This window comes from Lissotriton helveticus, chromosome 11, assembly GCF_964261635.1.
Source record: "Lissotriton helveticus chromosome 11, aLisHel1.1, whole genome shotgun sequence".
Classification (NCBI taxonomy): Eukaryota; Metazoa; Chordata; class Amphibia; order Caudata; family Salamandridae; genus Lissotriton; species Lissotriton helveticus.
Genome location: NC_136072.1, coordinates 114,468,029 through 114,756,386, shown reverse-complemented (window position 1 = coordinate 114,756,386; position 288,358 = coordinate 114,468,029). Strand labels below are relative to the sequence as shown.

Here is a 288,358-nt window from a genome sequence, read left to right as displayed (position 1 = left end):
ATGTGTAAGGTGTCGGTGTGGGGGTGTGGGGTGTTTAGGTGTGGGTGGAGGTGTGCGTGTGTGAGGTGTCTGTGGGGAGTGTGTGGGTGTGGGGGTGTGGGGTTGTGTGCGTGTGGGTGTGTGTGGGACGTACTTGTAGGTACCTAAAACAGCCACAGAACTCAAAAGCTCTTTTGAACCCAAAAGCTCTTTTCAGAGCTACCCTACCTGTAATCACTCAAAATGATTATTTTACACTATTATTTTAACTATTTTTCACCAAAATACGCTCCCCGGTACGCTCCCCGGTGCGCGTACCGGGCGCTCCCCCCGCGAAAACCGAAAAAAAATTAAAAATGTTTTTTTACCCGAGGGACCCTTTTATGGCCCCCACATCAAACCTAGGGGGTCTGGGGGGGTCCACCCTGCCCCCTTTTGGTTATTTCCCCCTTTGTTTTTTGCCACCTCTTGTGTCTCGATCCTACCGAGACACAAAATGGTGGCCGCTGCGGACTGTTTCGAATGTTTACAGACACCCGAGAGCCAATCAGCTTTCCGTGCGCAAGTCGCGTGGCGCGCCCGGAGCGCTCCCCGGTGCGCGTACCGGGGCGCGGCTATAGATATATAAATTTTTTTGAACCTAAATTACTCAAAATCCTCTGGAACACATATCTTGAGACATAGCAAAGGCACATCGGGCTACCAGTCCCTACAATTTTACCAAGTTTGGTGAAAATCCATTCAGCCCTTTGAGCTAAAAGTGCGACCGACCGCCCTATGAAAATTAACATGGGGAAAACACGTTTTGGGACCCCCCTTTTATCTCGGCCCCCGCTTGACGAATCCCCCCCTTTCAGGGAAGGAGCGGAGAGCCGCGAGGCAAAGTTTCTGAAAAATTCAGGCAGCTTCCTCAACCGGCGCCAAAGTTATTCCCAATAGAATGTTGCGATTTCCCTATGGAAATCAATCCTAACTATAACTACCTACTGGCGACCGCCAGTAGGTAATATATATATATATATATATATATATATATATATATATATATATATACATATATATACATAGCTAGTGCCGGCTTTGTCTAAAAGTATCCACTTTCACTCCGGACAGACGAACGCGGACCTAAGGTTCTCTGTGCAGTCAAATTTTATTCATTGCCCAGCATCTCCGCCATTACGTGTTTCAGCCCCACCTGGGCCTTGATCACATGACATATATATAGATAGATAGTTAGATATTTAGATATGTATTTATTTATATTCATTTTAACCATAGCAGATATATCCTACCATGCTTTCCAATTTTCATGTTCAAAGCATTATTTATAATTGTTTACCATATAGATTTCAATTTTTTACTTCTCAAAGACACATTAATACAAAAAGGAAAAATCATTTCACATACATTGCACAAAAATGCACTTTACAGTGCACGTATCGATTCTGTTCACAAAGATAACTTTTTTCACCCCATATCACAATCCACTCTCTCATTCATCCCCAAAACAAACACAGCCTCTTATGTACACCACTCATTCCAATCCCAGCCACATATAACAGACACTACAGATTACAACGGGGAAAGATCTCCAATTCTGCAGTTGTGGACTTGGATCTCTCACAAGAACAGTCAACATATATTTCAGTGTAAATTCATAACCTGCTCCACTCCTTACTGCGTCTACTGCCTCACATGCCCGTGCGGGCTGTGGTATATCGGCAGCACAGTTAATCCACTGAAGATGAGAGTCTTAGAGCACATGCGTGCGATTGCCAACTTCGATGAGGCGTACCCTGTGGCGCGCCACTTCGATCTAGCTCATAAACGCAATAGGGACCAGTTAAGCTTTTTTGGCCTGGATCATGTACCTTTGAGCCCGAGAGGAGGTGACAGGCTTGTTCGTCTCCGTAGACTCGAGTCCAGGTACATAATCGATTTACAAACCAAAATGCCACTGGGCATGAATGTACACGAAGAACTGTCATCTCATTTGGGGGAGTGGAGTCCATCGGTGCATCTGCAGATGTGTATTTTATGGTACCATTTGTCGATCATAAATCTGAATTTGATACTGTATGTTTGTTCGACTGGGTATCTCTGCAGGCAACCCCCGATGTAGATTGACAGAATGGGATTGATGATAGAGTTTGGTGATCTGTCTCTGTTCTGCATCCACTCTTATTCTGTTCCTGTCATGTTTTATCTATGACAACTCTGTTTCTGTCACGTTTTATCTATGACAACCTTGGTTTCCTTCTACATGTATTATGGATTTATCTAGATATATGAATTTGGCTGCATTACTTAATTTTAGGTTTTGGAGGATTCCTAGGATAGACTTTCATTTTATTGCATTTATTTTGATCTCCTCTTATTTTTCATTTTTCATTTTCTTTTTCTTGTTCTTTTCTTTTTTGTTGCATATAATACTGATATTGATATTGTTCATGATTCTGATGATATGTGTGAGGGTGTTTTGCTCTTGATTTGGTTATTGGTTTTGGTTTTGGTTTTTTGTGATTATGTATAGAGTGTGGGTCCTCTATGGTTCAAGGGTTGAACTACTTTTTGAGTAGCCCATCCAGGGCTTGATTGCATCCTTAAGGATTTATACACCAACGAATTTTGTGGGGATTGGAAAATGGATGTTGATTTCCTTTGTTTACCATATGTTTGTGTTTTAATGCATTAACAGTGGAGAAGGGGAGCCTGATATCAGTGTTTATTTATGAATTAATCATGCACATGTACCGCCCATCGAGGGAGCTATGGTGATGTGCCAGTAAAACTATTATTCATTGGCATTTAAATACTCCAACATGGCGCTCACGCTCCTTTTTCCTCCCTTTCCCTTTTTCCCCTCCTCGAAGGTATGTCCTACGTTGATTTTTGTGACCCGGATGTATAAAAAGTAAACGCCTCTGCCGGTTCGGTATACTTAGACAAAGGTTCCGACCGAAACGCGTCAGTTTGCTGTGTTGAAATAAACGAGATAAGTGTACCTCCGTGAGTGCTTTCCTTCTTTCCTACGGGAGTTCACGCTTTGGGAGGTGGAGCAGTACTGGATTTGCGAGTGCACCCTCGCAACGGAAGCACCCGCCTGGGAGTGCGGCGCTTTGGTGTTGAGAGAGCACAAGTTTGAAAAATGTATAAGTGCACCATATTTACAAGCACGTAGTTAGTTAACATGTACTTTGCACCAGAGTGTTTATATTTAGAAGTGAAATACACAGAGTGTCTTATATTCAGTGGTGAAATGCATAGAATGTTTAAGTAGAGTAACAATAATCATAACTGTGTGAGATTAATGTAGAAATGTTGGAATGAATATGAAAACCTCATGTTCTCATGTTAAAGGAATCATGTTAGAGTTGAATAGAACTCTAAAAATCCAGTATATTGTGTAGGCCTTAGGGCAATTCACAGCAAATCTAAACGTGCTGCTAAAATAATGTGAGATGGGGTTAACCTGGTTCTTCCACAAATGTATTATCGAATTAAGTTTGAAATATATGTTTTATAGATGTGTTGTTTTAGAAACGTATGCTAGTTAAGAATGTTGCTGCTTAAATCAAATTAATGTTTTAAGAGTGCAGGGACCTGCTTCATGTAAATCAAGTAGGCCTGAACTGATAATGTCATATCGTTTGAACTGCCATGTGCTCGTTAGGGAAGAAGTCGAGAGGTGTCCAGCACCGAGCTTTGAGTGTGTTTTACGACCTAAAGATATGGTGGAGTCTGGAATTTGAGGCCCACTGCAGGACGAACTGTATGCAGGTGCGAGGGTCTTAATCAGCTCGAATGAAAGGGACTTTGTTCAGTGGCGCCTGGCGCAGGCCTGTAGGAGTTTCCAGGAATTTCAGGGGGTATCAGCGCACTGGAGAAGAAGCCTGGGAACCAAGGTCAACTATAACGAGGGTCTTGAAGAGTACCATCATGGAGTTTACCGCGCAAAGATGTACCACGTGAGGGGCGTCCCAAGGGGCGTTCCTATCGAAAATGTGATTTGATATCAGGGAAAGAGACCCGGGAGGAGAGCAGAGCAGATGATTTTGGGAGCCTAAGGAAGCGGATGGGTAGGCAGATAGGCTGATCAGGAGAGACCCATTAACAGAGAAGAGACAAAGAGAAGTGCGTGATCTTCTTAGGAAGTCACCACGGCTGACACCTAGAGGGGTAAAGATCTTGTTAAGTAGGGATGTCACTTAGTGTAGTGTAGGGATAGACTAACCTTAATTTTTTCTTTTCTGTAATGACTTTGAGGTTGCAACTTGTATCCATTTTGGCAACGCTTATGCTTTTTGAAATTGTACTCATTATTCTGTTTTTCAGACTCAGACTATTGAAAAAGTTCATGTTCATAGTGATACCAATTTATCTTCTGAATCTCATTTTGAGAAGTTTGTACCTTCAGTTATCTTTGACTTTATATTAAATCTTTGAAACTTAAATTTGGTCAGTGGTCATTTAGAGTGGTGTAAGTTCTTACATTGATTGACTTATTGTTAGATTACCTTTTACTCAACGACAGGTACCAACGATTCAGTCGACTTGGTTTGGGATCTGGTAAGGTAACTAGTAACCAGAAATCCCGCGTTAACAGTTGGTAGCAGAGTGAGGATGGTTATCTTCTTGAGGAAGGTAATCTAGAGAGGTTAGTTTACCCCAAGGCCCTTAGACGTCGAGAGACGAGCAGCGGAAGAATCGTGTGCCGAAAGGTGCAGACGGTGCGAGAAAAGCAGCAGTATCGGGAGAGTGAGTATAAAAAGGGTCATGCGTGAACAGATTGCGGTGTTTTGTGTTGTATTTGTATTGTAATGTCTTGCGGAGTTGAATGCCTGTAGTGTGAATGAGAGAAGGTTGTGAGCGCGCGCAACCTGGTAAGCTGGTTACCTGGTAAACGGGTGAACTGGTGAAATCTTAAGTTCAGGCCAGAGCTTAAGTGGTTTTGGGTGTATCGAACATCCAGGGTAGTTGTCGACCATAGTACGGAGGTCACGAGGTACCATTGACCGCCGTGGATCCAAGATAGGGGGAGTGTAAGAGTGAGTGTATGAGTAACGGACGCTGGTCGAAAGTTACTGCGTGTGAGTAACCTATCAGAGAAGGCGATTGTACATTTCGCCAAGAAGGTGACAACTACAGGGAAAGACTGTGGGCGTACAGTCAAGAAAGGTGATCGCTTGGACGGAAGTAATCATTTTTCAGAGTATGAATGGGACGCGTGCATGACCGAGGAGACGAGCTGAGAAAGGAGGGGAACTGCTGCGAAGGGGGACGGGTGACGTCGGATAGAGCCGCGCTGTGATTGAGCAGTTGGTGTGACGTTAGCTAGAGCCGCGCTCTGGTTGGGCGGCTAGAGTGACGTCGGAGGAAAGTCGCGTACGGATAGGCCAGTTAGTGTGAACGGGGCTGAGATTGGTGGAATATCATCAGGAAGTAAACAAACGCAGAGAAAGAGCGAAATCATGAAGTGTTTTAAGTGTTTGAAAGGGATTTTTAAACGTAAACGAAGTGAACATTATTACGGGGAAGAGGCTCCGCCGGAGGGTACACCAGCTCATTATATGGCAACGAATGTTGGGCTGCATACGATATTATGGATTGGGGCTTGGAATAAGCTTACGGAAGGGAATGAGGAAATGCAGTTCCCGAGGTACAGGACGTTTAAGTTAGAGGTGTTACATCGGCTAAAAGCAACCATGTCCTCATTGAAACCCTCGCCCAGACCAACACAGTTTGAGGCCCTTAATGCATGGATTAGGGCTGCACACGACAGAAATTTGAACAGGCGTCAACAAAGACTGACGCGATCGGTAAGAGCAGTGCGAGATTCTAAATGGGATGAGGAAGCAAAGCGGTGGAGGGTACAGGTTATTGAGGTGGAAAAAATGTATCCGATGAGGGAGGTGGCAGGAGGAGGAGGAAACCTCATGGAAGAAGACGAGGAAAGCGAGTCGGAGGACAATCTGATAAACAGATTGTTAATGGATAGACCACCTCCGAGAGTGGGGATGATAGAAGATAGAGGGCTCGCAAGGGAAGATGGGAATGCCATTGAGGGGTATACACCACTCCCTATATCGGAATGGACACCTATCAAAGGTGGGGAGACACCTCAACCCAGCACAGTACAGAGTGTAGTGGGAAGGTTTGTGGTGCAGAAAACGCCAGCCACCGAAAGGGTTGAGTCCTTTGGATTGCCAGACGCTCTTCAAGTGCCTGTTACCATAGGACCTATGTTATCGATCTATAACCCAGAGAGAGATAGAGAGGAAGAACAGAGGCAGTTGGATAGAGAAAGGATCGAGATGGAAAGGAGGAATAACGTGACAAATGCATGGAAGCAATTGCCAGGTTCGGTAACGTGGAACACCCCATTAGATACCTCTGTAGGTCCCAACACAGGACCGGGAGGTCAGAGAGGACTGATGGACCTAAGGGGACCGCGGCCAAAGTCCTATACAGAATTAAGAGCTGATTTGAGGGAATGGGATGGGTCCGCAGTAACCCCGAGTAACAGGTCAAGAACAGAACCAGAATGGGAAAGCAGAGGTAACGGGACTGTATCTCATTGTGGGGCCAGCGAAAGTAGTCAGGGGCGGGAAGGCCAAAGTCAGGAGAATAGAGGAGTTACACGTCCTACGGAGGAGAGGGAACAGCAGGAGCAAAATAGTAGGAGTGTAGAGTGTGAGGAGATGTCCCGTCTCTGGGAGAAAGGAGGAGATGAAATGGTACGAGCTTTTCAGAATAGATTTAGGTGCCTTCATCATGTACTCGGAGAAGATGTTCAACATTGGAGAAAGGAGAACAGCGATAGGTCCCGCCACGCCTCGAATAATCAGGAATCACAGGGAAGTAGGGAAGAAAGAGGGAGTAATGGAACATCTTACCCTGCATCCCGTGAAACTAGTCAGGATGGGGAGAGAGAGGCTAGGAGGCATGAAGGAGTGTTTCACCACCCACCCCGAGAAGATGGAAAGGCATGGGACCTAGAGAGATGGGAACAGGGGAGGACTCCCTATAACTCACCAATACCTAAACGTAGATCTCGGAGCTGGGATGGGAGAGATGCGGATGGAGGAGCTAAATTGAGTGTCTTGAAAGCTGAAATTAAGGCAAAAAGGCTCGATGTTACTAGTTTAAAATCAGATGTTGATGAGATAATAGATGGAACATTGCCTTTGGAAAGGATAGAATTGTGTGAACAGGATGAGTTATTGTTCATGGCAAAGGATATTACTAGGAAAGCTAGAGCGTTTCATGAGAAACTGACTGATTTGGCAGACAGGTATGCCGTGGATTTATCTAGGACAAGGGCATTGCAGAGTAACCACAGATTACAGTACGCAGACCAGGATCTAGATGAGAAGAGAACTACTGGATTAAAAACACACATAAGAGAGCTGGTATCAGGGATAAGAGTGTGGAGAGAATTGGACAAATGGGAAGAAAGGTGGTCGAAAAAGGGCACAGTTAGACGAAGTGCAAATGTGATGACCCCCGAGGGAAGGGTAATGCATATGGAGGCATTCCCTTTGCGAGAAATATCAAACGGAAATTATGTACATGTACCCTGGAGTAGAGGAGATTTAGCTGCATTTACCAACTCATTTCCGAAGTTAAGGGACAATCCAGTAGAGTGGTATAAGCAGGTAGAAAGGTTTGTCAAGATCTCGAAAGTATTGTGGATCGATTTGAACACGTTGTTTGACATCGTGGTCCCATCTGATTTGTGGACCCCGTGCAAGACTAGTGTTGAATGGCCAAATACTGAACCAGTGAGGGATGTTCGGACTAATGGACCGTCCGAGATTGTCATGCGAAAGTATGAAAGGGTAATAGCTTGGTTGAAAGATAAGGTACCACCGCAGGATATAGATTGGGTGAAAATAGACCGAACGAGGCAGGAACCCAAGGAGACAGTTCATGAGTTTTATGAAAGATTATTGAAAACATTCAAGCAATACAGTGGACTAGATGTAATGGATCCCAAAGACATAGGGCAGTTTGTGTCAAAGTTTGTCTTGGGGTTGAGACCTGATATTTGTTTGATGATACAGCAACATTTAATCTGTTGGCAGAACAAACCACTAGATGAGATTTTACGTTATGCGAGGTACTGTAGTGACGAGCTAGATTCTAAAGCCAAGAATCTAAAGGAGAAATTGATGGTGGTGCAAATGCAGTCCGCTGGGAAGGGTGGCCAGCAGAAGCAGGGGATGGGACGAAAACCAAACGGTCAGAACAAAGATAATGAAGAAGGGCAGAGACCTAGGATAGACTTTGCCACTTTAAAGAAAACGACAAAGTGCCATCAGTGTCACCAGGTGGGGCATTGGCGACGCGAGTGTCCCTTTAACCCTGAAAATGGAGAGCTAGAAGTAGAAGAGCAGGTTCAAGAAGTCCCAACTCCAAAGGTGACAGTTCCAGGAGGCAAGGTGACCAAAGGGGGGACTTCGGCCCCACGGGCCCAGTTCCCACAGCCACCGAAGGTAGTGACAGGGGGTAAGGTCTTTAAGCAGATGCCTCTCTTCATCGAGGAAGAAAAGTGTTATTACATTGATCCATTGACAGGACAACGTGTGAGCAGTGAAGAGGACTGTACCCTCGGGGCAGTCCTAAAAGTGGATCAAAGAGGGCCATTTGTTGAGGCAGAGGTGGCAGGGTGTCCCACTACGTTCTTGGTGGATACTGGGGCTACTCGATCAACACTGAGATCGGCGGTGGTTCCAGACTTGCCGATGTCAGGGGAAACAATTCAAGTGGTAGGAGTCGCGAACAAAAGGCTGACTAGTCCCTTGACAGAACCAGTGTCTGTGAAAATAGGAAATCATATGAACGAACATCAGTTTGTGGTTTGTGACTCCAGTCCGGTATGTCTGTTAGGAAGGGATTTGTTGTGCAAATTGAACTGCACCATATACTGCACCCCGCAAGGAGTGGAGGTACAGACTACCGACGATGATGCTACCTTTAAGGTGGCCAATTCAAAATCCTGTGTAGAACTATATCCTACTCTGACTGTAGAAGATCTTCCCCAAGATTTAAGAGATGCAGTGGCGTCAGAGGTATGGGATTTCACAGGAGAAGATATAGGATTGATTAAAGGGGTAGAACCGGTAAAAATTCTGGTAAAACCAAATGTTGAGTTTCCAAGAACGCCTCAATACAAATTGTCCCAGGAAACGATTGCGGGGATAAAACCTGTGATCGAGTCAATGATACAACAGGGAATACTGAAAGAAATCGTGGGTAGTCCTTGTAACTCCCCGATTATGGGTTTGCAGAAACCTAGTGGGAAATTCAGGATAGTGCAGGATTTACGAAAAATTAACAACATAGTCGTTTCATGTTGTCCCGTGGTACCGAATCCTTCAGTGATACTATTTCAAATACCATGTCAAGCAGAATGGTTCACAGTGATAGATCTTTGCCAGGCTTTCTTTTCAATCCCATTGGATGAAGAGAGCAGGTATCTTTTTGCTTTTAAAATGGAAGATCGCGTTTTAACATGGTGTCGAATCCCACAAGGATTCACAGACAGCCCATCCATCTTCAACCAGTTGTTGAAAAAGAATCTCGAAAATCTAGTACTACCCCAGAACTCGGTTCTGGTCCAGTACATAGATGACCTACTTGTTGCGTCAGAGACAGAGGAAGCCTGTAAAGCAGATTCAATTGCCTTACTGAACCATTTAGCTGAAAATGGACATAAGGTATCTCCGAGCAAGTTGCAGTATTGTCTGACAGAAGTACAGTATTTAGGGCACCGGTTAGAAAAAGGGAAACGCAAGGTGTCCCCAGAGAGGATTGAGGCGATAATGAAGATGAATGCGCCTACAACACAGAGAGAAGTTAGAATGTTCCTAGGAATGGTGGGTTACTGCCGACAGTGGATAGTTAACTTTTCACTGAAAGCAAAGCCCTTACAGAAACTGACGCACAAGGAGGTGAGTGATCCGGTACCATGGGATGAAGAATGCTTGGTGGCGTTTTTACACCTGAGAGACGATTTATGTCGTGCTCCGGCTCTGGGAATGCCCGATTATGAGAAATCCTTTTCACTCTATTGCTGTGAGAGAGAGGGATGTGCTTTGTCAGTCTTGGCACAGACCTACGGAAATGCCCGTAGACCAGTTGCATATTTTTCGGCTACATTAGATCCAGTAGCCGCAGCGTTGCCCGGATGTCTCAAATCCGTTGCTGCAACGGGTGTCAGCATTGAAAGGAGCGAGAGTATTGTGATGGGACATCCAGTAGTGGTGTATGTACCACATTCAGTTGAATTGCTAATGACCAGGACGAAGACGCAGCATCTGACCAATAGTAGGCTCACGCGCTACGAGCAAGTTATTCTTGCCGCGGAGAACGTGACCCTCAGGAGATGCTCTGTCTTGAATCCTGCTACTTTAATGCCATTACCTACTGTAATAGAAGGCGAAGGATGTGAAGACCACGATTGCCTTGATGTGACTGAACTATGCACGAAACCCAGACCAGATATTGTGGATGAGCCGTTGTCTGACCCCGATGAAATTTATTTTGTTGATGGCTCATGTTTAAGAGACGATACTGGTCGATTGAGAGCAGCTTATGCTGTTTGTACCATTACTGGAGTTGTGGAAGCCACTTGCCTGGAAGGAGTACATTCCGCACAGGTAGCAGAAATCATTGCCCTAACTCGTGCCTGCATAGCAGGAAATGGAAAGAGAGTCACCATATACACTGACAGCCAATATGGTTTCGGTGTGGTTCATGATTTCGGGCAGTTGTGGTCTCAGAGAGGTTACATGACCTCCTCTGGTTCGCCCATTCGAAATGGAGAATTTGTGCGATTATTGTTAGAAGCATTACAAGGTCCAGTTGACATTGCAATCGTAAAGTGTGTAGCTCATACTAAGAATACAGATTTTGTGTCACAAGGCAATAGATACGCTGATGAAGTCGCACGCTATTGTGCGGAACAAAATTATTCTTTCTCAAAGGTGGAAATAGAAGGTGCAGAAGAAAAGACTGAATTAAGTATGATGTTAGAAACTGTAGACACTTGGGAGGATTTAAGAATAATGCAGGAGAACGCACCTGAAACAGAGAAAAAGGCATGGTAAATAGCAGGTTGTGTGCGAAGCGAAATGGATTTTTGGGTTTCAGCAGATGGGAGGGCTGTGTTACCTGAAGAATTAGCTAATCCCATGGCGAGAGAAATACATGGTCCAGTACATCTAGGAAGGGATGCTATGATGAGAGTGTTTAGGCAAACTTGGTATTGCCCTAAATTTAGAATAGCAGCAGAATCAGTATGTAAGCGATGTGTTACCTGCCAACAACTGAACGTAGGCAAGCGAACACCAGTCACACTGAGTCACATTGGGAGGTCGGGGGGGCCTTTCAATAGAATGCAACTAGACTTTATTGAAATGCCAAGAGTCAATCGTCTTAGGTATGTGTTGGTGATTGTATGCGTATTTTCCAGATGGGTTGAAGCGTACCCTACACGTAGGTGCGATACACTCACAGTGGCTAAATTGTTGCTCAGGGAGTTGATACCGCGCTTCGGGGTGCCTGCCTCTTTGGAATCGGACAGAGGAAAACATTTTAACAGCGAAATAGTGAAGATGTTGTGCTCCACACTGAATATCGATCAAAAGCTGCATTGTAGTTATCGACCAGAAGCTTCAGGAATTGTGGAACAAGTGAACGGCACTTTGAAGAATAGATTGGCTAAAGTAGTGGCATCCACATCTTTGAGTTGGCCAGATGCTCTTCCTTTAGTGCTCATGAGCATGCGCAGCACCCCTGACAGGAGGACAGGTCTCTCTCCACACGAGATTCTGATGGGGAGGGCCATGAGACTTCCCACAGTTCCAACTACTGCCTTATTGAATATTACAGATGATCTGATCTTGGATTATTGTAAAGGACTGTCTGACGCCATCCATTCTGTGTCCCTTCAGGTGCATGCGGCTGAAGTTCCGGCATCGAGGAACCTGTGTCATGACCTGAACCCAGGGGACTGGGTGTTGGTTAAAAAACACGTCCGGAAGAACTGCCTAGATGTTCGCTGGCGTGGGCCCTTTCAGGTAATCCTGATAACGAACACCGCGGTGAAGTGCGGGGGGCTGCCAAATTGGATCCATGCATCCCATACTCGAAGAGTTCCAGCACCTCTAGAAGAAACAGCTCCTATCCCAGACGAAAGCCCAGAAGTGGAAGAAGGGTCGCAAGAAGGGATTGCAGCAGCTGAGGGGGTGTCGGAAGAAGTTGGGAACGCATCGGATTCAGAAGAAGAGCGAAGGCAGGACGGCAGTGAGACTGAGGACGCAACCGAAGGAGAGAACAGCAGCGCATACGAGTCCGACACAGATCAGTACCAGAGTGATCAAGAACCGAGTGTGAGAACGAGATATAGGAGATCAAGGTGTGAGGCTGCCACTTGGCCGGGAAGGGACAGGAGGCTAAGTTTGAGGTCGGCTCAGGAAGAAACGCTTGCTCCTATATCCGAAGACTCGGATCAAGAAGAAGATACTCAGGATCAAGCTGAGGAAGGTCTTAGAAGGTCAAGGAGGGTACGAGTGCCTAGCAGAAGATACTCTACTCCTGATTGGACCTACCTCGTTGCAGATGTCGGCGGGACACAGGACCGGGAGGATCAGGGAAGTGAACCTGATCAGAACTGATCCGATAATCACAGTACAAATACTGTTCCTGCTACCGGGGGCGGAGGCCGAAAGACTGCTGACACTCAACATCGTCTATCCTCCTCTCCTAAGCGGAATAAGAAAATTGATTTTAGAGACTGTTGAATTTCCGGTTTGCTGTTCACGATATCCAGTGTTGGAGGGAACTCTTCTTCGACTAGAAATGATTGAGCGAATAGTGGAAGTTCTTGGACCACTTGTTGTCGTCGATTAATACCTTGTTGTAAATGTCTTCAAAGGGGCGTAGAACTGGGAAAGTGAAGAAGGTGATCCTGGTCAGAATGGACCCCTTTGTAACTGTGGATGTAGAATTGATAGTACCAGGAGTGGAGATTGAAAAGACATTTATGAAGACGTAGTGTCACTCCTTGAACCATACATAACTTTAGACGGATATAAGACTCTTGAAAAGACTTTGTAAAAATTACTGCAAGATAACCTAGCGCCGAGTGGAAGAAGAAAAGTGGTAGGGGTTTCCTTTTAGAGGACGGAGAAGGGCTAGGGTTGTCTGTTTCTACCGAACTTTGAACTGTTTTGCGGAAATAAATTGTCAAGCTTCCAAGTGTTCAAAAGAGAGACATTGCGAGAAAGAAAGACTTTTGGCTCAGAAAGGAGAAGAAGTGAATGCTGGAAGAAAGTCAAGAACTACACTGTTTGAGAACATGGAGGCTGGCAACCCGAACCGCAGGGCAAAATGTATAGTTGGCACACTGTTGGGAGTGGTGATTTCCCTGATAGTTTTAGTGGTTACTGTCTCATACATAGTGGGACACGAGAGAGATGCAACTGCAGTGAAGGAGGACAAGGGAGTGTCAACACCGAGAACTCCTATTGTTAATGATAAGGGAAACATCAATGATAAAGACAAAGCGTTGTTAGATGCAGAAATAAAAAGGTTACACACCGATGAGTCACAGGGAAATTACAAGTCAAATGCTTATGCTAAATTGCTTTATGAATACGTTGATGCCATGGAGGTGAAGAATTGCTACATTTGTATGCAATTACCAGCTTCGGTAGAAGAGGGTATCAGATACCATCATCTTCCATTGACATATGGAATTACATGTAGTTTGTTGTTGAGCATATTTTATGGACGAGATGGATTTGAGTATTATTTCTCGATTTCGACTCGACATTGCCAGAGGTCCCGAATTTCAAGCATTTGAACAAGTGGGACTATTACAAAAGCGAAGACAGATTACACAAATGGTTTATTCCATGGAAAACGTTAGATACTTCACATGCCCGAAGAAATAATCTGACTTGTCAAGTGTCAGAAATTGAGAAAAAGTTTATAGGGCAGGTAGATACTAGATACAGGAGGCAGAAGATTCTGAAGGCCTCAGGACAATGGGAAACAGATTGGACCAAGGAGGAAAGGGCACACCAAAGAAAGGGTAGTGTTGGTCCAATTGCTTTAGATAAGGAGAAACGGGGGAAACTGTGCATCCACAGGAGTTACTCCTATTATGAGAATTTTTATGTAGGTCAAGTCAATTGTGAACATGCCTTTCAACTGGAGTATTACTCTAAGGATTTTTTGAAGGGGATGCAAGCAATTCCAAATGTATATTTTGTATGTGGAAGAAATGCCTATGTGAAGCTACCAGATAATTGGTACGGATCATGCTATTTGGCTGTTGTCTTCCCTAAAATATATCATGTTGAGAATTTAGAAACGACAAAGAAAGAAATACCAACTAGGTGGAAGAGAGGGCTGGGTGCAGCAGAAGTAGTTGGAGATGTACTCGGTGCTGCATTCCCTTTCTTAGGACTGATATTGAATGACATTAAGATCAGGAGGTTAGCTACAGTCGTAGATAGGCTATCTGCCAGTACTGCTAGATCATTGATGCTGATAGAAGGTGAGATGCAATCGATTAGGGCAATGGTTCTTCAGAACCGACTTGCTTTAGACGTTCTGTTAGCTAAAGAGGGAGGAGTCTGTAAGGCTTTGAAGGTCCAGGAGTGCTGCACTTACATTCCAGACAATTCAAAACCTCTAGAGAAGTATATACGAAACATCACTGCCATACACTACGAAATTGAGGATCTGACAAAGATAAATGTGTGGGAAAAAGTAGGTCATGGAATGGGTAAAGTTGGAGGTTGGTTTGCCAACTTAGGAAAAGGTATCGTTTGGTACATATTGAAACCCATCATCATAATTGTGATTTGTGTAATCACTTTGTGGGGATTGGTGCGTTTGTATCAGTGGTATAGAGCAAATAGGTTACAGAGAACTATGAGAAAACAGGAGGAAAAGTTGACAGCGATGCAGGACACACAATACAGGAGTCTAAAGGCATTAGAGACAATGAAAAGAGGTGGCACTGCCACGACTTCACTTTGAAAGATTCTACATTTTGTGATGGTGTCCTGATGGTGATGACCCCTGAAGGTCATCAAAGGGGGGATTGAGAGAGCACAAGTTTGAAAAATGTATAAGTGCACCATATTTACAAGCACGTAGTTAGTTAACATGTACTTTGCACCAGAGTGTTTATATTTAGAAGTGAAATACACAGAGTGTCTTATATTCAGTGGTGAAATGCATAGAATGTTTAAGTAGAGTAACAATAATCATAACTGTGTGAGATTAATGTAGAAATGTTGGAATGAATATGAAAACCTCATGTTCTCATGTTAAAGGAATCATGTTAGAGTTGAATAGAACTCTAAAAATCCAGTATATTGTGTAGGCCTTAGGGCAATTCACAGCAAATCTAAACGTGCTGCTAAAATAATGTGAGATGGGGTTAACCTGGTTCTTCCACAAATGTATTATCGAATTAAGTTTGAAATATATGTTTTATAGATGTGTTGTTTTAGAAACGTATGCTAGTTAAGAATGTTGCTGCTTAAATCAAATTAATGTTTTAAGAGTGCAGGGACCTGCTTCATGTAAATCAAGTAGGCCTGAACTGATAATGTCATATCGTTTGAACTGCCATGTGCTCGTTAGGGAAGAAGTCGAGAGGTGTCCAGCACCGAGCTTTGAGTGTGTTTTACGACCTAAAGATATGGTGGAGTCTGGAATTTGAGGCCCACTGCAGGACGAACTGTATGCAGGTGCGAGGGTCTTAATCAGCTCGAATGAAAGGGACTTTGTTCAGTGGCGCCTGGCGCAGGCCTGTAGGAGTTTCCAGGAATTTCAGGGGGTATCAGCGCACTGGAGAAGAAGCCTGGGAACCAAGGTCAACTATAACGAGGGTCTTGAAGAGTACCATCATGGAGTTTACCGCGCAAAGATGTACCACGTGAGGGGCGTCCCAAGGGGCGTTCCTATCGAAAATGTGATTTGATATCAGGGAAAGAGACCCGGGAGGAGAGCAGAGCAGATGATTTTGGGAGCCTAAGGAAGCGGATGGGTAGGCAGATAGGCTGATCAGGAGAGACCCATTAACAGAGAAGAGACAAAGAGAAGTGCGTGATCTTCTTAGGAAGTCACCACGGCTGACACCTAGAGGGGTAAAGATCTTGTTAAGTAGGGATGTCACTTAGTGTAGTGTAGGGATAAAATTAACCTTAATTTTTTCTTTTCTGTAATGACTTTGAGGTTGCAACTTGTATCCATTTTGGCAACGCTTATGCTTTTTGAAATTGTACTCATTATTCTGTTTTTCAGACTCAGACTATTGAAAAAGTTCATGTTCATAGTGATACCAATTTATCTTCTGAATCTCATTTTGAGAAGTTTGTACCTTCAGTTATCTTTGACTTTATATTAAATCTTTGAAACTTAAATTTGGTCAGTGGTCATTTAGAGTGGTGTAAGTTCTTACATTGATTGACTTATTGTTAGATTACCTTTTACTCAACGACAGGTACCAACGATTCAGTCGACTTGGTTTGGGATCTGGTAAGGTAACTAGTAACCAGAAATCCCGCGTTAACAGTTGGTAGCAGAGTGAGGATGGTTATCTTCTTGAGGAAGGTAATCTAGAGAGGTTAGTTTACCCCAAGGCCCTTAGACGTCGAGAGACGAGCAGCGGAAGAATCGTGTGCCGAAAGGTGCAGACGGTGCGAGAAAAGCAGCAGTATCGGGAGAGTGAGTATAAAAAGGGTCATGCGTGAACAGATTGCGGTGTTTTGTGTTGTATTTGTATTGTAATGTCTTGCGGAGTTGAATGCCTGTAGTGTGAATGAGAGAAGGTTGTGAGCGCGCGCAACCTGGTAAGCTGGTTACCTGGTAAACGGGTGAACTGGTGAAATCTTAAGTTCAGGCCAGAGCTTAAGTGGTTTTGGGTGTATCGAACATCCAGGGTAGTTGTCGACCATAGTACGGAGGTCACGAGGTACCATTGACCGCCGTGGATCCAAGATAGGGGGAGTGTAAGAGTGAGTGTATGAGTAACGGACGCTGGTCGAAAGTTACTGCGTGTGAGTAACCTATCAGAGAAGGCGATTGTACATTTCGCCAAGAAGGTGACAACTACAGGGAAAGACTGTGGGCGTACAGTCAAGAAAGGTGATCGCTTGGACGGAAGTAATCATTTTTCAGAGTATGAATGGGACGCGTGCATGACCGAGGAGACGAGCTGAGAAAGGAGGGGAACTGCTGCGAAGGGGGACGGGTGACGTCGGATAGAGCCGCGCTGTGATTGAGCAGTTGGTGTGACGTTAGCTAGAGCCGCGCTCTGGTTGGGCGGCTAGAGTGACGTCGGAGGAAAGTCGCGTACGGATAGGCCAGTTAGTGTGAACGGGGCTGAGATTGGTGGAATATCATCAGGAAGTAAACAAACGCAGAGAAAGAGCGAAATCATGAAGTGTTTTAAGTGTTTGAAAGGGATTTTTAAACGTAAACGAAGTGAACATTATTACGGGGAAGAGGCTCCGCCGGAGGGTACACCAGCTCATTATATGGCAACGAATGTTGGGCTGCATACGATATTATGGATTGGGGCTTGGAATAAGCTTACGGAAGGGAATGAGGAAATGCAGTTCCCGAGGTACGGGACGTTTAAGTTAGAGGTGTTACATCGGCTAAAAGCAACCATGTCCTCATTGAAACCCTCGCCCAGACCAACACAGTTTGAGGCCCTTAATGCATGGATTAGGGCTGCACACGACAGAAATTTGAACAGGCGTCAACAAAGACTGACGCGATCGGTAAGAGCAGTGCGAGATTCTAAATGGGATGAGGAAGCAAAGCGGTGGAGGGTACAGGTTATTGAGGTGGAAAAAATTTATCCGATGAGGGAGGTGGCAGGAGGAGGAGGAAACCTCATGGAAGAAGACGAGGAAAGCGAGTCGGAGGACAATCTGATAAACAGATTGTTAATGGATAGACCACCTCCGAGAGTGGGGGTGATAGAAGATAGAGGGCTCGCAAGGGAAGATGGGAATGCCATTGAGGGGTATACACCACTCCCTATATCGGAATGGACACCTATCAAAGGTGGGGAGACACCTCAACCCAGCACAGTACAGAGTGTAGTGGGAAGGTTTGTGGTGCAGAAAACGCCAGCCACCGAAAGGGTTGAGTCCTTTGGATTGCCAGACGCTCTTCAAGTGCCTGTTACCATAGGACCTATAGTATCGATCTATAACCCAGAGAGAGATAGAGAGGAAGAACAGAGGCAGTTGGATAGAGAAAGGATCGAGATGGAAAGGAGGAATAACGTGACAAATGCATGGAAGCAATTGCCAGGTTCGGTAACGTGGAACACCCCATTAGATACCTCTGTAGGTCCCAACACAGGACCGGGAGGTCAGAGAGGACTGATGGACCTAAGGGGACCGCGGCCAAAGTCCTATACAGAATTAAGAGCTGATTTGAGGGAATGGGATGGGTCCGCAGTAACCCCGAGTAACAGGTCAAGAACAGAACCAGAATGGGAAAGCAGAGGTAACGGGACTGTATCTCATTGTGGGGCCAGCGAAAGTAGTCAGGGGCGGGAAGGCCAAAGTCAGGAGAATAGAGGAGTTACACGTCCTACGGAGGAGAGGGAACAGCAGGAGCAAAATAGTAGGAGTGTAGAGTGTGAGGAGATGTCCCGTCTCTGGGAGAAAGGAGGAGATGAAATGGTACGAGCTTTTCAGAATAGATTTAGGTGCCTTCATCATGTACTCGGAGAAGATGTTCAACATTGGAGAAAGGAGAACAGCGATAGGTCCCGCCACGCCTCGAATAATCAGGAATCACAGGGAAGTAGGGAAGAAAGAGGGAGTAATGGAACATCTTACCCTGCATCCCGTGAAACTAGTCAGGATGGGGAGAGAGAGGCTAGGAGGCATGAAGGAGTGTTTCACCACCCACCCGAGAAGATGGAAAGGCATGGGACCTAGAGAGATGGGAACAGGGGAGGACTCCCTATAACTCACCAATACCTAAACGTAGATCTCGGAGCTGGGATGGGAGAGATGCGGATGGAGGAGCTAAATTGAGTGTCTTGAAAGCTGAAATTAAGGCAAAAAGGCTCGATGTTACTAGTTTAAAATCAGATGTTGATGAGATAATAGATGGAACATTGCCTTTGGAAAGGATAGAATTGTGTGAACAGGATGAGTTATTGTTCATGGCAAAGGATATTACTAGGAAAGCTAGAGCGTTTCATGAGAAACTGACTGATTTGGCAGACAGGTATGCCGTGGATTTATCTAGGACAAGGGCATTGCAGAGTAACCACAGATTACAGTACGCAGACCAGGATCTAGATGAGAAGAGAACTACTGGATTAAAAACACACATAAGAGAGCTGGTATCAGGGATAAGAGTGTGGAGAGAATTGGACAAATGGGAAGAAAGGTGGTCGAAAAAGGGCACAGTTAGACGAAGTGCAAATGTGATGACCCCCGAGGGAAGGGTAATGCATATGGAGGCATTCCCTTTGCGAGAAATATCAAACGGAAATTATGTACATGTACCCTGGAGTAGAGGAGATTTAGCTGCATTTACCAACTCATTTCCGAAGTTAAGGGACAATCCAGTAGAGTGGTATAAGCAGGTAGAAAGGTTTGTCAAGATCTCGAAAGTATTGTGGATCGATTTGAACACGTTGTTTGACATCGTGGTCCCATCTGATTTGTGGACCCCGTGCAAGACTAGTGTTGAATGGCCAAATACTGAACCAGTGAGGGATGTTCGGACTAATGGACCGTCCGAGATTGTCATGCGAAAGTATGAAAGGGTAATAGCTTGGTTGAAAGATAAGGTACCACCGCAGGATATAGATTGGGTGAAAATAGACCGAACGAGGCAGGAACCCAAGGAGACAGTTCATGAGTTTTATGAAAGATTATTGAAAACATTCAAGCAATACAGTGGACTAGATGTAATGGATCCCAAAGACATAGGGCAGTTTGTGTCAAAGTTTGTCTTGGGGTTGAGACCTGATATTTGTTTGATGATACAGCAACATTTAATCTGTTGGCAGAACAAACCACTAGATGAGATTTTACGTTATGCGAGGTACTGTAGTGACGAGATAGATTCTAAAGCCAAGAATCTAAAGGAGAAATTGATGGTGGTGCAAATGCAGTCCGCTGGGAAGGGTGGCCAGCAGAAGCAGGGGATGGGACGAAAACCAAACGGTCAGAACAAAGATAATGAAGAAGGGCAGAGACCTAGGATAGACTTTGCCACTTTAAAGAAAACGACAAAGTGCCATCAGTGTCACCAGGTGGGGCATTGGCGACGCGAGTGTCCCTTTAACCCTGAAAATGGAGAGCTAGAAGTAGAAGAGCAGGTTCAAGAAGTCCCAACTCCAAAGGTGACAGTTCCAGGAGGCAAGGTGACCAAAGGGGGGACTTCGGCCCCACGGGCCCAGTTCCCACAGCCACCGAAGGTAGTGACAGGGGGTAAGGTCTTTAAGCAGATGCCTCTCTTCATCGAGGAAGAAAAGTGTTATTACATTGATCCATTGACAGGACAACGTGTGAGCAGTGAAGAGGACTGTACCCTCGGAGCAGTCCTAAAAGTGGATCAAAGAGGGCCATTTGTTGAGGCAGAGGTGGCAGGGTGTCCCACTACGTTCTTGGTGGATACTGGGGCTACTCGATCAACACTGAGATCGGCGGTGGTTCCAGACTTGCCGATGTCAGGGGAAACAATTCAAGTGGTAGGAGTCGCGAACAAAAGGCTGACTAGTCCCTTGACAGAACCAGTGTCTGTGAAAATAGGAAATCATATGAACGAACATCAGTTTGTGGTTTGTGACTCCAGTCCGGTATGTCTGTTAGGAAGGGATTTGTTGTGCAAATTGAACTGCACCATATACTGCACCCCGCAAGGAGTGGAGGTACAGACTACCGACGATGATGCTACCTTTAAGGTGGCCAATTCAAAATCCTGTGTAGAACTATATCCTACTCTGACTGTAGAAGATCTTCCCCAAGATTTAAGAGATGCAGTGGCGTCAGAGGTATGGGATTTCACAGGAGAAGATATAGGATTGATTAAAGGGGTAGAACCGGTAAAAATTCTGGTAAAACCAAATGTTGAGTTTCCAAGAACGCCTCAATACAAATTGTCCCAGGAAACGATTGCGGGGATAAAACCTGTGATCGAGTCAATGATACAACAGGGAATACTGAAAGAAATCGTGGGTAGTCCTTGTAACTCCCCGATTATGGGTTTGCAGAAACCTAGTGGGAAATTCAGTATAGTGCAGGATTTACGAAAAATTAACAACATAGTCGTTTCATGTTGTCCCGTGGTACCGAATCCTTCAGTGATACTGTTTCAAATACCATGTCAAGCAGAATGGTTCACAGTGATAGATCTTTGCCAGGCTTTCTTTTCAATCCCATTGGATGAAGAGAGCAGGTATCTTTTTGCTTTTAAAATGGAAGATCGCGTTTTAACATGGTGTCGAATCCCACAAGGATTCACAGACAGCCCATCCATCTTCAACCAGTTGTTGAAAAAGAATCTCGAAAATCTAGTACTACCCCAGAACTCGGTTCTGGTCCAGTACATAGATGACCTACTTGTTGCGTCAGAGACAGAGGAAGCCTGTAAAGCAGATTCAATTGCCTTACTGAACCATTTAGCTGAAAATGGACATAAGGTATCTCCGAGCAAGTTGCAGTATTGTCTGACAGAAGTACAGTATTTAGGGCACCGGTTAGAAAAAGGGAAACGCAAGGTGTCCCCAGAGAGGATTGAGGCGATAATGAAGATGAATGCGCCTACAACACAGAGAGAAGTTAGAATGTTCCTAGGAATGGTGGGTTACTGCCGACAGTGGATAGTTAACTTTTCACTGAAAGCAGAGCCCTTACAGAAACTGACGCACAAGGAGGTGAGTGATCCGGTACCATGGGATGAAGAATGCTTGGTGGCGTTTTTACACCTGAGAGACGATTTATGTCGTGCTCCGGCTCTGGGAATGCCCGATTATGAGAAATCCTTTTCACTCTATTGCTGTGAGAGAGAGGGATGTGCTTTGTCAGTCTTGGCACAGACCTACGGAAATGCCCGTAGACCAGTTGCATATTTTTCGGCTACATTAGATCCAGTAGCCGCAGCGTTGCCCGGATGTCTCAAATCCGTTGCTGCAACGGGTGTCAGCATTGAAAGGAGCGAGAGTATTGTGATGGGACATCCAGTAGTGGTGTATGTACCACATTCAGTTGAATTGCTAATGACCAGGACGAAGACGCAGCATCTGACCAATAGTAGGCTCACGCGCTACGAGCAAGTTATTCTTGCCGCGGAGAACGTGACCCTCAGGAGATGCTCTGTCTTGAATCCTGCTACTTTAATGCCATTACCTACTGTAATAGAAGGCGAAGGATGTGAAGACCATGATTGCCTTGATGTGACTGAACTATGCACGAAACCCAGACCAGATATTGTGGATGAGCCGTTGTCTGACCCCGATGAAATTTATTTTGTTGATGGCTCATGTTTAAGAGACGATACTGGTCGATTGAGAGCAGCTTATGCTGTTTGTACCATTACTGGAGTTGTGGAAGCCGCTTGCCTGGAAGGAGTACATTCCGCACAGGTAGCAGAAATCATTGCCCTAACTCGTGCCTGCATAGCAGGAAATGGAAAGAGAGTCACCATATACACTGACAGCCAATATGGTTTCGGTGTGGTTCATGATTTCGGGCAGTTGTGGTCTCAGAGAGGTTACATGACCTCCTCTGGTTCGCCCATTCGAAATGGAGAATTTGTGCGATTATTGTTAGAAGCATTACAAGGTCCAGTTGACATTGCAATCGTAAAGTGTGTAGCTCATACTAAGAATACAGATTTTGTGTCACAAGGCAATAGATACGCTGATGAAGTCGCACGCTATTGTGCGGAACAAAATTATTCTTTCTCAAAGGTGGAAATAGAAGGTGCAGAAGAAAAGACTGAATTAAGTATGATGTTAGAAACTGTAGACACTTGGGAGGATTTAAGAATAATGCAGGAGAACGCACCTGAAACAGAGAAAAAGGCATGGGAAATAGCAGGTTGTGTGCGAAGCGAAATGGATTTTTGGGTTTCAGCAGATGGGAGGGCTGTGTTACCTGAAGAATTAGCTAATCCCATGGCGAGAGAAATACATGGTCCAGTACATCTAGGAAGGGATGCTATGATGAGAGTGTTTAGGCAAACTTGGTATTGCCCTAAATTTAGAATAGCAGCAGAATCAGTATGTAAGCGATGTGTTACCTGCCAACAACTGAACGTAGGCAAGCGAACACCAGTCACACTGAGTCACATTGGGAGGTCGGGGGGGCCTTTCAATAGAATGCAACTAGACTTTATTGAAATGCCAAGAGTCAATCGTCTTAGGTATGTGTTGGTGATTGTATGCGTATTTTCCAGATGGGTTGAAGCGTACCCTACACGTAGGTGCGATACACTCACAGTGGCTAAATTGTTGCTCAGGGAGTTGATACCGCGCTTCGGGGTGCCTGCCTCTTTGGAATCGGACAGAGGAAAACATTTTAACAGCGAAATAGTGAAGATGTTGTGCTCCACACTGAATATCGATCAAAAGCTGCATTGTAGTTATCGACCAGAAGCTTCAGGAATTGTGGAACAAGTGAACGGCACTTTGAAGAATAGATTGGCTAAAGTAGTGGCATCCACATCTTTGAGTTGGCCAGATGCTCTTCCTTTAGTGCTCATGAGCATGCGCAGCACCCCTGACAGGAGGACAGGTCTCTCTCCACACGAGATTCTGATGGGGAGGGCCATGAGACTTCCCACAGTTCCAACTACTGCCTTATTGAATATTACAGATGATCTGATCTTGGATTATTGTAAAGGACTGTCTGACGCCATCCATTCTGTGTCCCTTCAGGTGCATGCGGCTGAAGTTCCGGCATCGAGGAACCTGTGTCATGACCTGAACCCAGGGGACTGGGTGTTGGTTAAAAAACACGTCCGGAAGAACTGCCTAGATGTTCGCTGGCGTGGGCCCTTTCAGGTAATCCTGATAACGAACACCGCGGTGAAGTGCGGGGGGCTGCCAAATTGGATCCATGCATCCCATACTCGAAGAGTTCCAGCACCTCTAGAAGAAACAGCTCCTATCCCAGACGAAAGCCCAGAAGTGGAAGAAGGGTCGCAAGAAGGGATTGCAGCAGCTGAGGGGGTGTCGGAAGAAGTTGGGAACGCATCGGATTCAGAAGAAGAGCGAAGGCAGGACGGCAGTGAGACTGAGGACGCAACCGAAGGAGAGAACAGCAGCGCATACGAGTCCGACACAGATCAGTACCAGAGTGATCAAGAACCGAGTGTGAGAACGAGATATAGGAGATCAAGGTGTGAGGCTGCCACTTGGCCGGGAAGGGACAGGAGGCTAAGTTTGAGGTCGGCTCAGGAAGAAACGCTTGCTCCTATATCCGAAGACTCGGATCAAGAAGAAGATACTCAGGATCAAGCTGAGGAAGGTCTTAGAAGGTCAAGGAGGGTACGAGTGCCTAGCAGAAGATACTCTACTCCTGATTGGACCTACCTCGTTGCAGATGTCGGCGGGACACAGGACCGGGAGGATCAGGGAAGTGAACCTGATCAGAACTGATCCGATAATCACAGTACAAATACTGTTCCTGCTACCGGGGGCGGAGGCCGAAAGACTGCTGACACTCAACATCGTCTATCCTCCTCTCCTAAGCGGAATAAGAAAATTGATTTTAGAGACTGTTGAATTTCCGGTTTGCTGTTCACGATATCCAGTGTTGGAGGGAACTCTTCTTCGACTAGAAATGATTGAGCGAATAGTGGAAGTTCTTGGACCACTTGTTGTCGTCGATTAATACCTTGTTGTAAATGTCTTCAAAGGGGCGTAGAACTGGGAAAGTGAAGAAGGTGATCCTGGTCAGAACGGACCCCTTTGTAACTGTGGATGTAGAATTGATAGTACCAGGAGTGGAGATTGAAAAGACATTTATGAAGACGTAGTGTCACTCCTTGAACCATACATAACTTTAGACGGATATAAGACTCTTGAAAAGACTTTGTAAAAATTACTGCAAGATAACCTAGCGCCGAGTGGAAGAAGAAAAGTGGTAGGGGTTTCCTTTTAGAGGACGGAGAAGGGCTAGGGTTGTCTGTTTCTACCGAACTTTGAACTGTTTTGCGGAAATAAATTGTCAAGCTTCCAAGTGTTCAAAAGAGAGACATTGCGAGAAAGAAAGACTTTTGGCTCAGAAAGGAGAAGAAGTGAATGCTGGAAGAAAGTCAAGAACTACACTGTTTGAGAACATGGAGGCTGGCAACCCGAACCGCAGGGCAAAATGTATAGTTGGCACACTGTTGGGAGTGGTGATTTCCCTGATAGTTTTAGTGGTTACTGTCTCATACATAGTGGGACACGAGAGAGATGCAACTGCAGTGAAGGAGGACAAGGGAGTGTCAACACCGAGAACTCCTATTGTTAATGATAAGGGAAACATCAATGATAAAGACAAAGCGTTGTTAGATGCAGAAATAAAAAGGTTACACACCGATGAGTCACAGGGAAATTACAAGTCAAATGCTTATGCTAAATTGCTTTATGAATACGTTGATGCCATGGAGGTGAAGAATTGCTACATTTGTATGCAATTACCAGCTTCGGTAGAAGAGGGTATCAGATACCATCATCTTCCATTGACATATGGAATTACATGTAGTTTGTTGTTGAGCATATTTTATGGACGAGATGGATTTGAGTATTATTTCTCGATTTCGACTCGACATTGCCAGAGGTCCCGAATTTCAAGCATTTGAACAAGTGGGACTATTACAAAAGCGAAGACAGATTACACAAATGGTTTATTCCATGGAAAACGTTAGATACTTCACATGCCCGAAGAAATAATCTGACTTGTCAAGTGTCAGAAATTGAGAAAAAGTTTATAGGGCAGGTAGATACTAGATACAGGAGGCAGAAGATTCTGAAGGCCTCAGGACAATGGGAAACAGATTGGACCAAGGAGGAAAGGGCACACCAAAGAAAGGGTAGTGTTGGTCCAATTGCTTTAGATAAGGAGAAACGGGGGAAACTGTGCATCCACAGGAGTTACTCCTATTATGAGAATTTTTATGTAGGTCAAGTCAATTGTGAACATGCCTTTCAACTGGAGTATTACTCTAAGGATTTTTTGAAGGGGATGCAAGCAATTCCAAATGTATATTTTGTATGTGGAAGAAATGCCTATGTGAAGCTACCAGATAATTGGTACGGATCATGCTATTTGGCTGTTGTCTTCCCTAAAATATATCATGTTGAGAATTTAGAAACGACAAAGAAAGAAATACCAACTAGGTGGAAGAGAGGGCTGGGTGCAGCAGAAGTAGTTGGAGATGTACTCGGTGCTGCATTCCCTTTCTTAGGACTGATATTGAATGACATTAAGATCAGGAGGTTAGCTACAGTCGTAGATAGGCTATCTGCCAGTACTGCTAGATCATTGATGCTGATAGAAGGTGAGATGCAATCGATTAGGGCAATGGTTCTTCAGAACCGACTTGCTTTAGACGTTCTGTTAGCTAAAGAGGGAGGAGTCTGTAAGGCTTTGAAGGTCCAGGAGTGCTGCACTTACATTCCAGACAATTCAAAACCTCTAGAGAAGTATATACGAAACATCACTGCCATACACTACGAAATTGAGGATCTGACAAAGATAAATGTGTGGGAAAAAGTAGGTCATGGAATGGGTAAAGTTGGAGGTTGGTTTGCCAACTTAGGAAAAGGTATCGTTTGGTACATATTGAAACCCATCATCATAATTGTGATTTGTGTAATCACTTTGTGGGGATTGGTGCGTTTGTATCAGTGGTATAGAGCAAATAGGTTACAGAGAACTATGAGAAAACAGGAGGAAAAGTTGACAGCGATGCAGGACACACAATACAGGAGTCTAAAGGCATTAGAGACAATGAAAAGAGGTGGCACTGCCACGACTTCACTTTGAAAGATTCTACATTTTGTGATGGTGTCCTGATGGTGATGACCCCTGAAGGTCATCAAAGGGGGGATTGAGAGAGCACAAGTTTGAAAAATGTATAAGTGCACCATATTTACAAGCACGTAGTTAGTTAACATGTACTTTGCACCAGAGTGTTTATATTTAGAAGTGAAATACACAGAGTGTCTTATATTCAGTGGTGAAATGCATAGAATGTTTAAGTAGAGTAACAATAATCATAACTGTGTGAGATTAATGTAGAAATGTTGGAATGAATATGAAAACCTCATGTTCTCATGTTAAAGGAATCATGTTAGAGTTGAATAGAACTCTAAAAATCCAGTATATTGTGTAGGCCTTAGGGCAATTCACAGCAAATCTAAACGTGCTGCTAAAATAATGTGAGATGGGGTTAACCTGGTTCTTCCACAAATGTATTATCGAATTAAGTTTGAAATATATGTTTTATAGATGTGTTGTTTTAGAAACGTATGCTAGTTAAGAATGTTGCTGCTTAAATCAAATTAATGTTTTAAGAGTGCAGGGACCTGCTTCATGTAAATCAAGTAGGCCTGAACTGATAATGTCATATCGTTTGAACTGCCATGTGCTCGTTAGGGAAGAAGTCGAGAGGTGTCCAGCACCGAGCTTTGAGTGTGTTTTACGACCTAAAGATATGGTGGAGTCTGGAATTTGAGGCCCACTGCAGGACGAACTGTATGCAGGTGCGAGGGTCTTAATCAGCTCGAATGAAAGGGACTTTGTTCAGTGGCGCCTGGCGCAGGCCTGTAGGAGTTTCCAGGAATTTCAGGGGGTATCAGCGCACTGGAGAAGAAGCCTGGGAACCAAGGTCAACTATAACGAGGGTCTTGAAGAGTACCATCATGGAGTTTACCGCGCAAAGATGTACCACGTGAGGGGCGTCCCAAGGGGCGTTCCTATCGAAAATGTGATTTGATATCAGGGAAAGAGACCCGGGAGGAGAGCAGAGCAGATGATTTTGGGAGCCTAAGGAAGCGGATGGGTAGGCAGATAGGCTGATCAGGAGAGACCCATTAACAGAGAAGAGACAAAGAGAAGTGCGTGATCTTCTTAGGAAGTCACCACGGCTGACACCTAGAGGGGTAAAGATCTTGTTAAGTAGGGATGTCACTTAGTGTAGTGTAGGGATAAAATTAACCTTAATTTTTTCTTTTCTGTAATGACTTTGAGGTTGCAACTTGTATCCATTTTGGCAACGCTTATGCTTTTTGAAATTGTACTCATTATTCTGTTTTTCAGACTCAGACTATTGAAAAAGTTCATGTTCATAGTGATACCAATTTATCTTCTGAATCTCATTTTGAGAAGTTTGTACCTTCAGTTATCTTTGACTTTATATTAAATCTTTGAAACTTAAATTTGGTCAGTGGTCATTTAGAGTGGTGTAAGTTCTTACATTGATTGACTTATTGTTAGATTACCTTTTACTCAACGACAGGTACCAACGATTCAGTCGACTTGGTTTGGGATCTGGTAAGGTAACTAGTAACCAGAAATCCCGCGTTAACAGTGTTTTGGAGCTGCAATATATATATATATATATATATATTTACATATATATATATATATACATAGCTAGTGCCGGCTTTGTCTAAAAGTATCCACTTTCACTCCGGACAGACGAACGCGGACCTAAGGTTCTCTGTGCAGTCAAATTTTATTCATTGCCCAGCATCTCCGCCATTACGTGTTTCAGCCCCACCTGGGCCTTGATCACATGACATATATATAGATAGATAGTTAGATATTTAGATATGTATTTATTTATATTCATTTTAACCATAGCAGATATATCCTACCATGCTTTCCAATTTTCATGTTCAAAGCATTATTTATAATTGTTTACCATATAGATTTCAATTTTTTACTTCTCAAAGACACATTAATACAAAAAGGAAAAATCATTTCACATACATTGCACAAAAATGCACTTTACAGTGCACGTATCGATTCTGTTCACAAAGATAACTTTTTTCACCCCATATCACAATCCACTCTCTCATTCATCCCCAAAACAAACACAGCCTCTTATGTACACCACTCATTCCAATCCCAGCCACATATAACAGACACTACAGATTACAACGGGGAAAGATCTCCAATTCTGCAGTTGTGGACTTGGATCTCTCACAAGAACAGTCAACATATATTTCAGTGGGTAAAGGGTAGTAACAATCCACATTCTTCAGGACCACACAATAAAACCATCTAGTGGCAACAATAGGGTGTGATCTGTAAAAGCAGTACATAGAGACAAAACCGGTCAGGCCAATGAATTTATTATTTGCAAACTTCTTTTAAGTTTTAAAGTTACTGAGCTTGTAACATATTAACAGTTTTCCTTTGTTTGAACCTATATCATGATTTCTCGACCAAGGACCACCATGTCCTGGGGTTATAGTGCATGCTCTATCATTATTAGAGGTGTGTGTACATAGATAAATACCTTATATCCCATCTCTTTTCAAGAGTGAATAAGAAAGATCACACATAGGCAGTGTATAGGTATAAAAACAGGCCACATAGAAGGATATTACGTAAAGAGAGTTGGATGCAGAGAACTTTTAGATGCAGAAACAATAGAAAAAAGACAGTACCCCTACTACATGCAGGCATTCACCCAAGAGTGTTCACCACCTACACCATCCTATCTCAGGGTGTCAAACCTGTCTCTTGCATTTTGGCCACATCTCACTCTTAATAATGTGTAACAAAACTTACAAAAGATGTTTTTATAAAGTTTCAGACCTTCCGGATGGGGTATATCAGACACTAAGGGGTCCATTATGATTGCGGGCTGTTCATCTCAGCGGAGTCGCTGTTCATGATGAAACCGGTTTTCTCCGGGACCCACTCCGAACTCCGGTCACATTTTTACTCGAATCCTGCTTTCTTCCGCCACCAGCAGTACCACTCCCGGTTGTATTCGCGGATACCGCTGAGATGAACAGCCCGTGACATGAGATGCGGAGATAAAGATAAAGAAATTAAGTGAGAGCACGCGAGATATAACCTGCCTTGATCACTTCGTGACACTCTCCTTTAATACAAGGAACATTTGATACAATCAAGAAGCCAGTGGACAGATTCCAATTGTAAAGATTATCAACTATCCTGAATCACGCAGATAAGTGACAGAGCCCTGATGAGAATCCAAGAAGTTGTTCACTTGGAATCGAAACGCGTCGGCAAAATCTAAGGAGCTAAACATTTTCATTGATTGAGTAAACCAGCGTCGTTTGATATAAATATTTGGTCACCTCTTGGTGAAACAGTCTCCTTCTTTTGACTTTGTCTGAAGGCTATTCCTTCGAATATTGATTGTCATTTATGACTTTTTTCTTAATTACAAACACATTGAGATGTAGTATTTGTTGTGTATGTAGGATGTTTATGTCATATTTTCTCTCCCACTAAGAGTTATGTATTGTATTATGTATATGTGTTGTAAATAGGATTGAGTGTCTTTTCCATTCATAAAATTTGAGAAAAAGAGTTCATAAAAAGAATTAAAAATGGTAAGGGTATAAATAAAGGTACCCAGACAAACTAAAATTATTCTTTTGGTTTTGTCTTGGAAACAAACATTAATAAAAAGTGGGAGGTGGGAAGTTTGCGTATTTTTGCTGTTTAAAAAGTGTCCAGCCCACTCCCTGTAGAACCTAACTCCTTAGTCGCATAGAGTGTTGCTGCTATTTAGCACCTCCACTTACAGCCAAATCTCTTAGCTGTCAGCTTGCCTCAGTCTTGGGCATGGTTCAGCTCACGACTGGCTACAATACTTCACCTTACAACTTAGCAATCGTTGACATCAGGTCTCACAAGGCTTCAGTCCCATGATTTAATTGGCCAATTACAATAGGCGAGCCAGCGCAAGCAGGCTGTCACAGCATTGTTTAAAGTTGTTTGGCAGCTTGTACTGCAGCCCCGTGCAGCCAATGCTGCATGAGTCTGGAGTGTCCGATCTGGGCGGTGCAGTGGGGCGTCGTTGCGGCTGGTCCATACTGGCAATGGTACTCGCGGCTGACAGAGTAAGTCAAGCTCACTCTGTACCAGTCTTCTTCTCCTTGGCTTCCTACACCCCTAGCCACTTGTCCCAGCCTTTCGCACAGGAAGCCTTGAAGAGGCTCAGGTTTACACCTGTGTCTCTGCCAATCCCCCGTTAGAAATGGGATTTCTGGTTGGCTAGGGCAGCGCCTACGCCAGGCAGAAACCACCACTCTAGTATATGCAAGGGAGTTACACACCGAAGATAAGCCCTGCTAACCCCCTGGGTAGCTTGGCAGAGCAGTCAGGCTTATCCCAGAGGCAATGTGTAAAGCATTTGCCCAACACATTCACACAGCAGCGACACACTAGGCACACCACAAAAGATACTCCACACAAGGTTAAATAAAATAAATTGCATTTGGATTACTCATAACACACATTAGAGCATAATCACATATGTACACTGTGCCACCTGGCACTAGGTATTACTTTACAGGCGATTACATACATTACAGGGCCAATCGGCCACTGCCATCACCATTAGAACTTACAAGTAGCGAAAATCACAACCAGTAACTACTGGTAACATTGCCGGTAGCATAAACACATTATGCATCCCATCTTAGACATACCTCCTAAATTATCAGTGCACCACAGTAACCCTCATGAGGTGCACACATCAACTTAGGGCCTTACGCCCCACCAGAACACAAGGTGCCCTCCAGGCCAATTGGCCTTACTCAGGGGCCCGTCTTGGGCTGTCCCGTAATACCGCCTGTCCCCAAAGTCAGGGCTCTATGAGCACGTGGCTTTTTCTGGGCCACCAGGCTGCCGATGCAGCAGAGTACGGGACCCGATGGTCTGGTACCAGAATGGGGGCAAGGGTGCAACTTACCCATGTCTTCTCCTCTGACACAAAAATGCCCCCCACGTTGCAGCTGCCCGCGATTTAGCGGTACGGCTGTATGAATCACTACAGGCACCAACTGTGTGCCCTCCCAGCCTGACTCATCGGGGCTTCTACTTGTGCTGCGAGGAAAAGGAACCTGTAGGCACCTACAGTGCACTTTGGAAGCCCCACTCACCAGGGCTTATCTTTGGGGAAATTGAGGACTCCAACAGGGAGCCTGCGAGGCCCTGCTTCCTCCTTGGCAATGCAGAGGTTGTCCCAGCATGGAGCAAAGTCTCCGCTGACCCCATCTCCCTCTGTGCACAACACCCGGGGCTATCACTGGCAGACAGAAGCCCCGTCCTCCTCCAGGCCCAAGCGTGCCTGACTTCCGATGGTCTTGTCCGCGATTGGTTTCTCCTCTGGTCGGCCCTGCCCGCAACCAGGTTCACAGTAGCGGCTCCTGGAGGGAGTGCCGCGTGGCGGTGGGCGGGGAGGGGCAGGATGGGGGGGTAGTAAACTCTGGCTCACGGCCGACTGGAGTAATGTAAATAAATAAATAAAACAAATGTAATTGCGCGCGCTGAAACGCATTTGGCATTTCAGTGTGCGCAATGAAATTTTTTATTTTATTTATTTGATTACATTGCTCCGGTCGACCGTGAGCAGGAGTTTACTACCCCCCACCGTTTCCTCCTGGCAGTCCGACAGCCTGCCAGCCCCAAGTAAGCACCAAGTAGCACCCCTTCCTGGGGTCCCAGCCCCAATACTTATACCCAGGCCAGTTCCAGGAGGCACTTAGGAACATCCTTTCAGAGCACAAAACACCCTAATTGTTAGTGTAGGCTCTGGCCCCAGACACACCACAGGGGGGCGGAGACAGCATTTTACATGGCAGGCACAGACCTATTCAGGGTCAGGGTCTATTCCTCCCACTAATCCAAATGAAGAACAAGCCTATTCAGCCTAGAGCTGACTCACCCAGCCCCTCTGGAGCCACTGCACCTCCCCAGTCTCTGTCACTCCAGAGCCAGACATGCAATACACAACAGGCAGGCACAAAGACACATTGCACACAGAAATGCCAACTTCTAAATGTGGCATTTCTAAAATAGTTATAATAAGTTTGCGCACACCACCACGCAGCATTTATCACCACTGTCCCAAACATACCAAACTTGATCACGCTGCTTCTCTCATATCAGGAAATACCACTGAAACACATATCAGAGAACCCCCAATGCATTCCTATTAGAGGGCAGCCTCACAGAAGTGAGAAACCAAAATGGCTGTTTGTCATTACTAGGACATGCCACACAGTTAAGGCACATGTCCTACCTTTTACCTATAGCGCACCCTGCCCATAGGGCTAGCTGGGGCCTACTTTAGGGGTGACTGATATGTAGAAAAAGGGGAGTCACAGACGTGGCAACCACTTTATGTGCGACATCACAGCTGCAGTAAATTGTGTGCACGGGCCCTGCAATGGCAGATGCCTGACATAGGTTTGAAAGGCTACTTTGGTGGGTGACGCAATCAGCGCTACAAGCCCACCAGTAGCATTTAATTTACTGGCCCCAGGTACATGAGATACCACACTATTAAGAACTGATAGATAAATTAAATTAGCCAAACAGGTGTAGACCAATCTTACCATGTTTACCATAGAGAGCACATGCACTTTACACTGGACAGAAGTGATAAAGTGACCAGAGTCCTAAAACCACCAACACCAGGTCATAAAAAATACCAGGAGGAAGGCAAAAAGTTCAGAGATGACCCTGCAAATAAGGCCAAGTCCAACAGCCCCCCTTCCCCCTCCCCTCTCCCTTTTGTTAGAAATGGGGTTCTCTAGTAGGCAATGGTTTGCACCTTTGCCCAAGTAGGGACACTTGCTTCTATTCAGGGTAAGGGAGTTACGCCCTTAGACACCCCTGCTCACCCCCTTGGTAGCTTGGCACGAGCAGACAGGCTTATCTCAGAGGCAGTTTGTAAAGCATTTGTGCACACATGCAGTAACACAATGAAAACACTACAAATGGACATCACACCAGTTTAGGTAAATAAGTAAACTTTATCTAAACAAAACGCCAAAATCCACCACACATATCAATATATCATAAAAAATAAAGCTTGTAGCAACAAATAGCTCCACGTGGGGCTATTACAACATCGTAACTGGTGAAAATCCAAACGCACAGCACCAACTGCGAGGGCCTGAAGTCACACCACACCAAAAAACAGCACCTTGGCAAACAGTAAAAACAAAGACGGTGCATGGTGTCAGGGAGGCGATGCTTACGACCACAGGTGAGTTGAGGCATCAGTTCCTTAGTGCGATGCAGGCGAAGTGAGGCGTCTGTTCCTTATTGTTGCTAGGGAGGCGACGCCGTGGTGGTGTCGAGGCGTCGATTCCTTATGATGATGCGGGGTCACTGTATTCGGGAGGTCACCCATGTCAGGTATCGGCTCCACGATGATGAAGCTCCAGCGTTGGTGAGGTAGGGGCTGCAGTGCAAGTCAGGGCAGTGCATTGTGAGCGTCATGAGCTGTGCCCTCGGCTCCGGTACAGGCAGCGGCCTCTCTGATGGCGTCAGAGTCGGTACGGTGCGGCATCGGCTGGCATCGGAGCTGCGGTGCATGTCGGGGAGGGGCCTTGTTCACTTCTCGAGCGGGGACCACGGCTTTGTTGCAGATATCAGCCTCGCTCACCGGCGTCTGTGTTGCAGTCTCCCTCTATAGAAGGTACAACAGCAGTTCCAGGTGCAGGAGAACAGAGGAAATTAAGTCTTTGTGTCCCTGAGACTTCAGAACCAGAGGCAAGCTGTACACCAAGCCCTTGGAGATCTTCAAGGAGGATAGACAACACAAAGCAAAGTCTTGGTCCTCTCCTTGGCAGTAGCAGCCACTGCAGGCCAACCCCACACAGCACACAGCTTCTCCTGGCAGAGGCTCCTCTTGAGTCCAGAAATAATCTAATGTCCTAGGGTTGGGCCCCAATATTTATACCGCATTTTCCTTTGTTCTCTTGTGGCAGAGAGTCTCTTAGCTCAGTCTAAACCAGTTCTGTCCCCTCTGGTCCAGCTACCCGGCAGGAGGTGGAGACAGCATTGTGCACCGGAGATAGGGCTTATTGAGGTGCAAGGAAAACTCCTTCCACTACTCTAAATGCAGCCCAGGTCTATTCAGCTCAGCCCGAGTCATCCAGAAAAGGCAGGACACACCTCAAACACCCCCCAGTGGCTGTCTACAGTGAATGCACATCCTCAGCCCCTGTCACTGAAAAACCAGACAGTCAATACACAACTCAGCAGAGGCACATAGGACAGCTAAGCAAGAAAATGCTAGCTTTCTAAAAGTGGCATTTTTAAACACACAATTAATTTACAAAACATCTTTACTAAGAGTTGTGTTATTAAATTCTGAGTTCAGAGAGCCTAAACTCCATTTCTCTATCTTGTCCCAATGGAACGTTATACTTGTAAGATGTTATAAATAGCCTCCCATGTTACCCTAAGGGACAGATAGCCTCTCAATAGTGAAAAACGAAATACACTGTATTTCACTATCAGTGTATGTCACACACCAGCACATGTCCTACCTTTCACATACACTGCACCCTGTCCATTGGGGTACCAATGGCCTACCTTAGGGGTGTCTTACATGTAAGAAAAGGGAAGGTTAGGGGCTGGCAAGTGGGTGCACTTGTTAGGTCGACATGGTAGTATAAAACAGCGCACAGACACTGCAGTGGCAGGCAGGAGACACCTTTCAAAGGCTACTTGTGTGGGTGGCACAATCAGTGCTGCCGGCCCACTAGCAGCATTTGATTTACAGGCCCTAGGCACACACAGCACCATTTACCTGTGACTTACTAGTAAATCAAATAAAACAATCATGGAAACACCAATCGATAGACCCAATTTACATGGGGCGCACTTGCACTTTGGCACTGATCAGCAGTGGCAAAGTGTCCAAAGCATCTAGACCAGCAAAAACAAAGTCCAGCACACAGCAAAAAAAAAGGAGATAGAGGCAAAAAAGGCAGAAGAAACCATGCCAAGGATGCCAGGTCTAACACATGTACCCTCTGGCTGAAAGGTGGGGAGAACTACCCACCCTCCTGGGAGTTCTCATCACTAAGGAGAAAGAATCTGGACAGCCCATCAGCATAGGCGTGTTCTGTACCAGGGTGGTGCTGCGCCAAAAAGTTCATCCCCTGCAGGGTAATGGACAACCTCAATAGTGAGAGAGCGCCATATTATTTTTGAAATTCGTAGGGGTGCATTATAATCACTCGTAGTCAGCACCCACATATTTAGAGGGCCTTTCATTGATGTAGTTTAGAATTGTAACGTTTGGGCCGGGGATCAGTGCAATATGTAATGGAGTGTTTATTAATCACAGAAAATAATGCCTTAGCAATAATAGAAGTTTGCATAACATAGGGAATGTAGTCACAAGTGAAATGTTGCCTTAATTGTAATCTGCCTTAGTAGGAAATACATTTGCTTATTAATGAGTGAATTAACCTAGGGTTTAAATATGGAAGATGTATTGCTGCATTGAAAATAGAATTAACGTTTAGAATGCTGAAATGTAATGTTATGCTGTGTTTGAAATGCATTCAATGTATAAGGGCCTAAGATGTGCTGAAGCCAGTAGAGGCCTAATCGTATTTTTCCTTGGTTAGCTAGTCGAAGAAAATGTTTTCTCATTCTTGGGAAAAGCTGTCCTCAGCAATGTTGAATTGTAACTTCGAATGTTGCAAGGTTTCTTCTCACGTACATCGGTCTGTAGGTGCAAGGCCACGGGCCTTGTTAGGTAGAAGGAACCATTGTTTAGGAGTTAGGTTGGTAGGCACGAGTGCAGAAAGGATGCCAAAGAATTTGGGAGTGCAACATTTAGCGGAGAAGGTGCCTGGGACCCAAGGACACTCCAACGGACGCTTGATGGAGAGGAACCATACTGGAAAAATCCGAAGACTCACGCCTGCCAGAGGGGCGTGCCTGAAGGCGTGTCGACTGTTTTGGGGTTTTGTATTAGGGACAGCACCCGAGGGTAGAGGGCAGATTCGAGTGGGTTCTAGTGAAGAGCAGTCTAGAGACAGAGTATGGGCTTTGGGGAAGGCAGGATGTAGGTAGATTGTGGACTTAAGGCAGAGTAGGGTGTATTAAGGAGCATCTTAGAACGAGCTCGGTAGTTAGGGACTACTTATGGAAAAGTGAATGTACTTCTTAGGAAGTCTTCACTGCTGACACCTTTATTCTTGCCTGGCTACAATGCTAAGTAGGGATGTCACCTTAGAGTCAGTGTAGGGACAGCCTAACCAACATTTATTTTCCCTTTTGTAAATGCAGTCTCGTACACAAGTTGGGATTGTAATTCTTTGCCTAATGATCCTTGAATTGATTTTGCTTTTCATCTTGAGTCGTCTGAGACTCCTGCGTAGGATTATGTATGTATTGGTTCCGGTTTATTTCCTGAATCTTTTGCTGAGATGTTTGTACATCCAGTTATTTTTGGCTATATAATAAATTCTTAAAATTTCTTTTCGTAGTCAGTGGTCCTTTGAGTTCATGTTAAATTTGGGTGGCAATGTTGGTTAATGATATGTTAACAAAGATCTTCCCTCCACGCTTTAAGACAGGGAAAAAGGTTCAGTGGACCTGACCTGGGATTCTAGAAAATTCTAGGAAATGAGGAGTTGACTTTTCCCAGATATGGAACTTTCAGATTGGAGTTGTTGTATCAGTTGAAATCAATCATGGGTTCCTTGCGACCCCTATCCCGACCGACATAGTTTGAAGCCTTGAATGCGTAGATCAGGGCTGTGCATGAGAGGAACCAAGACAGGCGACAGGAAAGAGTGAAAAGGTCAGTTAGGGCAGTCCAAGATGCAAGGTGGGATGCATTGGAAAAGAGTTGGAGAGTACAGGCGATTGATGGAGCTAAATTGTACCCGTTGTTGGTCAAGGCAGGAGAGGCACAGAAAAACAATAATGAGGATGATGAGAGTGATACGGATGATGGCTTGATAGAAAGGCTGTTGTCTGAGAGACCACCTCCATACAACCCAGAGTCAGGAGAGGAGAGATAGAATGTAGAGTGTGTCAATTCTCAGAGGTTGCCGGATGCTATTACGGTACCGGTTACCATTGGCCCCATAGTGTCAGTATACAATCCAGAGCAGGTGCGAAGTGGAAGTCCACCACAGACAGGAAGGAGTGTTAGTTATGGAAGGAACAGTGTGGTGGATGGACTGAGTCAAATGTCAAGACCAGTAGAATCAAGTACACCGTTACCAGCGACGGCAGATTCGTTGAGAGGACCGATGGATCTGAGGGGGCCAAGGCCAAAATCTTTCTGGGAATTGAGGCCAGATTTGAGATCGTGGGAGGCAGTTGAAGGGTCTCAGAGCGACAGGTCAAGAGAGAATTGGGATCATGGGAGAATCGAGAACAGGAGGGTTCCCCATAACACCCCTGAAGTGAGTAGGCGCAGGGGTCAGGACAACGAGTGCAGGGAGTCAAGTGATGCATCTAGTCGAGGTACTCTGAGTGCAACAATAAGGGCAAAGAGAATTGATGTGATGCGTCTAAAAGCAGAAGTGGATGAGATAGTGGAAGGAAATTTGCCTATAGAGAGAGTTGAACTCTATGAACCCGATGAATTGCTGTTTGTAGCGAAGGATGTGACTCGAAAAGCTAGGTCGGCTCATGAGAAACTGACTGAATTGGCAAACAAATATGATGTGGACTTGTCAAGGACGAAAATGTTGCAGAGTAATCACAGATTGCAATACACTGATCAGGACATGGAGGAGAAAAGGGTGATCAGATTAAAGACTCACATTAGGGGGTTGATTATAGGGATACGGGCTTGGAGCCGACTTGACAAATGGGAAGAAAGGTGGTCAAAGAAAAAGAGCGTTAGAAGAAGTGTGACAGAGACCCCTCCTCCAGGAGGAGGAATGGCCGGAGTTGGAGTATACCCCTTACGGGAGGTAGCCAATGGGGGTTATGTGCATGTGCCCTGGAGTCGGGGAGATTTGGCTGCCTTCACGAATGATTTTCCCAAGCTGAGAGAAAGCCCAGTTGAATGGTACAAGCAGGTAGAGAGGTTTGTCAAGATCTCCAAAGTACTGTGGATTGATTTGAACACCCTGTTTGACATTGTGGTTCCGGGAGACTTGTGGGTAGCATGCAAGGTTGCTATTGAATGGCCCGCTGCGGAGCCAGATAGAGATGCGGTCACAAATGGACCGTCGCCTCTAGTGATGAAAAAGTACGAACAGGTGATTACGTGGTTAAAATCCAAAATATCACCGCAGGACATTGATTGGGTGAAAATAGATTGTACGGTCCAGGAATCGAAAGAGACAGTGCATGAGTACTACGAGAGACTGCTGCAAGTCTTTAAGCAGTACAGTGGGTTGGATGTGATGGATCCTAAGGACATAGGACAGTTTGTTTCAAAGTTTGTTCTAGGATTGAGACCTGATATTTGTCTTATGATCCAGCAGCCTTTGATTTGTTGGCAGAACAAGTCGCTGGACGAGATATTGAGGTATGCTAGGTACTGTTGTGATGAAATAGATTTGAGGACTAAGAAGCTTAAAGATAAGCTAATGCTAGTTCAGATGCAGACTGCTGACAAGGGAGGACAGGTACAGACAGGTGGAGGTACCTTAGGGAGAAAACAGAATGGTCCGAAAAAGGGACAGGGGGATGACTCCAAGCCAAGGGTAGATCTAGCAACTCTGAAGAACGCCACTGAGGGCCACCAGTGTCATCAGATCGGACACTGGAGACGCGAGTGTCCCTTTAATCTGGAAAATCAGGTGCAGTTGGAAGAGCAGGTGGTTCAGGCGCAGGTACCTCAGGTGACAACGCCGGCGGTTGCAAAGACGAAGGTGATAAAAGGGGGGACTCCGGCTCCTCGAGTCCAGGTTCCCCAGCCACCGAGGATTTTGCCAAGTACTCAGACTTACCAGCAGATGCCTCTCTTTGATGAGAGCAATGATTGTCATTTAGATCCGTTGGCATGATGGTGCCTGAGGCGGGAGGAAGACTGCACTCTTGGGGCAGTCTTGGAGGTAGATCAGAGGGGATCATTTGTAGAGGCTGATGTTGATGGTCACCCTACCACCTTTTTGGTTGATACTGGTGCTACCCGTTCTACTGTGAGATCTGCGCTAGTTCCCAATCTACCCCTCTCGGGACAGACCATCCAAGTTGTAGTCGAGGCAAATAGGAAAATGACGAGCCCCTTGACAGAACCGATTCATGTGAAAATAGGAACGTTTAGAGATAAACATCAATTTGTGGTGTGTGATTCGAGTCCGGTGTGTTTGCTAGGAGGAGACCTCCTGTGCAAGCTTAATTGTACCATCTATTGCACCGCCAAAGGAGTGGAATTGCAGACTAGTGATGATGATGCTACCTTTAAGGTCGCCAATCAGCATATGTGCATAGAAGTGTACCCTCCCTTGACAGTTGAGGAACTTCCTTATGATCTGCGAGACTCAGTTTCCCAGGTGATGTGGGATTTTACTGGAGAAGATATTGGGTTGATTAAGGGTGTTGAGCCAGTCAAGATTCAGGTCAAGGAGAATGTTGATTTTCCCCGAACACCCCAGTATAATCTGACCCTAGAAACAATTGTGGGGATAAAGCCTGTGATCGAGTCCATGATTAAACAGGGAATACTAAAGGAGATATTGGGGAGTCCATGTAACTCACCAATAATGGGATTGCAGAAACCAAGTGGGAAGTTCAGGATTGTACAGGATCTTCGCCGGGTGAACAACATAGGTGTTCCCTGTTGTCCAGTCGTACCGAATCCAGCTGTAATCCTATTCCAGATCCCGTGCCAAGCTGAGTGGTACACTGTCATTGACCTTTGTCAGGCGTTCTTTTCAATTCCTCTGCATGAAGAGAGCCAGTTTCTTTTTGCTTTTAAGCTGAAAAATTGTGTTTTAACGTGGTGTCGTGTCCCTCAGGGGTACACCGAGAGTCCATCGATCTTCAATCAGATCCTGAAAAAGAACCTTGAGTGTCTAGTGTTGACGCAGAACTCTGTTCGTGTCCAGTACATAGATGACCTCCTTGTTGCGTCAGAGACAGAAGATGCATGTAGAATTGACACCATTGCCTTACTGAACCATTTGGCTGAGAATGGACACAAGGTGTCGCCAAGTAAGTTGCAGTATTGTCTGAATGAGGTGCAGTATCTCGGTCACCGAATTGAGAAGGGTAGAAGGATGGTGTCACCTGACAGGATAGAGGCAATCATGAACATGATGGTGCCTTCAACCCAGAGAGAGGTCAGGATGTTCCCAGGGATGGTCGGCTACTGTCGCCAGTGGATTGCTAACTTCTCACTGAAAGCGAAGCCTTTGCAGAAACTGACGCACAAGGACATGACTGATCTGGTACCATGGAACGACGACTGTATGAAGGCGTTCCTTGAGTTGCGAGTGGACCTTTGTCGTGCCGCGGCGCTGGGAATGCCTGACTACAATAAGCCTTTTTCGCTGATCTGCTGCGAACGAGAGGGTTGTGCATTAGCAGTCCTAGTTCAGGATCATGGAGGTGTCCGTAGACCAGTTGCCTATTTCTCAGCTACTTTAGATCCAGTAGCTTCAGCGTTGCCCGAATGTCTCAAATCCGTTGCTGCAACGGGTGTCAGCATTGAAAGATGAGAGAGCATTGTGATGGGGCATTCATTGACTGTTTATGTACCACACTCAGTTGAATTGTTAATGACCAGGACCAAGACACAGCACTTAACGAATAATGGGCTCACACACTACGAGCAGGTCACACTTGCTGCGGAGAATGTGACCCTTAAGAGGTGCTCTGTTTTGAATCCTGCTACCTTGATGCCGTTGCCTAACACATTTGATGAAGATTGTGAGGATCACGACTGTCTCGATGTGACTGACCTTTGCACCAAACCGAGACCTGACATTGTTGATGAGCCATTGACTGACCCCGATGAAATTTTCTTTGTCAATGGTTCTTGCATAAGAGACAGTGTTGGTCAGTTGAGAGCAGCATTTGCGGTATGCACTATTAGTGGAGTGGTTGAAGCTGCATGCCTGGAAGGAGTACACTCCGCTCAGGTGGCTGAAATCATTGCTTTGACTCGTGCCTGCTTGGCAGCAGACAAAATTCGGATCACCATCTATACTGACAGCCAATATGGATTTGGTGTGGTTCATGATTTCGGACAGTTATGGTCTCAGAGAGGGTATATGACATCTTCTGGATCCCCTATCAGGACGGGGAATTTGTCAGACTGCTTTTGGAAGCGTTGCAATGTCCTAGTGAAATTGCAGTCGTGAAGTGTACCGCTCATGGAAATGGGACAGATTTCGTGTCACTTGGAAACCGCTATGCGGATGAAGTTGCACGATTCTGTGCTGAGCAAGGTTACAACTTTACTGACCAGGAAATAGGTGGGCTACAGGAAAGAACAGAGTTGAACATGATGCTTGAATTGGCCGATACTTGGGATGATCTCAAGAATGTGCAGGAACAGGTGTCGGACCATGAGAAGAATGTGTGGATCAATTCAGGCTGTGTGAAAGGAGATGTGGATATTTGGGTCTCGATTGATGGGAGAGTGGTTTTGCCGGATGAGCTGTTGAACCCGATGGCAAGACAGATTCATGGTGCAGTTCATTTGGGAAGAGATGCAACGATGCGAGTGTTTAGACAGACGTGGTACAATCCAAAGTTCTGTGCAGTGGTGGAGGCTGTATGTTGAAGATGTGTCACGTGCCAGCAGATAAATGTTGGGAAAAGGACTGCAGTCACCATGAGTCATGTTGGGAGGTCTGGAGGGCCTTTCAACCGAATGCAATTGGATTTTATCGAGTTGCCCAGATGCAATCACTTGAGATACATCTTGGTGGTGGTGTGTGTGTTTTCAAGGTGGGTGGAGGCATACCCGACACGCAGGTGCGACACACTTACAATAGCTAAGATATTGTTGAGGGAACTAGTGCCTAGGTTTGGGGTTCCTACCTCCTTGGAATCGGACAGAGGGACTCACTTCCATAGTGAGATCATGAGGATGCTTTGCACGGCACTGAACATTGATCAAAGACTCCATTGTAATTATCGTCCAGAGGCTTCTGGGATAGTGGAGCAGATCAACGGAACTTTGAAAGCTCGAATGGCAAAGGTGTGTTCGTCCACATCCTTAAAATGACCTGACGCTTTGCCTTTAGTACTGATGAGTATGCGCAGTTCCCCAGACAGGAGAACAGGTCTCTCGCCTCATGAAGTGTTGATGGGGAGGGCAATGAGGTTCCCTTCCGTTCCGTCGACAGCCTTGCTGAGTATCACAGATGATCTGATCCTTGATTATTGCAAAGGACTTGCTGATGTCATCCGTTCTGTGTCTCATCAGGTGCAGGCTGCTGTGGTTCCGGCTTCCAGTGATCTCTGCCATGACCTGAGTCCGGGGGACTGGGTGTTGGTTCGGAAGCACGTGAGGAAGAGCTGTCTGGATGTTCGTTGGAAGGGACCATACCAGATCAATCTTGTCACGAATACTGCCGTGAAGTGTGGAGGGCTGCCGAATTGGGTGCATGCTTCACACACTCAACGAGTTCCAGCACCCTTGGAAGACACAGCTCCTCTCCCAAATGAACATCCAGCTGAGGTGGCAGGCCCACAGGAGAGGACAAGCCAAGCTGTGAGGGTGTCTGACGAAGTTGGTTGCTCACCAGATCAGGCTGAGGAGGATCATGACATTAGCGACACTGAAACTGCCTCAGAAAAAGGAAGTGACAGTGATGGTGACCCAGAGCCAAACCCAGCTGAGAAGAGTTGCGAGCAGAGAAAGCAAGAGAAGAGTAGAGGAGCCAGAGGAGCAGAGGAACAGTGGCCGGAGAGACAGAGGCGATTGAATCTGAGGTTGGTTCCCGAAAGGGACCTTGCTCCTGTGTCTGAGGAGTCGGAGTCAGACGAAGGAGAAGCAGAGCTAGTTCGAGAAGGTCCGAGGAGATCGAGGCGAACGAGGGTGCCTTGCCAGAGGTACCCGACTCCTGATTGGACCTATCTTGTGACTGATGCCAGGCGTACTGAGATCGGGGAGAGTGAGGGCAGTAACGGTGATCAGTAACAGTCCTAACATCAAGTTGGATGTGTTGTTGTTGGTACTGATAGAGCGCGCGAGGCCACCCGACCAATAGTTTTCGCCGTTTCCGGCTTCAGGGCCCATATACTTTTCAAATCACCATATACATCGATCAGGTGACTTCACGAGCTCTACCAAGTTGGTGTGTGTGTGTTCCCTGCTACCAATTTTCGGTGCACCCGACTTACCATCCACCGATGCGGGTGCCTAATGACCACAATGAATCAGGGAGCTAGCTGTAAAGGAAAGGCAGCAAAATACAAATCCAACCAATAACATTCAAATACTGTTTAAATGACCACGGACAACTGGAAGTTTTAAAATGTTTATCTAAAGTTCATTATTTTCTTGCATGAGGTACAATAAAACAAGGCAATCAATAACCAAGATAACGTAAATTATATATGCATAAAGAAATAATGACAGAGTAATCATCAAAGTACTAATAAAATGTAACGAGAAAAGATACTATGCAAAGTCAGTATTATCTAAACAGGGATAGCCTAAGTGTGAGTGACTATAGGAGAGCTTATAATGAATAACACGCTTCACTTAAGGTGAAGGGGCCTTTGAACAATCTAGGCAACGAAGTTCTAGACCATATTAGGAAATGACACACTGCTATGCAAAATATAATTTCTAACCAATGAGAAGACATAGGAATAAACTTATGGAAAATATAAATGACTTTCAATAGTTGCAGAAAGGCATGGAAAATATCACATATGCAATGTTGAACTTTATTAAAGCAAAAGTTAGAAATTCAGAAGGTGCAAGATTTTAAGAGGTTCTTCAGAGCAATATTTACCTAGAAAGGTGTGGAAACCAAACCCTGGCCACGGGTCAGTTAAGGACAGGAAACCCTCAAGGAAGGATACCCCTCAAAAGACAGCAGGTGCAGAATGGACACCCAGGATAGGACAGGATACCCTCGGAATAGGAATCAGGACAGGACCCTCAGGACAGGACAGCAAACCCTCAGGACAGGACCCTCTTCAGGACAGGACCGGAACCCACAGTTCGGAAGCAACGCCTGCGCTCCACCCGCTCTGCAGCTATCGATCAAGACCCCGATTGGGTCAGCGAACTCCCAGCAAAGTGCTTCGCCAGCACTTTAAGGTTCAGTAGAACCTCAGTCTATGGTCAAATTCGGACAGAGTGCTCCGCAGCGCTCTGTATCTTCAGTCACCTATTGAGTGCGTTGGGTCAGTGACAGGTCAGCTAAACCAGACAAGTCGGACGGTTCACTAGGTGAACCCAGGGTAGTTATACAGTTTGGGGACAGTGTACCACCCCCCAATGTTGCAAAGTGTCAGAATCCCTCAATTTCGATTGGTCCTAAGGTAGGATTTGGGTAACACACCAATCACAATACACGATTTGAAGCCTTCATTAACATATTTGGGTACCGCCTAGCAGGTTTGGGGTTCTCATGAGAACTGTGCAGGAAATTAACATTGTAACACATGAGGAGCAACATTCGCCGTTCTCGTAGCGCAGAGGTGGCTTTCCCAGGCGCATCTTGACTGTGGCTGCCAGCTGGCTGAGTTCCACTGTCCAAAGTGGCCACTTTTCAATGCTCCCTGGTCATGCGCAGAAGAGACCGTCAATATGGCTCCCAATCAGTTTGGACCCCCATTCCCCGCGGTACATGAAAAGTAAGCGAAAACAAATTAATACATAATAATGTCATTATGAAAACACATCACAGGGTTTGTACTTTTAACTCATCATCAAGAAATAAACCTATTGCATCTAAATGTTAGCTACATTGATACGGGCACAAGAGCAGTGGCACGAGCAGTACCACATGATAAGCACAGCTATGAATTACGCATGCGCATAACTTTCCCTCCACTTCTGCAGACGCGTCAGGACACGTGAGTGTGGCTGACGCATGCGCAGTAACTAAAATACAAGCGGCGGCCATATTAGAGGACACGGATTAAATTCATTAGAAATACACATAGGCAAGCTTCGGGAACTTTGCCTAAACAGAATAAATGTTAGTAAAACATACATTTTGTTATCTTATTACACATAAACGAGGTTCTTGACTTCGGCAAGCCGCAAAATATGCGAAGCTTTGCTTCATCAATCCCCTCTTTGATGATATTTACTATCATCACAAATTATAATGGAACCAGATGCCAACTTTCTTTCATACTTTATAAAGTTCTATTTCTTCTAGCAGCCGTTCTAACTTTTCTCTCTCAGTTTTAGCAGGGTGAGAAGTCTTCACCTTTTTGTATATCTGATCATTCACTTCCTCTAATTCAATCTCATCCACACTTCGTTTCACTCCTCTTGCATTTACCTCGTGCTTTTTGGTGCGCTTGCGGTATTTACAGCATAAGAAAATGGAAAGTATAATAAGACCTATAATACCAATTGGCATCAGAATTTTGAATAATAAGCTTTTACCTATGCTAGCAAGCCAATGACCTACATTTGAGAGACCATCTACCAGTCTCTTCCAGGCACTATCAACCTCGAGTGGTTTGAGTTCCTTTGCCAAATTAGTAATGTTTTTCACATATCTTTTGATCTGTACACTTTTATCCGGAATATAAGTGCAACAATGTTGCGCCTTCAACATCCGGCAGACTCCGCCCTCTTTCGCTAATAAGGTGTCAAGAGCAAGTCGATTCTGCAAAACCATTGATCTGATCGCAACCATTTCGGTATTGACCAGCAGAAATCCATGAGCTGTTTCAGTAGACAGCACATCTACTATAGTAGACAATTTGCAAATTCTGTGAGTGTTCAGAACCACTCCCACTCCAGGTATCAGTGCACTGAAAATACTACCCATAATTTCACCTATACTTTCTCTTTTTCTACGCACTAAGCCATTAGTATCTTCATTGCTTCCAGCTTTTCCATTCACATGGTATATTTTCGGGAAGACAATGCCAAAGTAGCAGCTTCCATACCAGTGATCCGGCAATTTGAAATAAGCCTTGTCCCCACAAATATAATAAATTCCAGGAAACACAGGCTCTGACCCATTTTTGAAACCCCAACCTCCAATTACCTTGTAATTATGTTCGCATTCACTGGAACCAATGAAAACATTATTATAATAGCTAGTCTTCTCGCGGTGAAGACATAGCTTGGCTTTCTTTTCAAAATCCAGCAACAGAGCAGGACCCGCTCCACCAGATGAGGTGCCTTCCATGTTCTCTGCCCACTTTGGCTTTTTCTGACTTTCGTCATTAGCCTTCTTTTGAATTTTAATTCTCCTTTTCTCTGCCATGTTCAGGAACATCTTTTCCTGCTCACGCAAAGAACAAGTCAAGTTATCTCTGTGTGCGTCTGCTATGTCAATGTTACCTATAGTCAGAAAGTAGTCTCCCATATATCTTATGGTGTCAGTTTTGGTATGTACAGGATTCAAGTTCCCACGTATAGGAAGTTCAGAAAAGATCACGTCATTGTTAGAGTAATAGTACTGTAACGGTCCTCTTTTATAGAATAAACTAGCTAAAATGCTACAGGAGATTCCATATGTCAATGGCAGATGATGGTATGTCACGCCTTCAGCCACAGAAGTAGGTAGCTTCATGCAGACATAGCAATCTTCAATTTCCATAGTCTCTACATAGTGTATTAACAAGTTTGCGAAAACATTTAAGTGTGTCCTGTTCTTCATTCCATGATAATGTAGTCCTCCCTCATCTGATGCTTCTAAGTTCTGTTTTGTTTGTCTCAAAGCTCTCTCATGTCGTGCTACACTCTGTGTTGTTAGCTCCTCATTGTCAGTATTTACAACTTCAGTAGGGACAATGTTAGTATCTTTACTTACAGCAAAGGGAATGAAAATTGTTAATCCTATCCAGATAACTATCAGTACTACTACACTACATATACACACCTTGCAACACGTCTTAAAACGGCTGCAACTAGGTCTACCATTCACCGTTGAATCAGACATTTTGGCTCAGAAGGAGTGTTCTCACCCCTCTTTTTTGGCTTTTTACACAACTAGCTTACTTTGTGCAAATTCACGGTGGTTCGTCTTCCTCTTCAGCTGAGTACTCTGGGACGGGTTCTCCGTCGCTCACGTCCGTTATATCAAGATCTTCAAGCTCCTCCAAAACCAGTGTCCATTCAGGAGACTTGTACTTTTTGTTTTGTCTTTTTATTCGCTCACTCCTTCTTTTGGAAGAGTCTTCTTCTTGCTCTGCTATTCGAGCACTTCTTCTTGCTTCTGCACGTTTTTCTTCCACTGTCTTTATCCTAAGTCTCAATCTTTTTACAAACCTAGGCTCAAGGTTGTTTCTTTTCTTTAGTCTCTTAGTTGGTACTTGGACTTCACTTTCTTTTCTTATTCTCTTGTTCTCTTTATCTTGTGGTAATTCTTCTCCACTTTCTTCTCCTACTTCCCTTATCTGGCTAGTTCCAGGGCTAGCATCAAATTCTTCTGCCTGGTTGCTAATCTGGCCTTGTTCAGGAATATTTTGTTTTTGGCTTTCGATTGTCTCTGTTTCTGTTTCTGTTTCCTGAACCCGTTCTTTTAACCCTCTCTGATCCTGTTCAAGCACTTCGATCTCTTGATTTTCTTCTGCTTGAACTATCACTCTATTTCTAGTCTCTCCCTTATCTGCATCAGGTGTTAGCGGTGGTGTATCGAATACCTGCTCTGTCCCTGTCTGACCTTCTCCTTCCTCAGTTTTGATGTGAATCTCAAGCGGCTGAGGTTCTTCGCCTGTGCCTTGCTTTTCCTGACTAGTCCACTCTCTACCTTCACTAAGTCGTTCTCTTGTTCTGATAGGATCTTCGGTCAGATCAATCATCGGTATCCATTCTTCTGGCCATATGCTTGGCAGCTCGTCTTCAGCTACTTCTGGCTCAGTTTCCTGGACCTCTTCAGCAGGCTGGATTCTTGGCAGTTCGTAGTCAACTACTCCTGGGCCAACGTCTGCTGTACCTGCAACCTGACTGGTGCTGGGCTGCTCGTTGTCAGTTGCTTCTGGTCTGGCTCCTTCAGGGTCCTCTGCTGGTTGCCCTTCTTCTTCAAATCCTTTGTCTGGCAATACCTTCTGGGTGTGTCCAGCGTGGATCCACTGGGGAACACCTGCGACCTTCACTGCAGTGGTTGTTACCAGGATTACTTGGCGTTTCTTTCCCCACCTTGGTGCCAGACAGCTTGAGCGAGTGTGCTTCTTTATTTTGACCCAGTCTCCTGGAACCAAGCTGTGGAGAGGAGTCGTTGGATTGAGGATGCCGTCGTCTCCAATCTGGCGAGAGATAGAACGCACTTGGTCACCCAATCTTCTGCAGTATTCAAGCACCAAATCATCAGTAATACTCAACAGTTTGCTTCCTGGCACCCATGCTTGTCTCATCACTCTTCCCATAATGATTTCATGGGGACTTAGGCCTGTCTTGCGGTCTGGAACACTTCTCAGTCCCATCAGGACCAGGGGCAGGGCCTTCACCCAGGTCATGCCAGTAGCATCTGTCAGCTTTGCTAGTCTGTTTTTGATAGTTCCATTTACTTGTTCCACTATTCCAGAAGCCTCTGGGTGGTATGCACAATGGAGTTTCTGCCTTATTCCAAAGGCCTTACACAGTTCAGCCAGTATTTCATTCTGGAAATGTCCACCCTTATCTGATTCAATAATGCATGGTATTCCAAATCTAGGTATCAGTTCTTTTAGTAAACACTTCGCTACTGTCAGTGCGTCACTTTGAGGAGTAGGGTAAGCTTCTACCCATTTTGAAAATACGCAAACAATGACAAGGACATATCGTTTCCCTTCACAACGGGGCATGGTGATGAAATCAGTCTGTATCCTTATAAAGGGACCCCCTGATCTCCCAATCCTGCTCAGTTCAACCATTGTCCTCTTGCCTGGGTTCATCTGTTGACATGACAGGCACCTCTGGCAGAGGGACTCTGCTACCTTCCTGAACTTTTTACTGTACCAAGTCTGTTGAAATACCAGAATCATGGCATCCCTACCAATGTGTGATCCTTCATGTATTAATCTTGCCATTGTGCCAAGCAAGTGTCGGGGTAACACAGGCATACCAGTTGGGCCCAAAATCACACCATCCACACGTCTCGGTCTACACCCATCCTCCTTCCATTTCTCTCTTTCTTGCCAAGGAGCCGATTCCTGCCACTCTCTCACTTCATCCCACGTAGGCACTTCTTCAAACACCTGAAGCTGGCAGCTGGTTCCTGGCCCCCCTCGTTTTGGATTTACAATATACCGATCTTTGGCACACCATTGGGCCACTCGGTCAGCATAATCGTTTCCCAGTGATACTCTGTCCATGCTCCTTTGATGAGCAGCACATTTCACCACTGCCAGTTCTTTGGGCAACTGGATGGCCTCTAAAAGGTCATGAACAACCTTTGCATTCCGAATGGGAGTACCTGAGGAAGTCATGAATTCCCTCTGTAGCCATAATTGGCCAAAGTCATGCACAACTCCATAACAGTACTGACTGTCAGTATACACTGTTATGCGTAAGTCCTTCCCAATTTTGCAAGCCTTTATCATGGCTATCAATTCGGCTACTTGTGCAGACTTGATGTTATATAGATAACCTGCTTCTTCAATTTTTGTGAAAGACACTACTGCATAAGCAGCACTCAAGCCTCCTAGTTCATGTCTTAGACAGGAACCATCCACAAATAGTTCTTTATCATGCTCAGGCAATGGTACTTCTTTTATGTCTGGGCGTGGCTTAGTACTGAACTCTGTCAGGTCAATACAATCATGTTCATCATCATCCCCACCTTCTATTTCCAAGGGGTCGGGGAGTAAGGTGGCAGGGTTCAGAATACCGCACCTAACAATGCTTACATTTGCTGCACCCACAAGAATCCTCTCGTATTTAGTCAGCCGACTAGGGGTGAGATACTGTGTTTTAGTTCTGGTCAATAGAATTACCACTCCATGTGAAACATACACGGTCACAGGATGTCCCATGACAATGGACTCACTCTGTTCCAAACTTGCACAGGTAGCAGCTACTGCTTTCAGACAGCCTGGTAACCCAGCAGCTACTGGGTCCAATGTGGCAGAGAAATAAGCCACAGGCCTTCTGGTCGTGCCATGTTCTTGAGTCAGGACTGACAATGCGCAATTATCGCGAGTGTCACAGAAAAGGGCAAACTCTTTGGAATAATCTGGCATTCCCAACGCAGGGGCCGTACACAGACAGTTTTTCAGTCTTGTGAAAGCCATTAGACTTTCATCGTCCCACTCTACAACATCTGGCATTCCTCTCGTGGTCATTTTTATCAAGGGCCTGGCTAAGGCTGCAAATCCCAGAATCCACTGTCTGCAGTATCCCAATACCCCCAGGAACATTCTGACATCTTTTTGAGTACGGGGCAACTGCATCTTTTGAATTATTCTCACTCTTTCTGATGTGACTTTTCTGACACCCTTTTCTATCTGGTGTCCTAGATATTTTACTGATTTCGCACAGAACTGTAGTTTGTCAGGGGCCACTTTATGCCCTTTCTCACACAGATGATTTAGGAGGGCAATGGTGTCAACTACACAGTCCCTGTGACTTTTAGACGCCAGTAGAAGGTCGTCTATGTACTGTACTAACACAGAGTTCCCAGGTAAGATCAAAGTCTCTAGACATTTTTTCAAGATCTGATTAAAGATAGAGGGGCTCTCTGTATACCCTTGAGGGACCCGGTTTCAACAATACACGTGACCCTCGAAGGCAAATGAGAAAAGAAATTTGCTGTCGGGGTGCAGGGGTATCGAAAAGAATGCATGACATAAATCAATCACAGTGAACCATTCAGCATCCCAAGGAATCTGGTACAATATCACTGCAGGGTTCGGGACAATAGGGCAGCAAGGAACTACAATTTTGTTAACCTTTCTCAGGTCCTGCACTACCCTGTACTTGCCACTAGGCTTTTTGATGCCCATAATCGGTGAGTTGCATGGGCTGCTCATCACTTCCTGTATGATGTCTCCTTCTAATAATTTTTGTATTTCCAGAGTGACACCTGCTTTCACTTCAGCATTCATTCGGTAGGGCCTAGTGTTAGGATATACTGCATTGTCCTTGATGGCTATCTGTATGGGGTCCACATCTTTCATCAACCCCACATCCTTTCCAGTGAAATCCCACACCTCTGGCTTTACGGCTTCCTGTAGTTCTTGGGGCAAGTCCTGCAGGGTCAATCTTTTAATTTCTGAGTCAGGTCTAAGTAACAATAATTTATAAATGCCGTCTTCATCTGGGGTCTGTATTTCAACACCCTTTGGTGTGCAAAAGATGGTACAGTTCATTTTGCACAGCAAATCACGACCCAGTAGATTCACTGGACTGGTGTCACAGACGACAAATCTATGCATCTGTTTAAAATTTCCAATTGAAATCTCCATTGGTTCGGTAACAGGAGTACTAATCAATTGATTAGATACACCCACTACTTGGATATTTTCTCCCGAGAGGGGTAGGTTTGGAACGTCCACTGTTCTTACAGTAGAACGGGTAGCGCCAGGGTCCAACAGAAAGGTGACATCATTTCCGTCAACCTTTCCTTCAATATATGGTCCAGACTGGTCTACCGGCAAGGAAGCGCCAAGTACGCACTCCTCGTCCTCCCCTCTCAGGCCCCGTCAGTCCTGATCATTACAAAGGAAGGTATCATTCAGCAGATACTGCGAAGTTGCTGTATTTCTGTTCTCCCCGCTTTCCCAAACCTCTATCTCTTCATCTTCTGCCTGTCTTCCCCTGTATACCTGCTTGGGTGCTCGAGGCACCTGAACTGTTTTTACCTGGGGTTGAGTCTTTCTTGGTCTTTCTTTCTGCGTCTGTGGAATTAAATCAGGAGTTTTTTCATTAACATCGACTAATTGAGGACACTCGTTTCGCCAGTGTCCAATTTCGCCGCACTGATGGCAGGGAAATTTCTTCATAGCCTCTTCCCTGCTAAATTTGGGCCGGGGCTTTCCTCCACCCCCTCCCCCAGGACCTTTGTTCTCAGCATTTTTAACCATGTTACTCAATTGTTTTTCCTGCTGTTCTGCGAGCTTCACCTGAGCCCACATCACCTTTTCCTTGAGGGCCTTTTTCTTTTCTGCCATCTCATCCTCGCAGTACTTAGCGTACCGCAGGACCTCATCCATTTTCTTAGTATGCCAACAGATTTTATTATCTTTTATCCACTGACAAATTTCAGGTCTTAAACCATTTACAAACCTGTAAATAAAGTGCGTCATATCCTTTAGGTCGATGTTATCAATACCACTGTATGTTTTAAATACCTGCAATAACCTCTCATAGAAGGAGTGCACTGTCTCGTCCCTTTCCTGTGTTGTTCTATCTATTTTTGTCCAATCAGTTTCCTTTGCGGGCACCTTTTCTTTCAAGTGCTGAATTACCTGCTCATATTTTCGCATGACATCCTTTGATGGCTCCCCTGTTTCTTTATTTCTTGGGTACTCCTCACTCGGCCAGTCTATGTTTATTTTACACTGGGTCCATAAATCTACTGGAACCACAATGTCGAAAAACCCATCCAGGTCTTTCCACAGACATTTCTGTACCTTCACGAACCTTTCCACCTGCCTGTACCAGTCAACTGGTTTCTCTCGTAATTTTGGAAAATCATTCGTGAAGGACACAATATCCTGCCTAGACCAGGGGACATGCACATATTTCCCTCCTGGAACTTCGCGCATGGGGCATAACTGCTCAGGTTTTTCTACCTCTCTTAAAGCAAACTCGGGAGTCACTTGTCGGGAGCGAACCTCTTCCCTCTTTTTCGCCCACCTGCTTCTCCATCTTTCCACATCTCCCCATTTCTGCAGTATCCCCATTAATTCTTTAATCTGCAACTTCTTCCCTGCCACATTCAGGTGTTCTGTATCTTTGTCTGAGAAGTCTGCTCTGTACGGTTTCTGTAAGGGCTTGGATTTTGAGATATCTACCCCCATACTAACTGCTGTTTCGGTCAGTTTTTCGTGGAGCACTCTGGTGTTCCTTGTAAAGCTTTTACATATGAACGACAATTCTTCTTCAGAGTAGGTATTCAATCGATCCAACCCCACATTTCCTGCCATTAATTCTTCTATTTCAACCCTCAGCTTGTAGAGGTCTAAAGGTTTTGTTTGCGGAGTCTGCTTCTCTAATTCACGACTCCAACTCTCAATTTCATCCGGAGTTACCAGAGAGACATTCCTAGTACCTGTTGCTGTCTCTAATTTAATTTCTTTTGTATTAAAAGGGTTATGCCTCTGCTGTATTCCCTTTCCAGTCTGTTTGTTTGGCAATTCCAAGAACGCAACTTCAGACTCGCACTCACTGGACTGATCATCTATGATGATCGGTTCCTGTCTCGGGGTTGCCATGACTGGGGTCATAACTGGAGTAATCGGATTTCCCTGACCATTTCCGTATAACGGGACCACCGGTCCAATAGTTACTGGAATAGTCAATGCCTCAGGACTGGTATTTAACTGGGAAATTTTCTGAATTATTTCTGTCCTTTGTCTAGCTAGAGCCTCTTGCTCCTTTTCCACTAGTACCCTTCTTAAAGTTGTGTCATGTAATATCTGTGGGGTCAACGGAGGAGTAAAACTCGGGGCAGTAGGATGCGTTTCACTTGGTCCTCCCCCATAATTAGGTTTCGGGAATAAAGTTCCAGTATTAAAGGACCTGCGCTCTTCCCCATATGGAGGTTGAACAAAAGGCAGTCCTGAATTCGATGGTTTCTCTTCGCTTTCATACAAGGGTCTGGGAAAAAAGATTTTCGTACGTGAATATTTTTCTTCCTGGCTTGCGGGCACTTTGGGATATATATCCCTTGTTTCCGTCGGTTCGGGTTTTTCAGGATAGGGCAATACTTGACCACCCCCTCCCAGTCCCAGGGACCTGTCTTCTTCCTTTAGGAAGTGGCGTCGGGGAACATCTCCTACACTGGAAGGTCGGGTTCCCTCATTGTAAGGTGGCGGACTTCTGGTACAGATGTCATCTATTAATTCATCATCTGAATCCCCCAGGGCCCCCCAATGCTTACATTTTTCAGTACTTTTCTCACCCGCTCCAATGTTATGACATGCCGGCATCATGGGAAACAGACCCTCAACAATCATGCTCTGCCTCCACTGTTTCATCCTTTTATCCCTGGATTCCTGTTTCTGCCTGGGGTACCACTTGGTCAAACCCTTATCCATTCGGGGTCTTTCTCTTTCAAAAGCCTCAATCTCCCATTCCTCTAATGCCTCATACTGCGTTAGTCTCGGTCTGGGATGCAGTTCATTCATTCGGGTTCTTAAATTAAATAAGATCCTACCATTGAAAGTACCATCTAACGGAAAAGCCAATACTCCGTCATCTTTTGTGTACTTCACCCAATTCTCCAGCCACACACAGGTATTGTACCCTCGGTCAAACATCATGAATGAGGCAGGAGTATTGGGTGCTGGGACAAGAACACCTTCTCTAGATTTTATCGGTTTGTCCGTTTTGAAATAATTTTTCACCTTACTTACAAGGGACATTTTTCTCTTGGTTCCGTACATAATATCGTATCTATTAGTCTTCCACTGATCCCTTTCAAACCCTAGGTGCCTTGGATCAGGTCGAGTTCCTGTAGTCTGCGAGTGCCACATACGACTTCTGCGCTAAACTTTGTTTACAAACTACCTCCAATCAGAACGCGCTTCAGAAATTCGTGCAACCAATGGGTGCGCGACACTAAATAAGCTCCGCCAATGGGTGCGCGGCCCCTTCGTGAGACAGTTCCCACGCTCCGGCGCTCACCCCTCCTTTACAATTCCAGCTCCGCTACCCGCCCGCTGCTTCTACCAATCCCAGCGCGGCACAGAGTGACGTCAGAGGCGCTTCGCGACTGACTCCCTCCCTTCACAAGGTAACGGAAACTTTCTTTCTTTTAAAGTGCTCAGTGCTTGGTTATTTTACAACAAATACACATTCGCCACAGTGCTCAAGTGTCTAGACAGAGAAAGAATTGTTTTACTGCAAGTAAACTACTTCCATTTACTTTTCACGCGCTGCGGGCAGATCTCTTCCGCCTACCCTTCACTCTAGCACCGGTGAACCTGTTATTCCCCTAAACTCATCCACTTCTTTCCGGGATATATTCCGAGTTTAAGGTTTCTCAGCGGACCCCTCTGCTTTCACGCTAGCTCCGAGGAACCTGCTACTCTTCCGATGTGACCCTTACTAGGTTACGCCACTATGGGAATTTTGCCAATGAACCCCGTTACTGTCATTTATTCACACATGTATTCAGAAGACCCTAGTTAGTGCTTCCCGGTTATCCTAACCTGCACCTAACTTTCCTCGAACCTGTGACCTCAGGACAATGGATTCTATTCACCACTTGCCCTTTCAATTCCCCGGGGAGTTCGGACAACAAGAAACAATACGGTTTACAAATGCATGGATTAGTACATATAACAATATAAGAACAAGAATAATGGCAATACAGTAATTCATGAATTATTTTTACAAGATATTATTCGTGCGTATTCACAAGAGATTGATCAGGTCTCTTAGAACAGCCGCTCTTATAGCAGCATTTAATATAATAGCAGCTTCCGACTTAACTAGTCCAACTAATCCCTGCCTTACTCTCAACTAGTCCCTAACCATCCTCTAGCTACCAGAAAACTGATAGAGCGCGCGAGGCCACCCGACCAATAGTTTTCGCCGTTTCCGGCTTCAGGGCCCATATACTTTTCAAATCACCATATACATCGATCAGGTGACTTCACGAGCTCTACCAAGTTGGTGTGTGTGTGTTCCCTGCTACCAATTTTCGGTGCACCCGACTTACCATCCACCGATGCGGGTGCCTAATGACCACAATGAATCAGGGAGCTAGCTGTAAAGGAAAGGCAGCAAAATACAAATCCAACCAATAACATTCAAATACTGTTTAAATGACCACGGACAACTGGAAGTTTTAAAATGTTTATCTAAAGTTCATTATTTTCTTGCATGAGGTACAATAAAACAAGGCAATCAATAACCAAGATAACGTAAATTATATATGCATAAAGAAATAATGACAGAGTAATCATCAAAGTACTAATAAAATGTAACGAGAAAAGATACTATGCAAAGTCAGTATTATCTAAACAGGGATAGCCTAAGTGTGAGTGACTATAGGAGAGCTTATAATGAATAACACGCTTCACTTAAGGTGAAGGGGCCTTTGAACAATCTAGGCAACGAAGTTCTAGACCATATCAGGAAATGACACACTGCTATGCAAAATATAATTTCTAACCAATGAGAAGACATAGGAATAAACTTATGGAAAATATAAATGACTTTCAATAGTTGCAGAAAGGCATGGAAAATATCACATATGCAATGTTGAACTTTATTAAAGCAAAAGTTAGAAATTCAGAAGGTGCAAGATTTTAAGAGGTTCTTCAGAGCAATATTTACCTAGAAAGGTGTGGAAACCAAACCCTGGCCACGGGTCAGTTAAGGACAGGAAACCCTCAAGGAAGGATACCCCTCAAAAGACAGCAGGTGCAGAATGGACACCCAGGATAGGACAGGATACCCTCGGAATAGGAATCAGGACAGGACCCTCAGGACAGGACAGCAAACCCTCAGGACAGGACCCTCTTCAGGACAGGACCGGAACCCACAGTTCGGAAGCAACGCCTGCGCTCCACCCGCTCTGCAGCTATCGATCAAGACCCCGATTGGGTCAGCGAACTCCCAGCAAAGTGCTTCGCCAGCACTTTAAGGTTCAGTAGAACCTCAGTCTATGGTCAAATTCGGACAGAGTGCTCCGCAGCGCTCTGTATCTTCAGTCACCTATTGAGTGCGTTGGGTCAGTGACAGGTCAGCTAAACCAGACAAGTCGGACGGTTCACTAGGTGAACCCAGGGTAGTTATACAGTTTGGGGACAGTGTACCACCCCCCAATGTTGCAAAGTGTCAGAATCCCTCAATTTCGATTGGTCCTAAGGTAGGATTTGGGTAACACACCAATCACAATACACGATTTGAAGCCTTCATTAACATATTTGGGTACCGCCTAGCAGGTTTGGGGTTCTCATGAGAACTGTGCAGGAAATTAACATTGTAACACATGAGGAGCAACATTCGCCGTTCTCGTAGCGCAGAGGTGGCTTTCCCAGGCGCATCTTGACTGTGGCTGCCAGCTGGCTGAGTTCCACTGTCCAAAGTGGCCACTTTTCAATGCTCCCTGGTCATGCGCAGAAGAGACCGTCAATATGGCTCCCAATCAGTTTGGACCCCCATTCCCCGCGGTACATGAAAAGTAAGCGAAAACAAATTAATACATAATAATGTCATTATGAAAACACATCACAGGGTTTGTACTTTTAACTCATCATCAAGAAATAAACCTATTGCATCTAAATGTTAGCTACATTGATACGGGCACAAGAGCAGTGGCACGAGCAGTACCACATGATAAGCACAGCTATGAATTACGCATGCGCATAACTTTCCCTCCACTTCTGCAGACGCGTCAGGACACGTGAGTGTGGCTGACGCATGCGCAGTAACTAAAATACAAGCGGCGGCCATATTAGAGGACACGGATTAAATTCATTAGAAATACACATAGGCAAGCTTCGGGAACTTTGCCTAAACAGAATAAATGTTAGTAAAACATACATTTTGTTATCTTATTACACATAAACGAGGTTCTTGACTTCGGCAAGCCGCAAAATATGCGAAGCTTTGCTTCATCAGTACCAGGACTTGAGATCGAAGGGGTACTAACCATCACTGTTCCAGATCCTCCGATTTTAAGCCGAATCCGTCATTTGATTTTGAGTAGGTTGCTTTTTCCCACGTTTGGCCCTGAAATCTCAGCTCAAGAATCCATCGTTATTCGACTTGAACTTTTGGAATATGTGCTAGAAGTGGTTGGAACAAGCCTTATCATTGATGAATGAGACTGTTGTAAATATTTGCTGTAAATAACTTAAGTCCGAGTGGAAGAAGAAGAAATTTAAGGAGTTCCCATAGAGGACGAAGAAGGGTAAGGTTGTTTGATGTTGCTGTAAATAAGGAAATGAAACCAATAGGGGACTTCCAGCTTCTGAGGTGAGATTCGAGTGCTTTGAGCAGCTGAAGAGGAAAGGAGACTCTTGTGTGCTGTTGCTGAACGACAAACTGAAAAGAGTCTTGAGCCCATGGAGGCTGGAAGCCCGAATCGTAGAGCTAGGTGCATGGTAGGCACACTTGTAGGAGGAGTAATACTCTTCATTGTTTTAGTAGTTGTAGTTTCTTATTTGGCACCACATGAGCAGGTAGTGGAGGTTGAGGGTACACCTACACCTACTACTCCTAGCAAAGAAGAGGTAAAGATAGGACGGGACAGAGCTTTGCTGCTAGAAGAAAGTCGTAGATTATATGTAGATCTGTGAAAAGGTAATTTCAAGCTTAATGCGTATGCAAAATTGTTGTATGAGTACATTGATGCGATGAGTAAACAAATGCCTGTTGCACAACTCCAAGGAAAAGGTACAGTGGTTTTGTGTCTCAGTGGACACTTCAAAGTTCAGGTCGTCGCTGTCAGAGAAAACACCAATGTTTGTACAGTTCAGTTCTTCTTTTATTGTATCTTGTTAGCCAGCCGACAAGTGTTTTGTCGCATGGGAATATAGTAATTCCGCGACTCCTCAGGGCTGAAAGTTAAAGGTGGTGGACCGCAGGTCGCTTGGCCGGTGATAATTCCAACCCGGCCCCGCTCAAGACCAGGTGAAAAGACGTGGGTCCAAATCGCCGTCAGTGCGATTCTTGAAATAAATATTGCCGGTTGAACTAACGTGTTGTGCTTAGAGTCCTGACCATATGTGCGACGTGTGTTTTCTCCCAAAATATAGAGATTTCTCGTAACGGTGTGAGTCATTGGCTTCCACTTGAGAAATGAGGGGAGTCTGTAGGCTCCCGGTAATTCAGATGCCCCGGTGCGGGGAGAAACCTGTAAGTACATGTGGCGCACAGACATGCCCTATTTTTAAAAAAAATGCATTTTTAAAGGAAATTGCAAAATAACATCTAATTGGAGCAGGTGGTATTTTGCGATTCCTTAAGCCTGAATCGCATTTTTTAATTGACTCCTACATAGCATTTAAGGAATCGCAAAATTGCGATTCCTTAAATGCTTGAGCAAAATAAGGAATCGCAATTTTTGTGATTCCTTATTTTGCTAATATGCACCTACATAGCAAAATGCCGTTTGCGATTCGCAAACGCCGAAATTCGCCGAATTACGGCGTTTACGAATCGCAAACAGCTACCTACATATGCCCCTAAGTGTCACTAGTACCTTCTCCAATCCTTATTTAATTTACTTTTAGTGCATCATAATCATGAGGCTAACTAAATTTAGCACTAGATTAGTGGCCTTCCATTTCTGGTGCTTTGCATTAGTTTTAAGATATTCTTAGGGCTTCTTATTGCTCAAATGGGTGTCATTTTTAGGTTTTGCCTGGCGAAAAGATGCGCTCTGCGCATCTTTTTCGCGCAGGCGAAAACCTGATGAGAACTGTAGTGTGGCTTTGGGTCGGCCCTCGTCATTCATTGGCTGGCTCCATAAATGGAGCCTAGCCATTGGACGAGGGGCCTGTCCGTCAATGCCGGACCAGATTCGGGGGCGTTCCCGAGATTCTTTGGCTTTTGCCGACGTCACGCGACGTCAGCCGAAAGCCGGGAACGCCCCCGAATCTGGTCCGACATGGACGAGTCACCGAAAAGGCTTCTGTTTTGGTGAGTGCTTTGTTTGCTGGGGCTAGGGGAGGCTCCCTCCCGCTACCCGTGTGTCCGTTCCCGCCTCCACCCCTCCCCCCTCCTCTCCGTGTGTCCGTTCGGAAGCCGTCGTTGAGAGTGTCTGCTGGTTTCAGAAAGTATGCCCCTGCCATTCGTAATGCAAAGCATGCAATTAAAACAATGACTCTGAGGAATTAGATGCCCATGCAAAGATAATTAATCTCACTAGTTGGGACCAAACAGGGAAAAAAGTACACAACTCCTTACCTAAGAGAACATTTGAAAATAGTGTGCTGCGTTTATCTAAAACGGGGCACTTTGCACTGTATTTTGACTCCGCCTTCCTGCCGAAGGGAAGCAGCCGTCCTTCATACAGCCAGGGCCGCGCTGGGATTGGCCCAGCCGGCCGAGCCTCCGCCGTGTCATCAGGAGGAGGAGGAGTGGAGAGCAGCAAGCAGCCAGCGTCGTCTGTCCCGAGGCAAGGAGGAGCCCCGGGGAAAGAGCAAGTCCCGCCTCGGCCCCGGAACGAAGTCCAGGTGAGTGCTTTGTTTGCTGGGGCTAGGGGAGGCTCCCTCCCGCTACCCGTGTGTCCGTTCGGAAGCCGTATTGTAAAAAGGGGGACGCCATTCAGCTGTCCGCGATGCACATAAACAGAAGGTAGGACTTCAGATGTTACCCAAGCGAATTATTGCTTTTTAAACGCACAGTTTTTATTCCCGCAGTGCTGTAGCAAAGTAAGTCGCACGTCATGGGGAGTTTAAAAACATAAATGCAGCGAGAATCGGCTCCCCTCGGAGCGGAGCTCACTCTGCCTGTACTGTGGGTCGGACCCGTGCGTGCAGGAGGCTCGGGAGTACAGGAGCCCCGGGGATCTCAGCCGCCGGCAGCGATGTGGTTCTGTCCTGGGGGCAGCTTTGGAGGCGGTCGGAGAGTTCTCCCCTTAGGACCTCTCGGAGGGGCAGCGAGGGTCGGCTCCCCTCGGAGCGGAGCTCACTCTGCCGTGTACTGTGGGTCGAACCCGTGCGTGCAGGAGGCTCGGGAGTACAGGAGCCCCGGGGATCTCAGCCGCCGGCAGCGATGTGGTTCTGTCCTGGGGGCAGCTTTGGAGGCGGTCGGAGAGTTCTCCCCTTAGGACCTCTCGGAGGGGCAGCGAGGGTCGGCTCCCCTCGGAGCGGAGCTCACTCTGCCGTGTACTGTGGGTCGGACCCGTGCGTGCAGGAGGCTCGGGAGTACAGGAGCCCCGGGGATCTCAGCCGCCGGCAGCGATGTGGTTCTGTCCTGGGGGCAGCGGCGGCTGTTGGCAATCCCGTGGCCCGGCCTGCATCTCTGGGTGTTGGCGGTGCTGCTCTGCAGCCTCTCCCGGTGCCCGTTCCCGCCTCCGCCCCCCCCCTCCTCCCCCCCCCGCTCTTCATAAGCCTTCATCGTGGGTGTTGTGCGACCTCTCCTTGCTATTGCCACGCTGTTTGCACTGCAGTCTTGCTCGAGAGCGACGAGGACAGATCACGATGACAAAGGCAATGCAACAACCTCATAATTATAGGGGCACTGACAGTTTTAGTGTTTTTGTCACTGCTGCGATTATTACTGGGGCCCGGGGTGACTTTGATTCCGTCCCGTTGCCGAAGTTGGGGGAGGGAGGGTGGCTTAGGGGCCTTGCCTGATAGCGTTTGTTGTTGTAGGTTTCGTTTGTTGGGCAGCAGACAGTTTGAGGCTCTGCCGGGTGCGGCTTAGTTACTGGAAGTTGCAAAAAAATGCTTTGGGAGATCGGATCAGGAAATGGCGCCCTGGCCTGTTTAGTTTATTAAAGAAGACCCCTTGAGTGTTAAACGCCCATTGGTGGCTGCTTTAGAGTCACTGACTGTAGGCTATGCCAGAGGAGGCCCTGCCTCTCCCTTTGGTACATCTGTGCTGCCGTGACTCCTGAGACAGAGTCAGATTGTCCGGCATTTTCTTTCCCTCCTCTGTACTTTTATCTCATTCTCTCCCACTTACACCCTCTCACTTTCACACTCCTTACATCGCTCTCTCTTCACCCCTTCCTCTCCTCCTACCACTTCACCACCTCTCCCTTCCTATTCTGCTTTCGAGGAATGGCCGCATTACCCATCAGACCACGACAGTTCCAGGCACTGGCACTTATGTGCTAATGACAGGCTGTTTCCAGAATCCGGGCGTCTGCTTTCATACCTGTCGAGCACACCGCTGGAGGTGATTGTGAAAGCTCGTGCATCCGAGGGCAGTGACGTGACAGGCTGTATCCGGAAGCAGGGGGCTGCTTTACATTTCATATTTGCTGAGAACACCTCTGGGGTTGATTGTGAAAACTTGTGCATTCGAGGGCCAGCGACAGGCTGCATCCCGAGGCGGGGAGTCTGGCAGAGTTCCTGCCAATCCCCACAGGACAAACCAGAAAGGCAGTAAGGCACTTGAAAGAACTGCAAGCATGTACAAGCAGCACCACACAAGGTGCTTGCCTTTATCACAAAAATCTCGATAACCCCTCACCCCCTTAAAAAAAAAAGGCACATTAGAGGGTTTGCCGTTGTCCTTATTCATCTGTTGGTTAGAGAACCTGTGACTAGACAGGGCGTAGGGACGGTGCTAGTTCACTGGCTGCACCCAGGCTTGTGGCTGAACAGGCTCAGTGGCGGTCACCAGCAGAAGGAAGAATCTCTAGTAGACCAACACAGGGTAATCTTTTGATCCCACACAGCTTATAGGGCAAGAATGGCTCAGCAAGCTGGAAAAGCTGACCTTCAATCTGTACAGTATGTGTTTCCAGTAATAAGGATCCTGCGCAATCACCCATCTACTTTCAGTGCATTTTCTCTCTCAAGGGATCAACTTATGTTTCTGTGAAAGTGTTAATTTGTGGTGAAATAGATTGCACATTTCGAGCAACATCCATGGTAAGCCACTCTGCATCAACCTTTGGTATCAGGGCGCTATTAGTGACTGTTCTCCCTCAGTGACCACTTCCTGCAGGGTGTGAGTTATCGTAGTGACTGGACTACTGCAGCCACCAATTCCTGCATGGACAATGCGCTGCAGTGACCACAGAGTGACTAGCTCAGTGTCTACCTATCATCAGTAACTAGGCTGCTGCATTGTACCCACAATGACTCTTGTGTACACAACATAAACGCCCTACTAAAGGGACGCCATACATATCTCTTCTCAGCAGTCTCTCAAAAGGGGCCTCAGGGGGAAGAAACACAACTTTTTAGAAGGGAGGTACAGAATAGAGCTCACAACAAACTGATGTGATTGGGTTTCTGTGTAGTGTCGATTGCCTCAGTTAGGCATCTTCAAAGCACTATGAAATTATAGGCACCAAATAAAACAGTAGTGATATTAGCTATGTGAGAAGGCTGAAAGGGTTGGGTCACTTCTGCAGGATGGCTGGCAGTGGTACACTATTCTCTGCGGCGCTTGCACAACCCGTTCAACTATCTGTTGGGCTTTGGCAGGCGGTCGTGACATCGCAGGCGAAATCCAAATGATTACAATATGGGATATAGGAACGTCCCCCGGCTCCCATTGGCTAGCGCCATAAATGGAGGCTAGCCATTGGAAGCCGGATCTGTCCGTCAAGGCCGGACCAGATTCGGGGGAGTTACCTTTTCTTCCCTGGGTCCTACTATTGTAAATGACAATGCCATTTATTTATGTAAAAAAAAAAATAAATACAAATAATGTCAAGAGCAATGCCAATAGCTCTAACTTTAACAAAGGCAAAACCATTGCATTGTAAATGCTTGTTTATAGTTATGCGTTTTCCTTGTCTTCATTGCTTGATTTTGCTCGAAAGAAATTGTCACTCATAGTCCTTGAATGTGACTCATAATTACACTGAAATTGTGAAAATTTCACACATAGCAATCTGAAACTTGGCTGCTAAGTAAAAATACTTTTATAATATATATTGTATGCATAAAGTCGCGCCTCACTATGATTTCCATAAAGGAGAAAATACTCTTTCAAGATGGCCGCTATGATTCGGCCAGTTTCGCTGTCTTGTACACTGCCTGTCCTTCCCAGAAGCTTCAGACATAACGGAAGTCTTGCTCCTCTTACACTTCCGGTTTTCTCTGGTAACCAAGAGCGGTTGCTATGGCCGCCCTGGCACCAACAATTGATCGAATCGAATCCTTGAGCTCGCAGCGTCGGTGTTGTAGAGAGCGTTGTGTACAGAGCTCCCTACTAAAGTCACCCACTGGGCGCCCACCGCCACCATGAGCCGCGCCGTGCTTGCAGAGATTGCCTGGGATGACTGCTTCGCCATCCCTGTGGCCAACGCAGAAAATAAAGCACTGGAGGATGAAGTGAGTGACAGCAACTGAGCGCCGGGTTGCTAAGAGATGCATATCAATACAGTGAGAATATAAAAACCTACTCGTAAATATGGTATCACAAGAAGAAGAGGATATACGTTTATTAAAATGCACTAACTATAGATGCATTTTGTTTAATGTGAAAATAGGGTTCTTTCGGTAATCCTGTGAAAACATTCACTAATTACAGCTTTCTGTTTATATTTGTATTAGCTTAAATAACCAAACCTGTGCTGTTTTCGAACAATTTCAGGTTAGTCCAGTAAAGTATATAAAAAACGTGTAGTTCTTGAATGTACAGTGGTAACTTATTCTCAAAGAACGGGTTGTTTCATTAAGTTAATAAATACTTTGAAATGTCATTTTACAATGAGCCTACGTGTATTGGATATAAAAAGTGAACACTAAACCAAATAGCCAACGCAAACAATGAAAATCCTGTTCCAATATACAGTTTTACGTCTGAGAAGCATTAGGCTGATACTAAATTGGAGATTGGCAATTTTTGGGACCCTGTTGTCTCATTAGCATATAATGAATTTACCATTGTTCCATTTGTATTTGGGCTAATAGCTCAATGTGACATACCATAATGAACTTCATAAGGCTATTGGAGTTTAAAATAGTGTGCATGTGTATGTTGTTAGCTGCCTAGTGCATTGTTTGAAGCCGAACTGGTGCAAGGAATTTACCAACCAGGGTTGAAGATATATATTGCTGCCTTCTCCCAAGCTTGGTTACATGATCTTGGACCCAATGACATCTGAGGAAACATACATTTTTTCAACTTTTATTTATCATTTGTTGCTAAGAAATAAAGATACATTATTAACTCAGTAGATCATATTTAAAACATTAAATTAAAATCGCAAAACAAGAAAGTGGATCAAAAGCTATAAAATATTCCCGGGAGGAACATTACTAACACATGGGTATTTAATCATCTCACACTGAACGTAGTATTTTGATCCTGCTCTTCCCGGGTTAACTACAAGCCCTACAATTCAACTGGTGTGTGGCAGAAGTCTAATATTTCCATAATGTGCCAGGACTTTATAAAGTAAGGGATAGTGGTCAATATAAGGAATCATTCTCTCCACCATTGTAAGACTTCATTGGGCAAGGGCCAAAGAATGCGCTAATTGACCTCTGCTGTGGGAACTGAGGCCGTATGTCTCTGAAATGTGGGAGCTGGGGCCTTATGCCCCTGAGGTCTAAAGATTCGTCCTTCTATAGCTCTGCAAACTGGGCCAAGTGCAAACCCTTTAGCACTTCACTCTGAGTGTTCGCTATAGTGAGCATAGTGAGCAGTCACATGCTTCTCAGGGATGTAGTGTGGGGAAGCTCAAAGCTCAACAACCACACAGCAATGCAGGAAATGAATGTCTAACACAGTCGTTGACTTTCAAAAAAGAAAAGTGCTTGAATGCACACTAGAATGTATACCACACGAATGTAGTCTGAACACAAGTTAGTGTCCTTGACACTGCTGGACAAGGTAGCTCCTGTATTCACTACTTCCCCAACGCCGTACTCCTTTATCTGATCTGGTGGTTCATCCCCCCCTTCAGGATAGTATATTAGCGTGCCCATGGTTCAGGTGCGAATCTTTCCTCAAATGTGTTTGCATTCAGTCTCTTACAGCTCAGGTTTTAACATTTCTTACTACCTGTGGTCCTTCAGACAGCCCCCCACTATCTTCTCAGCTTGCTTGCCCATTTCCCTGTTTCTGGGAGGTGGTGTGCTGTTGACAACTCCGTAGGGATCCCCGCATTGGCCGATGGAGTGCACATTTGGCGGCCCAGCTTCAGCATGGAATACCGTGAGCTTCTGCACTTGTTGAGCATATGGGAGCGACGGTCCTAAGCGAGGCGTGATCACAATGCAGACAGTTGAGGCCCACACGTGCTGATTCTTCAGGTTTGGTGCTGCCATGCCTGAAATGATTCTCTGGGCTTGGTGTGGGCAGCCACACACCAATCTTATGCTTGTGTTGTCATTCATGCCCAGGCTGATCTTCTGTTAGCCAAACAGCCATCTACATGTTAACCATGTCCAGACTGGGAACACAAAGCAGCCCTGGCAATTTTGTCGGACCAGCCCCCCATGAGGTGTGCAAGTGTCCAACACTGCTGCTTTTGTTACTGGGCGCCGATAATGTAGCACCGGGGCAAAACCGGCCTCCAGTAACAAAACTGTCCCTCACTGCTGCAAAACCAGCCCATACCCTTCTAGCCACCCGGGGAAATGCCTGATGTCGGCTACGACCAATCTGGCCCTGATGTTGACGCCAAGACCACAACAGGCAGGCCAGATTTTGACTCAAGACCAGCCCTGACTGGGCCTCGGGGATCACAGTCTAAGTCTTCACGGTTCCTGCACATATTTGCCATGGACAGGCCGCTGACCCACAGACAACAAGGATCACACAACCAATAGGAAACCACAAAGTCTCCTGAGTATTGAATGAATAGAAGGAAAAGTCACTTACTAGGGACAATGGGCGCCTGTGGAGTAAGATGGCGATGCAGTAAAAGAGGGAGGAGCTCCGAAAAAGGAGGGGAAGGGAAACAAATCAGTTGAGTGGAAGAAGTGGGTTATGGGAGTAAGGAATCGGTAAAAGGCAGATAAATCAGTCAGCAATATAGGATGAGGCAAAGGTTCTGCATAGTAAGTACACTGAGAAGAGGGGTTCATAGAGACAAAGTGCGGATAAAGAAAGCCATTGCTCAAGAGGCATCACTATTAGACAAATAGCGTAATGTATCTGTATGGGTATATGAAAGAGTGTTTGGTAATTCACCTGGCAGCCAGTTATTTAAGATGGCACCAAGGTCATACCTTCCAGTTGTAGGTACTGTAGAGTATAGGTACTAATCTAGTGCTGATAAAGATCATACTGGCAAAAAAACATTTTTGCAAGGTCAGACAGCCGTGTGTGAGAGTCTCCTGCAATGGTCTAAGACCAACAAGTGGTGCCTGGTGAAGAAAGCTCTCCTCCAAGAGTTCAAAGTCTTGATAGGCAGTAAATTAATCCAATGACCAAAATCAAGAGTTATTCACCAGCTTCTGTGAATTGGATTAACGTTGAAGTGCTGAGAGTGGCCAAAATGGCAGAGTGAGTGGGCTTGGACAGGGAGGAAAATGAAGCGATCGAGTAATGATGCATAGAAAGTATCAGTACATGACAACTGGTGTCACCTCTTTGTGGGTCACAGTCAGTGCGCCTTGTGACAGTGTCTTTGTTCCTGCGGCTGCATCCATAATACGGCTCGGAGGCAAGGTGTTTGTCACATGTGCATGGGGCAATCCTCTTTTGCAATGAGGGAATGCCAACTTATGATAGCACCGACATTGTGTTACAGAAGGGGGTACACAAGTGTCTATGTTATAAAAATGGGTGATCACATCCGTTGCATCGCTGGGGCACTGTATGTAATACAGCCCCAGATTCTTGGGCTATTTAAAGTAAGTTTGGGCGGTGAACTTCACTCCGCTCGTAGAGTTTTCCGCACTTCGCGTTATGCAGAGCTCGCTGAGACTTTTTCCTCGCTCGTGTTTGTCAATGTCAAGTTGGCGAGCGAGGAAATTCCACCTTTCGGCGAGATTTTTCCTCATTCGCAATCGTCAACATCAAGTTGGCGAACGCAAGCGTGGAAAATCAACCTCCTGGCGAGATTTCTCAACGCTGGCGGTCAGATTTCTCATTGTAAGTGGTCGCGTATGCTTGCGACCGCTTGCGTTGAGAAACTGTCCATTCGCGTTTAGAAAGCTGCCGCTTGAGTAAAAATCTACTCAAGCAGCTGAAAGGAAGCAGTGCCCACCTGCGATGTGCATGGTGCCTTTCGCAATGATTTCATAGTGCGGACCAGCACCTGGCACTGAAAATCACAGTAAACAGCATTTATCCAATGCACTCTGCCACTTGCGGAGCTCCACGTAGCGCAGCAGAGTTTTTTACACTTTGTGGAGTTCTGCGTGGCGGAACATCGTGAATTCCGCCCAGGCTTAATTTATAGTCTCAGTATTTTCCCGAATATAGATGTCATCTGGCACGTCATATCTGACTGTTTTATCCATCTATTATGCTGGGATTTTCAAAATTGTACCGTATTGTACTTCTTAATGAAATCTACCAGCACCAGACTATACATTGCTGTCCTATTACTATTCTGCACAGTCATTTTTTTTAAACCCTTTATTTTTCGTTTTTTGCAAAACAGTAAAAATGTCATATCAATAGCATAGTTAGCGTGTTCCCCATCCAGCTTTGCTGTGCCCTACAAGCAGAACATAAGAAACATCCTTGTGTACACCAAGTCTAAAAGCCAGACTAACTTATGCATTCAATACATCCACAGTAGATGACCCCATCCGATGATATCAGTGTACTCAATTTATGTATTAACCAACCTATTCACCCTGGTCAGAGTCCAAGGGCCCACATGTATTAAACTCATCCAGCAGCTGCCTCCAAGCCGCTACTGCTTCGGGAGCCCTTTCATTCGTGTGGGAGATATGTATATGGTGCTCTTCCGCAGTTCCCCACTCCAACACATCTCAAATGCAAAGGTCTATGCTCGGCACGTCGGGACACCATCAAGCATATGGCTACTCTGCGCTTAGCCAGGAGCGATGTAAGTTGCAGAAATTTGTAGGGCATTTTGCACTTTTGGGGTCTCTTTGCCATCTCCAGCAAGTATGCCTCTGGCGTGCAAGGAATCTCCATGCTCGTGACTTCCCCCACTCTAGGGACCACCTACATCCAGAAGTTTAAAACTTCTGTACATCACCATGCTGAATGCAAAATGGTGGCTCCTTCCTTCCTGCAGCGAACACATTTTGCTGCCCTCGTAGAGTCTCTTCTGTGGAGCACAGCAGGAGTTATATAGGAATTCCACATCCCTGAGTTATATATGTACGATGTAGACAACTGAAGTGCAACAGTTTGACTCTATTATTACATGCCACCCTCTGCACCAGACCACATGAAAGATCCCAATCTGAGTCCTCGATTGGGTTGCCCAGGTCTGCTTCCCATGCTGCCCTCCCCCGATAGAGGATTTTAGAGGCATTCTCCCATAGAGCTTTATAGAAAAGTACAAGATGTCTTCCCCTCGCCCCACCGAATCAGACCTCTCAGCGTATCAGAAGGCAGTGGAGTAACCAAGTGGGTGCGCCAGATCTACCTAGCTGTGTTCTCCAGCTTGGCGTAGTAGAGGAAGTGACCCTGCTCTATTTGGAAGGTGTCTTGTGCATCATGGATCTTGAGGAAAAGCTCCCCCGGGTAAAGGTCCCCTGCTAAAAGGCAACCTCCTTCTCTCCATCTTTCCATAGACGTATCTTGATCTATGGACCAAAAGGGTTCAAGGTCCCAGTTCTGCAACTCCCTGCCAAAGGGGGCCCTGCGTAAAACACCTTTTTCACCGCCAGTACTCACACCAGATCCACGTGCTGTACTAGGTAGGGGATCAGGTCACCAGTGCGGCCACCACTCATCAACAGGCGCAGAAAGGTGTCCTCACCAATCATACCCTGCAACAGTAGTTTCTCCCAATTATCTGTGTCTATTAACCAACAAGCCACATGCTGGAGGTGTGCTGTAAAATAGTAGAGTTGCATATCCGGCTTCGCTAGCCCCTCCTCCTCCATGTCCCTCTTCAGTACCGGAAGGGGGACTCTGCGCTTCTCAACCCACCTCTGAGAAATTAACAAGCTATTGAGACAATGACAGAAGTCCATCCCAAGAGGGAACAAAGAGTTCTGATTAAGGTATAATTTTGTATTAAGTGGGGATGTTATCTCAAACTTTTATAAGCGCAACACCAAGCTGGGGTTATGGCTACTAAACGTAATGTAGTGGGCCAAAAGGCAGGGGGAGGAGTGGTAGGCACATTGGATGCCTTTCTGATTAGGGCCGAATCCGTGCTTCAGCACGAGATACAGCTCACAGATAAAAGGTTCTCGCTAGGAGTTTATGCAGAACAAAAAAAAAGATAATCGATGGGGAACATCCGTCTGGCCAAGTCACCTGTGGTAGCGGCACAATCTGCAAGTCTCTCAAACATAGACCCTTTAGAACACTCACAGGGGGACATGGTGGGTATGACACAGAGCCCGGCTCCGGATTTGAGAAAGGGGCTTAATCCTCGGCGGGGGGAGGGTAGCTCCTCTCCAGATGTGCTCACGCACGATGCTACACACGGTCCTACTGTGGTCCCCACTAATTTGCACAATTTAGTCTGCCCTCTGTTCCAAACATCATCTAACGCTAAATCCCACTCCCCCACTGACAAAGGGGGAGTTTGTGACAATCGATCAACCAGGCCAAAGAGACCAACAAGGGATAGTATGGGTGCAGCAGGAGGTTTGGGGGAACCGTTGGCAAAGCGAACAAGGGGTGGTCTAGCTAAGGGGGTTCAAAATAAGGACAAAGGGAAAAGTAAGCATCAGAAAGGAAAATCGCCCGAATATCTTATCCTGGGGTGGTTCAACCTGTAAATTCTGATGTGACTGAGCGATGCGATATAGGGGGTAGCCAGGCTTTTTGGGAGCGTAAGGAAACTTTAATATTAACCACCCTTGCCCCATTTTGGACCAAGCTAGGGGCTATTGAAGATAAAGTTGCCCGTTTGGCAAAAGCCTTTGAATCAAAGGATAATACAAATTTATCGAAAGCCCCAGGGGAAGGCAGTGTCCCTATCACTCATTTGGGGAGCAAAGGAGCAGGGGGGATTTTGGCCAAGCAAATGACTCATATGGATGCTGACAATCTGAATGGAACAAAACGTATCCCAAATCTATCAACCCAGGTTGGGAGTTTGCATTTAAGCGGGCAGACACCATTATCTGTTAATATTTAGCAAGGGCTGGTTCAGCGAACTTTGCGGCCCTTTATAGGTGTTCCAAATTCGCAAAGCCTATGTGATCCGCTTGTTTCTTTGAATGTTCCCCCAACCGGCCAAGACAGTGACCATAGCACAATAACAAATACTACAAACAATATATTGTTGAAACCCGTCCAAGATATTATTGATCTACCACCAGCAGCCAGCCCCCTTGTCCGGAATCCTGGACTCAGCTAAATAACAAAACTGTGGACTGGTTGGCTAGACATAAAGGCTTTAGGCCTTCATTAGCGAATAACATTTTGATGGTCCGTAAAGTGGTATGGCTCGGTAAATCACAAAAAAAGATAGGGGGGGATTGTGTTATTGTTAACTTTCGAAGACCCGTAGTCGCACGAATGATCCTTGAAGTCCAACATCACTTTTTCCCCGCCACCTCTATTGTGGCTCTCCCGCTGGGCTATTTTTCTAGGCCTCCTGTGAGGTCACAAGAGGAGTTCACCACGTTTATTGCGGTCTCAAATAGATTTGAGGCCTTGTCCAACTTAGATGACCAGGGTTGACTCCAGGCAATGGATGTACTTATAGAGAAGCCCCACCAATAAAGAGGACCCTGGTAGAAGAGGAACCTTTAATCATAATGCCTGACCCCGGAGCGGTGGACTTACCCCAGATCGTGTTTCCCAATTCCCAGTTGACTTGGAAGAAAATCAAATGGGGCAGACTGTAACCGGGTCTAAAGTAAAGATTCTTTCATGGAATATAGCCGGTTTGCGGTCGAAAAGGGGGGACACGAATTGGGAGGCTTTTCTGTCAGTGCATCATATTATCGCCCTGCAGGAAACCTGGGACGTAAATGATTCCTACTATTTGGACGGGTATTGTTCTTTTAGAAAAAATGCAGAACCATCAACAATGGGGAGACCTAGGGGGGGACTTTTGTTAATCAGTCTTAAACTATTGTATACGACTAAGCTGATAGTGACAAGCTCCCCAAATATTTTAGCCGTTAAAATTCTTTTTCAAGAGCAGATGACCTGGAGCACTTAAGATCTTTGACTACCTTCTTGGATAATTATGAGTCCAACGATGACACGCCCTATCATCTTTTAATCCTTGGTGATTTTAATATTCATGTTTGTCAATTGAATTGTATGCAAGGTATTGAAGATGAGTACGGCCTGCAGGGGGTAACCCACTTCGAGCACACGAAGTATGGGACTTATCTAGAGAGTCTTTTATCTGTTCACAATTTATTCTGCCCTGCACAATCAGAAATTTTGTCCCCGGTTCCAACCTATATTGGGCAAGGATATTGAAGTACTATTGACTATATTCTAGTCTCATGTCCTTTGATGGACCTAATAGGTACATTTTGCGTAACGCAGTGTAGTGTAGTTCCTATTATCCCAATAGGCTCTGCGCATTGGAATAATACCTTCAATAGTAAAGGCCTAGACCAGACGTTAACTAGGTCTACTACTGTCGATATTAGACTTAAAGTTTTGGGTTTGCCAGCTAGCTCAGAGTTCACTAGAAACTTTCTCGAATGTTCAGGAAGGAATTAACTTCCCTGATTAGACAAGAAGGGATTTAGTTTCTGACAACCATAGAACATGACAACTTTGCTCTCCCCTAATCAAGAGTGTATCTCGAGAGTCGTGTGAACAAAAGGCAATTTATTTTACTCAGTCAGTACGTGCATTCTTAGTCTCATCAGAATGTAGAGAAAAGGAAGAGACGGGCGTGTTCAATAAAAGGTGTTATTTATTGATCAGTCTCTTTTCTCGTACAAGAGAAATGGATCGATATTATTGCAATACTTATCGTTAAGTAAAGTGCATACATTAGAAGCAGAAGTATAAAATAATACTGTAAAAACATTGATATGGTTTCTAAGCCATATGAAGGTTTAAAATGAATAAAATATATTACATACACATATACATTTGACTAAACGTACTCAACTGGTGTTTCTAAATACGCCTACCCCGTGTACCTGACCTAAGCCTAATACGTGGGCGGGAATAGAAAGTTACAGTTTAAGTTAAGTTTGTTTTTGCCAAGTGACTGACTAAAGAATTCTCTGTGAGGGGTTGTTCAGTTCTGTACCTGGAAGTTAGGATGAATGAGGGATGGTATCTCTCTCTCTGTTCTCGATATTCCTACCCGGAAGCGCCGGTGCTGGATTTCTCGGCAGGAGAAATAGGCAGCTGCTCGATTTCAGCGCGTCAGGAAGGCGGGGCTGCGCCAGCGGGGTCTGCTCTGCTCTTCGCTTCGGCAAGTATGGCTGCTCCGTCTCGTCACCACCGCGTGTGTTTGCATAGGGCAATATCGGTAATATTTATACCTTTAAGGTGCCGAGATTGACGTAAGGATGGACATAGATACGTCAATAAGGATGTCATACGACTTGCTCGTTAGCACATTCTTTTGCTGAAGTTCTCGGTGAAATCAAAACAATGGCCGCAGGGTTTTGCCCAGGTTGTCATAGGTTTGATTTGTTATGAGAACTCCGTATGCCTTATCAGGGGCTGGAGAAATATCGCTTGTCTAATTAGATCGCTAGCGTTATGACCTAATCAGATAACACGTTCCTGTGCCGTAGTGTGACTGCGTCAGATAACGGTATCTGCATCATGGGGGTTTTCTGCCTCATGGGCTGACTGCTAGTTAACTTGTTGGTTTGTTTAACCAGAATAGGGTCAGGAATAGGGGGATCGATTCAGAACCTATAGGAATACATCACACCCACTCCACGCTAACTATGGACATATTTACTAATCTATGCAGAGTAAAACATACTATAGAGTATAGTGTATACCTTACCACCCCAAAATACATAAATGCATTTTGAAATCTTTCAAATATACGGAAGAATTGCAATCATATGTATTGTATGCACTCAAGCTGTAGAATAATGCCAAAGTAATCACGCATTTGTATACATTATTGCTATTTGGTATATGAGAATTTACACATGAAATGGCTCTTAATACAGAAAAAAAGTTCGAGACCATTCCATCACAGAATAAAATATTTATGAACATACCAGCGGGCAGCTAATGTCTATAAGCTATCTAAAATTTAGAAACCTTAGTTCTCTAAGAATAGTTCTTACTTTAAGCAGAAGATAGTGTCCCGAAAAATATGCAAAAATATTTTGGGGCTGCTGAAAAATTGCTGTCCGTGAACTGGAGGTAAAAATTGTTCATGTGACTTTATTTTTAAAGTTGAAGGCCGAATTCAGGGAACGCCGTGTGCGAGATTGCTCAAAAGTCTCTATTTCTGCTCTGGTGAGAACATCATATCATTTAGGCTTTCGAAAAAGCTGTCAACAGCTTCCTGGGAAAGTTCCACTAACTCGGAAAAAGGTGTAACCATGCATTCGTGCGCATGATTGTCTCCATTGACATTCTGATTTGCATTGCTGACAGAAGGTCGTACCTGTTCGATGCTGCTTTCATCTTGAACTTCACTACCCCTCAATCGTAGTGGTGAAGCTTCCACGAATGCCGTCATCAGGATTGGTAGCCTTTGAGGGCAGCACAAAGCGTGAACCTTGATCGGGCTCAACAATGTTTCTGCATCCATTGGCGCATCCGATTGTAGCGTCAGACAGGTGTCTAACACGCATTCTTCTCCGCATAGCAGTCACCTTAATACAGGTAAAACACATCTTTGCCACATTGGTCGAAATGATAGAAACCAAGTCATGTTCAGGTCTCTAAGCCGGGAGAGTCCCAGGATTTTTGATATCCGGTCCCGGTATCCAATGGCTAGGATTGTTTCTTCCCTTGTCGCAAGAGTTTTGTCTGTGACATGGGTTGCCATAACGAAAAATAAGGACTAAGAATAGGATTCCTGCAATTAGTCCCAAGATCAGGGGAAGTCCGCCAAAAATCTAATGGACGAAATCTGGAAAAATACCCAGTATGGCTTTGAATGGTGTTAATGCCATCGAAAATACTGTCTTAAATACCTTTGAGACCCCATTGGTATCAGAAATATTTAAGATTTCATTCAGGATTTCTGCGAAATGTATGGGGGAATTAGTTGATAACAATGAATGTATCTCTGCAGTCGTCCTTGCGACTTGTAGATCATACGTTTCTTTTGATGACGTGAGCCTTGTAGGCGTCTGAAGAAGCACTGTTTTCATTCTGCTTAAAGTATCTATTCGAATAGAAGTAATTTTCAAATTGGGCCATGCCCTTGCCTCCCTGTCTGGAAAGGAGCTGGGGAACAATGAGCGTCCACAGCACTTGACCTTCGCAGTCGTAGTTACGAGATAAGGAGTCCCGGGCATAAGACTACAACATCTGCGATCTACAATTAGAATGTAACTTCCATTATAGAGTCTTTGAAAGAATGGTTCTATCTCTGTTGCAGGTGCGCCTTGCTGGTGACATGAAAGGTTGTATGAATTCCCTTCACAGGCTCCATGCAAACTAATTCCGTTACACAGAAGCGTGCCGCTTAGTGACATCGCACAATTATTGCCACTAAGAAACACTTTATGTCCTTTATTACTGACACATGCATGTGAATAGGGCAGGTTCCATGTTGTTTTAATGTACCCCTTTCCCAATTTCTCGTACATGCCAGCCTGTATATATTTTTGGCAGTATTGAAACCTAAAGGTTGAGATTGGAATATTTATTATCCCATGTATTATCCATTCACTGACAGGTCGTTCTGACATTGTCACTGGTAATCTTTCGAGTTTTTCAATGCTCAAGATTGTATAATCAGCACCCTTTTGTGCCATACTGACTTGTCTATCAGTAAGGTTAAAGATTTGGAATAGTGACGTTGTTTTGATTAAACGCCAAGGCACATAGCCTGAACGCAGATTTTGTAACGTCCAGCCAAGCTGTACAATAGAACGCAATTGAGACTGACCGTGTTGTAATAACAGTAAGTCTTGCGATAATATGTCGATTGCTGAAGACACAATGCTGTCCAAAGAAAAAATTCTGGAGGACAGAGTCATTAACCCATTGTCCACTACAGAAAGTGATTTTTCCAAATGAATACGGTCAATTTCCCGTATTCTCTCTGCTGTTTCAATTTGAGTAACCTTCCAGGCCTCATTGTATGCTGCATATACAGAGGCTGCTATGAAACGCTTTTGACGCTGTTTGCGTGGTCCCATAGTGAAATCACGCAAGTCAGCACCATCAGTAAGTAAAGTTAGGTGTTGCTTAATTTCTGTCAGTGTGGAAGTTTGTAGCCATTGAAGGCATAATTTGCCCACACTGTAGGTGGTTATTATCCCTGGGTGATGTCTTTGAGGATATCTAGGGTCTGGCCTGGTCATTTTGAACCCCTGTGTTTTGTTCAGGAATCTGTCTTGACAGTTATTAGTATCTGTGGGCCAGATCAACTACTGTTTCCAACCAGGATGTGTTCTGTTTTGGTTTAATACATAATTTACGTCTATCTCCTCATCTGTAGAGGTATTGCTGTACATTGTTGGCTTTGGAATAGACGGTTTATTTAAGTCTTTAATTTTGGCTAGGCCAAGACAGGTAGTTTGTTGAACAGTGTCATTTAAAAATATAATTTGTTCTGGGATCATGCAGGCTCTGAACAAAGATTCTATACCCTGTACTTGCCATTCTTTTGTACCCCAAACACTTTTCAATTCAACATTTTTGTCCCAATAATCAAAACCAAAAGTATTCATTTTTTCAAAGAATGAGTCTGAATATATCAATTTTGTGTTTGTTATCATGGTCTTCGTCCCTGTCTTATTCGACAATTTGAAATAAAATGTTTCAGCATTACTTGTGTTAAAACCTGAAAAGTATGAATATTTGTCATAGAAGGTTCTTGAGCTTCCTTTTGGAGGGGTTGCACAATGTTCCCATTGATTATAATTTAAAACATTTCTAGGTTGTGCAGATCTATGTAAAAAATGGTTACCATAGTGGTTATAACAGTACATACTATCATAATTTGTAGAACCCTGCAAATAATCATGTTTGGTAAATTTAGCAGACATTACTAAGTCAGACATCATATTATTAATGCTTTCGAAGTCCCAATCATCAGCAAATGAGCTTGGTTTTGCAAAGTCACTCAATGAGATCTTAATTTGGTGTGGATATTTCAGGATTTCGACCGGACCATAAATTTCGTAGTCTGTGTTGTCCCATGCTACCCCACCAGGTATCGGATTGGCTGTGAAGTTGACTGAAGAAAGTTCTCTTTTCTCGACGTGTGAAGATGTGTGTGGTTTGAGGATCAAGTTGATTTTCTGACTTGCTGTGTCCATTTTAGCATATTTTCCCTCAATGAAGCGTCCCAAAGTAAGTACCATGATGAGCCAAAGTATGAGGATAAATGCACCAAAACCCATCCAAAATTCGATCCATGGAGAAATCAGATATGTTTCTTTTAGTTGTTTCAAAAGTTCTTTTGCTTTATCTTTAAAGGTTTTTGATGATGGCTGTGTCTTTGATTCACTGAAGCCTTCAGAGGAATCATCGAAGTTTATGAAGTAGCCGGATGCAGTTCTGTCAATTGTTCCAATTGCTTCAGGATTACTGTTTCTTGCATTTTCGCTTGGTACTTCATTATAGATTGGTGTGTCTCTGCTAAATGTTTTTATTTGGGTTTTCAGAGGTCTGAGTTCTATTGCATTGTTGCATAGTCCTTGTTGTTCTTCTGTAGGCGTTTCGAATGTGATCAGCCTCTTCGTTAGGACCTCTCTACTGGTAGCAAACCTTGGTGTTCTGCTACTTATTGGGAGTCCACTTGGCCTACTGTTTGTTATCGGCCACATGATTGTGGTTTTACCAGGTCGATGGATACAACTCGGTTCTCCTTTTTACCAGCAAGTGGCGGTAGTATGACTGATCTTGTCCCGTTGACAGACAAGACAGGAACTGCTTTTCTGTAAGAAGGCCCAAATTCCTTCTTTACCGCGATCTTTTCCCTGACTAGATCCCCAACTTTTGGAATCCAGACAGGTCTTGCTGGGACAGGTGGTGGTTCTTCAGTGGTTGTTGGCTGTTGTTTCAACTTTATGTTGCTCAGGTCTTTTCTTGTTTTGTTTAAGTCCTGCAAAATAGCCAAACGGTCTTTGATATCAAAGCTTTTTTCTTTCACCACTGAAGTCTGACTATCAATGTCAGAGATCAACATCCTAGTTCCAAATAATAATTCGTACGCACTGAATCCCTTCAGAGAATTTCTTGGCAAGTTATTTAGACTACGTTGGACACTTATTAGATGTTTGACCCACCCAGAATTCGAACCTAATATCCTTTCCGTTATAGATTGCTTTATGCCTTGGTTTTTTCTTTACACCATCCCGTATCCCTCAGGAAGGAAGTGAGAAGATTCCCGCTGTGCTATGCTCATTTGGCCATGTTTCCCATCAGGCTGGAGGGCTAGAGTGAAAACAATGGTCAAACGTAGCATGCTCTTAGCGTATATGCCATTTAGACTCGCGAATCTTTGTATAACAGTCCAGACGTCAGCCGAGTGCTGGTGATCTACATTATAAGTGGAAACTAGCCTGTATATGTTAATCGCAAGCCTTCCTTTTTACTCTTGATTTTTTCTGGAGTAAAACGACGAGGTATTAAACTGTTTCTCTCCCCACTGCGATCTCTGTTGCAGTTTGGGCAGTTTTTTACAAACATGGTGTGATGCAGGCTCATGCCTGGCCACCAGTACCGTGATTGTAATTCTTCCAGAGAATCTTTTAGTTTGAGGTGTCTGAGACCCTCGCCCATATGTGCGTCTGCGATTAACAAGTTTCTCCTGTCCATGTTTGGAATCACTCTATCCCCCACTCCAGGGATTCGAGCAAAAGGGACGGAGTTTGCATCGATTTTGTATGTTTAATTGAGTGGATAGTTGATCGGTAGCGCTGAGCAGTCGCCTTTTGATGACGTTTTCACCGCCAGCACTGTTTCACCGTCAATGTATTTTAATGTACGCTTTTTTCGAACTACGGGAGCCGATTTAGTGGCTGCCGCTGTGGCTGTCTCAGCCAATGAATTCCCTGCAACGTGAACGCCATCACGCTGATGACTCAGTGAGTGTGTCACGTGAGTCTTTGGTAGCTCTTTTTGTAAAAGAGCTATTTGTTCCCAGAGCAGTTTCTGCTTTATTGGTGCATCTGTGTCATCTTTGTAACCGTTTTGAATCCATGTCTGCAAATCCTTGTTATATGATTTGACGCAGTAATATGAATCTGACACTATAAGTGTCGGGAATTCGCGATCCGCATTATCTAGCGCCATTTTCAATGCTAGTATTTCAGTTTGTCGTTCTGAATTAGTTTCTACTGAGTGTGTTTTTGTTAATAGAGGTTTTAGTTTACCTCCGCGCCACACTTCTTTTGTAATCCCACATGTGGGGTTGTATGCCTGTTCTCCCCAAACGGGGGGTTGAGCATGTCCGTCTGTATAAATTACACAGGCGTAATGTCGTAAAGGCAGAATGTCGATTGGCAGAGGGTATGTTTTTTCATATTCTAGATTTTTTAATTCTTCTAGTTGCTTGGAGTACGGCACATTTTTCTAGAAAATTGTCAGCCAGGCTATACTTGATAATTCATATCCTAAAAACAGGACTGTCAGATGGGCAATTCTGGATTTTTTAAAGTTGAATTTGTAACCCTCTGCTGCGAACCCAAGTATTATGGTGTTCACTCTCTTCAAGTGAGTCTCCAAGTCATCATCTGTTAAGTAAATGTCGTCGACATAAGATAATGCTTCATCATCATATATTTGTAGTAATTCTGTTACTCTCGCTGAGAATACTCCCGGGCTATTCTTGTACCCCTGGGCTAACCGACAGAATTGTTTTTGAGTGCCATTTATTGAGAACGCAGACAAATATCTGCTCTCTGGTGCTATGTTTTGACAAAAGAATCCATTAGAGATGTCTAAGGTTGTTTTGTATTTTTGTGCGCACTATGCTATTCATTAGTGCAGCACTATGCGAATTTTGCACTGCAAAAGTTTTGCAACATGTGTTAAGGTGTCGGTAATCCAAAACTAGACGATATGAATTGTCTGGTTTGGAGACCGGAAACAAAGGGTTGTTCATTTGTGAGGTGCAAGTTTCAATCACCCCCTGGTATTCTAGCTGATCTAGTATTTCTTTTACCTGTTTTTTAGCTTCTTGCTTAATTGGGTACTGCCTTTGTGCAGTAGGTTGTGATTTTAACTGGATTTTGTGAGGAGGAGAATCCTCATCCCATCCCACGTGATTTTTATATAAAGCAGGAGCTAGAGCCACTGCCCACTTTCTAGCAAGTGTGTATTTTTTATGAATTGGGATATGATTTGAGAAGGCAGGCATAATTACTTCTTCGCCATGAGGGCAATCCCTGACAAACTCTGGTGGCCAGTCTTTTTCAGCTAGAAGGATATCATAGCCCTTGGAGAGATTATCCCAAAATAGTCCCCTTATTTTTCTAGTCTTATCTCCCTCTATACGTAATGTTATTTCGTATATTTTGTGAGGTTTGCGAACTCTGGTGTCTGCAGTTTCCACTTGAAGATATTCATTCGTGTCCACTGTCTCCAGATGATTCATAAGGACTTTGCGAGCTATGCTCACTTCTGCTGCGCTGTCTAGCATTGTCTGAGCCCATTCTCCGTTTTTCAGTTGTGTCCTCAGTATTCTCGGCATTGTTAACTACCTTGATACTGGCTACCTTCTTTTTTGGAAATTGTAATTTCTTTTTTAGCTGAGCAGGTTCCTTGTCTTTGGACTTGGCGTGCTCTTCTCTTTGTTCTGATCGTCCTCTTCTTTCCGATTTCTGCGAGGAAGTCTAAAAAGAATGAGAGGGACGTGTATCAATGTCTTGATATCTATCAGGCTTTTTTATATTATCCCTATTTCTAAGGTTATATCTTTTCCCAGAGGGGTCACTCTGGGGTGACCTGTGTCTTTGGTTCGGAGATTTTTCTCTTCGCCTTGGAGACCTGCCTCTGGACTGGAATTTCTTTTCTTTAGTATTGGATTGTTTGTTTCCATCCCAGCTCTTTTTCTGTGATGTTGAATTATTATTAAAAAATATTTTTTCAGGACTTTCAATCAGTTGTGGTTTTACTGGTATTCCACCTAAACTATCTCTACCTAGTTCCTCATAGGATTTTTCTATGATTCTGGCAATTTCAGCTGGTTGGTCTGCTATATCTGTTTCCTTTAACCTCTGGCGGATCGCCACGTTTGCTGCTTCACCCTTTATGTTGGCTAATAATATAGCCGAGACCTGCTTGAAGTCTTTTAGTAATTTCATACCAAGAGTTAAAGCGGGTTCTGGACCGTATTCATCTTGAATTTGTTTTAGCACATCTGGTATAACCAAAATGGATGGAACACCGTGCGTTTTTGTGTAAATGGAAGCAAAGACTGTACCCCAAGTGTCACAGTCCTCAATGTGTGGTGCGATTCCCATTGGAAGACAGATAGTCAGAATCCTGTGCTTTTCTAGCGGGGTGGTGTCTGGAAACACCGCCTCTATTTGGGTGATTTTCTGCGCTAGCCAGAATGGTATTTGTTCCCGTTTAGCCGGTACTTTACCTAGGCAGGACTGGATGTTCTGTGGTGTCATTTTATTTGTGTTCCCCTGGTGAGGGGTCAGCTGTGGAATTTTAATTGCTGGCTGAATTGTTGAAGTCCGCATCACATACTGGACTAATTGTCTATGTATTTTTATTAATTGTTTTAGCTGTGTTAACAGGTTAGCTGCAGACATCTCGTCGATGTCTGGATGTGGTGTGTATCCGGCTAGGACCGGCCACGTTGCTCCTGGTCTACCTAAAGGACCGAGCCTGGTGATGTGATTATTATGTTTTAGGGCGCCATCAAATAAGAGCAAATGCTCTTGAAATTTGAGTGGTACTTCCACCCCCTCGAAAGGAGTGTACGTTTCAGGAGGTTCCTCTATTTTGTAATAGTGGAAGTACTTTGTTACAGGATTTGCTGCTGGAAAATTTATCCATGAATAGTATACCTCTGTCTGCCGATATTCGTGTGCCTCAATTACGAATATGACTGTACCACCTCTAGGTGTCAGTCCATTTTCTATAAGTTTTAACGTTATAGATTTCCTTTTAATGACCGGGATGAGTATTATATCCGGGTCTGCGTCTTGCATGGTAGCATCAGCTGCTGCGAGTTCAGTTGCTAATCTAACTGCCTCTCTTTCCTCATCACTGTCTACCATTTTACCGACAGGATGGTTATTTCTTTTGTTTGCAGATCAGGTTTCTTATGGAAACAAAGATTAGATGCACAATATTTTGGAACAGTGTATCCTTCAACGTTGACTATACCAAGAACCATACACAGGAGTTCCCTCCTGCGAGGTCTGGCGGATATAACCTTTTACCCACTCCAGACGTCTTTGGAGTATTATGGGAGAAAGGGGTCTGAGTGAGAAAGCACGACTGAGTTACTTTAAATGTCTTACGTTAGTTTTATCGCCCTTTCCAAACGCGTTGGGCGCCATGTAGTGTAGTTCCTATTATCCCAATAGGCTCTGCGCATTGGAATAATACCTTCAATAGTAAAGGCCTAGACCAGACGTTAACTAGGTCTACTACTGTCGATATTAGACTTAAAGTTTTGGGTTTGCCAGCTAGCTCAGAGTTCACTAGAAACTTTCTCGAATGTTCAGGAAGGAATTAACTTCCCTGATTAGACAAGAAGGGATTTAGTTTCTGACAACCATAGAACATGACAACTTTGCTCTCCCCTAATCAAGAGTGTATCTCGAGAGTCGTGTGAACAAAAGGCAATTTATTTTACTCAGTCAGTACGTGCATTCTTAGTCTCATCAGAATGTAGAGAAAAGGAAGAGACGGGCGTGTTCAATAAAAGGTGTTATTTATTGATCAGTCTCGTTTCTCGTACAAGAGAAATGGATCGATATTATTGCAATACTTATCGTTAAGTAAAGTGCATACATTAGAAGCAGAAGTATAAAATAATACTATAAAAACATTGATATGGTTTCTAAGCCATATGAAGGTTTAAAATGAATAAAATATATTACATACACATATACATTTGACTAAACGTACTCAACTGGTGTTTCTAAATACGCCTACCCGGTGTACCTGACCTAAGCCTAATACGTGGGCGGGAATAGAAAGTTACAGTTTAAGTTAAGTTTGTTTTTGCCAAGTGACTGACTAAAGAATTCTCTGTGAGGGGTTGTTCAGTTCTGTACCTGGAAGTTAAGATGAATGAGGGATGGTATCTCTCTCTCTGTTCTCGATATTCCAGGCTGCCTGCGAGGGCTACCCGGAAGCGCCGGTGCTGGATTTCTCGGCAGGAGAAATAGGCAGCTGCTCGATTTCAGCGCGTCAGGAAGGCGGGGCTGCGCCAGCGGGGCTGCTCTGCTCTTCGCTTCGGCAAGTATGGCTGCTCCGTCTCGTCACCACCGCGTGTGTTTGCATAGGGCAATATCGGTAATATTTATACCTTTAAGGTGCCGAGATTGACGTAAGGATGGACATAGATACGTCAATAAGGATGTCATACGACTTGCTCGTTAGCACATTCTTTTGCTGAAGTTCTCGGTGAAATCAAAACAATGGCCGCAGGGTTTTGCCCAGGTTGTCATAGGTTTGATTTGTTATGAGAACTCCGTATGCCTTATCAGGGGCTGGAGGAATATCGCTTGTCTAATTAGATCGCAAGCGTTATGACCTAATCAGATAACACGTTCCTGTGCCGTAGTGTGACTGCGTAAGATAACGGTATCTGCATCATGGGGGTTTTCTGCCTCATGGGCTGACTGCTAGTTAACTTGTTGGTTTGTTTAACCAGAATAGGGTCAGGAATAGGGGGATCGATTCAGAACCTATAGGAATACATCACAGCAGCATGGCCTGAGTGACCATAACCCCCTTATTTTGGCTATTAATATTCAGGCCCTCGCAAATACGAAACCTTTGGCACTAACACTAACTTAGCTACCAAAGACCAGGGTCGAAGGCTAAGGTGGGAGTCAATCTCCCTGGTCAACTTCCTTGATAACTTATATAGAAGTAATCCGAGGACTTTAGTCTATGCTCAAACTTGGATTCCGACCCAATGACAAATGTAGGTGCCTTTGATCGCATAACAAAACAGGTAGCGGCCAATTTGACCTTTCGTTGTAAACCAAGGCCCAAGAAACATAAAAACTGGTTTGACCAAGTATGTATTAGTGCACATACTGCACTCCTGGGGGCATTGATAGAGCCCACAAGGGATGTCAATATGGTCACACAGGCTAGAAGGGCTTATAAAATTGCAACTAAAACAAGAAAGATTCAGTTAAAAGAAATGGCTTGGGATGAGCTTAGCCAAGCGAGTGTCCTGTCTAATAGCACCCGATTCTGGGGAGTGGTCAATAGCCCATTGTTTAGTGAGACAGCCAATTCTAATAAAGACTGTCTTGTCCCTCCCGAAAGATGGGTCGAACACTTTAGTGGCCTATACACTGATGTTAGCCAGCCGTTGCTTACTTCTCGAGGGGAAACTACCCATGCCCCAAATGTTTTATTTACAGAGGAGGAAGTGACTGATGCGATTATGTCTGCATCAGAGGGAAAAGCACCAGGCCCAGACGGGGTACCGGCTGATCTCTATGGGGCAGATCCCATTGTATGGGCCAGGACTCTAACTCTGGTTTTTAATGCAGCGTCCAAGGTCGGCTTTCCCATGTCTTGGGCTAAAGCAGTAATAATTCCAATATTTAAAAAGGGCTCAAGAGAGGACCCGGCCCGTTATAGGCCAATCTCACTCTTGGACTCTGCAGCCCGCTGTGCTTGCCCGCTTAACAGACTGGTTTGATAAAAATTGCATTGTCTCGGATTTTAAGTATGGGTTTAGGCAGGGAAAGGGCACGACGGACCAATGTCTTAATTTACATTTAGTCATAGGGAAGTACACGGTCGCTAAGCAGGGGGACATCCATTTAGCTTTTATGGATTTGTCCACTGCTTTCGACCTTGTAAATAGGCAAAAACTTTGGGCTTCCCTTCATAGTATTGGATTGGAACCTGCTTTGATATCCTTTCTGGCACCCATCCATGAAAATACTGTGGCTGCGGTTCGTTATAATGAGAACGGCAGCCTAACAGAAGCATGGCCAGTTAAGCAAGGGGTGCGACAGGGGTGCATTCTTGCTCCCCTGTTGTTTACGCTTTACATTAACAAACTGGGAGACGCTTTGATCTCCTCCTGTAAGGATGTCCCGAGAGTTGGGCAAAAAATGATCCCTGCATTATTGTACGCAGATGATGCGGTTTTGGTGGCAAGGACGTCACCAGGGTTACAATCTCTTTTAGATTGTTTTATTGATTTTATGGACTCTCTAGATTTAATAACAAATCTTAAAAAGTCCCATTCCATGTCAATTGGTAAAGGAAGGGTCAAAAAGGCTAAATTTTACTTCAAGGGCCTAGAACTTACAAAAGTCCCGGCCTTCCCATACCTAGGTGTCCTTTTTGATGAAAGAAGATCATGGGTCGGTGGCGCTAGGTGGCGCACTAGTGTATGGACGCCTTTCTGTGAGGCTCCCACATCCTGGCGAACATTATCCTTCATATCTCCTAATTTTTGGTAACCTACCGGGCTGAAACAAGTCTCATCTGTGCAGAGGACCCCCAGGTAGCTCCGGTTCGTTTTGTGATCTGAAGGCTGGCGGATTGCAGCTGGGAGAGGCAATCTCATTTCCACCGATCCTCACTGGCGGAGGTGACTGCGCGGCCGAGCGGCTGGACTGACGGCGCGAGCCGGGGGACGCAGTGGTGTAGGCTGGGCCCCCTTTGGCGCGAAATCGCTGGCTGCTGAAGCGGCGGCGGCGGAGCGGGACGGACATTGACCCCCTGGCTGGGCGCTGGCATCGGCACCGTGAGTAATTTGCTGACCGGCTCTGCAGAGCCTTACTTCACTAGCGCTTTGCCGTCCTACAACCCCTGAGGCCCCTGATGCAGCGTACTACTTGTGGAACGTTTCCGATGCCCTGCCGTCACACGGACAACATGGCGGCCTCTCCCTGCGCGAAGATAGCGCTGCGGCCGTAGTGACTCTGGATTTGCCTACCAGTGTCGCCTTTGAGGTACTGAGAGCGGTGGAGAATTGCTGGAACTGACATATGGTGGGGGCTGGTGTTAGCTGGAGGGATCGGCCCGCAAATCACATGCCGCAAGGCACTCTAGTCCCTACCAAGTGACCATCTCACCTGCAAGACGGCGCCCCCCCCCCTATCCATTGCTGTGAACACTGATCACCGCTCCCTGGAGCAAGGACATCCTATGGTGTGGAAGAACGATATCCTGTATTGGGCAAGTGTGCGCTGGAATTGACTCCTCACCGCCAAATTTGCGTTTGGGTAAATATCTGGACACTGGCCTGGAGGGGTGCACTGCAACTGCGATCTCCTTGACCAGGGTGCTGTACTGGCGCCTGAGTGCAATTCGACCACTGGAATACGTGTGTGCACCCCTTTATGGCCTGCTTGATTGCGTTATCCTCACCTCCCAGAGTAGGAACGCTTCTGACCAATCCGCTCGACCTTGGGAGCTTTAGACGACTACTGAAGAGTGCATGGTGAGTCCGCTAGGTCAAACGACCTCTGTGGCGCTGTTGGGCTTAGACTGCTGGCTGTACGCGCCCAAGGGTTCCCCCCCCAGACCGGCGTGTGTTTTCACAGAATACGGTGATTGAGCCTGCTCCTGCCTCCTGCAGGTGCGGGAAGAATCAAACGCCTCAGCCCGTTGCTTATAGGGGTACACCATTCTGACTAGTGGCGAAGATGGGGAGACCGGACGCACGCCAACCGAAACTCACCTTCGACGCTACAAAAAAAGCTACTCGCACCAGCCCCGAACAACAGCAACAGACAGCGGCCAGTGGCTCGAGTGATGGCCAGCCAACCACGTCTACAGATGTCCAGGAAATCCTCCGGGAAATGCGCCAAGGATTTGCGACCATAGCGGATAAGGTAGACAGGATGTCTTCGCGTATGGATGCTGTTGTCCATAAATTGGATGTCCATGAGGGGAGGCTAAAGGAGGCGGAACAGCGGATATCGGACGTCGAAGACACTTCCACCCAACACACAACGCGGCTTACTCGGATGGATGATATCCTGCGCACTATAGCAGCCAAGAACGAGGATTTAGAAGCGAGAAGTCGGCGCAATAACATACGCTTGGTGGGTATACCGGAATCCACCAATGTGGGGAAAATGGAGGTCTATGTGGAAAAGCTCCTGCTAGCGGCGGTCGGTCCGGAGGCATTCTCACCCCATTTCATAGTGGAACGAGCGCATAGATCCCTTGGTCCTGTACCCAAGCCGGGCATGAAACCGAGACCTATCATCGCCCAGATGCTGAATTATAGGGATAGGGACGCTGCCTTGCGGGCAGCTCGTACCTCCAAAACGCTCTCCTTTGAAGGCAATACTTTCACGATATACCCGGACTTCACGCCTATGGTTCAGGAGGAACGCCGTAAATTCTTGGAAGTCAAGGCGAAGCTTCGCAATCTCCAGGTGGATTATGCTCTACTCTATCCGGCTCGACTACGAATCACTTTTCAAGGGCGCCAGAAGTTCTTCACGAAACCACAACAAGTGGAAGACTTCATCAAACACTACAGACGTACAGCGCATCAACATGGAGACGGAGAGGATGAGCCTGACCGGAGACAGGACCAAGTCGAGGAGGATGAACATTGACTCCGCGCCCTCCTCCTTTGAAACTGACTTGTATTGAACGGACTCCTGTGCGTGAGTACTGGCCAAAGGGTAACATATAGCAATGCCATTGCCTGCTGCGTTCTTTTGTTTTTTTTCCACCTTCAGATGTGATGGGACTGGCAATTGGTCCGGGGGAAGCTGAATGGATATCTCGCTCGCCGGGTACCCCCTCCTCTCTTCCACTGACTGGTTAGATCCGGTCTGTGAGAGCTAGTGGAGCAATGGGGGAAATGTGTTGCCACCTGGAATGCTACCTAGAGGGTATGACCCACTCAGTTCTTGTTGGTATGGGGTATGTTCTCCCCCGTTTCTGTTGAGAGGGGAGGGGTGGGATGGGAGGGGAGATGAATCTGGCATGTTGGGGTTGCTTCAGTGGGAGGCTGGGAGGGCGAAGGGGAATGTTAGGGGGGCGTGTGTGTTGAATGGGTGCTGGTTACACAAATTCACAGCTGACATGGTCTGCAGATTGACCGATGCAGGCAGAAGCGTTTACACTTTATGGTTAATTGATCTTTTGCAGGGTACCTTCGTAAAACTGTACACAGCATACGTACATGGCGCCAGGAGTAGTTAACAAATGTACTTTTTTGTCATGGAATGTACGGGGGCTTAAGGACACACGTAAATGCAGACAATTGGTGGCATATTGGGATAGACATGATGTACAGGTAGTTATGCTACAGGAAACTCACAACCCTCCCTCTGTTGAGTCCGCTTTCGGTAGGAGATGGGCGGGCGTAAGGATCTTCTCGAACTACTCCTCGTATGCTAGAGGTACTGCTATCCTTATTCATCGCGCCCTTCCGTTCACGCTTCTGGGTCAATATATTGATAAGGAAGGGAGGTATGTGGTTTTATGGGGGAGATTGGGGGGGAGACAATCACTATCGCCAACTGTTATGCTCCTAATGTTGATGACCCTCATTTTTTCACTGCACTCTGGGGGATAGTGATAGATGTGGGTTCCACTCATTTAATATGGGGTGGTGACTTTAATGTGGCTCTACTCCCGAGGCTGTACAGGGCAGATGGATGTTCGTCGTATCACCCTGGAGCGAGGGGGGTCCTTCGTGGGATCATAGATGAGGAGGGATTGGTTGATGCATGGAGACACTTACATCCGGACACACTTGATGGCACACACTTCACCTCATACACTGGCACTTGGGCTAGAATAGATTATATTCTTGTGTCAAGGGGTTTAGCTCCGCATATCCTGAATGTGCAACATCTACCTAGGACACACTCAGACCACTGCCCAATCCTACTGACTATTGATATCCCTGGATTTAATAAACCACGCCCGCCATGGCGACTGTATCCTAATATCCTAGTAGACACGGTGTTCCGGGAGGAGCTCAGGGAGGATATAACATAATTCTTTCCTCGTAATAAGGATACTGTGGATAGTGTGGAAACGGTCTGGGAGGCCTTCAAAGTTACGGTTAGGGGGTGGTGCATCGCCAAAAGCTCTGGGGTACTGAGAGACATACAGCGTACACTCCAGAGGTTGGAGGACAGCCTGCGGACACTGGAGAGAGACATGGTGAGAGGGGGTTCAGGAGCGGCGCAGACAGAATTTAGGGCCACATTATCTGATTACGAAGCGGAGGCGCACAGAGAGGTGCAGTTTAAAGGTAAATACTGGAAAGCCCGCGCCTACAATGAGGGAGGTAGACCAGGTAGAGCACTAGCCGCGGCAATTCGCGTGGCGCGTGGCTCAAACACCATCTTGGAATTGCACACTACTGACGGTGGGGTATGTAAAGACTCAGCTGGCATATTGAACACACTCCAAGCACACTATGCACAACTTTATACGTCTCGGACGTCTGGGGCCTCAGGCCTGGATGATTTTTTGGGGGATGTTGCACTCTGTTGGTTAAGTGATACCCATCGGCAATTTCTGGGAGCCCCAATTGAGATAGACGAAGTGAGGGACGCCATAATGTCTTTGGGCAATGGGAAGGCACCTGGGCACGATGGGCTACCCGCGGAGTTTTACAAATGTTATGTTGACATCATGGCGCCTGTCTTGCGTGAGGTGTTCATAGACGCCCTGGAAGTGGGCGTTCTGCCGAGATCCATGCGAGAGGTTGTAATCACATCATTACTTAAACCGGGTAAAGACGCCACACAGTGTGACTCGTATCGCCCTCTATCACTGTTAAATTGTGATGCCAAAATTTTGGCCAAAGTGCTTGCTACGAGGCTCTCGCTACTCATGACCACGCTCATATTGCCTGATCAATCAGGATTTGTCCCTACGAGATCTACATCACACAACCTCCGCACTGTCTTCTCCCTGATCCAAACGGTTAGCCCTGAGATACCGCTCGCTGCTGTCTTTTTAGACGCATCGAAAGCCTTCGACTCCGTAGAATGGGGGTTCCTATTTACGGTATTGCAGAAGATGGGCTTTCCTCCGATATTTGTGAATTGGGTGCGCCTTCTATACACGGCTCCGAAGGCAAAAGTCCTGGCGAATGGACTCCTAACTGACACTTTTGCTATAACGAGGGGTACCCGACAGGGATGCCCCCTCTCCCCTCTGCTCTTCGCTATTGCGATTGAGCCACTGGCATGTCGCATCCGACAACTGCATAAAGCCAGCGCCTTTAACTGCTTTCAACGACAACTCTCTATTTCGTTATATGCTGACGATGTCACGTTATACGTCAAAGAGCCCCAAGTTACCTTGAATACTTTGCTGCGGGAGTTTGTTGCCTTCGGAGGCCTGTCTGGCGTATCTATAAACTGGAGTAAGTCCCAATTTTTTCCTCTGACGCCCGCGGTGTCGGAATTCCAACTCGATTATCCTCTTGAATGGTGCTCCTCGGAGCTGCGCTACTTAGGGATACAACTTTCGAGAGACAAGGGAGACACATTGCGGATGAACTATGGCGTGGCTATAACTAAACTGGCTGACTCGGTGACCCGGTGGATCAAACTACCTTTGTCCTTGGCGTCTCGAGTCTCCCTCATAAAGATGGTGGTTCTGCCGCGTTTTTTATATATGTTCCTCAATATACCATACCACCCTGGTGCCTTTTTCTTCAAAACACTGCGCTCCGAACTTATCAGACTGGTATGGGGGGTCAAGCAAGCGCGTATTCGGTGGGCTGTTATGACACAACCTTATCATATGGGAGGGTTCGATATCCCCGATTTTGAACTTTATTACCTGAGTGCGCAGGCACACTACCTGTACTATTGGGTGAAACCAGCAGCCTTTATGCCACAGATTGCGGCAGAGGACTGGATTGCCCACCCACTGCCACTCTCTGGGGTGATTCATGCCCCCAGCTCAGTGCTGGAAATGCAGGCAAATACGGTCACTTGTACAATGGACGCATGGCATAGGATTGGGAAACGTTTACAGGCCCCGTTGCTTTATACAGCACGCTTGCCGTTGACGTATCACCCACATCTGGCGCTTTATCAGGAACTGGGTTTTCGGAACATGTGTCGTCGGTTGAGAATCCAGACATGGGGCGATCTATTCCAGGATGGGGTCTTTCGCTCTCGGGAACACTTCTTCGGTGACACAGTGCCTTCACCCCTGGAGGTGTTTTATTTCCTAAGGTTGCGAGAGGGCCTGAAGACCATCCTACCGGAATACCCTCAGGAGCCCCCCAGTGTAGCTCCGCTTACAGTTGTGCTGAGTGGTACGGATGGTGCACATCTAGTCTCCACTATATACATAACCCTTCAGACGGAACTATCGGCCGTAGAGAGTACGGCTAGAATGCACTGGTCCCATGACCTCGGCAGAGACGTCACGGATGACCAATGGGAATACTGCTGTAACTTGACTGGGGAGGTGATGTCTAGCTGTCGCTTTAAAATTATACACTACAAGTTCCTCCATCGGCTGTATTACACGCCCGCAAAGAAAGTCAGATTCGGCTTGGCTGACACAGATAAGTGTGAGAGATGTGGACAAGAAGGGGCGGACTTCCTCCATTTGGCATGGACTTGCATGCAGGTGCAGGAATATTGGTCGCAAGTTTGCGAGAATCTCTCCCTTATGCTAGACACTACACTGGAATTGGATCCACTACTGTTCCTACTGGGCTACACAGCGCACATAGCGAGGAATGTCAGAAAATACACTAATGTTGCACTGTTACTGGCGAGACGACATCTGGCTTGCAGATGGGGGCGGGGGCGAGCCCCTAAATTCAAAGACTGGTTGCGAGATATGTTATATTGCCAGGAACGGTGTGGCATTTTCTCTGAGTTGCTGCCTCTGATGTCTAGGCCGGCTGACATTTGGGGTCCTCTGCAGACATATCTTCTCCTAACTGCTTCACAGGAGGCAGAGGGGACTGAAGTGATTGATGAGATCCCGCCAACAGATTCGGAATAGATAATGGGGTTGTAAGAAGGACGGGAGCAGGGAATGGTGAGGAGCCTATTAACCCTACTACTGTTATCCCTTCGGACGTATGAGTATCCACTTGATCATTATTGCAGTGTGTTTGGTGGGTTCTGTGGGGTTGACAATTCTGCGTCATTGTGATTGCCTGCAGTTGTGCGATTAGATCACTGATTTACACTGACTCTTGCCTAAGCTGCCATAGAACTGATCTATGTTGCATCTCCTCTTAGAAGGAATGGCTTTGTATTGTGGCAGTCCTGTGCTATGCATTTATAATAACTGGTATAACGACTCTATTTGCACATCCACCCCCTCAGATGTTGTGTCCCTGCATGTTGTTGTCTGACTATTCACGAACTTGCTTTGACCCTGTCGCAAGCTGACACCTGCACTACTACTGTATTGCTGACCGAGACCATAAAGTTCCCTATGTATTCACAATTACCACAGATACCACCTTCGAAATGCATGTGTATCGCTGCCGGCCTGACATGGTTGTAGGCACACTGCTGTGTATGTAACCACACTGAACAATAAAAGTTTATACCCCAAAAAAAAAAAAAAGAAAAAAAGAATATGGGTCACGCAGCATGCTCACAAAAAGAACACCCTAGCTCGGGCGACCGGGGCATTACTAGGGTTCGCAAGACGGTTAGCTTCTAATCCACTCCCGGCCCTCATGAAGATTTATAACGCTAAGTGTATCCCAATGGTGACATATGGGAGTGATGTATGGGGTTATATAGAGACCAACGACATTCATCCAGCCTCTACCCCAACCTTTAATCTTCACGAGGACCTAGGTGCTGGTTTTATTTCAGATCAGATTGCGGTTGCCCCACTACTATGTTGGTTAAGAATCTGGGCACAGCCGTCTCTTAATCTGAATCAATTGATTATTCAGGATTGTGTGTCTTTAGACAAAGCCTTGACATCCTGTGGATCCGTTACATTAAGACACAAATGGACTCACTGGGTTGTTCTGACTTATTTCTGAATCCTAGAGCTCTTGGCAAGATGGCCATTAGAGCGGTGAAGTTCCAGTTCCTGAATAGATCGATGTCAATAAGGGAGGAAGGGGAACTGGTAAAACCCTCAGTTAGGAGTTTTGTTCTGTTGAGTTCAGGCAGAGAGATACAGCCTTACCTGACTTGCATAAACAAACCCTATCACCTGTTTGTGTTAATAAGGTTTAAGCATAATATGCTTCCATGGCTATTGTCGTTTCCAAAAGGCTTCTCCAAGGAGGGGACTTTGGGCACCCTTCATATTGTATTTTTCTGTGATCTTTATGTATCATTACGCAGGAAATTTATTTTACCATTGTTAAGGGGGTGTAACTTTGAGCAAGTCAGGCCAGCATTAGCCTATTTGCAAATGCTTGGTTCCACGGTTGTGTGTTTTGGGGTAGCCAGTTATATTTCAGGGGCCATTAGGCTAAGGAACAAACTTTATTTTTAGCGCCGTCTCTCTTCTCCTTTTTAAGCACTTTATGTAATATTGAATTTTTAATGAAGGATCTTGCTGTGTGGCAAACTTTTTTAGCATATTTATTTGAACTCCAGGGGCTTTTTCCGATGGTAGGACGTTGAAGTAATTGGCTTATGAATTGTATCCAATGTTTGTTTTATCTACAATGTGTTACAGGTAGTATGTAACTTAATTTGTGCTTTGATGGTTTTAAATTGTAACCGAATAAAGTAAACTTTGACTTTGACTTTGATTAAGGTATATACCAACCAAGAAGAAAGACCATCTTGGCAATGGCTGCCTGTCCAATCACTGACAGGGGCAGCGTCCCTTCCAAAAGTCTATTGACCCAGTCAGGCCCCCCAACATCCTGTCCACATTGAGGCACCTGTAGGTGTCCTCTGATTGTGCAACCATCAGCCCCAAGTAGCGAAAACACATCCAGTCCCAGCAAATACAGAGCTCGGGCAGATGTTCAGGCGTAATCATAGCGAGCCTCCTCAATGGAAACATTAACGTTTTTGTGATATTTGCTCTCAGGCCGGAGACATGAACAAAAGTCGCCATGTGTTTCATCAAGTGTGCGACCCGGGTGAGTGGAGATAGATCAATGCATCATCTGCATTTAAGGAGGCAATGTGATTCTGCTCACTCACACGTAGACCCCAAGGCCCCAATTCCCAGTGCAGTAATATTGCCATCGGCTCCACAGCCGGCGAACGGGAGCAGCAAAAGGGGACAACTTTGTAGAGTGCCCTCTCAACAGGCCATGCCTCTGATACCTCGCCGCCCACCCGAATCCGTACTATGGGGTCCTTGTACTACAGTTGAATCCAGCCCAGAAATGCCAGGCCAAATCCCATCCTCAGGAGAGCTGCCATGAGATAGCTCCAGTTGACAGTATCAAAAACCTTCTCTATGTTGATTGATACTAGTGCCATATCTTGGTATCTACCAGTGGTCTCGTGTAGTACATGTGTTAACCGCCGGAGATTATGCGGCATGCTACAAGCTAGCATGAACCCACACTGGTCCTCATGGACCAACCCACGAACCACCCCCTACAAGCGTCTTGCGAATAATTTACAGATAACCTTTAAGACAGAATTTATCATAGTCGGAGGGCGGTACGAGGAGGCTTCAGTGTGAGGCAAATGGTGCCCTTGCGCATAGTAGAAGTCAGAGTCCCAGCCCTCTGACCCTCCAAGAACACCACCAGTAGTTTCTCCATCAGTTTTGCGTAGTAGGCCTGTAAGATCTCTGCTGGGAAGACATCACCCCCAGGGGCCTTTGGTGCATTCAACACCCGCAAGGTAAGCCTAAGCTCTTAAAGTATAATAGCCTCCTCTAAGTCGTTCACCTCATCCCGTGAGAGACGAGGTAGATCCAGTCCTGTAAGGAATGACTCTGCCAGCCCTGGCTGATCATCAATCCCGGATCAATAAAGACCCTGAAAGGGGTCCACTAAGATCTCAAGAATATTACAATGTTTCATCACCCATCGCCCATCCGGCGCATGTAAGTGATCTCACATTCGTGCTTCAATATCCAGGCCTGTAACCGACTGGACTTGTCACCCTCCCTGTGCAGGTGCCGGCAGTAGGCAGTAAGTGTGTGGTGGTCTAATGTTTCCCATTTTTTACTTAAGGAGCCTTGAACATGTAGAATTTGCCATTGCACCTCTGCTGAGTCCGCCTCCTCCCCGAAGTTCAGGCAATCATTGCTCACAGGCGCCAGTGTCTGCCACCAATTGCCGACGACCATCACATGTGGTACCTATACAAGCCCCAGATAACCAACTTAAGGGGTACCCATTCATTGGCCCTAGAGGTAGTCTTGCGTTCCAGATACTCCTGAATGGCAGTTGTCAATATCTCCCGACTAGCTGAGTCTGTCAGGAGTTCAGAGGACATGCGCCATCTTCTGACTGCCCGTGACCTACCCCCAATGTAGATGTAACAGCACTGGCACATGGTCCGAGAGGAATCTCCCCAAGTGACCCATTGCCTAAATATTCTCTGGATCTGCCCTCCCACCAGCAGTCGATCTAAGCAGCTGTATGTGCTGTTTGTCAGTGAATGGCATGTGAATTCTGCCGATCGTGGGTGGAGTGTGCTCCAACTATCCACTAGACCCAAGTTATCCATAACCAGGGAGATGGAGTCAGTCATCCAAGACTTCATACCCGGTCGGGTGGGTGCCTGTCCCTGTTTCCATCTATTATGTAATTAAAATCTCCCACCCAGATGAGGGCCCCTACGCTGCCCTCTAGCAATGCCTCCATGGCCCCATAAAACTACCCATCATCAATATTTGGGCCGGTGCTGTTCAGAATGACAATGTCCTCACCATCAAGCATACCCTGAAGGAGCAGATAGCATCTCTCCACATCCGCATTTCTGTACACATGACGAAAAGAAGCTGGAGTAACGGTCCGATACTTGCTAGATATTCGATATGCCGGCTTCTTGGGTACTGGTCCTGGTGCTCTTCTGGGGTGGACTGTCCCCACATTTTTCTCAATTTGGTAGGTTTTGCAATAGGCCTCTGACAGATATATTGGTAATACTAACTGTAGAACTTGTTTTACTGTGTGAGCAAATTATTATTAGGACACATTTGATGTGATGTTTCAGATCTGCAATCTGCTTAGACCTAGGGACGGATATATATATATCTATTTCACAAGTTATGATACTATCTATTTTGTATCTTGTCCAGAAGAATTCCAGTGTGTTGGATGAAACGTGTTGACTGTCTGATTGTCACATATATCCAAGAGTTTTGAAACAATTACAGAATAAAAAGAAGATTTGTACATACATTGGAAACCCCATCCTTTTGGACTGCTTATTTATTTACAGATATCATTTTGTGCACCTTACTGTGTGTTACATTTGTGTGGCCCTTTCTTTTGAACCACACCTTGACAGCAGGTGTTGATACTGGGCGCACATTTCAGTGATATTTCATGTTTGAGTATTTGGGGATATACAGGTTAAGTAAGAACTGTGCTAGGGTTTCCGCGGTCATGTTTATGTTTTAAGTATTTAATTCCAGTGGCTACCATTTACAATAAGGCTGCTGCGACACCAAGAGTAAATGCACTTGGCTGGTTACACTTAAACACGTTTGCACAAGTGTGTGGGCTGCAGGTGTAAGACTACTGTGGTGCGCAGCCCGGTAATTGCGTACAGGTAGCTGGCACAAAGGTGACTCTGCAGATTAGATATTGACCTGGAGTAGGCCTTATGTTAGTTAACACTAATAGGGAAAGTCAGTGTGATTTACTGTTTTGTCTGTAGTGACACTTTATTATAGGGGGAAACTGCCTAATAGTGCAGTTTCACTTCCCGTTGGCCTGCAAAGTCCAGCAACATATTCAAATGGGGTGTAACCTGTGCGAGAAAATCAAATCTACGAGTTCCAAGACAATATCTGTAGAAATTATGGGTCATCGTGAATTGTCATATGAAGTAATCAAAGGATGCTGGAACTGTAGGTTCTTTATGTTACTTTATTAAGATATTAAGTTATGATGATAACCCCATCAGGAGCAGCTGTCCTGCTGCTCAGCCCTCACTCAACTGACATTCATAGCACACCAACATTCTAATCATCCAACATTCCACTCATCATGCATACAAGCTGAGCAGCAGGGAAACACAAGTTACAACATATCTCCCTTCGTTATGGGTTCAATTGCACAAAGCAATAAACAAATACAACATTGACAATAAGTCAAGTACTGTTGGTCAATAAATTCAAGAAATTTTAGATAACACATATAAGATAAAACGAGCAATTTTTCAATAAACGATAGGTACTCACATACCTCATTGCACAACTAATGACACAATAAACAAACTGACTCAAGAAGACACATCCTATCTCCTTCCATACAAACCCACGCATACCACAGTTTGAATAAATATCTTATGTAACACATTATTTCCTGAAATAAGCAACAAAACCACATCCAACAACCATACGTTACAAACTATACCAGTTGGCCAGACCAGTACAATAAGCAACGTAACCCTATAATCCAAATATAACAGGAAATCACATGTACATCACATGTAAACAACAACAATGACGTGTGAGATACAAATTTCCCCATCGCAACCTTAACGTGCGAGGTAACATACAACCTAATCGCAACCTTAACGTGCGAGACAACAACATCCCCATCGCAACTCTAACGTGCGAGGTATCATAAAACCCAATCGCAACCCTGACGTGCGAGACAACAACATCCCTATCGCAACCTTAACGTGCGAGACATCAATATCCTCATCACAACCTTAACGTGCGATATATCATAAGACCCAATCGCAACCCTGACGTGTGAGACAACAACGCCCCCATCGCAACCTTAACGTGCGAGGTAACATACAACCCAATCGCAACTCTGACGTGCGAGGCAACAACATCCCCATCGCAACCTTAGCGTGCGAGGTAACATACAACTCAATCGCAACCCTGACGTGCGAGACAACAATATCCTCATCGCAACCTTAATGTGCGAGATATCATAAGACTCAATCGCAACCCTGACGTGTGTGACAACAACGTCCCCATCGCAACCTTAACGTGCGAGGTAACATACAACCCAATCGCAACTCTGACGTGCGAGACAACAATATCCTCATCGCAACCTTAACGTGCGAGATATTATAAAACCCAATCGCAACCTGACGTGCGAGACAACAACATCCTAATACTATACTAATTACCAAACTACATTAGAAGCGAGATACTAAACAGTAGTCATCTCATACGCAACACATACATATATAAGGTTCACCATTTATACATAAGTCTTAAGACCTTTGACATAAGCTTGTACTTCTGATAATCTTCTTATGTTTTCTATTGCTTTTCCAGTTCTGGGACACTTTCCTTTTTTTTTTTTAAGTCACTTCTGGGCTCGCGTGCCCACTACTGTACAGTTTCTTCTTTGTGCAGTTCCTGTGACTTGAGCCCATTTAACACTTCCAAATCGGTTCTTATCTGTTGATCAGGTCGTTTAAACATCGATTTCCATGAACACTGTCGCATTACTACGCTGTTGGTTTCCATTTCCCTCTTATCTTTTTCTTTTTTTATACTATAAATATCCTGGGTGCTAACATATTCATCAATCCGAAGAACTGCGAAGACTCAAGAAACGATGTAGGCTCTCTGCGCGCTTCTAATGAAGGTTAAAGTCAAGCATTACCTTCAAGTCTGCTGTAGATGTACAAAGGCCTTGTGAACTACTTCTCCTTCCGACGACTGCTTCGGTATTTCTTGACGCTTTTACTTGCGTTACTTAGCAACCATCATTGTTGCTTTAAATGACAAATGGCTGCCATCGCGTAGTGAAAACAACGTCAACACGTCAGCACGTGAGTCACCAGGAGCTCCGTCATCTAAACTACGCAGGATGACAATGGCAGCATTCCTTCAGGAAACAGAGTCTCGCGGTAAGCGTTAATGCTCATATTCAAATAACGCACTAAAGCTGATAATTGTATGTTGCGACTGTAGAACTTACACTCCAACTTTCTGCACAAAATTAAATAGCAACTAGAAAACGCCAAAGAGACGTTTCCTCACACTACGATGTCGGGTTTTTCTCTGCAGTACTTTGTCACATGAGGTTGAAAGGCATTCACTCTCAGTCTGAAGTCGCTACTCATTTTTTTTTTATTAAAATGAGACAACTGTAGCTCGATTTCAAATATAAGTACTTCCTAGGCATTTTCTCTGCAGTACTTTGTCACATGAGGTTGAAAGGCATTCACTCTCAGTCTGAAGTCGCTACTCATTTTTTTTCATTAAAATGAAACAACTGTAGCTCGATTTCAATTATAAATACTTCTTAGGCAGTTTACATTTCCAAATTTTCCATCAGCTGACAAACGTTCATCACATTACACTGAGGCTCGATTTATGCCCCCGTACAACCCATCAGTTTCAAAATTACTGAAGACCACAGATGATTTTATGCTCTTGAATTACATTTGTCTGGCACACCTGCGTATCAGGGCGACCGATGGTAAGGTCACTGATGGGGTTCTTCCTTTTTGTGCCAGACAACGCTTAAAACATGCATACATCATCAGATAAAAGTCATTTACCTTGAAATTGGTCTATTTCCACGATGTTCTTTTACGGTCCAGTTACACTTTCTTCAACTTTTTATTTCTCTTCACCGCTTCGCTCTTTTGTTTGTTCTAGTCCAACAGTCCTTTCCCTTTTTGATACTTTTTCTTTTTAATTTGCACGCGTAGATTCTTCTTCAGATTGATCACCAAATGTCGCCAAATGAAGTAATCAAAGGATGCTGGAACTGTAGGTTCTTTATGTTACTTTATTAAGATATTAAGTTATGATGATAACCCCATCAGGAGCAGCTGTCCTGCTGCTCAGCCCTCACTCAACTGACATTCATAGCACACCAACATTCTAATCATCCAACATTCCACTCATCATGCATACAAGCTGAGCAGCAGGGAAACACAAGTTACAACATCATACTTATCTGGCTCAGCTCAGGATCAGAGCCCAGGCTTTTTGTCACCTTGTTGTGCCCATATTTTACATTTCTCTCTAGCAGCAGAAACAAAGAGATCAATTAACAGTACTTCACTCAGCCCCTGATGAGTAGAGGGGTGGGGATGAAGGATCTGAATCAATCAATCAGCTGCCACACCTAACCAGGGAAGGGCCTGATCCTGTATGTTACGGAATGCATTAATTTGTTCAATATCCATGGCTCCATCGATCCGACGGGGATCTTCGGCATTTCTCAATTTTTGGATGCCGATTCGGAGTTTGACATGTCTCTGATTTGTGTCTTTGTCTTATACATATTTTATTTGACTGAGTGAGATGGATAAAGGTGTGACAATGATCAAGGTAAGTATTAGGTATTCTTCTGCAGTTGACTGTTCAGACAGGGCACGTTTCAGGGAATTTGGGATGTAGTATGCTGGATTCTGGTCCTTTCCTGGTTTGTGGACAATGGTGTAATGGTATGCATGTTGAATACCCCAACAATCAGTTCATTTTCGCTATGGAATTTCCAAAGATAGTGTGAAGTGGCTGTGAGCTGTGACAACTCTGAAGTGGTTCCTGTATAAAAGATGGGAGTGCTCACATGCCCACAAGGCTACCAAGCAGGCTCTGAATAACTATGTTCAACATTACACAGGTCTAGATGGTGTATGAGATGAAATGCATGGGTGTCTCTGTGCCTTTCTTGTGTTGCACCAATATTGCACCCAGGCCTGCTGGACTGGCATCTTCTGTAAGTTCAGTATCCCACAATGGGTGAAGGAGGACCAGTTGTTCCACATTGAAAACTTTACTCTTGATGATGATTAATGCAACAATATGCATTCATGTCCTTATTTTGTCAGCTCCTGTAGAGAGGTGCTCACTATGCTGTAGTTTTTATGTATCTAGCTCAGTAACTTGTCACCCTGGGAAGGAGTGGAGCGTGCTGACATTTGTTGGTTGCAGTGGTTGGATAAAAAGTAGCTACTTTTGCGCATTCTGGTTGCATGTGTTTCTTAGAGAAATTGTGTCCATAGATAATATATTTTTGTTTTTGAAACTCACACTTTCCTGCTTTGTATTATGTTTGCTTTTTGGAGCACAATGCAGACTTTGTGCAATGCTTCATTGTGTTCTTTTTTAGTGGCTCCCAACACTAAGATATTGTCAGCAGCAGCAGCTCCTCTGCTAAGGCAGAGGAGCGTCACCCCCCACACCTGCCTCAAAACTTCAAAAATAAAAGCATAATAAAACGGTATATTACCGTTTTATTTTTCTTTAAATAGCCGAGTCTTGGGGCAGGGCCTAATTGGGGGCCTTTTATCGAGGGGGAGTGGTATGCAGGGCACTGTTGCCAGTGCACATGTGGGTTTGACCGACATGCACACTGAAGCTGTCGCCAACTCGACCTGCGTTGCCGGGTTAGAGACAGCAAGTACAGGCTCGCAGTCTCATTGGGAGCGCACATCTTGAGTGCTCAGGCCAATCCTGACGCTGCTTTCATGCTGCCAACAGCCAGCCAGTAGCATGAGAGCAGTGTCGTGGTTGGCCGCAGAGCATTCTGGAAAACTGTGCTGGTGAGGACGTAGCAGAAGAATGGCGATGCGGCAGGTAAGTTGTTTGTTCATTTTTGTATGTCTCTTTTGTTGTTTTTCATCCGTCACCCACCCTCTGTCCCGCCACTCTGCTGGCACAAGAGCCGCTACTGATTGTCGCTATAGTTGAACGCATTAACAATCTGCCATATTTCCAACTTGATTTGGATATATGGGTCGGGCGCCTCGTTGTCCACGCCGTACCAACGAAAATGGCACCTTTTTACACTTTATATGGGGTTCTCCAATAATTGCAGACTGTTGGCGACAGATCCAAAGAGAGATGTGACTTTGGTGATTCATCAAGTAGTACTAAATACAAAAGTTGTATTCCTAAGGGTGATGAACGACTGGGATGGCACAACTAGCTCCGAGATCTTGGCAGGAATTGGTTTGATGTTGGCTAAGCGTGAAATCGCTAGATATTGGAGGAGCAGTACCTCCACACTGGCAGACTGGCTGTGCACCAGTGGGGAAAACGGTTTACAAGTTCAGTGGGTGTCTACAAAATTATCAAAGATGTTGGGGGCTATGGATCAGTATGCAAGACTTTATTAGATAACACTGACGAATACACACCATTGCTTAAGTGTGCAATGACCAGTGGGTGTGAGATATTTTGCATAATTTGTTATTTTGTCCTGTATGTAGTGAAAATGTAAAGTTCCATCTTGCCTGTGCTGTTTTTTAGGAAAATGCAATGACATTAAGTTATTTAGAAAAAACAATCTGCGGTATTACTCAGAATCACCTTATGGAAAATCTCCTCTGCTGACGAAATGCCAAAGCTGAGCCTTTTGCAACTAAATCATTTTTTGTGTTGCGAATACTGTTATGTATTTGGAGCTTTATTCTAGCTTCAATTGGTGATATCCTTTGTGGAGGTCACATTTGGAGAGTATCCTCATCCCTTTGAGGTGTTTATTCTTGTCATTGATATCAAGCTGTGGGTCCCTTTCTTATTCAATTACCTTTGTGGCTCATGCCTAGGAGGATTTAAACTTTTCCATTTTCCATTGTATTTCTTTGGGACTATCGCTATTAGTTACTCCCTTTGGTTTGGGCTGTTCATTTCCTCAATCACATCAGGCCTAATAGTGATTGCTGCCCTTCTTCCTCAGTGCTTTGAGGGTGAATACCAGTTCTCCAATGTGGCTGAGTAACTGGAGGTCTGACTTGTTTATTTGTAGTTGCATCTCTTTGAGCTATCCTTGTCCTCCGAACTAAGTGACAGTCCTCTATGGGACATTGAATGTGCCTCTGTTGTGGTGTTCCTCGTTTTTTAGGTTGAGCTAGAATACGCATGCTTGCATGCGTCTAGCTCGACAACTATTGTCGCCCGTCTCCTGGGAATCTGAGACAGGGGCCGGGCACGAGCGTCGACTTAACCTCGTGGGCGCGCACGCCCAGCCCCTGCCTCAGATTCACAGCAAGACAGGCTCTCGCCGCGCGCACACACAGCCACACTCACGCATGCACACACACATACACCCACGCAGGCACACAGACCCACATATACACACGCAGCCACACTCACGCATGCGCAAACACATTCCCACGCGCACACACTCCCCCCCCCCCCCTCCCCCCCCGAACACGCACGGCTTATTCTCTTGAGCCGCGCCCTCAAGGCATTAGTTCACATCATCTCACTTTGAGCAAAGCCCTCTCCCAAATTGTGATGACAATAGCCCTTTCCACTGGCAGGTTGAATGAAACCCTTCCAGGGGCACGCAAGGATGTCACGTTAAATAGCATGCTACTTTAGCACATTGACTGACTGCTTCCTTAGGATGCTGAATGATAGTGTGCTATATTGTACAAAAGTGATTTCGTGAGGCACCAACAACTGCCACCCCCTCCCCAATGGCTTATTGAATAGCAGCCATTCTGTGTCCTCTTCATCCCTCCATAGCGTTTTAAATGACCACCTTCCCCGACACTTTGCTACCTTTTGGCTAGGTTTGTGCTACAGAAATACCGGTGCACAGACATAATATCGACTCCAAAATATCGTTTGGACAGAATATCGAGTTTTAAATATCGTTTGGAGAAAATATCGACAGGACAGAATATCGACAGCCAAAATATCGTTTTTAAGGTAAGTGAAGTAATATCGACTGTAAATAATATAGAAAGTGAAAATATCCAAGTATATAATCTAGATAGTAAAAAATATCGTTTTTTAAATAATATTTAATTATTTATAGTGTTTTTTATGTTATAATATGTGTGAAAAGTGTCATTTTATGTTATAATTATTTTTAATTAATGATTTTTTTAAAATTATTGTGTAATTTTATTCTGTAGCGGGTTGTGGGTTTATAGGGGAATAGGGTGGGAAGTAATTTAATTATAATTAATTAAATATGTAAATTTATTAATTGGTAGTAATAATTAATTAATTGGTAATTAAATAATATTTGTTAATTATTTAAAATTTAATTGGTAATTAATTTAATTTATTTGATTAATTGCTAATTATGTAAATTAAAATAATTTATTTCCTGTAGCGGGTTGTGGGTTTATAGGGGAATAGGGTGGGAAGTAATTTAATTATAATTAATTAAATATGTAAATGTATTAATTGGTAGTAATATTTAATTAATTGGTAATTAAATAATATTTGTTAATTATTTAAAATTTAATTGGTAATTAATTTAATTTAATTGATCAATTGCTAATTGTGTAAATTTAAATAATGTATTTACTGTAGCGGGTTGTGGGTTTATAGGGGAATAGGGTGGGAAGTAATTTAATTATAATTAATTAAATATGTAAATTTAATAATTGGTAGTAATATTTTATTAATTGTTAATTAAAAAATATTTGTTAATTAATTAAAATGTAATTGGTAATTAATTTAATTTAATTGATTAATTGCTAATTATGTTAAATTAAAGGGGTTTTTTTAGGGTTCAGGGTCAGTTTTTGTTTTTTGGGTAAAGGGGTATTTTTAGGGTTCAGGGTCAGTTTTTAGTTTTTGGGTAAAGGGGTATTTTTAGGGTTCAGGGTCAGTTTTTAGTTTTTGGGTAAGGGGTATTTTTAGGGTTCAGGGTCAGTTTTTAGTTTTTGGGTAAAGGGGTATTTTTAGGGTTCAGGGTCAGTTTTGGGTTTTTGGGTAAAGGGTTTTTTTTAGGGTTCAGGGTCAGTTTTGGGTTTTTGGGGTACAGGGGTACAGTGTAAAAATAAAGTTAAATTAAATTTACATTAAATTAATTAAATTAAATTAAATTATATTAAATTAATGTTAAATAATTTAAATTAAAAAAATTATTATATACTTACCAATACTTACGTTGTAATGGTAGTGCGTTGTAAAAGTTGCGTTGTAACGTCATATATCCACTGTTGCACTCTTTGGAGTGGGAATAGTAATTTTAATCCCTACGCTATCCAACGCTTTCCCTTCTGTTGCACCCACTGGAGTGGGAATAGTAATTTTTAATCTTTTGTAATTGTACGTTAATAATATTGGCTATTATTTAATTAAATTTTGTTACTATATATATATATGTTTTAAGAAATATGATTAAAAAAATATTATTTTTTTACTTTCATTAATTATTTAATTATTAAAAGTTCTTTTAAGTATTGTTAAGTATATTATAGTAATTAATTTTTTATATTAATATAATTAAACATTGTTTTTATTAAAGTCGATATTTTTGTAAACGATATTTTTGTAAACGATATTTTTAACTCGATATTTTTGTACTTACCTGTTAGTAGATAGAAACTCGATATTTTGTCTCTCGATATTTTGTCAACGATATTTTTGTTGGTCGATATTCTGTCCCTCGATATTATTTCAGTGATCCAGAAATACCATATACTTACATACATAGTGCATTGAATAGCCACCTTTCAACACATATGCAATGACAGACTGCGCCCCCATAGAACTCGAACAAATAGCCTAGCCTCTATAATGTGTTTAAACATGGCATCCATCGGCACATTAATGATGGCTGTCTACCACTATGTAAATTGATTGATACCACCACACTCCATTATAGACTGATTGAAAGGTTCCCCTTAGTCCTCTGTACACATGGATGATAGCCAAACGTGAAAAGTTGATTGATAGTTGGTGATACATTAAGGCCACTATAGACATCTACCTTATAGCACCACCACAATTGGACACAGAAGAGTAAATGCAACAACTGGCCTCAAAATTGGACTTGTTGTAAGGGGAATGTGAGTACCCAAACAACAATAATTAGTTTTGCTAAAGCCTCAGAAACTCCTTGCTTCAGATCTGTTAACATCCTCCTTTTTGTCCTCTGGACACTCGAATGCTTTGAAATATAGAGAGCTCTATCATAATCATGTATCAAGTCATCAAAATGTGTTGAACAATGAACAATGTCCTTTTGAGCGCAAGAAGTTTGGGGATAAAGGTGTCTTGAATGTGTGACTGAGGCCAAGGAGAATACGGAACCAACATACAATCTGTACATAATATATGTTATAAACACTACTGGCACTCTATTTATTAAAGGGCAGACTGACAACGGTTTGGGTTGTGGACCTGGAAGGAATGGTGCTAGTGTCTCCACGCAGAGTGCTGCTCTGAATGGAGCAAGCAGGACATCTGAGCACACGTATCAATTAGAGCCTTACCCATACAGAATAGGAAGTGGTGACTTCACATTTCATGATGGTATTGAAGATGACGCCAGGGTTTCTGTGGAAAAATGCATTATGTAAGTGTGTCATCGGGGATGTGATTGGGACCTGGAAGGGAGTTTGCTGAAGTGAAGGCATGGAAGTTCAGGACTTTAGTCTAAGAGAAGATCGGTATGAGGGACTGAAGGGCAACCAGTGACGGGCATCTGAGATAAAGGCCTGAAGACCAGAGGACTGGACAGAAGAAAGGGAAATACATTTGAGCTTGATCTGCAAAGAGGTGGTAGTATGGGTATTGCAAGGAAAAAAAACGAGGGGACGGTGGGCTGAATATTGGGCAACGTGCTGTTAAGGCCAGTGGTTGCCTATCTTAATAGTAGATTGGGGATGTCAAATGCTGCTGAGATGTTGAAGAGGTTGGAATATAGTTTGTTTTGGTGGGCCGAGATGACCGCATTTTATATATGAGTGATGGCAGTTTGTAAGCAGTAAAGCTTCCAGAACCCAAGGTGCGGGTTGTGATTGTAAAGACAGATTAGGGAATGTCTCTACACGAGATCATCTAAAGGTTTAAAAAGAAAGTTAGTTGCAAGTTGGGGCGGTAGATTCAGGGGGATGGCATGTCAGTACTTCCCTTTGCATTAGAATGATGTACCCAACACAAATAGACATTCTCAATCCTATGATTCCAAAAACTTTGAGGCTTCAAAAACAGAGATTTATCCTCTTCAAATTATCAATTGTAAATGGTGATACATAGTGTTCTATTTTGGGGGAGGCCAGCAGTGTTTTCACAGTTTTCAACAATGTAATAGTTACCTTGTGAAAATGTCTACTTACAGCTTCAGAGGAGGCAGAATGAAAAATCCAGTATGGAAAATCAGTTGAAAGACTTTGAAGAAAGAATTAACGCTATGTCTGCACACCTGAAAAATGTCCGCCAGGAGCTTACATACACCCAGGTAATAATCCATTCTCAAATGTGAGAACTGCTACCCAATGTTTTCTGCATTGTCTTAATTTTTTTCAAGAGCAGTCGAAGGACCAAAGTCGAAAATTACATTTTTTGTATTTAAAAAACGCCTGTTTGTTGGTGACCCATTGTTTTACTTTACAAAAATATCTGATATTTCAGTCAGAAGATTGTCCATGCATCGGGTTTACCTGTTAAATTTTTCCACCAAATGATTTTTGCCTTTAGTGTATCACGTTTAGTGTACACTCCTCTCTCGAAATGTTTGCTAGTGTACCATATTTAGGTCTGGCTGGAGACCTGTTTAGTTGTTTGCCAGAGCTATTGTCATTATGGTTCTATAAAGAGAGGGGGCTTTAGATGAGTATTGGTCTCAAAACGCAGCATTCGGCTGGTACTTTTACTATTTCATTTCCCAGTGAATGATTTCATTACAATGTAAGAGTTGCATTGTTTTCAGCATATGGCAGGGACCACTTGGTGAATTCAGAAGACAATTATAAATGAAAGCGTTTTGCATTAAAAGCAACACCATGGGTATACTAATCAAATGTATGAACTTGATCAGTATGTAAACCCACCATAATGGCTGACATTATTTGTCTGGCACCTCTCTGTTACCACTACATGGTTCCTCATTTTTTGATGCAGAGGCCTGCTAACCCTACTGTAATCATCATGGCAAGCCTGAGTGTTGTGATTGACATGCATTTGTGATGTATTTGTGGTGCACATTTTGCCTCTCTTCTTGCTGGCTAGGTGTTGCTATGTATTTGATAGTTACTATTTACATTTGCTAGCCATTGCATTTTTTTGTCGTGCTCACATGTTAGTTTTCAGTTTAAGTGTATGCATCTGCTTGACAAAATGTGTTAGTTTATGGCAGATTTAATCTAAACCATTTCCTTTATATTGCATATTCGTTGTTTTACATCTCGCCATGTAATTTGCTTTCTGATAGAGAATATTTGCACACCACTGAAGAGCGTGTTCATATCTACCAGGTGGGGCCAATTTACCTCTACTGTTGAATGGCCATGTTTGGCAGTTTCAAGTTGTCACAAATGTGGACTTTGCTGTCCATGCTGCATTAGGTGTCGCCAATAGAAGGAATGCCCAGGGAGTTTGATCTTGAGATTTTTCATTGACGTCTGCTGTTAAGAGCTCCTTTAGCCCTTTTCCATCTGCCTTTTAAAGGTGAAAAGGTATTCTTCATTGCTTCTGGGCTTTCTGCTTGACATGTTTGTTGATGTGCAGCTGTACTCTAAAGTCTTTCATTTTTCCAAATCCTGTGAATAGCTTTGGGTGTCTGCATATTGTGGGTGGAATGTTTTCTCCCTTGCAGATGATGGCAATCCATTTAAACTGTTTAGCTGTGAGCAAACCGAGGAGGTACTCAGCTGGACTTGGACCATCCATTAAATGTATTCAGTTTCTACCGAGTGCCTTTTGCATGTAGTAAATAAAGAAAGGCAACAGGTGATAGGGCGCACAGCTAGTAATTTAGGCTATTTTCAATTGACGTGTAACTCCTCTTGCTACTAGGCAGAATAGGGAGGTTACCTATCTCCCTTACTAATACACTGATCCCAGGTATTTAAATAATTCAAAAGGTTTTCTGCCGAGCAAAAATTATATTAAATAGCAACACTCTCAAAGTTCTTAGTCACAATATTCTTATATTGTCCATTGAATACATTAACTAGTTAGACACCAGAATCCAGTGTAGATTAGTCCATATTTATTTTTCACTTCTTATTTCACTTCTCTTGATTCAATTCATCAATTTCAATATCAATTTCAATATTTTCTGTAGTCAGATCAGCCTTATAAGCAGGTCAGGCCTTTTGCATGTAAGCATTGCTGTGAACTTGCCATAACATGTGCTGTCATCATGGACATCCATAAACAGGTACCTGTCACTTTCTTGGGAGTAGGGCGAGGTTGAGCTGGTGTTCGGGATTTTGGTTGGAATTGGTTGTTTTGTGTGTGGTTGTACTGGTTGTGAATTAGCTGCTAATCTTGTCCTGCACTGCTCTTGCTTGATGTATTTCTCTGTTCCACTTGTTGGTACTTTCTTACTCGTGTTCTGGTATCTGCATGCTGTGCTCTTCTTTACTTTTGCCTGACTCCAAAAAGACAGGTTTCATGCAAGTCAATGGGGCGCCCGGTCTCAAAACAGGCTGCCTGATGTTGCAATGGCTCCTCTAGCGATGTGCAGTGGGAGTACCTGGCCTAAATATGGTGGTTTATCTCTCTCTCTATCACTCTCTCACTGGGAATAACACACATTGCTATCGTCGATGAGCTCTGGTAGTTGTCAGAGTGTTTCCTTCACTGTGTGGCCTGAATGTATCTGCAGAAAGGGAGTGACTCTCTGACTATACACAAGTCTCGATGTGTACATGGGCATCCGCAGAAATGTTTCTAGGGGGGGCAAAATGTTAACTTCATCACCATCCTCCGACATGATTGAGCACAAGTATTAAATACATTTAATAAAAATCTAATAAGACAAAGAGCTTAAATAAACAAAGAAACCCATAGGGGGAACTGAAAAATCTGGTGAGGAACCACAGCAGATGACGTGGCAACTACCATAACACAGAGGGAAAAACTAAAAATGGCCAGAAAAAACAAAACATTCTATATCCGGTTGATGTGGTTCTAGAGCATGGGTACTCACAAACTTTCTCTCAGGGGGGGGGGGGCAAATTTACAGTGTGGTTTGTGGCCGAGGGCTGCACCGGTGGGGGCGGGGTCAGTGGGGGAGGGGGTTGGGGCTAGAGCAACAAAAAAACTATGACCATGAGGTTGAACACATACCCCTGCAGCGGACGCCTTCATCTACTGAGCCACCAGACCAAGCATACACACATCTCTCTCTATCTCTCTCTCTCTCTCTCCTACCTCTCTCTCTTCTACCTCTCCCTATCTCTCTCTCTCCCTCTCTCCCTCTCTGTCTCCCTCCCTCTATCTATCTCTCTTCTCTCCCTCTATCTATCTGTCTCCCTCGCTCTATTCATCTCTCTTCTCTCCCTCTCTCCGTCTCCCTCCCCCTCTCTCTCTCTGTCTCCCTCCCTCTATCTATCTCTCTTCTCTCCCTCTCTCTGTCTCCCTCCCCCTCTCTCCCTGTCTCCCTCCCTCTCTCTCCCTGTCTCCCTCCCTCTCTCTGTCTCCCTCCCTTTCTCTCTGTCTCCCTCTTTGTCTGTCTCCCTCTCTCTGTCTCTCTCTCTCTGTCTCCCTCTCTCTCTGTCTCCCTCCCTCTCTCTCTCTGTCTCTCTCTGTCTCTCTCTCTCTCTCTGTCTGCCTCCCTCTGTCTCCCTCCCTCTCCCTCCCTCTATCACCCTCTGTCTCCCTCCCTCTCTAATTATCCCTCAGTCTCCGTCTCCCTCTCTGTCTGTCTTAGTCCCTGCCGCTGTCTGTCCCTGTCCCTGTCTCTGTCTGTCCCTGTCTGTCCCTGTTTTCCTCCCTCTGTCTCCCTCTCAGTTTGTCTCTGCCTGTCTGCCCCTGTCTCTGCCTCCATCTCTCTCTGTCATTCTCTATCTCTATCTGTCTCCCTCCCTCCCTCCCTCTCGCTCTCCCTCTCACTCACTCTGTCTGTCTCCCTCTCTCTCTCTCCCTCCCTCTCTCTCCCTCTGTCTGTCTGTCTCCCTCCCTCTGCCTCCCTCCCTCTGTCTCTCTCCCTCTGTCTCCCTCCCTGTCTCCCTCTCTCTCCGTCTCCCTCTCTTTCCCTCTCTCTCTGTCTCCCTCCCACTATCTGTCTCTCTCCCTCTGTTTCCCTCTATCTGTCTCCGTCTGTCTCCCTCCCTTCGTCGCCCCCCTCCCTCTGTCGCCCTCTGTCAGAAGCCATTTATTTATTTCAGGATCTATTCATAAAATATCATCCTAGTACATTAATAAATCACTGGATGCATTTTTCATAATCCTTCACCTATCAAAGTGTTTTCTGTTAAAGAAGAGGAGATCTGATCAACGAATTGGTCTTTTTAATTAGAGAAAACGGCCCGAAAGAACAAAAGGAAGGTGACTTGGAAGGCTCTGGCCTGCTTCTGTGTAAGGATGCTGTGCGGTCCGTGCATTGCCCACACATCTGAACCCATGTGGATGCTGCCATTGCAGTGATTCAGAAAAAGGGGTGGTGATGAACAGAGTGTCTGAATTAAGCAGACCACTCTTACCCAGTCCAAAGATCAGGGCTTGATCCATCACCGTTATTTAGCTCACTGCCCCATCCCAGCTCAGAACCTGGCTATATGCAAATTAGTCTGTCCCTGGCCCAGTGCATCATGGGAACAGGGCAGACCAAACTACCAAGCCATATCTTCACCAGAAAGGAGACAAGCTTCCGGGGACCGGTTTCTGCCATTTCAGGCGTCGTCGGCCCGGCTTGCTTGAATCCTGATGGAGCAGTGAGCAAGGGACTCATGTCTGAGCATACCCTTCCACGCTTATGGTGGACAAAATGATTCAGGAAAGGGGGTGGTGATGAACAAAGTGTCTGAATTAAGCAGACCACTCTTACCCAGTCCAAAGATCAGGGCTTGATCCATCACCGTTATTTAGCTCACTGCCCCATCCCAGCTCAGAGCCTGGCTATATGCAAATTAGTCTGTCCCTGGCCCAGTGCATCATGGGAACAGGGCAGACCAAACTACCAAGCCAATTCTTCACCAGAAAGGAGAAAAGCTTCCGGGGACCGGTTTCTGCCATTTCAGGCGTCGTCGGCCCGGCTTGCTTGAATCCTGATGGAGCAGTGAGCAAGGGACTCATGTCTGAGCATACCCTTCCACGCTTATGGTGGACAAAATGATTCAGAAAAAGGGGGTGGTGATGAACAGAGTGTCTGAATTAAGCAGACCACTCTTACCCAGTCCAAAGATCAGGGCTTGATCCATCACCGTTATTTAGCTCACTGCCCCATCCCAGCTCAGAACCTGGCTATATGCAAATTAGTCTGTCCCTGGCCCAGTGCATCATGGGAACAGGGCAGACCAAACTACCAAGCCAATTCTTCACCAGAAAGGAGACAAGCTTCCGGGGACCGGTTTCTGCCATTTCAGGCGTCGTCGGCCCGGCTTGCTTGAATCCTGATGGAGCAGTGAGCAAGGGACTCATGTCTGAGCATACCCTTCCACGCTTATGGTGGACAAAATGATTCAGAAAAGGGGGGGGATCAAGCCCTGATCTTTTGACTGGGTAGGAGTGTTCTGCTTAATTCAGATACTCTGTCTATCACCACTCCCTTTATGAATCGTTTTGGCCACCATAAGTGTGGAAGGGTATGCTCAGATGTGAGTCCCTTGCTCACTGCACCATCAGGATTCAAGCAAGCCGGGCCGAAGACGGCTGTAATGCCAGAAACCGGTCCCCGGAAGCTTGTTTCCTTTCCAGTAAAGAATTGGCTTGGTAGTTTGCTCTGCCCTGTTCCCATGATGCACTGGGCCAGGGTCAGACTAATTTGCATGTAGCCAGGTTCTGAGCTGGGATGGTGCAGTGAGCTAAAAAACGGTGATGGATCAAGCCCTGATCTTTTGACTGGGTAGGAGTGTTCTGCTTAATTCAGATACTCTGTCTATCACCACTCCCTTTATGAATCGTTTTGGCCACCATAAGTGTGGAAGGGTATGCTCAGATGTGAGTCCCTTGCTCACTGCACCATCAGGATTCAAGCAAGCCGGGCCGAAGACGGCTGTAATGCCAGAAACCGGTCCCCGGAAGCTTGTTTCCTTTCCAGTAAAGAATTGGCTTGGTAGTTTGGTCTGCCCTGTTCCCATGATGCACTGGGCCAGGGTCAGACTAATTTGCATGTAGCCAGGTTCTGAGCTGGGATGGTGCAGTGAGCTAAAAAACGGTGATGGATCAAGTCCTGATCTTTTGACTGGGTAGGAGTGTTCTGCTTAATTCAGATACTCTGTCTATCACCACTCCCTTTATGAATCGTTTTGGCCACCATAAGTGTGGAAGGGTATGCTCAGATGTGAGTCCCTTGCTCACTGCACCATCAGGATTCAAGCAAGCCGGGCCGAAGACGGCTGTAATGCCAGAAACCGGTCCCCGGAAGCTTGTTTCCTTTCCAGTAAAGAATTGGCTTGGTAGTTTGGTCTGCCCTGTTCCCATGATGCACTGGGCCAGGGTCAGACTAATTTGCATGTAGCCAGGTTCTGAGCTGGGATGGTGCAGTGAGCTAAAAAACGGTGATGGATCAAGCCCTGATCTTTTGACTGGGCAGGAGTGTTCTGCTTAATTCAGATACTCTGTCTATCACCACTCCCTTTATGAATCGTTTTGGCCACCATAAGTATGGAAGGGTATGCTCAGATGTGAGTCCCTTGCTCACTGCACCATCAGGATTCAAGCAAGCCGGGCCGAAGACGGCTGTAATGCCAGAAACCGGTCCCCGGAAGCTTGTTTCCTTTCCAGTAAAGAATTGGCTTGGTAGTTTGGTCTGCCCTGTTCCCATGATGCACTGGGCCAGGGTCAGACTAATTTGCATGTAGCCAGGTTCTGAGCTGGGATGGTGCAGTGAGCTAAAAAACGGTGATGGATCAAGCCCTGATCTTTTGACTGGGTAGGAGTGTTCTGCTTAATTCAGATACTCTGTCTATCACCACTCCCTTTATGAATCGCCATTGCAGTGAAGCATGCCAGTGAATCCCCCTCACCCCACCGCTTGCTGCAGGCACGTAACATGGCCACTTCAAGACTCGTCTGCAGCATTCTCTTGTTCCATCAGGTCTGCGTTTCTGCACACTGCATCCTGCCACAGCACCATGGACGTCATATTGGGGTCACCAGGGGCCGCGGCTGTGACCCCTGGCTCGTGCCTTTCAACCCATAACACTGCCTTTGTGACACCTGGCCCGACAGATCACAAAGAGTGAGGGAGGGAGTCTTTAAAAGACCATTTACTTGTTAATGGGCTAAGTTGTGAATCGCAGCACTGCTGCATTGGTGTCAGCTGACACTATTTAATTAAAAAAAAAACACAGGTAGGATGTCTGCACTGCAAGGCACCTAAAAGGCAGAGGCCCCATTGTCATTCTTTATGTGATGATCAGGAGCTGACAGAATGACAATGGGCCACGCCACAGTCTGCATGAGATTCGGAAGGGGCTGCTTCAGCCTTTAGAGTTCGGAGAGAAGTGCGAGAGGCCCCAAGTGAGAGAACGTTTCAACTCCTGGGGCTTCTCGCACAAGAACAGCACAGCCTGCTGTAATTACCACATTGTCACTGGGCCAGCACAGCACAGGACAGACCAGCGATCCAGGGGGGGGGCAAGCGACCCCCCTTGCCCCCCCTGCAGACGCCCATGGATGTGTACTCACGTTGCAGATCTCTTGATTGTCCTTTCTTTGTTGTCCTCACCACTGTTTGTAATATCGGGAGCTGGCCAACTCATGGAATACGTGGAGAACACATCTTCTGAACTATTCCCAATCCGGATTCCACATGATCCACTACACCAAAACTGCCCTGGTCGCTGCCATAGACAACATCAGAACCTCACTAGACCGTTGAGAAACGGCCACCCTGATTCTCCTCGACTTCTCAGCAGCATTCAACGCTGTGTCCCACCACACCCTGATCAAGAGTCTTCATCCAGTTGGAGTCCAAGAAGACGTCCTCAAGTAGATCACATCCTTCCTCACCGGAAGAACTCAGCGAATCCGCCTACCACCATTCACCTCGGAACCCAAGGACATCATCTGCGGCTTCCCTCAAGGTTTGTCCTTCAGCCCTACACTGTGCAACGTCTTCATGAACCCCCTGCCCAACATCGTCAGAACCTATGGACTGAATTTTATATCCTACGGAGGCGACACCCAGCTCATTCTCTCTTTATCTGAAGACCCATCCACCACGAGGGCCAACTTTTACCTGTGCGTGACCAGCGTCGCCGACTGGATGCAAAACATCTACCTCAAACTCAACACAGAGAAAACAAAGTACTGATCTTTGGGAACAACAAATCCTCGTGGAATGACTCCTGGTGGTCTGCTGAAGTAGGAGCCTCATCCACTCCTACAGACTACACGCAGAACCTGCACATGATCCTGGACAGCAAACACCATAAAAAACGGCAGACCAATTCAATATTCTCCTCCTGCTTCCTCACTCTCTGCATGCTCCGAAAGGTCTTCAAATCGCTACCAGACATACCGTCTTTCAAGCCTTCGTCACTAGCTGCTTGGACTACGGCAACGCACTCTGCATAGGAATTACCACTCACCTCCTGAAGAGTCTGCAGATCATGCAGAACTCAGCAGCCAGACTCATCATCGACCTCCCCAAATGGACCCACATTACCCCATACTCCAGGAACTCCACTGGCTCCCCATCCACAAGAAATGCCATTTCAAAATGCTGACCCACACCTACAAAGCCCATCCCAATCAAGGATCAGCATACATCAGCCACCGCCTGAGCTTCCACCAACCTTCCAGACACCTGCACAGTGCCTCCCTCTCACTAGCACACATCTCAGTGGAGGATGCTATTTCTCCTACCCTGCCCCAAAGTCCTGAAACTCCTCCCCCTCCACCTCCGGACCTCCCCCTCTCTTCAGGAATTCAGAAAGGTACTCAAGACACGGCTGTTCAACTGATTCCACCCTTAGCAGCAAGGCTCTCAGCGCCTGAATACCCTCGCAGATGATTAACAGGGCTCTATAAATCCTGTTTGATTGATTGATGGTTGCTGGTGTAAAGATACTCTGGAGGCCCAGGGAAATTTACAATAATTATTTCCCTAACTATGCACACATTTGGGCCAACTGGTAAGGGAGCTGTTCTCCCACATATGTTTGCTGTCTTCCATTCCCCTCCACTCTGCCTTACAGTCACCTCCCACTTCCTGGTCGCCAGGTCTCGCTTCCTGAGAATGCCAGTGACTGTCTAGAGCGCTAACCTTGCTGTTGACATGATGTCAACTTATCAGTGACATGTCAATTCCTTCCAATTACAGGCATGTGTTCATGTCCTAGTGTATGTACAGGTTACGCAAAATATCTCTCCATTTAAATACTAAAGCATAAACTTCTTTTAAATCCAATTAGCAGCCATATGAGAACAGCAAGTTGATATTTTTGGTGCATGCTACTTTTGTGTTTGACTAACTCTATAGAGAAATCTGTGTTCAAATTGTTGGCAATAGGTTTAAAACTTGGCAGGCTGAGAGAGACTGTAATCTGTCTGACACGCTTCTGACATTGATAAGAGTATCTTTTACTCTATTGCACTTCTCTGACCTGGTTTCCACGAATGTGTGTTGGTGTATCATTCTTAGGATCACACAGGCCGTGGCCTTAATGTTGCATTTTGGAGTATTGTGCATGGATTTCATTGTGTTGAAACACAACTGTCTAACATTGTGTGTTGTTGATGCTGTGTTCAATGCACTCTGGTGGGGTGTTTGTAATTGGAGTGTGATAAGCTATGCTGTCTGTGTTGAACAACACAAAGGTTTCAGTCTGACTTTTAGGCTGTCTGTTGCTGAACAGTGGTTTCTTGTAGGGACTAGGGTGATAGTTTGTATTAGAGATAGGGAAGAGAGACTTTTTGCTCACTCATATTTTCTTTGATGTTTTGTTAGTCATCAAGTGGTATGGTGGCCGCATGCTTATTGGAATATGGTGTAGTAAATCTATTCAGGGGTAGTGTTTTCCATTTGTACAGTCTTTGCCTCGTGCAGTTAGCGAGAGAATGAAAAATAGAGTTGTGTGTCAATTGTTACAATGGTGTTTGGCACTGTGTAGGCAAGGTCATCATGGGTGTCTGTGTGCACCTAGTGTGATATCTCTTTAATGGTGCTGTGAGGCGGTAAAGTACCTTGTTTTGGCCTTTAGTACTTTATTTGTTCCAACCAAATTGATGAAGGCTCCGATTTGTTTGTGTAGCCTTACCTGCCAACATGGGTGGTTGTACGTTTGTGGGTGGGTTGTATTTATGCCACTGGAGAAAATGGGTTGCGTTTAGTCATTGGTGTGAGTCGTAGCTGCGATGCCTATGTTGTATGTGTCGTTTGCATGTGTATTTCTATAAAATGGCCGCTCAGAGGTCAGGTCTGTTTGGTGTTGTTGTGCTTGGCTCTAGTAGAAGGGCACGTGTTGGATATTTTGCTCAAATCTGCATTTTGAACAAATCTCGAATTAAATGAAGTAATGGTGAACTATTTATTTTATAGTCTCTCTGCAGAGCTAGAGAAAAAGAAACGGAAACCGAAGAACACTTCAAAATATTGGCCGATAGGGAAGTTGGCCGTCTTCAGCAGGAGATACAGAGGCTGGAAAACGAGCTAGTAGCTTTGAGAGAGAAGAAAAACTCACAAGAAGTAAGCCTTTAGTATTTTATTACCTGCCAAGCAATTATAGACGCCAATTATAAGTACGTTTGTTTAGGCATGCTTGTTGTTACCCTCTTAGACACAGAATATGTTTTTTGCACATAGTTAAACATTGTACTCATGTGTGGCACAAACGCCGAGAAAAACGTAAGTATGTTTGGCTTTATTCTCTTGATTTGCAAAACAAGTTCAGAAAAGCAGGGTTCATGAAACCCAACCAAATCTGCATATAACGATTTAAAAAAACAAGTATGTACAAAATAAGTTCTCATATTCAGTAGGTATCTGGAAGTATGTTCAAGGATGTAATTATTGTCTTCAAGAGCTATAAAACATACGAACAAAAATCTTTCAATGTCTAATGGGTATCAATTTACATCAGTTAATCACTCGCCGCCTAACCGTAAAAATGATTATTTGTATTTCAATAATGTCTTAAGTAGAGACAGTAAATGTTTCTCCCCAACAGAAATTGGCTGGTATTGCTCTAAATCTTTCCACGTCGCCCCTTCTGTTAGGATGGACCAGATCAATGAAGACCACTGAAGCCCACCATACACCAAACTCAGGCAAATTGTAGTCTTCCATTGTGGCTTAATCATGTCTTGGAACCACTGTATTGAAATAGTTTCATAATTTTAAGAAGGGATGAGCGCATTCCACATCTACAGATGTCAGTTAGATGTTCCTTCTTCTCCCTGTAGCCTTGTCAGTTAAGACAAACAGCTACCATGTGGCTGAAAGCAGATTTTTCAAGAAAGGAACATCAAAACTGCTGTTCAAATCCTTGTACTCTTTCCTCCGGATGGTGATAATGCCTTATTCTATGGCCTCCCAGAACCCGCACTGGAACACATTTAGAGCATCTAGACCCTGAAGAAATAGGATCACATCACCCCTGTCCTGATGGAACTTCATTGGCTCCACATGCCAGCCTGCACCATCTTTAAAACTAGCTGCATCATTTACAAAGCCATAACAATCAGCACCCTCACTTATCTTGCTGACAAGCTCACCATCTCTGGTGGTTGTCGGCATACCCACATTCAAGACACCATACTGCAAACTAAGAAGTTTGAAAAGAAAAAAAACAAGACAACAGACCTTTTCATCTATGCACACAGTATCTGAAACAACCTCTCTGTATCCATGAAAGCTGCCCCAGTACTGCTGTGGCCATCAGAGCCAAGACACCATTCGAGTACCTATTCTCCAATTTGCTAGGCACCAGAGGGGCAGTAGATTTTATAAGTGCATTGCATTCCACCAAAAGTGCAACATAACAGGGAATGGGAATGCCTTCTGGAACACAGATCACAAATAAATAGTGGGAGAGGCTAAGCAGAGACATACACTCTGTCTCCGAGATACATTAAAAGATATGGTACAGATGGCACCACAACCCAACAGACTACACCAGATGTATCACAACCCTTTCCCAATATGCTGGATAGGATGTGGAGAACTGGCTTTAGCACTGTACATATGGGGGGGCCTTGCCTGGTGGTCCATCCTTTTTGGGAGGAATTCTCCAAACTACTACACAACGTCTTAGGCTACCCGATTTCCTCTGCACCAGAAGTAATGCTCCTAGATCTTAATCCTGCAGACTTGGGGGCCCTGACGAACCACGTTTGGCATATGATTTTACAATGCCTAGGGGCAGCAAAACTGCCTATAGCACACAACTGGAAAATGGCGGAATGTCGAACACTCACTCAGTGGTATCATAGTCTATTAAGCAAACTTGCTATGGAACGTTTGATAAGCAATATCAATGGCACTCGTCTATTGTACGACAGCAAATAGAGGCCACTACATGTTGAGCGGTGGCCCACAGAAATCGTTGGAGGGGCCTAGGCCTCTTTCCCTGAAGTGGCTGGACAAGCCCCACTTTTCTTCATCCTCGCGTGTCGAGATGTGGACCAAGACACCAACAACGGCTCTTATTATGTCCACTAGGTTTGACCTTTTGGGTGGATACATGTGGTGAGGCATTTTCTCACTTCTGCACTTGGGGCTGGCAGAAGACAGAGGAATAAGTACATACATAGTGCCTCAGTCTATTTGTGGTCTGACTGGTTCTTTTTTTTTTCTTACATCGCTTAGACAATGAGATAACTGTAGTTACCACTTGCATGCTACCTATTTTGTATTGTCCTCTTATACAGCCGCCGTGGCCTGTCGTGTGTTCGCTCTTCACCTGAAAACTCAAAAAAAGATATATGCTGTGCACAGCAGGGGGTACGATTTACGTATGGTAATCAAATATTACTTTATGTTAAAAAAATCCTAGAACTTCACTGGAAAAAACAGAGGTTAAAGTAACCTTATTGTTAGGTGAATTTGTCAGTGACAATATTCATGTTTTGAACTAAAAAAAAGCCACAGAAATTCACAAGTTATAGTTAGCAGAGCTATGCACTGCTTATGGCCTCACATATGTAATTACTTATGACATGTTCTATGACATCATTTAGGACATCACTCATGAAATCTTAAAATTTCATCATTGATGGCATCACTGATGACATCATCCAATGTTCTTTTTTTATACATTGCTCTTTAAATGGGACTACCGTTAGAACTATGGAAGTAAGTGCATAATAGCTTAGAATAATATGAAGCCTCCTTACTGCTATCATACATACAGCCCCCATAAGTAAAGCAATGTTCTGTTATTTGCAACATTGACCCCATACCATACACTTCAAGGGCAGCTGAGTTCATGTTGACTATGAACCACAGATGAATGGGTAACCTATACTGCATATGGTGTTCAATCTGTATACAGCTGTTCAGGGAAAACCAAGTTCCCCGAGATACTCAAACCCTTTGCATAACTAATGCCTTACATCAGACACTCTTTACCTTATTTAAACCCCTGACAGTCACGGAACCTACATTGAGAAATTAAGTTGGTACTTTTAACAGTGTTTACTCTATGGAGAGTGTTTACTCTGTACCACACTTTTTGCAGACAGTGAAACTTTCATGAAAAATAAACCACAGAGTAGTCAAAAGTATCTACTAAACACAGTGTACGCTCTATGCAAAATGTGTTCAAAGAGCGACTATTCACTTAAAATAAGCAAGGGTCTTTAGATGCTAAATATCATACTACCTGCAGCCTTCATACTGTGGTGAAAACTTTACAGATAGCCCAATTTCTGAAGCAAAACAAGCACATGTACATAGGTTAGGACCTGCTACACATAGTCTTGTATGTTAGGTAGAAATTGTCATGCACAGGACACCAAAATCAGTTACAGAGCAGCATTAAAATAAATAGCATGGACTCTGTAAATCTGCTTCAACAACTTTCTATTCAAATAAAATTCTAAGTGCTGAAAACTGTTCCAAAAACCTTTTTAAGGTGATTAAGGAATTATCTGACCCCTGTAATCTGCTTTCTCTCTCCTTCGCTTTCTCAAATTCAGTGTGAGGAGCTTGCTCTGTTCTTCACTCAAAAAGTGGAAAATATCTACACCCAGTTGACTAGTGACTGCACACAGGGTGTACAGTTGAATGACATTGCTCTAAATACCGATACTCAGAGCCTCTCTCTGGTAACCTGTCAAAGCTGCCAGACTACTGCTGGCCGGTGATCAAAACTTACTCCATGGTCCCCTTTGGACATTACGGCTTTCAGAACTATTCTTCAGTCTATCAAGTCAGGCTCCCCGCTGGATCCCTTACCACCCCACATGCTTAGTTAATTAGATTCTAGCCTTCTACTTGTGATTATGGATCTTCTTATTCGCCCTAAGTTGGCAGGGTATGCCCAGGCGTGGGTCCCTTGCTCACTTTGCCACTGGATACAAGCTAGCCTGGCTGATGAAGGGTGTTACCCAGAAAGCGGTCCCAGGATGCTTGTTTCCGGTTCAGGGAAAACCTGGCTTGGCAGTTCAGGCTGGACTGTTCCTATGAGGCACAGGGTCAAGACTGATTTGCATATAGCTGGGTCTGAACTGATGTGGCTAAGAGAGGTAAAGAATGACGATGGATTCAACCCAGATCTGAGACTTGGGGTTAGTCTCTGCAATGTTTCAGCGCTCCGTCCATCATCTCCTTGTGTTTTCTTCTTAATGCCTCACTTTGGGAGGGGTTTGTCCCCCAGAAGCGGAAACATAGCTATGGTTCTTCCACTCCTGTAAAAAGATAGTTTGGACCTGGACAATTTGTCAAATTTCTGCCACTTCTCCCTGTCACCCATTTTCTCCAAGATCCTGGAGAAACATGTCAAGGGCCAGCTGACCTCATTCGTGGAAGCTCAGAACTTTCTCCACCCATCTCAGGCTGTCTTCAGAGCTGTACACTGTTCTGAATCCACCATTTTGGGTGTAACTGAGCCTGTGATGCAGCTCCTGGATGAAGGAGGAACAGCTGCGCTTATTTTATTAGACCTTAGCACAGCTTTTGATACCGTGCCCCACTCCATCTTGGTGGAAAGATTAATGGCACTTGGCCTTGCTGGCCTTGCTCTGGACTGGCTCTTCTTAAGGATCTGTCTTTGCAGTTTTTTTCTTCCACTCCCAGGTCCAAAACATATGCCCTTTCCTCTGGAGTCAAGCAGGGTTCTGTGCTGTTCCTGATGTTGTTTAGCATCTATATCCGCCCTTTGGCAGATGAAGTAGAGAATAGTGGCTTGTCCTTTTTTAGGTCTCGCCTACGCAGCGCGCATGCGCTGCTGCGTAGGCAAAAAAACCTTTAGCAAACGCTTCGGCTCTTCAGCCAAAAACGTGCACGCGTTCCTTTGCCTTCAATGGCAAAGCATGCTCGTTTGGCGATTCACTTGTGGGAGCGCGCTGCGCCATATGGTAGCAATTATCGCTCCTAGCGCTGCTCGCTCTTGCAAGTGAAACGCTTTCACTATTGCCGACTCTTTTTTGAAAAAAAAAATTTATCCAGCACTTCCCTTACTGGCATAGTCTGCCACACAGTGAGTGCATTGTTTTAATATGAATATTTGTAAATTCGCTCACCATGCGAGTAACAGATGGCAGTGTTTAGTGCCGCCTGACTTGTGCTGCTGACATCTGTTCTGCTTGGAAATCGTATTTTTCCACCAACCGTCTCCGAAGATGTATGATCTAGGACACGGAATACTTGATGACGAGCTTGAAAGCAACTTCGGTTTTACAGTTGAAGTATTTTAGATTAGATTAAAATGGAAGTAAATTAAGAGTGAAAAACACATGTTCTGTTTAGACACATCCCATGAACTGTGTTAAGTAAGAGTGGGAAACCAGTTAAAAGCATTACTTTGCCCTCTGCCCCAACAACATTATCATTTTAAATCCGCAGTCCGCAGACATGGAAAACAAACCCACTTTAGCTCATTAAAAGCCCAGTGCAAAGAAGCGAACTGAATGACATGTTCGATTGTGGAAAACTCAAGTGGATCAAGTGGAGTCTACCTTGGACAATGTAACTGTTCAGTTCCAGCCTTGTGAGTTCACCTGCAGGACTGTCGATAGCAAACGGGGGCCGGTAGCTGTCCAGAACACCCTTGGATATGGTTACACGCTTCCCTTTTTTTCGCTGTTGCAACATGTGCACCAGTTGTGTAATTGGAATATGTGCTGAATACACACCCCATTCTCCTGGCGTAGACCTAATGCTGGAGAAGTAATTACTGTTGTAGCAGCGCAGTTATTCATAATTGAATTACATATTTCATGGCACGTCCGTTAAAATGCATCAAAGTGCATACATTTTAAAACGAGCGTGGAAGTGGTCTACACATGTGCTTGTTGTCCTGGTATGTTTGTATATAGGATCTGTATACCGCTAAACTAGCCTAAAGGCATCAGAGCACTGTACAGGGTCAAAATCACAGAAGCAGTCGATACGTGATTGGAGGGAACCTGAGTTCTGAGACTGAAGATAGACTGTTACTTTACTGTGATGTAGTGTTCTTTGAGGAGGAGTGACTTCAGCTTTTTATAAAATGTTAGATGTGTTTGGGCCGTCCAGATCAGTAGAGATGTCATTCCAGATGCTGGGTGCATAAACGGAGAATAGTTGTTGCCTTTTTTTTTTTGTGCGTTTCTTTGTCTCTGGTCTGAGCTATTTAATGAAGCAAACATTTTTTTTTTAAATGCAGCCATTTTGTTCTTAAAATGGGACTGGTGAAAGAGTAACATGTAAAACAAGTATTGGCATAGCCAATAGGTCTCGCCTTTAGGACCTTATAAGTATTTAGTTATGCAGCACAATATCCTTGGTGCAACAACATCAACTGTTGCATGGCTAAACACTTATAAGGTCCCAAAGGCGAGACCTATTGGCTATGCCAATGCTTGTTCCTCATACTGAAGCCACCCAGACCATCTTTACTGTATCCTCTGCTTATAATCATGGACCTTCTGATCCCAGTTTTGGCTTGAGTCTTATCTCCCTATGGATGAATAACAACTCACTCAAGCTCAATGGGGACAAAACTGAGGTTATGATTTTAGGCAAGAACCCTGCTCTCTGGGACCCACAAAATTGGTTCTACTTTATAGGTGCCCTGCCTACTCCATCTTCAAAGGTCAAGAACCTGGGCTTCCTTCTGGATGACACGTTACCTATGAAGCCGCAAATGGCTAGGGTGACTGGCACTTGTTTTGCAGTGCTCAAGTGGCTAAAAAAAATCCCTTGGTTGATCCGCGCTTCTGCGCAAATTACTGTGATTCAGGCCCTAATCCTCTCTAGATTAGATTATGGCAATATGCTGTATTTGGGAGCTGACAAAGCTACTATCCGTCGGCTGCAGCTAGTGCAGAACGCTGGTGCTAGGCTTCTTTACTGGCTTCCCAAATCTACTTCAGTTTTGAATCTTTTCCATGAGCTGCATTGGCTCACAATCTTCAATCGTATCAAATTCAAAGCGCTATGTTACATATTTAAGGCGAAGGCCAGACTTGGTCATCACTATATTCAGGATTTAGTAATTTTGTATCATCCGTCTCATTCCTTGAGATTCTCACTTCTGGCCTTGTTCTCAGTGGCAAGGTTCTGTTTGTCTAACATAAAAGGGCGTGCTTTTGCTTATATAGGCCTGAAATTATGGAATTCTGCCTGATAATTCAAGACAGCTTACAATACTTAGTATGTAGTACGTAGAATCATAATGAACACAAGCCAACTATCACCTGCACACCGAGTTATCGTCAAAACAAAGATTTATAGCGTGTTCAGTACCTCCACACACCCATGTTTTTTAAACGATTATACCGATTAGCTGGACAAAGGCTGTGCAAAATTGGGTAGAAATGTAATATGGTAGTCACTTAAACTATAAAACAAGCTAGCACACTCCTTGGATTATGTCAATAATAATGTCATCAATAATGTCATTTAAGATGGCATGAGTGATGTCACAGAACATGCCATGAGTGATGTCATATGTGGGGGTCATAAGCAGTGCATGGCGGAGGTCCCAAGTTAAAGTTAACTCTGTTTTTTTTTTTGGTTCACAGCGTTAATGTTGTTACTGAAAACTTCACCTAACTATAATGTTACTTTAACCTTTGTTTTTTTCAGTGAATATGTGTGTGTACACACACATATATATATATATATATATATATATATATATATATATATATATATATATATATATATATATATAAATATATATATATAAATATAGGTGTGTGTGTATATATATATATATATATATATATATATATATATATATATATATATATATATATATATATATATATATATATATATATATATATATATATAAAACTAAGGTTAAGGTGAAGTTATCAGTGATGTCATCAATGCTGTCATTTAACATGTTATGACCGATATAATATGTATGGTCGTAAGCAGTGCATGGCACAATTCATAGTTAGCACAATAAACTATGACTGGTAAATTTCAGTGGTTGTTTTTGATTTGTAACAGTTCATTTTTTATCTGATTTCAACTCCTATCTATAACTTTACTGTAACCTTTTGTTTTTTTGTAGTGAATATTTATCAATCTGTATTTCTATCTTTATATCTATCTGTTTATTGTAGTATTGGATTTACGTGTGATGCTCTGTTTTCTAATTGCCTTAAGGTGAGAATCTTCAAGTATGAATTGAACAGTTGTACACACAAGTAATTCTGTGTTTCATTAGTAATCTAGAAAGCCAGCCTGCATAGTCTCAAATCAATGACAGACAAAAAGAAACACCCCTATTAAGCTTCAAGGTCCTCTGGTCATGTTATGGATTATGAAAGTACTGTTTTTCATTACTTAATATGGTATGTTTAGTCTTTAGCTAAGATACACAAATTGAGTATGTTGAAATTCTGTGTTTGGCTTACTTTCCCCAAAGGATTGTGTCTTTTGATATGTTTATTTATTTCATTACTTTACTTTACAAAAGAGCTTTGCACCTGCAAGAATAACATTTCAGTGACCTGCCCCTCCCAATCCAAGATAAAAAAAAATCATGAATTGCTGTTGTGTGCATAGGATAGGTGAAGGTGACTTGAGAGATTGTTTGACAACATCGAAGATGCTTTATGGTATATTTGCACTTGATAAAATAATCTCAGACCTCCTCCTTTTTGAAATTCACCCCCTTTCAATTAGCTGCAGTGTGGAGAAGTGTCCTTTATTTTGTATTTTGAAAACCTGGCTGTGCTCACAACAATAGTTCTGATTTTGTGTGTTAGTGCTTGAAAGCATTAGCGTAAAAAAGCACTATATAGACATGTATACTTCTAAGCTTTACAAGAAGTCATATTTTACTTATTGTAATTATTCCAGAATAAGATTTTCAAAGCTACTCAAAAACTGGAGGAATTAAAATGCAAGCTTAACTGGGATCAACAAGCCTTGGAAGCTTGGTTGGAGGAATCTGCACGTAAAGATGAAGACTCTGCTGTTATCCAGAAGTATGCTCTGAAAGATGATGGAAAAATCAAGGTTGGTAATAATCTTGAAAACAGCATAAAAGTTGCAAATAGTATTTATGAGGAATATTTATAAATTGTGCAGATGATATTTTTTGCCATTGATGACTGAAGAAAAAGAACAAGCTTGACTTATATTTTCAAAACATAATGTGTGCATGGAGAATACACATTGCTCTGCCTGTACTTCAAATTACATCTCCATAAATATTGTTTTACTATGTATATATTTAAAGAAAATGGTACTACCCAAAGTAGAAAAAAAAGAGTTGGCTATCTATTTAGTATGTTGGAATGGCACTGCTGAAAATCTACTAAAGTAATTTCTCACTAGATCAAGATCTTTTTGTGTCTTTATTAAAATATTTTGCATGTTTCACTTCACACTGTGCTATCAAGTGTTCTGAAATAAATGTTGTCACAAACCTTTAAGAAATGAACCAACCGAAAGCGGAACTTGGAGATGCCCAAGATGGCCGCTCCCTGTTAGTGCATCTCAAGGGCTTAGAGATGTCACTGTTGGCCTAGGGAATTGTGTTGCACATCCCACTTCCCTGAAGAAAAGATTTGGGCACTAGCAACAGCCCTGTGACCGCTGCACTGGATTGTGGCCTCTGTGCTGACTTGGCCATGACTGCACCCTCGTCTGGGCTGTGATCCGGCTGCTGAATGGCTGTGCGCCTCACTACACATGTGGTGACTGCACAGAGCCAGTTAGGGAACTGCTACAGAGTGAGCGGGCAGAAGGCATAGCTGGGTGGCCTAGGAGGTGGAGGTGCCTACCAGCTCTTCAGATACCAGCAATACCTGCGGGGAGCGTGAGTGATTCTTTCGGCTCCTGTGCCCTGTGGCCCCTGCAGAGAACATGTGTACAATACACCACTGGTGGGAGCAGGCACCCGCCGTTGGGGACTTCGCGTCTTCCCACCTCCATTGACTGGACTCTCCGCTGACGGTGCTTCCCTGATTGCGGGGAGGAGGGGGGGGGGGGAAGACTCGCACATTGATGCAACTCTCTCTCGTAATATGCCCACACTCGAGTTTTGGATAGCCAGCGGGTAAAACAGTGGTGCCTACTGGCGTCTGAGTCAGTTGAAGAGTACTCCTCTCCCTGCTGGGCCCTGGTGGTGGTGCAGTGTGAATATTCCTGGCTGCAGCTGCTCTCTCTTCTGGCAGTAAAGCGTGGTGCCCATTGACTGGATGTGACTCTTATCAAGGGCCCCCTGGTGCTCACAGTGTTGATCCTTGTGCCTTACTAGTCTTGTCCCCCTTGGGGGGGCATGCCAGCTTAACCGACCATACTACTACCTACTATTCTGACCCCGAAACTCTGGGGATACCTGGGTTATAGATGCATCGACCAGCAGACGCAGCAGCTATGCATGTCATACTGAGAGCAGCCGTATTCCTTTTATTTGAGGCTGTGCGATGTTCGCAACTACTCACACAACCCACCTCCATGACCCACTCTGGCAACCACATGGAAGCTCTCCTCAAAGAAATCTCCGCCACTGGCGCAACACTCTCTACAATGGATGTGAAGATGACGGACCTCATGTCGGAGGTGAAATCCATGCGGCAAGAGATGTCTTCCATACATTTGGCTTGGACAGGATGGATCAAAGATTGGACGAGTTGGACTCCCAATACACCCTACTACTGAACTGGGGATGGGACATCAAATTCCTGCGCCATAAAGTGGTAGACTTTTTAAGACAAGGCGGGGTGAAACAACTTTGAGATTTAGGAGGTTCTAGAGGGGGTAGAACAGACTGACATGCTGGGCTATCTCACTAACATGATACCGGAGCTCCTCCGTCTCTACTTGCGGAAACCTCTAGAATATCAGGTGGTCCATGTGTCTGGTCCCACCTAGTCTTACAGTCCAGCATCCCGGGACCTATATAGCCTGTGTGTATCATCCCCAACTCACTAGGGTAATCTTCATGGCTGCCAGGAAGATGCCTGAACCTTTACATATCAATGGAAGCCGGGTATCCTTCACGGCAGACTGTTCTGCAATCACCAATGGCAGCCTCAAGAGGTTCCTGACTCTAAGCAATCACCTGAAACTCAAATGGACATCAAATATGACCAATTAGAACCTGCACGGATGGTGGTGACCTTGGATCAGAAAACACACAGCTCACTGACCCAGGGGACCATGAATTGTTCCTGGACTCCCTCGGGGACTACACAGTGGATGCGGCCACCAGCAACGCGCCCGTGGCTTTGCATCAAGAGTACTCCCTCCTCTCCAGAAGCACTCTAGATATCAACCCAGGCACCAGTTCATGGTGGGAATGCTGAGGAGGAAATGAAATCAGGCAGGTCTGCATCAGGTGGTGGAGGTGCTCCACAAGGTTAGAGACCTGTACAAATCATGGTCCCCCTTCAAGCTGGCAGTGAGTGATTTCGACAATGGCTGAAGAACTTGCCTATATCCTTTACCTTGTACTTTCCTGTCATTCATTATTTATTGTGACATGACCGTTGTCTTTTGCATGTTGTTCTTACTTTATTGCATCCCTTGTAAATGCCAAATTGTACTCCTGTTTTATGCTCTATTGGTGGAGTCAGGAGGACGGGGGGCATGACATACGTTGGGCTGGGCCCTTTTCCGTGCCCTTTCTGGGACGCCGGTGTCTGGCGGCTGTCTCAGCTTTCCTCAAGCTACATGACTAGCGGGTGGGCGTTGGACTTGTTACATGTCTGCTGTGTGAGCCTGCCTTTGGGATCTGCTTGATTCGAGGCTCCTTTTCGGCACCCTAGCAGGGCCAAATAGGGTTACCACATGCTTAATGGTGGGGGAAGCTATAGCCTCTGCTCTAGGCCTATGACTCCTGTTCCCCATGCTCTCCTGGTTAGACGAGGGTGCCATCCCAGCATCAGCACCACAGGATCAAGCTCCAAGCCCAAAGTTAGTGGTACCAATCCGTTGAGGGCTACGCCCACCCCCTCCTCCTTTTTCAGTACCCCCTCCTCTTTCTTATCAGACGGTTCTCAGGCTCCTCTTGATTGTCTCATCCCTGATCCCCTCCCGGGCCCATTACAAACTTCCATACGTCACATGTCTCACATCCCACTGCCCATGATCTTTATGAATGTCAGTGGCATGACACACTACATAAAGCGCAAGAAGATCCTGCACTATCTTAGCTCAAAATATGCTGATGTAGCCCTGCTCTAGGAGACGCTCTTATGTGAGGTTGAATCCTCCAAGCTCATACATGAATGGGTGGGCTCCGTCATCATCAGCAGCATGTCCGCCAATGATCAGGGCGAGGTCTCGTCCTCAGGTCCGTGCTGAAAAAACGCAGAGTGGCCATCCTTGTAGAGAAAAGCCTCCTGTGTAAAATTATTTGAACCTGGTTGAATGAGGAGGGTCATTGGGTACTGGCCACACTGAGGATTCGGGACAAGACATTCATTGTGTGCCCAGTCTATGTGATCACCACCGACAAAACGTATTTCCTAGCGCAGCTCTCTAGGCTCAGCAATGTGCCTGTTCTGTTGGGTGTAGACTGGAACCCGGCGCTGGACTCAATTCTGGATAGGAAGTGGTGTGGGGATAAGCACACCCTAAATGGCAGAGCTCCAATAGGTGACCTCATGGGGATCACCTGCTGGTGGACGTATGACGCCTGGTGCATCTGAGCTCCAGGAAATGTTCTTTCTTTTCTGCTGTCCCAATGGGACACAGACCCACATTGTCTATTATGTACTTCATGAGCAACTGCTTCCGCATGTTAATCACTACAAGATCCAGGAGGCAGGGCACACGGACCATGGCCCGATCCTACTGGACCTCAAGATAGGTTGCACTGTGCTGCCTCCGAGCCATGTCACGTGCAGGTGTTTGCCTACAGGTCACCAGAGACTAAAGTTCAGTTGAGATTACACATACATTCCTAGCTCCTCTCACTTGAGCAGAGTGGTCGCTCCCAGTGTCCCCTGCAGGCATCTGGTATCGTTGGGCTGCTTAGCGACTTGCATTTCCTTAGCTTGAATTAGTTCTGCCAATTTCATATTGCCTGCGTTTAGCCTGCTGCTCGCCGCTTTAGCTGCATTTGCACATTTGTCATTGAAAGTGTACTTTGTACTCGGTTTGCGCGTCTGTGCTCCCCCCTCCGCCTCCATTTTGTTTGTTTGTTGTTATCGTCTTCGTGGACCCGCCCCGCCTCCCAGCTGAGACGCCCTCCCACTGAATACAACAGCGCTCTCCTACCTAAAGGCGCCGTGACTCGCTCCTCTCACTCGAGCAGAGTGGTCGCTCCCAGTGTCCCCTGCAGGCATCTGGTATCGTTGGGCTGCTTAGCGACTTGCATTTCCTTTGCTTGAATTAGTTCTGCCAATTTCATATTGCCTGCGTTTAGCCTGCTGCTCGCCGCTTTAGCTGCATTTGCACATTTGTCATTGAAAGTGTACTTTGTACTCGGTTTGCGCGTCTGTGCTCCCCCCTCCGCCTCCATTTTGTTTGTTTGTTGTTATCGTCCTCGTGGACCCGCCCCGCCTCCCAGCTGAGACGCCCTCCCACTGAATACAACAGCGCTCTCCTACCTAAAGGCGCCGTGACTCGCTCCTCTCACTCGAGCAGAGTGGTCGCTCCCAGTGTCCCCTGCAGGCATCTGGTATCGTTGGGCTGCTTAGCGACTTGCATTTCCTTTGCTTGAATTAGTTCTGCCAATTTCATATTGCCTGCGTTTAGCCTGCTGCTCGCCGCTTTAGCTGCATTTGCACATTTGTCATTGAAAGTGTACTTTGTACTCGGTTTGCGCGTCTGTGCTCCCCCCTCCGCCTCCATTTTGTTTGTTTGTTGTTATCGTCCTCGTGGACCCGCCCCGCCTCCCAGCTGAGACGCCCTCGCCCCTCCCCCTCCACCATCCATATATGCCCACTGCATCAACGCGCAGCGTTTACGCGCAGCGACCGCGCCCAAACCGCGCCGAAGGTGCGCCAAAGGTAAGCCCGTCTACGCCCGTCCGCGCCTGGACCGCGCCCAGCGCCAGACCCCCTGCCCCTCGCGCTGCCCAGCCCCCCCGCATTACCTACGATGCCACCACCCTCCTAGCCCTCAACCCCGGTCGCGCCCCCAACTGCGTCCAAGCCGCTCCTGGACACACCCATGGACCTTTCTCTTGCTACTCCTGCAAATTCATCGGCACCAACAACATCCCCGCTACGACCACACCACAGACTCCCGACCCCAATCACCTACAATGCATCCTTCTCAACACCCGATCGGTCCACAGACACGCCGTTGACCTATGGAATCTACTGGACACCATCTCTCCTGACGTCGCCTTCCTAACAGAAACATGGATGAACGCTTCCTCCGCCCCAGACATCACCATTGCCATCCCTGAAGATTATAAGATCACACGCAAGGACCGTACCGGACACACAGGAGGTGGAATCGCTATCGTCCATAAAAAATCAATCCACATCTCAACCAGCTCTGACGTCAACCTCGCCAACTCTGAACAACTTCACTTCCAGATCCACATCGACCCCAAGACCACACTCAGAGGCACACTCCTCTACAGACCACCAGGACCCCGCGCAAAATTCAGTGAAGATGTCACGGACTTCATCACCCCACACGCGCTCCCCTCCAAAGATTACATCCTTCTGGGAGACCTCAACTTTCACCTTGAAAAAAACAACGACCGCAACACCACCACCCTCTTGGACAACCTCGCCAACCTCGGACTTAAACAACTGGTCACTTCCCCCACCCACATCGCAGGTCACACTCTCGACCCTATCTTCACCTCTAGCAATCATATCTCCTTCAGCCATACTACGGATCTCCTCTGGACTGACCACAGCTGCGTTCACTTCACCTACAACAAGCCGAGACCCATCACCAACCCCCAACCAACCCTGCAAAGAAACTGGAACAAAATCACCATCGACCAGATCTCCTCATCGCTCCTTCTAAACACCCCAGCCCACTCTTCTAACCCAGACCAAGCCGCCGCCAACCTCACCCTTTGGTTATCCAACACCGCCGACACCTTAGCACCACTGAAAAAACGTCAACGCAAACCTGGCAGCAAGAAGGCCTCCTGGTTCAACGATGATCTTAAGAAGTCCAAGAAACTCTGCCGCTCCCTTGAAAAGGCCTGGAAAAAAGACCCAACCACTAGCACCAAGGACGCCTTCAAAAACGCAACCCGCTCACACCACCAACTAATCCGAAAGGCCAAGAAAACAGCATTCAAGGATCGACTAGACAACAATGTCCACAACAGCAAGGAACTCTTCAACATCGTCAAGGAATTTACTAATCCCTCAGCCAACTCCAACGACATCACCCCCTCTCAAGCCCTCTGCGACTCCCTAGCCTCATTTTTCCACAACAAAATTGCAAACATCCACAACAGCTTCGACAACCAACCCGGAGACCAACCCACCCAACCATATGTTGAACATTCTCCCCCCTTGAACACCCTTAACGACTGGAACCCAATCTCCACTGAGGACACCATCCGCCTGATGAACTCCATCCATTCTGGATCCCCCACTGACCCATGTCCTCACCACATCTTCAACAAAGCAGACTCCGTCATAGCACCGCACCTCCGAGACGTCATCAACTGCTCCTTCAACTCCGCCACCTTCCCGGAAAGCTGGAAACACGCTGAACTCACCGCCCTTCTGAAAAAACCCACAGCGGACCCCACCGAACTCAAAAATTACCGCCCCATCTCGCTCCTTCCTTTCCCGGCCAAAGTCATCGAGAAAGCTGTCAACAATCAGCTCGCCGCTTTCCTCGAAGCCAACAAATCCCTCGACTCCTCACAATCTGGCTTCTGAGCAAAACACAGCACTGAAACCGCCCTCATCGCAGCAACAGACGACATTCGAACTCTACTGGACAATGGAGACACAGTCGCCCTCATCCTCCTCGACCTCTCCGCAGCTTTCGACACAGTCTGCCACAGCACCCTTTTACAACGCCTCAGAAACATCGGGATACAAGGAAAAGCACTTGAATGGATCACCTCGTTCCTCACCGGAAGAACCCAGAAAGTCCGCCTTCCACCATTCAAGTCCGAAGCCACTGAAGTCATCTGTGGCGTACCACAAGGATCCTCACTCAGTCCCACCCTCTTCAACGTATACATGAGCCCCCTTGCGGCCATCGCTCGCCAACACAACCTCAACATCATCTCCTACGCGGATGACACCCAACTGATCCTTTCTCTCACCAACGACCCCAGCACCGCCAAAACTAACCTACACGAAGGAATGAAAGAAGTTGCCGAATGGATGAAACACAGCCGTCTGAAACTCAACTCAGATAAAACAGAAGTCCTCATTTTAGGTACATCCCCCTCTGCATGGGACGACTCTTGGTGGCCGGAAGCCCTTGGAAAAGCACCCATCCCGACAGACCACGCACGGAACCTAGGCGTTATCCTGGATTCTTCACTCTCAATGAACAGACAAGTCAGCGCCGTATCCTTATCCTGCTTCAACATTCTTCGCATGCTCAAAAAAACATTTCGCTGGATCCCCACCGAAACCAGAAAAACAGTCACCCATGCTCTGGTCACGAGCCGACTGGACTACGGAAACACCCTCTACGCAGGTACCACCGCTAAACTCCAGAAGAAACTCCAACGAATCCAAAACGCCTCAGCCAGGATCATATTAGACATCCCGCGTAACGAACACATCTCCGGTCACCTGAAAGACCTCCACTGGCTACCCGTCAATAAGAGGATCACTTTCCGACTGCTAACCCACGCACACAAATCACTCTACGACATCGGACCAGAATGCCTCAACTCACGACTGTCCTTCTACACCCCCCCCCCGCCAACTACGTTCTTCCAACCAAGCCCTCGCCACTGTACCTCGCATCAACAAGACCACCATGGGAGGCAGATCCTTCTCATACCTGGCAGCTAAAACATGGAACTCACTCCCCACTCACCTTCGCCTTACCCAGAACCACCTAGCATTCAGAAAGCAACTTAAAACATGGATATTTGACAAGTAATCCTTCTCCCCTCCCTAAGCGCCTTGAGACCCTATGGGTATGTAGTGCGCTATATAAATTCTTTTGACTTGACTTGACTTGACTAGCTCTCTGGCCCTGAGGGCTCGGTGGTCTCGCGCCGGGTGCTATGGGTGGCCAGTAAAGCCACTGTTCGTGGATAGATAATGGCTGAATCTACAAGGGCAAACACAAATATCACCTTGATCGCCATCTTTTGAAAAGCAGTGTGCATACCCTCACGGTACAATACAATGGCAAACACGTAATGTTTCTCACAATACGCCTGAACTCACACTTTTTAAAAGCATCCGAGAAGGCCCTCGTTAAGTTGAAATGGCGATGGTACGACCATGGGGTAGAGGTGAGTCGCCTTCTTGTCGCAAAGCTGAATCAGAGGAACCATTCTTGTTCATCTCAGCTATTTGTGATTTGACTGGAAACCTGTTAGCACATCCCAACGATATTGTGAATCTATTATCTTCCTTCTGTACCTTCCTCTACACTGCAGACCCAGGAGCCATGCCCCCACAGGTGAGTGCGTATCTGGCCTCTTGCACCTCTCATTGTTGCTGGACGAGGGGTGAGCCTTCCTATCTGGCATTTTTACAGAGGAGGAAGTAGCTGAAGCCATCTTGGCCCTCCCAACATGCAAATCCTCAGATGAGGATGGGTTCCCGGGGGAAGACAATAAAATAAGGAAAGATAGCCTAGTGCCCCATCTGACCCAGGTGTTTCAGGAATCGGAGGCCCAGGGCTCTTTGGGAGCAATATCTAACCAGTCCACTATTGCCCTCCTCTCTAAAGCCAACAAGGACCACAAGCTAACGGCTGATATCTCTCCTCAACGTGGACTTGATGATCTTGCCTAAAGTACTATCCATGCTTCTATATAAGGTTATCCCACAACTTATCCACAAGTCTCAGGTCACCTACGTGCCAAGAAGCAGTTCCCGCAATCATCTGCAATCGAAGGATGATCCATCCAAGCTCCTGGTGCTCTCACTAGATGCTCAAAAGATGTTTGATTGGCTGTACTGGTGCGATCTCTTTCAGGTCATGCCTCAAATGAGACTAGGGGAGGAATTTCATATGGAAAGGTCTCCACCTATACGACCAGCCTATGGGCCAAATCTCCTGTGGGGCCTTCATGTCAGACCCTATCCCAATCTGACTTGGCAGGGCTGCCCTTTGTACTGCCTCTTCTTGCTGCTGCCCCTGAAACCCCTGCTTCAGGTGCACCACTAGTCGCACAATGTGGGTGAAATCCTCACTTCCGCATGAGAGGTTAAGGTCCTTCTTTACACGGACGATATATTTCTCCTCCTGTCCCATCCTTGCGAATCCATGCTGCAGCAAGATCAATCATTTCTGATTTCTTGCGGTTGTCACACTACAAAACCAACTGCTCAAAGTACAAGGCACTTCCTCTTTCCCAATCTACCTGGATGCAGCCACAGCCATGATGAGAGGTGGGTCCCTACGGGTTTCCACTACCTGGGTGTCAGAATAAATGCAGATCTGTCTTGCATGGTAGAGCATCAGGACCCTAGCAAACCACTGGCAAGAATAAATGCAGACATCAGATCCTATATTTGGACCACACGTAAACCGAGACTTCTGAGTGTCCCTCCTCTGAGCTGACCTGACTGCTGAGGGATTGCAATGACCCCATATGAGATCATACAGTTTGACCTTTCGCTTATGTGTTCTGTTTGCTTTGTGACGTATCTAAAACCAAATAAATAAATGTTGGCAAAAAAAATAAAAAATGAAAGAAGTGAACCGAGCAATGTTAGATTATTTGATGGCTTTTGAGGCATCTTATTAACCACTCTAATGCTGGTATTTATTTCCTTGCCCAATCCTCATATTTAAAAGAAGAGTATGTAAACACACCTGTGTGGATTGAGCATTCTTAAGAAATGCACTTTAGGCTGCTCTCCACGTTCACCTTACCTTAATATAACCAAAGGGTTTTGTGAGGTAATTTTCATTAGAAATAAAACACTGTTTTAAAACAGGATTTTTCACCCTAAAAATACAAATTTTAATGAATTTCAAATAATGACCCTGCTCTGGTTCACAATCAACCAAACCCACCAAAAAGTATGAGATGCTGCTAATGGTGGTACCGGCAAATTCACAATCAAAGCTACTTTTCCCAGTGTAAGTTGTGCTGCCAATATCCGTGATACCTGAATAGGCTCTTTCAGATGTTCATATGTTCTTACTTCCTTTCATTGTCCCTCTTTCAAGACCCTAGTCTTCAATGGTATTATTACTGTGAAGGGGGACCCCCTCTAAAGGAGAATAAGGTCAGGGAGAAGAGGGGAAAACGACAAAAGAATAAGTATTCAATATTCTATTTCTTTTACTACGTAGACAAAATCTATTATGGGCTAAACATTTATATAAACAGTGTCTCAGCAATTCAAGACAGTATATTTTAGTTTTCATGGTTTTTTTATTCAAAGCAATTGTATCAAAATACATTTCTTTTTTTCTTTTTTTATAAAACAGAATATATATTCTTTTTATTTGTATTCATTTGAACTCTTTATACATAATTATACACAAGCGGCACGTGACAGGCTAATGCAACACACAACTCTGGGCCCCTGAATAAATAAGTGATACAAATCAATTATCGAATCTCAGACTCACTCAATCACACCTCACACATTCATACATCACCGAAAAGCATCATACATAGCTGGGTCATGGGGAGACTTAGGACTAATTAATCTCCACAACCATGTTGGATGGACTGGTTCAACAGGGTCTGACAGTAAGGTCGACGCGCGTTTTGGTGGGAGTAAAACAGATGGTGAACCACCTTCTTCAGGACCTTGCCAAATAGAATGGTTTATCACAACCAACCAAGGGATACCTAGAGAATACAAACAATACATTTTATTTATATTAGCCCATACGCTATGGATTGTATACAGATATTGATTGGACTAAAGTGGCAAAACCAAATTAATTGGATTGGATTGTGTTTGTCAAGAAACAACTGCCAAAAGATGCTCCTCCACGAGGAAACCCTGTGCATGAAGTACCTGAGGCTTCCCTTACTCAATGAAACGTTAGGTGGAAATAAGAAAAGTGCTCAAAAAGATTTTGAAGCAAGTCTGTGACATCACCCTAGTAAAGTTACCAATAGTAAAGAGTTAGGATGTGCAAGAAAAGAACGATTCTCATGCTATAAGACTATAGTGTGCTGATTGTATACACAGTGTCATACTGTAATCAGAACAAGATGGTCTCCTTATGTGCCATCCCCAAATGTATATGATACATGCTAGTGGTACGGGTACTCACAGACGAGACAAATGTGCACCTAATATCCAATAGATATACTGAAAAGGGCGACACTGACTGGATCAGTCACTGAGCTGTGGCACTTCAACAAACTAAAATGATAACAGAAACAGACAAATGGGAAGATAATATGATAATTTAAAGGCTTTAGGATATGGGAAGGTCAGGAATATGGTGACAAAGCCATGGACCTTACCTAATATGTTCTTGTTTATATTGGTTCTATGTAGCCATAGTGAATGCTCCAAACACATGAATTTAATTGTCACAAAGGAGTTCCTATAATCAGATTAATATATGTTAGTGCCTACAGATCTTAGGCCAAATTTGAGTCCCAGTCCCAATATATACCTAACCACTCATGTGGAGAAACATACACACCTAAATGAGGCATGTGATGTCGGCTCGATTGGTATATTCCGATGCAATTAACGAGTCTCATGTATATTCAGATGTCCTGTGGTTTGAATAGTTCCTAACTCCGTAAATCACAGCGGGGATATCCCTGTAGTAATGAGGTTTAGATGTTAAGAAATATTTTTACAAAGGAGTGCCCCCATAGCAGAACAGGATGTATACTTAGCTCTCTAGTTTCAAAAAGTAGAGCTGTGTGCAGAAAAAAACACACCACCATTTGACTCGCAAACGTGGTAATGGTTATAAATTGTAACCTAGTTATATTCGTGCGGGTATCAATCTGTAAATATGCCCACAGTATATATAGAAAAAACGTGTTTGGCTCCATAAGGTTACAAAGACTGCGACATGTAACCACGTTATATATAACCGGTTGCCGACCCGTAAGGAACCCTAAGCTGTGGGACTGCCCTCCCGGTCCACAGACTCATATAACATGGTCTAGGACGACGGGCGTACCAGAAACAATTCACTCACCATTTCGAAGTTTGTCAGTGCTCCGTGGCTCTCACTTGACCGTCAGGGCACAATGTCGAAACTGCCCGCCGGACGCTATTATGTAGTTCAAATAACATAACGGCGTAAACCGACGCGATCAACATAGTGTCACGTGTAAGGTTATCATGTGAGGAGTTGGTTAAGATGGTATTAAGAAGGACAACGTTGAGCACCATGTTGGATTGGGTAGATGTCTCTGGGGATTGTCCCGAATTCAGCTTCAGCAGATGGTATCTCATACAGGAACTAGCCTCCTCTATGTAGCCATTACAAAGCAAATATCTAGCCCAGGGGTCAACAAGTTAATTATGTTCCACATCAGGTTGTATTCATGACTGCATGATGCAGGCGACAGTCAACAGAATAATGCAGACAGCAAACAGAAGAATTAAGCCACTTTCAGGATTCAGAACACTAACCCAGTACACTTCAAGCGCTTCAGATCCCAGATCATACTTGGGCATTGTTATCCGCATCAAATATATAGCCTGTCTCTTTTTTGTGGATGTCTGAGTGTATCCATTTTCTCCAACAATCTCCCAAAGACTTCAGCAATAACCAACCACGCGATGGACTGCTACTAACTGGCTAGTTGTGTTGGGGAGCACTGCCTGTCTATGGGGACATGTCGTACAACTTCCTTTATGCTCAAGGACTAAAGCTGCTTACTTTCCAGTGAAGTCCTGAAATTCCAGTGTGCCAGTCACTAATCTTTGCATTGTACATTTTATGCTGGTAACCATGTTGACATATTGCTACCTCAAATCTTTGGAAACTGTCAGTGTGACAAGCAGAATCAGAGTGTCAACAAATTGCAGCCCTCTCATAATCGTTTTCAGTGCGTTAATAAGCCCAAAACATATGATTCCAAAACATATGATTCCCCTTCCCCAGGTCCCCGCCTCCACCCCAGGTTGAAGCACATCTGGTCTGCCGTTTAGGGCAGGCATATTATCTGTCTGCAGACTCAGACGCCAAATCATATTGAACAGGCCTGCACCATCAGTTTGATACATGGCGAATCATATATACTACAAATTCCATTGGGCAGGAGGTGGTCACGACATTAGTAATTGAATTGCATCATTTTGAATTGTGCATTGTGTGAGGACCTGCCAGGGTAGCCGAAACTGTTCCTCATTATTCATCCATGATGTTCTTTCCTCTAGTTCTTTGGCCACCTAACATAGTGGATATCTAGATTGGGGACAGTCATCATCAACTATGGCCAATATAGAAGAGTTATTGCCATTCCTGCACCTCCAGTGTGAAGCTGAGTCTGCGCTGCACTATGTATGTCAGTCTCCAGTACCTCATTGCTCCATCTGTCAGGGTGACTGGTTGCACCTGTCACCGAGCATCGACAAGGAACTGACTGAATGATGGCAATGCCAAAGTTCTGCCTGGTCTTGTTGTAGGACTGTAGTATACCTGAGCTGCCTATGCCATGTACATGCGTGGCACTTCCACACATCCATCTGCTAATGCTAGAACCAAATGTGTTAGTATAAAGTGAGGCAATTATCACATGAATGTAGGCTAAGGTCTGTTTATAGGACATCTTCTAGCAATAGTGAGCCACAGTTGCCAATCTAGAGGGTTGGGGGTAGAGGGGGGTGGCTGACTCAGCCACAGTCTCAAAGCAGTACAGACAACGGTGTTGCAAACATGACCCTGATCACCAGCAGATCCTACTCGGTTAACATGTCATCATACTGCAAATTGGAGCTGCGGAGTCAAAGTCAAAGTCAGAAAATATATATAGCGCACTACATACCCAGAGGGTCTCAAGGCGCTTGAGGAAGGGTGGGGAGTTACTTGTCGAATATCCAAGTTTTAAGTTGCTTTCTGAATGATAGGTGGTTCTGAGTGAGGCGAAGGTGAATGGGGAGTGAGTTCCAGGTTTTAGCTGCCAGGTAGGAGAAGGATCTACCTCCCATGGTGGTTTTGTTGATGCGGGGTACGGCAGCAAGGGCTTGGTTGGAGGAGCGTAGCTGGCGGGTGGGGGTGTAGAAGGAGAGTCGTGTGTTGAGGCATTCGGGTCCGAGTTCGTAAAGTGCTTTGTGTGCGTGGGTTAAGAGGCGGAATGTTATTCTTTTATTGACGGGGAGCCAGTGGAGGTTTTTCAGGTGGCTAGAAATGTGGTCTTTACGCGGGATGTCTAGTAAGAGTCTGGCTGAAGCGTTCTGGATGCGTTGGAGTTTTTTCTGAAGTATTGCGGTGGTTCCGGCGTATAGGGTGTTACCGTAGTCCAGGCGGCTCGTGACCAGAGCGTGGGTGACCGTTTTTCTAGTTTCGGTGGGGATCCAGCAAAATGTTTTTTTGAGCATGCGAAGAATGTTGAAGCACGATGATGAGACAGCGTTGACTTGTCTGTTCATCGAGAGTGAGGAATCCAGGATGACGCCTAGGTTTCGTGCGTGGTCTGTCGGGATGGGTGCTTTTCCAAGGGCCACTGGCCACCAAGAGTCATCCCAGGCGGAAGGGGAGGTGCCTAAGATAAGGACTTCTGTTTTGTCTGAGTTCAGTTTCAGACGGCTGTGTCTCATCCACTCGGCTACTTCTTTCATTCCTTCATGTAGGTTGGTTTTGGCGGTGTTCGGGTCGTTGGTGAGTGAGAGGATCAGTTGAGTGTCATCAGCGTAGGAGATGATGTTGAGGTTGTGTTGGCGTGCGATGGTCGCGAGGGGGCTCATGTATACGTTGAAGAGAGTGGGGCTGAGTGAAGATCCTTGTGGCACGCCGCACATGACTTCAGTGGCTTCTGACTTGAATGGTGGAAGGCGGACTCTCTGAGTTCTTCCGGTAAGGAACGAGCTGAGCCAATCCAATGCTTTTCCTTGGATTCCAATGTTTTTGAGGCGTTGTAGGAGGGTGTTATGACAGACTGTGTCGAAGGCTGCGGAGAGGTCAAGGAGGATAAGGGCGACTGTGTCTCCATTGTCCAGTAGGGTTCGAATGTCGTCTGTTGCTGCGATGAGTGCGGTCTCAGTGCTGTGTTTTGCTCGGAAGCCGGACTGTGAGGAATCGAGGGATTTGTTGGTTTCGAGGAAGGCGGTGAGCTGGCTGTTGACGGCTTTCTCGATGACTTTGGCCGGGAATGAAGTTATACACCTCTATCTCCGGCACACCCAACCCTCCCTCATCAAGGAGTAAATTAAGTTTGTCAAGGGCAACTCTCCTGTTGCAATTCCAGAACAGGGCAGGGAGAAAGAGTCCATATCCTGAGGGGACTGAGGATAACAACCACATCATGAAAGTAGCAGAGGATGCAAGCTATGGTCACCAGCTTGGTGATAAAACGCTTTGCCAGGCCTAGACAAGGGGACCTTCTTCTCGAATTGAATGAAATTTCATATAGCCTCCATGCCATAGTAGCATTATCATAAACAAGTGGTTCATCAGTGTGGTATTTACATTCCTTGAGTTATTTGAAATATGATGGGGCTCAGATCAAACAAGGACTAGCTCGATCTTGCAGTGGGGAATAGGATGGTTTCACCAAATCGATGCGTATACTAGAGAGCAGTTGAAGTCCTCCAAATTTTCTCTTATCAGCAGACACTCCACCACAAGATTCCTGAAATAGAACCTTACCCAGCACAGGCGAATGGCAGAGGCAGTAATGGGCAACCCTGTCTAATGCTCATTTCAATTTGCTATTGGTCCAAAATTACATTCCTGATGATCGCTTCCTAGTCTTGCTTTGTCAGGTATAAATTCTATAACCAAGTACTAGGTGTGTACGTTTTTATATGACATGGGGTAGCCATGCATGTGCCTAGCAACTACAACCTACCTTTCCCCTCTGCGTGAATGATTGGATTTTGGAAGTGGAGCACATGCCCAATGCCCAATCCAGATCAGCAACGCGCTGGCATAGGAGGAACAGAAAGTTAAAAACAATTGGCCTTCCCACCTCTTCCTGAAGAGAGGCAAAGTGAAAGTCACAGCGCTTAAGATACACCAGAACCCTGTGATACCTTGTGTGTCAACTCCACCATATCCCTTACATTTTTCATTAGGATGATGAAGCCTTTACAGGGCATTGTAAAGCCATATGATCCTCCTATTGGACATTCCCACTGTAATTTTTATTGTGTATCATGACATCTGTTTTGGCCTAGTTTACCTCTTTGTTTTTTTTAGAGACCGTTGTTAATCTGTTGCTCTCCCCTTTCCACTGTTCCATTCAAAAGGTGACCCAGGGAGCGCCCCAAGGATACTCCATTTCTACTTCACTGTTTTGCATTTGTCCGTATGTAATACTCACTACATCCTGTGGATGTTCACGCATCTCCCATGCCAACAACCCACAGCTGATCAGAAGCCCATAGGCCAGGGAAAAATCTTCTGTTGTGTCTATCAGCAGTTGTTCATTGCTGGATGTTTTTTCAGTTTTCTCTAACTAATCATTAGTAAGAAAGAGATCTTGTTAGTAGGGAAAGCACACTGCCAGGTTTCAGTATTCCATCTGTCCTAGTTCGTTAGACTCCACCCTCTCACCCTCTTCTAGGGTGAAATCTGCGGGGGTCTAACTTGAAGTCCACCTGTCCATGGAACATCAATTTAAGTAAATTTTTTCGTCCTGATTTTTTTCAGCTCAAAGTATTAATGACAACTCTGACATTTGTAACAAAACAGTTTCACATGCAGGTGGTTTCAGCATGTATATTTTTGTTAGGATGGATTATTGCAACATATAGTAAGAAATGTCTGAGGCTTCTTAGCAAAACTTGCTCAGAATTCATAACTTTGCAGTCAGAGTAGTAAGTGGAGTGAGGAAAACTGATTGTGTGTCTTAACCACGAATCATGTTACATTGGCTTAAGGTAAAGCAAAACACTGTTTCATCTATAGGATCTTGTATGGCACTGTGAAATCTCCATTTGCTCAGGGTTTTATCACTATTATCTGGTTAGAAGCCTTTCTTCTCATTGGCATTTACCATTTACTGTGCCACTCGTAAAGAAGACCAGAGTTGAGGATTGCAATCTATCCTTTTTAGGACACCAACTTTGGAATAATCTTCCTTTTATTATTAAAGCAGTCAGTTTCTATATGTCTCTAAGGAAGGCCTTGAATTTATTTTTGTTCTGCTAAACATTGGGCAAGTACTGGGATCTATGACCTCTGGGGTATCGTGATTGTGACCTGATACAGTGGGAAGAAAACAAGTTTCTCAGGCGGCTTCTGGATATTCCACCAGGTACCTCCACATTTACGGTCCATGAAGAACTTAGTATTTGTTATATCTCAGACCTTCTCAAACTTTAGCCTTTATTAAGTTGGATTTCTATCTGGTATAAGAGGGAACGCTTATTGAATAGAATGAACATCCGGCATTTTCTTTCCTTAGACAACCATAAGGCTATCCCATGGTTAAATTATTTAATGTCTGCATTCTTAACCTTGGGTCGTCCCAACCTTTTTACGCACCCACAAGAGATCACTAACGATGACTCCCAGTGGGTTAAGCAAAATGTTCTAATGCGGTTATCGGCTAACGGTTAAGATATATAGTTTCGAAAACCATTGGTTCGGGCTTCTTGCCTGATCCAGACAGTTAGATCTCGGGAGCTCTGCCTAACTTGGGTGAACAACATTTATCATCACCATCTTTTATCCAGCTTTAGGATGAATGTGTTTCTCCCACTAGTTGGTTTGCTAAAGTATGGGTGTCAAGTGGCCGTTTAGGCCCCTGTGAGTGTGATGGTTCCTCAGGGTAGTCGATGCTGCATGTCGTTATGTTTTGCAGTTTTAAGACTGTGCCAAGGAAAAAGTATTTGAGTCCAATTATGAAGGAGAGTACATTTAAACAAGTGAGACCGGCCATGCTCTTCCTTTCCATGTTTTGAATGTTCGCATATGTGTATTTATGGGACACTTTTTGAGCAGTGTGGTAAAAATTCGAGGTGCCTGGCCATTAGCTTCTGATGTTCCTAACATTTATTTTTATTGGAACCGGTACACATTGGATAATCTGCTTTTTATAGATTTTGTATTAGGAGTCTTTTTTTCATTTTTGTATTGGTTTTAATGTGTTTTTAGCATGTTTTATATCTTTTATGGTTATTTATTTAACTGAATAAAGAAAACTTTCTTCTTTCTGCTGCAATCTGTAATTTACCAAAATAGTCGATTTTTTTGTTGTTTTCATAGCACCAAGATGTCTTTCGGGGTGAATGCAGTTCTTCATATATTTATTCCCATTCTGTTCCACTAAGGTTATTTCCATGCAGGAGCCAAATCCCAATCATATACACAGCTTTATAATCTTAACAAGTTTCTTTTGTGGAGTGGAGTGGAGTGGAGTGGAGTGGAGTGGAGTGGTGTGGCTCACTGGTTAGAGGCGGCAGACCCGGGAGCAGAAGTCTGCCCGGGACCAGGGTTCAATTCCCGACGCGGCAGGGTCGTGGATCAGGGTCAGCGAACTCAACAATTCTCACCTCGGTGCCTACTCTAACCTGGGGTCCCACTCGGCAACTCTGGGCATTAGCTTGCCTAATCTCCACAACGGCCCCATCAACGCCGGGGATGCCTGGCTCCACCTTGGGGATTCCCAGTAGGGACCATCCCACAGGGAAAGCCAGGATGGGTTCCCCAGCGGTATACAGCACCGGGACGCCCCTTTGCTGGGGCAGCTGTGCGCTTTACAAGTATACAACATTTAACATTTAACATTTTGCAGGTGTACACACCTGCCTATGATTTTCAATATAGTCACCAAGGAATTACATGTCAATACCATTATATTGCTTCCGTGCAATTTGGAAAGCATGTTCCCTTTGCCACTCGAATCCCCAAACAGCAATTATTGGTATGTTTTGTAAATTTCATTGAGAAAAAATTGAATAGATACTAAAGCAAGAAGGATTCCTGTTCACCAATTTATCTTCTATATTTTATTTTTTTAAATGAAATAGATGTATATTCAATTTGAAATCTCAAATCATGTGTCAAAACCAAATGTAGTTGGTTTGACAGTCATGTGACTTTGAAGCTAAGCTCTTGAATACAACAGTTTGTCTCCTTTTGAAATAACAATGCCTTGCAACATTTTTTATAACTGATAAAAAAATAATGCACTTCATATGTATGTTAATAATTTTTAGGTTTGGCTTGCTGGGGCAGCTGGATGAGGACATATGTTTTTGGACCAGTGCTGTAACACATACAAAGAGTGGGCATTGGCTCCTCTCAGAGGAGTAGATGTCTCTGACCTCATTCTAATGGGTGTTTGGTGTATCAATCCACCTTCTAGGGAGTGCTTCCATTAAAATGAATAAGGGACTATTTTAAATTTGGAATTTGCAGGCAAAAGTTCTCTGTTTGTCACATTATTTACCATCAAGAAAAAACACAATTCTTTTTTGCTACTTTTTTTTCTCAGTATTAGCCTGGCTTTAATGGGCCAACAGACGCATGCCTTTTTAAATATGGTTTAGCATTTGAACGCCAGACCTAAGTGCTTTGTCAATACTTGTTAAGGTGATTGAGTGAGTATAGAACCTTTAAAACATTTATGTATTGTGGCTCATTTCACCGCCTTTAAATGCTCTTTCATGTATGGCCACTTAATTAAGCATAAAAGCACTTATTTAGTAGTAAAATGCATATCAAATAGAGAATGTCTCTTTTTTTTAAAGAATTTGTTTACTTTCAATAATTTATAAATTAACATTTTCCCAGACACTATCCCTACAAATAGAAAAGATGACGACAGAAGCTAATCACAAACGAAAACTACTGGACAACGAACTCACTGAAACCATCTCAGCCCAAGTGAGTACACAGACATGGAGTTCTCTGTAAAGCATTACCTTTAACCAGGTATAGAAGGATAACGTGGTGTGTTGTCCTCTGCAGGTGGAACTGGATATAGCAGCTGAGACGTTTCGCCGGGCCCACCTTGAGCGACAACAACTGATCCGGCAGTGGGAAGGCACAATCCAGCAGATGCAGAAGCGGGACCAGGAGATTGATAACCATGCCTTGGTTAGCAGTTTGTCCTTTTTTGGAACTGGTAGAGACTACTCGTAGACCTCTCTTGTCAGACCAAGTTAGACTGTGCTTGGGAGAGTGGGCAGTGTTGGGTTTTACTGTAGTCTGATGTAAACATATACAGTTTTAGAAGGCCTTTTCAAATGGAGTTACAAATGTCAAATTACTTGTGATCCAAAAACTGTTGTCGGAAGCAACAAGGCTGAACACAGATAGTATTTTCATGTATTTCACAAAAGTAAGAGGGAATAAAAAACAAACTGGCCTTTACTCTTGATACTTCCGTGAAATAGGGACATCAATTATGGTTTATCATATTTTGAATTTAAATATATTTCTTTAGCTGCGTCCTACCCTTTCTAAATGTTTAAAAGTAAGCTGAAGTCTCCACGTGAAACCTGCATGTGAAGAATGCTTTGAAAGTAGAAAGTAGAAATAAAATTATGTATTCATAGAATTACTTAATTTAAAATATAAGTATTACAAATAAATACATCACATATTTCAATAAAATGACCGGTAACAATAAAACACACAAAATTCCCATATGGAAGGCCTTTCCTTCTTCTCTCATATAGTTAATCGCTATTTAAGCTGGCAGAATTGCGAAGTTCAGTGTATAAAAACCTCTGTCTGCAACGCTATCTATCATGTGATCCAGCTCTGGATGTGGACATTAGAAGCAGATCTGTCCATTAAGTTACTTATGATTTCTTGCCTTGTACCTCAGTGTACAAAGCAGTGTTTCCAATATATGTGTATGTTTGTATGTGTAGATATTTATACAGTGTGAGCTTAGCTGGGAAGCACGTGAACGTTTTACATAATGGGGGATGTTGGGAGACGATCAAAGTACATTTATATTATTTGATATTTTACTTCTTTTGAAACACAGCTTGAGACCCATTAACTTTATTAGTTTGAAGAGTTGAAGTTTTCCACCCCTTGACATTGTGAACTCACACCCTCCTCTTCCTAGCTTTATCAATGTGCAGGGGGTATACTGCATAAAACATAAAACAAGCATTTACAATGCAATGGTTTTGCCTTTGTTAAAGTTAGAGCTATTGGCATTGCTCTTGACATTATTTTCTGCATTCTGCACTCTGCATTCTGCACTCTGCACTCTGAATCTGCACTCTGAATCTGCACTCTGAATCTGCACTCTGAATCTGCACTCTGAATCTGCACTCTGAATCTGCACTCTGAATCTGCACTCTGAATCTGCACTCTGAATCTGCACTCTGCACTCTGCACTCTGCACTCTGCACTCTGAATCTGCACTCTGAATATGTAATACAATATGTAAATACATTCCATAGACACATATTGTACGTATAGTTGTTTTACATGGCTATCCTGAACTGATAATACTTTATAAGTGTAAATGATCGCTCACGGAGAGCGTGAGGGGGGGTGCGGGGGCGGGAACGGACACACGGAGAGGGGGGGGTGCGGGGGCGGGAACGGACACACGGGTACGGAGCAAAGAAGCTCTTTATGGTTTTCCTAAAAGGGTTACAATATATTGCTTTGCTTCTAGGCGCTATCTGATTAGAAACATGTGTCTATCAAAACGGCAGGGAATGTCACACATGTCAAGAGAAAAACCCCTTTCAGGCACGTGCCAACGTGCTCGATATACGTGCATTGAATAAAACAGTGAACCAATAGGCATTTTACTTTCAAGAAAACATTTGTAGAGTTCATCTGATTTTGCCTTTAGCACGTAAACACAAAACCACTGGTCGCTAATTTCTGCAAGTATGCTCCTTAAAATGGTCCTGCCAATATAACTATGCATAAGTGATGCTTAAATACTGTACTTGGCACTGAGTACATAGGGGGCAGTCCTATACATAAGTGATGCTTAAATAGCACACCAGAATGCACACGATTCAAATATAAGTGATGCTGTCTGGACATTGCGTCATCAACTCTAAAAGTGCACATTTCGATGGTGGCATGCAGGTCTGTGTGCACGAGCACCAGTCACAGTGCCCGTGTATAAAGGACCAGAGCACAATCAGCTTTGGTTGTCCCTGTCCCGGGTAGTACTTGCAGATAATCAGTTGCCAATCCACTGGCATCCGTGCACGCACACTTCGGCCCCAGTGTCAGTGCATAATGACCGACCGCGTGCAGTTACGGCGCTTGCACACTCAGCCTCCACCGCCATGCAGCAAAATGACATTATTCTGTGCAATGCTGGACTAGCCTGTAGTAAATGAGATGCGCGTGTGCCATGTTCAGCAATTAGCGCTCCGAAGTACCATGGGCAACCCGCAGCGCCTTACAAAACTCTTCACAAATAAATACAGCGCCAGAAATTCATCCATGTGATCACGTCGATCCAGCGTCCCGCAGGCCCATAAATGTATCTGCGCATACGTGCAACTGTATATTCTGCCTGTGCACCATCGTTCCGCTCTCAGTAGGCAACCACACAAGAAACCACTACTTTTCACTCAGTGCACCGAGCTGTCCTTTCACCAGGAAGTGTCAGCGCACAATCAGATGTCCCGTGCCATCATTCAGGTGTAAGTGAAAAAGTGCAGGCACGCTAGTGGTAGATCACTACATACGAGCGCAGGCTGAGCTCACAATACATACTACGAGAAAGTGTCAGAGTTTTCCCAGTAACCACGTACCATGATATTGCACGAGGATCAGTACACAGTCAGACGTCGACATTTTTAAATTGCTCACAACATGAACAAAACACCCTATTTAGTGACGTAACGTCTCTCCTGCCTCCTCGCGCTCACCCTGCCGCTTCCCAAACGGCAGAGCAGCCAGTTGCCAGTTAACATTCTCAGGAGGGGGGGGGGGATCCATCGGCTGCAGACCCGGACCAGATTCGGGGGCGTTCCCGGCTTTCGGCTGACGTCGCGTGACGTCGGCAAAAGCCAAAGAATCGCGGGAACGCCCCCGAATCTGGTCCGGCATTGACGGACAGGCCCCTTGTCCAATGGCTAGGCTCCATTTATGGAGCCAGCCAATAAATGACGAGGGCCGACCCAAACCCCACTACAGTTCTCATCAGGTTTTCGCCTGCGCGAAAAAGATGCGCAGAGCGCATCTTTTCGCCAGGCAAAACCTAAAAAGGAAGGGCACTACAAGGAGGCAGGCCGTGGGAGCCAAACATAGCTTCTTTTCTGGTTTGCAGCACACACCAAATTACACTAAGCCTGCTTTATCACTTTCTCTGGGTAGCAGAATACCAGGTAAGCATGGCCTAAAAAAGGAGAATGCACACTATATAACAAAGGTGATTTTCATATAAACAAATTACAGTTAGATGAGGTGTCACCACGGGGATGTCACTGGTGTGTTTACGTGCATTAGTAAACTAACTGCGAGCTACAAGTACATTCATGAAATCCAGTCAGCTATTTTCTATTAACTAAGAAATTATTTAAAGTGGGTATTTATTTGAATAGATAGCCTAGCAGGAAGTGGAATTTTGTAAACATTCAGAGGTACAATATCATAATGAAAGAGTAATATAAGAATAACTTAATTCTATGAACCTACCAGTGATGCAAATAAAACTGAGTTGAAGAAGATTTAGAAATTATGGAAAATGGAAGAAATTTTCAAGGTTGAGAACTCCAGACCCCCTTATAATTAAGTGTATAGAAAAGTTCAATGCCATCCATCTCTTCTTGGTTTAAAAAACACAGAAGATCTGAGAGCACATCAGCAACTAAAAGCTTCCTTCCTTTCTTACATCCCTCCTGTCCCTAGGAATCCCACAATGGGTCAGCTTTCAAATCCCTGTCTTTCTCAGATCTTGCTGACATACTCGACTGCCTCCAAGCAACACCTTATGAAGATGATGTCTTACCCTATTCCTTCATCAAAGCTCTCTGGGGACAATTTATCACCGCCATCCACCATTGTCAATACATTTCCTCCTTCGGGGCATCTTCCCAGAACCTGTCAAGACAGGCAATATCTTTGCACTACTAAAGAAACTTACACTATACCTTGATGGCCTCACCAACTGCTGGTCTGACACACACCTACCATTTATTGGCAAGATCATTGAAAAACGTAGTCTTATGTTCATAAACAAGATCAAATCAATTCTAACCATCTCCTGTACAACTACTAGTCTGGTTCCACATCACGCTGCTGCAGGGAGATGACTGTATTACACATAGTGTATAATGCCCTCTTGACCACATTTAAAGATGACTCCTGCCTTCTGATATTACTTGTCCCCTCAACTATCTGTGACAAGGTCTGTGGTAAATAAATAAATTACCGGTACTATTTTTCTATGCATTAAATGAAAGGGATAGCTCAATAAATGAGAGGCAGAGTCCGTGGTATCTGAGTCATACGGGCTTTAATTAAGTGGCTCGAGCCAATGGACATCGTGTTCCATCACCTACTCAGGTTCAGGAAGGGACATTCAACATTTCATTAACATCATACAATATATATAGTAAAACCGTACAGTTGTATTGAATACAGTAGGCGTAACAAGTGACAAACGAAAGATAAGAACATATGGGCGTGAAAGAAGGCGTGCACAGGGCGTACACGGAGGCATGTGATGTAGACGTCACAGAAGTGTCATAAGTAGGTGGACACATGGAGGGGGCTTCATGGGCAGCCGGAACCTTTAACCTACTGGTGCGCGCAAAACGAGTCATGACGTGTAACTGGGGAGAGCTGGGGGGCGCTGACTTCTAGCACTAGTGGAGGAGACTAAAGTCTGGGATGTCAGAACGACCTGTACCTATAGCGTATCTGATATCTTGTGTTTAGAGAACATGTTGCTTGATTCTAAAAGTCATCAGGGCAAAAGCTACTTGTCACTAAAGGCTAGTGTATGCATATATTTCTTTATGTATTGCGTGGGCTATGGATCTTCTATGGATACTAATTCAGTTATTTTACTTGTATGAAGACAGAAAGACTAGACTGTAGATGGATATGTTTATGCTGTTCGTTAGCTAGGAATGTGAATCCGGGGAGCTGAACAGATAACTGTAGGCATAACATATTCTTGGCAGGCAGGCCAGGCCGAGCCGGGCACCGCGTTGCTTGGCAAGAAGTAAGGGAAGGGTCAGGGATGCGGGCGGGGCTGCATCTCTAGGAGCGTTACAGGAGACTTGAGGCCTGGGTCTGGTGTCCGGGCCCTGTGGGGCCTTAGAACGGGTGCATCTCGATGATTTAACGTGCACCATGTAAAGACGTTGGCAACATAGGCCTGGAAGCCTAATTCACGTTGCTTTCATGGAGGACTGGATAACTGACATACTAACGTTGGACGCAACTGTAAATGCGTCTTTATTATCGGCCATGGAGGGGAAATGCATAGAAATCATGCATATATATTACATGTTGGGGAACACGTAGGGAGACATAGCAGGGCAAAATTCAATTTTCCTCATTCCCTCCTTGTTCCCTACGTTCCCTTCAGGAAACATCAATATTCATGAGACCATCTATCTGTTCATACAGCATCATTTGCTCGTCTTTTTTCATTCGAGAATGGGATTGTGAATGTGGAATACAAGATGTAGCGCACAAGCCGCAAATCGCTGGGCCACATTGTAAACAGAGACAACAACTGAATATGATCATTACTATCCCTCCCAGGAATGACAGTACTTTCCATCCCCATGCGGATATTATACTCCAGAGCCAGCCGGACCAAGTCCAGGTGCCTGGATTCTGGTGTAGCTGATGAGCTATCTTATGAAGTCTAGTTATTGCTGAATACACAGACGGTGCGTTATTAGGAATGAAAACGCAACAACTAGATCCGATGACTCTACAAGCTCCGCCCCTATCGGCCAGAATGACGTCAAGGACAAGGCGGTTCTGAAGAACAACAAATCTCATAGCAGACTGCTCTTCTGTTAAGTTACCTAGGGCGGAAGTAGTCTCATTCACTACTGCTTCAAGGGTTCTGGTTAACCTGCGTATTAATTTACTATTCTGGACAGGACCTATGAAGAAAAAGAAACCTTTATTGAAATCCGTATACTGTTCCAATGCAGTTTCAGTCTGATCGACAATTGGGGACTCGATCTCCCTTCTATGTCTAACGTGTACTAGATGGGTATTTCGGTGATAATCGGATGGGGCTAGGAAAACTGGTGGCAATAGGAATGCAATGTAACAGGTTCCATCCCAATCTAGGGGCAAACGTACATAAGCGGTCTGACCACATATAAAATAGGAATGACGTGAGGCTTTGAAAGTAGACTTCCCACTGTCACTGTACTCGACCACAGTAGTACAATCACTGTGTCCTAGGTGTACTGAACCATTCTTTCTAACACATAATTCGCCTTTTACTGGTAGAACTGTTATAGAAGGCAAGTCTGGATTGGTCTCGGACTGAACATTCAAAACCATGAGGTTAGAGGAGAAATTACCTAGATCATATACTTCATTTTCTAGATCTATCCCTGTCCTATGGGGAAGACCGTCCTTGTCTGGGAAACAGGTTTCATTCATAACTGTATTCAGAAGTGAAACTGTGGATTTATCGTCTAAAGATGACGTCAATGTAAACCATGCTCCACACGAACCATTGTGTGAAAACGGATAGGGAAAGAGTGGCAGAACTCCCTTCACTGTCTGGTAAGGGGGGAGTCGACCACATACCCAGCAATTAGTGGCATTGCTGGTCTGATGCGTATAGTGTAACATACGAATAAAAGTATTGTTGCGCATTGCAAGTCGATAGGATAACTCGTGAGGGGGTAGTTCACTAAATGTGTGCTCTACAGTATCATTAGAGGAAAGGTGTGAATGCGAACCGAGAGGAGGAAGAAATACGTGTAACATACAACTTATACATGTGATCGTAAGACTCAGAATAAACATAAACAATAATGTAACGATGCATCTGCTTCGGAGACTTTTACAATATTTCATTTTCTTGAAGTTTCGTCTATCTCTCTCACTATGTGGGTCTATCTTATACATGTCAGAAACCTGTCTAACCGCTTCACCCGAGGGGGACTTAAACAATTAAAAGCTGTCTGACTTACTAGACCTTAGTTTCATTTTATACTCCTGCTGCGGAGTTTTCTCTAACAGGGGAAGTTTAGAGTCAGTATCGGGGCAGTCCTTGAAAAAAGTCTTTGGACACGGTCCATGGAAACGCTTGATGTGACTGGAATGGAGCCAGCCTTTTCTTCCTTCTAGCTTTACGGCGGTCCTTGTGGTCATCAGAACGAGTTTTGGCTCCTTCCAGCGGGGCTCCAGAGGGCTTGAGCGATCAAAATTTCGAACCAGAACGAGATCACCGGGAACGACCTCGTGCGGTTTCACCTGGGTGTTGTCCGGAAAGGCAGCCGCGACCTGTGAACGACAAGAGAGTAGTGCAGACATCAAGGAAGCCAGGTAATCTGTCAGCATGTTACTGTCAACATCGGTGATTTTACGAGGCATAGGTGTACCCCACATGTTTGGGGGACGACCAAAAACTACTTCATAGGGTGACAAACCAGATCTGGAATGAGCGACCATTCGCATATAGAAGAGGGCAACCGGCAGGGCTACCATCCAATCTACACCTTTTCCTGCACAGACCTTCGCTATTCGTATTTTCAGAGTTTGATTGTGTCGCTCGACGAGGCCAGCTGCCTCGGGGTGTCGTACGCAGTGGAATTTCCACTGGTACCCTAACAGAAATTATACCTGTTTCATGAGTTCGGACGAGAATGGCTGTCCATTATCTGAATACACGACCCGGGGCAAACCATATCGAGGGAAGAACTCACGAACCAACTGCTTGGCAGTGGTCGCGGCAGTATAATCTGGGACTGGATATGCTTCTGTCCATCTGGACAGAGCGCATACAACTACGAGGACATACTTGAATCCTCGACATCGATCCATCTGGATATAATCCATCTGGAGGACTTCAAAAGGATGGTCAGGAGGATGAAATCCACCTTGTTCCACGGGAACACCCTTGCCTGGATTGAACTGACAACAGATCATGCAGGTACGCACTTTTTGCTTCGCTGCTGCTCGTAAATGCTTGTTAAACCAGAGGTTCTGGATGCTGTCTAACATGGCTTTTTCTCCTAAATGTGCTGGACTATGTGCTGTATTAATAATGACTTGAACCATGGAGTCGGGGAGAAACCATGTGGCTTTTCCCTTCGTCAACCATCCCTGATCTGTCAGGACCCCTCCTTGTTCAGTCCATTTCTTGATTTCGTCTGGAGTAGCATGTGTCTGTATGTCTAGTACATCTTGTGTAGGGTCCTTGACTGTCCTACAAGTCGTCAGGACTAAAACGTCTGTTTTTGTCGTGTCAGCTGGAATGTCTAGAGTCTGAGCTGTAAGCTTGGCTGTTCGATCTGCCAGGTCGTTACCCTGTGAAAAGGCGTCAGTGACTCTCGTATGTGCTTTGCACTTCATAATCGCTATAGCTGTAGGTAAATGTATTGCTTCTAAAACAGAGCTTGAATGAGGGGGCCATGCTGAATCTTGGCTCCATGAGAGGTCATAAAACCTCTTTCTTGCCAGAGGACTCCAAAGTCGTGAACGACTCCGAATGCATAACGTGAATCTGTATATATGTTTACTTTCAGGTTCTTGGCTCGTATGCAGGCTTGGGTCAGAGCGATGAGCTCTGCTGCTTGAGCAGACAGGGTGTCAATACGATGTGTTTCTATAACTTCAGTTTCAGTAGTCACTGCATATGCTGCCACTAACTCTCCTGTACTTGTTCTCATACATGAGCCATCCACATAGAGTGTCAGGTCTGGATCAGGTAATGCAATGTCCGTCAAGTCTTGTCTTGGCTTCGTCATGGTGTTAATAACTTCCACACAGTCATGTGTTGTAGGATTTGGGGTAATCGAGGGTAACAGTGTAGCAGGATTTAATATGTTACAACGTCTGATCTCTATGTGTGGCTGAAACAGTGTCAATTCATATCCTGTCAATCGTGCAATTGTCAAGTGCTGAGTCTGTGTTCGGTTTAAAAGAACTTCCACGGAGTGTGGAACCTGTACTGTCAAGGAGTGTCCTAACACTATGGAATCACTTTGTCTGATAGCTAAAGCTGTGGCGGCAACTGATTTGAGGCACGCAGGCAAAGCCTGGGCTACTGGATCTAATGTACTAGAAAAATAAGCACAAGGCTTGTGTTGTCCTGCTTGATCTTGAGTGAGAACAGATAATGCTGTACCATCACGTTCAGTGACGAAAAGTGTAAAAGGTTTGCTGTAGTTTGGCGTCGCTAAGACAGGTGCTTGGCGTAAAGCTTTCTTTAATTCATCGAAAACAAGTGTATGTTCCTGGGTCCAAGGGAGGACAGTCGATGTCGCTGCCTCCTGTGTTGTCAACTGTATCAGTGGCTTGGCTAGATATGCGTACTGAGGGATCCATTGTCTGCAGTAAGAAGTGAGGCCGATAAAAGCTCGCACCTCCTTCTGTGTCTTGGGCTGTGGAAGATGTGCAATTAACTGGATACGGTCAGGTGTCAACTGTCTACCCCTCTTGGACAGCAAGTGTCCAAGGTATACCACTTGCTGGACACAGAATTGCAGTTTCGAAGGGGACACCTTGTGCCCCATTTCTGCCAGAAAATACAAGACTGTCAGTGACGCACGTTCGCAGTCACGTTCTGTACGGGCTGTAATTAATAGATCATCAACATACTGGAGCAGGGCAGTGTCAGTTGGCATGTGAATACTATCTAGTTGTCGTTTCAGTGCTTGACTGTAAATACTAGGACTTTCTGTGAACCCTTGAGGTGCACGTGTAAATTTATAGCTTCTTCCATTTAAACAGAATCCGAAAAGGAACTGGCTGTCTGGATGGATGGGTACACTAAAGAAGGCGTTCTTGAGATCAATAACAGTAAAGAACGCTGCTTCGGAATCAATGGCAGTCAATAGGGAAGAGATATCTGGAACCACTGGGTACTGGGGTATGATACATTTATTAAGTTCTCGAAGGTCAATCACTAGTCGATAAACTGGAGGTGCATTTGGGTCTGTACGTTTAAGAATCGGAATGATCGGGGAATTACATACATTGGAGTCAGTTTCTACAACCACTCCTTGAGCAATGAGCTCGTCAATAATTTTCGATAAGGCTGCTACAGCCTCAGGTGGCAACTTGTATTGTCGGATTCGTGGTAGTACAACTCCTTGTTTCAGAGTGACACGATATGGTGTAATGTGCATACAACCTACATCAGTTGGACCTTGCGCCCATAAATGCTGTGGTACAGTAATCTTGGATCAAAATCTCTTAACACATAATGTCCTTTAAAATCACGTAAAAACAATCTCACTCCTTCCGGAGAACAGCAAATCACTGCACCTAGTTCTTTCAATGTTTTAATACCAAGTAAGTTTTCTGGACATGATTTCGTAAGTAACAAGTCTGTAGTTCGGGACAATGGACCGACTTCTAGGGAAACTGGTTTCGATATTTCGTTTACAATAGGCTTTCCTGAAAATCCCAGGGAAACATTTCTTGAGCCTGAGAGAGGAGCCCCTGGAACCTCGTCATGACTGATGGTAGTCCTACTTGCCCCTGTATCAATCAGAAATTTTCTGTCTTTCCCTAATACTTGACTGTGTACATAGGGACCCTCTTGATCTACAGGAACTTCGATGAGAGGCAAGCCAACCTCCCTCTCTAGGCTGTTTCATGAATACTGCTGATATTCTGGATAATCTGACTGTGCGTACTGGTACATCTGCTGTGTAACGTGTTGTGTGGCAGCTATAGGCTGCGGTACTGTTACTGTCCATTGTGCGTTCTGCGGTGGTTGCGTATTCTGTGGAACATGTTCCTGTCTAGGAGGACGCGGTCTTTCTTTCGTCTTACCAGTAGCTATGTTGTGTTTCAGAACTGCACATTCGTTTATATAGTGACCTGGCTGTTTACAGTAATTGCATGTCCCTTTAACGGGAGCCGCAGAATGACTGGTTTGAGTCGTACCCCTCTTCTGACTATCCACCGGAACAGACTGTGCCACTAGTACTTTCATTTTCGTGTCTTTCATACGTCTCCTTTCGTGTTCTTGCTCTTCTCTGATTCGGTTCTGGTGGTACTGTAACATTTGTAACATTTGGGACGGGGTATTAGCTTGCCAGGTACTCTCAACTTTCAGTACTCGATTTTTAATTTGTGGTAAAGAATTCTCTACTAATTTGGTAACAAAAAGATGTGGATACGACTCACTACTTGTTTTCAAGCCGCTATTAATAATGAAACATTTCTCAAATCTGGAATAAAAATCACTAGTGTCTTCGTCTTGTTTCTGTTTACAGGCTGAGATGGCATCCCAGTCTTCCTTTTTCGTGGCTAGCAATCTTGGCAAAACTTGTATTAACAACTCGGGCAATGCTTTGGCTTTTTCCCCGAGACCAGTACCTGGAACTCGTGTGTTGTCTTCGTTCTCTAATTCTGCCCAGTCAATCTTTTTCTCTCCCACCTCCCATTCTTTTTCTTTAAGTTTTTCATATATGCCCGCAGGAAACAGGACCTTTAACATTTTAATGATATCGGGATACGTGTATTCTCCCATACGGAGCATGTCTTTTAATTCACGGTGGAACCCTGCTGGATCTTTATCGTGACAGGGCACTAACTTTTTCATTTCCAGTAGTTCTATTTTCGTTAAAGGGGTATAAACAAATACTCGTTCGAGGGTACCTCCCGTTCCCTTAACAGGATGGACTTCTCGCAAGGGATTCTGTCTGTCTATGTAAAATGTCTTCCTTACTGGGGGTGGAACAGGAACGAAATGTGGAGTCAGGAACGTTCTGTATTTATGGCGTTGTTCTAAAATGACATTTATCAAATCGGTACCTAGGCCTTTCCATCTGTTTAGGAGTAACTCGTCCAATACATTATATAGGGGACCTGGATCAGAATGCTGATTTTCATATAGTGTAATGAGGTGCTGGATCATGTACATACCCACCAGTCGCTGTTCGTCTGGGGAAAGTTTCAGAAACGTTTGGGCCACTACTTCATCTGAAAATGTGCTAGAATCACTAGTCCATTGAACTGCTGATCGGGCTAGTTCCTGTTCATGCATGGTACTAAGCTCACTGTAACCTATTCGTTGTTTCAAAACTCTATCGGTAGCTTGGAATAAATGCTCAAGAGAACACTGTTCTGGTACGGGAGGAAGAAAAGTTTTCTTGCATTCTAGGCGTGTGTGTCTGTCAAAAGGTCTCATCCTACCTACGTACGCTATTCTATCTGGATTCTCTATGTCTGCATCTTCGTCTGAGGTGTCATTCTCTTTCTCGGTTTCTCTTGTTGCTTTCTCCCTTTCGTGTATGCCTAGAATTTCTTTACGAATCTTTCTATACATGGATTCTATACAACCTTGTTTACTGTGTTTTCCGTCTGCTATGTTGTCACTCCATTTTATCAGGGCCTTCATCTCGTCTTTGTTTTTACCAGGCTGGTCCTGTTCTCTTATTAAACAGTTTATCAAAAACTGCAAGATCATATTTTGAGTCTCGACTTTCCTGTGTGCCATAGCCTCGTGAATACTTTCTGGTCCTTCTCCTGTTCTGATGAAATGATATATTCTGTCTAAATGTTCCCTCATTTCTGGCATGATAGTCAAATAGTTTGTAACTCGTCGTAAACGTACGGAATATAATATCATCTGTTCTTCGCCTGGCACTGGATCATATCTACAATCAGTAAGGTATTGTTTGAGGGCTGAGTATGTAGCCACTTTTGGCGTACGCTGTAATGCTGCGTCTCTTAGCGTTGTTCGTTTTACTTGAGGCGGGGTGATAGGGATACCTCCCCCTGCTCCTCCTGAACTAGAATCGGCAACTAATACTGGATGCGCCGTTGCTGGTAATGTGACTGGTAAAGTAGGCAAGCGTAATGTGGGTTGGTCCTGGGTTACTGGCGGATTAAAAGGATTCCCGGGACCAGTGGCTGGAGGAATCGCGTTATTAACCGGGTTGTGAGGTTGAGCAGGCGGGGTAGGATTCGGATTAGCATATTCTGGGACAGTGTCGTCTAAATAGGAAGAAAGGAAAATTTCAGCTGCGGTCGGTTTATGACGTAGCTTAATCGGAACCAATGGTGGCGGTAAATTACAGGGTGCTTCCGGGGTCGCCTTAGGCAGGCCCTCGGCGAGAAGGGGATACATGCCTTTAATAAGGGCATTTCTTTGTCTGTCTAATTGTTCTGCTCTAACTCGTTCACCTTCTTCTAGTAGTTCCCTTTCTTGGGCTTTTTCTGATGATTCCCTACTTAGTTCTGCTTTTCTGAATTCTTTTTCTGTTCTTTTATGAGATTCTTTACGCCACAATTCTATGGCATCTTTCTGGGATTGTCGGGCTTTCTTTTTCCATAATGCTTCCTCTACTCTCATGATGCACTCAGCATCCCAAGTTCCTGAAACAGGCCATCTATATTTCTCTTCTAGATGTTTGGTATAATCTACCCATAAGTCTAAGTACAGTATGGCATCTAAGCCATGTTTATGATACATGAAATGTCCAGGACTGTCCCTAGGTGGGACAGGAACTGATTCTTCGAGTATCCCTTTTCTGGTTCCTATCTGACGTAACTTTGAGAACAGAGGCATATTTGAACGTACAATGAACTTGAACACAATGAACACAGTAATGAATAGCAAACAAATCATTCATACCACGACATCAAAACATATTAAAAACAGTTCGAACAGATACTACCTAGTACCCTGAAAACATAATACTGGAAATCTCGAGAGACTATACTAGAAAACAGAATTACTGGATGCACTGCTAAAACAGTACAGAACATACCGGTCTCATAGAGACACGTCATACCGTATCCACCTAGGTGGACACGTCGGACCGGATCTGTGTACCCAAACCCGTCTGGACCGGGCACAAATTAATGAACCCGTCTTGATGCGTTCCCAGCAATGGTACTCACCGGGAAGCAAAACTGAAGGCCTCGGACTGGACTGGACTGGACTGAACTGCTACGACGTCTGGTTACTGCTACGCACTACGCATGCGCTTCGGGCTTCGGAAACAGGTGGGCTTCAGGATACCTCGGACCTTGCTCTCTCGGCTTGGGCTCTGGTCGGGACTCGCCGCATTCCTCACCGCCTCGTCTGGATGCCGGACCGCAGTCTCCGTCTCCTCCGTGGGCCTGAGGGAGTTTTAGCAGGAAAACCTGCAGGTGCACAGTAGGGGTCCGTCACGGCTGTAGAAGGGGTCAGGGGGCCTGCGTTACATCGCCGGCGCGTGGGGAAGGGGCTCGTCCCTGTTCGGGCGCCATTATGTGGTAAATAAATAAATTACCGGTACTATTTTTCTATGCATTAAATGAAAGGGATAGCTCAATAAATGAGAGGCAGAGTCCGTGGTATCTGAGTCATACGGGCTTTAATTAAGTGGCTCGAGCCAATGGACATCGTGTTCCATCACCTACTCAGGTTCAGGAAGGGACATTCAACATTTCATTAACATCATACAATATATATAGTAAAACCGTACAGTTGTATTGAATACAGTAGGCGTAACAAGTGACAAACGAAAGATAAGAACATATGGGCGTGAAAGAAGGCGTGCACAGGGCGTACACGGAGGCATGTGATGTAGACGTCACAGAAGTGTCATAAGTAGGTGGACACATGGAGGGGGCTTCATGGGCAGCCGGAACCTTTAACCTACTGGTGCGCGCAAAACGAGTCATGACGTGTAACTGGGGAGAGCTGGGGGGCGCTGACTTCTAGCACTAGTGGAGGAGACTAAAGTCTGGGATGTCAGAACGACCTGTACCTATAGCGTATCTGATATCTTGTGTTTAGAGAACATGTTGCTTGATTCTAAAAGTCATCAGGGCAAAAGCTACTTGTCACTAAAGGCTAGTGTATGCATATATTTCTTTATGTATTGCGTGGGCTATGGATCTTCTATGGACACTAATTCAGTAATTTTACTTGTATGAAGACAGAAAGACTAGACTGTAGATGGATATGTTTATGCTGTTCGTTAGCTAGGAATGTGAATCCGGGGAGCTGAACAGATAACTGTAGGCATAACATATTCTTGGCAGGCAGGCCAGGCCGAGCCGGGCACCGCGTTGCTTGGCAAGAAGTAAGGGAAGGGTCAGGGATGCGGGCGGGGCTGCATCTCTAGGAGCGTTACAGGAGACTTGAGGCCTGGGTCTGGTGTCCGGGCCCTGTGGGGCCTTAGAACGGGTGCATCTCGATGATTTAACGTGCACCATGTAAAGACGTTGGCAACATAGGCCTGGAAGCCTAATTCACGTTGCTTTCACGGAGGACTGGATAACTGACATACTAACGTTGGACGCAACTGTAAATGCGTCTTTATTATCGGCCATGGAGGGGAAATGCATAGAAATCATGCATATATATTACATGTTGGGGAACACGTAGGGAGACATAGCAGGGCAAAATTCAATTTTCCTCAGGTCGACCAGAACACTGTTATACGCACCCTGGATTCTTGAATGGGATTCACTGGCAATGTCCTTCCCGGTACTTCTCCTAACTTTCCAACCAACACAAGTTGGTTCACATAAACACCTCCCAGTCTCAAAAGATTCCAATAGTCTGCGGTTTCCAAACTGTCTTCTGCCACTACATGGAAAAGCTTGGTGCTCTACTCGCAGATAACAGCACTACGATTCATCAATATACATATGATATACACCTCTACATGAAAGTCTCCTCCTCTTCTTCAGACATTCAATGCCTCATGCACTGTCTGAACTTCATCCAGGCCTAGATGTCCAGGACTTACCTGAAGTTTAACCCAGCCAAGACAGAATCCCTGTTATTTGCCAAGAACAACAAACAAGAAACAGTATAAACCTGGCTCAATTACATGATCCTTGATGGCTTCGAACCCATAATTTCACCAATTGCCAAGTCCCTGTGATTCATCCTGGACACCAACCTCACCCACAAGGAACACACTGCTAAAAAACAGAGACACCCTACTACAAATGTATCACTGACTCGAGACTTACTATAATATTTTCTTATACTGCCACAACCGGCTACCTACATATGTTATATTAGGCTGATTCCTGTGGTCTGAAGGGGTGTTGCCCACCCCTAGGTTCAGACAAATTATGACCTAACTAAAGCCCTTAAGGGAAGCATAGCCCCTGAAGTTTACCACTTCGTCTGGTCTGTGATAAAAAAAAACACACAAACAGCCTGGTACCAGCTCTCTCTTCTAAATAAAGTGAAACTGTTTTTCCAGAAAGCAACTTCAGAAGTCCTATTCAAGCCCTTATACTCTTGCATATGGATGGTGGTAATGCCTTGCTCTATGGTCCCCCTGACTCCACACTGGCCCCCTCAATGGCTTCCAACATGCCACAGCTAAACTTAACCAGGGCCTGAAGCATTATGATCATACCACCCCCATCCTGACGCAGCACCATTGGCCATCCTTGGAGGCCTGCATCAGCCTCAAAACCAGCCCCATCATTTACAAAGCCATCACAACCAGCACCCCTGCTTCTCTTGCAGACAAGATCAATATCTCTGGTGGTTCTCAGCACCCCCGCAGCCATTACACCATCAGACTGCAGGCTAAAAAGTGTAATAAAATGAAGAAAAGCAAGGCAGCAGGCCTTTCCATCTATATGCCCAGGATCTGGAACATCTGGATCTGGAGCTTCAGGCCATATATGACAACAGCAATGGTCACTAAAAGTATTTTTTCATGTACACTTCTATATTTGGTCATTGTATTACAAACATGTTCTTTGCATAAAATAAAATGTACACTTGGGCAGGGATACAAAACAATTGCTTAATGATTGGAAATGCACAAGCTGAAGTAATTAGAGAATAAGTATTCTTGAACAAAAGTCCATTCCATCAGATTAGCATTCTTTGTGTTCCCAATTTTCAGTTTTCTCTCACAATATTGATGTGTCAATCAATAAATATCTTTATTTCGTCAAATGTGAGACTATAAAAGCACACATTTAAAACAGTTAAAGATGCCACAAAACAGTAAAAGTATTAAAATCAAGTGTTAAATATTAAATAACAGCTCTTAAAACCCAGCAATCAAACGTATGAATTCATGATGCATATTTGTTCCTTAAAATCAGTGCCTTGGTAATAAAATCAAGAACCGCAAAGCAAATTGTTGGGGACTCCAAGCGTTCTACGAAAATCAAACCCTCTTGATGTAACTTAAGAGATCTCCCTCTCAAAAGAGGGCATAAAAACCATGATGTAGGGAATGCAGACAATGAACAAATTAACATAAAGTGCTTAGTGGATTGGTAGGAAACCATGTCGCAGGGACAATTCGGTATGGAAACAAATAATGATGTGTCAAGACTCCCAATAAGTTATGGCTAGTTGTTTAAACTCTACTGCCAGCCAACACATTTTGTTCCACTAAGGAATGCCTTCAGGGCTGTTTAACATAATACAAAATATTTAATACGTTAAAAATGGTTACAACCATCCAATTCATGTAAAACAGAAATCTCCTTTCATTGTATTTACAAGGGCTTCATGCCATATATGACAACAGCAATGGTCACTAAAAGTATTTTTTCACGTACACTTCTATATTTGGTCACTGTATTGGTCACTGTATTACAAACATGCTCTGTGTACATAATAAAATGTACACTTATTTGTACAACAATTATGTTCCAATACACACCTAGTATATAGTGATCGCAATGACATGTCTTGCAAAACAAAATCAGAACTTAAAAAAAGTAATGTCTCTTGAACTCATCATAATAAAACGTATATGTACAATTGAAATCAAAGCGAGAGATTTTGTAGATAGGCATTTCATTAATGTTACCCACACTGCCCCTGGTCTAAGAATAACAGGGATCCTCACCCATGGCAGTCACTATCAACTTGCAATTGTTTGCCGTCCCAAAATCCGCAATTCATGGTATGTTTTCACATAGTGTGTAGAGTGGTACTTATGTTTCACCTAGTGTCTGAAAAGGAAATGGAGATGCAACACAACATAGGTGTAGGTGCCTACTACTGTGCTATTGCGATGTTTGTTTTGTTAATCCTGACTATTACGATCTATTAGTATCATAGTCTACCCTCTTGTTATTCCTATATATCAGTGCTAGATAGTCTTGTCATACGAGGGCATATACCCTTACACCACTTGTACCTCTATAGTAACATATCCTGACTAGAAAGAGTTTTAGATAAAAACAGAGATATTATGTCAAAGCCAAATGTCTGGCATTTACAGTCATTACCAAATGCATTTAATGTGGTGTCCTAAATACACACCGTTAGTGGAACAACAGTTTCAGTATTTTCTATGTCGCACACAATTCTATGTTTACGTCTATGGATAGCTGGGTCAAGACAATCCTTAAAGTACTATAATAGTCATTGCATCTTAATGTATCAGGAGACTATATTTTTTATCTCATATCCTGTTTTCTATATAATATCAAATGTCCCTTTAGATTTCCATGACCCAGATACATTGTATAGACACATATAAATGAGTACCCCATGTAGCATGTACTTGAGACATGAACATGTGCAGATGGTGACCAATGGTGAGTATTGGAAATTTGGTTTTGGCAAAATACTTTACTTTGTGCAGCACTAACTGGGCTGGAATATAGCTTGTTCAAAATCCACAAGGTTTGAAACAAAGTACTTGTATCATGATATTTTTAAGTGCTGTGATGTTAAATAGAAAATGGGATATGTGCTAACAAATGGAATATGGCCGGAAGATGAATTACAGCAATTTTACAATCATTTGTACCGCACATTTAGGACCAAAGTTAATAATCCAGAATGACTCAGACATGCTTCACTTAATTTATATTGGTCTAGCTTTGGTTGCTTTATTGAGTTTACATTTTCTTTTGCCCTGCGCCTGCCAATCCTGGTACCTGATAGGTTATCGCAATCCATTTTCTCCTAGTTGGCTTACTTTCCCTTGACAAGTAAAGCACATGCTAACATAATCAGTATCTATGTAATATGTTGGAATGTATATAGTATGCATAGAGGTTGGTAGCAAAACAAGGAAATTGATAAACAATTTGAAATATTGGAAGCAAGCGGGGAGGGTGGAGATTCTTCTACGTTGGGCCCCCTGTGAGCGGCATTTGTAGGCACCTTATTTTTGAGGAATGAGGTGCTCTTTGAAGTGATATGCCCCCAGCTCTTTTCAAACCTGCACAAGTGATGAAGCATGCATGTTAAGCGAATGGATGCTTTTGCATTCCATCAGTGCTTTATAGGAGAAGGCTTGCCACCATGAGTTTTATTTTTGTTTGCAATTCTTGACTTGCAGTATGGCAATATTTTTGATGCTCCTTTAGTTGTGTTTTTTTTATTTAAATAATGGTCAGGGGGCCGTGCTTGTTGTAATTGATACTGTATTGCAACATGCCCTGAAGATGATGCAATGTTGGAGTGTGTTGTTCCACAGGTTGGGAGAGGTATGATGGGATGTTTTCCTCTGTTTACCCAATTAACAATGTTTGCATTAGGGCCATGGTGGCCTAAAGAACATGGTGCTCTCCCATTTGCCAGGTTGGACACTACCATGGCTTGGACGACGGTTCTGAAATCCACTTCAGACAAGTACAACTTGATTCTGTTTAGTTGATTCCAAGCTGGGTTGTGTTTTCTTGTCATCATGGGTTTTGAAGGAGTGGTGGTAGTTGGTAAGGCAGGAGATTTTCCATGAGTGGTAAATTGTGGTTTAATTTATTTCAGAGACTAAGCCCTGCTTCCGAGATTCTCTGGTACTATTGGCAATTGGTATAAATTTTGTTTTTATCGGTGTCAGCTTGACATAGCCATGTGACATCAATACTTGGATGTCCGAGAGTAACTTTATGAAGCCATGTCTGTTATTAATAGTGAAGCATTTCTGGCAAAGTTGGGTGTTTCCTCCTTATTGGCTATGTTTGATTACATGGTTTTCAGGGAGGCTCTACTGCAGGACATGATTTTAAAATAATATACTCCGTTAATAAAGGTTTGGAAAGTTCTCTATTTTCTCTATGGGCACATGCAACCAAGAGCAAATGTTTCTTTATCCAGGGCAGCTCTTTCTTGGTTATCCCTTCTGGAAGCCCAAATAGGTCTGAACGACCCAACTTCTCAATTCAGATCTTAGTATAATTAAGCCATGGAATATTATTACCCCTTATAGACCGTCCCTAATGATTGCCTGATGATTCAAACCCAGGTTTGCACTAAACCAGATTCTGTTCCACCTTGTCAAAAGGGTAAGGGCCTTCATATCAGAGATGTGCCCCATCCCAACCCTTTATGGACTATATAGGTAGCTACAGATTGAAGTATCAACAGTAACCTCCTTAGAAATTAGCTTTCTGTTGTCTGCTGCTCTGTAAAACCCTTATATCCCGATATGTCACTCCTGTAACTGGCAATAGAGATGCATTTTGTTTAATATACCGCCTGTACGGGTTCAGCCCCAAATCTATTTGTAAAAGCAAACACTACCCCCATTGCTCTAGATTCTAGACATTGTGTTCCTTTTGGCCTTTCTTTGCAGGGCCCGTGAAACCCTTTCATCAAAGAGTAGCCCCAGGCAGGAAAAAGTGGGCACCCTAGTTAGTTCTATTCCCTCTCCAAAGCATTTTCTCTGGTATTCATTTCTGGGCCCTAAGACTATCGTGTGCGATTCTGAGTAGTTTGTGCTCATTTCTTGGGAGGTCATAAAGCCTATGAAAGAATTCAGTAGTTGCAGGAACCCCACAATGTGCTTGTTATTTGGGGTATCGGTGGTTCTGAGAGTGATATGATGCAAAGTTAGATTGTTTTTAACTATTCTGCGTTGCCACTAAAGGCATCTACAGTGGTACATATAGGTGATAACTTTGGATTCAGTGATTGTTTCTGCCTAGCGTAAAAGCATTCTGCTAATACAATTGGCTCAGTTTTTATAAAGTTTCAGATTAATGTAGCAAAGACTGCGATGTTGTAATCTTTCAAAAGTCAGGGAATAACTATAGCCTAGTGTGTTGGTGTGGCCTTGCAGCAATAAGTGTAGAAATAGGCCTTCTAAATACGTATGACATAGGCAATGACTGTTGAAATTGGTTTTATTTATTATTATAAGATGGTAAAAAAAAATGCGTAGTCACAGAATCAGAACAACATTAGATTGCCCGAATTAGCAGGATAAAATGCATTATAGGTTTGTTTAAAAAGCTTAGGTGTTAAATGAAGGAGTGTCAGACAATACTTACTGTAGTATGAATAGTTTTACATGGGTGTACCCAGCTTCAATACCATGATAACACAGAATAGATTAAACCTGTTGAAATCTATATACATACAGTTTAGGGGAGTCTCCGTCTTTTAATACAGAACTTGGGTACTCTTTTTACATTTAATCCAAATTTGATTAAAACGATTGATAATTGTCTGAACTTTTAAATGTATCAATTTGTTATAAAATTAAAAAGTCCATAAAAAAAGAAGTAACCTCTTTATTATGGAAATTGCTCAATTGACTTTAAATGGGCCAAGGCTAACTAAACTTATGCATTGTTTTAATCTTGTTAGCTTCTAGCCCAGGTAAAGCAGGACCTCCGAGAAAAAGAGATGCTGGTTAACGAGCGCATCCAGTTTCTGAAGAGCGAGGTTGACAATAATGTGGAATACGAAAAGAAAATCGCTGTTCAAGAACGTCAGGCAACGAGACTTCGGCTTGATTATCAAGAACAGGAAGCCAACCGAAATCGTCTACATGCTGAGGTAAGTAAGAAAAATTATACTGAAAACTAAAGCAATATTATATTGGACTTCTCTTCCAATGACAGTTGACATGCATTGGACATTGCTTCATTTGGGCATGCAGATTCTCTGCATGCTTTTATGGGTGTCCAGCATTTGCTGGCAATCTCCTTGTCTTTCCAACTAGTCATCCTTAAAGTACATTGCTTATAAGTGCTCCCAATCTCCAAGACATCACTAACAACACAGCCACTACTTATAGGATGATCTTCCAGCACCTGCTCATTTAAGAATTGAAGAATGCCCTAACCTAGCGTGGTTTCTCTGAAACATTTTCATATTTCCGTTATGCAGATATCACTGAAAAGGGAAGAAGTTGAGTGGCATTGGGCATTTTGGCTTTGGAAATCAATAAGCTGCTGCATTGAAATGTCGGAAAAAGTCAATTAAACTAAACCATAGGGGTGAGGGTGCAGATCTTCCCAGGAGAAAGCTCAGCCCTAGTTGGTTCATCATTGTCACTGTTATTTTTCAATCCAGTTTTACTTAATCTTTAGGATTTCTAGTAGTTGAGAAGCATTGGCGGATGCATGCTTGATTGCTTGGATTTGACTGCAACTGGTACAAGGGGAAACACCAGGAAAACTGCTTTTCGGTCTCTGGTATGTTGTCTGGCACCTCTCAGATTGGTATAACCAAACACTCATACACGGACACCCTACTTCAGCCACTTTCTGTCTGTAATTTTCTGCATCATGTTTCAAGACTTTCTGCTAGACCATTTCCTAAAAGAGCTCCGTTGCAAAGTAGGAGATTCAGTCTGATCAATAGGTTCTTAGTCTGAGCACTGAGTTTAGACTACAAGTGTCTGGGAAAAATGTAAGAATTTTCTTTTCAAATCTCAATTTGGGGTTTGAAAGTTAAACATTGTGCCTTTCACCACATCATCTCCATCAAGATCCTAATATGCTTCAACAGAGTCTATGGGCATTTCACGAATTACAGTTTAGAGTATTGTGGTTAGCAAGTGTACGTTTGAAGAGAGGTTAATCTTCCTGCCTAGCACACTACCGAAATCCATGATTTGATTTCCGCCAATAATTAACATTTCTTTCGCAGATAAGCCTAACAAATCAAGATTAGTACCAGGACCAGAAGAGCACCAATTGAATACAATCACTCAGTAAATCTCAGATAGTCTTTAATGTGCACAGTCTGCCCAGAGAATTACACCTCCTACCAGCAACACCCAGTCAGAAGAAGGAAAATGTTTCTCTATGTAGACTTAAAACACAAAAAGCTTCATTATAGCCTGGGAGTCCATTCACTTCTGCCACCATGAAGCAAGTATCATTGTTGACTATCTTATTGGTCCCAGTTTCAAAAGTTGTCAATTCTGTAAGCTCTCCTGCAGAACAGTCTACTTTTGCTGTGGACAGTCGGTGCCCCATATTGTCCAATGAGGGTTCTGGTGAAAGACTGAACATTTATATAAGCCCTTACATCCAGGAAATTAATCTTGGTTTTGAGAACGAGGGGCCAGATGTGTCAAGCCTTTTAGCATTCGCACACAGCCCCCTTCCAGTTTTCAATGACTTAAACTGCCCGCAGCACAAGCTCCCATTGACATTTTTTATTTTTTTTAAATCCCTGCACCATGCCTGCCACACAGTGCAGCGATGTTTAGGGGGGCACCAATAGGTGCCCCTCTGTGCCAAATGCGGAGGGCCGGGAGGAAGGGGACCCTGTTAGGGGCCCCCAAAGTCAGTTTCCGACAGCCAATCCATGTCAGAAAGGCCGACATGGATTGGCTGTCAGACACCGACATCATAATCCCGATGGCAGAAGCGCCGTCCTTAAGGGATTTTGAGGGCTTTCCCACTGGCCGATGGGCTTCTTGAACCCTGTCTGATTCTGCAGCCGGTTTAAACTCTGACTGCCGTCTTCATAATACAGCGGTTGAACATTAGGCCTACCATGTCGGTCGGAGGCTTTCCGATCGACATCGTAAATAGGCCCAAAGTCTTAACCGACTACTGAAAGGTAGGTGTTAAGCATTCACAAGCAGGATTGGGCCTGCAAAGGATCCCACCCCCAAGTAAATGCTAAAAAAACAATTTTTAGGACTAGGCAGTTTCCCATGGACTACTGCCTAGTCTTAAAAATGTTAGTTGAACATTTCATTTTTTTTAAATGCAGCCAGGGTTTATTTATTAAACATTTTTTTTTAATTGCTTTATTTAAAAGCAGTCACACAAATGGTTGTTTGCTGACCCCAGCAAGCTACCTTACCTGTGATGGCAGCGATTCATAGTGGGTCGCAATTTGCAACCTGCCTAATTAATATACATGATATAGGTTGAATTGCAACCCACTACGAATTGGGTTTTTGCAATTCGACCTATTAGCACATTGGTCAGTTTAGAAAAACAGAATGGATTCGGTAAAAGTTGGTGTGCACTTTTGAAACAACTGTTACTGACTCCATTCTTTGTACATCTGGTCCCAAGTCTTTGTGACGCTGATGAGGGTACAATCAGAATCTTATATTGGGGGTGAGATGTGATTTTAATAGCTGCCATAAACAATCCTCACTATGTCTTGGTGGACTATATCTTTGATAATGTGCCTTCTTATGATCAAAATGCTTTACTTGATGCTGTGAACTTTTTTCATATTTGTTGTGGATGGTATGCTTAAAGCTCTGATATACTGAAATGAAGAAGCAAAATTAATAAATGCCGTTAAATTGCGCAAATAGCAGCTAGGAGTGCAATTGCAAGTTTCGTGAGGCTTTCACATGTGCCGGATTTGCATTCCTGTATAATGTAAATCTAGGAGATTCATGATCCCAAAAGTTGTTTAACACCTTCGGTGCTCATGACGAGCCCAGCTCTTCATGAGTCACAACGTAGCTGTGGTCATGACGAGCTGGGCTCATCATAACAGCTGCGCTCCGCCCACGCGCGATTGATTCCCCGCCTGTGCGGCCGAATTAATCAGTGGGTGGAGTCATGACGAGACCAGCTCGTCATGAGTACAGCTCCACTGTGACTCATGACGAGCTGGTCTCGTCACAAGCACCGCGGCGCCGTGCTCACCCCTGCCCCCTCCCCGCACCGTGGGGGAATTACCCCCGCAGCAAAGGGGTTAACCCCTATCTGGTTGCCGCTGCTTACCCATGTGAAAAAATACATAAGGATTTTACTTGCCTGCCCAGGGCGATCTGAAATGATTTAACCCTGGAAGGATGGAGTCATTGGTTTTTGCCAGCAATCTGGGATAGTAGAATAGCTGCAGTCTCTGCTTGAGTATCAACCCTTGGTCTGTGCTTACCACTGTCATTGCTGGATACTACAGTTGGTGTTGTGCTGTTGTTGAGTAGTTTTAAGTGTACTCAGCCTTGCTCTGACTGGTTTTGTGGCTAGGGCATGGAGGTTAAAGTCCGTGAGATATTGTTCACTATTGATTTTTATATGGGTGAAGTAAGCAGCTTTGAGTTCAGAAATTGAGAAAACAGCAAGGAAAAACAGACAATAATGCATAACTTTTTATTTTGTTTTACTGCTGATTAGCTGGATACATTAAAAGCTACTGTGGATCGAACAGCCAGAGACTTGGAATCCATTAGACTACAAGTAGCAAACCTGAAGAAAGAAACCCAGGACAAGAAACATAGGTACTCGAGCAACACATTTTACAGTTCTTTATTAAAACCCATCAAGCACTTGCTTTAGGAACTCAATATCACTGTTTCACTATCATCTAATTGCTGCAGTCGTTAATCATGACCCGGTAGAGCATGTACTGTGAGATGCATGTCTCTGGCATGTATTTATATATCGCAAACACAGTCAAAAGGCACCAGAGTACTGTGCATTGGCAAGGAGATACAGTATGAGAGTGAATCTAGGTGAGGTGTGCTAGGTTATGAGAGGGAATGTTGACTTTTTTGTATCACACTGTTGTGTACTTTTTATAGTTGTGGCGTTATCTCTTTCCTGAATTGAGGAAGGGTGTGGGGGGTTGTTATTGGCTTACAAAGTCTTACGTACCTGTGGAAGGTAAATGACATTGTATTCTACACAAAGTTCTGTCATAGGATGTTTAGATTTGAATCTAGAGTGTGTGCCCCCGAGGCAGTCTTACCCAACGCTGCTAGCGGGATGTCAATGGAAATAAAACTTCATACTTACTCATACCTCTTTGGGTCCACCTTTACTCTGTTATTTGATTACCACAGTGGTGTTGATGGATAAGAGGCTGTTGTTGCAGATCTTGGATGCACAGATAGAGAAAGTCAGTTGTCTAGCCCTATCCATTCTTCACCTTCTCGTCTCCAGTCTGATAATGTTCTGGTTGTGTGTGTGTGTCAAGAGTTTACAAAGATGGCGGGCTTCTCACTCAGAGAGGCAGAGGTGCCAATCAATATGTTTATACACATAACACCACCAATACTCTGAATCTGCTGACCTCAAATGTCTGTTTTTCTAGTAAGGTTTGTAAGGATAGGATTAGCACAGTGCCATCCAACCAGGTAGAAAGTGACAATACTTTTGCCATTTTTACAGCAAAGTGTTTAAGCATTGGATTAGCTGGTTCCATTCTTGCTAAGCTGAAAATGACAAAGCCTTTTACCATTCCAGGCACAGTAGTGCATCTTTGTATTGGTAAAATACCATCCATGCCAGCCTGGAATGAATAAAAACAACTCCTCACACACGTGTTTCGTTCTTATTAGAGCTCTTCAGAGCGGTGTAGCTTTTTCCAGACACAAAGGAGCTGCCATTATAAGTCTAGACAATGCCCTTTCAGGCTTAGAGCGCTGCATAAATTATGCAAAAAAGGAAGCATAAAACTCTGGGTAATTCCTAAGTTTTGATGCAGAGCCACTCCTTTGTAGGAAACACCCAATAACACCACTGACACTCTGAATCTGCCCACCTCTAAGGTCTGTTTTTCTGGCTTAGTTTTTAAGCATAGAATTAGCACAGTGACATCAACAGCGAGCTAGAAAATGACAAAACCTTTTGCCATTCGTACAGCTAAGTCTTTTAGAATGGGATTAGCAAGTGCCATTCATGCCAAGTTGAAAAATGACAAGGCCTTTTACCACTCCAGGACCAGTATTACAGCAGATTTTCTAGAGCCACATTTTTTTCTTTACCTCTTCCACCCACCCAACTCTAGGACCCAAAATGAACGTATGACAAAAGTACACATAGTCCAATTCTCATATGCTGGATCCTAAAAATGAAGATCTCTTCATGTCCATCTCAGTGTTTATGTGCAATTTTCATGCATCTTAATATCAGGAGTCCTATGGAACAACTGGGTTTATCATGCATGAACATGTGAGTTAATTTTGATGGAAGGGAGGGTTTCAAGCTGAGGCACATTTGGGCACTGCTCTGAAAAATGTGTATTTTTGGGGAAACCCGATACATTCTAAGTCTAGAAAATGTTGAGCATTTTTGCAAAGGAAATCCGTTGTAAAAGACTGATTCAGACAGCCATTTTCTGCTTTAAACACACATTTAAGCCCAAAATGGCTTCCTTTATGCCGCTAAGGAATGCACAGAAAGATTCCTTACAGTCATAAATAGTTTTAAGCTCTGCAGAGTGGCATGTAAACTGCAGGTGCAAATCTGGTGCAAAGAGTGGTGGAGGGGTTGGGAAGGGTTTGATGGGCAGACCCTGTTGTAGCTTGCCTTGACATTTTATCAACACCACCTACTTGTGAATTTGTTAGCATTCATAAATTCAGACCTGATGCTTTCTTAACCTAATAATGGTTGGAGTTTTACTCCATCACAGAGCTGAAGTAGCTCCCTTTCCATGGGATGAAAAAAGAACAGATCACTTTCACACAGTTTAGTGGAAGTGACAGTGTAATGGCACATTTGGATACAATTGCTCATCAGGTTGCATTATCCCAAGCCAGTATTGTACACCTCACTTCTGTCCAAAATGGGAACCCGGGCATCACATCATGTGATATACCCTGTAGTATGCCTGTAATCCTCCGTCCGGAGGGTTACTGGACTGGAAATGTTTGGGAATTCCTAAAGTAGTCAATCTGAACCATTTCCTATTTGTTTACCTGCTCCTAAGCGTAGATTCAGTTGCATGTTTGTTTTACCTATGCCAGATGGGGATGACTTGGACAGGCATTTTTATTTTTATCTGGTGTCTCCGAAAGACTGTTGAAGTGAAATTCCTATTAACTCTATCAGTAAAACTAACAATTTTGTTAAAATATTTTTTCTTTAGATTGGAAGTTGCAAAGGAGCAAAATGATGCACTGTCACAAAAACTGAAATGTACGAATATGTCTACGCTAAGTGTTGAAGAAAAAGCTAAGCAGATAGAGGATATGCTAAAGGAAGAGGAACAATATGTGATGGTACAGAAACATTTTCATGAAGCAAACCAGAGTTTATTTTGATAACGTTTGGTAATGTATATATATGTGCGTGCGTGTGTGTGTGTGTGTGTGTGTATATATATATATATATATATATATATATATATATATATATATATCCACAGCAGTTTCTTCGTGTGCAGGAGCTCATGACCCTACAGGGCAGCCTCGGACGAACACGGGAACGAAGCATCCCGCTTAGTTACATCCAGCAATGTAAAAGAGAAAAGCTGAGGCACAGGTAGCATGTCAACAGGCATTTATTATTCATTTGAGCGGCAACACGCAAAGATTGGCCTGACGCGTTTCAGCTGGATTAGCCTTAATCATAGACCTGCTTGAGCAGCTTTGCCAGTGAGTCTCAATGTCCCACAATCCATCATTTTGGTAAGTACCGGTGCAGACAAAAAGTGCATGAAATTAAAATTCAGATTGCTGCTTTCTTGTGTTGCCGCAATACCAGAAAATGTCTCGTTACATGTGTACAAGGGGTGATGAAATATCCTCCCTGCATCCCTTGCTCCTTTTTCATTTTTTTGTCAAGTGATCTCGGGGAAATCCTGAAATTGGAGCGGGTCAGTCTCCCAACATTCAAATCCACAGCTGTTTCTTCGTGCGCAGGAGCTCATGACCCTACAGGGCAGCCTCGGACGAACACGGGAACGAAGCATCCCGCTTAGTTGAATCCAGCAATGTAAAAGAGAAAAGCCGAGGCACAGGTAGCATGTCAACAGGCATTTATTATTCATTTTAGCGGCAAAACGCAAAGATTGGTCTGACGCGTTTCAGCTGGATTAGCCTTAATCATAGACCTGCTTGAGCAGCTTTGCCAGTGAGTCTCAATGTCCCACAATCCATCATTTTGGTAAGTACCGGTGCAGGCAAAAAGTGCATGAAATTAAAATTCAGATTGCTGCTTTCTTGTGTTGCCGCAATACCAGAAAATGTCTCGTTACATGTGTACAAGGGGTGATGAAATATCCCCCCTGCATCCCTTGCTCCTTTTTCATTTTTTTGTCGAGTGATCTCGGGGAAATCCTGAAATTGGAGCGGGTCAGTCTCCCAACATTCAAATCCACAACAGTTCCTTCGTGTGCAGGAGCTCATGACCCAACAGGGCAGCCTCGGACGAACACGGGAACGAAGCATCCCCCTTAGTTGCATCCAGCAATGTAAAAGAGAAAAGCCGAGGCACAGGTAGCACACACACATATGTATGTATATGTATACATTTGATTTTGTCTGTAAAAAATCCTATTGACAGAAATAATACTGTGCATCGCCACAATATGTTTTTAAAAAACATGCACAAAACAAAAACACACCTTCATTGAATGCAGAGAGCAGAGGGAGAGGGATTGGAATAATTGCAGCATGTAACAGAGTCTTGCTGTCATTCAGAAACTCTGTTTAGTTTGGTCAACAAAAAAGAAGACCCAGAATATTAAAACTTTTTAAGTGACTATCTATATTTGAGAGTTGATATCCATGCTGCATCAAGCTTGTTATGGTCCCTTAGCCATGTGTCAATATTATGCTTTCCTGTTGCTTTCAATTTATGTTTCTCACCATCAACACAGAAATCAAATCAGTGCTAGCACAGAATGTTCAATGTGCAATTTCCTACAGATGCCTGTAAATCCAAGTGTTTGATATCTATATGTAGCTGGCTTCAACAGTCCACTTTGGGCATCTAACTTTAAGTGTCACAGTTGAGAAATGTAAATAATAACCTCCAGCTAGTGCTTAATTGGTCGAAAAATAAGTGCATGCACGGCCCAAAGTTTAGGAGCCTGCTGCTGAATGCATAATTGCTGAATACCAAGGCTGCCTAGTTTTGATTTCACCCATGCCTCTTTATTGTGCCATCTTGCTTTAATATGTTACTCTTTCTCATTCTCACAAGTTTTTTTAAATCTCTGCTTTCTCTATTTGTCATAGGTTTCTTTTCTTTCTCTTCCTCTTTCACTTTTTTCTGTCTTACTCTCACTGTCAAAATCTGACTAGGAAAAATAAGTCACAGTCCCTAAACAAAAGAATGCTGGTTCCCACCATATGTAACTAATGGCATAAACTAAGCCAATCCTTCACTCAAGGGGCAAGTACATTTTGATGTCTGATGAGAATGGTGCTTTCTTTTGCAGATCTGTAATATGTTCAGGGCAACCCATAAAACTTGATTATGAGAATATTACAGATATATCTTTGCTAGGAGTCATAGTGTATGTAAACAATTCACTATCCTTATAACATAAAGATAACTTATCTGATCTGTTACCTCTCACTCTGTATATGCTGTAGATGTGTATGTTTTTTAGAATGTTTATTGTTACACAGCTCCATTTCTTACTCCAATGTTTATTTTCGTTCATTCAGGAAATTGAAGTTCAGTTGAAACAATTGCGGGAGCTGCATTTCAAAAAAACTCAAGAGTTGCATCACCAGAACACAAAAGAGAAGACCCTTCTTTCAGAAATCAGTGGATGCCACGCAACTTTGAGAAATCGCAGTTCTTTTTTGCATAAACTAGATGAGAACGCTCTAAAGCAACAAAAAATCCTTTATAACCAGGTATACATAATTGCATCTGCTTCTATATTGGGCATACATTCATTTTAACAAATATAACCATGTGTAGAGTTCTGTTTATGTGAGTTACAGGTTGCCTTCCTTAATGGGAATCTCTACACCTCATTTATTTTTTGTAACGTTTTCTTATTGTTTAATCAGGATGCAGTAATGTTGACATGACGTTATTAATTTAAAATATATATTGCCTACTGGCGGTCGCCAGTAGGTAGTTATAGTTACAACCTAGTTTCCATATGAAAAGCATTTTTTGATTTGTTAATTACTTTGGCTTCGTTTGACCAATCTTTGCAAAATTCTCCCCACAAAAAGTCTATCCAGGTCAGCTCCTATCCTGAAAGTTTGGGGGTGATTCGTCAAGGGGGCTCTGAGAAAAAAGGGGGGGTCCCAAAACGCGTTTTCCCCATGTTAGTTTCCATAGGAAATTGTGCGACGAGCTACAGCCCGAACTACTGAACGGAATTACCCCAAATTTGGCAGAAAGTTAGAGCTTGGTTCATAAAGCGACCTTTTTTTTAAATGGTGTAAATCCGTTCAGTAGTTTTTGAGAAATTAAAAAAATAAGAGTCAAAAAATCAATTTCGTATAGGAAACTTTGTGCAAGGCTACAGCTGAAACTACTGAACGTAATTACCTCAAATTTGGCATAAAGGTAGTGCGTGGGTCAGAAAGCGACCATTTTTTTAAATGGTGTAAATCCATTCAGTAGTTGCTGAAAAATTAGAAAAATAAAAGTTTCGATATCTGGGCGGACCCTAAGTCCAGTGCACGACCTTCACTGTGATTGGCTGCCAACACTCCAAACCAGGAAGTGTTGGCATCCATCTTGTGGCTCGGTAGAAGAGAGTCACCAGAAAAAAGAGCAACAAAGGTATAAAACAAGAGAAGGGGGTAGGGTAGAAACACCCTGACCCCTAGGCATGCTTAGGGGGTCTCAAAAGGACCCCCAGGGCCAAAAAGAGCATTTAAAAAAATATAATTCGGAGCAATTCGCACTTGGGTCGCGAGTTCCCGCGTTTTAGTTTAATTAGGCCCCTGGGAGGGCTAGGTCCTGGGGGCATTTCTTAAAAAAATTATATTTTAATGACACCTCTGGGTGGGCTAGGTCCCAGGGGCATTTCTTAAAAAACTAATAGCGGAGTCCGCTGGGGCCCCCGCAGCCCAGGGGCTTTACTGATGTTGGGAGGGGGAATTCAGTAGGCTGTAGAAATTATATCGGGAAAACAACAATGCGCCGTATTGCGGCCTTCCTGTAATATAATGCAGAATAATGTTTACTTATAATGCAGTGTTCACCGTTATCACGGATAGTGTCACTTTGTTACAGGAAATTTAATAATACGTGGGAGGGCGTGTTCTGTATCTGTTTGTGGAACAAAATAAAAATTTAATTAGCTGAAGTGTTGCTAAAATAAGCTTAATGTTCATTGGCTGCGAACCATTGAGAGTAGAAGTGTTTATAGCCATTCTCTTCCCCTTCGCAGGATAGCAAGGACCTCTGATTGTTTCACATGTTCTAAGGAGGTCCTTCTAGAGCTTAATGTTCATTGGTTGCGAACCATTGAAAGTAGAAGTGTTGCTAGCTATTGCTTTCTCCTCCGCGGAGTAGGAGGGTCATCAGATTGGCTGACGTGTTCTAAGGAGGAACTTCCAGAGCTTAATGTTGATTGGTTGCGAACTATTGAAAGTAGAGGTGTTGCCAGCCATTCACTTCCCCTCCGTGGAGTAGGAGGGACATCTGATTGGCTGACGTGTTCCAAGGAGGACTTTCTCAAGCTTACTGTTGATTGGCTGTAAACCTTTGAAAGTAGAAGTGTTGTCAGCGATACCTTCCCCCTCCGCGGAGTATTAGGGACATGTCATTGGGTAACGTGTTCCAAGTGGGACCTTGCCAAGCTTAATGTTCATTGGCTGTGAAGCATTACAAGTAGAATTGTTGACAGCCATTCCCTCCCCTTCTGCGAAACATCATGGACATTTTGTTGACTAAAGTGTTCCAAGTACAAGTTTGCTTGTTATTGGGTGGGAACGGTTCACTTTTGTCAGCCATTTTGTGACACCCTTCAAAGGAGTATGGGAAAACAAAGTAGTAGAGGGGAGTATAGAAACACTGTTAACTCTGTACAGCGGTCACAAGGTGGTGGACAGGGACTGTGAAGGTCAATTTTGCGGGACCTTCCGAAGCTTGATTTTCATTGGCTGTGAAGCATTAAAAGTAGAAGTGTTGACAGCCATTCCCTCCCCTTCTGCGGAACACCATGGGCATTTTATTGACTAAAATGTTTCAAGTACAAGTTTGCTCCTTATTAGGTGGGAACGGTTAACTGTTGTCAGCCATTTTGTGACACACTTCAAAGGAGTACGGGGAAACAAAGTAGTAGAGGGGAGTGTAGGAACACTCTGTACAGTGGTCACAAGGTGGTGGACAGGGACTGTGAAGGTACGTTTTTTAAATATATTTTAAGGGCCATTTGTATAATTTGCATGGGGCCTACAAATCATGTCGGGAAAACAACAGTGTGTTGCGGTCTCCTTTTTATTAAGTCAGCGGGTGGGATACTTCACAGGAGCAGTATTTACTTATAATGTGGTGGTTACTTTTCTGACGGGGAGTGCTACATCTTTGGAGCTAATATTATAATATGGATGGGGTTGAAAAAGAAAGTGCGCTGTTGCGGTCTTCATTTAAATAAGGTTCTGAATAACCTACTTTTCGGGAGCAATGTTTACTTATAATGTATAGTTATAGTGCTGTGCTTACTTCTGTCGCGGGTAGTGCTATTTCCTTGGAACAAAATAGTAAGTGTGGTTGCGCTGCAAAAAATTAAGTCTAGGTTTGAAACAGTTTTTATTAAGCAATCACAAATATATACTTTCTTAAGAATAGGAAAGAGGGGTGACAAATAAAAACGCAATTCAGAAAATATCCCTTAAGCATGGCCAACCCCTCGTTTTTTTTATTGCCTATAGTTTGTAAAAGTGTTGCCCCATATTCATGTTAATATAAGAGGGCATGAGTTACTTTTAGATAAAGTAGAAAAGAAGTGCAACAAGAAACACTCTGTACTACATCATCTCAGGTCAGAAGAACAATAACAAGTAAAAAACATTTAAAATAAAATACCTAGAAATGTACACTTCATCAAAACATTAAATAAAGCACTATGTATACAGTTTTTTTTAAAAGACTACTATTTTATAAAATATTAGCAGTTACAAACTGTGAGGTAGTAAGTTATCAACGGAAATAGCTGTAGTAAATGTATGTCGCAGAGATAGATCTTCAACTCCTCTGAAGTACAGTAAGTTTACAGTATTAAAATATACATGGTGACTTTATAGTATTGCACAGGAGAAGAAGAATAAGGAGGACAACAAAAAAAATTAAATTTTTACAGTCTCTATTCTGTAGAAGTTGGGAAAGTTTTGTCGTAGTGCTTAAAGGTCGCTCACTGCTCTGGTAACATATCATGTACTCCATTAACAATATATAGAAAAGTAGTAATATATACAATACTATTCCTATATACTGTATAGGGAGAACGAAATTAGGAACCAAAACAAAGAAAAGGGAAATACGAAAATATTAATTAAGAAATGTAGGGTTTATCAAAGGCATTTAGTAAAAAAGTATCTAAGTAAATAATCTTTTTTTAGAACTGCAATTCCGAAAAATATTCTCACTGTAAAAATATCTGATCAAGTAGAGTTAGAAAGGTCAGTAAGCTGTGTTTGAGATGGTTTACTCCTGGCGGCGACAAATCTCCAATTCCTCTTGTGTGAAAATATGATACTCTATTACAATATAGAGAGTTTCAGTGATGTCACACAAAAAACAGAAAAGGAACGAAATATTTTTCAGCTGTGATTATGTTGGCTTTTTTTCCCGCAACTTCGAGATCTTTCGTCTTCACGCCGACAGCTCATAAACTCCTCTCAGATCATAATGACTGTGAATCTTATAATATAAAGATTTACAGTATATGATCAAAGAGGGGAAACAGAGTAAGAAGGAGAAGCTGTTCTCTTTACATATGAATGTTTAGTCTTCGCATCGACGGGTCACTAACACCTCTGAAGTTCGCTTTACTCTGATTATTACAATGTACATAGTCACAGTATATAACCTCAAAGGAGCCTGAAAAGGAACAGTGTTGCCTCTATTCTGGGTTTTTCTCAATACCACCTGGTGACGTTACATATAAATGGGAAAAACATCCAATAACACTTTTTTTGTAATACATATCTTTAAATATTCACAAATAGCTATGCATTATAAATATCTACTATGCCATAATCAAACAACTTACAACTTCGTAATATGTTTTGTTGTCGCAAAAGAAGAATCCGACGCTATAAAAGGGAACCTGCATCACAGAATGGACATGCGGTGGGCAGATCCCCGGTGAACGTCGGATTGCTCCCGCACCGTTGCAGTTCAGGACCGTGGTGCCCGGGGCTCAAGAGTGCTGCGGTGAGGAGCGGAGGGGCGGCGGAGGTCCGGGAGCACAGAAGTGAGGGGAAGAGGGGCGGCGGACCTCTGGCTGCGGGTCTCAGTCCGAGATTCGGTGGACGTTGCAGCAATTCCCCACTGAAGGTGGCGAGGGGGTCTTTGCTGGCTATGTGTGGGCAGCATTACTATTTGCAGCGTTCCCCGCATTACCCCCCGCTTGGCAGGGAGACTTTGCTACGGGAAAGTGGACTGGGCCCTTCTGCTGTTTACTGGGGGCTGACCTTAGCTGTGGTGGCCGCGTGGCGTGACCCCTCGTGGTGGTAGGGCATGAGCGGCTGAAGCGGGTTTGGGCGCCCCCCCTTCTGCCGCCATTACTGGGCGCTCTGGTGGAGCTGGGGCTTGAAGATCTGTGCTGCTGAGAGCCTTGGGCCTGCCCTCGGCCCGCGAGTTGGCGGGCGGCGGTTCTCTGCCCCTATACTATACATTGCTTCGCCTTTGTTATCCAGGGCGGTCGCCATTAATGTGCACTGTTCTGACTGGAGCCTGGCAGCCCGCTTCCCTGTACGCGCTGTGGGGGGGAGGCAGGTAGTGGAGGACTTTCACCTGCCCCCCGGTGGAGCTGGTTGGTCCGTGTGTCGGCGGACGGTGTGGCGTGGTGTGGAGGTGTAGTGGCAGTGGCGAAAGCAAGGGGCTCAGCTTTGCGCACTGTGGGGGGGCTCCGTGTCTGTGTGAGTGCAGGGGCTCCCCCTTCTTGATATCTGCCCCTTTTTGTGTCCTGGGCTCTGGCTTTCCCTTGCTAGCCACGTTGGCCGTGAGGTGTTGCAGGCCTTTGGCTCGCTGCCTGGAGTTTGAGTTCTGGCTCCGCCACGGATGGACCCCAACAGTGTTCCTCACGGGGGCCGACGCTATCCGCCCTTCCTTATGTGTTAGACCGGCTGGTCCTATGGATGGGGGTCTCCTGAGTGTCTTCGGTGTCTCTTCTCGCGGCCCTGCCTTGATGGCTCGCCTGAGGTGCCATGTCTTCCCCCAGGAATAGAAAGGACAAGCCACAGAAGGATCTCCTGCAGAAGACGACGGGTCAATCCGCCTCTCAGCAGGAATCTAAATCGCCGCAACTCGAGGACAATGATACGCCGGCGACCAAAGCTTTTATGATTGAGCTGTTCTCAGCCATTAAGGAGGACATCCTGGAGCTTCGCTCCCAGCTCTCTTCTGATCTAAGAAAAGTCCGGCGGGATGTGGATGCCATCGGAGAGCGAGTGGCGGCCTTGGAAGAGCACGACTTAGGATGGTAGGATGATCTCCACCAGCTCCAGCAGGATGTGATTCGCCTCACGGAGCAGAATTTGGATCTCCAGGCCCACGCTGAGGACTTAGAAAATCGTCCAGGCGTAATAACATCAGAATCCGGGCGGTTCCTTGGAAAGGAGGAGTTGGATTGTGTGCACCGTGTTGGCCTGCCGCGTGGTCCTAAGGCTCCCCCTCTAGGCATACTTGTCTGTGTCCATGACTTCCAACTTAAGAAGCAAATTCTGCGCAAGGCCAGAGATCTCAACCCTGTGCAGTTCCGTGGTCATCAGCCCGCACTCTTCCAGGATTTGGCGGTCTCCCCCTTGACCAAACATAGGGACTTTAAGCCCATCACTAATCCTCTTCGGGAGCAAGGCATCCCCTACTCATGGGGCCATCCTTTTGGCCTCATTTTCAAGCATCAAGGCAAGCTCCTGCAGATCCGCTCTTTGGAAGGTGCTCACGATGTATTGGGACTGGAGCGGCCTTCTCCTCAGCCTGGGAACAACGGATCTCCTTTGAGGCAACGCAGCCGCTCCACCGACTGGCAGCATGGTGGGAGATCACCCCCACCCCCATCAAAACCGGACACGTCCACTAGAATGTTGGAGTGGGAGGCGGCCCTTACTTCTGTGGCGCAGGTGACGGATAATACAGGCGTCCCTTGATCTACACACAATTGGCATCAGTTGTGCTCATATTTTGGCGCTGGAGGAGGGGGGCAGTCTGGCGAGGAGTTGTATCATCCCTTGCCCTTTGTTCGGTGGACTTACTCAGTACCAGGCGTGTGACTTGATCTAGGATTGCGCCATGTCCCCCTACACATTTGACTCGCAAGACTGACTGTTGTCACTATATTCGACTTTTGGGTTCTCTTCTTTTTCATGTTCTATTGCATTATGTGTTAGGGAATTGGGTTTTGTGGGTATTTTGGGGTTGCTTTAGGGGCTCCGCATCAGATCTCAGGCAGGTAGGGCAGGTCTCTGGCCCAAGGTCCTTGACTCCTTATGGCCCTAGTACTATTGAGCTTGGGCAGCTAGATGTCTTTTTCTCCTCCCTTGGCTGCTATGGGTAGAGATCTAAAAATTGTAAGCCTAAATGTCAGAGGGTTAAATAGCCCAGTTAAGCGATCTGCAATACTTTCACTCTTAGAAAATGCTGAGGGTGATATATGCCTGCTACAGGAAACCCACCTGCTCTCCAAAGATACTAAGCGCATGAAGGATAAGCGTTTTCCACAGCAAATATGGTCCTCCGGTCCGGCTAAGAAACATGGGGTGGCAATTCTTTTTAGTGGCGCGCACACTGCAAAGTACTCTCTCATGTAGTTGACATTAAAGGCAGGTTCCTGGCTGTCCGCATTCAATGCGGAGATACGCAAATGACAGTAGGGACATTATATGCCCCGAACGAACAGCAAGAATCCTTCCTGCGCTTGGCTCTTTCTGAAGTTCTAACATCTCCAGATGCGACGCTATTGGTGGGAGGTGAACTGAATGTAGTTAAGGATCCAGGGATGGTCCTGCTAATGCGTATGTCTTAGTGCTGTATTTTCACCCTGTTCTTTCCAATCATTTGCTCCGCACGAAATGCACTGTTGTAATTTTCTCAGACCTCAACTGATTTTCGCTGTCTGTAATATCCTTAATGCTATTGTTGCAGGGTTGTTAAATGCGGTACCGGCGGTTAGGTTTGTTATTAACTTAGTAATTCAGCTGGCGGTATTATATGCTGTACAATTGAAATGTGATATATGCTGATTATTGTATATTATGAAAACTCAATAAACAAATATAAAAAAAAAAGGATCCAGGGATGGATAGCTCAGAGCAACGATCGCATCAGGCGGGTGCCCTGTCACAGGGTGGGAAACAGTGGTTGATTGATGGTGGATTGAGTGATGTGTGGCGGGTCCAGCATCCTAACGAGCGTGACGACACCTATTATTCCGCGGTCCACAAACCCCATGCACGCTTAGACCACTTCTTAGCCGCATCCTCTCTCCTCCCCCACTTGCACGCAGCAGATATTACTCCTTGGTCCTTGTCGGATCATGCCCTAATCTCGGTTCTGCTTACCTCCCATGGCAAGCGTCACCACCGCCTGGCTGGCGTCTCCGCGACTCCCTGCTACATGTTACATGACGAGCTCAGCTCGTCATCAGCACACGGTAGGTAACGCTGATGACGAGCTGAGCTCGTCATCAGCATGGAAGGGGTTAAACCCGGGAAGGATCCTAAAGAATGCAGATCCTACCGGCCAATTTCCCTCCTGAACATTGATGCGAAGCTTTTCGCGAGTATCCTGGCAGCGCGACTTAGCATCTTGATAAAATGCCTTATTGATCCGGACCAGTCCGGCTTCATTCCGACGCGGCAAGGAGGGGACAACCCCATACGTCTCCTCCACCTTATGTACTTAATTCACCGGTCTCGCACTGCGGCCTTTTTGCTCTCAATCGATGCGGAGAAGGCCTTTGACCGAGTCGATTGGGAGTACCTATTTGCAGTCTTCCGGGCTTTTGGATTTGGCAATAACTTTGTCCGATGGGTCCAGGGTCTTTACGCAGCCCCTAAGGCAGCGGTGCGACTGAACAGGCATAAATTAGCCCTCTTCCCTATCTCCAGAGGAACGCGGCAGGGGTGTCCCTTGTCACCGTTGCTTTTCGCGCTCTATATGGAGCCTTTTGCCCAATGCATGTGGTTGAATCTAGATATTGTAGGCATCAAGTTCAGTGCTGATACTCACAAAATTAGTTTGTATGCAGACGATGTCATCCTGTCGCTCACACAACCCCATTCCACGGTGCGGTGCCTGGCAGGAGAGCTCCTTGAATTTGGAAAGATCGCAGGGTTTAAAGTAAACTTTTCGAAATCGCAGATTCTCAATATTTCTATCCCTGACGATAAGGTCCAGGACCTGCAGCAGGATTTTGCCTTCCAGTGGGTGCACACCTACATTACGTACTTGGGCGTTCGGTTGGCGTCCTCTATTGCTAAAACTATTACCCTCAACTATAAATTATTGATGGATCAAACTACCACGCCATTGTCTGATTGGTCCCGCCTCAACCTGGCATGGTATGGGCGGTTAGCGGCAGTGAAAATGACTGTGCTCCCGCGTATCCTTTATCTGTTTCAGATGTTCCCAGTGTGCCCTCCACCAGGCACCCTGTGGAAGTTACAGGGGCTCCATAACAAATTTTTTTGTGGGGCAATAAAAAGCTGCAACACGCATTATCACTTTTCACTTCACCGAAAGCTGGGGGGGATGGGCTTCATGCTAGTGGGGGCTGATTATCAAGCGTCCTGTCTCCGCTACATCACGGAATGGAACAGGCCTGTGTCCAGCAAACACTGGAACTTTATGGACCAAACGTTGGCTGGTTGTAACATCTGGCGTGAACTTTGGCTGCTGCGCACACACAGAGTGTGGGGCCTTTACTCCTCTCCGACTCTTAAAGTATGGAATCAGTTAGCGTGACACAGAGGCTGGACTACGTTTTCCTCCCCATAACTCCTATCGTGGTCAACTTCGATTTTCCTCCAGGGGTCGTGTCTCCAGTCTTTCACCATTGGAGGGAGGAGGGCTGCAAAAGGGCGGGTTCCCTATTTGATCTAGATGGTTTGATTCCCTTCCCTCAACTGCGTAAGAATTATTATGATCTGCCAGAGTCAGACGCTTTCCATTACTCACAGCTTGCACAATGGGTGACCCAACCCTCCAATTTCGCTCGAATGTCCCACCCCTTGACCACTTTTGAACAGTGGCTGGTCTGCAAAAAGGATGACCGTAAGCTCATATCTGAATTGTACGCGATGATCATGGCTCGCCCCAAGAAGCAGCGTACGAAGGCGCAGGTCCGCTGAGAGACTGAATTAGGGCACCCTTTAACGCACAAAGAATGGGAGCACATCTTTTACCGGGCACACCGCACTGCCTCCAATACTGCGGGTGCGGAATCTGCCTATAAAGTAGTCACTTGTTGGTATTATACCCCAGTGCGCATCAAATCAATAAATACATTTACTGTGGCACTGCCCGAAATTGGTACGATACTGGTCAGCGGTTCTTGATGATCTGCATGCTGCATTTCAGATTACATTCCCACGGGCACCTGAACACATGTTGTTGGGACTCCCCCCCATCCTAAGTCCTTCCCTTTGCGCTTGTTGAGGGGTAAGCAGATAGTGCTAGCAGGTTCTTCTACTGCACTGGTGTTCCTCGGCCTCCCCTGACCCACGGGACTGGATTCAGAGGCATTGGCACCTTTTGGCAATGGGGCGTCTCTCGCTTAGCAGCGATGGGAAGGGTTCGGAATATGCGAAGCTGTGGGGCCCATTCCTGCAACTCCTTACCAAAGAAATGAGGGATGTCACGTGCCCAAAATACCTACAAATCCTGCAACTCATCCCTCTGGAACCGCCAGGGGCCACAAAAATTTTGCCTGATTGTCCCTGGCCTGTGATAGGTTGTTACGGGGTGGTAGGAGTACTGATTAGAGACTGATGCGGAGAGGGGTGGTGGTGGGGGTGATAGGAGGGTGGAGGGTTTGGGTGTTTGTCTATTTTCATGTTCCTTTTGTTTTATAAATGGGGTATTTTAGCCAGTTGCCTTATCTATGTGCTATGGTGTGAATATTTGTGCGGGGTCGCCCTCCGGGCTGTAGACCTACACGCTGAATATTGACCATAACATAACGCTCTGCCAGCACCTGGATGTAGGCAGCTAAGCTGTGTATAAAGATCCTCTACCACGCAATAAAATATGATTGATTCTAAAAAACCTTTGAAATTCAATGAAAAAAACATAGGTTTCAGGGATGTTATAGTTACAAATTAGCATTTAAAAAACCTTTGAAATTCACTGAAAAACCATAGGTTTCAGGGACGTTATAGTTAGCTGGACATTTCACTCGTACAAAACCATAGAAATTCCACCGTTCAGCTTACTATAACTCGCGCCCCGGCAATGCACTGCTCATGACGTCACATATTACATCATTCATGGCATGGTCAGTGACATCACTGATGACATCACTGATGAATTCAACAACAAGGGTTGGAGAACTTCAGGATTTTACTACTCAAGAACCTTTCTTACAATTTAAACAAGACAAAGTTATTCTACGAACAAACCCTAAATTCATCCCTAAGTTCCTTCAGATTTCCACCTTAACAAACCAATTGTTCTGAAATCATTCTTCCAAAATCCGCAGATTGCAGCAGAGCGTACTCTGCACTTTCTAGATGTTAAAAGTGCCTAAAATTTTAGTTGAACAGGACAAAGTCATTTCGCAAGTCAAATCAACTCCTTATTGCGTACAGTGCACCTAGAAAAGGTTTCCCTATCCCTAAACAGAGCATTTCCAGATGGGTTTCAAGTGCAATTGTATTCTTTCATCCACAAGCGGGCCAGCCTCTGGCGTCAATAGTTCATGCCCACTCTACAAGAGCACTATCCACATCTATTGCACTGTTTGCAGGTGTATCCCTGCCTGACATTTGTAGAGCAGCAACTTGGAGGACTCCGCACACATTCACCAGGCACTACTGCTTGGATGCTGGGAATAAGCGAGATGAGGCAGTGGGACAAGTGGTTCTCAGACATCTTTCAATAAGGTGAGCCTTCTTCTTTGGTTCCTTTTAACCATCCTGTACTGTCTCACATTTTAAATGGTTTATGGTAAAAAGGTATACTTTGGATAGTTTTGCTTGTACATTTATATGAGTATATTAATGTATACGGACCATGCTTTCATGCATGCCTTTCCTGTAGTGGTTATATGGCATGAAAATGTGTTACTCACTGCTAGCTTTTCTGAATCAAGCATGTGAATCTAAGAAAGTTCTAATACTGGAGTAAGAAACAAGTTACTTACCTGTAACTATAGTTTCCAGTATTGGAATCTTTCATAGATTGACATGCAACCCATCCGCCTCCCCTGGAGAAGGCTCACTTACTTATCTCAGTTTTTTCTATTTATGAACACTTGTGCTTGGAAAATTTGAGGGGCTGGAGCTCCTCTCAGGAAGGTTCCACAGTGTGGTCTCTTCTGATTGGTTAATTTTTAGTTTGGTCCTTTTTTACTAAAGGACAGGGATATCTTATAAAAGATTTTAAGGCCTAGAGCCTTATGTTCTAAGACTAATAGGACAATTATTTTTATGATATCTCGACGACGAAAAATGCTTTAACCCCTTCCACGCTGATGACGAGCTGGGCTCGTCATCAGGTAGCCTCCTCGCACGCTGATGACGAGCCCAGCTCGTCACGTAAAGTGCGCTTTAGAAAATCTCAGCGTGCAAGCGGAATTCCGCCCGCACGCATGCGGTTAAGCATGTGAATCTATGAAAGATTCCAATACTGGAGAACTATAGTTAGAGTTTAGTAACTTGTTTCTTTCTTTTTCTGTAGTGAATGACAGTTACACTCGCCAGTAGTCTCAAAGAGTCAATACTGTAGACTTGGAGAAAACGCCATTTGTTACATGGACCTTAAACTGGCTCAATTTTTTACAAACCTATGAGTAGGATAAGGTATTTACCTTTTTGAATAGTTTTCATCCTGCCTTGTACCCAATGTTTCAATTCAAATCCTAACACACTTTGAGAGAAGTGAACTTATCTTTCACATCCATAAAAGAGAGTATCTTATCATCTCATATATTACTACAAGTCTCATTGATTTGAGCAGGGTCACAAGATGGGCATACCCCATTCACTATGGGGTCCATGACGATGGCGGGTGGACAAAGTCCGCCACAGTAGGGGAGCCAGGGACCGACCGCCGAAGTAACGGCGGTCCTGCCATGTAAATTAGGATGCCACCCCCACACTGGTTGGAGCATCCTGGCCCCTTTACATTGTGGGTGGATCTGCTGGTTGCAGACCCACTCGCAGTGTAAATGGACTGTGCATGGCAATGAGGGGGGGTACCATAGGTACCCTCCATGTGCACCCCCACCCCCCAACACCATGGGGGCCCACTACGGGCCCCAACAGCAAAGACCACAAGCCTTTCCATGGCAGCGTTGGCTCATTACCGCACTCATCATAATATGGATGGCGGTGTCTCACAGACACTGCCACCATATTGTGATCTTTTTCCGCCCGGTCGATAAGTCGACCGACGGAAACCGGTGGCAGTCTTTCTGTCCGCCGGGGTTCCCCCGCCATACTAATACTAATATGGCAGGGGGGAAATGGGTGGTGGGCGCAGGGAAATGTAGGGTGGATCGCCATCGTAATCAGCCCCTATGTTTGTATTATTCCAAAAGATGGCTGTGGTGTGGAGATGCAAGCACAGCATTGGTTTCCAGTGAATGTTAAACTGTGCATTTAGTTTGGTATGTAGTCGCTGTGTTGTATCAGTAGGCGGAATTTTACCTGAATTTTAGATGTATGCTAGATCATCTTCATTATTACTTGTTTCTTTGGGAAAGTTTTGCTTTATAATACATTCCAAGGCTCGATCATCTAAGCCCCTGTGAAATGAAAATGGCATATATTTTTGGGTATTTTTACTCTTGGTTTAGTGTTTTTCGAAATACATGATATTGTTAATCTTGGGAATTATTACCATTTTCAATTAATTTAATTTCCCCTATTGTGACATATTAACTTCTGTCCTTTTTAGTAAATGTGCATTTGTTTTTTACTAGTAGGCCTGTAGTAATTGCTTCAGTTATATCTTCCAAACCTTTATTGACTGTATTTAGGATTGGTTATAATTGGGAAGAACAACTAAAGCTCTGATGTCAAGCAGGGTTCCGTAAGAAACAAACCTAGCACTTAAGAATGAAAGCCATTATCTTAATCAGCTGACTATGGCATTTAGGATTCAAGTTATCTGCATTCATCAAAATCCATCTGACACACAACTTTACTTAAAAACATACTCAGTCAACATGACATATATCCTTAGCTCCTGTTTGACAAAGCAATAACCTTCGATGTCATACAACTTTCTTGCTGCCAAATCCACATAACAACTGAGCTCTTCCTCATCTTGCCCAGACGCAAAAATAAATGTGATCCCTTACTCAATGATGAGCTAAAGACAGATGCACCCTCCCTTCATCTCTTTTCAGTAAAATTCCTAGGTTATACTTTTGGCTTCACTCTCTAACTGTGTCCACTCATCAACAAGATAGTATTCAGTTAGTACCTTCATTCTCTTCAAAATACAGAATACTTAACTTTCCCCAACCAACCGCAGCACATGCCATTTTCACTGTATTGAAACATTTTGGGAGCGCCTTATTAACAGTCATTCCACAATAATTTATTCCACCTCTGAAAGCAGTCCTCTACTCTATGGCGAGACTTCGTCCCTTTTTTAAATTTTCTAGCTTCATAAGAATGAAGTTTGAGATTGGGTGTCTGGCTTACAAAGCAATACACTTAAAGATTCTCCCTCGAAACCAAAAGGGACTCTTAAGAACAAGCTCTCAGGCACAAACTTAGATTTTTAGAGGGCAACTACATTATTTTGGAAATGTCTCTCCTCCTTAGTTAAGAGTCATCCCTCTCTTCTTAACTTCAGTCTGTATTTAAATACTCGCACTTTCAGGTTGTTCCTGAAAAACCATGGTTCAGAAACTCAACAGTACCTTCCAAACTTACCTCTGGCTGTAATTCCAACACTTTTCTTTCTTTATTGTAGTCTAATACTGCACTCAGTTTTTGAGATAACTTTTTCTGTGGTAGAAATATATACATATTTCATATATATTTGGTATAAAACACGATCTCGAGCAGCAGTTCTGTATAAAGGGATTAAGTAAAAACATAAATAGCTCTCACTGTGTCTTGCAGGAAGTTGTCATTTAGCACCCACTCACGTTCTATTCTATTCTGTTTCTGCAGAGCTTGTCTGGTTTAGAGTTTTGAGATTAAGGATCTGTCCCTCCACCATATAGATGTTACAAGAGGCCGGTGCCAGATGTTCTCTACTTCTCTTGACATGGCTCTGGTTGCCCTAACTTTTTAAGTAATTCACTGTGGTTGTGTTGGCCTTTTGAAAAAGAATGGGTGATGCAGATATTGGTGGAAGGAATGATTTTAGAGCTAGATGAAATTTCCTCAGCTCTAGCATGTTAGGTACAACTTTTCCGCTGGAGACCATTTCCCATGAGCAGAGTGGTCCCTCTTGTGCTCTCCCGATTCTTCATTGAACCACCCGTTACAGACCGAGGTTTCCAGAATTGTACTCATTGATCCATGTTCCAATCTTTGCACTACTCATGGAGAGATAGGAGACTGCGAGGGGAAGATTAAGGTGTCCAGCTGTGTTGTCCAGTCTTTCGCAACCACTGGGTGTCTTGACACTTATGAGGAGGATTTATATGCAGCCTGATATATACTAGGAAGATGCAGGAGAACATGCTGCCAAAGTGAGATGACTCTTGTCTAATAAATAGAGTTGTTCTTCTTTAGAAAATGGATCTTCAACATAGAAATTATGTTCTTTCCTAAAAAAGAGACTGATTCACCAGATATGAATCAATTGTGGCTTCTAGACTCTGTATACTATAAACTGGTTAGAGGATGATTTGAAAGAGATCTGCTGGCCCAGCCTAGAAGATGATACAGCAATGGCTGTTGTTCCTGTTAAACTGACGATCCACATATACACTGAGATGTCCTTTCACATTATGGCTTTTACTATTGTGGCCATCTACTTTCTTAACACTTTGAGGTTGACCTAAGGGTAAACCGAATAACTTGAATTTGCAAGTGAAAGCCCTTTCGGAACTAGGAACATTTCCTGTGATCGTTGAATATTGGTATGTGGAAGTAGCATCTTGTAACTCTCTAAAAGCTATCTAGTCTCCTTGATGGAGACAAGGATAGATATGATGAAGAGCTTGCCTCTTGAATGTTTACCTCTTCACACATTTGTTGGTGAATTTCAGTATTTGAATTGCATGGTAATTTTGAGGTACACTCTTTTTTCTATACAGAACCATATGCCCTTGTTTGGCATTTGTGAAAATGCTGTACTGCATTCTTATGAAGAAAGACTTGGAGTTTATGTACCTGATAGTTCAAAAGCAAATGTTTCAACTCTGTCGGTGGAATGGATGGTGGAGAAGAACGTAATCTGATTTTCTACCAATTTCTTTAAAATATTGTGAAACAAATTGTCTTTTGTTTTGCTCTACCAAAAGAGGAAATAGTAAGAAATGGTTTCTGCCTTTTGAAATACTGTTTTTGAGGAGGTTGTTGCTCTTCTTGAAGTTGCAATTTCTGTTGTCTTTTAGGCAAGTATAAAGGGCTATTTGCTGGCTTCTACCATATTCTTTGCTTTGGAAATTGGGACACTCCTTGAGGTTATCAAACTTTCAGAATGGAACACTTGACCTCTTTTTGAAAAAAAATGTATGTAGTGGATTTCTTCATCTACACAATTACCAAAAAAAAACTGAAATATAAGTCTTGAATTTTTTGGTTGGCTTTAGGGGATAATATCAAGTGGAGGAACAGCCCAGAGAGAAACTATGACACAGTTTAGTTCAATATTATTATGCCTTTAGAATGTTCTCAATAAAGCAGTACAATAATTGCTCCAGTTTTTTTCTTTACTTTCCTAATAGCGTTGGAGAAAAAGAACTAGCAGCACTTATTACCAACGCTGATGCCTGACACACCTTCTTGTTGACCGAATCCATGCCTTTGTTTTAGTTTTCCAGAGGAGCTGAAGAAGATGAAGAGAGAGCATAGTAGCTGTTCTAAACAGCTAGGACCTTCTCCAGGGAATCTGTAGCAGGAAGAAGGGTTCCATTGTGCATTGTATTGACGCGGTGGTCAATCTTCAATAGTCCCTGAACGAAGGTGACCAACGCCTGGCTTGCAGTTTTTGAAGCAATTAGAGAGGTGACAAATTCAGGATAGATTGTTTCATCTTCAGGCTGGCATTTGGTGGACCTGACCCAAAATACTTGCACAAAGGCACACCTTGCAGTTAACTATAAATGATTTATATATTCTATCTTCAAATGCAATACTCAAATAATAACACCTTTGTGACCTTCGTCTCGAATTAAACAAACTAATACCTGTGACTTGGCCCAGTACCATGCTTGGCACCTTTATTTACCTATGGCGTATGCATCACGAAAACCTATCTTGCTGGGACAAGTATGCCTTTGGAAAAACAAGGTTACATAGACCTATTGACCCCTATGCCAAGACTGGATTTTGGTATCTGTTTCTCAACCAGTTGGGAAGGAGGAAGAGCACGACATCAAAGTGAGGAATAAGGGCAATCATGGTATTTCTTAGACCTTGCTCTCCCTCCTTCACAACACCCTCTCAATCATTCTGTATAAACAGAACTTTGTATTCTACACCATTGTATTATGCATGACATGGGTGTGACAATTGGTGGCGTTTATGTAAGGGGTGAAGCTCAATCTCTTTTAGGGTAACTCGCAGATGAAAGCTTTAAATTCTTTTAAAGTCATCACATTCCTTTTTGTGATACGTTTCGAGTCGTTACTAGCTGCATAGTCATTTCCCAACTAGAGACAATAATATCAAATGTGCCAGGGGGCACAGCGGCTTTGTGCAGCCTTTTTTTGTTCCACCAGAGCAATCTAGTATTACAGTAAAAGCAGCAGACATTAGCACTGTCCCTTCTGTTGTATAGATCACACCACATATATGTAGTGCCAACACAATCGTAAACGGGTGTTCCCTCATTTGCATAGGGGCGGGGCACCTTGCAAGTGAAGAAACACTCTGAACCTGTGTCTACAATGTATTATAGACCTAGATGCATAGTTAGGCCATCAGGCGGCGAACTGACTGTGAGCTTCAGTGAAGTGGCATACAGTCAGTGCACCCGAGGGAACTCTTTGAAAGCTGGGAAAGAAGGTTCTATGAACTCTAAGACATCATCTTTCAGGAAAGTGCAGTCAACCTTTTAAGCTATATTACTATTTATTTCTATTAAAAATGTACAATGTGTGTGTTTTCTATTTTTCTACACAGGATTTTCAAATTCAGCAACTAGAGCGAAGGTTGTCTCGTTTAAAAGGAGAAGGAAATAAAGATGAAAAGCATGCCCTGGAATTAAAGGTGGCAGAACTGACAAGAATATGTGGAGACAAAAAGAGTGCATTAACTCTTTTAAGCATCCAGCACAATAAACTTCAGGTTTGGAGTTTTGGTGAATTTCTTTTACTGATTTAAAACATATTGACTAGAAATTATTTCAAATACATTGAGGTGCCATAATCTGTGCATTTTTTGCAACATCAGGACTATAGTTTGCAAATACATATTTTAGAGAAGCACCCACTCAATGCATGCTCATTCATATAAAAGCTGTTTTCTCTTTTTTCCTGGAACAGTGATTTGCAAGGATAAGGGTTCACATTAAAATCCTCATCTAATTTATTTTCTCCTTTTCACTTTGCCGTTTTCATCTCTGCTACAGAGAAACAGCCAAGGAATCAAGTTGGCTTATTGACATTAAAAGAAAGTTAATAGTTGGATATATATTTATTGTTGTAAATTTTACTAGGCACTTGTGTAGCACACCATTGGCCAGTAGTATGCAATTTCAGTAATGCAGTGGTCTGTTGAGTACATGCGCCAGAAACTGCATATGGTTTTATCTCCAATGAAATGTGCTCATTTATATCAACCATTTTCTTAAAATGGCTACATTTTATTTTTAATCTAACACAGGGAAAAATTGGAATTTAAATATATTTATTTTAAATATTTAACCACGCATCAACCTAGACAAAAACGGCAACTGGAGCTCTGCACGAAAAAATAAAAACGGTGCAAACTGCAATAGAAAGAAAAAGTACAGTTTATTGATAATCTAGCATATTCCTAGAGTAATATCCATACAACAGCAAGAAGTTAGCATAAACAAATTACCATTGATATTAATAATCAAAACAGTACAGAAGTTTCACAAAGTTTTCCTGGAATATTAGGAACTGAGAGTGGTAGAGAGGCCTAAAATTGGAGAAACATTAGTTTCACACCCTTGAAGCTGAAGCAAAGCATAACATGAGAACTTCTACCAAACGGCAGAAGAATACAAAATATGCATTTTTGATAGTGTCGTTGTACAGCACATAGCTTCCTAGCTCCTTCATGTTGAAATATGCAATGTGAGTGCACAGAACTTCATACATACATGTTTCTGTTTCTCTAAGCTTTCATGAACATTTAATTTAGACTTGCATAGACCTTCCACCGTGGATAGTCATTTCGACTAGCTTTAATGTATTCTACATAATATATATTTAGAGATTTGTAAATAGTATCAGTGTAGAAATCAGATTGAGGAGAGGAGAATGTCAATCAAAGATGATAGGTGGTATGTGTATATCAATACATAAAGAAATATATAAAAAAGGTGACATCCAATCTGGTGGGTATTTTGACTAAGGATTTTACAAATTTGTATCGAGCTACGAAGAAACTATTGGTGAAATTTCCCCCCCTCTGGCATGCAAACTATTTATTCAATTTCGTTACAAGATTTTACCCACCAAATTGTTTTGTAGCAAGTGGTGCCGAGATGGTTCCCGTGACAACCTTTGCCCATCTTGCAAAGCCAGTTCAGAATCTATAGTCCACCTGTTATTTTGTTGCTCCTATTACAATAACTTGAGGGGCAAGTGAATTATTCCATTATGTAGATTGTTTGGTCCTGGCCATTATCTTGAGGTGTTGAAAATAGTATTTGGCCTGGCCAAATATTGGTATACACTATGGATTAAGCGTTTTTTTTATCCTTCTTTTATCTTGCAAATGGTATTTTATGGTCGCGTGTCTTCTTTTAAAATGGTCTTTTTATCTTGTAAATTGTTATAAACCTGCCTTGTGTTGTGTACTTTTTAAGATCTCAATGATCAAAATAAAGTTTTATATTATGATGATGATGGTATATCATCACACCAGACACATCCAGTTATTTGACTTTCACATACTTCTATGAAGCCTATACCGTTTATTGAAATATGTCCATTCTAGGCATCCTCTTCATACCTTGGGAATAGTTGAATGAGAAACTGTATGGAACCTAAAATGCCACCTGGCCCATTGTTATTTTACAAAGACAAATTGGTTTACATTTTGATTTGAAATTCATTACTTTGGGAATCTAATGACATCTGTCTGTATATTTAAACAGGGTGATGTTGCACATGGCAAAAGAGAGCTAGAGAAAATAGTACATGAAAAGAGTGGCATTGTCAACAGAATAGAAGAACTTACTTTGTTCAATGCCATGTCGGACAAAGCACTGAAAAAGATCAGAGTCGATAAGCAGGTATGGATATTTGAATTTTATTAACCAGTGCATCAGGTAATGTAATTGATACCATTAATTAGTAGATTATTTTCTACTTCAATTTATGTGATCAACGTGTAATATAACCGAAAGTGCTTTGACTTCAGATTAAGGGGGTACAAGTTCCAGAGTATGTCTACTTCTCTAAATCACATCACATGATGTTGTGGTGTAGTGTTACATTTCCTTTTTATGTAATTTGTACTGCTGAACTTTTCTTCTTATTAGAAGCATATTTTTTGCCTGAAGCACAAGGTCACGGTTGGAATACTATGGCCCATGCCCCCTATTGCACTGGGTAATTATAACAATTAGTACAGGATGTAATTATGTTGGTAACATAATATGGACAAGTATTAACTAGTGATATCTGTATTTCTTTAAATCCTATTAACAACTACAGATATTAGGAACTCATGACCGGAGTATTGAGTGTTGATTTGGTATCACTTATTTATTACAATCTAATAGGTTTCGTTTGCATAATGGATGCTCTAAGACCGTTATTGATACAGTTATGCAAATATGTATGATTCTCTGTGCATCCCTAAGATGCCAATAAAAGATTATTGCAACAAAAAAAAAGTATATATCTAGCAATAGTGTTGTTACCATGGATTAAACTGCTAACATACTACCATAGAAACAGACTCTTAATGCCGAACCCTTTGACATCTGGTTACAAAAGTGGAGAAGCATCTTGGATGAGGAAATAACTGGCCTCTTTAACAAAAGGAGATCTTTTGCCTCCAAACTGCCAATTACTGGGCCAATCGGCCTAGAATACAGAGTCAATATTCACAGGGACATACTACGGTCTTTATATGAAAACCAACTGTTTAAACATCTGCCCTTTTTCTTCCTATGATATTGAATACCATCCAATATATGTATGCACTTTTTGTATAGCACCAAACGTAGCCAAAACTCCTTGGAGCCTTGTGCAAGGTCAAAGGCAAAGATACAGTCAATGAGTGATTGATGGGGTAGCTGGTGTATTATCTGTCCTTAAATATAAAATTCCTAGACAATTACTCCAAAATTGGGTAGGCATCAATGAAAATGTCTTGAACCTTCCTAAATAACTAAAATACTCCATTTAAAATTGGATTGGTTAACACGGACTACTTGAGGCTTATCCATGTAGTTTATGGTGAACCCAACTTTTTCCTACTACCATACATCATCTGCATAGCTAACCTTAAATGTTACTATTCACAGCTCCAAATATAAGCAGATAATACTCTGATCCACCTCAGACTGGGTGATAGATCTACAAATCTGAAAACCCTGTGAAGTCAATTAAGTTTCTTTGGATGTCTTCTTGTGCCATAGACAAATAGGTCAGTGGACGAGAACAAGCTGTTAATTTGTGGATGACTTAAAACTAAATTATTTCACTGGGTTGCAGAAATATGCAGATCCTGCCATTACATGCCTTCAGACACTGTACAAACCCCCTGCCTGGTGATGCTGACCAGAATCCTGAGCTTCCTGTTAAATTTTGTATCATCCAAGATCTATGGAACTAAGGACTGTGAGTCCCACCAATTGATCTCTTAAGAATGCCACTCTATACTGAATACCGACAGTTCATCACAGTTGAGTAGAACTCTAACATCCTTTATGCTTTCTGGATTTGACTATTGCTGTAATATATACATCAACCTCCCAAACTACCAAATAAAGATGCTTCAGAGACTCCAAAATCAGGCACCTGGAACATGCCTCAATCTCAAAAGGTTCAAACGCCTGCCTCTGACCGTCGACACTCCACTGGTTTTCAGTGGAACATAAACTACATGAATTCCTTGTAGAATGGAACCCGATTTACCTGAAAACCACCATACGACTACCAGGAATCTATTTTCTGGCCACGCTATCTTTATTAGACACAGTAGCGTCAAAGGAAAGAAACAGTAAGTAGGAGCACTATGTGTAAGAGGATGAATACTCTTGAACACAATGGACAGGTCTGCAAAGAAAGTTGATTTAAAAATAAACATACCTTTTCAAACATATTCTACAGTTAGCGGTATTCTAGTAGTAATTTTCCAAACTTAACTAAGTGATCTAGTCCTCCTGTGACAATGCTCACACCCACCCTAATAACGTTTCATTGCAACAAGATCAAAAGTAGGACCCTGTGACAATCCTTTATTCTTCTTCATTATCTTCAGTCTTGACTTTACCCCAAAAAGGCAATGTAGGACATTAGCGGACAGGTAGTATGCCCTACCTTGGGGTTGCTTGGTTGGAAGAGTGTTAAATTACGGTATTAGGAAGCTGAACCCAACTGAAGAAGCCGAACTGTTGGGTTGCTTGTTCTCTGGTTCTGGTAAGACCTGGATTGGCAGTTTGTCTGGACTATTCCTACTGGAGTTGGACGAAGGCTGGTTTCCATATGACTGGGTATTATCTAAAGTGGCATAGTGGCCTGTGCCAATAGTACCAAGTTTCACCTTCTGAAGAATCCCAGCTAGGCCAAAACCAGTCTTGGCTTGCTTGTGTTCTGTTTCAGAGAGCACCCGGTTTGGCAGTTCAGGCTGGATTGTTCTTATTAGTGCTGGATGAAGGTTGATTTGCAAATGGCTTAGTCTGATCTCACATGGCATAATTGACAAGAAAACAATATGTTGGAATGTTAAGCTGAGACATGTTTTGTGGTTACATTATTTGTAATCTTTCCTTCCATCACCTTTTGTGTGTTTGAATTACAGTGTGGCCCGTGTATGAAGAATTTCAGCGTTGTGCTAATTGACGAGAGTGGCATATTAACTTACTGCTGTGTCTAATTGAAAGGTTGTGGTTTATATATGTGGCCTAAGAGGGAAGAGTTTTGCTGTCATGTATGATGTGCTGTAGCATGCACTCCTAGTTTTGCTCCGCTCGTGTAGCTGCACTTATGCCTGGAGTGTGATAGGCTGAGCAATAGCTTCATACGTGGACTTGCCTGCTGTCCTAAAGAGGGCAACTTTTTTGGTTAGGTTGGAGTGTCTGAAGAGCAACCTACATTAAGGTACGCATTAAAGGAAGCAACAATAAATACTGTACACCCAGGAGTAACAGAGGAGCAACCCACATGAATGCCCTAAATTACAACCAGTCTCTTGGATACTACCTTGACTTTTACTTACAACCGTTGGTCCAATCCTGGAAGACATACGTTAAAGACACCACAGATTGTTTACTGAAACTGGAATCACAAAAACATCTCTTTGCGAATGACATCTGGCTCTGCACAATTGATGTAGTCGCACTATACACCTCTATTGCACACAAAGAAGGACTGGAGGCAATAGAATGGCGATTGTTAAATTCTGAAATTGATCATGATAAAGCAGTTTTTCTTCTAGAATTACTACATTTTGCACTCTACAACAACTACTTTGTGTGGAAGGACAACTTTTTCATACAGCGCACAGGAACAGCGATGGGTTTTCCCGGAGCACCGTCATACGCCAATACCTACATGGCTCATTTCGAGGATCAACATATACTTTCCAATTTGATGTGGAAAAGACACGCAGCTGTTTTCTTGAGGTACATAGATGACATTCTAGTCATCTGGACAGGTACTAGAGATGAATTGGAAGAGAGTATTTGCAAATTGAATGAATTGAACCCTCGCATCCAGTTCACACACAGTATCGAAAAACAGAAGATTCATTTTTTGGACATCGAAATAAGCAAAACACCAACTGGGTTATCTACGTCGGTATACAGGAAGCCAACAGATGTTAACAATGCACTGCTTTTCTCGAGTGCCCACCCGTATAGCTTGAAAAAACATCTTCCGATTTCGCAGATGATGCGAATTAAGAGGATAACATCAGATGATGTACGAAGTAAGGAAGAGATTACCATACAGATGCAACAATACAAAGAGCGAGGTTATCCAGAGCAAATACTCAATGAAGCTGCTCAGGCCACGTCAAGAAAAACCCGTGATGAACTTTTAACACCTAAAGAAAAAGTACCCATGCAACGTGAGGTATTTGTTCTTAAGAATTCTACGCAAGCAACACAAATCAAGACAGTAATCAGGAATCGTTGGGAACTTATCGAAAATGAACCTGATTTTAGAACAGTCTTTCATGGCAGTCCCCTTTTTGCACACACCAGAACCAAGAATCTAAGGGAATTTTTGAAACCTCAAAAAAGAATTATCAGACAAAGAGAGAGGGGCATGATGAAATGCTATAACTGCGGACAATGTGGTAACGTTATCACAGGTGATCAATATCCTCACCCGCAATCAGGGGTGAGCATCAAACTAAGACACAATGCAGATTGCAACACAGAAGGAGTTGTATACGCGATCAAGTGTCCCTGTGGACTAGTTTACGTGGGACGTACAAGTCGTAAAATAAAGACTCGAATAATAGAGCATAAAAGCCGAATTAGGAATCGCACTACAACTTCCCCATTGGCAAGACATTGGGTAGAAGCTAATCACACAATTCCCCAACTCAGGTACACAGTCCTAGAACGCATAGAACGCTCCCCAGGATTGGATTTGCATACACTTCTAGCTAGAAGGGAAACACACTGGATAAAATTCTTAGGAACAATTAATCCAAATGGTTTAAATGATCATTATGAACTTTTGTGCTTTCTCTAAATCTCATATCAGGACGTATGTCAGATTGTAAGGGGGAACACTGAGTCTTGACACTCACTTATGCTTTCTTTTTCTTACCTTCGTTTCAGCTTTAACATAATTTAGTTAATTGTGTAATGGATTAGTCTTTTGCACTTTGATGTTCTTTTTACTTTCTGCTTTTTGGTCACTTTTATTTATTTTTCTCACACTTATCTTGTCACCTTAGGTTGCTACACATTTGAGCATAATTATACACATGAGGATATTTTTTACTACTCCTCTGACTTAACCTGTGACAAAGTATTTTAGTAATAGTGACTTTTGAAGAAAACTCTACACAGGTTTACAGAAGATCCACATGACAGACGCATTAATTGTTTACAGCGCTAAGGCTGCAGGGCGCAATACTACTGCCATGAGTAGAGAAGAAAATCTAAGTTGCGTGATGACAGTCCCCTCTCTGTGTTGATTGAGGTAGTAACTATCGGGCGAGTTCCGCACCACGTGATCGGTAGGGCGGACTCGCACCGGTAAACTCATTCAGGACGCCGTTGCTGGAGGCGGCAGGTTAGTGCACGAACAGAAGAATAATAGTTACCTTTGGTAAGGGCGGTAGCCGTATAACCTTTAACTCACCACGAGTTTTTTCTTAACATATAGAATGTTGCTGGGCGACTACTTTTGAGCAGCGTGTGGACCCGCTTTTGAAGGTGGCGGTAAGACATGTTCCGCAGCTAGAGTCAAGCTGTTATCCATTACACATTGCACGATAGTTGTAATAGGCTTGTACTTATCTGTTGTTCAGGTGTTGGCACAGAAAGGGATATTTTCGCTGGACAAGCCATAGGATTAACGAGAGGCTGTTTACACGAGCGTATGTATTTTTTACATTGAAGTAGTACTTTTCTACTTAAGGGCATACATTTGAACACAGTAATTCATTAGGTGAAATTGTCACCAACATGTTTTTGGATGTCACGGTTAGTAGCTTGCTTCTCACCTTTGAGAATGAAACACTTTAAATCTTCATCTACTCTCATTGATGAGTTGTTCTTATTTTCCATACTTCGCACTCATTGATTGCTTAGCAAGACACGGGTGTGTTTCTCTGGTGGCGTGTACTTTGGTCGTTTTTCCTCAGTGTTCACTCCAGAACGTTCTTTTCAGATGAAATTTTGTACATACGAAAAAAACTCATTATAGTTCGGTATGTTGTTGTCTTTTAGATCCTGTCGAATCTGCATTTTGAGAGACCAATCACTCAAGGACTATTGAATTTTGTTTGTATATGATTAATCCCCTGAAGAAGGGTGCTTTATGCACCCGAAATGCATTGGGATGTTGGTTTTTGTTTTTGAATATCAATTATTGATGAACCGTTAATACCATCTTACAGGAATTGAAAATATGTCGTGTTAATATTTTCATGTGCTTAATGTTTGACATTGACTATGAATGTCCTTTGAAACAAGTGTATATATATTTTTGATGAATACTGCTTATGAGTAAATATGCTATCCTTTGAAAAATAAATGAAAAATTGAAGTCTGAGTATATGTGCTAAAATTCCATTTAAATTACAGAGGCTTTTTGCCCAACTGCTGTGCTTCTAGCAGCCCAGGGTCGCCTTGGGCTAGTATTTACTAAATTACAACCAGTCATTGTGAATGTGCTTTGCTTTTGTGTGTCTTTCTCTTATGACTCTTATCATGGAGTATTTTTAACTTACTCTCACTGTAGATATTATTTGAGCTTTCCAAGAACTCTCAGGGGGTCATTCTGATGGCGGTCAGACCGCATCTGATGGCTATAGGCTGCAGTCTGACCGACGCATTACAATGCGTGCGGTCGGAGGCAGCAGGCGGAGGGACAATCCCGTGCTTTCCGACGGGCTTAAGCAGCCCGTCTGAAGGTCAGTAATCCCTTAAATAGGGCAGTGCCTTCTCAGGACCGTCGTAGGAATTGCGTCCTTTTCCGCCTGCCCTTTCATGGCGGGTTCACCTGCCATGAAAAGGCAGGCGGAAAGTTACTTTGGGGGTCCTTAGAGGGGCCCTCTTCCCACCTGGCCCTCCACTGTGGGGCCAGGGGGCACCTATTGTGCCCCCCCTAAACATCCCTGCTCCATGTGGCAGGCAACGCAGCACAAAACACAATAGAAAATATACACTTTTTGACAACGTGAAGGTGGTCGCATTGTAATAAGGGCAGGGGGCCTGCCGACTCCTTGTCGGGCTGTCCCTCTTCTGCTATGGTGCCGGTCGGAAAAGAGTCCAGCCGGCATAGTAATGATGCCTTAAGCATCTTCACTCTAAATCAAGTGTTCATAACAGGTAGGTATTGCTGTTTTAGGAATGAATATGCAAATTTCATCAATGAGCTGTGTTGGTCCTGGCCCTCTCTGCAGGATCACCCACAAACATATCGCCTTTACCCTCCACTTTTTGCTAAATTTGTGTTTGTTGGCCTTAGAGCTCTGTACACTTTACCAATGCTAACTAGTGCTAAAGTGCTTGTGCTCTCTTCTTAAAACATGGGGGAATTGACTTATAGCCAATTGGCACATTTGATTTACTTGTAAATCCTAAGTAGAGTGGTATCACATGTACCCAGGGCATCTAAATTAAATGCTACTAGTGTGCATGCTGTACTGATTGTGTGAACCACTTACGTAGCCCTTCTAAACATATCTCAGTCTTACCATTGCAGTCTGTGTGTGCAGTTTTAAACAGAACTGGGGTGGTGAAGTGAGCTAAAGCACAATGATGGATTCAACTCAGATCTGTGACTGAGGGTGACTGTCTAATAAGTTTCAGCGCTCTGTCCATCATCTCCTTGTGTTTGCGCAGTTTTTAAATTGCCATTTCAACCTGGCAGTCTAAGTTAAGTTTAAAAACTTTCCAAATGTGTTTACCACTACTTCAAGGCCTACCTCTATGGTAGGATAACATTGGTGTTACCTCATTACATTAATAAGCGATTACTTTAAATTAGGAGCAGCTAGACTGGTTGAGTTTGGTGTTTAAGAATTGTAATTAAAAACCCTCTTTAATAGTAAAAGCGGATTTCTAATCACAATTCTAAAAATGCCACTTTTATAAAGATGCAAAAAGAACAATTGAGTGAATGCTGAACAATGTCAACCACTCACCCCAAGTACAGAGATTTAGGCTAAATCCATTGTTTGTTTTCGCCATTCCGCCTGAAGTTTGCAGGCATCCCTCCACCAAGACGGTATATGCCTGCCCCTGGGGCAAGTCTGTAGCATGGTGTGCAGGAAAGCAAGATGACCCTCTTTCTGCTCCCCTTTCTCAGGGCCTTCTGTTTATTCTTTCACTTGCCTAGCAGGGCTCTACTTTGGGCACCTTGAAGGGCTATCTTTATGTCATCTCAGCCTTTCTGTGGTTGCCAGATCAGCCATCCCTGTTCAAATCCCCTGTTGTAAATAGGTTTGTGTAAGTTCTCCAACATATGTTTCCGCCTTTATCATTCCTCAATGGAACCTCAGTCTCGTACTCACATTTCTGATGTGCGCTCCCTATGACGCACACCATAACTGCCCTCTCAGTCTCCTTACCATCAAGGTGCACTTCCTAGTGGGATAACATCTGCCTGGAGGGTCAGTGAGCTTCAGGCTTTGTCTTCTAAACCTCCATACCTAATCATCTTCCTAGACAAGCTGGTTCTTTGTACTAGAGCTACCTTTCTGCCGAAAGTTGGCACTCACTTTCATTTGGGCCAGTCCATCACCCTGCCCACCTTTAATGATTACTTTCATCCCTCTAAGGAAGATGTGTGGCTCCTCCAACTGGACCCAAAATGAGCATTGTCGTTCTACCTTAACCACATGAAAGAGCTCCAGGTAGACAACCAACTATTCATGGGGTATGTCGGAAGCCAAGAAGGGGAAATGTTTTGCAGAAACGGGCCATCTCTCTGTGGATCGCCCTCTGCATTAAAATCTGCTACGCACTGGCCAAGAAGCAACCCTCTGAGGGTTTGTGTTTTCATTCCATGAAAGCTGAGAATGCGACCACAGCTTTAGCTCGCGGAGTTCCAATCCTGGACATCTACCAAGCAACAACGTTGGCTTCTCTGGATCTTTCACCAGCCACTACTGTCTAGACAGTCGGGTCTGTCAGGATGGGCACTGTGCTTGATCGGTCCTGCAAGTCTTTCTAGTGTCAATTTGTTCTGCAGACCCACCTCCGGTATGCTATGGCTTGGGTATCTATTCTAAGGTAAGGAATCTGCGGCTAGAAGTCTGTATCAAATCACCATGTTACTTACCTTCAGTAATGTCTTATCTGGTGGAGACTCTATCTAGCAGCAGATTCTTTACAGACCCATCCATCATCTTGTTGTGTTTGCTATGTTTGTCCTAAGTAGCCAAGGGTATGTCCCTTGCTTGCTGTGCCACTGGATGTAAGCTAACCTGGCTGACGAGGGGTAATACCCCGAAACCGATCCCAGGATGTTTATTTGAGGTCCAGGGAGGAACTGCCCTGGCAATTCTGGCTGGACGGTTCCCATGAGGAACAGGGTCAAGACTGATTTACCTATGGCTGGGTCCAAACTGGGTCAGCATAATGAGCAAAAGAACTATGAATTAAACTCAGATCTCTGCCTGGGGATGAGTAATCACTGCCCCCACGCACACGGTCGGGCACACACTCTAACCCCGTCTTCGCAGGAGGAAACAGCGTCTCCTATAGCCACACCACTGAATTTCTTTGGACAGACCACCACTGCATCCATTGCTCCTTCAGAAAACCCACCGTACACAATCACGCGCACCACCCCCGCAGAAGCTGGAACAAAGTCACAGAAGAACAGCTCACCGCCACCCTCACCAGCACCCCAATCTCCAGTGACGCCAGACGCTAACAACACAGCATGCAACCTCCACCGATGGATCAGTAACTGAGCCAACACACTGGCTCCCCTCAAGAAAGCTACAGGACAACACATCAAAAAAGCAAGCTGGTTCACCCCTGCACTCCAAGAATCCAAGCGATCCTGATGACGAATCGAAAAGACATGGAGGAACAGCAAAAGCCCTGAAACATTCACCACCTACAGAACAGCCACCACAGCACACCACCAACTCATCAAATCCACAAAGAAGAACTTCCTCCAAGACAGAATCCTCACCAACGCCTATAACTCCAAATGTATTTATTTATTTATTTAGTGTGTCTTATATAGCGCGCGGCTACCCCAACGGGGTGTCCCGGCGCTTCTGAGAGTGTAAAAATCTTACTCCTTTAGGGGATCAGCAAAAAAGGAAGGTTTTAAGTGCCTTACGGAAGGAGGGTTCTTCAGGAATCAACCTGACTGCAAGAGGAAGTTTATTCCAGTAAGTGGCGGCACAGATCTGGAAGGTTTTCCCTCCAGAGCGAGTTTTCTTGAATCTGGGAGAGATGAGAACGTTTTTCGTGTCCGAGCGGAGAAATTTAACATTTTTGTAGGGGCGCAGACAAGAAGTCAGGTAGGCAGAGCCTTGTCCTTTCAAAGCCCTGTGAGTCAGGATGAGGGCTTTGAATTCAACTCTCTTCTGGATTGGTAGCCAGTGAAGAGAGCGCCGGTGAGAGGAGATACGCTCTCTTAGGGAAATGCCACATACTAAACGGACCGCTGAATTTTTAACTGTCTGTAGTCAGTGGCATAAACCTACAGTACAGACCGTTGGCATAATCCAAGTGGGAGGTGATCAGTGCTTGGACTATGGCTCTCCTGGTGTTGTTGGGGAGGAAATTGATGAATTTTTTTACCATCCTAATTTTGGAGAAGCAAGCCGATGCTACTGTCTGTACTTGGTTATGTAAAGAGAGGTTGGGGTCCCATCTAATACCCAGGTTTTTTACGGATTGTTTAGGCAAAGGGGGGGAACTCAGATCATGTGGCCACCAAAGGTGGGGGTCCAAGGGAGATGGCTGATGGAAAAAGAGGACCTCAGTTTTTCCTGCGTTAAGGCGGAGGCAGTTATTGTCCATCCAAAGTGATATTTTGCGCAGGCAGTCTTTTAAAGGGTCAAAAGCCGACTGAGAGGGTTTATCATATGCGAACAAAAGTTGGATATCGTCCGCATACGAAGTGGCTTTGAGTCCGGCCTGGGCGATCATCTCGGCAAGCGGGGAAAAATAAACATTAAAAAGAAGAGGACTCAAGGAGGAGCCCTGCGGGACTCCCCACCTGAGCGGACGACTGGTGGACGTAAATGGGGGCGTGAAGACCGCCTGAGTCCTATTGGACAGAAAGGAAGATAACCACCTCAAGGCCTGGCCTTGGATACCCTTAGATTGGAGGCGATCCAACAGGACAGAGTGGGAGACGGTGTCGAATGCTGCCGACAAGTCGAGCAGCACCAACACCGCCTTTGAACCTCCATCGAGTTTCCAGCGAACAGCATCGGCCATCTCAATCAGGGCTGATTCTGTGCTATGGCAATGTCTAAATCCATGTTGTGTGTCATGGAAAGACCCGTTGGATTCAAGAAAATTAGCAAGTTGTTTTTGTGCTAGTTTTTCCAGAACCTTGGCTGGAGCCGGCAACAGAGATATAGGTCTATAATTAGCCGGCTCATTAGGGTCAGTGTTAGCTTAGCAAATAACTTTTCTCTATCATCCAGGAATTTGCCAAACTCAGCAGCGAAATTACAGATGTCCCTCCCTCCCTCCCAAGACCTCTGCAACAGACTCAGCACCTTCTTCCACCTCAAGATTAAGGCGCTCTATGACAACTTCGACAAACAAGACATCAGCATCGCCTCAGCCCCCACTTATAGCGACGCCTCCCAACAGACTCTACTCACTTGGACCCCTCTGACCACAGAAGACACCTTAAAGACTATGACGAGCATCTAGTCCCGAGCACCCTCAGAGCCCTGTCTCGCCCACAACTTCCACAGAGCGGCCACGGCCATCGCATCTGAACTACGCCAGACAATCAACTGCTCCCTCGAGACCGCAACATTCCCCGACGACTGGAAACATGCCAAAGTCAACCCCCTCTTGAAGAAACCCTCAGCAGGCCTGATGAACCTCAAGAACTTCAGGCCCATCCCACTGCGCCCGTTCACAGCCAAGGTAATCGAAAAGGCCATCAACACCCAGCTAGCAAACTTCATCAAAGCCAACAGCGTCTTGGACATATCTCAATCCAGATTCCGCAGCAACCACAGCACGAGACAGCCCTACTCGCTGCCACCGATGACATCCGCGCCTTACTTGACCAAGGCCAAGCGGCAGCCCTCATCCTCCTGGACCTTTCAGCTGCCTTCGACACCATTTCCCACTGCACATGAGCCACCAGACTCCACAACGTCGGCATCCGAGGAGAGACCTGCGACTAGATCTGCTCATTTCTCACAGACAGAACTCAGCGAGTCCAGAAAAACGGTTGCACACGTCCTCATCACTAGCAGATTGGACTACAGCAATGCCCTCTATGCCGGAATCAACAAAAAACACTTCCGCAAGCTCCAGACAACCAGAATGCCTCAGCCAGACTGATCCTGGACATCCCCCGCTGCAACCACATCACCCAACACCTCCACTACCTCCCCTGGCTCCCCATCGAAAGAAGAATAACCTTCAAGCTCCTCACGCATTCATACAAGGCACCCAGACCAGCATACCTAAACAACCGCCTATCTTTACACGCACCAAGAGAAACCTCTGTCAGCCGACCTCTCTCTGGCCACCATCCCACGCATCTACAAGACCAGAACGGCTGGAAAGTCCTTCTACCTCGCAGTGAAGACCTGGAACGACCTCCCCCTCCACCTTCGGCAAATCCCTCCACTGCTCCAGTTCAGGCAGGACCGCAAGACCTGAGTCTTTAGATGAACAGGGCACCCTGTGGAACCCCCACCACCACCACCCCCCAGCACCTTGTGACCCTCACAGGTGAGTTGTTGCGCTGCACAAACCCCTGATTGATTGATTGATTGATTGGTTGAAATGTTTCAGCACTCCATTCATCATCTTGTTGTGTTTGCTATGTTCAGCCATCCACCCTACTCTGCGAACAGGTTTCTAGGGGTCAAGGCTGTTCTCCTTCAGAGCCCTAGTGTTCCACACCGGTGGTGGGTTTACCTTCATAGCTCCGCGCTCCTGGCATGAAACAGACATCAGCATGCCGGGGTGACGCCTATATGGGCACCACGCACGTTACTTGCGGCGCGGACGACACCAACGATGCCACACACAGCCAAATGTCTCCACCTACTTGCGCGCAGGGGTACTGCTCACAAAACTTTCCAGATCCAGTCTGACACCTGGAGATAATTCTAATGTAAGGAATCTGCGGCTAGATAGTCTATATCAGATGAGCCGTTACCGAAGGTAAGTAATTTGTTGATTATTCAAGGTCAAAGGCCTCCCAAATGCTTCCTTTATGGCTTCCCAATAATCAATGACCTTTGTAACATCAATGCCGATGCTCCACTGATGAGGCCCATTCTTTGCCATCTGTAGGCATCTTGTATTGTATTCCTCAGCCAGTGGTCCTAGCTAAAATCTGGAAGGACCAGGGGATTGAGTGCAGCATATACTGATACAATTCTCTTAACTATTAACTCTTAACCCCAAGGCCCCCCAGTGGATGCTGAGATACTGCATTTCTCACTTTTACTTGGGGCACACTTTACTTTAGGGGGCTCTTTGGTCTACCGACCACCAGGCCATGCTGGCAGATTTTTAGGCACTTTGGAGGACATAGTAATCCCACGGGCACTGAGATACTCCAGATATCTTCTTCTGGGGGATTTTAATATACATGTGGATAATCTGGACCTCCCCGACACTTCTCGCCTGAGTGAAGCGCTTGCCACAGCCCAGCTTAAACAATGGGTTAAAACTCCTACTCACTCAGGTGGACATGTCCTTGATTTAGTCTGTACTAATTTCGATATCAATTTAACCACCCCCGAAATTGTGCCCTGGTCCGACCACAGGCTGATCAGATTTTCTTGGCCCTTGACATACCCGGTTAAGACTAATGATCTAACTGTTCACAAACAAAAAATTAATGTAGAGATAATGTCTGAACATCTCGACGCCTCCCGCCCCACTCTACCTATGGAAATTGAGCTGGCCGTTAGCACATTTAATTCCTGGATAGAAGATGGTTCGACCACATCAACAAAAATTGGTCGGGTTTGCCGATTGCGTACAACTCCTTCCAAACCTTGGTTCACCTCCACCCTTCGGGATCTTAAGTCAGGTTGCAAAAAACTTGAACGAACATGGAGACAAGCCTATCTCCCCGAGGCAAAAAAGAACCTAAGGACGGCACAAAAGAAATACTATGCGGCGATCAGAACCGCTAAAGGACAATATTTTGAAGGGCGCATAACTAACGCCAATAATAACAGCAAAGAAATCTTTGCTATAGTGAAAAGTTTTACTTCACCCTGTGCTGCCCAATCCATACTTGCCTCCACAGAGAAATGGTGCGAAGAACTCTCCGTTTTCTTTGTGGACAAAATTACCAAAATTCAGGATGATTTACTTACTGTATGCAACAACTTTTCACCCATACTGGCCATTCCGTCCCCTGTGTTACCTGCCCCCATGGAATGGTTTCACCAGTTCTCCCCAGTAGAAAATACGGACATTGTCAGCATCCTTGCTTCCTTACACTCCAGATCCCCTTCTGACCCGTGTCCTGCCAGTGTGCTTGCACGCCTCGCGGACACAGTGGGCAATGAGGTAACGCACATTATCAACTGCTCTTTCCTTACTGCCACCGTCCCGACATGCTGGAAGCAGGCTAAACTGCTCCCACTTATAAAAAAAAAACGGATTAGATCCTGCTATCCCTGCTAATTTCCGGCCTATATCATTGCTACCGGCCCTAGCAAAAGTATGTGAAAAGGTCGCCTTCACTCAGCTAGACAAATTTGTCGAAAATTCCCAGGCTCTGCATCCAGCACAGTCAGGCTTTAGAGTAGCCTATAGCACAGAGACGGCGTTGGTGGAAATTTCCGAGGCCATTCGGGAGTGCCTGGACGAAGGAGGCAGAGCGGCTCTGATTTTATTAGACCTCTCTGCCGCCTTCGATACTGTCCCTCACTCCCTTCTGCTTACTAGATTAGCGGCCATAGGCATTACAGGTTCTGCTCTTGACTGGCTAACGTCCTTTTTGGACAACAGATTCCAACAAGTCTGGATGCCGCCCTTCGCCTCTTCCCCCAAGAAACTTGTAACGGGTGTACCGCAGGGCTCTACTCTTAGCCCCCTGCTTTTTAATATTTATTTAACCCCGCTTATTTTTCTTGCTGAACAATTGGGAGCAAAAATAATGGCTTACGCTGACGACACTCAACTTCTGTTTACTTGGCCCAAAAACAACCTGGATACATCTGGAGCCCAAACTTGTTTGTCATCTGTCTTTCGTTGGCTTGCCCTCGCCCAATTGAAATGCAACGAAAGCAAATCTGAAATTTTGCTTTATGGCTCCTTCCCAGACAACTTTGGCAACTCTCTCTGGCCACCCGATCTACCTTGTCCCAAATCCATCGGTGGCCCTGCTAAAAATCTCGGAGTCTGGTTTAATAATGACCTTAAATATGAGGATCACATAAAAAGACTCACCGGGACCTGCTTTGCTACACTTAAAACTTTACGCAGGTTCTTTCCACTTCTCCCGAGAGCGGCCAAAGAGACCGTCATCCGTGCCCTGATATTATCCAGATTAGATTACGCAAATGGCCTCTTCTGCGGCCTTCCTGCTTATCTGGTCCATCGTCTCCAGGTTATACAAAATGCCGCTGTACGGCTTTTGTTTAACATTCCAAAAAGCTCAAGTGTCCGTCAATCTCTCCGTACCCTACACTGGCTCCCGGTTGCTCACAGGATTTTATTTAAAATCCTGGTCCTTGCCTTCCGAGCTGTCCATCAAGCCGGTCCTGTGTACTTAAGAAAAAGATTTTCCCTATATGTTCCCAACCGCCCCCTTAGATCAGCTAATTTACACCAAATGAATGTTCCAAAATTCAAATACAGCAGGCTTGGCGGCCAATCCATCTCAGTCCGAGCGGCGAGAGCATGGAACACCCTCCCACAACAGCTAAGAACAGCTCCTTCCATTACTCTGTTCAAGAAAGGATTGAAGACCTATCTTTTTAACATCAATGTATAGGATCTTCCTCTACCTCTTCTTCCCCTTTTTTCGCGCCAGGATACTATTTTTTTAGTAACAGAGCGCGTTATAAAAGCCCAAAATAAATAAATAAAAATAAATAAACTATTGCAGGCATTCTAAAGATCCATTTGTGATTGGTAAGCAGCAGCAGGAGTGCCTGTGCCTAGAGTCATCCTCCCTCCAGGTCAGTCAGAATTACACCAGCATCGTCAGTTCCTGTTAGTGCAGACACTACTTCATTGGCCTCACAAGCCATATCACAAAGTGCAAGGATATCACACTGAACTTTGGAATAAGCTACACAGCAGTGAGCCACTTGTGTAAACAGCAGTATTAGCAGTTCGCACCTGATACCAGGTTAGGTCCAGGGCATAGATCCCCCAAACTAATCCGCTTCACCACCCATCTATCTTGCACTCACACTTCATGAACATGCCCATATATATTTTGTGTCTATTGCTTTATTTACTGCAGAGTTAACACATAGGCTTCTCCACATGCAAGCTAGTTTTGGAGCCATCACTCAGTTTGTTCGAGTGTTCTTCACCACCTTTTAAATTGGAGGAATATTCTTCACACCTTGGTTATTTGAAGATTGGTATAAGACTATACAATATTCGCAATGTGTTCTTCATCCCCTGTTTACTGGAAGCTTGGAATAAGGCTAAACGGTCATGTCCAAGTGTTCTGCACACTTTGATTACTTGAAGCTTGACATAAGACTATACTGTCACCTTTTGCTCTACCTTTAATGAGCATGACCAAAGAGTCAGAAATATGAATGCCTCAGCCAATAAGTGAGAAAAAGTTACTTACTGTAGTAGTTTAATTATTCTCGGTCCCATACGTTCCATTTTATAACACGATTCAAAAGTCACCCAGGTACACTGGAGAAATTAACAAAAAGACTACAAACCATCATGAGAGATCTGCATGCTTGGCCCACTAGCCTAGTAAAAATGTACAGCTATCTTAAGTTAAGGTTCCTTAAATTGGTTATGAGACGGAGACCTTGCCACAGTAGTGTGAGGAAATGGGGTGTATTATATGGTGTGGTTGTTCAACCTCACAATGTAATAAACTTACCTACCCCTTTAGGACCCTAGGATTTTGTTTTTCAAGCCCTCAGCTCAACCCTGGGTAGCTGTGGCTCTGAGCAACAAGGCATACACAAAGGAACAAGTGTAAAGTATTTAAACAGCACCAACACAATTGAAGAAGAAATCGACAAGACACTAAAGAAATCTGACTCCCATTTATAAAATAGACTGTATTTTATGTAATTGTAGACACCTCAATGAAAAAGATCCACAGAAGGATTCCACAGATCCAGAATTTACAAGGTATAGTAAATCAAAGCATTTCAATCAACAGTGAGCAGGCATTGGCAACTTTAACTGGTTTGACAGACACCTTTTCACTAAAAAGTTTCGGCTGGTTGTAATGCGGTCACTTGGAGTCATTTTAGTTGCCCAACTCCAGTAGGGACGCAGTCAGAAGCTTCACAGAAGTAGTTATCTCAGCCGATAGCAGTCTTCAGTCAGTTCCAGCCACTTTTATACTTTGCAGGGCTTTCCTATAGGAGTAGTCCTGATGCAAGGGAGGAAGGATGGTGAAGATGCTTAACAGATGCTGTGGGTGCAATGCGATAGACGGGAGTCTTGCTGCCACTTGTCCTCGGTCCACAAAGGGGGGGGGGAGCGGTCCTGGTCACAGGGTCGACGTTGCTCGCAGTTCTCTTGGTGCTCCAGTCGCCCAGTATCTCTGTCATGTTCAATCCTTACTGGGTTGAGTACTCCCAGCTGCACTCTGACAGAACTTCCAGGTGCAGCAAACTCGAGTGCAACTTTTTGCATCTGGTCTTGGTTCCTGGTGCTGCATGGTGGAAGTTGGTTGGAGGTTGAAGACTTTGGGCTAACAACTTTTCCCAGCAGACTTCTTCAGCTGTTGTGTCCCTGTGCTGCAAAAAGGAGGCCAGTCAGCTAGCTTTTGGAATCTCTTGGCGTTGGCTGGGCTCTGGAGACATCTTCTCCAGAGGTGAAGTCCCTCTTCTTTGTTCGCCACCCGGTACTGCAGCTGCAGTTGGGACAGTCCTTCCTTCGTCCGTCTTCCAGTCCAGTTGAGATCTGAGTTTGGGGTGACAGGGGTGGCCTACTTATGCTCAGAAAATGCCCTCCGGGCAGAATGCATTCAATAGCCAATGGGGCAATGGGCCACCAGATTCCCCCCCCCCTGATGACTCCTTCCTTCAAAGTGTGGCTTCTGGGCATCCCAGGATGCACAATTCTGCCCACTTTCAGTATGACAGGACCCCTCTCTTGGTGTGTGGAGCTCTCTACCCCAACCTAGAGGTTTGGCTACCAAGGGGGCTACACACCCCTGCAAAACCGGTTTGACAACTGGCTTTCCCTTCCTTGTCCCTCATGCCAGCCTGTCTACCTAAACAATAGAGCAGCCCCTCTCCGTAATGTTCCCCATTTGCCCTTTAAAGGTGGCTTCGCCTTTGTAGCTCGTCTTTTAGGCTAACTCCTGTGTGGCTTCCTGCCTGGGGGAGGTAATACCTGCTTCAGTGGCAGGCCTGTATTGTTATCTTTCCCGGGAGTCAATAGCACATCTACCCAGGGGAGCAGAAAGCTGTCTGCAGTACGGACCCCAAATACAACAGTAAACTGGCACTGGAAATCTTAGGCAAATTGTGGTAACTTCTAAAGTTGCACCTTGCCCACCGGTGACATTAAATTGTATTTAACCATTAAATCGGATTTAATTCACTGATTATTTTGATATCTTACAGTACTAACTTTAGTAGGCCCGTTCAGATGGCAGGACTGAGGTGTCAGCCTATAGCTCTGTACTTGCCAATAGGGCTACTAGCCTTTCCACAGTAAAAATGACAATTTTGGATGTTTAATGCTGGAACATGTAAGAGTACATGTTCCATTTTTTAACAGACAGCACCCTGCCTTAGGATGTGTTAGGATTATCTTAGGGGTGACTTACATATAATAAAAAGGGAGGTTTGGGCTTTGCCATTACCTTAAAAGGCAAAGTCGGGTTAGCAGTTTAAAATGCTCTTCCAGTCTGCAGTGGCAGTCTGGGAGCCATGTTTTACTTTGCCACGCTCAGGGTGGCAGAACAAGTGATGCATTCTTTCGGGACACTCTAACATACAGGCCCTGGTACCATATACTAGGGACTTAATTGTAAGTTAGGGTATGCCAGTTGGGGACAAGCGAAATAAACATGCACTGAGTCCTATTTAGCAGGGCTCATTGCAGAGTCCTTACACCAGTACCCAGTACTCAAAATGAGCACAAAATGTGAGGGTGAACCTGCAAAAAGCCTGTTTGCTTAAAAGTAGGGTCAGAGTTTCTGTGGTAAGTGGCTGTTCTGTTTTCTGCCTATGGATTGCAAGATGCGAAATACTACATCTGGTATGTCTCTCCTATGGTGGTGCGCTGTGGGAGCCCTCAAGACAACCGTACATTTGTATTACTTGTTTAACTGGAAACTGTTTCTATGATCTGTGGTTGTATTTAAATCCGTATTTGAAATGTTCTATCACACTATTTAAAAGTTTGAGCAATCAATTACTAAATTGCACAGCTAACAAGAAAGACAATGAAATATGTAGTATTTTTTTCATTGCATTTGCTACTAGGAATTAATGGTTGATGAAAATATTCTAAAACTGGAAATTAAACGGCTCCGCGACATGCTGCATAGTAAGGCAGACAACGTGTATTCATTGGCAAAAAGAAAGCTGCAGTTAGAGAATGCAATGAAAGAACGAACTGAAGAAATTGGGGTACACAAGGAGATGTTAAAGGCACAGCTAAGACTTGTGGAACACGAACGGCAAGGCATAAGGTAATTTCCTAAGGAGGTATGAATACCTATTTGTGTCTAGGGGGCTTTCGATTTGTCACATTGATGGGCATGGTGCCGTAGATGAAATGTCAACATTATAAACTGAATGTAACTAATAGTAGTGAGATATTTTATCTTCATAAGGATTTCAGGCAATGCATGGATAGAATGATGTTCATTTAGGAGTAGCAATTCTAACAATTCTTTATATAGCACAAGCACCACCCATTCTGGTCCCATATATCTTCACAATACATGTGTGTATTACAGTACTTAATGGGAGCACTAGGTATTGTGCATTAAGTGAGCATTGGGTGTTGTCATCATGGAAGCAGAGTTCAGGGACACAGAGCTCTGCGGATTAGGGTGCACAGGGTGATATACATGTGGGGCAAATTATGAAGTAAGATAACACATGTTGATGTGAAGGGGAAACGGCCTTTACAACGAAGCCGTTTCCACGAAATCTTTAACCACGCATGCAGTACAACGCATGCGTGGTTACCACTAAAGCCTTTACCACGCATATCTTTACTACGAGGTTTGTAGTAAAGGCATATGTGGTAAAGGTAAAAAGTAAAACGGGGGGGCTTGGGGGGGGTCTCCCCCCAAAATAAAAAAACTCACCTGAAGTCACGTCGGGATCTGCACATATTCAGCGTCGTTTAAGAGAAATCGGAAAAAAAAAATTGTTTCCTCTTAACGACGTATGACGTCACCACGCAAGTAGTCGAGTTAAAGGTTATGCGTGGTTAACGAATTCCGTTGTAACGCATGCGTGGTAAAGGCATGCGTTGCAACGGAATTCGTTGTAACATCATACATTCGATGTGAAGTTGGTGGCACAGTGTGATTTCGGAGAGATCTCACGCTGTTTCCTATAAGGCGTGAGCAGCTCATTCAGCCCTACTCATGTTTTATATATATATTCACTGAAAAAAACAAAGATTACAGGGAAGTTATAGTTCAGAATTCAGTTGTGCAAAACCAGTGAAATCTAGCAGTTATAGATACCCGAGATAACTATAACTAAAGTCCCTCAATGTTCTGCTTATTACATCACATATTCCATCACTCATTATGGGCTGCTCCTGTTGGAACTACATGTTTTACTGGGAATATCATACTTCATTCTCAAATGGTTTGAATTTACTGAAAATATGCTTTCATTTAAGCTTCTGCAGCCCCTTCCATAACCTCTATGGGGAAAATCCTAAGAAAGCCATTATCTCTCAAAAAATAACGTTCCATTAGCCGAGGTATTTGCCTTACGGTGCAAGACTGGCCACATGCAGTTCATTGGCACATCGGGTAGTTAGAAGTTTAATTTAAATGCTATTAGTGACACAGCACAATGAATACAGGCTTGTGCCTTCATTCTGATTGTGGCTAATGAAACGTTCCCTTTCCTCAAAATTAATGGTACTTTGATATTTCAGAGTATGGATCATGTGTGCATTATTATTTGGAAATAGCCCATTATGGTGGATAGAGACAATGAATTGTAACAATGCATGTATAAGTGTGCTAACGAGGAAAATGGGATAGTATGTTGTTCATGTTTACTAAATGGAAATATATTTTGAGCACGCCCTATGGCGTTCAAAACGGTGATTTGAAAAATTGAGAAAAGCTATGTTTAGCCGAAACGCATCTTTATTGAAATTGCCTTTGATATGGAACCAGATCTTGCTGTGTCGCTTTATGTATTGCATTGGATTTCCATTCTACCTGATGCAATTAAATGGGTGGATTGCTCCCCGGCTTGGAGTGCAGGCTATCTCTGTATGTATATATATATATATATATATATATTCACAGAAAAAACCATAGGTTTCAGGGGTGTTATAGTTAGCTGGACATTTCACTCGTACAAAACCATAGAAATTCCTCCGTTATAGTTAGTTCTGCTAACTATAACTCGCGCACCCGCAATGCACTGCTGATGATGTCACATATTACATCGTTCATGACATGGTCAGTGACATCACGGATGACATCATCCAGTGAATGTGGTTTAGTTTGAAATTTAAATATATATTATATATATACCAATCTGTATTGAAGATAGAGTGGATATATAACTGTCTGGATGGAGGATTTAGTAGCTGTCTGACTGTCTGTTTAAGTGAGTAATTAAAAGAGTCTCACTTAATACATGAATTAGTAACTAAACTAAACTAGAAGTAGGCACGGACTCCTTCCAAGTGCATAAAGTGCTTTCATTCAATTAATCCATATGCATCAGCTGAATGCTGTGTCCATGAAGCGTTTCGACCTCAACCCTGCGGTCTTCATCACATATCTATATATATATATATCCACAAATTCCATCTAATGAAGCGCACTCTCAGGTGAATTGAAGATACAGCAAAAGTTTATTCAGTTCTGTAACGGGTTTCAACTGTTAGCACAGTCTTGTTCACACACAGAAGGGCCACAGAGGCAGGATTTTCCACTACGATTTACATTTGTACACAGGTTTTTATACACATGGAATGCCTTAACACTCGCTTTGAGAAGCTGTCAATCTGAAATGTTTTTCAGGAATGGACTTAAAACGCTTCTCTTTGCTTCTGCTCTAATCTTCTCTTGAGCTCGCCTTTGCCTGTACACAATGTGGACATTTTTCTCACTAGCGCCGAGACACACTGTTAGGTAGCTGTGCGCTTTAGAAATGTATTCTATTGTACATTTACCTGCACTTTAGCTCAAATAATGTTGGACAACTTTTTTCACCTTACACATTTACTCCAATTTATTTTACACTATACTATGCAAAATAATGGTACTACATGAGGAAATAATAGAACACACACATCAAGTATTGAAAATGGCAAGGCAATGTGGGGCACCAATGAAGTAAGCGTATAGTTTGGTTATGTGGAATGTTCATAGTTGCTTTTCCGCTGCTGTGCGGATTACAAATTATTATTTTTACTGAGCCTACCTTAAACCATGATTTGTAGAGACATCTAATTCTGAAAATGTAGTTCATTCTCTTTTAATTGAACACCATTATTTCAAATGAGTCATTACCATTGTTTTTTTAACAGTTTGGAACTTCATGATAGACTTGCAAAAATTGATAAAATGCGGAAGCGATATGAAGTTGTGACGATTTCCATGATGCCACCAGAAGGAGAAGAGGAGAAGACGCAAGCCTATTACATCATCAAGGTATTTACAAGCTGGAACACTTAAGCCATGATTACATCGGGTTGCGCGTCCCGTTTTTGGGTACAGACTTGCGTTTGCATCCAAAACAGGGTTACAAATGTGGTGTGAATTGCATCAAACTTGTAAGTTTTACCCTGCGATTGCTGCACGGACAACCTTGCAGAGTAAACTGTTCAAAATTACATTTTGCACACATAGTAAGGTGTTGAATCATTCTTGAATTGCACACAAGTCCCCATTCATGGATATGAGAACTGTAATGGAGTACCAGTTACGTAGCCACTTATTTTGCGCATTCTGTGCTGATGCTAAAAGTGGTTGTAATGTTGACACCTGGATTTTGTTGGTCCATTGTAATCAGGATTGACACACAAACAAGTGGAGGAATTGGAAAATGATTACTGCATTGTGTTAAGGTATGTCCTACCTTTGTAATATGTGTCACCATAATACCTGTTGCAAGATCCTAGATACGGGTACTCCTCTTAAAAATCCCTCTCCGACTAAATTTCCAAAAGTCACTTATTTTTAAAATTCTCCAGGGAAGCCCGCCATGTTTAGCCATGTTTAACCTGCAGTCACCATCGTGAGGAGGGGTTGATGATGATTGCCTTCATCGGTTTTTTTGGAACACCCTTAAAATTGAGTCCTTCTGTTTTTGTTTCATAACCCTCTAGGAAGTGTACTTGTAGCTAGTGTCTTGTGACCTGTATTCCGGTGAATCTCTTTGTTATCTGTGCCATTATCTCACTGTTTGTTAATGGAATATTTATAATGGGTGCAAACAGCCAGCCATCTTGGAATACTTTTCGTTAAACTATCACAAATATCATTGCAAGATGGCTGCCATTTCGTGCGCATGCATGGCCACGGACTGTGGCCATCTAAGAATAATTGTTTGGTATATTCTGACAAAAAACATTACAAATGGTATTTCAAACTTCCGCACATATATACCTGGACAAACGGCTGCTATGGATTACTTGAAGCTGTGCAGAAGACCAAAGCAAGCTAGCGTTTATAAAGCCCCTAGGTCACACCTTTATTTTAAAGGTGAGACCTAGTGGCTATAATAATGTTTGTTGAAAGTTCCATAGTTTTTTCTTTCCGGTTTCCCTGCCCACTGCTTAATATTTATGTAAAAGAAGCGAACAGCAAATTGGATTGCAAAGGTTGATGTGCAGTACCTCTTTAACTGACCCCCGGGCCTTGCACACCCACTGTATTCTGGGAAGTCTGCCTATGATCTACCAGTACATATGCCAACTCTGTCGCTGGAGAAACTGAAACAAGAAAACAGCAAGCCTCAGAGCGTAATGCTGGCATGACAAATAAGGTGTTCAGCACCTGCTGATAAGATCAGTGTGGGATTTCTGGTCACATGCTTGAATCATCATAAAAAATCTCAGGTGAATGTGCCTTCTGCAGAACATTGCGTGTAACATGTAGGTCACAGGCTGGCATTCTGTGTAGCATAGCGCCATGGGTTCATATAGGCTGCGGAGAATCTGTGTAACTCCAAGGTCAAACGTTTCAAAGAAGGTAAAATGGCTCAGTGTCTTGTGCACAACTGCATCACCTGCATATAACCTACCAGGCATACATTTGAATCCTTGCAGGCTTCAACTTTTTTTTCACATATGTAAGGTTGCTAAAATGAGTTTCAACGGGTAATAATTATTATAAAGAGACTCAAATTCAAATATTCTTTAGTGTTTTAGTTAGTTGAAACCATAACAATATACTCTTAAAACTAATTGTGTTTGTTTTTATAATGATCACATTAAAGATTTCGACTTTCTGCAGTGCGGTAATTACACAGTTAATTAAAACATGTTAAAAGTAGCAATGACATGACAGGGTAAGACTGTGGTAAAGATAGTCTGTTTTGTGAATGATAATCTGTTGAACTTTTCCCCTCAGTTGCTTGTGCTTATTAAAAGTTGTTATGATACAATAAAATCGAGGTAGAGCACTGGATGATCCATTGTGAGAGTCTTAGTCTCTGAAGTGCTGTTGTATGTCTCCCTTCTGGCCATGCTTTAATAGTTTTTCGTACAAAGATAAAAATGTTACAGTAAAAGCCATCTTAAGGTCAGGCAAGACTGAGGCTAGGATCATGTATTCTACTAGGAGTATTGGATCCTAGGATCAAAGACTTGCAGGATTGCTACCTATTAGACCTTATGCTCACTCTAGCATGTAAAGTTATCCTGAGTAAATGGAAAAACTCCAGTGTCTTTTAGAGCGTGGCAGGAATGGCTTTCTTCCCAAAGAGGAGCAGATAACGAATCCACAAATGCCTGCATACCTCCCCCTGGCATAAACCCACAAGAAACTGTGGAAATCCCTTGACACCTCGAATTCATCCTATGACCCCCTGTGAACACCTTAATTTTTGCCTCAAACTGGTATGCCTTCTATGCTCCTCTTCTGTAACGTACCATTGTCATGCCTTTGTGAAATATGTTCGTTTTGCTTGGTTACCTGTAGACGAATGTGGGTGAGATCTGCCGTGAAGGCCCCTCTTGGAACTTGAGTTTCTACTATCATTATTATTATCATTACACTGTTATTATTGTTTTATTATTATTATTGCGGTTATTGTTATTATTAATATTATTACTACTGTTAATTTATTTATTATTTTCATCATGTTGATGATTATTATTATGGTCACTGTTGTTAACCTTATCACCATTGCAACAACTTTCTTACACGGGTATCTAGATTCTGTCTCCTTATTTGATATAGTATTGTAATTATTTTCTCTGCCTTGTTTTCCATTACCATTTGTTTGGTTGTTTTATAAAACTCAATAAAAATGACTTGAATAAAAAAAAAAAAGATAAAACTGTTACTAGATTACAGTTGAGCTGTGGATCATTCGGATCGAGACATTTCAGTATTGCTGATCTACAGGTACGAATGCCCCTTGCGTTGAACAGTTGTTTCAGCAATAGCAGACAACATGGTTTTAAGATTTGGCAGCTGTATATTAAATGGATGAAATTCTGCTACAGTGCACCACAATGGATTTAACCCCCTCGGGCCTTTGTATTGCCAGCTTGGTTGGTCAGCGTTCGATGGTATGAAGCAAGACTTAATGCTAGAAACTTTGTTTTTAAATATGGGGAGTACGTCTGACCCAAATTTGTTACCGGTTGCAGTTTAGTGTATGATTGCAAGACCATCCATGCATGGGATTGCTTACCTAATCTTGTTTTATCTTCCATTAAGGAGTGCTTTATGGCTGCTTTCTTTAGTGTTTGTTGAAAGACAGCGAATGGGAGATTTAGTTGCCAAAGACCAGTAGCATTTGTAAGTTTTAGAGATGAATGTAAATATTTGGAGCAAACAGCCTGGGGATCATTATCCAGAGCGCATGGTTGATTGTATTATGCCCTGTGGGCCAGATTTTGTACCAAGCTTGTATTTTTATATATCTTCTGTGTAGATACTGCTGCTGCAGCCCAAATTCCAACCTCACCTGCGCCGGTGAGGAGCTGCAGGGTAAGGAGAGTACTGTTTTATAGGCCCGTATTTGTATTGCATCCAGGGTTGCTGTGTCTTTCCCATGCTGGATTTCGCTTACATAGGCCACTGACGGTAGGAGTTTTGCTTTGATAACTTCTAACAACGGAGTAAATGATGGGCCTTTTAGGGTCCTTGCCATTGAGCAGAAGGCAATATTAATCCATATCCTTTTTTCATTATGCTCTCATTAGGTTTTTGAAAAGTGAGACAGTTGTCCATGAGCACACCTAGATACTATAGCTGCTGACCACTTCCAATGTTGTATTGCTAATTTTGAATGGCAGGTGTTTCTTTGCGCGACAACTTATAATAATGGCTTTTATTTTTGTTGTATTTATTTCCATCATGTTTACCATGGTGAATTGTGCCAGTTGTTTGATCGCCCTTTGAAGGCCTATTCGTGTGTAACTTAGTAACACTATGTCAGCCGCTTAAGATAGATCGGTGATGGGCAGAGTGCCCAAGTGTGGTGGATGTGAATTCACGTAATTTAACTTTGGGGAGAGGTCAGCCATAAAATGGTTGAACAGGTGTGGGGCCAGGACATACCCTTGTCTTGACCCAGCGTTTGTATAGATCTTCCAAGTGAGCATCTTGCCATCGGCTATTTTGACTTGCATCCAAGTATTTGTGTATGATTGTAATATGGCATAAAGTATTGGTTCCCGGGAGACCCCACTGCCTCAGTTTATGCCATAATAGGCCTCTGTTAACTCGATTGAATGCCACTTTAAAGTCTGTGAAACATAGATACAGGGTATTTTGCTGCTGCAAGCTCATCAGCCATTAAGCCTAGGGCGAGTATATTAGTAGTGGTTCCAACGCCTTTGCGAAATCCAGAATGTTTGGTAGGGATTTTGTTATTAGTCTCAGACCAATCTAACAAGTCTGCAAGGATCAACGAAGCATAGTATTTTGCTTCTGAGTCTAGTAAGTGCAATCATTCGGTAATTGGCTGGATCTGCTCGGTCCCCTCCTTTGTATACAGGATTAATTATTGAGCCTCTCCAACTCTCCGGAACACTGTTTGTGTTACCCACCTCGTGAAGCAGGCGAGAAAGCTGGATGGCCCAGAAGTTAGGGTCCAGTTTGTAGATCACTTGAGGTATCCCGTTTGGACCAGGTGCCCCGTCTAATCTGCCCACACTAATGACCTTAAAAATGTTTTCTTCTGAGTATTGTAGTGGTGGCTGTTCTACTGCCATCGTACAATTTAGGGAGATTCCTAATTCTTCAGATATCCCGACTGTACTGTTTGGTGGATCGGACTGATTTATTGGGTTTGCTGTTTCAACAGATGCTACGGATGCGATCAGGTTTGTTGGCAATGGCTGTATCAGTGTGTTTTGCTCTTTAACAAGAGAGTGTTTAGATCTGTTCAGGGCTTCAACCCTTTTGTGATTTTGGTGTATCAGAGGTGGAGGTTAGGTGTCATGTCCAGGCTAACTCCGTTACACAGGCATTATTTATTACCTCTGCGGGTCTCGTGAGGCAGTTAAGTAACTCCCAGAAGGCTCTTGTATTTGATCTTTTGGCATTAAATAGAAGCCTTGACCATAGATTATCTGTTTGTTATTTTGTCTTCCCAAATTTGTTTTTTATACTGCCCTTTCAGTTTTTTTGTTTCTTCCCATATAGCTTCAGGAACAGTAGTGCCCCTTATGGATTTGATTGCTCTTCTTAGCTCTTTTCTTAGGCTCATTGCTGTACTACTTAGATGTTTGCCACAATCTCCCCTCATGGGTCTAGGCTGGTTGGTTTGCGGGGATTCCTTTAATAAATTTATTAGGAAGGTGGTCCAGGCTTCTACCCCTCCTGTGGGTCATCTGTTGTAATTAGTTCCTTTGCCCTCGAGACTATTTTTGGGCCTTTTAGGTTAATTGTTGTTACTGACCCTGCTTCTGGTGGCGCTATTGTGTGCCTTGGAAAAGAGGTTGTCAGCTCAAGATGTTGACATGAATGATCACTTTCAGTAGAGTATTTGATTCAGAATTTCTTTGTTTTTGCGAGCAACGGCAGAGTAAGGATTGTATCATCTATTATGGAGCGGGTCTTGGGGCCATGATAAGTGTAGGTCGGGTCTGTCCTGTTGAATTCTTCCGTTTAGTACTTGCAACCCTAGATGATCTAGGTTTATCACTAATTTCTGTCCGTTTGCATTGTGTCGTTTGGGGATGAGATGGTCTTGAGGTTTAACTGCCCATATTACATTTGCTGCTGTTAAGTTGTCTTCTTCTGGGGGGGTGTATTAAACTTGAGGTAAAATCACCGGTTACTATTATGTCCCATACTGGATGTTCAAACCTTATTTCTGTTATTGCAGTTATCAGATTGTTGAATAAAGTTTTTTGATCTCTTGTTTGGGGTGTGCATAGATATTGAAAAGTATAATAGTATTTGCCACTGTCTTGGATCCCAACTCCAATTTTATTATTTGCATATTTGTTGTTGGGGCCGACATTTGTGTTGATGCGATGTTTAATGCGGTGGAGATATAGACGGCAAGACTGCTTTTTGGTTTACCGTATCGTTGAGGTCTTATAGCTTTCACAAGGTGAAGAATATACCCCACAACCTGGACTGGAGTAATCGGCCATGTTTCTTGAAGAGCTACTATATTGTGATTCTTCCAGTGGTCAGGTGGTGAGTTGTCCCGCAGTTCTTGTTTTGCACCTGCTATATTCCATGAGAGAAGATTTAATGATGAGTGCTGTGGTGTTCTGTATTTGCTAGTGCCTCATACATTTGTTATGTCCATCCTGGTCCTGCCAGAATCTTTATGGTTTTTCTTGTATGTCTTCAGCTTTGGCTCGTTCGAACCTTGTTTACCTTTTGCACTTTGTAATACTGAATGAACTCGGGTTACACCAGGTTTGTCAGACTTAATATTTTGCCAGTGTAGAAGAGGTGAGGGGTAGCATTGCTTTGTGGGTTTTGAAAGTGTTATATCCCAAGCCTCAAACTGCGGTGTGGCCTTTAGAATTGGTGAGGCGATCTCTGCTGTCCTCCAAGTTGAGTGTTTTCTCATTTTGGTTATTACCCCCTCGATTAATGAACTCTATTGCTAGCAGATCCGGCTAGGACAGGTGATTTAACTTTGGGATGGCTGCCATTAGGTTTAGGACATATCCTCTGTTTAAGTAATCTTGTGGTTCCTGTGATGCGTAATGTGGGGTTAGCAATTGCTTTTTAGATTGCTTTTTTTTTTTAAAGTCATTGTTTCTGGTCTGAGGTGCGCTAGACAAGTGGGGGGCTGAGTTTTCAGGTTATTGATTCTAGTCTATGTCTTTCCTATTGCTTTGGTGTAGGGTGATGTTTATTAACATCATCTCGAGCAGATAGCTGTTTAATTGGTAACACCTCTGTAACACGACCTCCTTTTCTCCTTATGTGGGATGATATTCTTATCTGCTGGTGGTGGTCCAATATCCGGGCATGATTTTATCAGACCGAAATGGAATGTGTTAGTGTTGCTCCCATACTAGTAGACTCAATGAAATTAAATTTGTATTGTGCACTATGTATGTAAATTATCATTTAGTGTAAACCACACACACACACCCCAAACCCCCATACTTTCCCACAGAGCACTTATATATCTACTTATCATTTATAGGTACAAACGTTGAGAACGTGAAAAACGCATTCCAATTGCACTTTACGTTTTATCATCTTATGAAGTGGCACACTAATTTTGTCTTTGTTTTCCCTGATGAGGTGATAAGTCTAATAGCAAGGTAGGGGACTCTGTTTTTACCCTAATAATTTTTCCCAACCAGAACACAATTGAAGCAAAACAAATTAGTGATTATCCTTGAAAAAAGCTAGAGAGCTATCCAAGTATGAATGGTGCCAAACGTGTATGAAATGTTTGCAGGGCCCAGATGTAAACCTTAATGAGCACAAACACCTATTTGTAATGTAAAAAAAATGTCTAATGGAAAAGAGAAACCATGGTAGTACCATCATTTTATGCTATATAGTACCATTTGTTGTTTTAGCTGCCTGAGCATTAATAAAAGAGGGCATGCAAGTTTTGCAATCTAATAATACATTTTGAAGCACTCTGAAAAAGTAGCAGCCCTTGGGCTGTATCAATGATAGTTTGTTAAATCTGCTCATGCAATTTCCCTTTATGTTCTGTTTTGCTAAGTATTCATGAACACGCTGTCACATTTTTGTTATTCTAGTCTGCATTACAATTTTTACTGTATGCTTGTAACTCAGCAAAAATAGTTACAGTGTCTGCAATTCCATTGCACTACCCTGCTATATTCTTCTTTTCTTGACCTATCAGAAATTACAACGTAATGCAAATTCCATTCATGGGTGGTAGGTTTTAAAACTTGCCTGTATCATTTTAAAATACTATTTAATAGGAGCCTTTTCCTACAATAAGTGTAGCTACACCATAGCTTTCCAGGACATTTAACTCACAATAGGGACTGCTATGCACTGTGGATAAAAGTATACCGATTTTTAACTGGATAACTGGATACCTGCATTCTGAATTGTCTCCATCTTCTTTTATTAGACCACATTCAAATGGTAACTCCCTTTTAACTTATTTGATTGATCTGTTTTTGTGTGGCTCAAGATACCTGCATGGTGCTAGCCAATGGCAAAACATTTTGAGCTTCAGTTGACACATTGAATTGTCTTTCGTAACATCTTATGACTATTTTTATACTTGCTGATTAATATAAAACATGCCGATTACACAGCATTTCTTAACACAACTATATTTTTGTTCTTGTATAGGCTGCCCAGGAAAAAGAAGAACTTCAGTGTGAAGGAGACGAGCTAGATGCTAAGATCCGTAAAGCAGAAAAAGAAATTCGAGCTTTGGAAAATACTTTGCAAGTAATAAACAGCTGCAATGATACATACAAGAAGTCATTTAAGAAAGTCACTGAAACAAGTAGGCAAGACTTATTTTTTATGTATTTTTTAACAATTCTACTGCTCTGGAATGCATTTGTTCTCGTTGGTTTGAAGAAGAGTATTACTCCTCCAGCATTGGATCTTTCATAGATGCCCATACATGAGTCAATGTCCATTGTCAGGATGCGAATCTCCAGTAAATTAGAATATCAGTAAACTGTGTTAAAATGGCCGTAGGCACATCAATAGTGTTTGTTAGCACATCCATCTAATTTGAGACAACCCACATTTTAGACAAGGAGGTGAAGGGTCTGAGCTCAGATATGTGTGAAGTAGCCCCAAGAAGGTCTCTGCTCTTACCTATCTTTGACCATACATTTGCTCCGTCTAGACTTCCACTTGGTCTTCCTTGAACATCAGCTGGTTCTAATTTCAGCTTCCAGAAACTGAGTTGTGTTTTAGGATTTGTTCCGTGCTGTCACTGTGGCAGAAATAGGAAAAAGATCTCTCTTCAAGTTCTGTTGATTATCCTCACTGTCAGTGAATTCAGTGTCTTTATTCTTCACACAAGGCTTAATGATGTGATATCTGTAAGGCCTTTCCGTCCACAACACTTAAGGACTGGGAAAGGAGGTTGGCTCTCTGTCTTCTGGAGAAGAAGTAAAATCCACCTTCCAAAGAGGATGGCCCCATGCTTGTGTCTGATTCTCTGACAAGTGCTACCCTAGGCACTTCCACACAGTTGTTACAAAAAAGGAAGCATGTGCAGCTTTCTCAGCTGCAATTTACTTTAGAAGTACCAACATACACCTTGGCAAAGGACAAAATCTAGCCTTTGTCATAGAAGTCATTGGGAAAATGCTAGGAACAACCTGCATTCAAAGTGGTACGAAAATCCAGCTCCTATGATACCGTTTCAGTAGTCCTGCCCAAATCTTCGTCTAGGAAGACTAGGGTTGCCTTCTGGCCAGTTTTTTTACTGGCATGTCCAATATCTTTATGTTCCAGCCAGTATAAAAATCATCTTAAGCTGGTATTTTTGCCCCTTATCAGTACATGCTTTAAACTGTAAACCTAAGAAGAAATCACTTTAAAATGTGTTCTACAGAGGCCTAAATTATCCCTGACTAATAAAGTACACTAACACAAAGCCATGTTTAAAGTGAATACAGATGATTTTATATAATGTTCAATTTCGGAATCATGCCAGAACCATTATGGAATCTTAAAACATGAATAGCTTGTACTTTTCTTTGGGAAATGTGGCAACTCTATGGAAGACCCTTCCATTGATGAAAATGTAACTATCAGACGACAGCCCAGTTGACAGGCAGTGCCCCATCATCATTGTTAAGAGAAGATCCGTGGCTCCCTTTTCTGATGACTTCGATGTTGACGATGACCACTTCGATCATAACCGCACCGGTGATGACAACTGCACTGTTGATGGTCCCTCGATGAATCAATCATCGATGAATCAATTACCTTTTACCAATTACCAAGCTCATGGGATTTTTTATACAGCACCTCAACCAATATCTTTCCAATCCCATGTTTCCCATAACCATTTATAGCCAGCACCATTTTACCAAGTCAAATGCTTTTTCATTTTGTCACGTTGGAATAGCTTTATAATCCTTGTCATGTTTCTCATAGGTCAGTTATGTACACTGTTCTTATCTGAAAAAATAGTTTGATCCAGGTGAATGAGTATACATCAATGTACATTTCTAAATATATTTTGTTCTTAGCCATGAAATGTTCAAATGTAACAGTGATGACCTTGCATTGCAGGTGAGGAGTATGAAGAGAAAATTAAATTAGAGGAACAGAAAAGAGCTGCTGAAGAGAAGTTCAGATACAAGCGGAGACAAATTAAGGAGCTTCAAGACGACATCCAGGTAACAAAAGGGGGATTTCCCTGTGGAGATTAAGTTGGCTCGCTTTGCTATTATTACTCAGTCTTTAAATGTTTCTGTACAACCCTTTTTCGAATACAACAGCCAATATCTTCTTGTTTATTGGTATGTCCAGAATATAAATCATGGGATATAAATACCTTGTACTAGAATGAGTGTAGAGTAAAACCGGTGATTGCTGCAAGGATGCCAACTTTTCTGAGCTTTCGAGAATGGGTTGAATTAGATTTTTTTTAATGCATTCTTACATTTGTTAATACCTTTTATGTTCTATTCTTTTTATTGAGGCCCCCCCGAGTGGGAATATCTTGTCAGTGACAGAAACACAGCGATAAGCCTACAACCCTACTCGGGCCGGCCGCGTCAAAAGTAATGCATATAAAACTCAGCAGGGAGGCATAGCAAAGCATTTGTCAAGCATACTGGAAGGCCTATACATTTGTTAAATGTTTGGTTATGTTCAACTGTGATTGTCATTAAATCACTGTGATTAAATATGCTAGGATTGTATCACTTTAGAGGTGAGGCTTGACTGTAATTAAATCCATATTTAAGAGAGTTGACAGTAGAAAATTGTGCATTAACATCAACGTATCTGCTTAGATCATCAAAACCAGTGATTTGGCTCACCATTGTTTAAATAAAGAAAAAAAGAAATGGCTGCATAGTGTATCAATATAATAGCTTTATGACTTCTTAAATGTTATACTCCACTTCCATAAGCAAACTAAAGTTACTAGTTACTTAGCACATCTTTTTTAGGATTGGCTTTATAAATACTGCCTGCATCATTTGTTTGTCAATGCATCATGGATGGTGATGTGCAAAGTGGTACTGTGGACTCTGAGATTGTGTGAGATGCTGCAGATTTTTGCTTGTTTACTGTATTATTTAAATGGCATTTGCCTTGTCCTTTTTTTTGGCTCTGGTAGATATATAATCCAGTCTTCATCGAAAGCTTTAGAGTCAGACAGTGCATTGTCACGTGGCAACAAATTTCAGCTCACACTGAATGAAAATATTTAAAATGTTTCTTCCGTCTTTTTAGCCAATGCATCTCTACCCTTAACAGGAAACTCATAAACGTCCTAACCTTGATATCAAAACTATCTGCTTCAAATGTTTTTAACTGAATTCCCTTTTACTACTGGGTGTTGTCTCAGTAATTACTTTTTCAAATCTTTTGAGTTATACAACCCACATTTCAAACCAAATTATTTAATCTGATTCATGATTTATCATTCTTTTCAGAACATTAACACAATTATGAATTGTGACTTTGGACATAAATGTAAAGTTCTTTTTCCAAAGATTTTCTTTTCTATGAAATAAGCACTTAGGAAGTCTTACACATGAGCAGAAAATTGCAGTACATTAATGATTATGCTACCACTGCTTGGGTGTGTGGTGTAGGTGCTGCTTGAAAAAGTTAATGTCTGTTTCTCTAATAGTATGCTGCGTTGATCATTAATATTAATTCAGAGAACAGACATGCATAAACTTAACATCAGCTGTCAACTCACAAATGACTATAGTTCACCTTGCTGTCAGTGCAGGAATGCAAATTAGCAGGGGTTTGTGGTCCTGAGTATTTGCATCTTTTTAAGCTTTAAATATCGAGTTGGAGAAAAGAAAATAACTTCAGTGGGTTGAATAAAATGGAAGAAACGACTTAAAACCAAATACGTTTACCTAACCATTAATAATAACCTTACTGAAAACGAATACTTTCTTTTTAATAGATTTGACACTCAAAATGAGAAGACAGTACTCTCGAGATTAATCAATATGCCCTGCTGAATTATTATAAATCTGGTCGTCATCATAGAAATAGCCAGTATTGGATCACACGCTTGGCAAAAACATTTTATATTTCACTATTATAACATTAACGCCTTAATTTGGATAGGGGTCTTCCTGCTGCCTATGGGCGGAACACTACTGTTCAATTATACCTGCCCTCGTGGGTCTGACACCCAGGCGGCCCCCCTACCGCTCACCTTGCCACCTACACATAGCTGATATCTCCCCCCCCACCACATGGCTACCTCCATCCCGCTCCCCCTCTTCCTTCCATAAATGCTTCCCTGTTTGCTGTTACAACTGTTTTTTCGACCATTTGGTCCCCCTAACCCCTAGACCGTATTCTCCCTTACTGCTTATCATACGTACCACGCCATGGGGACTTAGAGGTCACCAGTCAGGGCTGAAGTTCCACTACCCAGCTTCGACAATGGATGCCTGGCATCCCTAACGAGCTGACCATGTCATCTACTCCCCAATGACAACCACGCTTGTGACACTGTGCGACTACATCTCTCCTACATGCACTCCGGCACCCTTCTAGGGAACGAGATGTCTCCTTATCCTTCAAATGCCTTGCAAGTGTTCTGACGAGCCATGACTAGCAGACGGTCGCTGATGAGCACTCCCAAAGCACTGAGTTCTTCTTTAAGTTAGATTATGAGCATATAAAAGAAAATGAAGACCTACAGACTCACAGTAGTTTTTTCTCACGTTGTATCCTTTTATTGCTGAATGCACGCATGACCACGAATTACAGTATTAATCGTTTCAACGCCGCCGGACCTCCGGGTTGTCGGCCAAATGGCTGTGTTGTTTCCTTTCTTTCCGTGCACGTGCTACGAATTTGATAATGTGCGGCTGGCCCGGATGGGTTGTCAGCAGAACGCTGTGTACTGTTTCTTTCCGACAATAAAGGTCTTTTAAAAAAAAAAAAAAATAATAACATTAACGCCTTAATATTTTCTTTTAGGCCATGACAAATACACTTGACTGTATGTTGAAAGAAGAGGCTTCAATTCAAAACGTGGTTGATGAGAAGGTGGCTCACTCTACACAGTTAAATAAAGAAATAGAAGAGCAGAAACAAAAACTAGAAAGAGTATTGAAACAGGTAAGTACAGTGAAACGAAGTCTAGAGAAGGTCTGTGATGACAGACACAGACACACACGTTTCATATCAACGTAATTTTCTTTTATATTCATTATTGTCTAAAATGTATTACTGGGAATAAGTTCTTATCCAGGGTAAGTTTTGTTGCTGCGTGTGCTGTTTGGGCTCTGGGGATCACGCCCATTTTAGGTTACCATTGTGAGTGCTTAGGGAATTCTAGTACCAAAAGATTGATGCTACAGACGATGTAAGTTCAGCTTCATGGCTTTGTTGATTATGCAGAGTAATTTGCATTTGATGAGTGCCAGAGCATGGTGGATAGTGGTGTCTGTACAAGAGGAAATGATGTGGCTGAATTTGCATTAACCAATATTCAGGAAAGTGGCTACTTGAAAGGTAGAGTGAAAGAGTGTGAAAGCTGGGTAGCTGGTCATTAGGACATTGTCCTTGTCAATTTTGGAGACAATTAGTCTGTGGTTTGTGCATTTTATATTTTTGTGTATTATTAACCAATCCCAGACTGTGGATTTATCCTCATTTGTACATGTACGTGACGCGAATGCATTTGAAACAAATTAGCTATGACAGTCTAAAGTGTGGTTTTTCTGGCTTATGTTAAGTAGGCCTCAATTTAGTCCCTTAGCCATTTTGTTCAAAATGTATGTCTCCCCATACATGTACAGTGTTACATATTTCTGTAGCACGCAGTCAAGCAGAGATAAGTTTGTTTATTTCCATTAACATTGTTCTTTCTGGTCTCAAAGAATACTTTGCCTTTCTTAAGACCCTACCACTCGCGGTCTGTATTTCATTCACTCACAATAGCAATCTGTTATTCATGTAACTAGTCTGCCCTGCCATTTACGGGTGACATTAGCATAGAGTAGGCAGAATCAATATTCATGTTGTGGGATAGTGCTAATATGCTAAGGCAATGTTTTATAAAATTGTGGTCTAATTTGCTGAGGATGTGATTCTTTTGCTCACACCATAATGCGTGTGCAGAAGTCTATGATTTCCTATGCAGAATTTGTATATAACCCCTGACTTAGGTGGAAAGACATAGTTTTCCTAAGACTTTTCTGATAATGCTAGGGGTACTGTCCGTTTTCTCCTTTATTTTGCTCTCATTTGAGACTTTAATTATTTTGATTTTGTCCTATTAACTGAGAGTCTTCATGGCACTGATGTTATGAACCTTCATTTATGATTTCTGTGTCACACCGTTGAATTTTTGTAATAAATTGTATTAATGATATTGAACACAATCATTTAGTGGGCCCTTATTTAATTGACTGTATTATTGATAAGTTTTGTGTGCCTTATCACAGCAACACTTTGCCTTATGTAGTCTCTGATTCATCAACCTGTGGGCCTACAGTTAAGGTATTATTTTGGGATGCAAACTTTTGGGGGGTTCTCCGTGCCCACACTAACATAGTGAAAGAGAATTTGATAATTGGAGATATGATTTGAACAAGTGGGTGGCCTCGTTTCTGAGCGACAGATCTTTTCAGTGTATGGAGGCCGGCATTCTTTCAGACACTTTTTCAGCCCCTTGGGGAGTACCTCAAGGATCCTCCTTGAATCCAACTCTCTTTAATGTCTATATGTGCCCGCTGGCTCATATAGTACAAGTGTTTGGACTCTTCATTGTGTCATATGCCGATGACACACAGTTAGTAGTGTCAATTGCCAACTCCCTTAATTCCAACCATGGACAACTGACCCCGTGTTTGGAAAAAATTGGAACCTGGATGGCGGATTGCAGTCTTAAGCTGAACGGGGACAAAACCGAGCTTATGATCCTGGCCAGCAATTTTAACCCTCTCTTAGAGATCCCATTGCCAGCAAACTGGGGCCACCCCGAAATGCTCCATATAAATCTGGGGATGTGGCTCGATCATAACTTAACTTTGGAGACAAAAGCCAAAAAACTGGCCAGTACATGCTTTGGTAACCTCTGGATGCTCAGGAAAATTCTTGGCCTTCTCCCAGAGAACGCAGGAAGGACAGTGGTACAAGCCCTGGTGATATCGAGACTTGATTATGGAAACTCGCTATACCTTGGGTCACCTAAATACGCCAGCGATAGGTTACAAGTTGTACAGAACGCGGCAGCTAGACTATTCCTTAATATACCTAGGAATCAGTCAGCTAGAGCGGCATTGAAAGAGTTACACTGGTTACCAGTCCAGACCAGGATTACGTTCAAATCTCTCTGCTTGACGCATAGAGCCATGTATGGGAGAGGCCAAGCAATGCTACGAACTCTGATCTCCCCCTACTTACCTCACCGCTGTCTCAGATCAGGCTCGATTTTTTTGATGACCACTACAAGAATAAAGAGGTCAAGGTGGGAAGGAAGGTCGTTTGCACATCTGGTGCTCAAACTCTGGAATAGTATGGACCCAAAGTTGCGACTGATTGAAAACGAACGGTCCTTCAGAAAGAAACTGAAAGCTTGTCTGTTCCCCTAAACGCTCACTCCAGACAGCTGTCATTACCTGTTATAGCGCTGGGATGCATGCTGGTAGCCATACGCTCTATAAATCCCTAAACCAAGGCACTACTTAACAATGGCTCAGCATACCTAACAATTGCATCTGCTTTCCCAAACTTTCCAGAAACCTCCGATCGTCCAGACTCATACTTGCACACATCCCACATATACCAAAAAAACATCCTGCAGTCAGAGCCTTCTCCTACATCACTCCTAGAGCATGGAACGACATGCCACTACACATAAGCGACTCTTCTTCACTTCTTGAATTCTGCAACAAGCTGAAGACCTGGCTTTTCGAGTACTCTCACTAAGCCCTAGGCTTGGCTAGGTGCACACCTGCTCAATTCCAGGATACCCACCTGGATCATAGTGCGCACCAAAATTCTGCCGAACGTAATATTGCTGCTACCTATCCCTGTGGGTGTGGGTATGTGAGAGCACGAGCATGAAGAATACACTACTCTTGCCCACTCCACCTATTTTTTGGGTGTGTGCGTATGTAGATACAGCTGGTACTTGTGCATTACCTGTTCTGAGTGTGTGAGATAAGCTTATACTATTGCTTCTAGTTCTATTCCTGTGCTGGAAGCTCACATCAGGAAGTCTTTGTGCCCACAGACCATTTTGAATATCTGGCAGCTGGCAATAGATAATGTTTTGGATTTACTTGAAACTGGTAATGATGTTTGATAAGAAGGATATTGGCAAGGGTGTATGCTTCCCAATAACTTGTTATGATGTGCTCTTTCTGGGAATCGTGTGTCTTTACTGGGAACTAGGAAGGATGTGTTTAAACTGATAATTCTTCATGGTTACTGGAAGGGACATAGATGTGATGCACTATTGCAGGGAGATTAGGAATACAGGGTGAGGGAATTCATACACACCAAAATGAGATTATGTGGGCAGGGATAAGAAAGGTGCAGAGAGAAGACAGAAAAATACCCAAAAGGGAGGGAGATGAAGCACATGAAAAAGAGAGCAATGCAGGTATGAAAGAACAAAACAGTGTCTCCAAGACATAAACGCCTCCAAAGCAAAGAGGACAGGGTGCGCCAAACTTCACATATGGAATTGAGGAAGAGGAAGGAAAGAAACCTCAATGGCACACTCATAGGCAAGAAACAAAGAAACCTTAAATACAGCAAGCAGTGGTAAAGCCAGAAAGCAACATGGGCCACGCTGCACACATTCACCAAACACTAGTCCTGCAGGACTTTCTGGTTTCAATTATGTTCGCAGATTCACCTCTTGAAAGGTATAGAAGCACAGGAACAAGAGAGCAATGCAGTTATAAAAGAACAAAACAGTGTCTCCAAGACATAAACGTCTCCAAGGCAAAGAGGACAGGGTGCGCCAAACTTCACACATGGAATTGAGGAAGAGGAAGGAAAGAAACCCTAATGGCACACGCATAGGCAAGATACAAAGAAACCTTAAATACAGCAAGCAGTGGTAAAGCCAGAAAGCAATGTGGGCCAAGCTGCACACATTTACCAAACACTAGTCTTGCAGGACTTTCTGGTTTAAATTATGTTCGCAGACTCACCTCTGGAAAGGTATTGCTTGGGTATCTTTTCAAAGGCAAGGAATTTGCTGCTAGAATTCTCAATCAGATGATCAAGTTACTTACCTTCGGTAACGCTTTATCTGGTAGAGACTCTTACTGATCCACCCATCCTTCCCTCCGTGCCAATGGATTTTAGAGTTAAGGGCTGTTCCCCTTTTTAGGACACTAGTTATACACTTCAGTTGTCAGTGTTCTTCGTCCCATGCTTTTGGTGTCGAAAGTCGCAAAAAGAAACTGACGTCCGCGCCCCAGGGTGGCGTCTATATAAACACCGCGCATGTCCCTACCGGCTCGGATGTCGCCAACCATGCCACATGGAGCCAAACAACGCCACCTATCAGCGCGCAGGGGTACTGCTCATGAATAAGTTTCCAAATCCAGTCTGACACCTGGGGATCATCCTAAAGTAAGGAATCTGCTGCTAGATAGAGTCTCGACTAGATATGGCGTTACCAAAAGGTAAGTAATGCATTCTTTTGGACTTTCCTTTGTTTTAGACTCCTCGTGCACCTGCACTTCATCAGAGTACTATGAATTGCTTTGGGTATGAAACTAAAGGGTCTTAGGAATCCTTGCTTCTAAAATGGGCAGAAAAATTATCTATGACCTAGAGTTCAGATATTTATTTCTCACTATTATTTTCATTAAAGTTTGGTATTTTAGTTTCACCTCTTGCCCTCGCATTAGCAGTTGCATTTTTCATTTTTGTGAGCCATTGACCACATTTCAGAAACATTATTGCCTGGATAGAGATTACCGAGCAGATCCTCAGCTGAGCAAATGTGTTCACAAAACTGTTTCGGTGAATGGTTACTCTTGCGGATGGTTTGTAGGACAAATCCCATTAAGCTCTGAGAAATTTTATAATTGGTATTGATGAGATAAAGTCACATATAATGAATATGAATGGTGCAGTAGGCCATTTGGCCATATATTGTTTACGCTATAATCCCCAACACGTTGTATCCCTCGAGGTCTGTGTAGGCACTTTATGATGAAGGAATTCTCTAGAATTGGAATACTTTATAGATGCATGAACCTGCCAATTACCTCCTTCACAAAGGAGGCAGCCATGCTTTCATTGTCATTGTTAGCAAAGTTGAGTCAACGATGGCAGACAACAGATTTAAAAGCTCAGACAAAAAAACTCCTCATAAAACCAAGATAGGAGAGTTGACAATGGAGGAGAAATGCTTTTTTAGACCGATAACTATACTTGTTTAAATAATTATTTGTACTTCCTTCGTTCCTTTTGAATACTAATTACATTCCATCCTAAAACAGTGTGCTAAACTGGTTAAAGAAATTCGATCAGCTAAGAAAAGCAAAGGTGCAACAAAAGAAGAAAAAGACATAGAACTCCGTGACTTGAGAGAATTTAACAGATCCATAAACAAGATGTTGGTTGATGCATCGGAAGACTGTCCTGATTTATTGACAGCCCTTGAGTTGTACTTTCAACAGGTATAATACTTTTCTTTACTATTAAAAACTTGAAATGCCTTGGTAACACTTATTTACTATCTGTTTATGCAATGCGCAATAAGACAAAGTTGAAAGAAGTTGACAAAACATGTCAAATTGAACCGTGTTGAATGGATTTGGTCACTGTGAAGAATAGGACAAAAGCAAAACCTTATGATAAGTCGTTAAGTGTGTATTTTAAAATATCAAAACGTAGTTTATTCAAGTTGTTTGTTACTCCATTGTTTACTTATAAAATAATGATAACAAATATAATGTTATGTGTATGCATGTAAAGAGACAAATATGGGTGTTATCTGGTAATCGGCAAAGTAAGAGACTGCTATAAACTGGTAAAGCTACCACCCCACTTAGCACACAGTTCCCAATCCATTTCGGCTGAGTTTCTGCCAGCAGAACCAGGTCTGCCTCTTACAAATTGCAGCTGTAGCAGTTTTTTCTTCACCATAGACCACCATAGACTCCTAGATCAATAGATTTTTCATTCCTTTCCCATCCGACTAGTTTACTTGAGGTTGTTCCTGATTGTATTTAAAATATTGCAGTTCAGATATGTTTTGGGATGGTCATGTCAGCTAGTATACATTGTACTAAAAATTGTTGAAATTATTTGAATGTTCCTGCAGGTCAGGAGTTTCCTTTTTTGAAGCAGCGACTGTTCATTGAAATGGAGACATGCTTTTTTGAGACAGAAACCTGCCAAAGCAATTTGTTCAGGTCTTGTTTTTGATTAGCCCATTGAAATGTATACCAGGCATTTCCTTCTTTTGAACTGTATTTCTTTTGCGGTCCATGTCTTTTTTCTTTGACTGAAGGTTTTTGTCAATAATCCTTTATTATATTTTTCAAATCCAGTACAATGTAGAAGAAGAAAGTGACTTAAACTTGAAAATTAATTAAATCAGACTGCAGTTAAGAGAACACATACTACATTATAAAAGCAAGTAACAGCCAAGGGGGAACTACGTGTCCAAAGAAAAGACAAAGGGAGACTAACTGATACAGAGTCAACCATTTGGCACATGAGGAACATATAAAAAAGTACAACACCATAAACATGAACCAATCTTACCTGAGTACAGCTTCATGAGACCCTAGCATTGTGTCACATCGGCTCCGGGCAGTGCTTCTACTGAGGGAAGAGGGAGCAAGGGGGAGAAGCGGCAGTGACAGTCAGCAAGGTTGGTGTCGGAGAAAGGGGTGGCAGAGGGTCTAGGGGAAAAAAAGTAAGTTTGTAGTGGGCAGGAAACCAGCCAAAACAAAAGACCCTGGACTGACTACAAAAAAGGTATATAATGACAACTCAATGGATGATCAAAGATACCCATCAGTCACCACTCGAAAACCGCCCTTCATCATTTGGGATTTTTTGAAACCATCCATGCGAGTATGTGTTATACAGACGTGAGGAGACCAAATGGTAAATAGTTCTCCTCCGCTGAACAAGCAATGGTGTGGTCTACCACTCTCTGAGACTAATAAGTGGTGAAGCGTGGTGTGACTGGGGGGGTGCAGTGCAAAGAACCAAAACTAGAACGTGAAAACATAGTAGAAAAATGTGTATAAAATTGGATAAAGGAGCATAGAACAAACTTTATTGGGGTGATGCTCTTTTGCCAAATTAAAAAAATTATTGTATAAAGACAGTTTGAGAAATGCGCTGTCTAAAGATGGAACCAGGCCAACATGTTTCAGCAATATATGGACATAATTGTCCTTGCTTTCTTCAGGACCTCATAACAATCGAATGCTACTGCAAAGAAATTTATAAATCATAAGTGACAATATAAAACAGACAAGTACAACAAATCACCTGCAGTCTCCAGGTGAAGAGTCTTGTCTTAGCTCACAGCTAATGTCGTTCACATAGTCTGTGAGTCGTGAAGACCTCACCCCACCTGGCAGTGGCTCAGGATTAGAGTGAATCACCGCTCTAACCGTCGGTACTCCTATGCCGGCGTCTCCCGGTTCAGACGCCGGCATAGGAGTACCGACGGTTAGAGCGGTGCTTCACTCTAATCCTGAGCCACTGCCAGGTGGGGTGAGGTCTTCACGTCTCACAGACTATGTGAACGACATTAGCTGTGAGCTAAGACAAGACTCTTCACCTGGAGACTGCAGGTGATTTGTTGTACTTGTCTGTTTTATATTGTCACTTATGATTTATAAATTTCTTTGCAGTAGCATTCGATTGTTATGAGGACCTGAAGAAAGCAAGGACAATTATGTCCATATATTGCTGAAACATGTTGGCCGAGTTCCATCTTTAGACAGCGCATTTCTCAAACTGTCTTTATATAATAATTTTTTTAATTTGGCAAAGCGAGCATCACCCCAATAAAGTTTGTTCTATGCTCCTTTATCCAATTTTATACACATTTTTCTACTATGTTTTCACGTTATAGTTTTGGTTCTTTGCACTGCACCCCCCCAGTCACACCACGCTTCACCACTTATTAGTCTCAGAGAGTGGTAGACCACACCATTGCTTGTTCAGCGGAGGAGAACTATTTACCATCTGGTCTCCTCACGTCTGTATAACACATACTCGCATGGATGGTTTCAAAAAATCCCAAATGATGAAGGGCGGTTTTCGAGTGGTGACTGATGGGTATCTTTGATCATCCATTGAGTTGTCATTGTATACCTTTTTTGTAGTCCGTCCAGGGTCTTTTGTTTTGGCTGATTTCCTGCCCACTACAAACTTACTTTTTTCCCCTAGACCCTCTGGAACCCTGTTGTTGTTCTGTATTTGTGGGGACTGTTCACAGAGTTTGGTCTTTAAAGATTCCCCCGGGTCCTACCTCACCGTAGTGTTTATGTTGTCGGAGAAAGGGGTACCACATGTCCTTGTAAAGGTTTAGCTAGCCCTGAAAGCAGTAAATGGTCTGATCATGGAAGGCGGCAACTACCATGTTACGCATCCAGTCCGTGTGCATCGGAGGAAAGTGTTGCTTCCATCTTCTCAGAATGGCCATGGTGGCCACCGAGAGTGCCGTGTCTATCCACTGCTTGGCGTGGCAGATAATCTCTTTTAAAGCTAAGAAGAAAGATTAGTTCTGGATTGAGAAGCAGGGTTCAAGCATTGGGAGTGTTCATGGCGTCTATAACTTGGGTCCAGTTGCTTTGGAAGGAGTCACAGACATAGATCAGGTGCACAATATATCCTGGAATATGCAGGCCGCGTTGGAGGCCAGGTTGACTCAACATAGTCTCTATGGGGACCAATGCCAACCCTGGAGGAGTTTGAAGAAACCCCGCTTTAGGCACACCTCTCTTAGACCTCTATTGTGGGTGTTCGGGAGTTCCGTCCAGTCCTCATCTGGGTAGTTTTTGGCTAGCCTCACACCACTTATCCTTCAGAGGGATATTGTTTTATACATTCTTGAGACCACTCCAATATAGCAACTCCTGAGGTGTAAATAGTCACAGCAGCAGACCTAGGGAGGGCGAGTGGCAGCGGCTGCAGTTCTGCTGGTAGCTGGTACCGCCAAAATTGACTTGCGTTGAGGTGAAATTCTTCCTGGCAAGAGGGAAACGATTTGAAGGTCCCACTGTGAAGCAGTTGGCCACTTTAAGGATTCTTTGGTGAGCCAAGTCCCTAGTGAATTGGCACGCCACCTATTCTAAATGCTTTTCTGTCCCATATTTAGGCCTTCTTGTGTAGATAAGCGTGTATGTTAAGGTTTTTGTGTGTTAAGTCCCAGATCTGGAACGTCTTCTGTAGTAGAGGATTAGAGGTGCATTCACCAGGGGCTAGAGCTTTCTATAGAAGTCCAGGAGTCCCTGTTCTATTCGGACCCAGTCTGGGGTTTTCAAATCTCTCAAGAAGAAATAGGCGAAACGAGCCAATTAATGGCTTTTTAGTAGAGGCTTTGTCCAGTAGACAAAGGCTTCCTGACTCTGTATCACCTCCCAGTTTGAAGAGTCCAAGGCAGGGTTTCTGTCCATCCCAGACGTAATCCTTGATCATCGTATTCAATTTCAGAAGTAGGTGTCTCAGGACACCCACTGGGATCATTCTGAAAAAGGAACTGAAACATGGCACTGTGGCCATTTTGATCGTCTGGATGCGATCCCAAAGAGATAAACGTAAATGGGACCACTTCTTAAATCCAAAGCTGTGGTAGTCAGCGGAAAGTCCATAGATGCGAATTTCTGTCCCATTTCTTTGCACCAATGTTTCACTCATCTCAAACTTTAGGGCCTGATTCCCAAAGTTATTAATAGGATTAAGCGCATCTTTTACTCCTTGCTTACTACTGAATTCCAAGACTAAGTCAGGAGTACTATAAGAGTAAATCACAGCAAACTCTTTCTGTATGGGGCCCTCAGACAATTTAATGGACATTTTAGTTTCTCTGAAGGAGCATCCTCGCTGTTGAACCAGTCATTGAAATCTCCTGAGCGGAGAGTACTTCAGCACAAAGGCTTAACACATATAAATCTTTGAAGCTTTGAACGGTTCCACATCCTCCCTTCATATTGTCTTTCCAAATGCTAAAAAATGATACCATGTATTATGTGAACAGACTTTTATTTTTCTTAACATTTCTTACGTTATGCAAGGAAGCAAGAGCCTCATGATTCTGAGAATGTTCATATAGCATCACCATACAAGATGTCCATGTAGCAGAGAAAGTAACACAAAGTAAACATATAAGCACTTTCAGAATCATCCCACAAATGGACTGTTGGTCACAAGGCAGTGAGTACTATTTGTGTGGTTTTAGAGATTCCTCAAGTGGACCTTGATTAGTCACCACAAAAAATGATTTGCTTTATGTAATTCTTGAGAAGGAGAGCTTTAGGGCTACATTTCTAGCTAGCTAGTTATCTGAACTGTCCTGCTTGACATGCTCAGTGAGTGAGGGTTCCTTTTATAAACACTGGTTATGTTAATTGCTCTTCACCTTTTTCTTTTCTATTTGCCCAATGCGACCTCTTGTAGGTTGCTCCATCAGTCACTCTTTTGTTGTTAAGTACTGACGTACAGGGGGTACAAGAGTGCCTTGCTCCCTCCCTCTCTTGTTGTTATTTATATATCTGAACTGTCTTCCATGATTTCTTTGATGCCCCTCTTGCTAGTGGTCCTGAGGTTGGTGGGGCTGTGATGTATCGCGTTTCAGACATTCTGATTCACCGTCAGTAAATGTTGTAAAAGGTGTTCGGCCTGGCCTTCAGCTGCACACCTGCTCACTTGAAAGGTGAATGAGGAAGGTCATGATGTTTCTGAGGATGTCTTTTGTATGACATTGGCAGTAAGTTATAAATATTTCTGATTGACTTGTGCCTGTCAATGATTAGATTTCCATCAGTAGCTTGTCTCAAAACATTATCAAAGAGGTTTTGTGCCTGACCATGGATATGTCATGGTCTTTCAAGTGATGAGAACATGAGGTTTCTAGTTACTTTAGCATGCTATTGATATATTTTTTCCGCTTTTTAAGTGTAGCAGGTTGTTAGCCCCGCATACAGGCTTTTATAGCCTTTAAAGTGAAATTGGTAGTATCACCTTTCTTCGTTGTTTATTTTTAGCCTTCTTATTTCCGTGATATAGCGCTTCTAGATACAAAGGTAGTGGATAATTAAACTTACTCTTGAATCATTGGATCATTCCAAGCTTTGTTGGTAGCCTGGCACTTGCTGCTGGTATAATGTTGTGTGTGCTGGTACTGTTCATACTAGTCTGCGCCATGAGCTCCATGCCCTCCACCCCATCCAGTACATAGGTGCAACCCTGTCGGTTACCTTTTTCACTGGATGTTGTGGATTTGAAACTGTTTCTCTTGTCATCATTGAATTAATAACATAGGCCTAGCACTGACGCTCTTGATCTTTTTTGTGTATTTTTTTTCTCATTGCTACTTTTCCCATCCATCCTTTTCTTCTGTTAGCTCCGCTCCACCCCTATTGTAAGACTTTACCCGATCCTTGCGCTACAGGCACAACCTTAAACTTGCAAAGGCGGCAGTGTGAAAACTGAGCCAAGATACAATACAACACAATTATACTTTTTGCAACAAAGATGAGAATGTTAAAGAAGGATTTATTTTATGAAGAACATTCATTTAATCGTACTATAAAATACAAAACATATGTAGCAAAAATAATATCTAAATGATGAAAAGCTTACCCAAATATAACAATGCAAGAGGGTCCTGCAGGAGCAGAGTTAAGTGTCTCAGTGTTCAGGGATTGAAGTTATGAAAGTGTGAAAATATGGTTATCTCCCAGGTTAGGGATAGGTTCTGCTAGTCCCTTGCAAAATGAATATCTCATGGAATGGTGGGTCTATCAACTGTTAGTCACCAGCTCCACAGTAAAAGTGTCAGACCTTGCAACTGATTGTAGATAGTAGACAGCTGTCTGAGCCATCTGGGGAGAGAATGTGGCCAAACCACTAGGGCTGTCAACCTCGGAGCTGGGGAACCGGGTTAGTCTCAGCAGGGACGCTCAACATTCTGTGATGCTGGGAAAATCACGTAATCTCCCCGTGCCTATCAAAAATGTACGTGTCCATCTGTAACAAAACTGGTGCTCATGTAAAGTGCTCTGATACCTTTGGGTCTAGTTTGCGCTATATAAAACTAAAGAAAAAACTAAAACATAGGGGCAATCTGTCTGTGAGCTAGCTCAAAGGCACACTGGCACACCCTTGGGCCAGGAAGACGACCTTTGAAGTTGCAGAATTTAGCTAGCAGGTAAGCCAATGGCTGCTGTACAGGCTACACTGCAGTCCAATGTCAAAGGATGTTCAAATGTGCCTCAGAGATATTTGTTCTGGTAACCAGGCCCTTTTAGGCTGGAGATGGACCCTTGCTTACGATAAACCACACTAAGTGGAGCTCGTGGGTTCTATGAAAGGACAAGTAGGAGGGAGGGTTCAAATATAAATAAAGGCACAAATGCAAAAGTTGATATAGTGAGCGATTGTACCTGCCAAGTGTACTCACCACAAAGTTCAGTCTTACTTGTAGATGATAGTTTCTGGGGCACTCATCCTCAAGCTGAGGGTAGAGAGTGCTTCTTATGATTCTCTGTCCACGTCAAAGGGCTCTGGAATGGCTGGGTGCTTACACACAGCATGGTCAGCAACAGGATTGGCTAGCAGAACTTTAGCAAGGTTTCAGGTTTAGAGCTGTCCTTGAGGAAATGCCTAATCAAACATGCTCCACATTCAGGAAGCACTATAGCCAGCAGTGTCTTTGCAAGCATATTTGGTGTAGATCTTTGCTATACTGGGCAGAAGCTCCAGCTTATATTTGCAATCTGTGGCATTTGGACAGCAGCCCACTCTCAGTCAGTGCCAATACATTCTAAAAGTTTGTGTTTCCAACCAACTCTGTTTGGGGAGAGTTTACGTCTTTAGGAAAGGGCAACATCCATATCTCTTCTCCTAGAAGGGCAGCACAATGAGGGCTGGTGCCTAAGTGACACTGGGCAATTACATTCTCCATATGTATTCCGCTCAGAAAAGACTTGGCCACAAAGGAACCATAGGGAAGAGATATGTAGAGGAGCCTTTCTTCATTTTGCACTCATGGTTTCACTGTGAAAAAGTACTCATTGTCATCTTAGTGTAATGCTAATGATAGGTGCACTGAAGGGAATTGTGAAAGAGTCTCATTTGCCATAGGTATCCAGATGTAATTTACTTGGGGAGGCCAGAGAACGTGAACACTGGATGCGAGTAGTGCACCCGAAAAACGAATAAATGCCACCAGCAGCCAGGACCTTGGTAAGAGGTTTAAGAGCGGCTTACCATCTCGAGATTACAGGATGGGTAAACTAAGAGAAGGCCTCCTCAGTCATGGAGCACACCATGAAAATAAAAAAAAAGAAGAAAAAATAAAAATGTCAGGGATGTATCATCGAAAAACCAAAGGTGATGATGGACGGAGCTTTGACGATACAAACACTCACCCCCAGTCAACTGATCTGGGTTTAATCCATCACCGTTCTTTAGCTCACTCCGCCACCCCAGTTCAGACATGGTCATATGCAAATCAGTCTGACCCTGTGCCTCATGGGAACAGTCCAGCCCGAACTGCCAAGACATGTCTTCCCTGGACCGGAATCAAGCTTCCCATTAGTGCACCCGAAAAACGAATAAATGCCACCAGCAGCCATGACCTTGGTAAGAGGTTTAAGAGCGGCTTACCATCTCGAGACTACAGGATGGGTAAACTAAGAGAAGGCCTCCCCAGTCATGGAGCACACCATGAAAATAAAAAAAAGAAGAAAAAATAAAAATGTCAGGGATGTATCATCTTCACAGATCCCTGGTGACGTTTATCATTACAGCTACTGTGTTCAATATGTAGCTCAGCACATGTAATTCCTAATCCAGCCTTCAGAACACAGCTGCTAAAGATCTGCTGATGTCACACACATGATCATCTAAGTCTCCAAAACCCCATCACTTTCACCATTGTTTGAGTGGATGCCAACTCAAAGTCAATAGCTAGGTCTCTCAGAATCACCTCAAGTAAACATAAACAAGACAAAGAAGATGGAACTTGGTTTTCCATAGTTTCTACCATCGCCCTTTCAATACGATAAAGAAATTGGGCATCCACAGGGACACCAATCTCGTCCTGGCGCCTTAAGTGGTTTCTTCTGTCACAGAATAACTTAAGACAGGTCTTTTAATTCTTTGTTTTTTCCAAAGTCCTGTATTACTAGCTTGCAAAGACTCAACAAACACTTCTTGGGTCTTTCAGCCTACATATTGTGCCGACGTACCTACTCCACTTCACACAACCACTGTAAAATCTCACAAAGCACGTTACGGGGTAGGCAGTGGTCAATGCCCCTTAATGTACCATAGCTAACCCCCACATAAAACGCTTCAAAGATATCCCTAAATATCCCAAATATATCCCTTAATTATCTTATTCTCACCCCTTGCATGGGCTAAGCTCAAGACTTGCTTTTTGGCAGAAGCTAGATAATACAATGACCAACAGTTAAAAGAAAACATAATGTAAAGTTAAAACCAATTTAATTAAAAAATAATATTATTCAACAACCACAAAATGTTTGAGAAAGTGCCACGAAAGAAAATTTGAGAAAATAGCTTTCTTTTAACGATCTACTTTTACATTCATCAGCACCAATAAGAAGTCTATGGGAGTCAGTGATTTCAGCTAGACGGAGAACTTCTTTCTTTAAAGATAAATCAGAACGCTAAATTCAGGGAAATCTGGTATTACAATTCAGTCAGAGATGGTCTGCTAAGGATAGTTCTTCTGTTCTTATGCAGGGGCGACAAAGAATTCTCAAAAGAAACTGCAGTGTTCCTGTCTACAGACTGACATTTATATAGGGAAAATCTATATCCCTGTTGGTGCATTTTTCAAACCAGCCCTAGAGCTTCTCAGAAACTATCATACACTCCCATTTATATGTCCCACAATCCAGGAGATTTGGACTGAGCTGCAAATGTTTGCACACTACATTTCGTATTCCTTCCATTATGAGTCCCGTCTTCATATCTGGACAAGATTTCAATTTTTCCTACTTAATAATCGAAGAAAATGTGTTGGGTCATTTGGAACAGGTGATGTAACCACCCACTAGAAATGAATCTAGTGATCTGCCCAATCTCTCAGAGAACTATGCCCTTGTCATTTGGGCTGCTTACGGCTCTGATGGGACATTCACATTACCAGGTAGGTCAAGTAACAATAATTTTAACCTGCGAATAAAGAAATATTGTGTAGGAATAGTATTTCACCAAACTGATTTCAGGTATGTGAGTTATAAAGAAATATAGTGTAGGAATAGTATTTCACCTAACTGATTTCAGGTATGTGAGTTACATATGTCCTTCAGTATTATACGTGGGTGCTGCCACCTGGGAAAGTTTAAATTCTGCTTTCAATCCACTTCAGAGGTTCAGCAGAAACACTAGCGTTTAGGCACCTGCTTATCCCATATGCTGACAAGGCTAAGATGAAAGGCAAAATGAGGCAAATGGGCCCTTTTTCCGAACACCATGTAAATCCCGTTTCTGTTGCCAACAGGGAATTGCACCTGAATCGGAATTCCGAGTTCTGTGGTAATTACAGCTATTTTCCAGTTTTTTTTTTACAGAAGAACATAGTCCAGGAGCTACACTACACCATTCTCCTCCCCAACCAACGCACTACAATTGGGCAAAAAGTGGACAATGTGTAACCCCGCATTTACCACAAATCGAATGCACAACAAAGGGTGCTAGCGATGAAACAGACTCTAGATGTACCAATACATATTTTCTCATGCATACAAAACAATGGCAAAGGCTATACAGATTGTAACTTGTGCTTTCCACAGACCAGCCACAAGCCGAATGCGCAACTGTTGCACCGCTCCACTCTGTTTGCATCCCAACCACAAAAGCCATTAAAAGAGCATCGTATTGGTTGGACCCGTCCCAACGTTACCCATCAGACGTTACCCATCAGACAGCACATTCTATTAATTTGCTGATTTGCATTCTAGAGCATGCCATCACAATATCATACTCTACAAACATCTAATGCATACACTGGCAATGGGCAACCATTTTACTGGTTAGAACATAAAGTGGGCGCATCCTCTGACTCTTCTCAATTCTGATTTAACTGAATCTAAGTAGACAGACACTATGCCAGCAAAAACTACAGACACAGCCTACAAAGAAAAGTACCCTAGTAAGCCACTACCTCATCCAGTGGACTTTGATCATAACCATTGTGTTCTCTTCTTTGTAAATAGTGCACACAACACTCCACACATTCCATAGAAAGACCTTTACTTGTGGAATGGGATTTAAAATGGATTTTACGCGTGTGTAGAAACTGAAATCTTACAGACATGGCAGTATTGGAGTTAAGTTTTTGCTTGAAGTAGAATGCTAAGGTACCTTTCAGCGAGGGTGATGGCTTGTGGATGTCGGGTAGGAACTGGAAGAAGTTGGCTGAGTTGTAGGGTGTTGTGGTTGCACAAACCAGAGCATTGCACCACCGAGCATCACTTTTTCTGACACACCGGTGGCGCAATGCCCTTCTCCATATTTACAAGGTGGCGCTAAGCCACTTTGCGTGGCTTCTCCCCAACTTGTAAATATGGCCCCCCTTGCCGCTCTTTTTTGTTGCAAAAGGTGGTGAAATGGCTGTTGCTGTGGGCCTTCCTATGCAAAACACCCTTTGCCTTTTGACACCCCCAGATTTACAAGGATCTGTAAATCTGAGACAGCATCAAAAACTAATGACTTTGAAAAGGGAGTGTTAGAATGGTGCAACAAGGAGAAACACTTTTATTTCTCCTTGTTTATTTGCTCTTTCTATCTGCAGCACACATAGAAGGAGCAAAATACCATTAATAATTGTATTTGTGCAGGAAGGTGTCCCTTCCTATACAAACACAATCATCCTTGCAACGCAGGCACCGTGTCAACCAAGATGCAAGGATGCCTGCGCTAGCGCTAGGCAGCTTTTTAAGCTTCGGCGCAAGGGAAAACACAGGGGTATGCCGTATTCTTGTAAATACTTCACATGATATTGTTTTTGAAATGACGCAGCACTGTGAAATCGATTGCAGTACTGTGCTGTGCTGTTTTGTTGTAAATATGCCCCCTAGAGTTTAAGAAGAGTTCAGCATGAGTGTATACAAATTCATCCAGGGATGTCTGCTAGGTAGCAGCCTGATATTTACTCCAGTATTGGAGCTTTCATAGATTCACATGCCTGAATCCTTTCCAGTCATCCTGTACATAGAAAAGCAATGCTTAGTAGTATAGCAAACTGAAAAGAGGCCTAGGCCCATTTCCCTATTGCAACCCATAACCCTTGTTATGTAAAAGAGACTAAACTTTTCCCTGAACCAATCAGAGCTCCTCACCCTCTAGAACCCTCCTGAGAGAACCTTCTGCTCCTCAGATTTTCTACCGCACGTGTGCTAGGGAGTCTCCTTTGAGCTCTGCTCAAACTCTTCAGTATATTCAATTGATATTGGACCTGAGTGTTTTTTCTTCTCCAGATTTAATTTTTGGGAATACTTCAGACTATTTCTCCTTCGTCTACCATGGCTGACAAGGAGAAAAAAGGATTATTTAGAGCTTGTGCCACCTGCTATAAGAAAAGGCTCTACACAGACGACCCTCATAAGGACTGCATCTACTGCCTTTATCCAGACAATCAGGCAAAGGATTGCAAGGTTAGTCGTACCTTTTCCAATAAAACTTTGAGGGATCGTGAAGGAAGGCTTCTACTCTGGCTTCAAAAGGTGAAGGCTCGAAAGGAGATCTTATCCAGTGACAGTGAGGAGGAGTCGTCTTCTTCCAGGAGATCTCAGAAAAGGAGCAGATCTCAGGCTCCTACCTCAGGGGAAAGACCTGAGAAGGCCCTTCAAAGGACTACCCCAGGGTCTTCAGGGCACAGTCCCTCAAAATCTCCTTCCGGTAAAGAGAAGGAGAAGAAGGGTCATGCTTCGGGGGTTAAACAGACCAAGAAAACTAGTTCAGAGCCCTCAAAATCTCCCCCCAAGGTCAAGATTTCTGTCAAGAAACCATCCTCCACACCTTCTGAGGAGAAAGTGGAGAAACCTGCATCGTCGACGGGAGCGTCGATTAGGAAAATAACGTCGTTGAAGAAACCTGAGGTAAAAGCTGTTTCAAGGGCTGTATCGCCGTCGACAGTACCACCGTCGATGACCATGTCTACACAGAGATCGGCGACGACAGCATCGACGACGACGGCTGCGACTACAACCACGTCATCGGCGGGATCGTCGACGGCAACAATGACAACGCTAACGGCAACGTCGCCGGTAGCATTGACGACGATATCGTCGACGGTGCCAGTCGACGAGGAAAAACCCCCCAAGAAAAGAGGTTTTTGGCCTGGAAAAGGACAATTACGCCAGAACTTACCTCTCCAAGTAAGGTGTCGCCTCTGGTACCATCTCACCTTCTGGAGGAAGAGGATTCGGAAGGGGACGAAGGTGATGGCGGCACTTTTGGTTATGCTAGTAGCCCGTATCAGTTACAGGTGAAGTACCAAGAGGAGGATTCAGATGAATATGTAGTTCAAGAGTGTCCTCAGCAAGAACACTGCCAGGAACAGCAGGAAGAGATGACAAGTGTACCATCTTCCTTGTTAAAAGATCTACAATTGATGTTAGAGGATTATAGGAGGAGATATCCTGTACCTCAAGCCTCAAGGGGAATTCCCGAGTCTACGCCTCAACCACGCCCTGTACCAAGTACACCAGTGCGTAGGCAGGACATCTTACCGGAACCCCTCCCAAGATCTTCACCACCGAGATCTGGTCAAGACCCAAGGACCACAGATGAGGAGGAAGAAGGAGAGATCACGGACCCTAGCAGAAAGGGTGACCCTAGCAGAGAGTGGGACGTTATCTCATTCCGTCACCTTCATCTCCTTCTCCAAAGCCTCTTGATTCTCCCCCGGAGGACCTAGGTGGGTTTCATAATTTAATACAGAGAGCCACTAAAAGATTCGCACTCACCATGGCAGAGGATAAGGCGGAATGTTTCCTGTATGACTTCAAGGAACCCAATCGTAGGACAGTTAGATCCTTACCGATTGTAAGTCATCTTTGGGAGGAAGGCCTGAAGGTCATGGAAGCACCAGCTACAGTGACTCCGGTGCTCGCCAGGTTGGACAAAAAATATTAGGCGCCTTCAGATGCTCCAGCTTGTCTTTTAGGTCATCCTAAGCCGGACTCAGTTATTACCCAAGCAGCTCAGCAAAAATCAAGAAATCCGTCAGTTCCTATTACGCCACCACCGGACAGGGAGGGTAGAAGGCTGGACAAAGCGGGGAAGAGATTTTCCTCTATGTCTGCCCTGTTACTGAGAGCTTCGAATGCCCAGGCCATTCTAGGGAGGTACAATAGGCAAATGTGGTGCGACCTTTTCCCTTACATAGACCATATACCAGAGACGGAGAGACAAGAAGCCAGAAAAATTCTGCAAGAATGGGAGAGGACTTAGCGACCACGGCATTCAGATCTCTGGGAGGAGCTGCGGTAGTACGCAGGCAAGGATGGTTGAGGGCAACAGTATTTAGACCGGAGGTCCAGAATAAAATCTTGGGCCTTCCTTTCAACGGTGAAGATCTATTTGGCAAACATATAGATGATACACTACAGAGTATCAAAAAAGATACGGATACGGCTAAGTCATTGGGAACTCTACAATACAGGAAGGTTTCTTTTCGAGGCTCTAAAGGTAGAGGTCAATCATTTTACAGGGGAGGATACCAACAGAGTCGATATTCCTCTTACTCCACCTCATCTCAGCCCTACCATCAGCAGTATACACAGCGCCAGTCAGGAGGCTATAAAAAATCGACTCCGAGAGGTAAAGGAGGTCGTCAGTGGAAAGATAACACCCGACGACAATGACAACCTTATAATTCCGGCTACACCGATTCCTCTGAGCTCACATGTTCCCCTGGGTGGAAAGATTGCTCATTATTTTCAAAATTGGCAACCGATAACTACGGACCAGTGGGTCCTCAACATTATTCAATTCGGCCACACTCTAGAATTTCCACAAAAACCCCCTCGTACCCCGCCGATACATCAGAAGGTCAAGCATTTACATCAAATGCGAGAGGAGATTCATGCAATGCTCTGAAATGGAGCAATAGAACCGGTACCGAACTCCCAGAGGGAAAGGGGGTTTTACTCCCGCTTTTTTCTCGTCAAGAAAAACATCCTTCAATGGCGATTCTGGATCTCAGATTCTTAAACACCTATCTCAAAAAGCAATCATTCAGGATGGTTTCTCTGCAAGACATCCTTCTACTGTTGAACCCATGAGACCCTATGACCACATTAGACCTACAGGATGCGTACTTTTATATCCCCATCCATCCTTCACACAGGCAGTACCTTCAGTTCATGGTAGTCGGAGAACATTACCAATTCAAGGTACTGCCCTTCGGCCTGAAATCAGCCCCAAGAATTTCTACGAAATTCCTGGCTCCAGTGGCTGCGATTCTAAGACGACAGAAACACAAAGTATTTCCCTACCTCGACGACTGGCTAGTCAAGGCACCATCAGCAGCGTTGGCCCGAGCATCAACAGAGGCTTGCGTGGAGTTGTTTTCCAGGCTAGGTCTGACTCTACACGAAGAAAAGTCATCCCTTCAACCAACGAAAAACATCACTTTTTTGGGAGCAATACTGGATACAGAGAGAAACAATGCGTTCCCCTCCAAAGTAAGGCAGCTGAAAATTATTTCTCTCTTCCAAGACTTTACAAAAAGAAAGTGTCTTTCAGTACGCAAGTACAAGTCATTACTGGGAACAATGTCATCTTGCATTCCCCTTGTACCTCACTGCAGGCTAAGAATGCGTCCGTTGCAAGAGCAACTAGAGCTGCAATGGCGTCAAGCGGAGGGATCCTTCGAGGATGTTGTCCAAGTCACGCCGGTCATGGTTCAAGCAGCAACATGGTGGACTCGAAAACTAAATGTCTTGCAGGGTCTTTCATTCCTTGCAATTCCAGCCCCATTGATAGTGACAACAGATGCGTCCCTAGAAGGATGGGGAGCGTTCCTTCAAGACCTTCAGGTCAGCGGTCGCTGGAAGTTGCACGAGCAACAACTACACATAAACTTACTAGAACTCAGAGCGGTCCGCTTCCAATTGCTAGCCTTCCTGCCAAGGATAAGAGGATCATCTGTGTTGATAAGAACGGACAACACAGCTCCAATGCACTACTTAAACAAGCAGGGAGGAACAAGATCACTCTCCCTCTCTCAGGAAGCCCAGGACATATGGGAATGGGCGCTACGACACAGGGTATCCATAACAACAGAACATCTCCCAGGGGATCAAAACATCAAGGCGGATACTCTCAGCATGCTCAAATCGTCCTGCCATGAGTGGGAGTTGGACCAAGGAGTCCTGAACAACATTTTTCAAAGATGGGGAGAACCGACAGTAGACTTTTTTGCAACAGCGGAGAACAGGAAATGCTGGTTCTTCGCAAGCTGGCTTTCCCAACGGGGATCTTGGGGGAATGCGTTTTCGATGGCATGGTCAAGCATCTTTGCCTACGCCTTTCCTCCAATTCCCCTGCTGCCGCGAGTGCTTGTGAAGATCAAGAAAGAACCGTGCCGACTAATCCTAATAGCCCCAGGGTGGCCCTGACAACACTGGTTCACGGAACTTCTGCTGCTTTCGGAGGTCCATCCGATTCGCCTCCAACCAATATCATCGCTTCTGACGATGTCCCAGGGACAAGTGCTCCATCCGGACCCGAGATCCTTGCGCTTAACGGCCTATCTCCTGAGCACTGTGAATTTCAGCATCTGAACATCTCAGAATAATGTAAAGATATCCTCTCCAAGGCCAGGGCAGATAGTACGAACAAGACCTACAGAATGAAGTGGAAGAGATTTTGTCTCTGGTGTCAAAGAAGTAACGTTCATCCTTTGAATTCGGCACCTCATGAGATTATTCCATGCATCTTGCTTTTAGCTAAGTCGGGTATGGCTCACGCATCTCTAAAAGTACATTTAGCTCCAATATTACGCTACAGAAGGACTGCTTAGGGAACATCCTTATGGTCTGCAAGAATTGTTAAACAATTCATTAAGGGATTATTCAGAGTTTTTCCTCCAATAAAACCTCCTCCACCTCTTTGGCGTTTGAACATAGTCCTTTCATAATTAATGAAGCAGCCCATCGAACCTATACACAGGGCAGATCTCAAATTCCTATTGTGGAAGGTGGCGCTTCTCATCGCTCTAACTTCGGCCAGAAGAGTGGGGGAATTGCAGGATCTCACAATTCAAGACCCTTTTCTGCAATTTAAGGAGGACAGGATGATTCTCAGAACTAATCGAAATTTATCCCAAAAGTACCAACTGACTTTCATTTGAATGAGCCATTAGTTTTAAAACATTTCTTTCCACAACCAACAACAGCAGCAGAAAGAGTTCTACATTCGCTGGACGTCCAGTGATGTCTCAAATTCTATTTGCAAGAGACTAAACACTTTCGCAAGTCTTCACAGCTTTTTGTCGCTTTCAGTGCACCCAGGAAGGACTTCCCTTTATCGAAACGTGGGATTGCCAGATGGATTTCCAGTGCTATAGTATATTGTCACCAAGCTGCTGGGAAACCTCTGAACGCACAAGTTTGTGCTCATTCAACGAGAGCAGTGTCCACCTCCACTGCGTTATTTGCAGGAGTGCCGATCCAGAATATCTGCAGGGCAGCAACCTGGAGTTCTATGCACACCTTCACCAGGCACTGCTGCTTGGAAGCAGCCGCAGAGACTGATGTGGCGGTAGGAGAAGCGGTGCTGAGAAACATTATCCAATAACGGTGAGCCCTATCCTTTTGTCTTTGTACAAATGCACATTTATTCTATTGTTATGTTTAGTTACAGTGATTGCAATATTGATATGCAGAATTCTAAAATAACGATGTACAGAATGATGCTGTATTAAGTGACTATATGAAAGCTTTATGCTACTGCTCGCTATTCTGATTCAGGCATGTGAATCTATGAAAGCTCCAATACTGGAGTAAGAAAACAAGTTACTTACCTGTAACTGTAGTTCTCCAGTATTGGAAGCTTTCATAGATTCACATGCGACTCACCCTCCTCCCCTGAGAGGCTCACCTTGGATTTAGCTTGAAGAGTGTTTTTTATGCACAAGTGCGCGAAAATCTGAGGAGCAGAAGGTTCTCTTAGGAGGGTTCTAGAGGGTGAGGAGCTCTGATTGGTTCAGGGAAAAGTTTGGTCTCTTTTACATAACAAGGGTTATGGGTTGCAAAAGGGAAATGGGCCTAGGCCTCTTTTCAGTTTGCTATACTACTAAGCATTGCTTTTCTATGTACCGGAAACTCCCGTCTCGACGACGGGGAATGATTCAGGCATGTGAATCTATGAAAGCTTCCAATACTGGAGAACTACAGTTACAGGTAAGTAACTTGTTTTCTTGGGAATGGAGGCAAGTCGTGAAAGACTGAAAACTAAAAAAAGATAGGAGTAAGGCCAGCTTGGAGGTTGTAGGTCAAGCTGAAAGACGGAAAACATGTCACACAGTCATGAAGAGTCTGGGGAGAATCCTAACTGATACTTGTGAGAGGCCAAGTTTTAGGAAAACCAACAAAGATAGTAACTCAAGTGTCAGTTACAGTTAGATTGATGATCAGCAGCAGTTTTTTTTCTAATATCACAGGTAGCATAAGTCTTTTTGAAGCATGAAGCATACACCGGCGATGACAGCCAAGAGAGAATTCTTAAAATTATACTTTTGTTATTAGTGGCTGAATGGGTCTGAGGGCGCACGCGATGAATTCGAGGGGAAATAAACTCAAAACCCTCTTAGTCACATAAAAAGACAATAATTTGACCATCGACCACGATGGTCCCCTTTCTGTGTGGAGTTCAAAAGAGTTCCCAGATTACTGAGGAAAGAGGTATTGCCCACTGCAGGATTTAATGTTTTGGCTGTAATACCACTAAGACAATGTGACAAGTTGGAAATGTTTATAAGTGTAAATTTGTGACACAAACTCCCTCTGTAGTTTGATCTAGAGCTGCCAACGATCACATCCACCCCCAGCAGCCGCCGCAGTTCCGCCCCGGTTTCTGTCCGAAGTTCGGTGCTTTCTACTGCTCGGAGCTCATTGTCTTCTGGAAGGTAACGAACACTACAACTTATTCATCGGGGTTTGTTTGTCGCAGTGAACTGAAAAGGTCCCACATAGATCATTTTAAAATTGTGAAGAAACTATTCATGTGTTTATCCAGGATTGGGGTGCTTGACCAAAAGACTTTTGGTTGACATGACACGAAGAAGAAATAAAAACTCATTTTTTTTATAAGCGTTAAAACAATAGGTATTTGTATATTGCTTCATCCCAATGTTTTCTTGTCTTTATATAACAGGTGTTTCTAATTTGCATTTTGTAGTACTCCATATACAAACTTCGAAAGAATGGTAGGCTAGGTTATTCGGTGCCGGATTCAAACTTGTGACATAGAAATTGAAAGAAGATGTCAAAAGGATATGATTAATCAGCTTGCTCCTTTTGCCGGTTGAAGTTACTATACTGTGCTTAATGTAAACCACTCTTTTTATATAGTATAGTCCAAAGATGTTTCTTTAGTCGTGTCACATTACTGACACAAAGTAACAGAAACAAGGGTAAAGCATACAGTCACGTGAGGCATAAGAATACAATATAGTAAATTATAAAGCGAAAACTCAAAATATTAGTCTTTGCCCCTTCTGGAAACTTGGGAGACACAGTATTGGTCAGCCAAGTTCTTAAGGTATGGAGAAGGCTTATGGCATTCTACATTACCCCTTTGGTTTGGCAAGGCTTATTCAGGAGCTGGTCGTCTGGGTTTGCTAGTATTTGGGAAGAATAGGGAGGGTGGATTATCCTCTCTGGCTTTAAGACTCTCCTTAGAAATATGGATAGTAAGCACCGTTTAGATTCTAAGGGCCTCATTACGATGTAACTCTGAGGTTTTCCGAGTCGTTTTTTTAACCCCTGTATGATGATGCAGGCGGTTGAAGGTGAAACTGACTGGTCATTCCGACTGGATTCCGACAGGCTCAAGGGGCCAGTCGAAGGCCACACCGTAATCCCTAAGGACGGAGTTTCCACCATCAGGATTGCAATGTCTGTTTCCGTCAAGTCCATGTCGGGCTTTCCAACATGGAAAGCCTGTCAGAAAGCGACATTGGGGGCCCCCTAGCAGGGCCCCCTTCTAACTGCGGCCTCCAGTTGGGGGGGTGAGGGGGCACCTATGGTGCCCCCTGTTAATCCCTGCACCGTGTATTGCCACACGGTGCAGGGATTAACAGAAACTGCCGTTCCTCTATGGGAGGTTGTGCTATGGCCGGTTTACGGCCGCAGCACAAGCTTCCATAAAGAAATTGGATTATGCAACTGCACCATGTGCGGTCGCATTGTAATAGTGGTATCGGGAGAACCAACGGGCGGTCGGTCGGTCCCGAAACCGCAACTGTGTAGCCTTCGCGACATCATAAGGCTGCAAGTGTGGAAATGTATGAGATTGTGCAGGGCTCTGGGCTTACCCACCAGAGGGGAGGCATATAGGTTATGCAAAAGTGACACGTCCTCGATGATGGTTGTGGTGGTTTCTAAATTTCTGTACCCCACCTGGTTAATTAGATGTAAAATGTTAGGTATTATATGAAATTAAGGCCCCAATTTTCTTTTTAGCTGATTCTAATTGTCTGAAGATGGTGGCTGCTTTTTGCGTTTTGCACACAGCTGGGACACCTGGAAGCAAAGCGCCAGCTATTGTATGAAATCATCTGCTATTTGCATGTTTTGCACTTGATTTTAACCTGACGATGAAATCTCATTAATCTCTTTAGATATTTAAGAATTGTTAACTATTTTATGCTTGTATCCTATTTAAAATATCATCATGCATGTATTTTTGAGGATGAAACAAAATGTTTCGAACTATCAGTAAACACTACTTCAAAACGACACTAAGAGTAGGCAGGCTTGAAAGAGGGCAAAGCAGGTGCTGATGTAAAACATCCAGGTACTGTAAATGGTTAACTTTGTGAGCATATTCTAGTACTTATATGCTCTTATCCTAAAACCTTCTTACCATTTGGTGCGCCAGTTGCGCTGCTTTTATTCCCCCTTTTCTTTGTACACACATTTCCTAAAGCAGCCTAATCATACCTTTTTAACATAATTTGAAATACCTAGACACACATTATACGTCGCCGCTGCTTGGGCATAGATATTTGTTTCATAGAGTGTTCCCCTTTGCAGCTGATAAGGTACTGCCAGGCTAGTGTGCAAATCTGTTATTGCGACTGACATGTCTGACCACAAGCACATTCGTATTCTGCCTCAAAAAACATTAGTGGGAAGAGAGATCGGGCTACCCAAGGTAACAGTCGCCCTATCGTAAGTAGCAAAAACAACATTACCTCGGGTATCTAGCATGTGACGATGGAGATTCCTAGGATAATTGAATTGGTATGGGACCATCACAAAAAGAACCTGGTGTATGCCCAGTAAATCATGACATTATTAGATCCTTGAAAACCAACCTAGCATGTGACGATGGAGATTCCTAGGATAATTGAATTGGTATGGGACCATCACAAAAAGAACCTGGTGTATGCCCAGTAAATCATGACATTATTAGATCCTTGAAAACCAACCTAGCATGTGACGATGGAGATTCCTAGGATAATTGAATTGGTATGGGACCATCACAAAAATAACTTGGTGCATGCCTGGTAAATCATGACATTTTTAGATCCTTGAAAACCAACCTAGGTGTCATGCTTCATTAAAGGGTGGTCTACATCCGCCCACCAGTATGATTGCAGTGGGAATCCAGAATCCAGGTTTTCAAGTTGATCGCCGGCCGACGTGGTGTGCGAGTGTGGAGGAGAAGGACTTTGGATTGCCGCTGCCTCCTGCCGCGGCTCCCGCAAAAGTTTTGCCAGCTCCTATGCCATTGGGGCGCCGGGGCTTTGGGGAACTGCCTGCGGCCCCCGCCAAGAGTGCTGAGAAGGCGCAGAGAGGAGTCAGCCTCGGCCCGCCCCAGCATCAGCACTGGCCCGAGTCGGAAACCGGTGCCGGGACTGCGCATCGGTGTTGGTGATTGGTGCTGAGCAGACTGTTTCAGCGAGAGCACCCAGCGCATGGCAAAGCAGTAGGAACTGCAGTGTCCCCTTGTTGCTTGCACCGTGAAGGGGTAACACTGCAGGAGCATTGAAAAGAACATAGCTGCTTTCTTGCCACATTGAACATTGAAAGTTAGTTTGCACTCTGACCACCGATTGCAGCGAGTGTCAAGGAAAACATGGAAAATGCCGAAATTGCTGCTTCGTAGTCACTGGAGTTTGGATCTATTTCGTTGTTTGACGCTGTCTGCTGCCGTCGTGCTCAACAGACGAGTGAGCGAGAAGGGAAGACGCCACACCACTGATACGCAGGTTCCCACGCTTCCGACACCCTCTAAGAGGTTCTTACCAGCCTCCTCATCCGCCGGTCCGCCCGTCCAGTTGGGGCTCCTACACACAGTAGGCAAGGAGCGTCAGGAGGCTGCAGGTAAGGAGCTGCTCAATCGTTACAGCGCTCCTTCGAGACAGTGCACTCTATTCCATAGCGCAGGGGATTATCGGAGCAGAGGTGAAAAGGTGAGCACAGCCACAGTAGGCGAGTGCACTTCTTATTTAAATTGTTGTAACATCTGGGATTTTTGGTGCGGGACAGAGCAAGGGTAAATAAATAAGAAGCTGCTGTGCTTTACTGTGCAAGTGACCCTTTAGTGACACTACTTGGGTCGCAGAAAAAAAAAAAAAACAAGGATTGCATTAGCACCGGCATCAGACCCAGCTGCTTTCTGACTTTCTCCTGGTGGCATTCCCTCTGGTCAGTAGCTACAGCTCCAACGCCGGGTGATTGGTGCATTGGCCATCGGCGATAACATCGCCACCCCCCTCTGCATCGGATTGAAAAACTTTATGCAGAGGCAGTGTGGAGGAAGTGCTTTAGTGCTCTAGTGGGGCAGAGCACTGCACTGATCCGTCTTTCTCGCCCCTCGCAGGTGATTGTTGCCATCATTGGACATCATTGGATACCCAGTTTTGACAGCTTTATAGACCGCCGCCAGATCATCAGGGCTTTTATCAGGGCTTTATCAAAGCACTCTTTAAGACATCCAAGGTAAAGAGAACTTTGAATAGAACTAACATACTTGAGCTCACTGGACAAACCTTCGGAAATTCTGATCACCCGCCCTGATTTAGCCCTAGATCTAGGCCCGCAACTTAAGGGAAACTCGCCCTGCCCAGTCTGGTCATCCTGCTGGGTGAGCCGGAGAGCAGGCGAACAGTCGCTGCTGGAGGCTGTTCATAGGTCAAACTATACTAGCTCTTCACCGCAGAGCCCAGCGCAAGGATCAACCATGCGGACCAGAAACTCAAACCTGGTCCAGCACCAGGACAACCACCGTCCTCACAAAACCGCAAGGCGGCAAAAGTCCAAGATACTGTATCCCCTAGGTAGAGGATGCGCCAAACCCGGATCAATTCTAAGGGAGGGACAGCCGACGGATGAATCAGTATCAGCAACTGCAATAACAACTGCAATCTCATCAGAAAAGATCACACATGCAAGTCATATTACGGCAACAGCATCAGAAAGACCACGACCAAAACCAACAGCAACAGTGACATAAGAGCGTATTTCTACCACACAACTTTAGAAGACAAATTTGTTGACTCTGACAAAGTATCCCACACACCCCGTGCAGAAATTACTGTTAGACAGTTGGGAGACAATTGCAATTACACTGACCAGAGCTTAGGACTCCAACCAGAAGTTCCACTTTGTCCAAAAATAACCATTATCACGGGAAAAAGAGCCCCGGAAACAACAGCGGATCCAGGATTATCCAGTTCTAATAATCCAGCATTTCAAACTTTAGAGACCGCAAAAACGGCCCATACAAATGAGGAAGCTAGCTTTCTCATTGCAAACGAACAACCGATGGGCCCCACTCATTATCAAAACCAACATCAAAAGCTAAAATTGGTCTCCCCGGTACCCCAAGCGGGGACATCATCAAACAACCAGCCTATTGGCCAGCTGAATGAGCTGACCCAAAAGGACTCAAATAAACCCTCACAGCCCGGCCAAACAATCACGTCAACATGGGTCAAGTCCTACGACAGGGCTAAAAAAGATACATGTGCAGTAACAAAGGCAGCCTTATTGGCCGCACATTCTAACAGCCCCAACTCTGTGCTTTATAGCCCAAATCACCAGTTAATCTTGAGAACACCTCCTATATCACCTTTAATCTCCTCCGTTTCCCAAATAACCTATAGTGCTAATAATCACACAGACCACAGTGGAGAACTTTCCAACCAACCAAATTCACCACTTGGCCTCTCAATTTTCGAAGTGATCAAGGGCTCTTCCTCAAAACCAAGCAACAACACAAGCATATATAGAACTCCTTTAAGGCTTCAAACAGAGCCTCTTGACTCCTCTCCTACCCCTGACGAGATCACAAGTCATCATCTTTCACCCAGACAGCGCCCTAATCCTTCAAACTCCAGCTCTCTCCCACACGCAAATGAGCATTGGACTTTAGGTTCTACGAAAACGGGAGCGGAAATTGGTTTGCAGCCCCCAAAAATAGTTGAGAACCATCTAGCATTGATCAAAGATGCCTTGATTTCAATGGCAAATGCTGCCATAATGCATGCAGACAAATTGGATATTCAAATAAATATACTGCAAACAGTCGCAGGACTGATTGCTGGACTAGATTCTAAACTGGAAAACTTAAATTCACTGATCCACAGAGCCCAGGCTACTACGGCCTTAATGGTCAAACAAGAAGACTGTGGATGCAGTCCAATACTCCAGAATCTAGAAAAGCTCCCAGAAATCATGAGCACTCTAGTTAAGGACCTTAAGAATGAAGTTAACAGGCGGCCAAATATACGCCATACTCTCTGCCCCAACAGAACACAAAATTGTCTACAAGTAAGAAGAACCCACAAACCAACAATAAGGATGCCTTGCGTGAAACCACAGGGGCTGCAAGTGACCAAATAAACAGTGCAGAAGAACCGGAAATAAAAATCGACTGCAACTTAGACAATGGCCCAGGAACTATCAATGAGTCAAAGTCCATAACTTCAGACAGTCAACATCTATCCAGAGAAAATTAAAAAAGCTAAATAAATCAAGAAAAATTAAAAATCATATTGGCTCGGACGGGAAACTAAGGAGAATAAGGATTACCATAAAGACCAACATGGGGCTATTACCTCTCTACAAAAAACTATCGCAAAAAAAACAAAACTACAAGCATGCAAATTGATGGGACAACCAATTGCGAAAACATTTCTCTTGGTTCTTTAGGACATCCTATGGCGCATCCTTCTAAACCCCTGGATAGGACTGACTAAGAACCTAGGTGGCACTTTAACAACACACATGGCTCACAAGCTGAAGAAGTAACCCTTGAACAAAAGAAAAACCTGAAATCTATCTTAAAGCAGCATGCAGTGATCAATGCGGAGTACGCAAGCATGAACAGCATTAATCAAGGAAAACACAACCCATACAAAACAAATAAATGTGTTCCCGCAACAGACCATAAAAAGCTCCAGCTAACTACAACATCCATTAATCATAGGGAGATGAAATCCATTCAAACATGTACTGACGATCTACTCTCTTCCAGCGACCTCCAACACAAGCTCTGGAGTAATGCTCAGCGGATGGTAGGAAGCCCAAATCTGCCCAGGGAAGACCTGGATATCCAGGTTCTAGAAACGTGCAACTCCATAGAGGAATCTCTCCATCAAAATCTGTCACTCACCGACGAAATAAAAGATCAAGAAAAACGAAAAGTATTGCTGTATCCTGAGTATACCTCGCAGGCGGAATGGCACATCCTTAATAGAGGCAATCTGCTGAGGCTCTGCGTAAACTTACGGGGGTTAGAAAAAATAAAAACAACTGACCTTGACAGCGCGTCCTTTCTCGCCCCTGGGCCAAGCGAAATAAATGAGACAACAGAGATAATCTTCGCCAATCGGGCCATGTCCGAGACCCTGAGAGGAAACAACAAGCAATTGGGAAACTGGGGCATAAAAATCATGACCCCGGTTGTGACAAAATACCCGGCGATCTTGAAAAATAGTAACCCGAACGAACAACTGTGAAATCAGGAACTGAACAACGAGGAAAGGATGCTTACAAAGGATTTAAATCGTCCGGCAACAGCCACTGGGTATATTCTCCATGGTATTAAAGGTGGGCCAAAAATAAATTTGACCAGTGACCGCTCAATTAAAATAACAACACACGCAGAAGGGGGCAACCGCTCCTGTCCCACCATGGGGAACATCAACAAAGACTGGTCCTGGCAGCCACGGGCCCTAAACCCCTGCCCCTACACCAGGTCCCCCACGAGGAGACTGTGACACCTGAGGCCCAGCACCTCTTAAGAGACAGCTTTGTTCAGCATAGGTGGCCTTCGGAAAACATCCAAACATTAAAAATTATGACCTGGAAGGTGCTGATCTTATCTGTACCCAGGAAACATGGGCAACTACACCTATACCAATAAGAGGCTATGCAGTATACACCAAACCCGCCATCAGAGGTAATATATTCGGGAGACCCTCTGGGGGGATCTCCATATACATTAGGCACTCACTGAAAGTAAATTTTACAGTGGTAAAGAACCCTTCAGACATGTTTTTGGTTGGTACTCTTAAAGGCCTTAATACGGTCGACGGCCCGCTACCAATCCTTCTGATTAATGTCTATTACAACCCCCACGGGCCTGGTCCTAACGACAAGCTCAACCAGCTGATAACTCAGATAGAAACTTTGCTCACACAGTTTGCATCTATGGAACCCATTATTCTTGGAGATTTCAATACTCATAAAATAGGGGACCCTGCATCACAAAATCACAGCTCAGGGAGCACCGGGATCTTCAACACCCTCATGCTGGCATACAATCTGGCAACAATGCACTCTTTATCCATAAAACATAATCCTGGGACTCTTTTTACACCCACTTATAATAATCAAACTACAATAGATTATATATTAAGTGAGAGAGAGTACAAAAACCCATGTCAAACTATAGTGTGCACCCACGGAGTGAAAGCAACCATGCCGCCTTAACTGTCCAGTTAACCATCACAGCAGATATTCACCACTCGCTGCACGGCGTTGGGGCATCCAAAGGGGAAGAACAGCACAAGCTCCTTAAAAGAATCAAATGGGGGCCGACGCCAATAAATAAATTTGGTTCTTGGAAACAAATGCAGGCAGGCTGGCTAACCAGCACAATTAAGGGAGCCATCATAGGCGAATGGGACTCTCTCGCCTACGAATTAGCCTCATTGCTTCGGGGGGAGCACCACATATAGAACGCCCACAGTCTCAGCCTACACTCTGGGACATGTCCCAGCGATCAAGGAAAGTGCCAAACAATTAAATACCAAACGCAGAGCCTATCAGAAATCCTGATCAGAGTTTGCCGAAATGCAATTTAAATCAGCTGCAAAAATCCACTCAAAAATGGTCTGGCAATGAAGACGTGAATGTACAGAGGCAAAATGGCTGAAGATCTTTGAGCTGTTGGCATTGAGTATATCCCAAGAATGTTGGCAATAGTTAAACAAACTCACCCATGGGGCCACTAATAGAGAGACTCTAATTGATGCGGGCAATTGGGTAGCCCATGTGAAAACCTTGTACTCGACGATTCCAACATAACTCCTCCAACCAGCCTAACAACATCAGGGGAGGGAACTGGAAACTATACTGAACCTACCTTACTGCTTCGATGATTCATCCTTCCCAAGCAAAGGATTAGTCCGTACTATTCTAAAGAAGGTTCAACACAACAGAGCACCTAGCCCCAATGGGCTGCTTGGCTCCCACTTCAGGGAAGACAATCTTCTGGATGGAAAATTTCATACAGCTATACGCCGAATGCAGGTTCCTGGGGGATGTTCCAGATTCCTGGAGGGGATCACTGCTGCATCCAATATTTAAAAAAGGGCCCAACACCGACCCCAAAAACTATCGCATGATTGCCCTGTTGGACATGGAGGGCAAGGCTTATGCAAGCACACTCCTAGTGGAACTAGCAGACTGGGCTGGCAACGGAGGCCTTTTGCCCTTCTTTCAGACAGAGTTTAGATCTGGGGGTACCACTGTGGATAACATCATTGCCCTGTCATATCTTGCCCAACAAGCAGTGGCCCATCGAACCCTGCCAGTTTTTGCTTGCTTTATTGACTATTCAGCAGCCTTTGACGGGGTAGATCGTACCATCCTCTGGCATAAATTAGCACGTTGGAACATCAGTCCGTCTTTACTGCAAGCAATTAGATCACTGTATTCACAAACCTGGGTTAGAGTCAAACTCTCGGGCGAGTATGCCACAGAGAAAATCACCACGGATCGGGGGCTAAAACAGGGCTGCGTGCTGGCCCCGATGCTTTTCAATTTATACACAGCTGACATGGGTCAAGCCCTGTACAGAGCCACTTTAGCTACCCCCAAGATCGGGCACACAAAGATCCAACGCTGATGACCTGGTTCTTCTGGATCATACCAAAATTGGACTACAAAAAGCACTCACGGCCCTCGCAGTCTACAATGCCAAAAGTAAGTTGGTTGCCAACCCATCCAAATCAAAAACAGTGATTGTTGGCCACTATCCCCCCAAAAAAAGGGGACAAGTGGAGGCTGGGTCCGCTGACTTTGGACTGCGTACAACATTATAACTATCTAGGGGCATGGCTTAGTGAAACGGGCCGCCCACGGGTTCACCTTAACAAACTGCAGAAGAAAGGGAAAAGGGTCGCCTACGCTCTCTGCAAATTATACACCACCCTAGACAGCCCAACAACAACAGCTATCCAAAGAGTACTGAGGGCGAAACTACTGCCATTCATCAATTATGCCCAACAGGCCTTTCCAGGGAAATTTGGGAATGACCTACAGAAAATACACTGTACTGCCTATAAAAAGCTATTTCGCCTACCAGCTTGCACCAGGAACAACTTAATTTGTCTAGAGTTTAACCTCAACCAACAAAAACTGGAAGAGATAGCGACTTTGAGTAAATATTTCTATCAAACTTTGGCGGCTCCGGAGAACTCAATGAAAGCTGTCAAAGTGCATTTTTCAACAACCTGGCAATCCTTGGTTCGCTTGTCTCGCCTCTGCTAAAGATCTTCTGCAACTTGCAACAGAGAATTGGGACCCAAGCATAATCAAATATATTGCATTATTAAAAAAACAAAAAAATGCAAGTACGACTATGGTTTTGCACTTTGGATATGGAATCCTTAGTAGCAAGAGGTTTTCACGAGACCGAAAGTCTCCCCCACACACTGGCCAGCCTCAAACTTCATCTTACGCTGGCTGTGGGGAGACACGCCTTAAACAGAATACTAGCTGCAAGACTACATCCCCTCCCTCTTAAAGATCTATATCCAACTGGGAAAGTAAGGTCAGCCATTACGGAGTGCCGCCTTTGCAACTACAAACGTGAGTCTTTGGGTCATATTTTATTCTGTTGCATCTAGCCCGCAGACTACCTTAGACCAATCCTTCTCCAACTGGGCACTCGCATGGCACAGGAGGCAGTCCTTCGCCTCTACACGCTGGACACAGTTAAGCATAGGACCAACTTTGCAAAATGTGTCCACCTCACTCGCCTAAAACTGATGGGCACTTCACCCTAGGCTGCTAGGCACGCACTACTGGGACTGGCGTTCGGCACTTTTTTCAAAACAGACTGATTTAATACAAAAGACTGATCATCACTTGATTGGTTTTACCTAACAAAGCAAAAGAGAATCTTAATATTGTGTCGTATATACACTTGCTTTTTTTTTTTAAATTTGGATTTTATACTGGTTTTTTTATCGTATTTTTGTAATGGTTTTAAATAACCACACAAATAAAGAATTCAATACAGAATGATAGGAAGAAAAAATAAATTCTTCTCTGAGAAAGCACCACAAAGAGCAATATCACGTATTTTCCAACCGTGAAGGCTTATTTTGTAGATGAGGAGTAAGTGCATGTCCAGATAAGGTCTGGATGCGTAAGCACACCTTCGAATCCCATGGTCTAGGTCCAAAAGGATTCATCATAATGCAGATCAGAATACTGATTTGACGTGACCAGCAGAACGGCCAGAAAACACAACATTATTAGAGTCATCTCACAAGCAGGTGAAATTATTCTTGTGTTCGACTGTCATGAAGATACTTATGATGCGAAACTAGGATTACAAGTAAGTACACTTTCCTTTCTCTTTTTAATAAATGTGGAAAACTAGACGATATGAGTGCTTATAAGCATCTGGGTTCACACTCATTTTAATTTTACTGACTACAAGTGCCTTTTTTGCAGTCTGCTCCGACCTGCTTGGTTTGCTGTTTTTCTCTACCTATGCTATGGCTCCCCCGTTGATCAAGGGAGCCTCCCTTAATAACATGTTTGCATGTGTCAAACAGACACCATTGGAGATCCACCAGCACTTGCTCTTGTGCCACAGCCAGAATTAAGGGTTATTTCAGTTTCTCAACTATCTCTTGTGATTTGATTTTTTTAAAAGTACTTTTGAGGAACACCGCGCAAACAGATAACGTTTAGGTGCTTACGTGTTTATGGGATGACGCAAACGTAGACAGCCCACACATTCCTCTTGTTCCTTCAACCCCCTTTCCTCCTAGGGTGATCATAGGTTATACCTAACAATATAATTCAGCACTAGGGGTTTCATGAGGGTAATGGAGTATCAAGGTAAAAACAAATCATGAAATATTAGGTAATAGTAACTATTCTCTGGTCCCGAGCTACACATGTTCTACTGGAATGTTGCAGGCCTGAAAAGCAAGTCGGATAATGTGGAATGAGGCAACTTCATTTCAGACTACATGCTTTTGTGCCTTCAAGAAACTTGGACAGTTGACTCTCTACATACAAATGGTTATAAGACATACCATTTACCTACCCTGACTTCTGAATTCCCTCCCTACTCTGGCCCAAGGGAGGGTGTATACATATTTAGAAGGTTAACTTTTCAATCACATTTTTGTATAAGAGTATTTTCTGGGGGCCTTCATCTGGTCTGTGTAATTTTTATAAAAATGGTTTTAACACAGAAAAATGATATGTTATCTACAGGTTACATGCAGATTTAGCAGCAATGAAAGATAAAGAAGGGTGTGATTAATTGTCGTTAGGGAAGGAGAATGTAATTCTCACTTATGCCATCTACTGGCCAAGGAAGTTTTTGGGCTTGCTGACACAGCAGATAACAGTCAAACTCATTTCAACCATGATGACTGTGGTAACATGATACGCCAAATTTTGGTGAAATATAACTTTACCTTTGGCAATGAAGTCAGCCTTCCTAGCCCTTTGCCCATACATACTCGGCTAGAGTATCATAGACTTCATTTTGGTGTTGGCTAACTGGAGCACCCTCGTTTACAACTTTTAAGACACATCCCACCTGTCATGGTGACACAAATTCTCAAAGTTGGAGGTCAGCCCAGTGCTGGGGGTGCGGGATGTAGGGCTTTCACAGCTGTCCCATAAAGTTAAAGATAGTAACATAGTCAGAAAAAACAACCCCTGAATTAGATGGGAAAGTGTTAACCTAGAGGACTTCATGTTGGGGGGTTATCGGTGATAATAAGCCTTATCTTAATATCTCCCTAAATAGGAACGCAGGAGATGAGGAAATCAAGAGGGCCATTACTGAAATTTAAAGGCATATTAATGAGGCTTTAACAGGCAATATCACATGAAAGGGGGAAACTAAAATTTGATGGTTTGATCACAAATTCTCTAAAGCCAGGGTGACCTTAACCCGTTCTGTGCTCCCGTCGGCCGTCACTCCCTCCCTGGTGCTGCGAACAACCGTTGGCCATCTCAGCCCCGCCCACCTTTTAGAACGCCTGCACCGTGGCGGAATTGCCACCGCGGTTAAGGCATTAAAGGATGCACGGAGTAAAAAACCAAGATCCCTCCACCTCCACACCTCAAAATCACAGATTCACTTCAGGAAGGGACTAGAGTCCTGGCTCTTCGACTGACTCCGCAGCACAGTTTAGCAGCGCTTTACCAATACTGTATATGATATGAGATAATTTAATACAGGAGGAGATATAAATTAGCGCTCTCCAGGAGGAAGAAAATCATCAAGAGTGAGGCCTGGAATGCCTTAGTGAAGGCCAGCAATGTTAACCCCTTAAGTGCTCCCGTCGGCCAACAGCCGTCGCAAGCACTACCTCCGTAGTGCTGCGCACGCCCGTGGCTGACGCGGCCCCACCAACTGATTAAAATCCCCGCACCGCGGCTGAATTCGCGCCACGGTTAAGGGTGCTACATTATTCTGGCCAGTCATCAACCACCCAGATGTTAAGTAAACAGGGTCCCCTTCAATTGAGGTTGGCAATTCCCGCTTGCGAGTAAATTGCCTGTTGCCAACAAGTATAGGAGCAGCCTGGTGGGGATATGTGGTCTAATTCGCTCTCGAGTTTCCACTTAGTTTTCCTGTGTTATCTGAGGGTGGGGAGTACATTGAGCCGACGCTCCAATGCCATAGTTAAATCTTCCAACGCTAAAGCCCCGGAACCCAATGGGATTCCATCTGGTCTTTTTGATGCCAAGATTGAATTCTGGGGTCCACTTCTTACAAATATGTTGAAGTCTGCATGCAGATCGTATACATTGGAAACTTGGTCAGAATCCACAATCCTTCTGATATTCAAAAAAGGTAATCCCAGTTGCTATCAGCTGATCTCCCTATTGGATGCAATGGTCAAGGTTAAGGAGAGAATACTATTAGTGAGACTGGAGCAATGGGTGGAAGAACATCACATGCTAATAGACATCCAATATGGGTTCCGGAGGGGCACTGGCACAGTGGAACAATGTCTAAACTTATCTCTCCTGCTCAACTACTACAAGATTGCAAAAAGGGGTGCCCTATACCTTCCCTTCATGGACCTGTCAAGCGCTTTCGACTGTGTTCTGCACAGCAAAATGTGGCACTTGGTAGAGAACATGGTATAGATGAGAGCATCCTAAATATTCTGTGAGAGCTATATAAAACTCTTCAAATAAATAAAAATAAATCTATACCGGGAGTACAACATGGGTGAGGTATGGAGTGAACAGGGACTGCCCCGAAGTATTCCATATTGCAGTGGTGTGATGCAGAGCTTTGGTCTGGCTTGCTGCCTTTTCACCACATACACTAACAATTTACAGGGTATATTGGTGCTGTAATATGCCACAGATTGGGCATCGTCTTTTTTCTGCTTGCCTTAAAGCTGACAACGCATTCTTGGCAGGCACACCAAAGGTTCGGCAAACTTTATTAGACACGTTTGTGTTATTCATTTGTGATTTAGGACTTAAGATCAACTTAGTTAAATCATTTGTTATGATTTCCAGTAATAAGCCATCCACTACCAAAGAAACCATCTGCAGACCCCTGCTAACTCAAATACTACAGAATTATCACTTTCCCCCATTCCTGGCCAAAGTTTAGAAAAAGCCATCAACCAACAACTCTCCTCACATCTGGAATGGAACCTCCTACTCGACTCGTCCCAATCCGGATTCCGCAACAACCACAGCACCGAGACAGCCCTCATTATGGCTACGGACGACGTTGGAGCAGCAGCCTTTGATTCCTTCTCCCAACACACACTCATCACAAGACTGCACATCATAGGCATCCAAGGGGCGGCTCTCAGATGGATCACCTCTTTCCTCCCTGGAAGAACTCAAAAAGTCTGCCTTCGCCCCTTCAACGCTGAACCCTAGGAAATGTTCAGTGAAGTACTCCAGGGATCCTCGCTCAGCCCCACACTCTTCAACACTTCTATGACACCTCTGGCAAGCATCACCAAAACCCACAGACTCAACATCATATCCGACGACGCATAACTCATCCTTTTCCTCTTCGAAGACACCACCAAGACCAACTTCAACAACTGCATGACAGACGTTGCCTACTGGATGGAGTACAGCTGCGCAAAGCGCTACATGGACAATACAAAGGTACTGATTTTCAGAAACAAAAGCTCCCCATGGGATGCATCCTGGTGGCCCTCAGAACTCTGGTCTATTCCTACCCCACTGACCATGCTAGGACAACAAGCTACATATGATAACTCCGGTCAACTCTATTTCCTCCTTCCTGCTTCTTCATCCTCTGCATGTTTTATTAGATATTCAATTGGTTACCCAAAGCTCATGACACACCATCACCAAGTCCCTCATCTCCAGCGGACTGGAGTACAACAACGCTCTCTATGCAGGGATCGCTGCTCACCTCCTACGATGACTACAGAACGCCACAGCCAGACGTGTCCTGTATCTCCCTAGACAAACCCACATCCACCCCTACTTCAGGGAACTCTACTGGCTTCCTGTACAGAAAAGATGCCAGTTCAAGCTCCTGACTCATGCATACAAGGCCCTATACAATTGTGGTCCTGCCTACTTGAGCCACAGCCTGAATGTCCACGAAGACATGACTATTTGGCTAATTGACTGGACCCTGCCAGCACTTCGATACCCTGATGGATGACAAATAGTGCTCTACAAATCTACTGATTGATCGATTGATTGATCCTGGTTCCTTCTGTATTGAGAATGTTCCGGTTAACAGCTAAGCACTTTTTCTTATTTGAGGGTACTTTTCGATACAGCAGACACTTGGAAACAGATTAAGCTTTGGCGTGACCAAATGGCAAAGGCAGTTAATGTTCTCTTTGAGCCAGATTTACAAACCTTTTACGCTGAGGTTGTATCCCAAAAGTAACACTCTGCAAAACGATTTTTGTTGAATTTACTTTCCAGTGAAAAACTTTTTTTGCGCTGGAAAGTTGCTTAAAAGTAACGTTAATCTGTCCGAGGGGCATTACATGGGCGTTCCCAAGCTACCACCCATGATTTTGGGAGGCAAAACTCTATACAAAGTAAGGAAAGCATTACAGTTTGTCTACGCAAATTATTATGTACTGGAAGAGTACCCTTCCACTACAAAACCTATGCTAGACACATGCAGACACCTTTGCATTATAATAAAAAGGTGTGTGTGTGGCGCTCGCCATCCTGATTGTGCACCAGCACTAGGAAGAGGGAATGAGAGGGCCAGACCCCTGTATATAGGGAGCTTTCCCCCTTCTCTCCATGCCTTGTGACAGGATCGTAAATCTGGCCCTATGTATTTTCCCACAAGTTGGGGATGCAACCTTTGAAGGAAGTGTGCGCCATTTATCATGCAAAATGTATATTGGTATCCACTTACTGAGCTTGAGTGGGAGGGGGGGCTTGCACCAAGTGACAAAATGCGTGTCTGCAGAGTGTCTCAATGGGTGGGCCATTTATAGAAGATCTCTTCAGGCTCCCACCTCTGCTGTGTGGTACAGGGTATGGACTAAGCCAGATACGTTGTGGAAGACAGATTTTTTTTTGACGACCCCATGGCTCTAGCTCAGATACACAAGTCAGAACTTAAGCACTGAGAACAGGACTCTCTCAACTAAAGTAAGGAGCCCTCACCACCAACATTGGGTTTTGAGTGCCGCCGATCCCCAGGAAAGCATAAAACAGATCCCCATATCTGCTCAACAAGGTCATCAACACAGTTGGGGAGCTGGCTGGGGCAAAGACCAGGACAAGGTCCATCAGAGAGCCAAGCAGATATAGACTGGCCCAGCAGAGCTCAAAGAAGTGGCCGCCAAACTTCCAGAGAGAGCAGCCCAGCTCCTTAACCGCGCAGCGGAAGGGCGGCAGGCTAGAAAGCTACCTAGCCAGAAGGGGGTTTGCAACTATGGCAGGACAAGAAAGCAAAACACCCAACGAGATCAAGAAATACAGAAAAGAACCGCCAGAATCACCCTTAAAGCAGAAACATGAAATAACTCTAGACATGATCCTCAAGAAGATCAACGAAGGGAACGATCTAGCAAAGTCGACCAAACAGACAATTGATAATATGCAGCTAGAGCTGGCAGCCATAAGGGCAGACCAACACAAGACGAACAGCAGGATAGACATCGTGGAAAAGCGCATCAGCGACATAGAAGATGACAATACACAGTCGAATAAGACTCTACAATCCGTGGCTAAAACCTCTAGTGCCCTCCCGAAACTAATGGCTGAGCAAGACGATCGCAGCAGGAGAGGGAACATAAGACTGCTAGGGATCCCAGAAGGTGAAGAGGACACGCCAGGATCCGGCATAGCCCTCCTGGAGGAATTAATACCGCTAGTAACAGAAATCAAGTTCGATAGGCAATTTGAACTAGACAAAGCGTACAGAGTGCCAGCGGCAAACCCTCAAACGGTCGCGGACCGCGCCCAATCATATGTAAGCCCCTAAGATCCCAGCAAACAGAGGCTATCTTTGCCGTAGCAAGGAAAAACCAGCACCTAATATGGAACGGACAACAGGATAATAATCACGCAAGACTTCTCAAGGCAAACGGTGGAGACTAGGAAAGGCTTCCTGGCGCTGCGAAAAAAGAATGAGAAAGGACAGCATCACCTTTAGCTTTGCAGGACCGGCAAGACTGAGAATCACTGACAAATGGCGTACACTGGTTTTCGACGATCCAAACGAACTAAGAAGATATCTCCAAGGCCCTCCCCCGGAGGATATGGAAGCCCAAAACGCAGGAACGGCAAAAAGGAGCGCGTCACCGGACAACACAGGAGCTAATGGCTCCTCCAGCTCGGAACAGCCAAGATAGTCAGCTTGAGGCCGATCTCCTACCGAGACACCTACAAAGTGCAACCCTATAGCAAAGCTCATCAATGTAACCACAGGAGTCTTGACCCTAATGGGAACCAAAGAAGGAAACGGATCTGCTATGCCTTCGAACTGCCCTGGTCCCCATATAGCCTTTGTCGACTGCCAACACAGAGGAGTCACAAATTTCTAGTCCTGTCCTGTGGCCTGATGGCCAATACACTTGGCCCTCACAACCTGGTGGGCGCTGTAAGGCTCGCCTAGAAGGACAACACCCTACCTCATGACACAACACTCTACCTCAACTCACTCGACCCTACCATCCCAGCACGAGAACGAACTATACCAAGAAGAGACCATGAATCGCAGGGAAAGCTCGCCGGGATGGACAACACTCTACCTCAATGCAATGCTCTACCTCAAGTTGTATCATCCTACCTCATCCGAACCATCCCTGCCACTTCCAGCCCGGGTCCGGAAAAGAACATGTAGAGCCCATCACCACAAAAAGAAGCATCACGTATATCCTTTTATTTTTGAGTAAGCCCCCCCCATCCCCCCCAACGCCTGCGCCCTGGGTCACAGGGAGAGATGGCGGAATACAGGGGTACTAAAAACTGTTTCAGTCATACTGACTCACCCAAAGACGGTGCTACCATGGATATTGCTCACTACAAGTCCTCGGGGGGAGAGGGGGGAGGGAACATTGCTGACGCACGCTCGTATTTCGAAAGGCGGGGGTGGGGAGGAGGGGGAGGGGGGATAGGGGGGGCTTCCTAGTACAGATTCTGTATTTTATTATTTTTTTTTTTAAAGAACCTTTATTGATGTAGCACGGAAATACACACATGGGCCTACAACCAATCCGGCCGGCCGCTATTCAAATCGGTTAAGAAGTAATGTAGTATAAAAATATACAACGGTCCGGAGTTCAAAGGCTGAGTAGCATCCAGGATATAACATATAATTAAGGTACCATGCGATAGTAAGGATCTGAGACGGTTCATTTTACAATAACGAAAAATAAGTTGAAAATCAATGTCGCATATTCACACACACCCCAATACAACTAACTAAAAGCAAAAAGTTTTAAGCCAGCGATGTACATATATTGAAAGGGACGGGGGAAGGGGCATATGAGTCAGGATAGATGTAATAAACACAACAATCATAGCGAACTAACCCCACCCCCCAAAGCGAAACACACTATGGGAGACATGGAAGACGACGACATCGAAAGAGGAAAAGGGCAAAGGGCCATAGAAACAAAGAGAGAACAAAATAACAAACCCATCCCCCAACCCCCAACCCCCAACCCCCAACCCCTGCAGAAGGCTACGGCCTATCCCCCCAGCAGCGTGCCTGTCGCCCTAAATAAGAGACCCGAAATACAGAGAAGAAAAAGAAAGAGGAAAAAAAAAAAATTATTGTGGGAGAAGGGCACTCGAACTGGTCATCCGGCCCCTCCCACCACTGCGCGCAAACATCGTATGAACAGTAACAGTAGAAGATATACAAGTAGCAGCAATCACGTATAGCGCAATCAATTACAGCTCCGTTAAGCGCTCCTTAAATCACCGTCAACCATCTATGAGTCCCTCCATATCCCAGGCGAATTCACCCCTGGCCTCGCCTGTCAATAGTACCAACATTGAACCATCCCTCGAACGGGATACAAAGTAGCACAAAGGGTCCGATTGCACCGGGAAGATCAGGCAGTGTCACCGCTCCATAGGATCCCAGCCACCGAAATTTCGCCGATGATGCATGGCGGAAGTCTGATTGTGACAATGTCAACACCGCCAACAGTCTCGAGTCCAAACACAGTCCCGCCAGACATAGAAAGGGAATCACACGATGCGGGAAGCGCCGAAACCCCGCCGGGGCCGCCCAAACCGTGTATCGACGCTGTTCCTCCACTCGTCGATCAGAGAGAGGCCCCGATGAGACAATCACATGCGCCACAGGCGTATCAACAGTAAGCTCATGAACCAAGTCTATCTGCGTCTTCAAGAATGTACACTCATCCGGGGAATACGTCAATGTAGCAGAGGCAGACACATCGGCGCCTCCGTAAGAGCGATCCATGCCGTTACAAGGTGGCGGGACAAAAATGGCGGCCAACCTTTGTCCCAATTCTCGGGCCTCCCGGGTCAGGGCAGTCTGCAGGGTTGTTAGTGCAGCCAGTATACGTTTGGGCATGGGTGTTTTCTCGCGTAGCCAAATCCCGGGATTCTCTTGTGCATCGGTTTCACTGCCCGGATGAGGGGTGCGCGAAAAAGTATCAGCCGCCATTTCAGCCGTCGCGTTCTCTTTCCCCTCCACCGCACCTCAAGATCGGGTACGACCCCCGGAAGCAGCAGGAGTCACAGCAGGATCTCAATAGTCGGGGCAGGCAGCAAAAAGGAGAGTCACCAAAGGGCTAAACAAACTCCCTGCTGCTCCTCGGGAGTCACCCATCGGCTCCCGGGGGGGGCTGTTAACATGACCGGGTATCACACCGAAGGGGAACTGGGCATCATGGACTCTCTCCGGCCCAGCTATATCTCACCTCCCGCAGGGCAACCCACTATTGGGAGTGGGTTGGTATCACTTCTTCCGGCTCGCAGATCTCAGGTTCTCTCCGACCGGCTTCCCATCGCAACCGAAGGCCGCTGGTGTTGCAATCACGGCCGGACACTCCCCTCACTCGAGATCCCGGTCTCAGCACCTCGAAGGCCGCCAAACAGACGGGAACATTTCTTCGGGTCTACTGCACGGTGGAGCCTCAGAAGCAGATGGTAAGTAAATGCTTTCCTTCACCCACTTAGATTAACGAATGCTGCTCAGATTTATCGCCAGGATATACGTGCGGGGCGGGAGGGCTCGCGGAGACAAGCGTTTATGCAGCCATCCCGATCGCCATCTTGGCTCCTCCCCTAGATTCTATATTCTTGTGTGCTTTTCTCTATCTTTTCTTTTCTCTCGGACAAACACACTCGGTCACTAATCCTTCCAGCGCAAACTAGCAAAAGCGTAAAGAGGTATTATAGGAGGGGGGATGGTCCCTAACTCAGGGTGGCTTACTACCCAACAGACACCACCACAGAAGGGCGAATCCAAGCATAAGACATGACACAACCCAAGCAAACGCAACTACTCTCAGACCTCAAAGTAGTCTCACTTAACGTTAAAGGGCTCAATCACCCGGTCAAGAGAAGGAAAGTAATGGATTACCTAACAAAGCTAAAGAGTGATGTGTGCGTGCTCCAAGAAACTAAATTATCGGAGGAGGATGCACCACGACAAAGCAAACTGGATAGGGCAAACCCTCTGCTTATCAGCTGTACATAAAAAGAGTGGTGTAATAACACTAATAAACAAGAAAGCCAGACTAGTGTTCCATGAATGCTATGCTGATGAGGAAGGGAGAATGCTAATATCTAGTCTCAAAAGAGGCGATGAAATGGTCCACATCGCCAACATTTACGGTCCTAACACAGAGGACAAGACCTTTTGGAGTGAGACGGAAAACAGACTCAACAAGCTCCCCCAAGACGATCTACTGATCGTAGCCGGTGACCTCAATCAGGTCCTAGACCAAGCCATAGACAGACACCCACAAAGAGTCAGCCACCACTCTCATGGGCAACACACCCTTAAGAATCTGTGCGCCAAGCTCCAGCTTAAGGACCCCTGGAGACTCCAACACACAGTTGCTAGGGACTACACCTTCTACTCTCACCCCCACAACTCATACAGCAGGATAGACTACATCCTCATTTCAGCCACACACACACACCTTATAGAACACAAAGAGATCGCTCCGAGAACAATATCAGATCACTCCCACATCAGTCTAACACTTAACGGACGCCATAACGAACAAATAAGCCGTAGATGGAGATTTAACAGTGACGTCCTTAGAAACCCTGCGAATGCAGCCGCCATAGAGGAGGCCGTAAAAGAATACCTAGATTTCAACGGCAAACCAGACGTAGACAAGGGCATACTCTGGGACGCCATGAAGGCCACAATTAGGGGCAAAATATTAAGCATTAAATCTAGAATGAACAGAGACAGAAACAAAACAGTACTAGAAACTTGAGGGGCAGATTAAAGACCTAGAAATGCACCATAGTGCCAACCTGGCTGACAAAAACACCCTCACGGGACTAACGAGGAAGAAATACGAACTCAACAAAATACTAAGCGAAAGGGCAGGTACCTGGATAAACAGATACAAAGCAATAAACCTGTGCTCAGCAAACAGAGCAGGGAAAGCGCTCGCCTCATACCTTAAGAGCAAACAGAGGCAGCACGCTATTGCAGCAATAACAGACTCCAACAAGATATCCCAAACATCATACAAGGAAATCCTCAGGGTCTTCAAAAACTTTTATGAGGACCTGTACAAGGAAGACAAAAACCTCAAAACAGATGGGGGAGCCAGTCTCCTAGATAAGTTAAATCTTCCTAGGCTGACAGAGACGCAACCCGCTTCACTAGAGCAAGATATATCCGGGGCAGAGATAGAGAAAGCAGTGGCAGCCCTCAAAGATAACAAAGCACCCGGCCCGGATGGCTTCACAGCAGGGTTCTACAAACACTTCCTCCCCCTAATTAAACCGACAATGAAAGAATCAATGGCGGAAGCCAACATAATAGTCATCCCAAAAGAGGGCAAGGATACGCAGTACCCGCAAAACTACCGTCCCATCTCTCTAATTAACGTAGACTGTAAGATATACGCGAAAGTCCTTGCGGGGAGACTCAATGCGCAGCTCCCAAGCCTGATCCACAACTCACAGGTGGGCTTTCTCAAGAACAGGATGTCCCAGGACAACACAAGACTCCTATGCCACATAATAAATCACGCATCTTCCAACACGAAACCAGCAGCCATGATCGCGCTGGACACCAAAAAGGTGTTCGATAGAGTCTCATGGCCTTTCCTTGAACAGTGCATGCAAAAGTTCGGACTAGGTGACAACTACAGAAAAATGGTGATGGCACTATATAAAGACCCGAAAGCCCGTGTGGTAGTCAACTGGGGAACAGCCGAGCCCCTGAGTCTGGAAAGAGGAACCAGACAAGGCTGCCCACTCTCCCCAGCACTTTTCCTACTGTCCCTGGAACCTTTGCAGACCATGATCAGGAACAACGCCGAAATAAAGGGAATGCCAATCATGGGCAACACAGTTAAACTAGCTGCATATGCAGACGATATACTTATCACAACAGAGGACCCTGGGCCCTCCATAGCAGCGCTAATGATCACCATCGAAGAATATGCGCAGGTATCTGGTTACAAACTCAACAGGAGCAACTCTGAATGCAAGCCACTTAATGTACACACTACAAGGGATGTACTGGGGGTCTCAGGACTGTACTGGCAGAAAGGTTTCCTAAAATACCTGGCCATCTACTTTGAAAGGAACCTTAAGTCAACACTTGACTACAACGAAAAAATAATACTAAACAAGCTAAAAGAAATTAGACTCATGGTCGCCAAAATTTGTCAGCTGGTGGGGCAGGGTAGAAACAATAAAAATGATGCTAACCTCCATGGTTAACTACTTGCTTAGTATGCTCCCACTCATAACACTGAAGACTTCCATAAAAAGCTGAACTTCCTGACAAATAAATTCCTCTGGAGGGGCAAGAAAGCCAGGATAAGCCTGCAGTAATTAAGGCTGAGCAAAGACTTAGGGGAGCTCAACATCACCAATTTCAAAACATTTCAGACAGCCTGTCTAGCCAAACAAGGGATATACTGGCTCACGCCAGAACAGGACTACACCCCAGCTTGATTGGCGCTAGAGAGAGCAATCCTAAGAGGCCTTGACCCCGTGGTTCTACTTACGGCCCACAAACACCCAGAGACCAACAACACTATTCTCAAAAACACCAAGAGCGCCCTCCTCAAAGTGGACAAAAGAATGGAAAAGAGCATTAGAAACACTACATGGGAGTCTATCTTGCTCAACACTGAGATAAAATACAAGGACAAGGTACTTAGCTTGGACCCATGGACTGAACGGGGTATTTCCACCCCAAGTCAACTCGAGACGCACAACACCCCGACCACCTTTGCCTGCCTAAAACAAGAACACGACTTACCGGACATAGAACTCTACAGTTTTCTGAAAATTAAGGCAGCTATCACTAGAGCAGACCTAAGCAAAGAAACCCCATCAATCCACCAATATATGGCTAACCTAAACAAAATTGGCCACCAAACGTCACACCTATATAAGCTCCTAAGCCCAAAGAAAACAAGATTAAATGCCAAAACTATAAATTATTGGGAAAACCTGAACACCAGACATCTTAGCGAGAAAGAAAAGGCACAACTATGGACCGCAGCAGCTAGAAATAAAATCACCCCAATCCTCGCACAAACCAAATATTGGCTCCTCCATAGAGCGTACTGGACCCCAGCTCGTCTGGCGGCTGTCGGGCTCAGCAACAACGACCTTTGTTGGAACTGCCATAAGCAAAAAGGAGACTTAGCACACATTATCATTCACTGCCCCAAAGTAAAGACATTCTGGAGAAGGGTAAGGGAGTTCATATTTAATGTAACGGGATACAACCCACAACCAGACATCCTCAATGTAGTCACGGCGTTCATGGCTCCAGAAATCCAGTCTAAAAACGATAGCAGCCTGATTGACCTCCTGCTTACAGCTGCAACCAAAACTATCCTTTCCAACTGGAAAGACACAGGGAAAGCTTCCTTCAAAAGCTGGTTCAACTGGATCACTTTTCTAAGGGGAGCGGATAACATAACACAGAAACACTCACCCCATGGCCACTCAAGGGGCGAGATGTGGCACACCCTGGGCCCGCACAAACCTCCTTAAACAGCCCTCGCGTCCTGACACACCCTCACCCAGCTGTCTCCCATTGCAAGCTCTGGAGGGTTGGCCGCTAACTAAAATACCAATCACCTCATCCCTCCTCTCCTCTTCCCTTCTCTCCCACTTTTCTCTCATTTCACACTTTTCTTCTCCGGCTCATGAAGGCAGCGCACAAGAACTTTAAATGCTGCAAATGTCATATGCCAATTATGCATACTCAACATATAAGCGTCCCATCACAGCTATTGTATACTAACGGCGAAGTATGACGCTACAGCAAGACCAGTATTGCCTTCTCGTTCTCTGTACTATGTATGTAAATAATGTTTCTAATAAAATCATTTGAAATAAAAAAAAAAGAACTTAAGCACCTATGCCTAAAGCATTTTGCAGAGTAAAGATATCTGGCTAGCAGACAGAAGGTTTTTTATATGCGTTATTGCTCATTAACAGTTGAGCCAGGATTGCAACCTTACCTGGATTTTCTACTTAATACACAACAAAGATATGATTAAATATGGCTTGCTACATAGTTTCATTACCACCCTGGTCAAGGTCGTTCGACCCTTGACCATGTGAAAATAATGGGACACAAGATATGGTGCACTTTTGGGTTTTTGTAGTTTTTATGAGATTCCCAGTACTAAATGTATTAACTTTCTTCTTAAGGAAACCAAGATTAGACACCGGACACAGTCCTGAACTTCTTACAAATGTTAAACTCAATAGAAGTCTGTTTTATAGTTTTAACTTACATTTGGCATGCAATTCGCCTAAGAAAGAGCCTTGCTGATTAATGCACAATTGTTTTATGCAAGCTTTTTTTATTTGTGAATTAATGTTTGCTTTATGAATCACCATTTGATCTACTTTTATTAACATTGTTCTATTTTTGTAGAACCATGTCATTTAATTTGTGTCTGTACAACTTATGGTTTTAACGTTTATAATCGGTTATGAACTTTTAACCAAGTGTATTTAAACTTTTGTCTTATTTTCTGTTTTTGTGTTTCAGATCTTCTACCTCTAAAAGCAGTACAGGTTCAAATCAGCAAGCATCAGTTAAAGTTGTGGAGATGCCTTTTGTCTGTCCTCCAAGTGGTTCGTCATCATCATCTTCTCAAAGCTCAAAGGCTTCCAGCGTTGCTGGCAGCACCAGTAGTGCTCGCAGAAAAAGTCAAAAATAGATGAAAGGGAAGATACATCAGTTGTTCTTACCTTCATGTGGGAATGGGCTTTTAAAAACCCTGGGCCCATATTTAAGAAGCCTTTGCATTGTCCTTGCATCAGACAAGGCAACGGTTTCGGTTATACTTACAAAGTCATACAAGGCCTGATTTGTATGGCCTTGCGTGGCTGTGTAAAGTAATGGAACGCAAGGCAGCTGTTTGTGCTGCTTTGCATTACATTTCAACTTGGGAGGTGCTCCATGGGTGTGGTATGGGCATTCCATTGCATACACCCTTGGATGTTGACGCATTCTTAGATTTACAAAGTCTTGTATACCTGGGACTTCGTCAAAATGCTACGCCTTTCCAAGTGAAGCATACCAGGGAAAGAAATATTTGTTCCTCATCGTTATTTCCCCTTGCCACATCTGCTGCATTTTGCAGCATACAAAGAAAGACGAAAATGCCTCTAAGGATTGTTTTTGTGCAGGAGGCACCCTCCTTTATAATGACAACCCACACCCCACAATTCGCAAGAGATTTTTTCCCCGGATCAGTTACAAGTCCCCTACCTCACCTTTCAAGAAATATCCGTGTTGTGTGAATGAGTTGTAATAATGAACTGGATTCTCCAAATGACAAATTACCAACAGGGAAAAATATTTTTATGAATAAAATGTTGGCCGCCAAACTTTGGGGGAATTTGTTTTATCGATGAAAAGTTATGTTTGTTCTTTTTCTCCACACGTCTTAAAGCCCCTGGTTATGAGGACCTAGCAAGTATTTATTTTATAAAAAATATACATATACAGTGCTGCTATGCACAACCTGAAAGATATATATATTATTTGACCTCTTGTGTATGCAATAAGTAAAATGTCATTTTTTCATCCTTCGGCTGTGAAGAAAAGTAATTAATTGTTGTTTAAATGTCAGTTACACAAAAAAAAGGAAATGTGTAAAACAAGCTAGTAAGGCGTAATTGGTCTATAAGCATGTTTAAACCATGTTCTTTTGTATATTAATATACATCTGTATGCAATAAAAACATTTCTGGAGTACAATATTAATTTGTGTAATTCTTTTGAAAATGCATAATATTCACCATATGCTCTGCTGTTAATAAAATGGGTTCCTCAGATGTTACACCACGATTTTAGAAATAAGCAAGAGTAGCAAGTCCCTTCTAAGGGTGGCTTAGAAGCAGGGATCGCTCACAGACGTGGTTGCTCCAGCAGGCAGTGCAAGAAACCTCTGGAAATCTATCGCAGCCAGGCAGAGTTTCCTAGTACTGCCAGTAAAGGGCATACAGGGGGATAGAGAACCAGCTCCACAAACCCTATGTAGTAGGAGTGATAGGTTGTGTTCCTCCCCTGGCCAACACATTCATGTTTGGAGGCGGCAGAAGTGGTTGCCACTGGACCGCGCCTCTGAGTTAAGTGGGGTCGGCAGTCCTAGCGTAAGAGGTCCACATAAGTCCCAGAGGTCTCTGTTTCAAAAACATTGATGACTGATATTATTTCAAAGCCGTTCTCTGTCATCTCTTGATGGAAAAAATACTAAAATCAAGTAGGGAGATATAAAAAGCACAGCAGAGGTAGGAATTCTAAAAAAAGCAGACCAGGGACACATTGGAATCGATCATAGATAGTTTCTTATACATCTGACAGTGCATTGAACGTTTCACAAAATCACTTTTTTATTTTAAATATTCCCTACTATGGACCAGTATCAGACTGGGACCCTCAATTCCTTTTTAGGTCTTGCGAGGGAGATCTGTAGCTATTTGCCACACCTCTTGTAATCACCTAAAGCACATTTAAAAGCAGACTTGAGTGGGGGACTTTGGCTGTGCTCCACAATGATCTTTTTCTCCTCATGCATTTGATTGGTCATCAGTTGTGTCCTTCCTCTTATGAAGTAGTTCCATTGCTCATAAATGAAAAAGAAATTGTTCACTCAGACCTGCTCTCAAATACAGTAGAAAAGGACTTTGTATGGTTCAACCCAATGACAATACAGTCCTAGGGAGGTTTTCATTGTGAACTCTTACAAATACACCATGAAGGAGTTTTACATTGCAAACTTTTGAAATATGAATGGGTTTTACAAGGCAAACTCCATTACCAGTTAGTGAGCTTGTTTTCTAAATTCTTTCCAGAGTGCAAGAGAATAGGTCTGTCCTGTTCTAAAATTGCAGGGCCGAAGTCTTGTTGAGAAAAAAAATCACACAGAAGGGGGTCCTTGAGCAAATACATAGGCAGGAGAAAAGACAATGTAATACTCACAGAGAAACCCCACTGCCTGAAAAGTATTGAAAACATGCTTAAACGTCACTGATATACAAAATCACACACATTTATTTATCAAATCACAAAGTCAAAATATATATAGTTGATAAATATTCAATATTATACAAAAAATGTCAAATACCCCAGGCGCAACATTCACACTGCACAATACTCACTCTATCAAACCAATGCATACTCATTCATTCGCACATGCAAAGGAATCACACATGTTCAACAGTTTCCGAATCCCATCATTGATGTCATTAATTTAAAAAATATTATCTGTTGCTTCAAAAGTTTGTTAATTTTCTGACACTGTATTGCTTCTTTGGGGGTATGTGACTTTTGTATGTGTTTTTGTAGATCAGTGACGAATAGCATGTTTTCAATACTTTTCAGGCAGTGGGGTTTCCCTGTGAGAAGTTCATCGAAGTCTTGTAGGGAAAGTCACAAGTAAATTTCTATGAAAGATCCCCATGACATGTGTCTCTTGTACTGGGGGTTGCGTCACAACTTTGAGTCCTGCGAGAAGTGTACCCATAGGTGATCTGGGACTGTGAAGCCAAGATCTAGGTCGCCGAGCACTGTCAGAAGCTGCGTAAACACCGCAACTGCTCAATGTCAAATGGCACAGATCTATTCACCCTCGAGGGGACTGGTCCTGTGACAGGTCTTTGTCACAAGGTCAAGGTGGCCTGTGGCCTCACTCTCAGTGTCGTATTGAGGAGCCAATTCCGCAGCTGATCCAGATGCACCCCAAATTCCCAAGCCAGTCACAATGACACATAAGATTGTGGTGCTTATCTGGGACACACCATTATGCTTGCTAAGTCTGTGTCTGTTAGAGGAACAGCTCTATTGGCTATACACCCCTACACAACGTAACAGTATGTTAAATGGTACCCACATGGTACAGTAACAAATGAGGAAGACTGTAAAGAAAACATGAGAATTTTTGTCACTCAATGAAAGTCCTTCCAGATTGGTTTGTATGAATGTTTGGAGTGATTGTGACTGAGCAAAACCTTCTGATTGGAACAAATAATTACATAAGGATTCTGTAGACTCTAGGGATCTAAACTGTCCTGAGGAAAATCTCATGACCATAAATTTGTGAAACAGGTGGCTGAAACATGTCGACTGCAGTAGATGCTCGAGGAATACTACCTCGAAAGTATCACCTTTTGGTTTTAATCTTGCCACGCAAACTTGCATTAATATTCTTACTTAGTGTACACCGTAGACAATTCTATTTCCCAAGATCCCTCCTAATATACCTAGTGCTCCGTCGAGCTCATAAGCACACCCCAATGACGTCTGTATCAGGGAGAATTTTAAGATGAAGCATGCCACTGTATTAATCTGTGGGTGAAAGTTCTTTT

The 288,358-nt window shown here is 44.1% G+C and overlaps 1 protein-coding gene across 1 annotated transcript; it reads left to right on the top strand.

Moving 5' to 3' along the window:
• Nucleotides 1–64,946: 64,946 nt before the first annotated feature.
• On the top strand, nt 64,947–285,749 carry CCDC39 (coiled-coil domain 39 molecular ruler complex subunit). The gene is made up of 20 exons (XM_078666498.1): nt 64,947–65,174; nt 108,248–108,367; nt 118,565–118,711; nt 127,490–127,648; nt 147,581–147,673; nt 147,758–147,886; nt 169,449–169,640; nt 173,195–173,298; nt 175,893–176,025; nt 178,423–178,617; nt 196,378–196,542; nt 198,548–198,685; nt 218,122–218,330; nt 221,387–221,510; nt 229,809–229,968; nt 231,726–231,832; nt 234,627–234,767; nt 240,128–240,307; nt 258,881–258,996; nt 284,532–285,749. The coding sequence occupies exons 1-20, from the start codon at nt 65,085–65,087 to the stop codon at nt 284,701–284,703; spliced, it is 2,874 nt and encodes a 957-aa protein (XP_078522624.1). The 5' UTR covers nt 64,947–65,084; the 3' UTR covers nt 284,704–285,749.
• The last annotated feature ends 2,609 nt before the right edge of the window (nt 285,750–288,358 follow it).

Excerpts from the sequence above, each read along its gene's own strand:
- CCDC39 (XM_078666498.1), top strand. The coding sequence starts at position 65,085 with ATGAGCCGCGCCGTGCTTGCAGAGATTGCCTGGGATGACTGCTTCGCC. Across the intron at positions 218,331-221,386 it reads CACGAACGGCAAGGCATAAG|TTTGGAACTTCATGATAGAC; the intron begins GTAATTTCCTAA and ends TTTTTTTAACAG. Across the intron at positions 221,511-229,808 it reads AAGCCTATTACATCATCAAG|GCTGCCCAGGAAAAAGAAGA; the intron begins GTATTTACAAGC and ends GTTCTTGTATAG.